The 288,358-nt window shown below is 47.9% G+C and overlaps 2 protein-coding genes across 2 annotated transcripts; one reads left to right on the top strand and one right to left on the bottom strand.

Annotated features, from left to right (window-relative positions):
* The first annotated feature begins 6,824 nt into the window (after positions 1-6,824).
* LOC146193946 (fatty-acid amide hydrolase 2-A-like) lies at positions 6,825-25,150 on the top strand. The gene is made up of 7 exons (XM_084602902.1): positions 6,825-7,302; positions 12,650-12,869; positions 14,220-14,429; positions 21,335-21,454; positions 22,029-22,183; positions 22,445-22,540; positions 23,306-25,150. Exons 1-7 carry the CDS (start codon positions 7,114-7,116, stop codon positions 23,891-23,893), a joined length of 1,578 nt encoding a protein of 525 aa, XP_084459028.1. The 5' UTR covers positions 6,825-7,113; the 3' UTR covers positions 23,894-25,150.
* A 58,231-nt stretch (positions 25,151-83,381) lies between these two features.
* LOC146193945 (sodium-dependent noradrenaline transporter-like) lies at positions 83,382-215,817 on the bottom strand. Its single transcript, XM_084602901.1, has 13 exons — positions 215,694-215,817; positions 215,136-215,267; positions 214,138-214,307; positions 213,172-213,359; positions 210,039-210,171; positions 205,341-205,475; positions 204,534-204,637; positions 185,446-185,570; positions 166,429-166,541; positions 162,992-163,091; positions 149,845-149,945; positions 142,018-142,170; positions 83,382-84,145 (listed from the first exon to the last, which is right to left on the bottom strand). The coding sequence occupies exons 1-13, from the start codon at positions 215,815-215,817 to the stop codon at positions 83,960-83,962; spliced, it is 1,764 nt and encodes a 587-aa protein (XP_084459027.1). The 3' UTR covers positions 83,382-83,959.
* Positions 215,818-288,358: the final 72,541 nt, after the last annotated feature.

Genomic DNA, 288,358 nt, shown 5'->3' with positions numbered 1-288,358 from the left:
TAGACTGTGGCTGCTTAACACCGCTTGAAACAATTGCACCAGTGTAACTAAACTGACTGCTTAATCGACGCTCATTAGACAATTTCTGGTGTACGCTGATTTATGAGATTCCAACACAAGGGGGGACATCAACTACATCGAAAGTGTACAAAAAAATCTCTAGATTCATTTATAATATTTATTGTAGACAAACCACTGTCCATGATCTCAGAATACGATTCGGCCTCCCAACACTCGAATGTTGGCGGAAAATGCATCGCTTACAGACTTTGTTTAGCATTGTGAATCACCAAGCAAAAATAACACCCGACACGTACTTTAGTTTTAACAAATCAAGGAAAACCATAGACGAGCACGGTAAAACTACTGCGGTACAACATACCTAAGACCAAACATTATCGTTTCTCTTTCTTTCCGAGAACTATAGCAGAATGGAATACTGTACCGCAAGGAATTGCTAACTTGTCCAGCGCGAGACTGTTTCAGTTTGAACTTGCTGATGGCGACGATGTTTACTGTACAGCGGGATAGTGTGTTGCAGGTTTACACGAAGCGAGCTGGACGTCGGCAATACTGTAGCGTTCTCGTTCCTTGGCCTGGGAAGTTGATCTGTTCATTCTGGCACGGGCTCAAGATTCAGCTGCGACAATGTTTTTTCTCTATTTACAGTTCATGCGGACACACTCTGTCCATTCTATTTTGCATTAATTATTGTCGAATGCAACCGGGGAGCGCGGTGGCTGCGCCTGTGCAGTGGCTTATGCGACAGGTCTGTACTTGCACTGACGCATTGCGTAAAGTAAGCACGTATGAAACCTGGATCGTACTTTGACTATGTATTGCTGCCACGCCATGCAAATCTTGAATCTCTTGTCGCTTAATAGCGAGAAGGTCCAAATATCGCTGTCCTGATGTGAAACAAACGCGGAAAAGCTTTAAAGAAAGAACAATAACGAATTTGGAAACTAAGCTACCAGGCCATTCAAACTGGAAGCGTTCGTTGCTTTGTAGTGAAAAGGTCCGAATATCGCCGCTCTGGTGTGCCACAAATATCTAAATCACTATACGAAAGAACAGTAATGAATTTAGAAATATTAAGAGTGATGCCTTTTGCACTCTGACACGCATGGGGTTTTAGATAGCTCTACCAAACATTTTGCATCTAAGTTTCTGTCCTTCGACGAGCTAGCAATGATGCTGCTGAAATTGAAGTTGCCTTAAATTCCATTCGTTTACTTACGTCGACAATGCACCCAGCAAAAAAAGGAAAATTTGCCTTTTCGTATCTCTGAAGGCATAACGCCTTACATCGCTGGTTAGCATGAGAAAAAAAACGAAGCGGACCAGGCCAACGTAACCCTTCATAGGCTGTGGACGCAACGGCCGCCTTCTGGCGTCTATAAGTGAACAAGATAACACCTTGATGAACAGCAAAACGTGCATAGTCAGACTTAATGTCAAGGAAACATGGAGAATGAAGGGGACGTGATCCTTATTCGCAAGTATTGAGCCATGACGGGAATGAAATATCACAAAAGTTGTAAATATCTTTATGGGAAGAAACGAAAATGTGCAATCCTGTCTCCAGACTACCTGAAGAATGTAACCGTGAACGACAAATACATTTCTTGTGCCTCTTGAGTTTAACATAAAATGAAAAAATATATATATGTGTGCCTTTTGGGGAGGGAATAAGTTGCGAATACTAAACCGAAACGAGACAGCTACAAGTCAGAAGGCAAGCCAAGCAAGTCTGAGAAGAGAGGCGTCAGTCGTCTTAGGTAACCTACAATAAACGAAAGTTGTTTGTAAACACTTAACGAAACTCTCTTTTTAACCCATACAGCAAAATGAAAGAAGGAACACAGAAATCTGTACCGCAGTGAAGATATGCTAAATAATGGCAAATTTGTTTTCTGGAGCGTGTGCTGACATGGCACAGCTCATAAACTCTCGTTGGATTTCCCCTTCATCTAAACGCAGCCGCTCTGACCAGGATTTCACTGCGAATTTCATTGACGGTCCTGAAACGACTATACGCTCTTCAAACTCCTATACCGTGACACGTTAGACGTATGTGTATAGTTATCGCTTTTTAATACTATTTGATTTAATCCACGTTGATCTGTGATACCTGGTTCATCTTTGATCCTTGATCTGATATTTTACTGCCTTTCACTTTTCGTTCATGACAGCGTTGCCCAGTATCTTAAGTTTCACTGCTTTTTTGTGGATGATAGGACAGTGCTGTGCATTTTGTCTCTTTCATTTGTTGCAGACTATGTTTTTGTTCGCTCATTCAGACTGGTCGTTGCACATTCATATTCAACTTGATGCATTAAATGGCGCTCATTTCGCTTGAAAACTGTCGCCGAGTGGTATCGTCAGGCTTTGAATGTAATAATGTGTACCCGCATGTTCGAAATATTATAGACAAAAAAAAAAGCAAACCGCGAATCAACAATTCCTATCGTTTTCTGCACAAATGTCTACGGCGGAATGAATGGCAACTAAGGACTGCAAACGCAAACTAGCAAACACGAATTTAATTAGCAGTGGTTCGTTCCATGCAATAAGCATTTCGAATTTCGTATTGATTTTTTATCGTGCAGAATTGTCTGAAGGGAAGCAGCCTGTATAGCATAATTTACGCAAGGAAACTCTTACATCCCGTAAAACACGAGCAGTATACGCAATGCTTAGCTTTCTCATTTTATAACATTTATGGTCTGTAAAAGGGAAGAATATACTTATTTACGGCCTGAAATGAGAATAATAATCAGCGAGAAAACCACTAATGAGTAACCATAACGGTGCCCTTAGAACGCGTCGTTTCTTGTGGTAGCCTCCAAAATGCTTAAAGTTAGTCGGCAGTTTTTTTCCTGAAAATATTAGTGTTTGTTTCGGTTTCTGTAGACAATACTGAGCTGCGGGTAGGCACGATTCCAGAAAAGTAATTGAAGTATGTTTCCAGATTTTATCTTGCATGCATAGCTACATCGTCTTGCGCACAAAAGATAGTCAAAGCGTTACCTGTAGTTTGAGCTTTCACGGAATATCCCCATTTTGTTGGCAAAAAGAAAGGTGAGCTCAGGGTACGTATGGATAGCCGAAATAGTTTGAATCCTATTCGAAGTCCAACACAGGTGGAAATCAGCGCCTTTTGCTAGAGTTTTTCGTGCGCTCCCCGTAGTTTCATGCACTGGATTCCCTCAGTTCTAATGTTCGACATCAACTTTGGTATATGTGAGACGACAACACTTTAACAATGCCTCGCTTGAAAGTTGTGCACTTTATAAGTATCGCTAATAGTCGGATCGTGTTTTTTCAATGCTGGAACCAACTCACAGTTTAACCTTCTAAACCAACAAGTGCGGTTTAGAAGGTTAAACATCCCAAGCACTGTCAATGCTCTTAATTGGGCTAGTTAGTGAACGAATTCAGACATATTGCTAGCGCGCGAGAAAGCCACACATACTGCAAGTAGGCGGACAGGACACACGCTAGACTTGTAACTCAATTTTACTCAGGAAAGAACGCATTTATACACCTAGTTCCCCCCCCCCCCCCCTTTTCTTTCTTGACTTGCTCCGCTGGTGCCGCCTTCAGTTTCAGTCGCGCCAATGTAATAAAAAGGACCTAAAAACGTCACGGTTAGAACTTGCGCTGAAGTGATTAAAATCGATAAGCCTGAAATGCAAAAGTCACAATGAACAGGAAGATTACGGTACGGAAAAGATATTTCAAAACGTAAAAATATAAACATGAAATAAAAAACTATGGTGGCGAAAGCAATCATCAAAAGGTGACATGAAGGCTAAAACCGACTTGTGCAAAGGGAGGCCGAGGTGACCTTAGATGAAACAGACAATACAACCTTTAACTGATAGAAAACTACACCGCGACAAACCCAGCAACAATAAGAGCAAGTGTTTCAACACATGCAAAAAGATACACCAAAACTTTTGATGCAACCACAGAGAGGAAATCAGTTGTCGCCTCTAGGAAGGGGAGAATATTGCCCGCCAGACAGTAACAAGGACTAAGACGAAACGAAAGCTACTGTGTGGTGGGAAAAGAAAAAAAAAAACAAAACCTTCATAATTTTTGGTAGCCATGTCACCTTTCTAGAAATTTCCATTCTTTATTACTGAGCGCGACAGAGGGCTTACTCACGCATTCATCTTCTACTAAGGATTTCCCTTCTCTCCCTGGTAATCATCTTCTCTATGGCTGCGGTTTTCTCCAATTTTGGAGTACAGGCTGGTTGGTGAGGGCACTTTTTGCAATGTTCGACCGCCGTCCATCGCAACGGCTGAAAGTGCTCCTGGAATGTTTCGTTAAGGCAAAGGCCTGTTTGTCCGAGGTGGCGTTTGCCGCAGGGCAGGGGGATACTGGAAACCACCCCCTTCTGACATTTCACGGCTTTTGTCTGGTGTTTCTTGGTGGCTCGGGGGTTTCAGTTGACAACTTTGTGACTCTGTTAGAGTGTTACCTCGAGTCTACTTATGTATGTTTTAATGATGATATGCACGTGCGAAATGATGGAGTGTGCATATGTTTTTGTATGGCTCCTCTTCTGAGTGAACGTTTTCTAGCTCAGTGTGACAAACGTATTGCAATGTGTTTGGAATATGAAAAATTGTTGATTGTTATCAAGGTGCTTCGGTACGTTGATGATTTCCTCTTGTGCAGTTCTACCCAGGTGCAAGCTGAAATGGAAGCAGTGGAGTGTGTTATTAATCTATTTCGTAAATAAGCGGATGAGCTGAGGTTCACGCATGAGCTTCCTGCCAATAACTGCATGCAGTTCCTGGATATGTGTCTCATTCTTGGTGAGTCTCACCTGTGCTTGAAATATCGGCGACGATATAAAAAGACATTTTACCCTATAGTTCGGCCCATTCCAAGTTGGTAAAAAGAAACATTGTGCTGAACTGTATGGGCGGTGCTATCTGCAAGTCTTGTCCTCACGTGATTCTTGACAGTCTAAGTGAGCTGGTGGCACGGATGAGGAAATCGGGCTATCCGATGGAAGTCGTAGCGACCGTAGCAGAGGGCCTCGTAAAAGGACCCTGGTGAGAGAAAGGCTAACAGCCGGCGAGTAGCCGTTCCGTATACCTGCATGGCGTGTCTCACCGCCTAAAAAAAAGTGGGGGAAAAAACGGCGTCTCGGTAGTCTTAACAGCCCCGATGAAGTTGAGCAGGCTTTGCAGGATAGTCAACGACGGCACGAAGAACAATGTCTGAACCAAGAAACACCAGACAAAAGACGAGAAATGTCAGAACGGTGTGGTTTACAAGATATCCCTACCCTGCAGCAAACGCTTCCTCGGACAAACAGGCCGTTGCCTTAACAAAAGATTGCAGGAGCACCAGCTAAAGGTTTCAGCCGTTGCGTTGGACGGTCACTGGGCCGAGCATAGTAAAAAGGGCCTTCACAAACCAGCGTGTGCTCCAAAATGGGAGGAAACCGCAGCCATAATGAAGATGACTGCTAGGGAAAGCAGGCAAATCCTTGAGGCCCTCTACATTAAACTATCAGGCGATGAATGTTGAGTAAGCCCTCCGTCGTGCTCAGTTATAAAGAATGGAAATTTCTAGAAAGGTATGGCGGCTACCAAAAAAAGAAAAAAATACGAATATATTTTTTTCTTGTTCTTACCACACAGCAGCTGTTGTTGCTTCGTCTTAGCCCTTGTTACAGCCACCAGTGTTTTATTTCGTGTTTATATTTTTATGTCTTGTAAGGTCTTTTTCATACCGAAATCTTTATGTTCATTGTCACTTGTGCATTTCAGGCTTATCGATTTTAATCACTTCAGTGTAAACGTAACATTTTCAGGTCACCTTTTTTCGCATTGGGCGCGACTGCAACTGAAGCCGGCACCAGCAGAGCAAGTTAAGAAAGGGGAGGAAAAAAAACACGTGTATAAATGCGTCCTTTCCGGAGTAAAATTCAGTTGCAAGTCCAGTGTGTCCTGTCCGCCTACCTGCAGCGTGTGTCTTTCTTGTGCGCTATCACCATATCTGTAAACATTCCAAAACGAAGTAAGCTATGCTCTAAGGACGCCGAAGTGGAAGGCTTAGGAAACTTCTATGAGCTAGGGTTCATTAAAGTGTGCAGACTTCGCAAGTTACATTACACGGGCTCCTTGCATATCGCCACCTGCCGCTGCGACGACAGACACATGCGCTGCATATGCGCTGCGGCGCATGTGTCTGTCGTTCACGTGTTTCGTCTTCCCTAGCGCTGTTTTACTCGATTCTTAATCTAACCCGGATCCCCCAAGATAGTCGAGCGCTCTAACCACTAAACCACCCCTGCGGGGCACTTACCAGATGACAGCGTCAGTTCCGCCAAACATAAATCGCCTCCTGTTCTCGGTTCTTCCCCGTTCATCGATACAGCCGTGTTTATTACCTTTCTTTGTCATGCTGCAAATCAGCCGAAGAAACTGCTTTGTAGGAGCAATCGTCGCTATGACGCTGCAACCTTTTACTGTGCCGCCTAAAAGTCCGTAGAACAGCTTGGAAAACTTTCATGCCTACTTTTGCGCGTTGCTGCACCGATGCAATAAATCTTCTGAGCCGTTGTTTTGACGGCGCTGGCGATGGCATAAAAACAGTGAAAACCCGAATCCACGTGCTGTCGTTTGACATAAGTAGCCCGCATTTGTAAAAGCAGCTCTGCCACTGCGCTCCTTCCTTCTCTCCCTTTGACGAGCTCCCGGGGAGTCGGGCGCTGACCGAAGCACATTACGTCACTGCGTTCAGCGCTCATAGTGAAGTAGAGACAAACTACTGCCCCTGGCGCGAGGGAGAGTTCATTGCTTCCGCCACGCGCTGCGCAAACCCCTTCGCTTCTACTCCGACCTGCGTATCAAGCCTGTCTGCCGACAGAAGAGAATGTGGAAGGCGTGGCGGCAGAGTATACCGGCGCGCTCAGCGAGCGGAGTATAAGGCGAAGCATAAATGCGTGTGCTGCTAACGAAGACGTCATATCTAGCAACGTGTTCGCTTCAACGCTTTTATTTTGTCCTAATCATCGCGGTGGAGTGATCTGCATTCGCAGCGCATAGCTGAAGTCGGCTCCAAAGTGTTTCTTGCGTAATGGCTCTCTTGTCGGAAGACTGCCGAACACTTTTTCTTGAGTTCGCCGTCTACGTATGGTGCTACGCTGCAAGACTGCTTTTTCACCTGTGGTTTTTTTGGAGGAAGCCTCGGCGACTCCCGGCTGCGAATGATCCTCTTCTTCTGCGTTCTGCCACTTCTCTTGCTGCTGACATACGGATCGGCAAGGTGAATAAGGCGACCTTCTCTCGCACACTATCTGTCTGCTGCGAGAAAAAGGTTTCACTTGAAAATCATGCGACTATTGGGTAATCCACGCACTATTTGCAGGTGCGAACTACAATACATTGTGTTCTGTTCTCACTGTTTAACTTTTGCTCTGAAATTTAAGGTAGCAGCTCTGGCCACTTTTATTTAAATAAAAGATGGCTCCGAACTAGTATATGAAACCTCGCCCTTCATCATATCCACAAAAGCAAAGATAGCATGGAGAAAATATGTGCGCTGGTTAGAATGGCATTCGACAGGTTTATATCAAATTTTAATGAGCCTATATTCGAAATGGATTGTCACTGGGGAGCCTAAACCGGAAATAATTTGTTTATGCGAACCATTTTTACGTTAACCATTCTGGAGACAAAGCCAGATGGTGTGGATCGTGTCAGAGGCAGCATACTGAAATTGCATTATGAGACCAATATCTCCAGTCGACACTTATATCTTACCTCGCATTTTTCATAGTGGTGACAGAGATCGACGCTTGAGGCCAATCTGGGCTCCTCTACTGGCATGAAAAACTATTTTCAATCTTAATAATTCCAACTCCTTCTGAAGCAATCCTCGGCATCCTTAACAATGCAAACCTTTGCTTGTTTGCGAAGTGCTCCGCCGGTGACAGCAAAGGCAGGCGCGAAAGTAAAGTTTGATTAGAAGAATTAAGCTACAAAAATTTTAGGGGACTTTTAGCCTTCTTTCTAAAGTTCTCACAGAAAAAGAAAGTGGTTAAACAAATGGAGAACACCTGGCACAATTCCTAAACGTGTAATGGTAGTCGTTAAGACGCGGAGCTCAGTGCAGCCTAAGAAGAAATCTTTTTGGTCATCACCGCCTAATAAATGGTCGGCAGAGCACACCCTCATGAACATATGATTGCGCTAACCACCTGGAAGGACACTGCTGTGAAAACCACTCATACCGAAATCATCGCAAGCGGTTATTTGTTGAGACGCATATGCACTTACGTTACAATGTTCTGCAAAAAAACACTCTCAGCAGCGCATGCACTGTTAATGCAGGCCCTTCTAACTGGTTACAGGTATTTCTTTTTTGGAAATAATTGAAACTTGTTGAGGAAATCTTGAAACGTCATTTGTTGTGAAATGAGAAGTAATATCATCAAACTTGTTGTTTTGTTTGTGTGTGTGTGTGTTTTGTCGCCTTCACACTAAATGTGAGAGCCACCACATTTTTGAGACATTTAAATAATTATTTGAATATATAGCACATTTACCTTTGCATACCGCATTTGTTATGCGTGAGCATTATCCTGTTATATGTGCCCTTTTATTTTGTGTCGTATATTTAGCGCATTTTTCCATGGCATCTGCAGGCCATTATTACTTTCGTTGAACCATGCTGTATTGTTAATTTTCTTTTCTCCGTACGCAAACGAAACCTTGCTTTGTGTAAAGCTTTGTGCAGCGCGGCGACTACAGTAGTCATGAAATATCCGAGCCTTTTCTGTGTCACATTTTCACTCTGTTGAAAACTGCACACTGCAGCTACGCCTAAGAATGCCTATGCTCCTTTTCTTGTTTTCCTTTGTCTAGACTCGATTAGTGACCTAGTTTTCTTCTTTCTCGAGCAGGGCTTTTACGTACGCTTCTTCTTTCTTCTCTGCAATGAAAAAAATATTAATTTATATTTGTTACCACTGGTTTTCGAAAAGTTGGTCGTCAGGGCATGTCATATGCTGGCAACCTCTAATAAAACCTTAATTAACAGCGCGAAGAACGGGACAAAAAAGAGAACAGGACTAGATTTTAAGTTCTCCCGTTCTTTGCACACCAACTGGCCCAAATGTCTTTGCTTGTGCATTAAAAATTGCAATGTACATCCATCAACGTCGCGTAGTTGAATGACTTCATTGGCGCTTAATGGCATTTTTCATCTCGAAGGATGTTGTAGCGCCCCCCTCCCCTTCTTCTAGATATGAAATAGAAAAAATTCTTTGGCCAGTCAGAACGCGTGACATTAACAGTGAATGCGCTGCAGAGGTTTTCTTTTGACAGAAAGCGATAGCGTGAGTGCATACGCGTCTAAAAAAAAGAAACACTTTTGATACTTCCGGAACGAATGCTTTCCGCCGCAGTGTCCTTCCAGGTGGCTAGCGCATACACATGTTCATGTGTGTGGGTTCTCCCGACTGTTTACCAGGCGGTGGCGATCAAAGGTTTCCCTTCCGTTATGCTGCATTCAGCTCTGAGTGCTCTAGTAGCATGCTACTAACATTGCACGTCTAATTGTGTCAGGCGTTCTCCTGTTTCTTAACCATGTTTTTGTATTTTTTTTAGAAGTTGCAAAAGAGGACAAAAGGTCATCTTTAATATTTTTCTTTCGGTAAAGTTGCCTAAAGAAATTTTCTTTTCACGCCTACCTTTGTTGTCTATGGTGGGATACTTAGCAAACAAACAAAAGTTCACGTTGTTAAGTACGCAGAGGACTGCTTCAGAAGGAGGTAGAATTATGAAGAGGATTGAAATTAGCTTTCGATGTTTGCAGAGGTGCAGAGATTGGCCTCAGACATCGGACTCTGGCCGCACTATCGAAACGGGGAGGGAAAATATCAGTGCCGATTGGATCTGTATGCTTTCTCTGGCGCGATCCACGTGCGAAGAACACACTGGCTGGCTCTACGCTCTAAGCTCCTGAAACACAGATATCGAGGAACACAGTGCGTATACGCCGAACTTGAGTGGTGGTGGCGTAAACAGAGTATTTGCGGTTTATGCTCCCCGGTATGATTCCGTTTAGAATATATACTCATTAAAATTTGATATGAACCTGTCGAATAGCTTTCTAACTCGCAGACGTTTTTTTTTTTTTTATGATATCTTTTGCTTACGCAGAGGTGATGAAGGGGAAGCTTTGGAACCATATCTTATTCGCATAAAAGCTACCAAAGCTCTTACTTTTTTCTGTTCTACTATTTGCTCAGAAACTGCGCTTTGCGAGAGCACTAGTGCCAACAAGCAGTATTCACACATTACTGTGCAAGTGAAATGACAGCTAAGTCAGTTTGAAAGCACTCTTCGCGAGTAATCATGGACGCCGGCTGCAAAGGAGCACTTCGTGACGACGCAGCCGACAGATTTAGCCACGTGTTTAGGTATTTGATTCACGCCGTGAATATGCGGTTATATGGTTGCGAATAATCAATGTAAAACTTGAACCACGTGGTGGCAAAAGGATGATCAGATATTTAATTCAATTCTTTAATATCCTTTTGAGAAGAGGAGGCTAGACTAAATGTCTTGAGAACGGCTAGACCTGGGTCCATTCTCCTTACAATTTCGCATTAAAACAGGCACGTCTGTCGCTATGTTCCTAAGATTAAAAAAGCACAACTATTGTAAAGACATGCGAATTCATCGAGTATACAGGAGTTACAGAAATAACTAGACTAAATACACACAAAAGGCAAAGAGACAATGGAATGATAGTGAGCAACACACGGATATTAAAGCGTATTGCCCATGTCACGTACCAAAATGGGACAAAAGCAATTAAATTTCCGCATCTGATCTACCAGATGGATGAAATGACGTTTCTTTCAATAGATTCAACAAAACAAGGAGGGTGTATGATTAAGACAGCATGAAATAGTTCGCCTGTGCTGTGTGAACATTCCATGTTTCACGATGTCAGATATGACGGATGGAATAATTCATTTTCAGCATTGGCGAGTTGCACGAAGAGAATATTACCAGATTTTATGAAAGATTTCTAGGCCAGCAGTAGCCTGTTATTATAGGAGTAATGTCATAGGGTAAAAATAACTGACTACAAGGACAGCAGAATGGAACATTAGCTACACATTGCAAGGCTCTTTTCTGGAGAAAGTGCAGATTTAATAGACAAGTGACACCTGCTGTGCCCCAGATGAGGATACAGTATTGCAGTAAAGAAGACACTTATGAATTGTACAGCATAATCTCTAGTTGTTATGGTAGAATACATCTTAATCGAGATAAGACACCAACAGCTGAGGCTACTTTAGAACAAAGATGTTCTATATGTTTATTCCATGTTACGTGCACCGAGAGGATAACGACAAGGATTTTTACCAAGTAAAGTATTTCTAAGATGTCGATGTCTAGGCGTATACTGAGTGGATGGGTAATGTGTCTTCCCTTCGGCAGGTATAGCACTATCTTTGTTTTCTTGGCATTTATTACGAAGTGGGTAGCTTCAAACAATGTCCTAATGTTCGCCAGTTTATTTTATCTTTAGATTCAATGTCATTTTCACGACTACCATTGACGAAAACAGAGGTATCATCCGCATAGGATACAGACTGTGCTTTGTTGGTGCAGTGTACTATATTGTTAATATATATATATATATATATATATATATATATATATATATATCAGAGGTATCATCCGCATAGGATACAGACTGTGCTTTGTTGGTGCAGTGTACTATATCGTTAATATATATATATATATATATATATATATATATATATATATATATATATATATATATATATATATACGTATTACTGATGTTTGGTTAGTAAAATACTCAATGATGATTTCTTTCTGTGATAGCAATGCTGTTTCTGTATTCCAGTGTCGTCTAAAAACGTGTTAAAGGACATGTAGCAATTTATAATGATTAAGATATGATGTCATCTTTATGTGTAGTAATTTGTCTATTCCTTACGAGGGGATTGGGAGGATTGAAGTTGGGTGGCAATTTTGAGGTGCATTTCTTTCGCCCTGTTAAAATATAGGAATCTCTTGCGATTCTTGCATCGTGCAGGAATACAAATATGTTTCGAACTGGATGTATTTAGCTCAGCGGATGGGAGCAGTTCGGTAATTGATCGTAAAAAGCAAGACCATGGGGCAGCAGGGCTGTCGAAAAGCAAACCTGCTATTCTTGACCTGACTAATATTGGAGTTTATAGAGGTTACTTGAAAAAAAAAATTATTCTGCGCATCCGGTATTGTACAACGTCAGCCGGATCAAGCCAAAACCAAAGAAAGGTTGATTGATTGATTTGTGGGGTTTAACGTCCTAAAGCGACTCAGGCTATGAGAGACGCCGTATAGTGGAGGACTCGGAAAATTTCGACCACCTGGGGCTCTTTAACGTGCACTGACACACAGCACACAGGCGCCTTGGTTTTCGCCACCACCGAAAAGCGGGCGCCGAGGCCGGAATTTGGTCCCGCATCTTTGGAAACAGTAGTCAAGCGCCGTAACCACTGCGCCACCCCGACGGGACCAAATAAAGGTAAAAAGCGCTAAACGTCCCTCCATGCTCTTTTATTTTGTCCTTGCAGATTACCAGCGTAGACGTTATCTCGGCGTACATCCGACGCATCCGTGAAGTGCAGCTGATTATCAACGCCGTAGTCGAGGCGAGGTTCGAAGAAGCGCTCCAAGAGGCCAAAGAGGCTGATCGGCTTGTGGCGTCTGGCAGCAAGAGCGTCCATCAGCTGGAACAGGAGAAGCCCTTGCTTGGACTGCCGTTTACAAACAAGAACAGCATTGCCGTGAAAGGTGTTGTACTGTGCAGCTCGCTAATGACGATCCAACAAATATGAGTCTTCAGCGTTAGGTGTTACAAAGCTTTTACCGTACGCTTTCGAAGCCCGCAATTTTGAAGCTCAAGATTTTTCTGTCACATACAAGATTACTGTTTTTTCCGGCTTGGCTGGGCTTACAATCGTACGACATGAAATGGGCTAATCTGGACATGTAAGTCGGAGTGCTTTATGATTCCGTATACTGATTATACGATGCGGTTTTTCAGGCCTGATAACGGATCGCTGATTATCTTTGCAGTGGAAGCGGTGGCGCTGTCAAAGCTCTAGTCTTGGACGGTTTTATTTCTTGTCGCTTTCAAACACGTTTTTCCATTTCTGCGTGTTCATTATTGCTAAAGTCTTTAGCAAAATATAATTTTTACTTATTGGCTGAAACATTGAGGTTATTTCACCGAACAATAATTGCAATGTGCAAATTGTAACTGCTTTGGTAAGAGCCACCCGGTTACCCGGCTACCGGTAAATTATTGCCTACGCAACTGAATAAAGCCATGAGAATGGAATATACGCAGAAACTTGGCGTATTCGGACAGAATAATGTACAGTTAGGGTGAGAACGCCAGAACTAAGCACACAAGATATTGCAGCCTTTGAGTGCATGGAACTCCAAGTTTGAACATAAGACTAACTGCGTTTATTATCAATGCTTCCCACACTGCATAGGAGTGCCTTGCTTATAGTGTCGTCTTTTGAGGGTCTCCAGAACATGCATTCCTTTTAAGTTTCATATGCAGGATGCCCTGACTGCCTCCGCAAAACTCATTTATGCCAGCGTCACTGCGTATGCACTGAACCAACACGCAAAGTTGCATCCAGTACTGCATGCCAGGTCGTCTTTCATGAAATGGAGCCAGCATGCTATCTTAGCATGGCAAGTTGGGCTATTTGGGTTATATTCATCTTCAGGAACGAATAAGTAACCAACACAAGCGCTTTCCCGCAACTAAAATTTATTCCAAAGGAAGGCACATATATAAAATGCCCAGAAACGCAGCGCATATAGATTGAACATAACAGATAATCAACGCAGGATTACGCTGTATAAGGGGTTATCTGCATGCAATAAGGCACATCAAGTGTTGTTTCACACCTCTGGTGTTGAAATGTCTCTCTTAGGTCGCCAGTCATCTGAAGACGCCCTCAGATGAGAGACATAGGCATCCGCTCCTTCAGCTATGATTACATGACTCCTTTTTAAACGCACACTCGAACCTTCCTTCTCATTTTAAGAAAACAGTAACTTTTCACTCCTTCAAGATTTATCAACAGCGCCTCGTGCTCTTCGACAACCTGTTCCGTAAAGGGCTGCGCCAGGATGCCGGTTGCCTGCTGTGGCGAGGGCACCGCGCCACGGAGGATGCCCCCAGCGTAGCATTGCTTCGAGAGGCGGGAGCCATCCCGCTGGCGCTGACCAACGTTCCGGAGCTGTGCATGTGGGACGACGCGACGAACATGGTGGATGGATGCACGCTCAACCCTCACGACACACGTCGAAGTCCAGGTGGAAGCAGCGGTGAGGGCATTGTACGACCGCTGTAAAGAAGGCGTACCAAATGTTTTAACGTGTCAGCGTTCAGGTAACTGTCCCACAGAAGAAACGGCGTCAGCATTGGCGTTAAGCGTCAAAAATCAAGAACATGCTGTTGGCAGGTTTCAGGTGGCAGATCACAAGGCCGGGCATGGATAGATCGGAGGAATCGTATGACGTCACGTGAAGACATGAAGATTGAGTTGGCAGGATCTTGTAAGTCATGCAAGTAGCTTGATCCTGTGATTTAGGACTCGGACCCGTGTCCCTTGGTTCCTGAGTCGGCACCCTACCCCTAGGCCATGCAGGCGAGTTCTCTAAACATGGTTAAAGGCGGCTTTTGTATGTACGTCAGGTGGTCTTCGCCATTATCTGGTAGCTGCGTCTTTATGTTAATGAGGATGTTTTTAAAAATTCAGGTTCAAATTTAGAGATTTGTGGTTAGGCTTGTAGTAAACCGCATTCACGAGAACGAAGGTCTGCAACGCTGTCCAAAGGCTGGGAGCCATTAGAGAGGTTTAGTATATATGGTCTTGCGTGATTGCATGTTTAGCAGAATAATGGACCTAAAGCGCGCATGAGAAGACAGCTAACATAGAAATAGCGCTATAGTATGCACGAAAGTTTAAAAAGTTATCATTGCAGATTTTTCGTACTTAGCGCGAAAACATGGCGGCGTCCTTCCAAGCCACTCGCTTCAGCTAAATAAGAAGTCGTCGCGGTCCTCTTTGACATCTTAAACTATACTCGCTGGCGTTCCTGCTTCTCGCTATGACTGAACTTGTTTCGGCGACCAAGCTAAGGCTATTTTGAGCACACCTTTCGAGATACGATTTTGGTTGTAGCACCTCAAAGCCTAATGGGGCGGCCATCTGCTATGCTACCGTCTGCATTTGCTCAGAACGATGCAACTGGCATGAACGTAACAAAATAAAATTGGATGTTAGTGACGGCGCTTTATTTGTTTTACATATGTAATATCGAATATAGATTAAATTAACGCAATATTTCCAGCATTGCATCTCATCGGAAAGAATCATTCTTTTAACTAGCGCCACCAGGTTTACGCTTCTTCTTGCAAATAATTGTAGTTGCCGAGGCATTGCTTGCGGTGTTTGATGGTGGGAATGAGTGTTACGGTATTTATTAGCTCTAGCGATACCTGATATATATTACTTTGCAGCTCAGCAGCAGTAACAACCAATGATGCACGCTAGATCGCCTCCACGCAAAGTCTCTATTTGGGAAGAAGTTGGTTGCGGCATCCTAACATAATGTCCTATATTTCCGCTATCACGCTTAAGCTATAGGTTGAAACATTTTAATTGACGCTATCACTTCAAGCCTTTAAAGACAAAAGGGAAGTGACCTCAGAATAATATTCGCGTCGTAGTATGATCTGTGCAGCAAGCAGTGAATTATAAAAACAAATTGGAGGACACTTCCTTTCCGCTTTCCTTCCTATAATGAGACAGCGCTTTCGTATGAGTCTCTAGATTACAGATCTTCGATCGTTCGCGCAGACGTACTTTCTACTCGTTAAATTCTTAACCTTTTAAATTTTGCCTTCATTATCACTCGCTAGAACGTTTCATGCTGAATGCGGAATCAGGATGCAGGATCATGGAAAAACAAAGCGACAGCAGGTTACTAAGCATCCGCAAACGCGTGGCTTGCAAGATCAGTTCTTTTTTTTAAAAAAAGCACAGCTGGAACTTTTGTGACAGGCACAGGAAGTTTCGCGTGCACGCCAGTTCTGCATGCGCTATGTGGCGTTGTAGCGGAGAGCTTCATATTAACCTCAACTGCCTTCAACACCTCAACATATGATTAATATTTGAGAACTGATGCGTCGCTTAGCGGAAAAGGGCTGACGTTGATAGAACAGTGGGAAGAAAAAGCAAACTGAGACACAGCCGAACGCAGTAGGTTACGGGACACAGCAAGGAGCCATATGTTGTATTTGGTGTCAACATATACATCTCGCGCGGATCATCATCATCATCACCAGCCTGATTATACCCACTGCAGGGCGAAGGTCTCTCCCATATTTCTCCACTTAACCCGGTTCTGTGCTAGCTGCATCCACTTGACCCCCGCGAACTTCTTAACCTCATCCATCCACCTAGCTTTCTGCCGCCCCCTGCTACGCAATCCTTCTCTGGAATCCAGTTTGTTACCCTAAGCGACCATCGGTTATCCTCTCTTCGCACTACATGTCCTGCCCATGCCCATTTCTTCTTCTTGATTTCGACTAGAATGTCGGTAACTTGAGTTATTTCTCTGACCCACTCTGCACGCTTCCTCTCTCTTAATGTTACCCCTACCATTTTTCGTTCCATAGCCCTCTGGGTTGTCCTCAACTTAAGTAGAACTCTCTTGGTTAGCCTCCACGTTTCAGCCCCCTAGGTGAGTACAGGTAAGATGCAACTGTTGTATACTTTCCTCTTGAGCGATACCGGTAAGCTGCTAGTCATAATCTGCGAGTGCTTGCCAAATGCGCTCCATCCCAATCTTATTCTTCTTGTTATTTCCTTTTCATGGTCAGGATCTGCAGTTACTACCTGTCCTAAGTAGACATATTCGCCTACTACTTCCAGTATTTCGCTACCTAATGTAAACTGCTGTTTCTTCCCGAGGCTGTTGAACATTACCTTAGTCTCCTGCATATTGATTTTCAAGCCTACCTTTCTACTTCTCCTGTCTAGGTCATCAATCATTATTTGCAGTTCATCCCCCGAGTTGCTTAGCAAGATAATGTCATCAGCAAATCGCACATTATTGAGGTACTCTCCATCTACCCATATCCCTAACTGCCCCCACTCCAAGTCTCTGAATACTTCCTCTAAACAAGCTGTGAATAGTAGTGGGGAGATTGTGTCTCCTTGCCTAACACCTTTCTTTATGGGAATTTTGTTACTTTCTTTATGCAGAACTATGGTTGCTGTGCAGCCACTACATATATCTTCCAGCACTTTCACGTACGGCTCGTCTACCGCCTGATTTCGCATGCCTGCATCACCGCCGAGGTTTCAATTGAGTCATATGCTTTTTCGTAATCAATGAATGCTATGTATAAGGGCTGGTTATATTCCGAGCATTTTTCTATCACCTGATTGATGGTATGGATATGATCGATAGTAGAATACCGTTTCCGAAACCCTGCTTGATCCTTTGCTTGATTGCAGTCTAAGGTTGTCCTGATTCTATTAGCGATTACTTTAGTAAATACCTTATACGTAACAGACAGTAAGCTGATTGGTCTGTAATTTTTAAGGCCCTTAGAGTGCCCTTTCTTGTGAATGAGGATAATGTTTACATTCTTCCATGGTTCCGGTACTGTCGACGACACCAGGCACTGCGTACAGAGGGTGGTCAGTTTGTCTAGCACGATACCCCCCGTCCTTCAGCAAAACTGTAGTTATCTGATTTCCCCCTTTTTCTTGACCTCGTCCTTCGGCACTGGTGGAACGTCTGACTGTTTTTCCCTACCGCCAATCTCATTACGGTCCTGACTACTTTGGCTACTGTAGAGATTTGTATAGAACTCCTCGGCTACTTTGACTATATTATCCATATTAGTGATGACGTTTCCCGCCTTGTCCCTTATCACATACATCTGGTTTCTGCCTATGCCCAATTTCTTTTTTATCGCTTTAAGGCTTCCCCCGTTCTTTACAGCATGCTCAATTTTCTCCATGTGATACTTCCTTATATCGGCCACCTTGCGCTTATTGATTGGCTTTGATATCGCGGCCAATTCAATCCGGTCTGTTGGATTGGAAGCGTTCATACTCTGGCGTTTCTTAATCATATCTTTCGTCTTCTTAGAGAGCTTACCGGTATCCTCTCTAACTATCCTACCGCCTACTTCTACCGCACATTCAGTAATGATATCTCTGAAATTATTGTTCATTGCTTCTAGGGTAATGTCGCCATCCTCGTTTAGAGCTGAATATCTATTCTGTAGCGAGATCCTGAACTCTTCTGCCCTCCCCCTCACTGCTAAGTCATTCATGGGTTTCTTTCTTACTAGCGTGTTGCGTTCCTTCTTCAGATTTAGGCTAATTCGGGACCTCACCATCCTGTGGTCATTGCATCGCACTTTTCCGATTATCTCTACACCTTGCATAATGGCGGGGGTTGAACACATTATAAAGTCAATTTCATTTTTAGTCTCCCCATTAGGACTTTTCCAAGTCCATTTCCGGTTCTTCCGTTTCCTGAAGAAGATATTCCTGATTCTTAAGTTATTGCGCTCTGCAAACTCAACTAGTAACTCCCCCCTGCTATTCCTAGAACCAATGCCATAGTCACCCGTTTTTTCCCTACCTTGGCATTGAAATCGCCCATTAGTACAGTATACTGCGTCTTTACTTTTGGAATTGCCGATTCTACATCTTCATAGAAGCTTTCAACTGCCTGGTCATCATAACCACATGTAGGTGCATAGGCCTGTACAACCTTCAGTTTATACCGCCTATTAAGCCTAATTACGATGCCTGCAACCCTCTCATTAATACTGTAGAATTCATCTATATTACCCGCTATATACTTCTTGACAAAGAAACCTACTCCTAGTTGTCGCCTCTCCGGTAAACGTCGATAACACAGTACATGCCCATCCTTCAGTACAGTATATGCCTCATTCGGCCTCTTAACCTCACTAAGGCCTATGATGTCAAATTTCATACCCTCTAGTCCCTCTCACAGCACTGCTAAAGTAGCTTCACTAGCTAGGGTTCTAGCGTTAAAAGTTGCCAGGGTCAGTTTCCAATGGCGGCCTGTCCAGCGGAGCCAGGTATTCTTAGCATCCCCTGCTGCGTCACAGGTCTCATCGCCGCCGTGGTCAGTTGTTCCGCAACCGCTGGTGACTGAGGGCCGGGGTTTTATGGAGCTCATTATAGGAGGTTGCGGCCAATTACTGCACCAGGATGGCCAACTCCTGTTCTGGTGAGGGAGTGCGTTGCCGGAGGTGTTTACTGGCATCAGGTCGCGCCCCAAACCTGTTAATGCAATTCCATCGACACGCGGATTTTTTTTTTTTTACTCCGGTGGAGAATTGCGCGGCACCGGGATTTGAACCCCGGTCCTCTTGCATGCGAGGCGGATGTTCTACCGCTACGCCACCGCTGAACCGCCCTCGCGCGGATAACAGAGCGTAATCGCATATTGTGTGAAGCCCTCCAGTACATAATAATCTAAGCGACCACAAAGAATTGAGTCTCTCTTTGAGATATAAAAGCAGCAAATGTGTGCCTTACTGTAGGAAAGTAGAAGTAAAAAAACAAGCCGAGGTGATTTTTTATGAGACTCTGAAAGAAGTTTACTTATGCTAAATAAAAATCAACCCAACAGCTTTTAAGGCCCGTATAGCACATACTGCTCGTTAGATATAAGCAGAGTCCCTCTGATATAAGCGACGTTTTCTCAGTCTCAATGCCAAATGGAGCTGCTGTGCATTGTCTATAGGAGGTATCCAAGTTACGCCACTGGTGTCATTTTGTGGTGCAGAGAACAGCTTCGGCAGTGCAAGCCGAAGCAGATAGAGATTAGCCGATTAGGTGTTCCTGCAGCCTTTCGCCCCAACACAAAATGGCCGCCACTGTGACGTAAGTGAATACTTCCTATAGCGCCCCTGACCTCAGCTTGGCAGTGCTGCGTGTTTTACAAATATGTGGCCAGTGCCTTTTGACAGTTGACCTTTTTCAAATAGCGCTACTGCGCATGCGTGACGCCTCCTCGGCAACCATTTTCACCTGGATGCCATGCGAAAATGACAGGAGGAGTACTCTGCAGGTGCTTTTCCACGAAACGACGTCCCTTGCTTCATCGATGAGACTGCACAAAACGTGCGTGCATCGCTAGCATATTTTAGGTCTTCGGAATGCACGCATTGCATTGTCTCTGCCTCCCCTATCTCGCCTCAAGCGAGAAAACACGACCAGGTTCATGGGCGTCCTGTTGTCATGGGGTAAAGGGGGGGGGGAGGGGGAGGGTGTCATGCAGCGTCCACAGATGCCTATGCGTTCTCTGCCCTGACTAAGACCAGACCTGCGCTCAACTACTGCTTGGAAAATCGGTACAACCCAATTTTGCGAACGAATTTCTGCACAATTTCTCGGTAATGCGTCCAGTCAAACCCACTTTGCCTGGCATCAGCAAACGAGCTGGGCTACTGGAAGAAGGTCTTTTTTCCTCATTGTTTCTATGGGTTTAAGCCACATTGCAGAGTGGACCTTTTCTCATGCAGATTTGGTAGGTACCCTATTAAAAAAAAAGCCTGCAGTTAGAAACGAAGAAAAGGAGGGCGAGGAAGGGGAGGGGGGGGGGGGGGGGGCGTGTTGCTCGTATTCATTGCACTATTTAATGTCAAGCTGCAATGCTTTCCATTGGGATTTATGTATGAGCATCGATCATGCACGCGCAGTTTTATAGCCGAATACGCTTTCCTCAGTGGAATATGAATATAGAACATACTCTTATTTCACCGTAGCGAAAGTAACCATATATTTGGTGTGACTTCGTTCTCTGGCATCTTCTTTTTGGTAACAAAGACGTTTATTGATCAAATAGGGAATACGATGGCAAATAACAACCGAATGATCAAGATACACCAGTGCCTCATAATAGAGAGATTGACATATGCGCAATACCGGTTGTTGTTGTTGTTGAACTGGATTTCTTGCGTTGTTACGTTTGTATGCAGTCTGTGTTAGTGCACAAAAGGGCTATAAAGATTTGTCGCATTTGAACACATCACCTCGTAAGATTTTTTTTTTTCTCAGTAGGCTTGGGACAAATATGCCTTGGTGCGACCTTTGCTCTATTAATTTATACAATTTAAAATCCTTCCGATTCCTTCTCCGTTTCATTCCCGCACAACGCAGGCGGGGAAGCAAGCCTCCTGTCAGCGGCGGGCTCCCTCTTGGGCTTAGGGACGGACCTCGGGGGAAGCGTGCGAGTGCCCGCCATGTACTGCGGAGTTTTCGGACATAAACCAACATCAGGTGACCGCCAGCGGTTTTTCTCTTGGCAGTTTTTATTTTCAGTGCTTGCAGCGCTAACTTATTCCCCCTGGTTTGTCGTTGGTGATGCTGTGATTGTCGGCCTCCACCCTTTCTCCCTAGTGTACGAATATGATAGCTTATGAAGACGCCCGTAGCTGGCAATTGAAAATTCGGGGGCGCTTACATACCGCAAACGCGCTGCGCGGAAATATTATACCTTACGCCAAAAAGCATTCATTGTAACCTCCCATAATATAAGCGGAATTGTCGTGTGGCCTTGAACGTCTTTGTTATTGCGTTAATTATTCCGGTCAAAAGTTGACGCTGGTAAGTCATTATATATGCCCTTAAGACAAGCTGCTCTAGCTTTCGTTTACTGATTTTAGATGCTTTTTCTTTCACTGTAGCAGTTATTATTTTTGTACTTGGAAGCTTTCTGTGACCTGAAAGGGCTAAGTTCTTGTCCGACAGTATTTTAGGAATTATAACGATTTACCAGCACTAACAATTTGTGAACTAAAAGCAAACGAAACTAATGACACATAGTTAATATCATTCCTGGCTCCGCTTGCAGGTGTGATCCCAATCGGCGGACTGCTGCCAGACCTGGGAGAAGGTATGGGGGAATACAACTGTGTTGGTCCCCTGACACGGTTTTCTGAAGACTTGCCTCTCATGCTGAGCGTTCTAGCCGGACGGGAGTCCAGGTGCCTCAGGTTGTCTGAGCCGGTGCGTGTACTTCATGGCATCTTCTTTGTATGGGTGCGCTGTAAACAAGCATGAGTTTCTTTGCATACTAAATGCTGCTTTCTTGATCTTCACCTCCATATTGCTTGATTTTTCATCGTTGCGCACGTTATACCTTTGAAAATATTGTTCTTTGGTTGCTTTCCGGTATACTTTAATCATTAAGCGTATCCGCTCATTGCGGGCTATGGCAGCTTACTTCGCACGTGTTCAGTGACTTAACTGGATCCGGTTTTTGTGCAGGTAAACCTGGAAAACCTGAACCTGTATTTTATGGACACAGATGGGAGCCAGTATTTCAGCCGTGTATCCTCCGAGGTTCGTGAAGCAGTACGAAAGGTCCGTGTCCATAAAAAAACTTGTTAACGTGGCATGCGTGAACACTATTTGCTGGCAGTTTGGTTTTGGCTCCAATTCAGGTCGTCTGCCTGCGAACACACTGCTATTCACGATTTGTGCGTGAATTTGGGCTCAGAAACACCACAACCACTTTGTTTTTGTGTTTTTTTTTTTTTTGCTGTACCACGGGCTGCCGGCGCAGTGGTGTCGAGCACGCTTGAACAGCACACCTAGTTGTACTGAAAACGGGTTTGCAGAAACAGGAGCATGTGCGTCATGGCACCGTGTTGTAGTAATTCGCAAGCAAGCTGGATAGTATAGGAGGCTATTAGAGAGGATTTTGTCATTGGCAGGGAAATTCTACCGAACAGTCGTTTCGGGCGTTGCTAGCCTTTATACCCGCATGGGTAGCTCTGATATTGCCAGCTATATTAGTCTGACTGTATGGGAGGTTAGGGAGACGCGTGCAATCGACATAGGTGACAAAAAGTGTCCTCCATAAGTCTGAAATCTTTTCTTTTCTTTTTTTTACGGAGGCTAGTATGGATATCTTTTGTGTTTAATTTTTTTAGTGGATGTATTTTTTTGTCGCCCTTTCAAATACGTCCAAAGTGAAACGTGCGTGCAATACCAGAACTAGTTGTGCCAGAAGTAAAAACATTATCGCTTTTTTTTTTGCTTGTTTGCTGTTTTGAACTCTAGCTGCTTTACATTTTGGACACCTAACGATTTTCCCGTCCTGTATTTCGCCTTTTTTGTATTTAGGTCACTCGACACATGAAGGAAGCACATGGGCTCGAGGCTAAGCGGTTGGAGATGCCCGAGATGCGGTATGGGTTGATCACGTGGTTCAAGGCTTGCGTCGCTAAGGATCCCACACCAATGTCCGAGCTCTTCAGGCCTGGCGGATTCAACACGTTCTTCGAACTGCTTCGGCTGCTGGTCGGTGCCGGCCGGCATACTCTCGCCACCCTTGAGGCATGCAAGATGGCATCCCTTTTCAATTTCTCTTCGGGCGAGAAAGCGAAAGCGCATCTTGCTGGTGTGGAGTGCCTTCGCGATCGATTTGAAGAGACGCTGGGGGAGAACGGGGTACTCATAATGCCAGGTGCTACAAACACAGCTCCATATCACAATCAGGACTTGTTTATGTACGATTCACCGAGTATGACGGCACTCTTTAATGTGTTTCAAGTACCAGCGACAGCTTGTCCAGTAACGAAGTCTTCGAATGGACTGCCGCTAGCCGTCCAGGTGGTGGCTAGGAGGGGAAACGACCGCCTTTGTTTAGCTGTGGCCAGTGACATCGAGAGACGCTTCGGTGGATGGGTTGACCCAGAACGGACCACTTAATGAAAAAACAGAAGAGTGGAAAAACGAGTCGCGCTTCTACAAGAGCGCCCAGAAATACAAGCTGCAGATGTAGGAAGGCTTTGAAAGTCAGTTTCAAAAGTGCTCTTGGAGAAAGTCGACTAGGGACTTCGCCATTTTGTAGCGCAACATGTCATCCTTTTGCAACATGTCGTATATATCAGAAATTATACGTTCCAGTTTTCTTGTCGTAATAATAAACAAATATAGGAAAATTAGGGGCTTTTTATGAGACACGCACGAAGCGAGCCAATAGTGACTCACATAAAGAAAAACGTAGGGGATTTTTTGGGTGTATATTAATGTGAAAACGCCATGGAGATAGGGAGAGATTTGATGAGAAATTAGAAGGATAAACAATTATAGTCCACCATTGGAGTGCCAACTAATGACCTCCGAATCCTGCTACTGGTTGTTTTTTTTTTTGTTTACCGTGTCATCAATTAATTCACGGTCTTATTATTATTTCACATTACCTACGTCAAAAACAAATAATCTATGCCTTCCTTTGTGTCAGTGGCTATTGGATATTTTCGTACAGTTTCGCCCTAATTAATAAGAGTGGCAAGAAAGGAAGTCCTGCTTATTTAGCAGGCATACATGCAGTACATGAAACTCACGGAGGATTCGTTGGATGGTTTTATTTTTATATATACATATAGTCATAAAAACTGTTTTATGTTTCTTGCAGAAATTCCATACATAACAAAAGTTTAGGCGATCTGACTCGAGGTGTCGCTTTAAGGAAAAATAGCAAATGAAATAACTTATAGTTATTTGCCGTTCAAGGAAAGCTTTCGAGTTGCGATAATTCTTCGGATTACATTGTGGAAAGTATTTGCTCACATTTAATTTATTATATAGCATGCAGTTGTGATTAAGACTTTCACGAAGTTCTGGAATTTCAGAGGAAGAGTTAATTCCGTGGAATGGAATATATTTGCGTAATGTCTTCGTGTTCAGAAGATGGCCTTCTGAATTAGTAACTTTCCGCAATCAAAACTTTGAAAGGACCACTGACCTCCACTATGACTCAAAAATATCTCATGGCGAGCTACACTCTAAACAGGAATGAGCCTATAAGGAAGTGAAAAGGGGAGTAGCCCGAGGGAAAAGCACTGCGCGAAAATACACACAATCACTTGCTATTCTGCCATGTTGACCAGAGAGAGCAGGAACCACTCATGCTGCACCATACGCAGCTTTTCCCCGCTTTTCTAGCCACATGTTGCTTGTTCGATCTGCTGTAGATGGGGGGGGGGGGGGGGGGGGGGGGGGGGGAATAAAGCGAAACTAGACTTAACTAAACTAAAAGCGAGCAGTTATATCCAGCTCTAAAACGGAAGCCCGTATTGAGGCGTGCAGGAGTACAATCCTTGTGGCGCCGCTGGCGGCGTTAGATGGCCGCCAAAAAAATAGGCGCTTTGCCGCTTTGATTGGCGGTACCTGCTGTGTATGGTGGCATTCTTCGCAATTCGTTGACACTTAGATGAGCGTTGGTAACCTGCTCCGGGACTCCGCTCAAGTTCAAGAACACCACAATAAATATAAGGGGTGCATATAGGCGCCCAGAGATTTGCCGGCGTGAAAGGTTGGGGTGCTAACTGATCTGGCGTAGTTCCTAAACATGAGAAACATTTCTGATCTGCAATGATTTCAACCCCTGTATCTATCTTTGGGCTCAACAAAAAGACACCACATTAGTTCTTCGTGGTTTTGTTTTTTTGTGTGAAAATAACTTTGCTTCGGATAATTGCTTCATTATTAATATGCAGAAGAATCAAGTAATGTTCAACAGTCTCGGGAAGGAACAGCAGTTCAAAATAGGCAACGAAGTGCTGGAAATGGTAGGCGAATATGTCTACTTAGGCCAGGTTATAACCGTCTATTCGGATATTGAAAGCGAAATGACTCGGAGAATAAGATTGGATTCAGGGCTTTTACCATGGCAAGTACACGCAGATTATGAGCACCAGCTACCGGCATCACTCAAGAGGAAAGTATATAATGGTTGCATGTTATCTGTACTCACCTATGAGGCTGAAAGTGGGAGCTAAAGAAAAGGTTTTTCTGCTTAAGCTGAGGGCAAAACAGAGAGCTATGGAACGCAAAATCATAGGTGTAACGTTAAGAGCTGAGGCGTGAAGAGTCAGAGAAATCACTCGAGTTAATGACATTCTAGTGCAAATCAAGAAAAAGAAATGGACAAGATCAAGGCATGTAGTGCGAAACGAGGATAACCGATGGTCGCTTAATGTAACAAACTGGATTCCAAGGGAACGAAAGCGTAGCAGGGGGCGGAAGAAAGCCAGTTGGGTGGATGAGGTTAAGTTCGCAGGGTACATTGAATGCACCTAGCACAGGACCGGGTTAATTGTAGGAATAAGGGAGAGACCTTCGTCCTGCAGTGGCTATAGTACGGCTGATGATGATAATGAATTGCTTCAGGCCTGTAATGTGATGTGAAGAAATCCTTGAAGTTGTGTTTGGCCAGCATATAGGTAATGCAAATTAAAATCAGCAGGAAGTCACTGGCAAATACTCCGTCTAAAATTCAGCGGAAATAGATGCAAGGGAAGACAGGAAGCCCTGCAACCCATATCTATGATAAAAAAGAAGAAATTTGCTGGACGGACGCCGCGTGGCACCCTACAACTGTAGCGACAGTGGCGGTGGCTGCCTGGAAGAGGGACGCAGTCTACACAGCCACGGTATGGAATGAAATCAGCACCGAGGCGGAAGAAACGTCCAGTACAATCCAGACCATCAAATCATTCCATAGTTATAATGAATGGCTTTGTAGCGGCGCGCTCTAGCTATGAGAATGGATGCACGTTCCCTGTTGCGCATCGCATCAACCATCGGACGCGTAATTTTCCTTGAACCTGTGGCATCAGGAAGTATTGGCATTTACCTCTCACTTGAAAAAAAATGTGTTTAGTGCGACAGTAGACAGAATTATTCTCCGGCACAAGCGGCAGACCATACCAACGCACAGGAGACGGAGGCCACCCGACTCGCTTCTTCGTACGTACTGCAACATTTCTGACTGGGCAATAAAACATACTCTACCGTCTCACAAAAATGAGAAGTGGAGTGAAGGGTTAAACATGGCTTGAACTTAGTACTTCGAGCGAAAGCTTATTTAAGCACGGTTTTACATGGCTTAGCAAGGTACGTACAATGCTTGAATTAGGGGCGGCTGAAGCTTCGCCAAGAGCAGACGACACAGCGCTTTCAGTACATGCATGCAGCCTTATCATTACGCGATACTTCAAGTGTGTTTTGATCAAGTTGTTTTTTTTCGGCTAAGAAACGCGCACTACCTGTCTCCAGTCATGGTCACATGGACTGAGCTAGGCGAAATCAGAAGTTGTACTGTTAGCAGCAGAGCTTAAACTTTAAATTTTCAGACAATAAGCGGCGTCTCTTCAGTGCCAACTCCTGACGAACACTATCCCCCATCTTTCTCTTAGGCAGAACTTTGATCTCATGCGATACCTTTAAACATTTACCTTTATTGTGGGCTCTAAATACAGTTTCACTTAAAGTCCTGGCTTAAACAAGCACATTTGGTCGTATTATTGAAAAAGGGTGATTTTAGCTCGACAGCTGGATGCTAAGGGGAACATCATATATTTTCCCTGATACCTGGCGACTTTCACGCATTGTCAATGTGAGCTTGAGTGGAATGCGGGTGTTATGGAATTCATGTTCCATAACACCCGATGGAGTTCCACATGAGTTCCATCAGTTATGGAACTCATGTGGAACTCATCTAAAAAACAGCGCGAACAAACGGGACGAAAGGAAGAAACCACAGGAACAAGCGCCGACTCTCAGCTAAAGTTGTTATTGTTGTTCTGGCTGTAGGAAGAAGGAAAAGAAAATGCACGGGCCTGCTACTGGCTCTGTAGCTGAGCCACCTCCGCTGCCTCGTGCAGACAGAAAAGAAAATAGAGTAGAAAGAAAAGGAAGGAGAGAAAGACGCGCGCCGCAACAACAGCCGTCGTCCACCACCGAAACGGCGGCGGGTGCAATGACGGCCTACAACAAATAAAAATTCTGTGGCAGGCAAGCCCCCGCCGCAAGCAGCGGTGACCTACCTGTCCCAGCCCCATCAAGGGAGTACCTCTTCATCGCAGGAAGCACGTTTATATTAGGAACAGAAACAATAAAACACTAAAACCAGAATGCACGTGTTACTATGTGGTATCCAGATATGCAAACTCACAGTCACGCAGGAGCAGGGAAGGTTTACTGAAGCACAATCTTTCTTCCTTAGCCATAATATATGCCTCGATGATTTCCCTGGTCAACTGGTCGGGGTGTTTGTACAAAATGTCGGTAAAATGCAAGGACGGAAAACAAGATTGACACTCACGGCAATGATAACTAGATTAGTGGAGTGATTAGATTCTAATGAGTTGAGATTTTCTCGGAGTCGTGTGTTAATACATCGTGCCGTTTGCCCAATGTATATCTGACTACAGGATAGGGGGATTTTATAAACTACCCCTTTGGAGCACGGCACAAATCTCTTATCGTGTTTAACAGCACAAGACGCTACAGCTTTATTAGGATTGCGGGACTTATTTTCTACCACTCAACAAATTTTATTGACCTTATTAGGGGCAGAAAAAACACACGTGTCCGATACTGCACCTTTGCTCCAGAAGTCTCATCTTGTCTAGCGTTTCTGCCATCTGCAATGCTACACTTGAAGCGCACCAAGGAGCGCTACGCGACAGCCTCCGCAAAAGTGGCACACTTTGTCCACGCCAGTATGAGCCATTAAAGGCTGTCACCTTAAAATTGGAGTGTTCTCCGCACTTAACCCGATCCTCGACCGGGTTCAACAACTGCGTCCGAAGAGGGCAGCTCCGCTAAGGCGGAGGAAACGCCAACGAAGTCCTCCGATCAGGAGGAACGCTTGGCCTGGGCTTGTAGGCCGCACACCGAACAGAAGGTTGTCCGCTGCCTTGTCCGACTAATCGTGAGTCCTCTTTGCAGGCAAAGTGGACACGCGGGCATTTCAGTGTCGCTCGTCTCCTCTTCATACCGTTGACTTTCCGTAGTCAGCGCGGTAACCTTCACCTCTTGTGTCTTTCCAGCCACAGGTTCACTGTTAGCGCCGGACAATGGGGACTTTGCAGCACTGGAAGCGTAAAATCCGTCAAGAGGAACGGTTCCTTCTTACGCCACGCCTTTCGGCGTCTCGTCTTTATTACTTTCACGGGTTGCCAAAGCAGCGTCGACTACATCCATTGTGTGCTCCACGTTAACCTCCTGGCGGACAGCTCCAGCCACATTAGCGTATGTTCTCACGCACTGGGCGTCTTCGTGGCCGTAGCGACGACAGAGCCCGCAATGTGGCACACGGTACTCCCGACGTATGTGTACGGTGCCGCGACACCGGAGCTCTACCTGGAACGTGGACGAGTGCCAGGTACTCCCCAAATCGCAGCTGGTGCAGTAGGTCCTCGATAGGTACGCCAATCTTCAGCTTCAATGTCATCGAGCGCGTCGTAGAGGACTTATCGACGCACCCTTTAATTCTCCACTTGTCCCGAGTTGTTAGTAACTTTTCCAAAAGCCGCCAAAGCTGCCTTCACGTCGTCGGCTTGAACGCCATGTAGCAGCCAGAACAGCTTTAGCCTGACGCCCTGGTTGCAAGGGTCACTGATCACACAGCGGGGGTCCTTGACGTTGAACGCCCCCGCTAGCAGCATTTTAGTCTTGGCTTCATAGTGCAAAGTCCAAGCCCTTGTCTACCTTGAGGATGACCGCAGGGAGGATAATGAAGCTTAAGCTAGTGATCATGGCAATGATTACGGTGCATTTAGTAGATAATGAGAGTAAATGGGATTCACCGTGTGCAGCAGCAATGCTTAGGCTTTAGCATTTTTGCAGTGTAGATTCCGCTCTCAGAATTCTTTTTTCTTTCTCAAGCGTCAAACGTCATTTTACATTAGATGATCGTGTTCACTGCAGAGAACGATAGCGGTTTGAAGCGAAAGCATGACGCTGCCTCGGGCAGCCGTCGCGGGCATTGAAGTTTTCACCATTAAATGACGTTGACAGATACTGCGCTTTTCATTTCTTATAACCCAATGTACAATTGAAGTTGGGTGTAGGTAAAGCTGGCCTTTGTGTGGCACTAAATTTGGCTGTCAAGCTGCCTGCTGAGCCTTTCAAAACAACATGATTAATCTCGGCGGCCACTTTTCGATGAACGCGAAAAGCAAGGCGCCCGTGTGCTGTACGATGTCAGTGCACTTTAAAGAACCCCAGGTGGTCGAAATTTCCGGAGTCCTCCACTACCGCGTCTCTCATAGCCTGCGTCGCTTTGGGAAGTTAAACCCCACAAACCACAAATAATAGCAAACAAGGTCCTAGCCGGTCGGCCGGAAACAACTGACCCAACTAGCGACACGCGATTGTTTGCGTCCCCGATGCTTGAGTGGAGGGTAACATTAGGTAGGTGCCATCGTCCAAGCTTTCACTAGCCGGGCGGTGTAGCCACCAATAGAGCCTTTCACAAAAGCAGAAACATCTGGAACAATACGAGCGTGTAGGGAGAGACGTAGAAAGTACGCACTTCCATATGACACACTAAGCTGGGAACAAACCACCACACGTCTTACACATACAATACAACATGGGAATGTAGGGCTAGCCTCTTAATGCCTAAAATAGATAACCCTGGAGCTGAGCTGCCGGAGAACCTTCTAGGCGACTCGGACGCGCAGCATCAGCTCATGCTGATTCCTGACCAGAGGACTGCCGACCACGGCTCTTTCCTAACCCACTACCCATAAGCCCCAATTTTTTCCAATAAAGTTTATCAGTCAAGTAAATTAAATAATAATATTAATTTGTTCACTGAAATGAAAAGGCGCAGTATCGGTCACAATCGTGTCTGTGGACATCTGAACCGCGCCGTTAGGGAAGGGAGGAAGGCGAGAATGAAAATGGAAAGATAGGAAGAGGAGCGATAGTCGCGGGCAACGAAATATTTTCGACCACCTAGGCATCTTTACCGTGCGCTGACATCGAACAGCAAGCGGACGGCTCTCCGTTTCGGCTCCATCGATACGCAGCCGCCGCCCTTGACCTAATAGTATGGGTGTCCACAATTATATGGTGCCTTTCAAAGTGTACTGCGCCTTATTTTCCCCAAAACCCATAGTACCGCACGTTGTTGTGACTGAAGGAAGAAGGAAAAGAAAATATACGGGTTGCTACCGGCTCTGTAGCTGAGCCACCTCTGCTGCCTCAAGGACTGAGGAGAAAATAGAAAAGAAAGAAAAAGAAGAGGGAGAGACAAACTGCAGATTTCATGTGTGGGTATGTGTGAGTCCTCCCCTACGGCGTGTCCCATAGCCTCAGCCGCTTTGGGACGTTAAACCCCACAAACCAAACCAAACCAAACCAAACCAAACCAAACCAGCTTTCTATCCCACCTTCTTTCTTTCCCTTACCGCGTGGTCAGCTGTACACAGAACGTGTGACAGATACTGCGCCTGGCCTTTCGTGTGAACCAATTGTTATTATTAATTATATTAAGTAGCAGGGCGTTATACAACTGTACGACCGCGGTGGTACAGCGGTAAGACGCCTGACAACTTTGCCGGAGTTCCCGGGTTCCATCCCGACCTTCGGCGCCTGCGTTTCGACGGGGGCGAAACGAAGAGGCATCCGTGTGCTGTGCGATGTCAGTGCACGTTAAAAATCCCCAGGTGGTGCTAATTACTCTGTAGCCCTCCACCTTGGCTCCTCTTCCTCTCTATCTAGTTTCACCCCCACCTTTCTCCCTTCTTCTACTGTGCGTTTCAGGTGTCCACAGAAGTGTGACAGATACCGTGCCTTTCATTTCCTGTGAACCGATTATTTATATTACAAGAGGCGGGTGCACTGGTTCAGTGTGTCTTTCTTGTGCGCTAGCACCATGTCTGAAGTAGTAAGACTATTGACTAATTAAGAGAAATTTTGGGCTAGTTTAAATTTAAAGGTGCCAAATCCACACGCACACACACAAGAGAAGAACGGGGCACTGCCAGTGTCCCGTTCTTCATCTCTTGTGTGTTTGCGTGTGGATTTAGCGCCTTTAAATTACCGGATTACTGTGCTGGAGTACCCGGGTTCAATCCCGACCACGGCGGCTGCGTTTAGATGGAAACGAAACGAAGTAGCATCAGTGTACTGTGCAATGTCAGCATACGTTAAAGATGCCCAGGTGGTCGAAATTGCTCCGAAGCCCTTCACTACGGCTACTCTTTCCTCTCAGTCTACTATCTCTAAAAAAGTTCTCTAAACTGGGCATAGACAACACAGTGCAAGAGCACATAGAGGCGTATACCTTCTCGCGTAGAAAATAAGACATCCAGACGCAAACTGGAAGGAACAGGCAAAATATACTGGGCATGAGAGAAGCTTGCACAGAAATAAATAGCACGGGGAGCATACCGATCGAAAAAAAGAGAGATCATTACGGTCGACCCGAGTCCGAAAAAAATACATCCGAAAAATACACCATGCCAGAAGGCACACATGAGAAGGTTCGCAGGGGAAAAAATATATTGTACGTCGACGCGACCACATTCAAAGAACAATACGGCGCGGTAGCCAGTGTGGCTGATTACCAGCTTAGGGAAATCAAATTCGCCTGGATCAAGAGCAACATTCTCGAGGCTGAGGAAGCGGCAATCGCTCTCGCTATCACCCACCAGGGCGAGGAGGCTACTACACAAATAATTATGGACTCGAAAGAAGCATGCAAAAGGTGTAGTAGCGGACGCATATCCACTGTGGCCATCCATATACTCAAGGCAAGACAAATCACCTTTTTGTGGTGCTTCATAAGGTAATCAACGTGCCGACGCCAATGCCCTTGCACCCGCCACCGCTTCGGTGGTGGACGACGGCTGTTGTTGCGGCGCGCGTCTTTTTCTCCCTCTTCCTTTTCTTTCTTCTGTCTTTTCTTCTGTCTGCACGAGGCAACGGAGGTGGCTCAGCTACAGTGTCAGTAGCAGGCCCGTGCATTTTCTTTTCCTTCTTCCTACAGCCACAACAACAACAACAATGCCCTTGCATACGCGAGCCATGAGGCGCACAACGACGGGGAACTGGACGCAGTTACTAGACGCTATGGAGCCATCCTTGAACATCAAAGAGCCTTAAGGAGGATCTACCCACCTCCGTACGAAGACCTTAATGAAGAGCAGTTGTTTGCCTGGAGACAGCTACAGATTAACAGATACCCCATCCTGAGTCTACTCAGTAAATCCATCCCACAACATATGAGAATAAATTCCCAATATGCGGCTAACCCCCTACACACTACTATGTTACATGGGCGTGCCAAAATACACAACTAGAGCGAAGAAACACCCCACCAACACTGGAGCAGTGGGAGGCTGCGCTGTCCTGCTCGACGCCTGGTGACTAGCTCAAACTGATTGACAGAGTGCGCTAGGCGGCAATGGACACTGGGGCCCTGCACGGAGGGCCCCATCCAAGCAGGAAGAATTCCCTTTGTGTAAATAGTTTTTCATTCATTCATTCATTCATTCATTCATTCATTCATTCATTCATTCATTCATTCATTCATTCATTCATTAACTCCCACCTTCCTCCCTTCCCTTACGGCGCTGTTCAGGTGTCTACAAACAATAATAGAAGATACATCTGGGCGAGTTGGTACGGTGACATGATGAATAAACAGCGCTACAGACCAGGACCAAGATCAAGAAGTCAGCGCCCGTCCTGTTGCAGATTGCAGATGGCAGGAACGCTAGACAAGATGAGACTTCTTGAGGAAAGGCGCAGTACCTGTAACTTTCTCCAAGTGTGCGTTTCGCTCTTGTCGCGTGGCGTTTCTAGGCGCGTGTTTCAGTGTGGGATTACAGATGGCAGGAACGCTAGACAAGATGAGACTTCTTGAGGAAAGGCGCAGTACCTGTAACTTTCTCCAAGTGTGCGTTTCGCTCTTGTCGCGTGGCGTTTCTAGGCGCGCGTTTCAGTGTGGGATTGCAGATGGCAGGAACGCTAGACAAGATGAGACTTCTTGAGGAAAGGCGCAGTACCTGTAACTTTCTCCAAGTGTGCGTTTCGCTCTTGTCGCGTGGCGTTTCTAGGCGCGTGTTTCAGTGTGGGATTACAGATGGCAGGAACGCTAGACAAGATGAGACTTCTTGAGGAAAGGCGCAGTACCTGTAACTTTCTCCAAGTGTGCGTTTCGCTCTTGTAGCGTGGCGTTTCTAGGCGCGCGTTTCAGTGTGGGATTACAGATGGCAGGATCGCTAGACAAGATGAGACTTCTTGAGGAAAGGCGCAGTACCTGTAACTTTCTCCAAGTGTGCGTTTCGCTCTTGTCGCGTGGCGTTTCTAGGCGCGTGTTTCAGTGTGGGATTACAGATGGCAGGAACGCTAGACAAGATGAGACTTCTTGAGGAAAGGCGCAGTACCTGTAACTTTCTCCAAGTGTGCGTTTCGCTCTTGTCGCGTGGCGTTTCTAGGCGCGCGTTTCAGTGTGGGATTGCAGATGGCAGGAACGCTAGACAAGATGAGACTTCTTGAGGAAAGGCGCAGTACCTGTAACTTTCTCCAAGTGTGCGTTTCGCTCTTGTCGCGTGGCGTTTCTAGGCGCGTGTTTCAGTGTGGGATTACAGATGGCAGGAACGCTAGACAAGAGACTTCTTGAGGAAAGGCGCAGTACCTGTAACTTTCTCCAAGTGTGCGTTTCGCTCTTGTCGCGTGGCGTTTCTAGGCGCGTGTTTCAGTGTGGGATTACAGATGGCAGGAACGCTAGACAAGATGAGACTTCTTGAGGAAAGGCGCAGTACCTGTAACTTTCTCCAAGTGTGCGTTTCGCTCTTGTCGCGTGGCGTTTCTAGGCGCGCGTTTCAGTGTGGGATTGCAGATGGCAGGAACGCTAGACAAGATGAGACTTCTTGAGGAAAGGCGCAGTACCTGTAACTTTCTCCAAGTGTGCGTTTCGCTCTTGTCGCGTGGCGTTTCTAGGCGCGCGTTTCAGTGTGGGATTACAGATGGCAGGAACGCTAGACAAGATGAGACTTCTTGAGGAAAGGCGCAGTACCTGTAACTTTCTCCAAGTGTGCGTTTCGCTCTTGTCGCGTGGCGTTTCTAGGCGCGCGTTTCAGTGTGGGATTACAGATGGCAGGAACGCTAGACAAGATGAGACTTCTTGAGGAAAGGCGCAGTACCTGTAACTTTCTCCAAGTGTGCGTTTCGCTCTTGTCGCGTGGCGTTTCTAGGCGCGCGTTTCAGTGTGGGATTACAGATGGCAGGAACGCTAGACAAGATGAGACTTCTTGAGGAAAGGCGCAGTACTTGTAACTTTCTCCAAGTGTGCGTTTCGCTCTTGTCGCGTGGCGTTTCTAGGCGCGCGTTTCAGTGTGGGATTACAGATGGCAGGAACGCTAGACAAGATGAGACTTCTTGAGGAAAGGCGCAGTACCTGTAACTTTCTCCAAGTGTGCGTTTCGCTCTTGTCGCGTGGCGTTTCTAGGCGCGCGTTTCAGTGTGGGATTACAGATGGCAGGAACGCTAGACAAGATGAGACTTCTTGAGGAAAGGCGCAGTACCTGTAACTTTCTCCAAGTGTGCGTTTCGCTCTTGTCGCGTGGCGTTTCTAGGCACGCGTTTCAGTGTGGGATTACAGATGGCAGGAACGCTAGACAAGATGAGACTTCTTGAGGAAAGGCGCAGTACCTGTAACTTTCTCCAAGTGTGCGTTTCGCTCTTGTCGCGTGGCGTTTCTAGGCGCGCGTTTCAGTGTGGGATTACAGATGGCAGGAACGCTAGACAAGATGAGACTTCTTGAGGAAAGGCGCAGTACCTGTAACTTTCTCCAAGTGTGCGTTTCGCTCTTGTCGCGTGGCGTTTCCAGGCGCGCGTTTCAGTGTGGGATTACAGATGACAGGAACGCTAGACAAGATGAGACTTCTTGAGGAAAGGCGCAGTACCTGTAACTTTCTCCAAGTGTGCGTTTCGCTCTTGTCGCGTGGCGTTTCTAGGCGCGCGTTTCAGTGTGGGATTACAGATGGCAGGAACGCCAGACAAGATGAGACTTCTTGAGGAAAGGCGCAGTACCTGTAACTTTCTCCAAGTGTGCGTTTCGCTCTTGTAGCGTGGCGTTTCTAGGCGCGCGTTTCAGTGTGGGATTACAGATGGCAGGAACGCTAGACAAGATGAGACTTCTTGAGGAAAGGCGCAGTACCTGTAACTTTCTCCAAGTGTGCGTTTCGCTCTTGTCGCGTGGCGTTTCTAGGCGCGCGTTTCAGTGTGGGATTGCAGATGGCAGGAACGCTAGACAAGATGAGACTTCTTGAGGAAAGGCGCAGTACCTGTAACTTTCTCCAAGTGTGCGTTTCGCTCTTGTCGCGTGGCGTTTCTAGGCGCGCGTTTCAGTGTGGGATTACAGATGGCAGGAACGCTAGACAAGATGAGACTTCTTGAGGAAAGGCGCAGTACCTGTAACTTTCTCCAAGTGTGCGTTTCGCTCTTGTCGCGTGGCGTTTCTAGGCGCGCGTTTCAGTGTGGGATTACAGATGGCAGGAACGCTAGACAAGATGAGACTTCTTGAGGAAAGGCGCAGTACCTGTAACTTTCTCCAAGTGTGCGTTTCGCTCTTGTCGCGTGGCGTTTCTAGGCGCGCGTTTCAGTGTGGGATTACAGATGGCAGGAACGCTAGACAAGATGAGACTTCTTGAGGAAAGGCGCAGTACTTGTAACTTTCTCCAAGTGTGCGTTTCGCTCTTGTCGCGTGGCGTTTCTAGGCGCGCGTTTCAGTGTGGGATTACAGATGGCAGGAACGCTAGACAAGATGAGACTTCTTGAGGAAAGGCGCAGTACCTGTAACTTTCTCCAAGTGTGCGTTTCGCTCTTGTCGCGTGGCGTTTCTAGGCGCGCGTTTCAGTGTGGGATTGCAGATGGCAGGAACGCTAGACAAGATGAGACTTCTTGAGGAAAGGCGCAGTACCTGTAACTTTCTCCAAGTGTGCGTTTCGCTCTTGTCGCGTGGCGTTTCTAGGCGCGCGTTTCAGTGTGGGATTGCAGATGGCAGGAACGCTAGACAAGATGAGACTTCTTGAGGAAAGGCGCAGTACCTGTAACTTTCTCCAAGTGTGCGTTTCGCTCTTGTAGCGTGGCGTTTCTAGGCGCGCGTTTCAGTGTGGGATTACAGATGGCAGGATCGCTAGACAAGATGAGACTTCTTGAGGAAAGGCGCAGTACCTGTAACTTTCTCCAAGTGTGCGTTTCGCTCTTGTCGCGTGGCGTTTCTAGGCGCGCGTTTCAGTGTGGGATTACAGATGGCAGGAACGCTAGACAAGATGAGACTTCTTGAGGAAAGGCGCAGTACCTGTAACTTTCTCCAATTGTGCGTTTCGCTCTTGTCGCGTGGCGTTTCTAGGCGCGCGTTTCAGTGTGGGATTACAGATGGCAGGAACGCTAGACAAGATAAGATTTCTGAGGAAACGCGCAGTATCTGTCACACTTTCTCCCACAAGTGTGCGTTTAGATGGTACGCCATCGCTTCTGTCGCGTGCGTTCCTTGGCGCGCGTTCAAGTATGGGATTATTGCGGGTGGCAGGAAAGCTAGACAAGATGAGGTTTCTAAGGCTTTCGCCTTTCAGTACCTTAGTCGCTGATGTCCCTCGTAATTTTTTTTATCTTTTGTAGGCCGTCATTGCACCCCCTACTGTTTCGATGATGGACGTCGGCTCTTGCGATGCGCGTCTTTCTCCCCCTTTGCTTTTTTTTCTTCTATATTTTTTCTTCTGTCTGCACGAGGCAGCGGAGGTGGCTCAGCTACAGAGCCAGTAGCAGGCCCATGCATTTTCTTTTCTTTCTTTCTTCAGTCGCAAAAATAGCAACAGATATCGCACAGCACACGAAGCTCTCTCCGTTTCGTCCACCCGAACGCAGCCGCAGAATAAAATGTATAAATTGGTTCACAGGATAGGAAAGGTACAGTATTTGTCACACTTGTTCTGTCGACATTTGAGCCGTACCGTAAGGGAAGGGAGGAAGGTGGAAGTGAAAGTGGAAAAAAAAGAGCGAGCCGTTATATTATGATTTTTTTTCCTGTGAATAAATTGTCAAAAAATATGAAAATTCCGCGGAATAAAACGCGGTGCTACAATAAAGAAAAAAAAAAATAAAACGCGGTGCTAGAAAGCTATCCCTGCAACGCTCAAGCTTTCGATCTGTCGCTAGGTTCGAGCCATGCCTAAAAAAACCCACAACTTTTTTTTTCAGGTGGAACTTGAAGACGACGTTCTCGGATGCCTAATTGATCCACCGAAATCGAAGAATGAACAAAATAGTAGTTTGCATCAAGCCTTACGCAGCTTTCAAGGCAAGAGTAAGGAACTCGTGGATGAACTCACGCGTCGCCATATCTGCAATGCGAGAGACGCAGAACCTTAAATCCAAAATACCGGAAACCAAAAACCTAGATAAAGGCTTCCCTTTAAACGAAATCATAGCAGCACTAGTAGATATGCGCCGAGGTACAGCCCCGGGACAAGACAAAATTACGATCGGACTTCTAACCAACCTGGGTCCGGAGGCACTGCAGCTTAATTACGGATTACGGTAAACTAATGCTGGCGCACCCGCACCATTCTACAGGCATGGAAAACAGCCGATGTACACTTTCTCCCCCCACCCGGCCAGAAAATCATCATAGAGAACCTACGCTCCATATCTCTCAAATCGTGCGCAGGCAAACTCATAAAAAAGGCAGTCCACGCGCGTCTCTGCAACTATCTACAGCGCGTTGCACAATTAGAGGCGCGATGTAGAATGCTTCTCCCAGCTAAACCGTGGAATCCTCGCCGTTCAAATTTTGCACAGAAAGGGGATTTTGTCGCTAGTATTTTTTAATGCCAAATTTGTTTGGGGAACCTGTCTGATTCGATCAAAAGAAGTCAGATGTTTCCATCTTATGCGGCGGCGACGACGCCAGACGAGCCGCTGGCCCAGCGATGGTACTTGTGGCGCCACCTCATGCTGCTTACAACAACTCTGTAGCAGGAAAAGAGCGGGCGAATGTTTTGGCAGAAGGTTTGAGTTGTTGTAAGCAGCATGAGGTGGCGCCACCAGTACCATCGCTGGGGCAGTGGCTCGTCTGGCGTTGTCGCCGCCGCATAAGATGGGAACATCTGACTTCTTTTGATCGAATCAGGCAAGTACCCAAAACAAATTTGGTTTTAAAAAATACTATCAACAAAATACCATTTCTGCGCAAAATTTGAACTGCGAGGATTCCGCGGTTTAGCTCGCGCCTCTAATTGTGCAACACCCTATAGAGAACAACTATCTACTGCCGCACACTGTGTTTGGATTCAGAGATTATCTGTCTACCCACGATGTGCTTCTGCAACTCAAACGCGAAGTCACTGATCCAGCACGCAGAAACAGTGACCGAGCACTTCTAACCCTCGACCTCAAAGGAGCGTTTGACAACGTCAAACACTCCACAATCCTCCAAAACCTCTAGAGCGCGAACTGTGGCCAGCGAGTCTACTCGTACGTCTACGATTTCCTTAAAGACAGAACCGTCAACATCAGCATCGGCACAAAACGAAGCACGCAAGTGAAGATAGGTACCAGTGAACTCCGCAAAGAGCAGTATTATCCCAACTTCTGTTCAACATTGCACTCCGAAATCTCCCACTTCTTCTACATCGGATACAGGGCATATGACACGCATGTACGCTGACGATATAACCATCTGGACAACCAAGGGAAGTATGGGAATAAATTGAGAACAACTACGAAGAGCGGCAACAACAGTTCAGAATTATGTACGAGCTTCTGGACTAACCTGCTCTCCCGAAAAATGTAAACTTATAGTCTTCCGCCAGCCCAGAAATCGGGTCCCGTTCCACATCCACTTTGACAACTCACCCATCAAGGAAGTTAAGACCCTCAGGATACTTGGTCTGTACATCACTAACAAGGACAACAACCTCCTCGCCATCCAAAAACTCCGTCTCGTGAGCGAGCAAGTCGCTTGGATTATAGCTCGGACAACGACGTGGAAATTAGATATGAGATAAGAAGATACTTCCGACTGGTGCAGGCTTTCGTCGGGATCGGCATCGTCCATGCAGCCCCCTACCTCCGCATCAAGAAGTTTGACAGCAAGAAGCTCGAAGTCATAATCAGAGCAGCTTACAAGAAGGCCTTGGGCCTCTCTCTTACGACATCGACGGATGGCTTTTACGACTGAGCGTCCACAACATGGTAGACGAGCTGATAGAGGCACACTTCACGGCGCTGGTGGTACGACTTTCCATGACTCTTACTGCTAGACCCTAAAATCGACATCCAAGCTTCACATTGAGGAAAATTCAAGGGAACTCCATTGCTGAGGAATACGCACCCCGATTTTCATTTCACCAGTCAAGAAGACAAGCACGAGCGGAAGCTATAAAAAGGCACTACAGCGGGCGCGAAAACGTATTCTATGTCGATGCCGTGGGTCGTGAAGAGGGATTGGTGGCCGTAGCGGCAGTGCACCAAACTCAAACATGTAAAGACTAATATTGCCCAGCCAAGACACACTGGCCGCGGAAGAAGTGGCGATTACCGTAGCAGCGACACAAACTACCTCAAAATATATTCTTACAGATTCATAGACAGCATATCGCAATTACCTCAGCGGCAGGGTTGTGCTGCTGGCAGCTAAAATTCTGGAATATAGTTCCAACTATGGCTACCAACCCACACATAAGAACTTAGTATGGGTACCAGGTCACCAGGGCATCCCAGGGAACGAGAACGCTCCCGCTTCAGCCCGAGCATTTCTCGCCAGGACACCCAATACGGATCTAGTAGAACCTCCTACCACATTGCTGATCTACACTGAAATACGTCAGCACGTAAGATCATCTCGCCGGGTCTACCCTCCACCGGCTAAGCCACTAGACGAAGGGGGGGGGGGGAGGTACACTTCCGCAAACTACCGGCCAGTACATTTAACAACCCACGAGGACTACATGCAATAGATCCAGAGTCATTTGACTCACAATGCAAATTCTGCGGCGAGAAGGCGGGCCTTTACCATATGTTGTGTGCCCGCCAACGAAATCATGCTGTTACTAATAATAACAAGGCAACACAGTAGGGGTGGGAGGCAGCTCTGACCAGCTCGGACGCAAGGAGTCAAAACTCCTCAAAAGAGCGTGGACAGCAGCCTACGCCAATGGGGTTCCGGATTGAGGACTCCAGACACCGCTACGACTTGCTGAACATCTTCATTAAAATATCTTCACCACCACCACGATGGTCACTGCACCGCCAAGTGTTTTTTTTTCTTCATTTTCAGTTCTTGACAAATACACCACAACACGCAGGGAAGCACTCGCGTACCACCTACCGACAATTTTGAGAGGCTTTGTCACGTTAAAATTCCCTAAGCGTTGTCAATGGTTCAGGCCGTACACCCCATTCTTGCACCCATGTTTGCATTTTCAATTCCTCCAAAAACATCTGTACACACTCCCGAAAATACAAGTGCTCAGGCAGTTGCGATTGGAACTTGATGAAGAGGATGTTTGCTTCACAGCGCGAATGTGTGTGTAGCAGTCCGCGGAGTAGACTGTTTTTTAACTCCATCTGAGACTCTCGACCTTCTCTCTGCGGCTGGTGTGGAGCGGCGGTTGCAGCCAAAGTTAAATTTGTATTTTGCGTCCTCTATATTTCACGTAATCAAGTGGAAATGCCACTGCATTACTTCCTAATTCTTGATATTTATTTTGAAATTTTCCGCACCATCGATAGACCATATCTAAATATATTAAAACAATGCTCAAATTTGTTCGCGAATAAATAAAGTGATTGAACGTTCAAGCTTGTTTTCTAAGACAATACGTAGCTCAGCTACATACAGAAAGTGCAGTAAATGACACGCGTAAATATTGTTTTTGCTATTACAAAGTCAGACACATGCAAGAAAATCTGCCCCTGCGTCGTTCAAAGCGCGCGTCTCAACATTAGATATATTTTTCGTGTGCTTTCCCACCTTTAACCAACCTTCGCGCGGAGTGTGCCTCGGAGTTTCCACGCGCTGTGCTCCAGGAGCATTACTTTTACCAGGCCGATACTCTGTCCACTATTTCTGCAAGTCGGAAACGCACAAGCAGCGGAATCTTGAATTAAGTCTTGTGTCTAGTAAGTTTGGGTCAACCGCAGATCAACGCCGTCAACTGGACCTGGGGGACATTTCGATACCACTTTCCCTTCAACTTGAAGTTATGGCCTCGTCCGGCATTGCCTTATGCCGGTCGCGGCTGTCCTGTCTAGCAACCTCGGTTCGGCGGTAGCCTGTCGAATACGCGGGGCAAAGTAAACAATTGGTCAGTAACTTTGTTAAAGCGGATGAACTTCAACGTTGGTTTCAGCCGGACGGTTAATAATACGCGGCTACAAACAAAGTTAGTAATTGCCACAATTGCGGTAACTTCATGCCCGTCAGAGGTAAAAGCATGGCCATTGATCTTTCGCATTCCTCTTCAATATAGGCCACTGTAGTGCATCATTTATTGGCAATATGGTTATAGTGTTTGGGGTTGCAAGTCTACCGTGCGGTGTTGCAAATACGGGGATGGTCACTATTCGTCATCACATGCGGAACAAAATGCAAATGCTACTTTTGCGTTGGAGCCCATGCTGCAAATTCCTTGGATTGTTCATCTCGAACGCATGAATTATTTGCAGAAGTGGTAGTTTACATCCATATTCCAAAGAAAGGCAGTGCCAAAGATTGTTCCAACTACTGCACCATCGCGCTTATTTTGCATGCTAGCAAGGTGATGTTGAAAATCCTCCTAGGTAGGCTGCAGCAGTATGTGGATCGGGAGCTTCCGGACGTGCAAGCTGGGTTTCGCAAGGGCAGAGGAACTAGAGACCAGATTGCCAACCTTCGCTGGATCATGGAAAAAGCCCAAACCAAAAACCCAACTACTTCTGCTTTATTGATTATGCTAAAGCGTTTGACTGCGTAGATCACAGCAGATTGTGGCAAGCTCTCCAAGAGATGGGAGTTCCAAATCACCTCATCTATCTCCTCAGGAACCTGTATGAAGGGCAAGAGGCCACAGTCAGTACTGGGCATGGTCTTACTGATTGGTTTCCGATTGAGAAAGGAGTGAGACAAGGCTGCATATTGTCGCCCTGCCTATTTAACCTATATGCTGAGTGCATCATGAGGACGGCCGGTCTGGACGAGTCTTCAGCTGGAGTGAAGATTGCTGGGAAACGTATCAAGAACCTTAGATATGCGGATGATACCACTTTAATGGCAGAAAGTGAAGTGGAACTCAAGAGTCTTCTGATGCGCGTACAAGAAGAGAGTGTGAAGTTTGGGCTTAAACTGAACATTAAAAAGACAAAGATCATGGCGCCTTGCCCCATCAAGTCCTGGAGCATCAAGGGACAAGAAGTGGAAGCTGTGACAGATTTTCTCTTCTTGGGCTCCAAGATAACCCCGGAAGGAGACTGCAGCCATGAAATTAGGAGACGCCTACGTCTGGGAAAGAGAGCCATGGCTAGCCTTGACCGCCTAGTAAAGAGCAGAGACATTGTCTGCCAACCAAGATCCGTATAACTCATGCTATGGTATGGATTGACGTGTTTGAATTGTGATGCTGGCGGAGAGTCTTGAGAGTTCCTTGGACGTCCAGAAGATCAAATCAGTCGATATTGTCGATCATAAACCCTGACTGCTCATTGGAAGGTCAAATTCTAAAGTGAAAGCTCAGCTACTTTGGTCATCTGATGAGAAGAGAGGAGTCGCTGGAGAAATATTTGATGTTGGGAAAGGTTGAGGGTCACCGGAGAAGGGGTAGGCAACGAACACGATGGTTAGATGGCATCCTCGAGGCGCTGCAGACGAAGTTATGTGATGTCAGGAAGATAGTGAGACTCCGGAAAGCGTGGCGTGATATGGTCCATAGGGTCACGAAGAGTCGGACACGACTGAACGGCTGAACTGAACTGACTAAGACCGAAAACGCTGCTCGGGTCGTGACGCTATAACCGAAGTTGAGAGATTACATGGTTATGCAGGCTGGTCAGTCCGGTCAGGTGTCCCTCTTCATGCGTCAACCTCAAAGGCAATAATGATTACAGTGAAAGCCTCTATGACTACAATTGCAGCCCGAATAGTTGCTAATGTCTCAGAGTATTTTACTAGCGTTCTGGCCGTACAGCTCGCACAAGCCTTGTAAACAGAAGGAGCCCCTGTCATGTTAAACATGCCTTATGAAAGGTCTCAGCCTCAAGTAAGAAGTACTTTTGCTTCTTCTCAGAGGATTATTCCTCCAGACGAGGATGGAATCATTAATGACAAAGAGATGGTGGAGACAGATGCAATAATTCTAAAATGGTGTGGGTATCCCATGTCCATCCTTTCTTTTACGCGCTACCAGCCAAAATCAAAGAAACATCAGCTTGGTTCTTTGCGGCTGCCCGAAGTTTGCAATCATAGGGGTGCTAAAAGGTATCCAGTACCATATGTTCTAACAGCTTCAAAAGATTCAGTTTGTTTCTTCACAAGATAATGCAGATATGATTATTTTGCAAGAAACTTTGCTAACAGCTGATGAGCATTTCCAGTTACAAAATTATCGTTCATTCCGAAAAGATCGCCAGCCTAAAGGAGTAGGTTTAACACTATTCGTTTCTTCAAAATTCTGTGACAGGGCTAAGATTTATTTCTAGTTATATTCTAAGCACAGCAAAGGGTTGAAAGCAAAGGAAATTCGGTGGTCATGCCATAAGGTATTGCACGATTTGAAGAAGGTGGCGGGGAATTACAAAGTGGCGATGGTTTTCATAGCACCTTTCAAACTGGCAAAGCTATGCCCTCGTATCGCCAAACAAGGAGCAAAGAGCGGATGTGGCAAGAATCATGCGAGGCCCTTTGCAGAATGCGCTATCGGAGTTGTCTACGAGATACCATTGTCTTTTGAAAGGTGTATGTAGGCCAAACTGCACGCTGCGTTAACGATCGTGCACGGGAACATAACTTATCATTAACAACGGGGGAAGGGTCTAATTTGGCTAAGCATTGCTTGTCCTGCAGGGGTTCTCAGCCTCGGCGATATAAGGTTACGATTCTCGGCAAGAGCCGCATTTCCATCCCACGTGAGATAATGGAAGCGTATTTTATAAAGATAAGAGGGACTGATTATATCAGCGAGTCTTTTGTTTTGCTGTACAACAGTGAGGTATCATATATCGATAAAATGATTTGAATTGAGAGGCCCAGTGTCTACTGATTGTTACTTGCTTCTGTCGACCTGTCTTTGGTGGTAATGGGTTTTAGGTTTTATTTTACCTTGCCTAACGTTTTAGAGTTTGGCTGTTTTTTGCTTCCTATACATGACACTCCTTTTGTTACGAGTGATTGACTGCCTTTGCTACAATTTTTTTTGGTAGTCACCCATGGTTTTACCCTGTTATTTGTTCTTGTTTTTACGTTTTTGGTTTTTACTGCTTTTGCTTCGTATACGTGGCACTGCTTTTGCTACGTGTGATTGGCTGCTATTGCCACAATTGTTTTGTTGTTACCTTTGGTTTTTTCGTCTCTTGTTGTTTTGTTACGTTTTCGGTTATGACTGCTTTTGCTTCGAATACTTGACACTGCTTTGCTACGTTTGACGGCTATTGCTGAGTTCTGTATCGTTTTTCGTTAACCTCATTTTGTTTAGTCATACGTGCTTAATTATGTCATTGATAATGTTTCTGATACGGGTGGGTTGAGAGCGATTAAGCTATGAACGCCTGAGCCGAGGGTTTAAATACGTCCCCTTTTTCTTCCAATAAACAGTTGGTAGTTTGCGCTCGTCCCGTACCCCGTCGTGTGTGCATCTTCTTTCGCGCGACTATAAGATGTCTGAAGTACTGCACCTACTAGGCCGACAACACATGTTACGGAACCCCAATTTTCAGGTGGAGTGTCTGGCTGTGGTACTTGCTCTGCGAAAACTAGAGTCTTTCTGCAGAGGCTGTAATCACCAGCTCTCTAGCCTTGGGCTCATCCCACTCTTCGTAAGTAGATTAGGGGATTGTAGAAATCTTCCTCCCTCTGATCCCTCGACATTTCAGATTTATACACATGATATAGGTACCAGGTCAGTGCAATGTGACTTTAAATGTACAGGCTGATAGCTTGTCAAAAGAATCCCTCAATGGCCCCGTATTACCTATCATTCCGGCTACAGCGTATATCACCGCATCGAGGTTTCGGAGAAACATTTCAGTAAACATGCAAACTGGACATCTTTTAATATCTGACGACTACCATGCATCTCAAATATTCTTGGAGTAGGAAATTATGCCATTCACGGCATCGTGAGATTTCTCTAACAAGGCTGCGCTGCCGTATCCTACCTTGTTGTTTTTATTTTCACATGTCCCGTTTGGAAGTTTCTCCAGCCTGCTCATTTTGAGGTGAACAGGAGTCATTATATCAATTTTTATTGTTTTGCCGCTCCTTCTCTACGCGAAGAACACAGTTGATGGAAAGCCATTGCAGCAGTTTAGTTTAAATAGCCCTATATTACTATCATTTGGCGCCACGCACCATCCTTGTACACTATCATAGATCTGTTTTCACCGCCGTGCAAATTTTTTCCTGGAATCAAATCGCTTGCCTTGCAAAAGTTTTCAAACATCACTTGTTCTACAAACCCAAGAGTCAACCTCCAGTGTGCGTTATGACTTTTCATTTATTTAACCTTTTATTTTTCTTTATCCCTCCAATCATATTACATTTCGATATGTAAGCATACCTCAAAAACTTTCTTTGCGGCCCGATTCTTGGCCGATCCCCTTGTGGGAGTATGTGGCATATGGTATTTGGTCGACTACAATAACAGCCGTTTTACACTAGGCGTGACCGACTGCGGCGATAGTATAGTGCTCTTGTGCCTGGGTCAAGGAAGATGATGTGTTTGGATGGTGGTTCGATTCCTGGCGATGACACTATTCCTTAGGTGTCAGTTCGTGCGGACACGCTCTGACGACAGGCCCAGAAATGCCTTCTTTTAAAAGTGAAAGTGAATGTTTATTAGCATGAACATATATTTACCCAATGCATAAAAATACAAACGAGGGTCCCATAATCAGAAGACAACACCGGGACCCTTGATAGATCACTACAACAAAATAAATAATAACAGCATAGTTAGCGAATGGGTACAAAATGCAAAGCATGGCAAATCAGTATTTTTACACAAAATTAAAAGCAATAACACAGGTATTAGTCATATAAAAATATAAAGCATCATCAATTAAAAAATCGCGTCTTCAAATTATTCTTAAATGTGGGCAAGGATATAGATGTTTTCAGTGTAAAAGGCGATGAGTTCCAGAATGAAATGGGTGCAAAAAGATGCAGTCATTTTTTATAATTAGTACGAACTTTCGGGAGTAGATGATTGGTATTAGATGCAAGTCTTCTAGAGTTGTAGTTCGCAAGTAGTAAAGGATTAACAAAGTAAAAATGAAGAGTGTCATTCAATAGCTTAATGAATGTTATTAAAAGGAGATACTGAAAGAGCTGGTAGAATGATAAGATATGATGTTCATCTAATAACTGACGAGCGTTGCTAGAAAAAGTGCTGCAGGTGATAATGCGGAAGGCCTGATTCCGTATATGCTGTGCAGACGATAAATGGAAGTGGTATTTTCCATAGCGGCAATCCCGTAAGTGAGGCAACTTCGAATGAAAGGATAATAAAGAGATAAGAGAATGTAACATGCCAAACGTAGATTTTTTTTTTCAGGCGAGCGGAATGGGGGCTGAAAGTTTAAGTGCAGAATCAAGAATAACTATACGAGAAAGCTAGTGTTATCAGAAGCTGGAATAGTATAAGAACAGAGGGTTAGCACAGGAGTGCATGCAAGGATTTCCTGGCTACTCTTGAAGAAAAGTTTATTTTTGTGGGGTTAATATTACCAGCTTGTTACTGAGACACCATTTTGTTATGTTACTCAAAACGGTATTACATCAACAGTAAGATCATCCATGAACCTATTATATAATGACACAGTAGTATCGTTAGCGGATAAAACACAGTGAGTCGGAACACCAGAAGGTCATTGATATATAGTACGAACAGTAACGGTCCTAATATAGATCCCTGAGGAACACCTTAGTTAATAAGTTTAGCTAGAGAAGTAGTTCCATCGATATAGATTATTGTTTAGGATTTTTTAGGTAGCTTTTCAAAAGGAGAGATACAGGAGAGATACAGATGCCATAACTTTCTAGTTCCTTTAAAAAAATGAATGGTAATCGTAACAAACACTTTATTGAAATTTAAAAATACAGAGCCAGCAAATTCGCTATTATCAATGCCATGCTTAATAAATCCAGTCAAAGAAGTCAGAGTTGAGTTGAGCTGCCGGACCCAAAACCAAGCTGACAGTGGGCAATGTTGATAAATTTATTTTGATAATTGTGTAAGCAATTGACTTAATTTGTCGATTACCTTACTAAGAGATGATAATATCGATAGGGATGATAGATATCATTTGTGTGCCACCTTCCTTGAAGACCAGAATGACTGTCGCTGTTTTAAGGCAAGCAGGAAAAACGCCATTCTTTAAGATGAGATTAATAATATGATAAAGCGGTTTAGAAACGAGATGAGCAACAAGTTTCAGGTGCCGTGAGGATATGTGAACTAGTCCAGGACTTGTGTCCTTGAGACTATTGATAATCAACTCGATGTCATAAGAGGAGACTGGAAAAAGAAAAAAAAATAATGAGTGCGTTTCAAATCTAGCTTTGATGGCAGTAGAAAGCTGTTATGTGGTTCAGAAAAGAAGTCACTGAAAGCATTCGCGATGTCATATGGCTCAGTGTAGACAGTACCATTGAAATTCCGCAATATAATACGCCAGACAGGATGCGAACCCACGAATTGCTTGTGGGAAACGGACACAGAATGTCGTAGCTATTTCGGCTTTTTTGATTTATTGCCTGGTCTTGACACATTGCATTTCATGAAAGCAAAATCAGCAAAAATCACACAAAAGTTATTGACATACGCTATTTACACATGAAACACTAAAATTCACGCATGCATAACAAAGGCTCTAGTCTTACGAGCCACTCGGGAGGTTCTGCAGCAGCTGTCTGGATTGCCAAAAACCTGTCCACGGCATCTTTATCACAATTATAACCAGCCATTCTTGAGCACCATATACAGTGGAGTCCCATGAGCATAGTTAAAATGGTACCCCATTCTCACTTTCTGCGCATAAGTACCGGATGCCATGCGGGTCTAGCGGAAAATCTTTCATTAGCCTTTTCTGTAATACATCCCAAAAATATACCCCCTCCCTACAGTGTAAAAAAAAAACGGCCTATTGTTTCTGGCTTCCTGCATACTAAACAGTGTGATCCACAGGGTATAAATAATCCCTTCTCCGCCAAAAATGTTTTATTGCGAAAGCAATACTACTCCCAATTTCAGCCCTTCGCGTAGCCACGGCGTAGTCACGTGATGGCTGTGACGTCATACCAGCTGCGAGAGATGGGCTACCAAGTCGAGTCGTCGGATGATGGCGGCGGTCGGTAGGCACGGCGCGCTGCAGCTTCAGTCGCACTGCTACCGTGTGGAGGCACTGCTGTCAACTCTTCTCTCAAAGTTGAGAGGAAGAGGAGGAAAGCGACACTCTAATGGACGGTTTGAACAGTGAAGACTCTTTGTCGACGTGTTCAAGCAGTAGTCAAGAACGTTGGAATGCAACAAGGCGGCAACGATGTGTTTAGGAAACAGAAGAAGAACGGCAACAACGGCTTGAAAAGGAGCGTGTTCGTAGTGCTGATCGACAAGTAAAGTATAAAGAGAACCGGAGGAAACGGTGTAGAGAAGAGACATTGCAAGAACGAGCTGTACGTTTGAAAAAGAGACGGGAAGCGTCACTTGTGGAAGCTGGTTTCACTGTGTCGACAGGGAACATGGAAGAGCAATGACGTATGCGAGAAGACGATTCACGAGTAACCCCTTCGGAAGTGTATGGTCGGTGTGTGATCGCCTATGGCATAAAAACTGCTTGACTCCGGTAAGCGAGCTGATGTATCCTACTCTTCACCTAGATTATCCAGAATGGAACGAGGAGACTATGAGAAGTGCTGTGGTGTGTAGAACGTGTCGAGCGAGCCTTAAAGAACAGAAGGTCCTCATCTACAGTCTGATGGCTATGTGATTACTCGTGTGGAGACGAAGCCCCACTACTTCAGTATCATCGAAGTGTCGTCATAGGTATAACAGCAAAGCTAAACAATACTAAACTCCAATGTATGTCCTGCGTTAATCGTACAGTCAACATCGTACGCCACAATTGGCTACACTACGAGTTAGTGTAGCCATGCTACTATTGCTTTCGCAACCTAATGGGCTTAACTAAAGCTAAGCCCCACATAAGTTTTTGCCGGCAAGGTTCCGGTGTGCAATTTAAAAAGAACATTTTCGCTCCTGGCATCGGCTGCTTTCTTTTTACCCTTTTTAACACATCTGCAGCTAGGCCTCCAAAAACGACACCGGCACTACTTCATACCTACTGCACTGTGCTACGATATCGACGGAAACATAGCTGCAATGTAACTGTGAATGGCTTGAGCCCTGGAATCGCGTGCTTTTACTGAGCGTGGTCTTTTCAGACACTCTGCCATTCTAAAACAATTATTTCCGACTCGCGAGGGGCCTGTCGGAACGTCGAGCAAGGCTGGGCTCCATACTTAGCCTACCGACTACTACAAAATTGCACCTACACCGAGGACCCCGCTTACCGGAAAATAGTATGGGCTCCTGCTCAATATTGTCATAGCCTTTACCCTCGCCCGAGCAAAGGTCTATCTAAGACGGAGGAGCGGCTTCTACTCCGTCTTTATACCAACACTCTGCTGTGCCCGGCAGCACTCAAACATTTTAATCCCTCCTTCACGGGCAGTTGTCTGCACTGTGCGGAGAAGTCTTCGGACATCTACCACATGGTGTGGGCTTATCCATCGAACCCAGCTATTCCTCCTCACCCCAACCCCACTCGGGAGGACTGGGAGGCGACCCTGCTCGGCTGCTATGACCTGCAGACCCAAAAGGCCTTGGTCGAGCGCGCCCGGGCAGCGGCCGACGCCACTGGGGTCCCGTACTAGGGACCCCACCCAGTATCTGTAAGGGCTAGATGTTCATAGATCCATCCACCCCTTTTTGACCAATAAACGTTTGTCACCACCACCACCACGTCCTCCAGGTTAGAGATGCCAATTACTCTTAATACTTCAGTGCTCCTGTCACGGAAAGCGCGGGTTCTTGTCATGTCATGCGCGGTTTACGACACAGTTGTAGTCCTCCATAACTATAAGCCGTCTCTCCGTCTGATAGCGCTCTTCAATATTTGCAATGCACACTGCACGGTCATAAACTACGTTGGGTGCGCACGTGCAAACAATTCGCCACTCAATGCCGTTCAGCGAAAACTCGAGTCAGCACATCATCCCGTCACGCACGAATGCTGCGCTTGCACCTCTATCCCGGGAAGCTTCGTTACAAAAAGAACAAAGCCAACCGATGTGCCAACATTGTGACTAACGACAACAAAAAACCTAGACGTGAAACATCGCATTATTCTCTCGACCTCTTCTTTGCCGTCAACTTTCGTTCCTTGCAAAGCCAATATATCTATATCATTCTCCCTTGAAAGCCTGTAAAGGTGGCTTTGTATTCATTTACCTGTAAAAACCTCTAACATTAAGGGTGGCCACTTTAAACGGAGATGCAGAAGCCTTTTTTTGCATACGAAGAAGTGACTGAAATCACAATGCTTACCTTCCACGTCTAGCATATCTCTAGACATTGTCTTCGCCACCGGTATCATCCGGCGCTTGCCTATGGTTATGAGGCGGCTTGTAGCTAAAATTCTTGTCTATCGGAGTATTGGTGCGTAATCGCAGACTGGAACGCCGTGCTTGAGGCGCCTTTGCCGGTGGTTCCTCGGCACTGTGCTCAGTCACCTTGTCGTCGGTCTTGGTATCGGCGTGCGGACGCTTCGCAGCGGTGATGTTGTTGTGGCTGTAAGAAGAAGGAAAAGGAAATGCAAGGGCCTGCTCCTCGCTCTGTAGCTGAGCCACCTCCGCTGCCTCGTGCAGATAGAAGAGAATATAGAGATGAAAGAAAAGGAAGAGGGATCGAAAGACGCGCGCCGCAACAACAGCCGTCGTCCACCACCAGCGCTGGCGTGTGCAATGACGGCCTGAACAGATAAAAATTCGGTGCCAGTCGAGCCCCCGCCGCAAGCGGCGGTGACCCACCTGTACCAGCCCCATCATGGGAGGGCTGCACCCGGAAGCGAGCGCAATCTCCATCAGGGAAGAGCCAGCGGTGATGACAGTCGCGCGGGCATCTCCTCCTCGCGGTCGTCGCTGGGCCCTTTGTGTCGACTTCTAAGGGCTCCGCTAAGCTAGCCCAATCTTCTCGCATGGCCTGACCCGCCGATGATGGGTCACTAAATGGTGTCCCTTTCCTTGGTGCGAAAGCAATGACGATGTTTCTGCTCGAACCCGCTGCCTAAAACGCCGCTTCTGGTTTGCCAGCATCTTCGGCGTCACTTGCTGCTTCTTCCGCCCCGACGGCGTCCATGAGCTCCGCAGAGTCGTTCGCCGCTACACGCCCGATAGCGGACTCGTAGGTACGGACGCAGTCCGCCTCCGCGTGTCCATAGCGGCGGCACCTGGGGCACCTGGTCACAGAATCTCAGCAAACGTGACCCGTTCCACCGCAATGCAAGCACTGCATCGGCCAACTGGCCACCACCACGTGGACCAACTCGCCAGCCAGTAGAACCTGGTGGGGTAGGTCATCCACCTTCATACCTGGCTTCAGTTTGAGCAGCGCAGTTCTCATAGCGGATCCTTTCTCCTTCATGCCACTGAAGCGCCAACGTTCCCGGTCACCACGGTTAGGGCACCAAATGCCGCGAAAGAGGTGCGGATGTCTTCGTCAAGAACGCCGTGCAGCATCCGATTCAGGCGCAATTTAATCTGCTGTTCTGCGTCAATGACGATGCAGCGGCATCCCTAGACCTCGATCTCCTTAAAGAGAGCCAGTTTGCCGCTTCCACGCTGCTCAAGGTGACCGCCCACACATGGTTAATCTGGTATGCCCCCAACGACACAACGTCGGGAAGCACAGCAACATTGGCCAGGGCGTCCCTGAAGTATTCGACTCTGTAGGGCCTTGCACTCACGTTGCCGTGCACAAAAGAAATAGAGGGTCTCAGATGTGTCTCAAGAGGAGTATGGCGAAAGCCTACCCTTCCTATCATTTGCCTTCCATCGATAGCCTCTTGTCAGCATTCGTTGAAGTGCTACATATAATTGTTATTGGTTTACAGTAAAGGAAAGGCGCAGAATCTGTCACACTTTCTCCGACAAGTGTGCGTTTGGACGGCACACCATCGCCCCTGTCGCGTGGCGTTCCTTGGCGCGCGTTCAAGTGTGGGATGCAGATGGCATGAACGCTCGAGAAGATGAAATTTCTTTTTTCGGAGTTCGTTGCAGTGCTACATGTAATTGGTTTACAGTAAATGAAAGGCGAAGTATCTGTCACTGTTTCTCCAAGTGTGCGTTTGGATGGTACACCATCGCTCCTGTCACGTGGCGTTCTTTGGCGCGCGTTCAAGTGTGGGATTGCAGATGGCAGGAACGCTAGACCTTGCGCTAGACAAAAGACTTCTTGTATCGGCCTTCTTTGCAGCGCTACATATAATTGTAGTTGGTTTACAGTAGAGGAAAGGAGCCGTTACTATCACTATTTCTCCGGCAAGTGTGAGTTTGGATGGTACACCACCGCTCCTGTCGCGCAATGCGCAGGCGGGGGTAAGTGCCATACTAGACCTGTACATATAGAAATTTAGAGGCGGAATACGGCAGCGCAGTCTTAATTGATTGACATGGTTTTCTACTCCAGGAATACTGCAATGCGGTAGCCATCCAATGTTAAAATTAATCCAGACTGCGTGCTTAATAAGGAGCGCCTACGAAATCGCACTGCTGTTATGTGCGCTGTTGCCGGGAGGATAGGCAACACGCGGCCGTTGAGAGAGACTAGCTAGTCTATCAGCAACCTCACTGACTGTCACATTACAGTGGCCTGGTACTCACACTATATGTATGAGGCTCAAATGTGAGGGGAGCAATGAAAGAAAGGTGTTTAATATTGGCCTATCCTTATTCGAAGAAAGCGACGAGCACTAGGAATAAGAGTCTGTAATTACAGCCACTGTTGAGTACGGTGGGTCTAGGTTTCATAGAGCAAGCATCCCCGCCAGCAACTACGCCTGGAAAATTGGGGTGAAATCCGGAAGACGAACAGAAAAAGCCCAGTCTAGAAGCAGACAGTATATTCCAACGCCTGCCTTTTCATGAAATTTAGAGGCATCAGTTGGCATCACTATCCTAAATAATCTTTGTAAATCCGTTTAAAATTCGGGGTGATAAGTGTTTTGCGTTATTGGGGAAAATGTCATCACAGACACTTTGAACCGAAGATCCACGTATATTTGTTTGAAGGATGTTAGAAAGGACTACGTTCAAATGTTGTAACCTGCCATTCTCTTTCTCTATATATTGCATGTAGCCCTATTCAACTTCGATCTGTGAGAAATTGATCCAAAAATTGCTGTCACGTCTTATGGGGTCATGACACCAATTCTGCAATATAAACTATTTAGTGCATCTTATTGCTTGTGTGCCAAGCGACTCAACATTTGAGCGCCTTCAGAGCTACAGAAATTTTTAATTATATTTTTTTCGTTTATACGCAAACAGCTGGCTGATGTCGCAACCGGCGGAGCCGATGACGAGATGGACTGAAGCAGCGTCGTCTGCTACATGTTCTGTGCACGAGCAGCATCAACCGCGGCGCTTTCGTTACGCGAAAACGCAGTGAACCGATGTGGCAGACCAAACAGCAGTAATGCCGCTAACCGCGTTATGCGTAAACTGAGCTTTTCGATCTTTCTAGGAAACAGCGGTGCCTGTGGGTGGGTTTGAAATGCACGTTGGCACCCCAGTACGAAGGACGCACGAGCTGGCCCGCTTCAGCAACGTACACAATGTACACTGAAACCCGTCTCGAAAGCAATGGGAAGTAATCCATGAAATGCAGAGCACTATAGGTGTCGTACGATGGCGTTTTTGTACGAACTGCGAGGACCACTTGACGACGCAGCAGCGCAGATGTGCGGCGTACTACGTCGAGGCACCTAATACCCCGTCCCGGCTCAGCGACATCGTCAGCTCTGCTTGATCATTGTCAAGCCCAAGTCTGGCCCCCAGCCGTATAATGAAAGCAGAAGATAAATTTATAAAGCACACAGCCCCGTGTGCCGCAAGCTTAACGCAACGGTGCCGCCTTAAGCGCGGCGGACGGCAGCGCTCTGGATGTGTGTGCTCTCCCTAATCGGCGCTAGGCTTAGCTTGCTTCGCATCGAAACCACAGTGGACGGCATTTTGCAATTGATCAGCGACGCGTTATAGTAACTGCGCTACTCGATCATGAAACATCCTTACACTCAACAACAGTGTTTTGTAGTAAATAAATTGTTTGCGGGGACCCCTTAGCACCGGAGCTAGTGTATACAAAAACACGGACACTACACCGGCGGAAGGTGCTATGCGGCTGCGAGCAGAAACTGAGGTTGATTCTGAGGACGGCCGTCCTCGCGCTGTCTTATGAATTAACATCAGCTATGAACCAAAGTACTTCTTGAGCAGAAACTCCCACCGTATGGGTCAGCATTACTTAATAGGTATTCATTTTTGAAATGTTTTCCCATAGCCTACTATTATTACAATAAAAACAAATGTAGCACGCTTTTCTGATACCGGCGTAAGGATCCGTCGTATCGCAATTGAGGCACGGCCGGTGCGCCCATTTCGGTTGTGTTTACTCGCGGTAGCGCTGCCATCGGACAGTTGGCGGCGGTCGCGACGAAAGTGGGTCTGTGGGCAAGAACTAAACGCGTTTCACTACAGTTCGGGTTCCGTTTTCAGAAACATGCGAAGGGGGAGCAAAGGGTGGCTGATCCTTGCCCTGAGGGGGCTGGGACAGGCAGGTCCCCGCGGCTTGCGGCGGGGGCTAGCCTGCCACCCAATTTTATCTGTTGTAGGCCGCCATTGCACCGGCCGCTGCTTCGGTGGTAGACGGCTGTTGTTGCGGCGCGCGTCTTTCTTTGCCACTTCTTTTTCTTCTTTTATTCTCTTCTGTCCGGACGAGTCAGCGGAAGTAGCTCAGCTACAGAGGCAGTAGCAGGCCCGTGCCCTTTATTTTCCTGCTTCCTACAGCCACAACAACATACTTAGCGCGAGCACAGTACATTGTATCGGCAGCTCATCGGAAACGGCGCAGAAGCAGACGACGTGCTGTCGGCCTTTGACGTCACCAAGAGTTTCAAAATGGCGATCGCTGTCCGTGAGAGCAGCTTCGCGGTATCCCTTATTTGGACATAAAGAATGCGTCGTGCGCTGAAATTTCGGAAAATAATAATGTCCAGTACTTTGTGCCAGACTAGAAAACTGAAATATATTGGATGACCATTGCATAGCCCTTTTAGGCGGTCCAATTATGTTATAATGCGCTGTTACTGAGGGCCCCATTCAGGCACTTCGCCAATCTCTGGCTGAAGCCTGACGTTGAAGCTGTAAACCAGGGCCGCAAGCGAGACGAAACATGGCGTAGTATGTGTTCACATCTTTTTCATTCGCAATCCTAGGTGCAGCGGCTAAAATGTTCCTTGGGTAAGTTATACCTATGCATGACTGTACCTTGTTCAAGCTTGTTGACTGAAATGAAATATCATAGAAGACGCCAAAAAATGCCTAGAATACATCCCACTTTTGGTAAACAACACATATAAACGTACTTACACACTTCTGCTTATTTCAGAACTCAGTGCATTCTTTCAGGAGTGAAGTCGAGAAGGAGCTTCTGACTTCCGTGCCTGGGTAGATTTCTTAATTGCATGATCTCGTAATGCTTCTTGTAACCTGGTCTTCTTGCTCGACTGTGAGGAAAGAGAAATGGTAGGCCCCCGCCCTTTGCTGCTGGGGCTCGCCTGTCACCGGCGGTTGCACCTGTTGTAGGCCGTCATTGCACCTGCCCCCCGTCCTGTGGCGGACGACGGCTGTTGCAACGCATCACATCCTTTCTCCCTAATTTTCTTGTCTATCTTATCTGTCCTCACGAGGCTCATTCATCTGCCATTACTAATTTAGTCATGACTAATGTGTAATAACAGAGATGACTTACCATGATGCCATCACACTGTGACGTCATCGGCCGTGACGTCATGATCAGATGAGACATAATAGTGGTCACATCCTGCCATATCTAATAGCCGGATGTGAGGTCATAAAGACGTGACATCCGATCATGACATCAAACTTGTCATGACCCCACCAGACAATTCATGCATACATGAAGATTGTGGCATGCTATCGTCGTCTCGGCGAAGAAGAAAGCCTCGGCACGGCTTCCAAGCACAGGCAGTTCGTGCTACTTGGCTACAGGACTGAATGCCGGGCCCTGCCAAAATATATTTTGGCAGGTCCCGCCAAGAGGAGAATAACGAAAGCCTACCATTCCTATCCTATAATTTGGCTCCCATCGTTAGCCGCATGTCGGCATTCGTTGCTGTGATGCATATAATTAAAATTGGTTTATAGGAAAGGAAAGGCGCAGTATCTATTACGTTCTCCGGCAGGTGCGAGGTGGATAGTACACCATCGCTCCTGTCGCATGGCGTTCGTTGGCGCGCGTTAAAGTGTAGCACTGCAGATGGCAGGGACGCATCCCGCCTGGGCCAATTAGAACGCCGCAATAGTGGGTGTCACGATATGGGAGCAGAGAGGACGAAAGGCCGCTGCCAATGTCTCTCCGCACTCTCAGTATTACCAGTTCTGATGGGAAGAGGGACAAACACCTCTACCAGTGTGTTAAATCTAATGCAGGACCAGGTGGATAAGAGGCGATAGGTCCCCGCCTGATCAGCGACCGACGGAGGCACGACACAGGAGTCGGAAATGAAAGGAAAAGGATTTAATTTCTAAACAAAAATCAACACATTTAAAAGTGTTAAATCCTAATCCAAAAAAAGCAGGTGGCACAGAATAAACAGAACGGAATAGCAGTATCCAAATATACAGATGAAAGAATATACAACACCGAACAATTTGGAATGGAAGATTTGAAGAAAGAGTTCCCAAGATGACAGAGTAGCGAGTGCTTAGCTGCTCGGGGTGGTAGGGTCCGATACAAGTTGAACGTCGTGCTGTCGTCGTCGGCTCGCCTGAGACATTCCTCGCTGGGCTGGACACCTTGCGACGAGCAGACGCTCCCTGGCTGATGCACCACACACACGCACGGTTAGCGAGCACACCACCACCACTTTCAGAGTCTCGATCCCGACTGAAGTCTGGACAGACGCATTGCACCGTACACCCGTAGCGTCCCCCTCCCCCGCCGCCGTCTGCAGACAGCCCGGGGCCCCGGACAGACGAATCAGCGGCTGCGGTAAAACGTAAACTCTCCGGCCGAAACGTCTCGGCCCGAGCCGCCGGCTGCCCTCGCAGACGCTCGCATTCCGGGAAACACCGCTCTCCCGGAGTCGGGAGCCAGACAGTGCGGGTTGGGGGACGGAACTTTCGAGACGGCGTCCCCGGCGCTGGGTTCAACAACCACGTCTGGCGGTCGCAACACGGGCGAATTCTGCTTCAGTGGGACACACTTTGTCCACGACAGCATGAGCGGGGGATGGGCTCAAGAGTGGCAGTTCTGGCCGTACGGGGCTGGGGTTCTGGGCTGGGACGGTAGGTCAACGCCACTTGCGGCGGGGGCTAGCCAGCCACCGAATTTTATCTGTTGCAGGCCGTCATTGCACCCGCCACTGCTTCGATGGTGTTCGACGGCTATTGTTGCGGCGCGCGTCCTGCTCTCCCTCTTCTTTTTCCTTTCTTGTCTATTTTCCCTTCAGTCCGCACGAGGCAGCGGAGGTGGCTCAGCTACAGAGCCAGTAGCAGGCCCCTGTATTTTCTTTTTTCTTTCTACAGCCGCAACAGCAACTGAAGGCATTAATTAGTACAGCAGGCATCAGCGGCGTTCGAAATTGATTTACAGGATAGAAAAGGCGCAGTATCTCTCACAATTGTCTGCATGCACATGTACCCTGCCGTAAATGAAGGGAGAAATGTGAAACAGTAGTGACCCTCTTTACTCGAGGCATCATTCACCGCCGCATTTGCAACGATTGCGGAGCAGAATGTGGCACTCATACTTTCGCCTTTCACCACTTTAGTCGCCAGTGTCTACTATATTAAGGCGAAAGCTAAGGGCTCATACTGCCGTCCGTTCGAGAGAAGTGTCACACTTCTTTGCGAGATTCCGAAGGATATCGCGAGATTAGGACGTCATGAACTGGTGACGTCGTTGACTATGACCGGCCGTGAAGTTAAGATGAATACATATATCTTGTCTACACCGGGAATAGAACCTTCATGCCTTGCATCCCCAGAGTGCTTCAAACAAATGCGCCACGCCCTAGATCGTGAAAAGCATATTATAATTCACCTTGTCTACCGTGAGGTTGACAGCGGGATTCCGCGAGTGGCATATACAGCGCCTTCCTATTCCTGTAAACGAATTATGGAACGCCGGTGAACTTTGATGCGTTGAATAGTATTCTGGTTGCGTTCGACAAGGGACGCGCAATGTACCGTTGCGACTGGTCATGACGTCACCAGGCAACATCACCGGGCGTCCGATCCAGGCCTTTCAATTGCCGCTTCCTCGAACGCCGCACCAGATACCAAACAGAAGCAGGCCCAGATGTCTAGAGGGCGTTAGCACAGCCTAAAGGCTACCCACGGAACGGCGGCAATATTCTTTTTATTGCGAAAGCAATGCTACGCCGGGTTTCGCCTTTTCGCCGTACCGGAGCCTACCCTACATGTTCGGTGGTCGGTCATGTGGCAACTGACGTTATGCCACAGCCAGAGATAGGGTAGGGGCTTTAAGCAAGTCGGCTCTTCAGCGCGCCGTGGCTACGCTTCACGGTCGAGCGACGGCGGCGGTCGGTCACGTGACTACTGACGTCATACGAGAGCGAGAGACGGGGTAGCAAGTCGCCACTTCGGCGCGCCGTAGCTACTCTCCACAGTCGAGCGGCGGCGGTGGTTGGTCACGTGACTGCCGACGTCATACCAGAGCGAGAGACGGGGGACCAAGTCGGCTCTTAGCGCGCCGCAGCTACGCTCCACGGCCGGTCGACCACCTGCGAACGGGGGCAAGCGATTGACGTCATACAAGTTGCAAGAGATTGCAGGCCTTGGTGCGGTTCATTGGGATACAGAAAGGCGAATCTGTGAGTGAACGGAGGGGCTTCCGCTTACCGTTCAGGGACTCGAGGGGGATTAAATAAACAATGCCCCTCTGCCTGGGCGCTAAGCCGCGCGCGTCTTTACGATCCCTTACAGGCACTCCCCAAGATTTTACAAGGGGCCCAAATGGCACCTTTAAAATTACAACCATCAAGGGATCGGCCTACGTAACGACGCCGCATCGATCGCGGGACACGTAGTAACAGAACACGAAAATTGGCCCGAGCAAACCAAACACAAAAACAAAATGCACACACTCAAATACACAATGTTGCATGCACGGCTCGCTCCTTGATTGAAGTCCCAGTTCGCGTATTGTGTTCAATTCACGCACAAGCAAGTCCAGCTCGCGAACACACCACACACACATGACCAGAGCATTCATTTGCATTCATTTGAGAGTGATGGGAGCTCCAATAAAATGTTTCTACTAACCCAACCACCCTCAGTCGCACCAACAGCCCCTGTGTGCGCTTGACCCACCGTGCTAGTTTGAATCGACAGACTTAATTCCTTGCGATTACTCGCTAGGCCGCCGCCACAACGGGGTGAACACTCGACGGCTTGTGCCCTCCCGGATCGAAAACACTCGGGCCAACCGTAGGTTTTTAACAATGAATCACGCAGTGGACCCGAGGAGGGCTCTTCCCCGTTGCGCGGTGAGAATGGGTCGAGTGGCGCGCATGTAGCACAACCCTTGCACCTCCTGTTCGTACTAATGCGGTTGGATTTTATCCATTTTCCCTGCGCGAGCAGTACACCTGTCTCCTGGCATTCTGTCTGGTTTAGAGCATGAAGCCCCTTTTCTGACGGAACAGCCCTTCAGATTGCTGCGCCTTCCGGCTCGATTGCATCACCTGAGTATGGGCTTAGCTTGCAGTTGCCTGATGACTGACGTTTGTCTGGTAGCACTCTCCTGTTTACGTTAGTGTCACGTGCGTCGAAACGCTCATTTCTCGCCCTTTCTAAGGTTCCTTCTGCTGACGAGTACAGCTCCGCTCCAAAGACGATGTACTAGTGCTCTCGCGTCCGGCCTCTACCGTCACACCGCTAACCTGAACCACTCGATAGACCGAGTGAGCAATCTTTGTGTCAAATACACTAGCGTTGTATTCCACTGAGATGTTTTCCTTTCGCTCATCTGACAAGCCAGGGGCCTCAACAGTGTCCACGGCAAAAGAGCATGCAGGCATTTTACTGTTGTCCTGACTGATTTCGGCCTCCTCGGTCTCAATTCGGTTCCTCGTGACTGGCTAGCTGGTTTCCGCCGCCTGCTTTTAGGCGAGACGATAAACTTTTGCAGTATTTGCACCTTGCAGGATCCTTACCTCTGCTATCTATCGCTTCCGCGGGGTACGCCTCTAAAGCTTGCGCAAATTCGACGCCGGCCACATCAGCGTTGTTTAGAACGTCTCCGCGACAGTCCTCTCAAAGGCTTCTGCTACTGGGCAGGTGTTGCTGCCTCCTGGGGCGCTGCTTACACCTAAGTGATCTATGTGCTGTGGCGCATTTCTCTGTCCCACCAGAAAATTGTTTTCCAGCGTCGGCAATCTATCCTCGGAACGTTTCGACCGTGCTACCTCGCTGACTGCTCTTAGCTGTTTGAGCATAGTTACATTCACCTGTAACTCTTGGCGATCTGCTACTGTTTTCTTGAGTTCTAATCCTAAGTCCTGAGGCGTTTCCTCATAGAGAAGTGCCTCCCCTCCAATAACTTTGGCGAGCTGACCCAAAAGCTCCTTTAGGAGCGCCTTCTCTGTTTCGAGCTGGCTCGCCATATCGCCTAGCATATGATTACGCTACCGGCTTGAATACAAAGAGAGGCGCGAACAATCCGTCTAAAGAAACACGGTTTCGATGCGTTGGTTCACATTGTTGTATCCATGATGTTGGCGTCCGGCTCCACCTTCACCTCACATTGCGATGAGCTGCCGCAAGCCGCTGGTCCTGTGTTGGTTGTCGCCGCCTTGTGGCTCGCCGGAGACCGGTAAGCCTTTCTTCTCGAAGCACTGCTTTTCCTGCAGCCTCACGTTTCTGGTCCGCTGCCGTGGTCCACCTTTCGTCTTCGCCGCTGCCTTTGTCTCTACTTGACCCGTAGAGACGTCCGTCCGACTGTGCCAGTAACGTTCTGAACGGCATGATAGAGCACATTTTTGAACGTTCTGTTCCAGCGTTCGACAGATTCGTTACTTTTCGGATAACCCGGCGTCCAAGATCTAGGGGAACATCCCAGTTTTGTTAAAACCTATTTGGTTAGCTATGAGGTGAAGTTTGTTCCGCAGTCCGACGAGACCATTTCGGGGATACCTGTCCTAATGAACACCTCTAGGAGGGCGTCGCAAATAGCTTTAGCGCTCAGCGAACGTAAACACACGAAATCTGGCCAGCGTGTGCCCAAGTCAATGACGCACAGCGCATACTTGTGGCCCCTACCTGATGCCGGCTCCAGCGGCCCAATGATGTTGACATTTATCTGCTGAAATGGATACCGTGCCTTCACCAAGGGTTGTATGGGTACGATGTCTGCTTGGCGCAAGTCTGACCTTGTTTGACAATTGCGCCGCTTGACTTCGTTTTCTACACCCGGCCAATAGAAACTGGTTGTTATCCTGGATTTGGACTTCGCTGCGGCGGCAAACTGGTAACACCAGCTGCATCACTTTCTGGGGCCAGAAGCTTATCCTTGTGGAACAAAGTTCCGTCTAGCACTGTCATGCCCCTCTTTCTGCCTTGGCGTCTTTTCAAGCTCCCCGTAATGTCTCGTCAGTTCGCTGCTTTTCCGGAATATTTCTGAAGCGCTTTTTCCTCCTATCGGGGTAACGTTCATGGAGAACTCTGTGCTCGTGCGTCGTTCGCCTTGCACTGATACCTGGGCAACGGTGCTTTCTGTGTCTGCGTCTACCGCCTCTGTTTTGGGCAGGTACTGCTTTACATCGGGCTGCGTGTAACCCTCGCTCTTTCTTGCCCTGTCCTTAACGACTCCTAGGATCTCACCCTCCGGCCTAAGAGACTCCTATGCTTCCGCTGACAGCAAACAATTAGTCTGTGACACGAGCCTGTCTGTCAGTTCACACAAGACCGGCACGTCCTCTCGGATGTCGGCAAATGCGCGTGCGTTTCTCTTTAACGTGATGGGTAGGACCGCCAACCTCGCCTGTACTTTTTCCCCGAACATAATCGTCCAGTGAGGATTCACCAGTTCTGGCGGCACAACTCTCTCGAACTATTGAGATGTCGCCTCTTGTGTCTAGAATGGCCTGAATCTCCCCATCCAGACAGGTAAGCGTTAGCGGCTCACGCTGGCGTGGCAATGCCGCCTCCTCCCGTATCGCCACGCGCGCGGACAGCCTGCTCCTTTCATTCGGTGTGTTTCCCGCTTCCTCTTTTTTAGAATGCGGGCAGCTCGCTTTTTGATGCTCTACTGCTCCGCAGATGAAGCATCCCCTTGGCCGTAGTTTTCCCTGGGTCCCTTGTGCTCGATCTTGAACGTATTTAAGAGGTTCTCTAACCAGCTTCTTTAAGTCTGTACTTTGTGTATCCATATTTTTCAGCTCTGCTCGTCTACTGGCGCTCTTTTTTCCCTCCGCACCTTCGAAAGTTTTGTAGCAGCTTCGCCAGTTCAGCAGCCTTTCGCCACCCAGTGCCCTCTTGCAGCATCACGTACTTTAATGCTGCTTCTGAGAGGTTAATCTTCAACTGATCTGCCACTAAAAGTTCCAGTAGGTGCTCAAAGGTAGTAACATTCCGCGCGTCTACTTACAAGCGCAAATAGCTCTGGAGTCGCGTCGCGTGTGCTCTCCCTCCTTCAGCGTTACGCTTCTTCGCGCCTTGAAACCTGCTGATATACTCTCCTGCTGAAAGTTCCAGCTCCTCTAGCACGGCTTTTTTTTTTACGGCCTCGTAATCCCTGTGCTGAGTTGGCGCTAGCCGAGTCAACAGAAACTGCACCTTGTCCACCACGAGCGGGAAATTAATTTTGCCCCTCCGTTCTTTGGGTACATCGTATGCCTCAAGTGCATTCTCCGCCGCCTCGAACCATACTGGCACTTACGCGTCACTCGGGAACTTTGGGAATATCACTGCGAGCAATTTGGAATAATTTTGCAGCTCACTATGCCTCTCGTACCTCTTCTCCAACACTGCCAAAGCCATCTCGAGCGCTTCCTCGCTGATTTACCTGTGCGAGCTCTAGTTGAAATTTTGCTCGCTGACATTTCTTTTGAACCAGCACTAGTTCGGCCTGAAGTTTTGGGTTCATACCTTCCATCTCCTGCGCCTCCGGGATTGCTGACGTCTCCGCCTCGCTAGACTCGCCTGCACCTAGTAATGTAGCATATGTGTCACTCATCGCCCTCGCTTTCTGCCTATCAGGGTTTAAATGGGCGAAGCGTGTGTCCATGCAACCTACCCGAGACTATCAGGACAGCAATGGTCAAGCCGGCATGAAACAAGAAGGGACTCACCCTTTGATGCCGGGCACCTGGTCGCCTCAGTGCCACCGTTGGCGTTGAGCCCGCTGCTGTCGTCTTGCTTGTGCTCGTCGGTATCTCAGTCGCCGCTCTGGTTCTCCCAAGCAGTGGTTGCCTTGTGTCGCTGGTCCGCCGCCGTGGGTCTTGTTGCTGTCTCTGCTTCCGATGACTGGAGGTTGCTTGCCATCACCTTCAGTCTCCTCCGCTGCCTTTGCCTCTACTTGACTCGTAGAGACGTCCTGTCCGACTGCGCCAGTCTCCTTGTCTGACCGAACAAGCTTCCGACACGGGAGTGATTATGAGACGGTGCCGACGCTTCGCGGCGCATTTCTTCGAATGAGACACGGAGGGGCTCCCGCTTCCCATTCAGGGACTCGAGGGGGTTAACTAAACAATGCTCCTCTGTCTGGGCACTAGGCCGCGCGCATCTTGACGATCCCTTACAGTTGTCGCTCCTGGCAGCGGGCTGAGAAGGTTGGAAGCAGTGTTTCAACTCAGGAGTGCTTGCAATCTTCTGCTTTACAAGGAAGTGATTCTGGCATGACTCAAAAAGGGAGGAACGTCCATTTTCGAAAGCTGCAGTAAGAAATTACACCAACGGCAGGATATCACCTATAACACTCAAACTGCTGCTTGCCTCTGAAACAACTCACTTGAAGTTGTTGACACAGTCTGGTGTGCGGCTTCGACATACGCAGACATTCTCTACGATAACCAATCCCAGGTCTAATGTCAGAGCAAATGGTGCATCAGCTGGCCCATTGCGCTGTTGCCGAACCTTTTGTACTCTAAGGATGTCTCGCCCAAGGAGAATTAGAATTTCGGTCTCCGAGTCCGAACAAGGAATAAATCTAGCTACAGATTTGAGATGAGGGTGATGCAATGCCGCTTCCGGTGTAGGAATCTCGTTCTTTTTGTTAGGCATGTCGCACTCAATGAGTGTTGGTAAGGACAGCTTCAAGCAGCCGTGAATGTCTTCAATGAGAAATCGGGATGCCCTTCTTGCAACTGCTTCCGTAATTCCAGCACACGTCCTTAGAGTGTAGGCAGAACCTTGACCATTAAAACCGAAAATGTCGCAGAACTTTGTTCTTACAAGGGACCTTTTGCTCTGGTCGTCTCAGATGGTATAAATTTTTGCAGTCTTGTGAGGCTGGCTCGGATGACTGACTTTAACCAAACAGATCTTTGAGCACGACTTGTCACTGTAGCCTCGTCTGTACACTTCTGTACAGTTGGAAGATACTTCAAGTGAGGCATCTTGGTCTCCTCTGGCGTCTTCAGTACTGAGCTCAAGGACAGAAGGCCCATCGGTGACGTTTCCTGCGTGGAGTGGTGAGGTATGCCTATCGTTACCAGAATCGGCACACTTGAGAACTATTTTGCAGTCTCTTGCAAAGTGGTCTGTAGAAGCGCAGCACCTGAAGCAGATCCCATATTCTTTCATGGACTTCCGTTCATCCAGTGGCTTTTCTCTGAAGGCGGGACACTTCCGGAGAGGGTGAGGTTTCTTTGCAGAGGACAATGCATGGCCGCATCGTGCAGCTTCGGCATGTTTGGGGATGGATGCTCAGTGCCTGCTTACACGTCAGTCAGTTGGACTGAGGTGGGTGCTCTTCTCATGCCCTCATTCGTTGTCCATCTGTATGCTTTTGGGAGACTTCAAGGGGTGATAATTGCTTAGCTCTATTTGAAGCTGGGGTCGTTTCTCATTTTCGCCTGGTTCCTGACAAAGCTGGAGACGATCGAGAAGGAGGAAAGTGACCTGATTATCTTGCTTGTACTTGGAGCCTTTTGCGATCCACATCTGCAAACGGTGCGGCAGCTTTTCTACAATGGAATGTCCCCCCTTACGGTGTTCAGACAGCAAGCGATCCCAGTCAAGTGAGGGTCCTCTTTTGCGGCCTCAACCTCAATAAGCTGATCTCCAATCTCTCTCCATTTATGAGTGTCTTTCTCGTACAATCTGGGGAAACTTGAAATTCTCCTGAAGATGGTCTTTTTATAATTTCCGGGCGCCCATAACATTCCTCGAGTCTTTCACAGACTATCTTTAGCCCGGCCTCCGGGTTGTCCACGTGCTCTGAACATAGCCTCTCTGCATAGCTTGACGACTCTGTCGCAAGCCACGTCACGAGGAAGTCAAGTTCCCCGCTTGCCGTGACTTCAAGAGTCCGTGTCACACCCTTCCACGACCGGTAGTTTTCAGGGCAGTCGTCGAACGTCTTAAGGGCGGTACTGACAAGATCGCGTCGAATCAGATACTTCGCCATGGCGGTCAGTTCCGGACTATTAGCTTGATCAGCTTGCTGACTCGCAAAGTTCGGCGTGACCCCTTGGTTGCGAGCGTTTTGTGTGTATGGAGCGTGGCCTTCAGGTGCCGTTGTAGCGTGCCTAGAGACGTGGTGCTCCCCGCCGTCATGCTGCTGCGATTGAGGACGCCGGTTGTTGAGCACGTGAGCCTGGTCAAGTACGTAGCCCAAAGTGCGTTGAGCGCGGTCTTCGGGTGCCTCGGAGACAGTTCGCCAGATGTGATGCTCTCCGCTGTGCGGATCTACGGCAGCTTCCAGGACCTCCGCTTGTGCTTCCGCAGCGGCCGCTTGCCTTTCCAACTATATGTCTTGTAACACCGTATCCAGCTCAGCTTTCTTCCGCTCGATTGCTGCAGCTGTGGTCTTTTAGTGCTGTTCGAGTCTTGCTTTTTCCAGCCTCACAGCCGCTTCTTAGTCAGAGATGCTTGCATTTGCGCCGCGGCGGCCTCCACCTTTGCTCTGGCGGCGAGCATGCTCGGCGTGGTCAAGATGGCCGAACGCTCCGAACAAGCTGACCGTGACGAATGCCGTTACTGTAGAGAGCTTTTCGTTTTCTTAGAGTGTACAAAGAGGAGTTGGTCTGGACTCAGGTGAGCAGGGGGCGACTTGCAGTTGGGAGAAGCGATATCGTCTATGACTGCGATATAAGTAACGAACCTCTTCAAGAGCGGTGCCAGCCAGCGGAGCGGCGATGCCTAGGCCTAGGTGCTAACGAGACGGCGGAACGGCGATCATCGCGTTTTTACTATTCTGATTCCATGGCGCGCGTTTGGGGTGCAGCCACTCCTCAGATAGATGGCGGGTCACAGATACACAAGGTAAATAATCTTTATTCATGCATTTTACTTTTAAAAACGCGGTGCTTTCGCAATCGCGCAGCGCGGTTAGAAAACGAAAAGTTCCTCGCGTAAGTTGAAACTTGGAGAGCGAGGTTTGAGACAGAGAGAGAAAGCATGAGGGCGAGAGAGAAGGCACGTGGGGAGAAAGAAAAAGCGCGTGGAGAGGAGTCCAGTGTTTCCAGATGAAGGTTGTACGCGGCGGGAGAATTGAACTCAAACCAATGCAACAGCACAATCGTGAATGCCCTTCATATAATAGCGACTCGAAAGCCGCAGTACGAAATTACAGCAAAAGCAAGATATCCCCTATAGCACACAAATTGCCGCTTTCCTCTGAAACAACTTACTGTTTAATACAAGAAATCTGGACACCAGCACATTCCTTCCTTCCTGGTATGAGGCTGCTCACAATTTCGCCCGAGGAATTGTCAGCCGGGCGACCGTATACACACCGTAACACCGTAATGTAACTTGTGCCTCCAGAGGGCCAACTTGCACCAAGGTTTATGGGTATGCCCACGAGACCCCCCTCTGTGGGTTCTGCAGCTCTCCACTTGCGAGCAGTGGGAGGCCGCTATGCTCAGTTCGGACCCGGTAATCCAACAGCGGGCTATCGAGCATGCAACCGAGGTCGCCAGAGCTCAAGGGCTCCTGGCCATATAGCGCGGAAGCTCCCGCCTGCCTGATTTCCTCAAATAATAAATGTTTATCCTACTCCTTGCGGAGCCGGGCGGAGGCCGCTACTGCGCATTACCGTTACAAAGTCAGCAAGTTGCGCTTTTCCACAGATATTTCACCGCTGCGCTCGCTGAGAGGAGGAGGACGAGGGTAGCGGTATCCCAGCAGATGCGCGCCGGCGCGGAGAGTACGAGAATGGAAGTTCCCGCACTGCGCATGCGCGCGCCGTCGCGCAGAGCTGGCCGAGTGAAGCAGGAAAGTGTCTGCCGGCCTCGAATAGGCAGGGCATAGAAGTGGATTCTGCCCAGAACGCCGGTGAAGTTTAATGCGTTCAACGTAGCGCTGGTTGTGTTCAATGCAAAGCTCGGTTGCCCGCAGTCAAAGCTTTCCTCCATATTATTAGTTCAGCGGTTTTGGGCACCTCTAAGTTTTTCACAAATGTTATCATTCATAGCAATACAACTGTTTCATCTTGCTTACTCACTGGCTTCGCAACCTGTCAGCCACAGCAAGTTTTTATCCAATGCCGGCGGGGGCGTGGCTGTTCCTGGTCCTACAGGGCTGGGACGGTAGGTCAACGCCGCTTGAGGCGGCGGCTAGCCAGCCACCAAATTTTTATCTGGCGCAGGCCGTCATTGCACCCGCCACCGCTTAGGTGGTGAACGACGGCCGTTGCTGCGCGAGTCTTTCTCCCCCTCTTGTTTTTCTGTCTTCTCTGCTTTCTCTCTTCTGTCTGCACGAGGCAGCGGATGGCTCTAGAGCCCCGCCGGGGTGGTGCAGTGGTAAGACGCCCTACTACTGTGCCGGAGTACCCGGGTTCGAACCCGACCTCGGCGGCTGCGTTTCGATGGAGGCGAAACGAAGAGGCGTCCGTGTGCTGTGCGATGTCAGCGCACGTTAAAGATCCCCAGGTGGTCGAAATTACTCCGTAGCCCTCCACTACGACTCCTCTTTCTCTCTTTCCACTTTCACTCCCACCTTCCTCCCTTCCCTTAACGCGCGGCTGTGGTGTCCACAGAAAACAAGTGAGACAGTTACCGTGCATCTCTCGTCCTAAACAAAATAAAAAATAAATCAGAGATGACTCTAGAGCCCCGCCGGGGTGGTGCAGTGGTAAGACGCCCGACTACTGTGCCGGAGTACCCGGGTTCGAACCCGACCTCGGCGGCTGCGTTTCGATGGAGGCGAAACGAAGAGGCGTCGTGTGCTGTGCGATGTCAGCGCACGTTAAAGATCCCCAGGTGGTCGAAATTACTCCGTAGCCCTCCACTAGGGCTCCTCTTTCTCTCTATCCACTTTCATTCCTATCTTCCTCCCTTCCCTTACGGCGCGGTTGCGGTGTCCACAGAAATCAAGTGAGACAGTTACCGCGCCTTTCCCTTCCTATAAATAATAAAAAAGATGGCTAGAATATTGGGCAGTGTGACGACCGGCGCCGGACAGCGGGCCACTTTTGCGATGACAGGAACTGAGAGAGCGCGACATGCAACAGGGGTGCCACGTTCGCCGCTCGGCGCGGAGCGCGTTCAAGTGTGGCATTGCAGATGGCAGAGACGTACCCCGCCTCGGCCAATCAGAATTCCTCAAAAGCTGGACACACTTTGTTCACAGCATGACGCCCAATTACTGTGCCGGAGTACTCGGGTTCGAACCCGACCTCGGCGGCTGCGTTTCGATGGAGGCGAAACGAAGATGCGTCCGTGTGCTGTGCGATTTAAACGCATGTTAAAGGTCTCCAGGTGGTCGAAATTACTCCGTAGGCCTCCGCTACAACTCCTCTTTCTCTCTTAACACTTTCACTCCAACCTTCCTCCCTACCCTTACGACGCGGCCGGGGTGGTGCAGTGGTAAGACGCCCGACTACTGTGCCGGAGTACCCGGGTTGGAGCCCGACCTCGGCGACTGCGTTTCGATGGAGGCGAAACGAAGAGGCGTCCGTGTGCTGTGCGATGTCAGCGCACGTTAAAGATCCCCAGGTGGTCGAAATTACTCCGTAGCCCTCCACTACGACTCCTCTTTCTCTCTTTCCACTTTCACTCCCACCTTCCTCCCTTCCCTTAACGCGCGGCTGTGGTGTCCACAGAAAGCAAGTGAGACAGTTACCGTGCATCTCTCGTCCTAAACAAAATAAAAAATAAATCAGAGATGACTCTAGAGCCCCGCCGGGGTGGTGCAGTGGTAAGACGCCTGACTACTGTGCCGGAGTACCCGGGTTCGAACCCGACCTCGGCGGCTGCGTTTCGATGGAGGCGAAACGAAGAGGCGTCGTGTGCTGTGCGATATCAGCGCACGTTAAAGATCCCCAGGTGGTCGAAATTACTCCGTAGCCCTCCACTAGGGCTCCTCTTTCTCTCTATCCACTTTCATTCCTATCTTCCTCCCTTCCCTTACGGCGCGGTTGCGGTGTCCACAGAAATCAAGTGAGACAGTTACCGCGCCTTTCCCTTCCTATAAATAATAAAAAAGATGGCTAGAATATTGGGCAGTGTGACGACCGGCGCCGGACAGCGGGCCACTTTTGCGATGACAGGAACTGAGAGAGCGCGACATGCAACAGGGGTGCCACGTTCGCCGCTCGGCGCGGAGCGCGTTCAAGTGTGGCATTGCAGATGGCAGAGACGTACCCCGCCTCGGCCAATCAGAATTCCTCAAAAGCTGGACACACTTTGTTCACAGCATGACGCCCAATTACTGTGCCGGAGTACTCGGGTTCGAACCCGACCTCGGCGGCTGCGTTTCGATGGAGGCGAAACGAAGATGCGTCCGTGTGCTGTGCGATTTAAACGCACGTTAAAGGTCTCCAGGTGGTCGAAATTACTCCGTAGGCCTCCACTACAACTCCTCTTTCTCTCTTAACACTTTCACTCCAACCTTCCTCCCTACCCTTACGACGCGGCCGGGGTGGTGCAGTGGTAAGACGCCCGACTACTGTGCCGGAGTACCCGGGTTGGAGCCCGACCTCGGCGACTGTGTTTCGATGGAGGCGACACGAAGAGGCGTCGTGTGCTGTGTGATGTCAGCGCACGTTAAAGATCCCCAGGCGGTCGAAATTACTCCGTAGCCCTCCACTACGGCTCCCCTTTCTCTCTTTTCACTTTCACTCCCTTCTTCCTCCCTTCCTTTATGGCGCGGTTGCGGTGTCCACAGAAAACAAGTGAGACAGTTACCGCGCCTTTCCCTTCCTATAAATAAATCAGGTAAATCAGGTTCAAGTGTCTACAGAAAGAAGTGTGACAGATACCCTGCCTTTCCCTTCCTGTAAACCAACTTGTCACCCTCTCTACTCCATGGTGGTGGTGAAAAACTATTTAGTGGAGCCGCGAAATACTCGTTACAAGGGCTGGGCCGGCTCCTGATCACGGGTGGTGGCCAGCAGGCAGTGCCTGACGGCGACCGCTTCAGCCCAGTCGACCAGTCTCCTTTGTGGAGCCGGTTCTGAGCTGGAGACCGCGATCTCCTAAGCCTCGTTGTCCGTAAGGCGCCATTCGGCCGGTGGTTGAAACTCTGGGCATCTGAACATATGTTCGAATGTAGCTCTCGGGGCCTCGCAGAGGGAACATTCAGACTGATGAGTAGAGGGGGAGAAGAGTGCCAGCAGTGCTGGGGAGGGAAAGGTGCGGGCTTGAAGGTGTCTCCATGTAATTTGTTGTGGTTTAGTTGAGGAGGGGTGTGGGGGAGGGTAGTGAAGTCTTTCAGACCGGTAGTGCAGTGTAATGTCGTTGTAGGTGATCAGCCGATCTCTGGCACTGCCTAGGTCCTCGATATCTGTTGCTCGGTCGACGTATGGTCGAGCAGCAGAATTGGCCGCTTCGTTACCGGGGTTGCCCGAATGGGCTGGTACCCAGACAAGGTCTATGGGTCGGGGTGTTTGAACGTTGGTAGTTAAGATTTTGTGAGAGGCAGCATGTAGCTGGCCTCGGGCGAAATTTTGTATGGCAGTTTTAGAATCGCTGAGGATAAGGGTGGCAGTGGAAGAGACTATCGCGATGGCTATAGCGGATTCTTCCGCTTCTACGGACGTTCGGGTAATTATAGAGGCTGATGTGATGTGTTCGAAGCGTCTGGGTACCGCGCATATCGCATAAGCTGAGCGGTGTGGATATTCTGCGGCGTCCACGTAGACCGTGTCGGGTTCGTTCGCATGTGCTCTGTGTAGGGCACGTGCTCTTGCTTTCCGGCTGGCCTGGTTATGAAGGGGATGCATGTTTTTCGGAAGTGGGTGGACAGTGGGGTGATCGCGGACTGTCTTTGGAACTGCATAAGTTTCTACTGGATGGGCACCTAATGGTCTAAGTTGGAGAAAGGAAAGAATGTTGCGACCAGTTGGGGTAGTGAAGAGCCGTCCTAGTTGGGCGATGCGGTGGGCTTCCACCAGTTCGCTGAGGGTGTTATGAACTCACATGCCTAAGAATCGATAGGTTGGGGTGCGCTTAGGTAAGCCGAGAGCTGCCTTATAAGCGTGTCTGATGAGAGCATCCGCCTTGTCTGTCTCTGTTTTTGTTACATATAAATACGGAATCGAGTAAAGAATGCGGCTTATAATAAATGCCTGTACTAAGTGTCTGAGGTCATGCTCGCGCATTCCACAGTGCTTGTTGGCTATACGTTTGATTAGGCGGGTGATCTGATGTGTTGTGTTAGTCAGTCTGGAGAGTGTATCCGTGTTAAGGCCGTTGTCTTGTATGAACATACCTATTATTCGAAGTTTGTGAACTTGTGGTACTGGCTGACCATCTACGGTAATGAGCATAGGGGGTTGGTGGTGTTTCCGCGGGCTTGGGTGGAGTATCAGGAGCTAGGATTTGGTGGAGGAACATGCAAGGCCTATTGAAGCTGCGCATCTTGACACCATGTCTGTCCCCTCCTGAAGAGTTTCTTCCATTCCCAGTGGTGGTCCACAGGGTGATATCATCTGCATATAGAGAATGGGAGATGTTTGGGATCTGTGACAGCTTTTTAGCCATGGGGATGAGTGTGATATTAAATAAAAAAGGGGGAAGGACGGATCCCTGCGGGGTGCCTCTATTACCGAGGGTAAAAGTGGGGGATTTTAGGGGACCGAACCGAATTTCTGCCGAATGCTGAAATGTAAGCATGTGTTCGGTTTCCCACATTCAGAGTGGATAGTGCATCCAATATAGAGGAGTGATAAACATTGTCAAATGCCTTTTGCAAGTCTAGAGCCAGCAATGCTCTTGTGCGTTTGCAGTGTCGGGGATGGAGAATTTCTTCTGATATCTGTAGCATGACATCTTGGGTGCATAGGTGGCTGCGGAAACCCAGCATTGTGTGAGGAAAAAGGTCGCGGGTTTGCATGTGTGTATGTAGCCGATTCAAGACAACGTGTTCAAAAAGTTTACCAAGACATGAAGTTAGCGAAATGGGCCTAAGGTTTGAAAGAGTGAGCGGTTTGCCGGGTTTAGGTATAAAGGTAACCTGAACGTGCGTCCACTCTGAGGGAAGCGTTCCCTCTTGCCAGTGTTTGTTAAAGAGTTCCGTTATTGCCTGGATGGAGTTTTCATCGAGGTTTCTAAGTGTTTTGTTCGTGACCTGATCGGCTCCTGGAGCAGACGTAGTGCGGAGTTGGAGCATGGCTGCTCTGACTTCATACTTTGTGATTTCTTCGTCTAGCTAATGGTTTTGGGTTCCAAGGCACTGTGGTAAGGGTGTCTTCGGTGTGGTTGTGAGGTATGTATCTTTTAAGGATTGAATAATGTTGTCGTTGTCCATGTCTATGCCATGGTTAAGACGTGTCACATTTTTCCGCTGTACATTCTTGGCGTGATCGGGTTCAAGAAGGCATCGTAGCAACCGCCACGTGTCCTTAAGTCCTAGGTTTCCAGCAAGGCGGTCGCATACTTGACCCCATTGCTGGTGACTGAGCGCTGCCGCGTGCGTCTCCATTGCCCTTATGAGAACGGAGATGCGTAGCTTCAGGGCGCGATTGTGTTTGTTTTTAAGCCATCGCTTCTGTAAGCTCGAGTGAGCTTCCCACATGTGAAGTAATCGGCTGTCAATCACCTCCGAGGTTTGTGTGCACGGCATTTCCGATGTGGCCATGTTCACGTCCTTGTTGAGGTAGCCAGCCAATTTGTAAGGTGGTCTATCTGCTTCGGGGCCGCGGTACGAAGATCGCGAAAGCGATCCCAGTTGGTGATTTTGAGTTTCCTCTTTGCACGGGGGGTTATGGAGGATAGTGAGAAAGAGGTCTCAATTATATAGTGATCGCTACCTAGAGTGTTTGTTCAATAGCATTGTGTTATGCTTTTCGTGAGTGTAAGATCGGGGGTGGTGTTGTTGTGTACACTGTTGCCGATGCGCGTGTACTGTTGTGTATCATTGACAAGGGTTATGCCCTCGTTTTGGAGAAGTGTCCAGAGTCGGGCGCCTTTACTGCAAGTAGTTTTGTATCCCCATGTGATATGGCGGGCATTAAAGTCTGCTGCAACTATCAATGGTTGGTTACCGCTGATCTGAAGGGCTTTTTTCATGGCCGCCATTAGAGGAGCAGATTTTCCTTTCGGGGGCTGTAGATATTCAGAATGAATAGACTCGTTCCTTTCCGCTCTTTGGGAAGCAGGTCTATCAAATGGAAGCCGATATCTGCAAAGTCCATGTTGTGATAAGTTGCTGTGTAGCTGCGGTTAACCAGCGTCGCCACTCTGTACTGAGGACAGTTTGTTGGTGTATGAGGAGTTTAATTGAGCAGTTTTACAGGGGGGTTTGTTTCCTGCAGTGCGATTACCGCTGGTGTTTCATCGGCCGGAAGGGATTGAATGTAGAGCTGCAGATTACTACGCTTGGAACGAAAGCCTCTGCAGTTCCACTGCCACACCTTAATGTCCTGTCGACGTCCTACCATCTTGGGGCTGAGATTCTGGTGGGATCATTTGAGATACTGTGACAGAGAGCAGCTTTTCTAGAGCAGTTTGAATCTGGATCTGTTGCTGCTGCATCTGCTGCTGGAGCATCGCTATCCGCGCGTCTACTCCAGCTGCCCATGCGTTCGTGCTGGTGGTCATAGATTCAAATTTTTCCGCAAGCTTCTCTTCGAGTAAAGCTATGGAGGCGACCAGATCAGGCTTTTGAGAGTCGACCACTGTAGGAATGTCTTGGTGAGGTGCCTTCCGTTTGGCGGGTGTATGAATTTTAGTAGTAGATGCTGTGTTGTTGCATGTGGGAGGAGGAGGCGGAAGTGGGGTGGAACGACCTGGGATGGGAGTGGAAGAACTTTCCATTCCCTCTGCGGTGGAGAGCCTGTGAATTAGCGTTTGCATTTGCTGAGTGAGCTTTGCAATATGATCATTGAGTTTTTTTATTTGATCATTCTGTTGCTGAATTTGCTTGCCCTGAGTTTCTAGCTTTTCTTTAAGTTGCTTATTTTCTGGGACAAGGGAGGAAGATCGTGGGCCCCAGCTCACCTTATTTTCCGGCGGAGGCTGGTCGGTCAGGGGCGGGAAAGATGGCGAGCGGTTCCTGGCGTTGGTCGAAGCGGCGGACGCGGCGGAACTGGAGCGGACGCGGTTAGTGGAACTCGTCCGGTGCTTGCTTCGGGATTGCCGGGTTGTTTGCTCGGCGTCTGCACCAGCTGTCGAGCGTGTCAGTCTCTTGTTGCCCGGTCTGTTGAATCGCTCCGAGCAATCGCGGGAGCCCGTAAAATGGGGGCCGCCGCATAGAATGCACTGGGTTGGACACGTTGGAGGGTCGGTCGGTACATGGGTCTCCCCACATCGTTGGCATAAGTCCTTTTTGGTGCCGTGCACACGTCGCTGCGATGTCCCGGACGACGGCAGTTGAAGCAGGCTTCTGCTTTGGCGATGAATGGATGGCAGTGGTAGACCGCTCCATAGAAGCGCAGCTGTATAGGGACTGATTTGGTGTTTATGAAGGTGACCAGAATTGATTTGGTGTGGCCGAGTCGGCGTGCATCGGTGATGAGATAGGGAGGGGGGGGGGGCTTTGGTTGAACGTTTTTAGCTCTGTAAAAATTTCTTCAGATGTCTGGTCGTAGATAGCATTATGAATGAATGATGCCTCGAATGGCGTTGTCCGGAGGAGCGATATACGTTTTCATTGGGTAGACTTGGTCGATTATCTTTATAGATTCTAGTTGTACATATCAGCGGGCACGGTCTTCGGCTGGCGTGCTGATAGTGAATGAATTGTGCCTGGGGTTGATTCGGATGGCGTCTTGTGTTCGCACTGCGTCTATCGGTAGCTGCAGAGCGCTGGTGACTAGAGACAGTATATAGCCCCCGTTGTGTTTACTGATCGTGTTCCGCCCTCCACCGGGGCGGAACACGATTTTAAGGTCTCGTGTCGGGAGCTTGGGCAACGGTGGCGGACGCTTTAGAACGGTGGAAGACTTGCCTTGCGTAGGCTGCGTTGGTGTGGCTTTGCCGGCCGGGGGCTGATGAGTCGAGCTCGTGGGGGCTTGCTGGGAAGAGAGGACATCGGGGTGAGCCATACGGCGAGCCCCCATGGCCCGGTCCCATCTTGATGCAGTATCAGTAGTCCCATCTTCAGAGCGCACCATGCCGCTGTTGGTGGGCCGTGGAGTCGGGGGAGTGAAGGGTTAGGCCTATGGCTAATGTGGCGGTGCCCGGCTCCCAGAGAAATCTCAAAGTTTATCTGCAAATTCGGGAAGACGGACTCGAAGAGAGAGTGGACAGGTTCTTAACACTTTCATGCGTCGATTGCCCTCTCTACTCGAAGCATCATTCACCGCCACATTCGCAACAAATGCGTAGTAGAATGCGAAACTCGGGCTCTCGCCTTTAACCACTTTAGTCGTCAAAGTGTCTGGTAATTCTTATTAGCGCCTTATTTGTGTCCACAATATTTGTAAACCAACTAGTCACCCTCTCTACTCGAAGCATCATTCGCCGCCACATTCGCTACAAATGAGTAGTAGAATGCGAAACTCGGGCGCTCGCCTTTCACCACTGTAGTCGGCAAAGTGTCTGGTAATTCTTGTTAGCGCCTTATTTGTGTCCACAATATTTTGATCTGTCATCTAAAGATACACGTCGTACGTTGTAGTATCGCTTCAACAAACGTCTGTTCTAGGACAATCTGGCACACAGCACGAGATGCTCCGAGCAGTGGCGAGCAATGATGAAGAGGGTGGGCCTTACAGATGAAAGAAGTGAAAGTTCACTCACTGCACTCACACACATCCCCCCGACAAGATAGCGACCACCCTGGTCGCTGATTACGGGAAAGAGGAACGGCAGGCGTAGGGCTTCATGCCCGAGACGTGAACTACATCTTAGGAGCGTCGATGCCGATCGGCGATTGTGTGTGAGGGAACAACGCGATAGTTCACCGGATACGTTTGATGTAATACTCAGTAAGGGCAATGTAGAGATGAAGAAACTTTTCACACAGACCAGGAGGGCGGGCTGTTGTACACAGGAGAACATCACAGGGGCAGAAGGAGGGAGTACGGTGGTGTTAGTCATACGGTCGATTTCAATGTCGAAAGTTTGCGACAGTGGGCCATAGAAGTGGAAAATGGTTGGCCTGAGATGCAGGGGATGCGGGAGCAAAGAAGAAAGTAGTATCGAATACCGTGGATGGTTTGCGGCCATACACTAAATAGAAAACCTATAACCATCAGCACGCTGCACGGTGGAATCGTAGGAGTAGTTGACGAAAGGTAAAACGTTGACCTAGGTCCGGTGATATACATGGATATCATGTCGGACAATGTGCGGTGAAAACACTGGATAAATCCATTGGTGTGAGGATGATAGCTAAATAGCGTCTTATGGACGGTGTTGGCGGCCCGAAGTATTTACTCAAAAACTTGGAAAAGAAATGTATTTTTATAATCACTGATGAGAATATGGGAAGCTTCATGGCGTAAGACAATCGCACGCAGGAAAAAATCGGCGACTTTGGAGGCGGTACCGGAGCGAGGAGGGGCTGTTTCAGTGTCCCGCGTCAGATGGTCGATGGCGGTGATAACCCAACGGTTGCCGTCTGATGTGAAAGGAAGAGGGCCAAACATATCAATGGCGACCGTGTCAAAAGGAACAGATGGGCAAGGTAGCAATTGTAGTAGGCCAGCAAGAAGAGATGTTGAACGCTTGTGATGCTGGCAAGATGAACACGATGAAATGGTTTTGGCGACGCTGGCAGAAAGCCCAGGCCAGAAGTAGCGGCTCTTGATACAGTCGTAAGTTTTATGGTGGCTCCTACTACTACTAGGAGTGACGTCGTCGTAGTAAGCCGCCTAAGTTTTAAGACGAAGGCAGCGAGTTACAACAGGTACCCCACGTTGATCCGTAGCATGATAAAGGTCGTGGTAGAGTGTTCCATGTTGAAATCGAAAACGACGAAGCCGACTGCGCAAGCGATTGTTTGGTACCATTGATTCGCCACGGCGATGAGCGATGATTGTTAGCAGTAGGGGTCAGATAGCGGCAGGGACGAGAAATCTGCGTTGATCTCAAGTGGAGCCGCAGCGATGGGTTAAACATTCAAGTGGCCAGCAGAAGGTTGACTCACATGGAAGGAAGGAGAGGAGGCCATAGGTATAGCCGCCGGAGCAGGAAGCAATCGACAGCGTGATAGGGCTAGAGCGCCGAGGCGTTTCCGGGCCAGATTTTTAGCAGGTGGGAAAGGTGTAATCGAAGACGTAGCACCCAGTAACCAAGACGACCCATTAAGTTCTTCAGCGATGATAGCCAACAGAGCGCGGGATCATCTGTTAGAATGGTGAAGTGGCGGCCATACAAATAAGGCTTAAATTTTTTAATCGACCAAACAACAGCGAGACACTCTTGTGCTGTAATAGTGTAGTTACGCTCAACTGCAGTAAGCGTATGACTGGCGTATGCAACAACTTGCTATTCTGATGCGGCGTTATGTTGCAAGAGAACCGCGCCGATGCCAGGGCCACTGAAGTAAGTGTGAAGTATGGTGGGCGCGTTCGCGTCAAAATGGCGAAAGCACAGGAACGGAAGCGAGTGCATACTTGAGAGCTTGGAAGCCAGTGGACAAGGCTTAAAGCGCTTGGGAAGTCAGGAGTTTGTGTAACGGGGCCGCTATAGAGGCAAAGTTCCGAATAAAACGGCGGAGGTAGGATTCCAAGCCTATAAAGCTGCGAAGACCTTTCTGACGTTGGAGCCGTGGAAAATTAGCGACAGCGGCAATTTTGTCGGGATCAGGCTAGATTCCCGCCTTACTGACGACATGGCTGAGTACTTTGATGGTCTTAATGGCAAAGTGGCATTTCTGCTATTGAGCGGAAACCCGCCAAGGGACGTGAGGACTTCGGTGAGCCGCTGTCTTTAAGTGCTGCGCGAAGTTCGATGAGAAGACTATAATGTCGTCGAGATAACGGAGGTGTGCTTTACATTTCATTCCGCGAAGTGCGCTGCCATTCATGCGCTCAAGGGTGGCTGGCGCATTGAACAGTCCTAAAGGCACTACGGTGAACTCGCAGACACTGTTGGAGGTAGAAAAGGGGGTCTTGTATTTGCCTGAATCGTGCATCGTAATTTGCCAGTATCCCGAGTGACGGTCTAGACTGGAGATATAGTCAGCGCCTCGGTGACACTCTAATGTGTCGTCAACGAGAGAACGGGTAAACATCCTTGTGGTGATCTTGTCAAGAGCCGCGTAATCCTTGCAGAAATGGAGGAGAACCACAGGAGGGACCAAGGTCTCGTTGATGACCTGACATTTAGAGCAATCATGTCGGCAGATTGCTCTTCAATGAGTTCTTTCTGATTCTGAAACGAGATACGGCCGTCATCGAACAATATCAGCGCCATTCGTCTCTATGTTTTGACATGTGGATGATGTATTCCCTAAAGCTGAGGTCCACACATCAAAAGATTCTCGGTGCCGGAAGAGGACGCCTGCCAGGGCTGTTGACTGCTCTGATGTGAATTCACGGCTGATGGCGGCTGCGAGTGCAGAGGAGGAAGTCGGACCAGGTGGCTTGGCAGCAAGCGGTGGAGTACAGGAAAATGTGTTGGGAGGAACAGGATCGCCTTCAAAAATAAAACCAACTGTGGTGCCTGTGGGCAGTAAGAATGCTGACCAGTTATATTTAGAGCCGCAACCAACTGTAGGTGAAACAAGTAAGGCTGAGGCAAGAGATAGGCCGTCGGAGGTCCCTCGTGGAGAAGGCATAACTAAGGCTTCACCGTCGCGAGCATAGCTTAATACGAAAATTTGGAGGACGCTTAAGCTTCGCCTTCAAGAGTGGAACGCGATAGCGTTATTGCACCTCGTCGAGAAAACTTATTAAACGCAAGGGTATTGGGGCATCCTCGCACCGGTACCCGCGCGGCCCGAAGGGGAGAAGCGGGTGAGCGAAGATAGTGATCTAAAGAAAGGAAAGACGCTTGATTCTACAACCCGACAGGGTGCACGGCGAAACGTCAGGGGCGAGTGGCGCGCCACGTGTCGGGGCAGCGCCGCACATTGCGAGGAGGGGTTCTTCTGTGTTTGCCGCAAGATGGCTCTGCATGTGCGCAGAACGCAGAAGAAATGTAGCGGAAACGTACTTCGCTACTCGTGCAACTGCGACTTCTGTAAGCAACATGCTCATAATTACCGATATACACCACAGTATAACGTTCAACGGCACGTTTCTAAGGCAACACCGCATTCACTAGATGCGCTTTTGTACCGCTTTCAAGCATCGAACTCGTGGCTGAGTGGTAGTGTCTCCGTCTCACACTCCGGAGACCCTGGTTCGATTCCCACCCAGCCCATCTTGGAAGTTGCTTTGTATTTATGAAGTGCATGCCGGGATTTATCGCTCCCGGCCAACGCCGCCGACGACATCGACTATTCTGCGACACGAGCTCCTTAACGCTGCCGCGTTAAAATGATCAGCTGCTCGTATCCAGGAGAAAGAACGAAATAACTGCTGTGAACACACGTGGTCGTGAGCAATCAGACCTGGGTGTGGGCGGAAGCCGACGAAAAAATCAGGAGATGAACGCACGTGCGGAGCACAACAATTTCAAAATGATGTCGCTTGTTATCGATGAAGACACATGCTGTGCATTAGCCGATGGGTTTGATAAGAGTGCCATTAGATGCGCAAGGTGGTGGACCCTTATTAGGTGGTGGACGTATTACTCCATTGTATGGAGTAATAAGTTTGCGCAGGTGAGAACAGAGGAAATGTATGACAGGACCGAATAAACGGCACCCGTGTCAATGAGGGCCTCAACGCATAATCCTTCAATAATTACTGTTAATATACTCGATGTTCACCCGGGAGGAATTTTAGAGCTCGCACTCGAAGAAGCTTTCCCCCCCAAAACCTACTTAGTTTAGTTTTCCTCTCCAATTACGAAAGGTGCGAGGCAAGGCGTAGCGGTGACGTGCGGTGAAAAGGCGAAGGGGATTAGCGTCGAGAAGAATGCGAGGGCTAGGAAACATTGTGGGATTCCGGAGGCGGCGAAGAGCGTCGAGAAAAGTCTGAGTAAGGCATAGTAAAATCGTCAGTCTGGCGCACACGGACACGTTCTACGGGAGTATAGCCTTGTTGTCAGGCTGGATAGACCATGACGAGGCCCTGGAGAATATGGTGCCATTGCAGCGATGTGAGGTTACACGGGTGCTGGGCACGTCGGAGGAGTCAGGGCGGGTGGGCGTGAACCAATCTCGGCATAGGTGGGCGACTGAGAGGCAATGAGAGGCCTAGAGGTGCCACAGCGCACTTGAAAGGGGCCAGTTCATACTTGATGATGCTGCGCAAACGTGTGGTAGCTGGCGGGAGAGTCAGTGATCCAGGGGCTTGGGTGGGGTGGCAGTAGAGCTCCTCTCGGATCATGGTACGTATGATGAAACGCAAGTTCACTTCACTGAGGGCGCCGCTATCACTAGGGTCTTGCATGAGGTGGCAAGGCTGAAGCTCATCCAGACTTTGACAAGTCAATGTAATGTCAGACACTGAAGATGGATTCTGTCCCAGGAAGGCGCGGAAAGCGACAGTGTTGGTGCCCTTAAGTATGTGGCGAACACGCTCAGACTCGGGCGTAACAGCACTGACACGGTGGCAAAGGGGGCCAGAACGTCCTCAATGTATGATACCTATATGACTTGCCTAGTTGCTGAAGACGAGCAGAGAGTATTCTTGACCAGTTCTGAAGGACCAGCAAGAGGAAGAAAATTTTCTTGAGCTGGTCCGTGAAAGTAGGCCAGTCAGCGATGTCGTAATGATTAAGAAAGCAGGTTTTCGCAGTGTCGGCTATGTAAAAGACGACATTCTGCAGTTTGTGAGGGTTATTCAAGCGGTTAAACGCACTGACCATGTTGTTGTCGAGCCAGTCGCCGACATCTTCACCGCGAAGGCCGGCAAAGATCTGGGCATCGCGTTGGCGGCTGGTGAAGGTCCAAGCAGAGGGAGCCGCAGTAGAAGCTGCAGACGCCGATGGGTGAGCGATCGAGCCCCGTTGCACTCATTCATAGTAGAGGGCCGTTGATACAAGCGAAGAACTTAACGGAGCTTCAGGGAAGACGGTAGGGGGTCTAATGCGAGAGGTTATGTATACGAATTGCTCTTCCACCACTTGTAAGACACCGCTTCAACAAACGCCTGTACGTCTAGGACAACTTGGCCCACAGCGCGAGATGCTCCGAGCAGCAGCGAGCGATGACAATGAGGATCGGTCTATACAGGTAAAAGAGGTGAACGTTCGCTCAGTGCGCTCACAGTGTGAACATGTATTCTCAATATTTATTTCGTAACCTATCAGGAGACACGCTATTCTCACTAAATTTATTAAAATGTTTGTTCTCCAAAAAATGGGCCATCACAAAAGCTCTCAATGTCATCTGGTACTGAAATCAAACAGTGATTGCTTGAAAATTTTACTGATTCAAACAATGACTATTATGGCCATAGGGTCGAGCGCAGAAATCTCGGTCGAGGCTTCACTGGTGATGCTCTCTGTAGGTACAGCATCAAGGACAGCCAGGCCGCACAGCTCATTAATGATCCTGAATTATGCCGCTTATAGAAAAAAGCGAGCGGATAGGGAGTGTTTCACGTATAAGTAAATTAAAATAATAAGAATTTAAAACGATATAATCAGCACGTTAAAACAGGCGTACACGCGTAAGCATACCTGCTACGAAAGGGAGTTTACAACATTCAGTTCATAGAAAACAATGAGAGTTTTCAGTTCTTAGAGCTCGGAACAGTCACATTTCACAGGTGTTGTTAGGCCTTATATATCTGCCAGGTCTCTTGTGCAGCCACACTATTGTTGCTCTGGCGTTCAGTGCGTTGTGCCCGTGACCTCGGTGGGGACACCAAGAGAAGCGCTGGTGCCCGTGCCCATCTTGCTCTTGGCGTCCATGGAGGGAAGTGCGTTGTGCTTCGCCATGTAGTCCTGGTAGCGCACAAGGATTTCAGGGTCCGCGGGGCCGTAGTTTACTTCGGGTTCCATGGCCGCGTAGATATCCTGCAAACATAATCGCTATTGTGTTTCTGTTTCGCGTGGCGTTGACAGCTGCCCTAGCGAGCTCCGTCGTACTTGACTCTTACGGCGACGATAGAAATAAGGCCGATCTGTACCAGCACAGCATAGGGTAATGCCATAATCTAGATTTCGCTTCTAATAACCAGGAGAATAACTCTGAGACGGAGCGCATTTGAAAGTACTCGCTGAATATGACATGCAGCTTACTGGTATCGTTAAAGAGGAAAGCAAATGACAACTGAATCTTACCGGCACTTAACTGGGGCTGAAAGGTGAAGGCTAAAGGAGAGGGTTATACCTCTCGGGGTCCCAAAGTGTCCCCCCAATTAAATCCTAGACAACTATTCCACAGAACCGCAGCGCAACGTACACAAACACGTGGAAGAAACACAACGCAGGTGCGCGTGTTTGTGTACGTTGTGCCTCAGTTCTGTATACTATGCAGCAACAACTCGCCCCTCAAGCTGTTATTACGAGACAACTATTCCCTCCCTCTTTCCAACAGTGCTCGCTGTGACAAGGATCAGACAATAGCAATAAATTAAGAAAAACAGAAGCATGGCCGAATGCTTATCACTTTGATTTCAAGGCGAAAACTAGCAGCGAACTCAGCGCCTTGCTGGAGCGGAGCTGCCTCTACCGTGGAGCTGCCTCCACGCAAACTTTCCTTGCCGCATTGGTACGAATGTAACCAGGCACAACTCTGTGCTCCGGCCGTCTTCCACAATCTGTCCCATCGATCGCCTCTTGACACCTTCAGTCTTGCTGTCTGGGGAACGGCTGCTATTATCCATAGCATAGTCGGATAGTCGCAGTAAGTGACCCGGCTACGCAGGACACCGCAGGCCTGAGACGCAGAGCTGTACTCAGTTTCGTTTCTGCCGATCCGTTACGCTGGCCCATGCATTGCACGTGCCGTTCCTGTTTTCGCGGCACTCTACATGCTGCCTACTAAGATAGCAGTAATTTCAAAAGGAATTAATGATAAAATATATTGCTATAATGTAATTTATTACATTACTAACTTACGAGTTCAGAAAAGTGGCTCACTACTTTACAAATAAACAGAAAAGTTATTAAAAACAGTAATTGTATTACCGCATTGAATTACTGTCATGCCTGGCTTAGGGTAACAAATTGGATTCCCAGGGATGTCAAGCGTAGCAGGGCGGCAGAAAGTTAGGTGGCCGGTTTAAGTTAGGAAGATTCCAGGGATGAAGTAAGTGCAGCTAGCACATGACCGGACTAATTGAGAAGTATAAAAAAGATATTTGCCCTGGAGGGGGTACAGTCCGGCTGATAATGATGTATATGAGCTGGCAGAAATTGCTCCAGCCACAGTACAGATTGGCAGATGGATGCGCTTGGTGGGTTAATGTGCAAAAAGGACATCCTCATGTTCCCCATTCTCTCTATATAAAAAAAGGCCGTGTTCCGTTACAACACCGTCGATCCAACGCTTGTTGATTATAGCACAGGCGCTGAAAATTCAGTACGCAGGAGGAGCCAGCCTGACCAAGGGTCCAGAAAATGCATTGTCCCCCCCCCCCCCCCTCGAAAAAAAGGAAACACAAAAGGGGAGAGTCTTCCAAGCTGTCGTTGGCGCATTGCCACTGGAAGTAAAGCCGAGTGTACGCTTGCTTGGTTTGTGTTTTGTTTACCTTCGTCGAAGGAGAGTAGCATCTGTTCGTGTCGCGAGACAAACACTCAAAACGAAGCGCTCTCGCGTGATGTATCAGACGGGCCCCAGCGGACGAAATCTTCTCCAGATCGAAAACGAATAGCGGCTTTCTTTAGTTCCTTTTTGAGGTTACTTTACAACACACACACACACACACACACACACACACACACACACACACACACACACACACACACACACACACACACACACACACACACACACACACACACACACACACACACACACACACACACACACACACACACACACACACACACACACACACACACACACACACACACACACACACACACACACACACACACACACACACACACACACACACACACACACACACACACACACACACACACACACACACACACACACACACACACACACACACACACACACACACACACACACACACACACACACACACACACACACACACACACACACACACACACACACACACACACACACACTGTGTGCATGCGTGTTGGGAAAGGCACAAAACCGGCCGAAAGAAGATCCGTTCTGATGCAGTGACGCTGTTGGAAAGCAGACCTTTCCCGGATTTTTCACTGCTTCACGTGAGAAGTGAACATCCGCGCCCACCGCATGTGCTGTAGCTTCACTCGTTCTCGATCAGTGGCGCCTGCATGCAAGCGCAGCAAGCCCATAGTATAACACAAAGAAGGCCCATGCCGCTGGGTGCTTCCAGGCGGACAAAACGCGGTCAGCCCATGTTATAGACTAACGTAGGAATTGAGATCAGCCTTGGAGTGACAGTTACACCTGGCATGATTTTGGTTATTGCGAAAGTGTCACTTCGCGAGATAAATAATGAAAATGGTAGGTTATCGTGAAGCTTCGAACTTTGTCCTTTGGGATGACTCTGACATGGGGTAATCGAAGGTGACACCGCTGGGCACTGATTAAGGAATGGCTTGTTTGTCACATGTTAAGGAGTTGGTAGGCACTGACAACTCGGTCTTCCGCATTGAGATCGGGTTGTGAGGTCAGCCTTCCTGTACTTTTAGAGCTGGAGTCAGACGCGCTACCCTTAGCCCAAGCAAGCACGTTCATACGGCTTGGTTAGAGCGGGACTTCATATCCACGGCAGATATTGCTACTTGGGCAACCGAAATCGAGGTCCTCCTCACGGGCTTGCGTTTGGCAGGTGGTAGCCGTCAGGGTAGATGACCTGGTAAAGATTGCTCTGTGGTTCCCGTGATGTTACTCGTTAGTTGTTTGAAGTTATTAGCCCTTGTGTTTGCTTACATTTAACGTATGGTTGACGTTAGGAGTGAAATTTGCGACATGTGAATTAATCTAATTACTGCTCGGATGAGCCGGGCAAATTCGGCCTTCTTCGAAGTGGAAGCGAGCCTCTTCCGCGGCTGCTATCGGAGGCTGAGATAGGCCACGCCAAGTGAACAGCGGGCGCGAAGACAATAACATGACATGACAACATCATTGACGTATACCAGCTGTCAAGCTAAACTACGTCAATATAGCGCTTTTCACATTATATTAAGTTTAACCATGTTAAAAGGGCTCTAAAGAGCTAGCGATACAGTTCTCATATGCCTAGTATGTGAAAGGATGTCGATGTAAGATAACCTTCCCACAAGAATTTTTGAAATGCGGCATTTGGAAGCAGAGTTATTTGCAATTAAAATTTGAATATCTGTGCCTTTGAGGCTTTCCTCCTCCTTTCAACTTCTTAGCCCGCACAAAGGCTGCCCCTCCTCCATGGGCCTCGCGCACTGACAAGTCACAACTGACGCATTTTCGATTTTACTTTTTTTGCTTAGCGCCGCACTCCACAACTTCCGTTTTGGCGCGCTTGCAGGCCGATGCGCCGCCGGGGCATCTCGTCGTCTGCTTCATCGTCATCGCCCTTCGGCGCAACTCGATACTTTTCATCCCTGGCCTTGACCTCACCCTCGAATTTGTGTTACGTCGTGTGCGCGACGGGTGCAGGACAGCTCTGGGCTGGACTGCCCACACTCTGTTCGCGAAGGCAGTTATCGAAGCATTGAATTGTCGTCTTCACGGGACATGAGCGGGGGGTTGTTACAGTGTGCAGTTCCTGGCTGGGAAGGTATTGCTAGTGAAGTCAGGGAAACCATTCAGCATAAAGTGCCTCAAGACGCCAACCTCCGGAAAGAGTGGCTACAGCTCATCGGATAGCCAGCATTGGTGAAGAAAGCGTTTTTTTACGTTTGTTAACGGCATTTCTCTCCCGATGCGTATAACGTTTACTCGGATGTGGTTCGCGATTTGATGATCTCAAAGGAAGGAGCGTGAAGGAGCGGTGCCAACGTTGTTTCTTCCAACACTACCGGTATGCATAAAATGAAAAGATTGCGATAAAATTAGGTTTTGACGCGTTATCACAACAGAGTGTGCATAAGCGGGATTTGTCATGATCCCTGTGAATTACACTGTTCAAAATAAACCAGTGGCGAGATTGGGATGGGATTTTGATATTTTTTATTCTTACGCTAGTCGCCACACGCACCAATGCACTCATATAAGCCGTATACTATCGTCGTCGGGGTTCAGTACCAGATTCTTTAAAAGCGCGTACTTATGGGGGTCGAGTCCAATCTCGGCACTCATTCGTCGAAGTCGCGTTTCGAGCTCGGGGTCCATAATATCCTTGCCGCATCGCAGCAAGGGTATGAAATGACTCGAAATTAAGAATCGAGATTGCAGAGAGCGGTCTTCCGTGCGTTGCGGAAGGAAACTCTCTCCTGCACCTCGCTCCAACCTTGAAACCTTCTTGTTTAGGCTCCTCTTGCATTTGACTTTATGCGATGCCCCTCCGTGAAAGATAACGATCGACACTAAAGAAAAAAAAAAGAAAAGGGATGAGGAGGAGGGGACTGCGTAGTTGTGCGCTGTGGTGTAGTTTGTCAGGCACGGTTCGACGTCAGCTGACAGCGGGAAAGCGGAGAACGCGCGCGCCGACAGGAAGTAGACAAACGCTGTTCGGTGCCCAGTTATGATCACAGCATGACGCACGCCCTGCAGCTTTTACGCCATTCGGTGTTTGTACAGCGCGCAACCTGAAATGTCACGCGGATGGAGCCGGAGTCAAGTTCACCAACCGACGCGGTTAGGAAAGAAACACGTGAAAACAGAGATGGGCGGTTGATGAAGGAACGAAGCAGGAGGGGGGGGTCCCGAATGAAACTTTGCCACTCGCGAGACCTCGCTTAGTTGCTCAAAATTGTACCTCTTAATCCCTAAGCGATCGGCTGCTGATCGGAAGTGTAAGTGTTGGTTGACAGCAGTTATGCACAGCTACATTTTTCTTGTGGAAGGGGAGAGAGGGGGAGATAATCTGACAAACCAGCGCGCGCAAATGCAGCAGTGCAACGAGTAACACAGTTCGGCGCAATGTTACAAGTGGCTGACAAATGCACATTTATTTTTGTCCCAACTTTTCCAGGAACAGCAGGTGCAGATCATCAGCCAGCTGGGTGGAATGGAAGTGGACCTCGCAGGAACTGGGTGTTGCGACTCCCCCGGCTACAGCGCCAAGTAAGGCACGTACAGCGTTGTCATTCAGACTGACCATATCCTACAGTGCGAACAGGTAAGAATAGGAGAGCTAAGACAATGCTGCGATACGAAAATTGGCAAGCAGCAATTCATAATAACTGCGTGCAGTTAGCTACAGTGCCCAATAGCACGATAATGGGGAAGGAAGGCCTGGCCTCAACTTAACGAGTCCCAGTGTAGTCTTTAACAGGTGCCAATTTCTGCGTAGTATTAAGAGAAATTATTTTCAACCTCACCAAGAGTGCCCTTGGCAAGTGCTGCTTGCATGTCAATACATAAAAAGAATCAAATTCATCATTAAACAATAAAACCAATAGAATTACAAAACGTTTCTTGGTTGCAAACCATTGGGGAAGAGGTACATTTGCTGAAATATATTATTATGTATTAAGTTTTTAATTTAATCTGTCCACAGACCGCTACACAGCTATCCGGACATATTGCAAAAACAGCAAATTGCACATACAGCACTACTTTTATTCCTGACACATTGTTAAAGATGCATGTAGTTGCTTGCTTTAATAATTAGTACAAACAGATGGTCATAACACTGTTCTGCACTGGATTTAAGAAGTTAAAAGCTGCGATCAGGTTGAAGAAATGTGAAGGTATAAAACCATGGATGCAGACAATCACAAGCAATGTTTACTATGTTGCTGCCTTGCGACAGGGTGATGGTGACCTAATCATCAGTATGTGGTGCAGCCTATTGAACCACATATGCGATAAGCATGATGGCCATGATTGACCATACAGCAAATTTCTGCATGAGCTCCTTGCAAATAGGCATTGGATCAGCAGAGGTAATTTGTTTTGTATAGTTTTTTTTGGTAAAGGTTTCACTTAGATGTTGTTTGGCAGGTGTACGGCCCACATTTGTGGCATTTGTCAAAAAAAGGATAAATTTTAGGGATAGATAATGCTAATAAAACTCCACGGAAAAAACTTTCTTCACATCCGCACATAACAGCAAGTTCACATATGACATAGCCGAAAAACCCATAATGAAGTGAAGAAACAACATAATGTGAATGTGAGTGTTGAGACTGCAAGATATTTTAATACTGAGGCAGCTTGGTTGTACCTGCCAGCATGGAACACAAATACAAGGGAATTTTCAATACTGTCCAATGCTGACAATATTAAAGAAGACAAAGTGCAGCATGTTTGCTCGACAACATCTCTCAGATTTTTTTTCTCAGTAAAATAGTAGTACAAGACCTGGGGTCGTATGAATATGATGCTAAAACTGTTTTCAGCTGCAATTTGCAGCAGCTGTAAGCAGGTCAGCATCCACGCTTGACTAGAATACACACCAACACTGCAGCTCATCAGCCAAATATATATATATATATATATATATATATATATATATATATATATATATATATATATATATATATACATTGTAGTGTGGTAATCTTCGTCTTCATAGCCACTGCCATGCATCGCGTGCTGGAGCGCTCGAGGACGAAGAAGTTGGTCGCTGCCTTGCTGATTCGCCACGCCTGACGCTCTGCTGCGAGTTCTTCCTGAGCGACTATATCCATCTGGGCTCACTGAATAAACACACCACTACAATTGGTGGAGGTGCGAGTGCGTTCCCATCCACCCTGGAACTCAGACGCCGCACATTGACCTCTGCTTCCACCATGCCGGACGAGATTATCTCGACATCGCCGCCGATACCAACCACGATATTGTGTTCTGGCGTTATACGGCAGCGTGATCCATGCCTCTTCAGTGGCACGGCTGACCAAGACGTCAACGACTGGTTGTCGGCGTATGAACGTGTCAGCAGTTACAACAGATGGGACGACACTATCAAGCTAAGTAACGTAATCTTTTACCTGACCGACGTGGCGAACCTCTGGTTTCGCAACCATAAGGCAGACCTGCCATCTTTATCTGCATTTAAGAAGAATTTTGCGGAAGTGTTTGGCCGTCCTGCAGTTCGCAAGCTCCGAGCAGAACAACGCTTGCGTGAGCGCACTGAGCATGCCGAAGAGTCATTCACAAGTTATATAGAGGACATCGTTGACCTGTGCAAACGTGTCGACCCATTAATGTCCGAAGCGGATAAGATCGGACACATCTTGAAAGGTATCTCCGAGGATGCGTGTCAGATGCTCTGGGTGAAAAATCCTGCCACCATCAGTGACGTGATTAAACGTTGCCAGAGCTACGACGAGCTTCGAAAGCAGCGCGCTTCTACCCGGCGGTCCGGTGTTAGAGGCGACACCATCTCTACACTAGCACTGGGTGGTTCTACTTTATCATAGGACAGCCCTTTGATTCAACAGATCGAAGCCTTCGTTCGCGAAGAGGTCGCCCGCCAACTATCCCTGGTGCCTCAATTACAAGACACTGGTCGCCTTGTTCCTGACATGGCTCCATCCTTGGCCCCTACCATACGGCGTGTCGTGCAAGACCATATCGCTGATGTCCTTCCGCCCAGCCCCGTGCTCCGGCCCAGCCCAGTGCAGGCACAAGTAACGGCACCATTGACGTACGCCCAAATTACAGCCAGGCCGCTAATGCCAACCGCACCTGTTTCTTACCAGGCCGCCCCTTTCAACCATCCTTCGCCTTTTCCTTGGTCTGCGTTCCATGTCCCTATTCCAAGGGTACGCCAACGCCCTACGGACCCTTGACGTATCGCGGACAACCGACCAATCTGCTACTATTGCGGGCTGCCGGGCCATGTAGCCCGTCTTTGCCGCCAACGCTTTCCATCTTCTTGCCCCTGACACCTGGAACTACTCGTACGACACCGACCAGCCCTCGCCGAGACCTCTACCCGGTTTCGACTTCGTTTATCGGGACAATCAAATGTATAGCTCTCGCCGATCATCTTCCCCTTGTCGCCGTTCACCATCCCCGCTTCCCCGACGTTTTACCGGCGCTGTTGAGGGAAACTAACAGTCGCAGTTCCCGGGGCAAGAACTGCGCTTGGTTCGAACTCTTCAAGTACTCCGTCTTCTTCCGCTAACGTAACACAAGTGTTCGTCGACGGTGTCGCAATACTTGCTCTTGTTGACATGGGCGCTGCCGTATCCGTCACAAGTGAATCTCTTTGCCGTCGTCTTCGCAAGGTGACCACCGCACTACCCGACGTTTCGCTTCGCACCGCTTCATCCCAGCGCATTCATCCCTAAGCAGTGCGCACGGCCCGTGTTCTCATCGAAGACGTCTTATACACCATCGGGTTTATTGTACTGGCTCACTGCTCACACGACATTATCCTGGGCGACCAGTTCCTTTCCACTCATCGTGCCGTTATTGACTGCGCCCGCCCGGAAGTTGCTTTTTTTCCTGTGTGTGATACTGTCTTGTTTGACGTCCCTACTCGGTCTGCAAAACTCCTTGTCGCCAATGACACAGACATACCTCCATTTCTGCTGCCCTGGTTCCACTCTCCTGTGAAAGTGTTACTACTTCGACTGTCTTCTTCACACCGTTCGATGCCGCTTCACGCCATCCGTGCCTTCTGCTTCCTTTTCCTGTTCTCAAGTTCGAAGAAGGTCTTAGTGCACAGTATGTATCGAATCCATTTTCGTACCCATCCGTCCTGCTACGCGGCGAGTGTCTCGGTCGTATTGAAGAACTTGATCTGGCGCGTGTAAATACTCTTCCTGTCACGCCTACTTCATTAAATGGTAATGTTCTCAGCTCTTGCGATATAGCGACCGCTTCGACACTACCCGATGTTCTTCAGCAAGCTATTGACGCAGATCTTCCACCCGCGCAGCGCGATCAACTCTCTGCCCTTCTACGGAGCTTCACTTATGCCTTCGACCTTCCTCACACTGCTCTGGGTCGCACGTCTGTCGTTACGCACACAATCGACACTGGTACAAACGCACGTTTACGACAGCGTCCTTATCGCGTGTCGGCCTCTGAGCGCCAAGTCATTGCTGATAACGTGGACGATATGCTTCGCCGGGGCGTCATACAGCCATCAAACAGTCCATGGGCTTCTCCGGTTGTTATTGTCACCATGAAAGATGGCTCCATCCGGTTTTGCGTCGATTACCGTAAGCTAAACAAGATCACGCGCAAAGACGTCTATCCTGTGCCACGAATCGGCGACGCCTTGGACATGTTTACAGGGAGCCGAGGACTTATCCTCTTTGGATTTGCGCTCTGGCTACTGGCAAGTGCCGATGGCTGACGATGACCGCTCGAAAACAACTTTTATAACACCTGATGGCTTATACGAGTTCAACGTTATGCCTTTTGGCCTTTGCAATGCTCTGGCTACTTTCGAGCGCCTGATGGACACTGTTCTTCGTGGACTCAAGTGGCAGACCTGTCGTTGTTATCTGGAGGACATCATTGTTCTTTCTACTGACTTTTCTTCCCGACCCCACCATATTTCGCGCAGTTGCAGAGTTTCCAAAGCCAACCTCCCTGAAGCAGCTCCAGAGCTTTATCGGCCTCTGCTCCTACTTTCGATGTTTCATCTTGAACTTCGCCTCTATCATCGCTCCTCTGACCCGGCTCCTTGCCGCAGCTCCGATCTTTCAGCCTGGACTCGTGGCCTGCAATAAAGCCTTCGACACTTTACGCCGCCTTTTGGTTTCGCCTCCCATTCATTCTACGCCACTTTGATCCGACTGCGCCTACGGAGATTCACACTGACACCAGCGGTATTGGGCTTGATGCCGTCTTTACTCGACGTAAGCCTGGTTTCAGCGAGTATGTTGTGTTATACGCCAGCCGAACATTGACGAAAGCAGAGTGTAATTATTCAGTTACAGAAAGAGAATGTTTGGTCATTGTTTGGGTCATCGGAAAATTTCGTCCCTATGTGCATGGCCGACTGTTTATGTCGTGACAGATCACCACGTTTGTGCTGGTCGCCTTGCTCGCTGGGCTCTTCGTCTCCAGGTGTATGGCATTCATATCATTCATCGATCAGGTCTGAAACATACGGACGCGGATGCTCTTTCCCGCTCGCCATTGCCTAGTGATACCTCGTCTGACCACGTCTGTGCTTACGATTTGTCGACTCTTTCCACTATCGACATGGTTACCGAGCAGCGGAATGACCCGTGGATCAGAGCACGTTTGCATTTTCTTTCAAGTCCTACTCCCAATCATTTATCCAAAGCGCTCGTCCGGCAAGCCCACCACTTCTCCATTCGTGACGGTCTTCTCTATCGCCGCAATTATTTGCTTGATGGACGGAAGTGGCTTCTAGTCATCCCGCGTCATCTCCGCGCCGACATTTGTGCTGCGTACCATGGTGACTCACAGTGTGCCCACGGTGGCGTATTGAAAACCTATATGCGCCTACGCCTGCGAGTTTATTGGTGTGGAATGTACCGCTTTGTGCGACATTTTGTCCGCGCTTGCGAATCTTGTCAACGCCGAAAAACTCCACAGAAGTCCCCTGTTTCGTTGCAGCCGTTACCCTGCCCTGCTCGTCCGTTTGACCGCGTTGGCATAGATCTCTATGGCCCTCTTCCTACTACTTCCGCTGAAAACCGGTGGATTATCGTGGCAGTAGACCATCTTACTCGCTACACTGAAACATCACCGTTACCCTCTGCCTCCGCAAGAGACGTTGCTTTGTTCCTTCTGAACAACATGATTATTCTCCACGGGACTCTGAAGGAACTTCTCAGTGACCGCGGGCGCGTTTGCTTGTTCGAAGCTCTTGAGGCCCTACTGAAAGACTGCCGCATCGTTTACTGCACCGCAACTTCTTACCATCCTCAGACGAATGGCCTGACCGAGCGCTTCAACCGTACTCTGAAAGAAATGCTGGCCATGTATGTCAACGACGCTCATTCCAACTGGGACCAAGTTCTTCCCTTCATAACCTACGCGTACAATACTGCGATACAGACCACCACTGGATTCTCTCCCTTTTTTCTATACGGGCGCGAGCCAACCTGTACAATGGACGCGCTCTTTTCCTATCGCCCTGATGTCTCTGAATCGACGCCACTCTCGGACGCCGCTCAGTACGCAGAAGAATGCCGTCAGCTCGCCCGTTCGCTAACAACGGAAAATCAGTAGCAACAAAAACACCACCGCGACACCGGTGAGCCATCTACATATGCACCTAACTGCCTGGTGTGGCTCTGGGTCCCTGCCACAACCACCTGCCTTTCAAAGAAGCTTCTTGCTTGATATCACGGTCCATACCGAGTCCTCCAACAAACTTCTCCTGTCAACTACGTAGTTGAGCCTCTTACGCCCTCTGCAGACTTACGTCGCCGTGGACGCGAACCAGTTCATGTGAACCGAATGAAGTCATACTACGATCTGCCTGTTCTTTCGGCTCCATAAGTCGCCAGGATGGCTCCTTCTCTACCCGCGGGGAAAATGTAGTGTGGTAATATTCGTCTCCATAGCCACTGCCATGCATCGCGTGCTGGCGCGCTCGAGGACGAAGAAGTTGGTCGCTGCCTTGCTGATTCGCCACGCCTGATGCTCCGCTGCGAGTTCCCCCTGAGCGGCTATATCCATCTGGGCTTACTGAATAAACACACCTCTACAATATATATTGTCACGCTAATGACGACGATGAAGGATGGTGATGGTGTGGCAGAAGAAGAAGGAGCGTTGGTTTTCTGGGCGCTAGTAGGCTTCATCTTGTTCCGCTACATCAGCACTGTAAATAAACACCCCTTCTTATTTCATCGTAACAACTTGGTGAAAGGTGCTCCGTACGATCCCCTCGATCCTTACCTACAGCGTTGCAAGACCAACTGGAGCTTCGACGTAGTCGCCGCATCGCTGGACTGCCGCTCACGACCATTATGGACTACACCGACACAAACAATGCAAGCCGCGACGCTGCAAGCCAGGCTGGCGGCATGCCTGCCCACTCCAACCCAATTCCGTCCCAGCCTTACCGGGAACCACGACCTTTTGCCGGAGAAGAAGGTGAGGACGTTGAGAAGTGGCTACTTCATTATCAACGAGTTAGTTAGTACAACCGATGGGACCCTCTTACCATGCTAGCAAACGTCGTTTTCTTTCTCACTCACACGGCTATGACCTAGTTTGAGAATAACGAGGATAACTTAACGACTTGGGAACGGTTCGCCACCGAGTTAAAAATGCGTTTTGGCGACTCTGTTCCAAGCAAAAAGCGGGCTGAGCAGACCCTTGCACAAAGAGCTCAATTGCCCGATAAAACTTGTACAACTTACACAGAAGAGATCCTCAAGTTATGCAAATGCGTCAATTCCAACATGTCCGAGGAAGACAGAGTCGGTCACATTTTGAAGGGTATCGCGGCAGACGTGTGCAACTTCTTAATCGCCAAAGACAGCCTTGACACTGTCTCTGGTGTCATTAGACACATCCGCGCGTTTCAAGCTTTTAAAACACGTCGTATTGCGCCGAAATTTGGGCGGCTGGCCAACGTGCCTACCGTGGCCAGTCTTGATGACCATGCCCAACTAGATCTTCCGTCAACTATCCGGCAAATCGTGCGCGAAGAACTTCTACGGATCAACACGCTTCCCCTGCATGAATCTGCTGAGGTTTCTGTCCAGAGGGCCTCTAGACAGCCAGCTTCACCACCACAAGCGATTCAAATGCAGCATTTCTCTCAAGCTCCTGAAATTGCAGCTTCTATTGACTACCCGCCAATGCATTTTGCCAACCCGACTGCGTCGATGCTTGAAGCCCCAAGGTATGACGTCACCTCAAGTGCACCTAGATCTTCTATTCGATCTACAAGGATTCCTGTGCAGTGTGAGCATTCAGTCAGACCTACGATGCGCCCTGCTGTGCCTGGCTCGTATCCACAACAGCATTTTATACCTTCCCCACCGATATGCTACCGCTGCGGCGTCGAAGGTCACATCGCCAGGTACTGCCGCAGTAGGTTCCCGCCACGGTATAACCGACCGGTGCCTCCAGCAGTACCCAACAATCGGCAATACGGCCCCGTTTTCCAGCAATCTAATACTCCCCGTGGGTACTTCGGCAACATCCAGAACGGAAATCTCCGCGATCATTCCCCAGCATCTGAGCGAAGTGTAACTCCTCCACCCGCCTTCCGTGCACGTCGTTCTCCATCACCGCGGCGGCGCCCCATGTCGCCCCATCCGGAAAACTAACCAGCGCGACCGATGGGGGTGAGGCCGCTGGAAATGTGCTGTGTGCCAACATCCCTCCAACTGCAATGCTCAAAAACAAAATTCGTGTGTTCATTGATGGTGTGTGTACATTATCTTTGGTAGATACGGGTGCGACTGTGTCTGTGATGAGTAATCAGTTTAGGCGCTTGTTGGGACGCAAAGTTATGTTTGAATATGACCGTGCTTCAACGTTTTGTGGTGTGAGTGGAGAGGCGTTGCGACCACTGGGTATGTGTAGTGCGCAAGTGTCTGTGGGTGGTGCAAGTCTTCAAGCCGAATTCGTAGTCTTACCCCACTCTACGCCTGACATCATTTTAGGAATGGACTTCTTGAAGTTTTGTGGCGCTACCGTGGACTGCCGAAGTCAAGAGGTTCATTTTGATGGCTCGCATCTGCCGACACTTTTTGAAAGTGGCCGTGACGAAGAAACAGTTTTTAGTATTACCGAAGATACCGTAGTTCCACCCTTGTCTGCCATGTTCGTCCCCGTATCCGTTCCACTTCTTGAGAAGGTTTCATTCCAGGCCGTGGTTCACCCAGTTCACTCAGCATGCCTGAAGAAAAATGTAATTATCCCTCACTGTATGATCTCCGTGCCTCACGGTAGTGCCTCTTTATGGACCATCAATCCATCGTCCGAGCCCGCAGTTTTACCAACTGGATTGAAGCTTGCCTCCTGTGGACCCGATGCGCCCCATGTCGTAGCTTTGGTCACAGATGCTACGAGTGCCACCGTGCCTCAGCCTGCTGATGAAACTTCGATCATCCGCATGATCAGCGCCGATCTCAGCTCACCTCAACGCCGTACTCTTGTGGATATTCTTCTACCTTTTTCGCCTATGCTTGACTTTTCTCAAACAGATGGACCAACCTCTCGCCCTGCACATCGGACCCATCATAGCATCGACACTGGTTCGGCTCGTCCCATTCGTCAAAAGCCACGTCGCGTGTCCCCATCTGAGCGCAAAGTCCTTCATGAGCAAGTGGAGGACATGCTACGGAAGAAGGTGATACAGGAGTCATCTAGCCCCTGGGCTGCCCCTGTTATTCTTGTACGTAAGAAAGACGGTTCGTGGCGATTCTGCGTCGATTATCGGCGTCTAAATTCTGTTACGAAAAAGGACGTCTATCTTCTTCCTCGCATAGACGATGCCCTCGACTGCCTCTCTGGTGCGTCCTATTTTTCTGGTCTTGATCTCAGATCTGGCTACTGGCAAATTCCAATGGACCCTGCGGATAAGAAAAAAACAGCCTTCGTAACGCCAGATGGCCTTTATGAGTTTAATGTTATGCCATTCGGGTTGTGTAATGCGCCAGCCACATTTGAACGCTTTATGGACACAGTTTTGCGCGGCTTAAAATGGGACATTTGTCTTTGCTGTCTGGACGATGTCGTCATATTTGGGAAATCCTTCCAAGAACACAATGACCTTCTAGTACGTGTTCTGAATTGTCTGCACAACGCCGCCCTAATTCTGAACTCTAAAAAGTGCCGCTTTGGAGAGCGCCAAGCGCTGGTGCTAGGACACCTTGTCAATGGTGATGGTGTAATGTCGGATCCCCAAAACTGCCGCTGTTGAGGCTTTTAAACCCCCGCAGACAGTGAAGGAGTTGCGCAGTTTTTTAGGGTTGTGTTCCTATTTTAGACACTTTATACATCGCTTTGCTGACGTTGCTTACCCATTGACGTGCCTTCTCCACAAAAACTCTACTTTTGACTGGACACCAGACTGCGACTGCGACGCGTCAGTTCGTCAACTGAAGTTTCTTTTAATATCGAAACCCATTCTACGTCACTTCGATCCTACTGCATTGACAGATGTACACACGGACGCTAGTGAAATCGGTTTCGGTGCAGTCCTTGTCCAACGGCACGATGAACGAGAGCATGTTATCGCGTACGCAAGTCGTACCCTGAGCAAGCCGGAGCGAAACTACACAGTCACCGAACAGGAATGCCTAGCTGTAGTTTTCGCTGTGCAGCATTTCCGTTCATATTTGTACGGACGTTCGTTTACTATCGTAACTGACCATCATTCACTCTGTTGGCTGCGGAACCTTCAAGACCCATGGGGTCGCCTCGCACGCTGGGCCCTCCGGTTACAGGAATATGACTTTGCCGTGGTGTATAAAAGCGGGAGGCGTCATGCAGACGCAGATTGTCTTTCTAGGATGCCAATGGCCACGACTGGACCTGAAAGCGACGATTTCCACAATTATATATCGACCCTCGAGCCAGCGTTCCCCGACACGAATGTTTTCAAAACGGAACAGCAAAATGATAGCAGTCTGCAGCCTCTCTTTGCCCAAGCCAACGTACCTACAAGCCGGTTTTGTGTGCATGATGGCCTCCTATGGAAAAAGAGTTATTCGCCTGTCGGCCAGCGATACCTACTCGTAGTTCTCAAGACGTTGTGCACGGACGTATTGCGTGTTATGCATGATGATCCAACTTCTGGGCATTTGGGATCGGTTCGAACACTCCATCGTGCTCAAGAAAGATTTTACTGGCCCAGAATGCGCTCGACGATTGAACAATACGTTGCCAGTTGCAAGCAATGTCAGCGCCACAAACGTCCAACTGCAACTCCGTCTGGCTTGCTGCACCCTGTGAAGACCCCGACAGCTCCGTTTGATAAAGTAGGCATTGACCTCGTAGGTCCGTTTCCGAAGTCCGTGGATGTAAATCGCTGGATTGTAATCTGCGTGGACTATCTCACACGCTACTGTGAAACCGCCGCTCTTCCATCTGCTACGGCGCATCATGTGTCGCTTTTCTTGCTGCACTCAGTCATCTTACGACGCGGGCCGCCACGAATTGTCATCACTGATCGGGGCCGACAATTCACTGCTGATGTTGTTGAAGAGCTCATGCGTTTATGTGCCGTAACTTTCCGACACTCCACGCCATACCATCCCCAGACAAATGGCTTGACTGAGCGCGTCAACAGAACACTTATCAACATGCTAGCCATGTATGTGGACGCAGGGCATAAGAACTGGGACACCATACTGCCCTTCATCACATATGCGTTTAATACCGCCACGCATGAGACGACTGGGTACAGTCCATTTTTTCTGCTCTATGCCAGACCGCCACGCTACTCTCTGGATACTATCCTGCCCTTCACAAAACCGTGAAGACCCCTGCCTGGCTGAGACCCTCTGTCTCGCCGAAGAAGCTCGGAGAATCGCCCGATTACGGTCTGGTGCTTCACAAGAACTTTCTAAAGTACGATACGATGCCAGTCACCGGCGGGTCACGTGCTCTGTAGGTGATTTAGTCTGGCTATGGCGTCCAATTCGGCGCCGTGGCCTACATCAAAAACTCTTGGTCCACTATGACGGCTCATATGTGGTTGTCAAACGCATTAGTGATTTAAGTTATGGAATAGCCCACCTGACAGCATCGGGTCGCCGGTCTGCCAAAACCGAACTATGTCATGTTGCCCGCTTGAAGCCGTGTCAGCCTCGCACGACTCACGAACACGTCCAGAGGGCTTCGTCTGAGTAAGGGGGAAATGTCACGCTAATGACGACGATGAAGGATGGTGATGGTGTGGCAGAAGAAGAAGAAGGAGCGTTGGTTTTCTGGGCGCTAGTAGGCTTCATCTTGTTCCGCTACATCAGCACTGTAAATAAACACCCCTTCTTATTTCATCGTAACAATATATATATATATATATATAAATTGTAGTGCAGCGGTGGCGTAGCGGTAGAACATCCGCCTCGCATGCAAGAGGACCGCGGCACAAATCCCGGTGCAGCGCAATTCTCCACGGGATAAAAAAAAACGGCGTGTCGATGGAATTGCATAAACAGGTTTGGGGTTCAGTTCAGTTCACTTTATTTTTTCCTTTCAAGTGAAAGTGGAAGACGAGGCAAAAGGCGTGTAACCTGACAAGGCCTCGTCTCGCATGTGCAGATCGCAACAGGGAACACGTTACGATGCATACAAAGGGAAATGTCCTGATAACAATAGAGCAAATTAAAAAAAATAGATATACAAGATACATATCAACACACAATGCAGTTTACAGTATAACACCACTTTGGAGCGAAACAAACACATAAGAGAAAATGTGACAGCGCGAAGATGAGAAGAAAAATGCAATTAAAACATAGATCTGTATTTGACAGGAAATAACATGACGACAGAGATTGTAAGGAAAAAAAAATCATCAAGAAAAACGAAAACTGATCATTTGGATTCAGATGGGTGCACCTATATTCAATATATTCTGTGGTCTTTAGGAATGCTTTATATGCTGATTTGAAGGAATTAAATGGTAACGTAAGATCAATCCTGCGTTCATGAAGGTTTAGTAATTTTACTGCTTGATATTCAAGATCCTGTTTGCCATAATTGGTTCTGGCTTTTTTTGTTTTATGTGCAAGGGTTCGAAAGCTATAATGTGGAGATATATCTGTGTACCTTGTGTACAGCTTTCTTTTATGGATGATTTGCATTAGTTTAAAGTAATATACCTTGTTGGCTGGTAATAAATCAAATGTTAGGAACAGTGGCTGGGTTGGCAAGTCACTTATTTTACATTTGTAGTTTTCAAATAGACGTAGAATGCGCTTCTGCAGTGCAAGCAACCTATCGTAATTTCCTTTCGTCGTGGTACCCCAGACTAATATTGCATAAAGTAGACGCGAATAAATTAATGTGTAATACAAAGTTTTTTTAAGCCAGAGAGGGATAAGAGGAGCTATACGGCTAATACAACCTACGTCACGGGAAAGATCGGTTAGAAGGTGATTAATATGCGGAGTCCAGGATAAATCTTAGTTAAACAGGCACCTAAAAAATTTTTGTGTAGACACCTGATCCATATATTCCATTCTGTATTTAAGTGTAATGTTTTCTTTAGAAACTTTGTTAACTGGTTTGAATAGTATGAACTTTGTTTTGTGCGTGTTCAGCTGCAAACTATTGTTCTCGAGCCAGATAGACAGCTGGGATAGTTAAAGATTGGCTTCCTTTTCGATCCCCTGCACATTTTTGCCCGTGAAAAATATACCAGTGTCATCAGCAAAGATGGTTATTTCAGGTGTATGTTTAACCTCAGTTATATCATTTATATACAACAAAAATAGTGTGGGACCTAGTATGGAACCTTGGGGTACTCCAAGTTTTATTTCTAGATTTTCCGGGTGTTCTCCATTGAGATTTACGAATTGGTGTCTGTATGATAAATAGCTTTTAATGAGGTCTGATGCAACGCCTCGAATTCCATACCTGTGGAGCTTGTAAAGCAAAGTTTCATGGTTAACTGAATCGAAGGCCTTTCTTAAATCAAGAAAGATTCCCAGAGTGTACATTCTTGTTTCAATATTTTTTTATAATTAATGATTTTACTTTAAGCAGGGCCTCTTCGGGCGTCTTGTTCTTTTGAAACCCGAATTGAAAGGGTGAGATTATCTTGTGTTTCTGGATGAACACAGTCAAACGATTATTTATAGCCTTTTTGTATACCTTTGAAAATACCGGTGAGACTGAAATTGGTCTGTAATTTGTGAACTCATTTCGCGTTCCTCCTTTGTGTATAGGTACCACTTTAGCTATTTTAAGCTGATCTGGAAATATGCCAGTTGAAATAGATACATTTATTAAATGTGACAATACAGGGCTAATCTCAGACGAAACATACTTCACGGTCGAGGCTTGTATGTCATCATAACCACTTGCCGCATTTGGCTTTAACTGCTGTATTAGTTTTTCAGTTTCCGCTGGCGTAACAGCACTTAGTACTATAGACTTAATTTGTGAACATACATTGCTTCTGTTGTCGGCTGGGTGTTGGGGACGCATTGCTGTATTGATAAAGTACTTGTTCATTTCATCTGCTAACTGTTTGCCGCTGTATACATTCCTGTTTAAAAACATTTGTTGCAATGGGGGGGGGGGGGGGATTTAGGTTTTTGCCGACGAGGGCGTTAACCTGTTTCCATATTTTTGCAGGAGAACTTTTTATGTTCGAAAACATTCCTTCATAATATTTTAACTTCGATTTCTCTATATCAGCGTTTAATTTGTTTCGAAATTTCTTGTACTCTGCAAATAGGTTTACGTCTTTAGTAGCAAGAAATCTGTGGAACATTTTATTCTTAGCTGTTATTCGTTTAAATAATGCGTTATCTATCCATGGTTTCTTTATTTTCTTTTCGCGTTTTTTTGATCCTTGTAGTGGAAACGCAGAGTCATAGCAATTCATGAATATATTTAAGAACGCTTCGTATGATTTATCTGCTTCAATCTCTGCGACCTGATGCCGGTGAACACCTCCGGCAACGCACTCCCTCCCCAGAACAGGAGTTGGCCACCCTGGTGCAGTAATTGGCCGCAACCTCTCATGATTAGTTCCACAAAACCCCGGCCCTCAGTCACCAGCGGCTGCGGAACAACTGACCACGGCGGCGGTCAGACCTGTGACTCAGCAGGGGGTGCTAAGAATTCCTGGCTCCGCTGGACAGGTCGCCATTGGAAATTGACCCTAGCAGTGTTTAACGGTAGAACCCTAGCTAGTAAAGCTAGTTTAGCAGTGCTGTTAGATGAACTAGAGGGTATGAAATGGTATGTCATAGGGCTTAATGAGGTTAGGAGGCCGAATGAGGCATATACTGTACTGAAGGATGGGCATCCACTGTGTTATCGAGGTTTACCGGAGAGGCAAGAACTAGGAGTAGGTTTCCTTGTAAATATGTATATAGCGGGTAATATAGATGAATTCTATAGTATTAAGAGAGGGTCGTAGGCATCGTAATTAGGCTTAATAAGCGGTATAAACTGAATGTTGTAGCGGCCTATGCACCTACATGTAGTTATGATGACCAGGCAGTTGAAAGCTTCGACGAAGATTTAGAAGCGCAATACGAAAAGTAAGGACGCAGTATATTCTGTAAGTAAATATCTTAGCCGCTGTTCCGCCCAACCAGGGGTTGGCGCGAACTGGTTCGTTCTCCAGGCAGGGGTCCTTTGCACCAGCGGCGCTCTTCCGTCAGGGACGGATGTCTTAGACGAAGCAGAAGGGTCTGGAGCGGTTGATCTTAATTATGACATGTACATGTATTTAGATATGTACACTTTTACAGGATTTCGAAGACATAGCAAACACGGGAACTGGTTGTCCTGTCTTCCTGGCAGAGACTCCCAAACTCGGCAGAGCCGATGGTGCAGTGCACCGACCTAGGACAGGGCTCAACCAAGAACACCCAACGAACTTTCGGCAACTTCCGTTTACACCTCGGGTTCACACTCCTTGGTCCGAGCTATCCAATCACTGGCCATAAGCGGCTTGATTGGGCCAACAAAATTCACCCTCGCTCCGTGCCCGGTCACCGCTGTCCGCAGCGCTGCTCCCGCACTGAAACAGTACAGGCAGGCGACCCATGGAGCTTCTTTTCTTTTTCTTTTTTTTTAGTTTAGGGGAAGCTGACCCTGTGAGAATTCGCGAAGATGTTCGTTCCCCCGCACCTGGCACGCACCTCTCTGACCATCCGCCGCCGACACCTGTCTCCTTTGCTTCCACACAGGAGTGATTAAGCTTCCGACACGGGCGTGATTAAGAGCCGCTGCCGACGCTTTGCGGCGCATTTCTGCGAACGAGACACGGAGCGGCTGCCGCTTCCCGTTCAGAGACTCGAAGGGGATTAACTAAACAATGCCCCGTCGTCTGAACGCCAGACGCCGGCTTACTCCTCAGCCGCGTCGGCTTCTGTCGTCTTCGCTAACCTATACCCGCTACCGCCACGGGAGTGATTAAGGGCCGTTGCCGTCGCTTCGCGGCATCCTTCTCCGAACGGCGACAAGGAGGGGCATACACGTCCCATTCCAGGAATCGAGGGGGGATTAACCCGACAATGCCCCTCTGCTTGGGCGCTAGGCCGCGCGCGAACTGACGATCCCTGCCCAAGATTTTACAAGGGGCCCAAATGGCACCTTTAAAATTAAAACGATCAAGGGATCGGCCTAAGTAACGACACGGCCTCGATCGCGGGGCACATAGTAACAGCACACGAAAAATTGGCCCCAACTATCCAAAACCAAAAGAAAATGCACATACTCAAATACACAATGTTGCATTACGACTCGCTTCTTGATTGAAGTCCTAGTTCGCGTATTGTGTTCAGTTCACGCACCAGTACGTCCAGCTCTCGAAGACACACACATACAACCACTGTTCGCTTGCGTGGTCGTCAGGCGGAGGTAGGGAGGGGTGCCTCCTGTCGCTCCGCCCCCGGCATGGCATCGCTACCAGATCCCAGCAATAGTTGCTGACGCGTGACATGGCATCAACGTTTGCATCCGCGCTATACTTCCTATGCCTCACCACGACGTTATATTGCTGAAGCGCAAGTGCCCACCGTGTCAGCTTCGCGCCGTGCGGCGCGCTGAGCGTAAGAAACGCTAGAGGATTGTGGTCGGAGACGACTGTGACCGGGGCGCCGAAGAGCCAGTGATCAAACTTTTTTAGCCCCCAAATCACCGCAAATGCCTTCCGTTCAATCGTGGACCAACGAGTCTGCGCTGGGGAAAACGCGTGGCTCGCAAACGCAATCGGGCGTTGCGAACCGTCTTCCACTTTTTGTGAGAGGCAGGCTCCGGCGGCAAAAACAGAGGCATCAGTGTGTAACCAGTATGGCCCGTTGGGGTCAGGAGTGGCTAGGGTTACAGCTTCGCAGAGCGCGGCCCTGAGCTGCTGAAATGCACTTTCGGCTTCCTCTGGCCATGGTATTTTATTGGGAATCCGCTTCCCGGTGAGTTCTGTCATATGCCTCGCCACCTCAGCGTAGTTGGTACGTAACTGCGGTAGCAGCTGCATAGTTCTAGGAGACTGCGAAGCTCCCGCTTGGTCTTTGGCGCCTTCAACCCTTTTATTGCCGCTAGCTTCTCGGGGTCAGACGTGTGCTGTCTTGAGCCAACAATGTATCCTAAGCAGCGAATGGACGCGCGAGCTATTTGTCACTTTTTTACCTTTAGGTTCACTTTTTTTAGTGATCTAAACACCTCCCTTAGATGGCAGACGTGCTCCTCTAGTGTCTTGCTGAGCACGGCAATATCGTCGAGGTAGGCGCAGCAATGCTCCGCATTTGGCAGCAACAACCCATTCATGGCCCTTTGAAACGTCTGCGCTCCGTTCTTAAGTCCGAAAGGCATAACCCTCCATGCGAACTGGCCGCGGTGGCACGAGAAACCTGTGACCAGCTGAGCTGTAGGAGCGAGTAGCACCTGCCAATACCCCCTCCTGAGGTCTAGCAGCGTTATGTATCTTGCTCGTCCTACCTTCATGATTAGCTCCTGCTGTAATGCCATCGGGTATGTGTCGGCTACAGCCCCGGCGTTTAGTCTGCGAAAATCTACGCACATTCTTACAGTGCCCCCCTTCTTAGGCACGCAGACTAGCGGGTGGGCGTGCGGGCTTTCGCAAGGAAAAATTAGGCCCAACTCGAGAAGCTCGTCTACCTGTTTCCCTACCTCAGCCGCTAGGCTCGCCGGCACGAAATAGGGGTGGGTGCCCTTGGGCGTAAATCCCTCCTGCAGCACGATCTCGTGCTGTTTTACCGCCGCTACCCCTGGGCTATCATTAAAAAGTTCCGCGTGTTCCGTGAATACTTCCAGAATGCGGTCTTGCTCGTATTCGGATAAATTGGAAATTGCTTCTCGCGAAGGACGGGTGCCTTGAAGGTCATGCCGCCGACGGTCGAGGCGCGTACTCTACGTCAGCGAACGCGCTGTCCCCCTCAAACATTACGCCTGCATTCATCACCCGGCTAATATAGGGACGCATCTTGCTTGCATGCACTAACTTCTTACCGCCCTCTGGCATCTGTATGAAATAGGAATGGTCGCGGTACCTTTCAATTACCGTAACCGGTCCTTTCCATTTTGGGAACATCTTGCCTTGGTGCGGTTGATCGAATATTAAAACAGCCTCCCTTTTTCCAAACTCTTTCGCGGTCGTTCGCTTCTTAAACTGCGTGGCGTACGCATTTTGCTACCTTAAGCTCACGGCCTTTACGATTTCGGCCGCTCTTTCTAGACGACCTTTCAGGATTATCATGTACTCAGCCGGCGACGGCCCCACTTCTGGACACTCACTTTCTCCTATCAAAGCGTTCTTGATTATGCTGCGCGGGCCGGTTGGCTGCCGCCCGTACAGCATCTCAAACGGGGCTACCCCTGTTGTGTCGTGTGGTACCTCGCGGTATGCCCTCGACAGGAAGGGCACAAACTTATCCCTCTTTCTGCCTTCTTTTTGAACGATATGATAGAGCACGTTTTTGAACGTTCTGTTCCAACGTTCGACAGATCCTTTACTTTCCAGATGACCCGGCGTCGAAAATCTAGAGGAACACCACAGTTTCGTTAAAAAACTCTGGTTAGCTCTGAGGTGAATTTGTTCCGCAGTCCAACGAGACCATCTCGGGGATACCAGTCTTACTGAACACCTCTAGGAGGATGTCGCACGTAGCTTTAGCGCTCAGCGAACGTAAACATACGACCTCTGGCCAGCGTGTGCACAAGTCAATGACGCACAGCGCATACTTGTGGCCCCTACCGAATGCCGGCTCCAGCGGCCCAATGATATCAACATTTACCTGCTGAAATAGATACCGTTGCCTCAGCAAGGGTTGTATGGGTACGTTGTCTGCTTGGCGCAAGTCTGACCTTGTTTGACAATTGTGACAGCTGTCACGGTGCCGCTTGACTTCGTTTTCTATGCCCAGTCCATAGAAACTGGCTTTTATCCTGGATTTGGTCTTTCTAAAACCCAAATGTCCTCCCCTGTTTGACTCGTGTGCCAACTGCAGAACTTCCCCGCGGCGGCAAACCGGCAACACCAGCTGCATCACTGTCTGGCCCAGAAGCTTATCCTTGTGGTACAAAATTCCGCCTACCACTGTCATGCCCCTCTTTCCTGCCTTAGTGTCTTTCCAAGCTCCCTGTAATGTCTCGTCAGTTCGCTTATTTTCTCGGAATATTTCTGAAGCGCTTTTTGTCCTATCAGGGTAACTTCCTTGGAGCACTCTGTGCTCGTGCGTCGTTCGCCTTGCACTGATACCTCGGCAATGGTGCTTGCTGTGTCTGCGTCTACTACCTCTGCTTCGGGCAGGTACTGCTTTACCTCGGGCTGCGTGTAAACCTCGCTCTATGTTGCCCTGTCGGTAACGACTCCTAGAATCTCACCCTCCTGCTTTAGAGACCGCCACGCTTCCGCTGACAGCAAACAATCAATCTGTGACACCAGCCTGTCTGGCAGCGCACACAGGACCGGCATGGCCTGTCGGATGTCGGCAAATCCGCCTGCGTTTCTCTTTAACGTGAGGGATAGGACCGCCAACCTCGCCTGTTTTTTTTCCCCGAGCGCGGAGATCAAGCTAATCGTCCCGTGAGGTTTCACCAGTTCTGGCGGCGCAACACTCTGACCAACTATTGTGATGTCTACTCCTGTGTCTAGAATGGCCTGAATCTCCCCATCCTGACAGGTCAGCCTCAGCGGCTCATGCTGTGTTGTGACGCCGCCTCCTCCCGTATCACCACGTGCTTAAGGCCTGTTCCTTTCATTCGATGTGTTTCGTGCGTCCTTTTAACCATGCGGGTAGCTCGCCTTTTGATGCTCTACTGCTCCGAAGATGGAGCAACCCCTTGGCCGTGGTTTTCCCTGGGTCCCTTGTGCTCGACCCTGAACGTACTTAGGAGGTTCCCTAACCAGCTTCTTTACGTCTTTACTTTGGGCATCCGTACTTTTCTGCTCTATCCTGACGACTCTACCAGTACATTTCTTAACCGCTGTTCCGCCCAGCCAGGGGTTGGCGCAAACTGGTTCGTTCTCCAGGCAGGGGCCCGTTGCACCAGCGGTGCTCTTCCCTCAGGGATGGATGTCTTGGGCGAGACAGAAGGGTCTTGAACGGTTGATCTTAATTATGAATATGTACATGTATTAGATATGTGCACTTTTGCAGGATTCGAAGACATAGCAAACACGGGAATTGGTTGTCCTGTCTTCCTGGGAGAGACTCCCAAACTCGGCAGAATCGATTATGCAGTGCACCGACCTAAGACTACGACAACCAGTTCCCGTATTTACTATGTCTTTGCAATCCTGTAAAGTGTACATATCTAAATACATGCACATAAAGTTCATAAATAAGATCAACCGTTCAAGACCCTTCTGCCTCGTCCAAGACATCCGTCCCTGACGGAAGAGCGCCGCTGGTGCAACGAGCCCCTGCCTGGAGAACGGGTCCCAGGCAACGGGCCCCTGCCTGGAGTTCGCGCCAACCCCTGGTTGGGCGGAACAGCGGTCAAGAAATTTACTCTGCACTTATGGGCGACTTCAATGCCAAGGTAGGGAAAAAGCAGGCAGGAGACCATGGAGTAGGTGACTAGGGCATTGCTTCTCGGAATAGCAGGGGGGAGTTACTACTTGAGTTTGCTGAGCGTAATAAGTTAAGAATCATGAATACCTTCTTCAGCAAACGGAAGAACCGGAAATGGACATCGAAAAGTCCTAACGGGGAAACTAAAAATGAAATTGACTTCATACTGTGTTCAACCCCAGCCATTATGCAAGATGTAGAGGTAATCAGGAAAGTGCGATGCAGTGACCACAGGAAGGTGAGGTACCGAATTAGCCTAAATCTGAAGATGGAACGCAACAGATTAGAAAGAAAAAAAAAACATCAACGACTTAGCGCTGAGGGGGAGGAGAGAAGAGTTTAGGAGCTCGCTACAGAGTATTCAGCTCTAACCGTGGATGGCGACATTACCCTAGAAGCAATTAACAATAATTTCAGAGATATCATTACTGAGCGCGCTGTAGAAGTAGGCGGTAGAACAGTAGAGAGGATAGCGGTAAGCTGTCTAAGGAGACGAAAGATTTGATTAAGAAACGCCAGAGTATTAAACCTTCTAATCTAACAAACGAGATAGAATTGGCCGAGATAACAAAGCTAATCAATAAGCGCAAGATGGCCGATATAAGGAACTATAGCATGGAGAAAATTGAGCATGCTGTAAAGAACGGGGGAAGCCTGAAAGCGGTAAAGAAGAAAGTGGGCATAGGCAAAAACCAGATGTATGCGCTAAGGGACAAGGCGGGCAACGTTACCACGAATATGAACAAGATAGTCAAAGTAGCCGAGGAGTTCTATACAGATTTCTACAGTAGCCAAAGTAATCAGGACGGTAATGAGATTGGCGGTAGGGAAAAACAGTCAGACGTACCACAGGCGACGAAGGAGGAGGTCAAGAACGCATTAGAAAGGATGAAAAGGGGGAAATCGGCTGGAGAGGATCAGATAACTTCATATTTGCTGAAGAACGCGGGGGTATCGTGCTAGAAAAACTGGCTACCATGTATACGCAGTGCCTGGTGTCATCGACGGTACCGGAACCATGGAAGAATTCATATTGTCACGGACAACAGGGCTAGATGTGACAGACGACGGGACGAAGCTCAACCAGCAGGCAAAGTTCCGCGCACAGCACGCGAGACAACTTCGTCGTCCTTTTCTTCCAGGTGCCACCTAAAAACATCTGGGACACCAGGTGGCATTACCCCCCTCCTAAAAAAAACGAAAGCACAGACTGGGCGCGAGCGATGGGCGATGCAGGTCAGTACAGAAAACGAATATAAAACAGAGGCGGTGCCCTACACAACTAAACGAGTGCATAATACACCGCACATTACTGCGTGAAATACGGTTTCATGCGGACAACCTGCACCACCTCGGAGCGTGGTTGCCGACGCGAGGTCTACACAGTACCCGCTGGAAGGACTTCGTATGTCACTTCTGTGACACGGCGCAGAACCTTGTAAGGTCCAAAGTATCGCGACATCAGTTTTTCAGACAAGCCGGGCCGGCGCACCGGTGTCCACACCCAAACTTGCTCTCCTGGTTGGTATGTGACGCGTCGATGACGGAGGTTGTAGCGACGCGTATCCTTTCCCTGCTGTTGCTGAATGTGGATGCGGGCAAGTTGACGTGCTGCCTCGGCGCGCTGAGCAAACTGCTCAGCGTCTGGGATGAGAGGATTATCCGTGCAGCACGGAAGCATGGCATCTAACATCGTCTGAACGTCGCGTCCATAGAGCAGGCGAAATGGCGTAAAACGCGTAGTCTCTTGGATGGGAGTGTTGTAGGCATATGTGACGTACGGGAGAATCTCGTCCCAGGTCTTGTGCTGGGAGTCTATGTACATTGCAATCATGTCGGCGATCGTTTTATTGAGTCTCTCCGTGAGGCCATTCGTCTGTGGGTGATAAGCAGTGGTTTTGCGATGGCTCGTGTGACTCAGCTCAAATACGTCGTGCATAAGTTGTGCCGTAAACGCCGTGCCTCGATCGGTGATTACTTGGGACGGTGCGCCATGGCGCAACACGATCTGCTGCATAAAAAACTGGGCGATCTCAGATGACGTGCCACGCTTCATCGCCTTGGTTTCCGCATACCGTGTGAGATAGTCGGTCGCGACTATAATCCATTTGTTACCGACCGATGTCAGCGGAAATGGGCCCAGAAGGTTGATGCCGATTTGGTCAAACGGTGTTCGGGGAAGCGCAATAGGTTGGAGCGAACCCGCTGGCCCTCACGACAGCCTCTGACGTAGCGATGAACGGCGTCAGCGAGTTTAGGCCAATAATAGGCTTGACGAACTCGGGCGAGTGTGCGTGTAAAGCCCAAGTGGCCGGAGGTGGGCTCATCATAGCAGGCAAAAAGGAATCGGCACGGAGGTCGGCTGGCACTACGAGGAGGAACGCTCGGTCAACAGTGCCGGAGTTCTGTTTGTATAGAACGCCATTCCGGACACAGAAAGCAGACAGGTTTCGAGCAAATTGCCGAGGGACATCAGCAGCGCGACCCTGCAGGTGGTCAATGACAGGTCGAAGGCCCGGGTCAGCTCGCTGTCGGGTCATTATGTCTGAAGCACTCACCAGTCCAAGAAAACCGCTCCCATCGTCCGTGCTCTCATCGACTAAACCGACGGGTGCGCGCGACAGCGCGTCAGCATCTTCGTGCTTCTGGCCAGATTTATACACAATGGTGTACTCAAATTCTTGGAGGTGAATAATCCATCGTGCTTGGCGCCCCGATGGGTCGCGGAAGTTAGCCAGCCAGCACAAGGAATGATGATCGGTGACAACTTTAAACTGGCGGCCGTAGAGGTAAGGCCTAAATTTCATGGTTGCCCACACAACCGCAAGGCATTCCTTTTCCGTAGCAGAGTAGTTTGTCTCGGCGCGGGAGAGCGTGCGGCTGGCATACGCTATTACCTTTTCGACGCCAGCTTGGTGTTGAACGAGTACAGCGCCAAGGCCGATATTGCTGGCGTCGGTGTGGACTTCGGTGTCAGCGTCTTCATGAAAGTGCGCAAGAACAGGGCTTGTTTGCAGTCGGCTGCGCAGCTCCGCAAAAGCCTCTTGTTGCTCGGCGCCCCACACGAACTGTGTATCATCGCGCGTGAGGCGAGTCAGGGGGGCGGCAACTTTGGAAAAATCGGCGATGTAGCGGCGGTAGTACGTGCAGAGACCCAGGAAGCGTTTCAAACTTCTCTTGTTTGCAGGAACGGGAAATTTGGCGACAGCAGCAGTCTTGTCGGGGTCTGGCCTAACGCCTGCGGCACTCACAAGGTGACCAAGAAACTTCAACTCTTTGTAGCCAAAGTGGCACTTCTCGGGCTTGAGCGTCAAGTCAGCTCACCGGAGGGCATCTAATACTGCGCGCAGGCGTTCGAGGTGTTCTTCAAAGGTTTCAGAGAATACGACAACGTCGTCGAGATAGACTAAGCAGATTTGCCATTTGAGGCCGGCGAGGACGGTGTCCATCATGCGCTGAAAAGTTGCCGGCGCTGAACATAGGCCAAAAGGCAGCACTTTGAACTCGTACAGTCCATCTGGGGTGACAAAAGCTGTTTTTTCGCGGTCCCGCTCATCAACCTCAATCTGCCAGTACCCACTCTTCAAGTCAATGGAGGAGAAGCACTGGGCGCGACGAAGCTTGTCGAGCGAATCGTCGATACGGGGCAGTGGGTAGACGTCTTTTTTAGTGATGGCATTCAGCTTTCGATAATCGACACAGAAGCGAAGGGTCCCATCTTTTTTCTTTACCAGCACGACAGGGGATGACCACGGGCTGTTGGATGGTTGTATGACACCATCACAAAGCATCTCCTGAACTTGTGTCTGAATCGCTTCACGTTCCGTCGTTGAGATACGGTACGGCTGCTGGCGGATAGGGCGGGCGTCGTCAGGAGTAATGATGCGGTGCTTCACGAGAGGCGTTTGCCGTACTTTCGATGAGGACGCAAAGCAAGAGCTGAACTCTAGTAGGAGGGCACGTAGCTTACGATTCTGTGTGTCCGAAAGATCCGGACTAATATCAAGACGGTCAAGTGGGGGCTGCACAGTGCTAACAGCCCCAAACGTAAAACATTCAGAAACATCCGCTAAGGAGTCAGCAAACGCGATGGCAGTAGCACGAAAAAGATTCCGGGGTTCGTTGGTGAAGTTAGTCACCAGGAGATCAGACCGGCCGTCGCGGAGGTGGATGAGGCTGCGCGCTGTACAGATGCCGTGGGTGAGCAAAAGTGACTGGTTGCCTTCCGCGACCGCATGCCCGTCACGCAGTTCGTCGCAAGTAACAGTCACAAAAACACTGGCGCGTGGCGGAATCGAAACGCTCTCGGCGGAAATTCGAAGGGAGGCGCGGCGTTGGCGATTCTTGACGTCAGTATCAGCAGCTTTCTTGGTTTGAAAATGTCACTGTGCGCTTTCGGAGATCGATAATAGCTCCATACTCCCGGAGAAAATCAACCCCAAGGATAACGTCACGGGAGCATTCAGGTATAACGAGGCAGCTTACAATAAACGTGGAGCTGCGAATTTGAACTCGTGCCGTGCACAGGCCACTAGGAGTTACGACATTTCCGCCAGCGGTGCGAATCTGCGTGCCCGACCATGGTGTCATGACTTTTTTAGAAGCGCTGCTAGCTTCCCGCTTATAATCGAAAAATCCGCGCCAGTGTCCACCAATGCGCTAACCTTATGGCCGTCGAGAAGCACGGGTATGTCCAGCGAGAGTCGATGTTCATGCGTAGGAACTGTCGTCGGTGCCGTAAAATCCAGATCGCTCACAGGTCTCCTTGTCAGGGGGTCTTCGTCACGTCGATTGCAAGCGGCCTCGCCCCCGGAGGTCGCTGTCTTTAGTTTTCCCGGTGGGGACTTGGCGAGCGTCGCTGCGCCGTCCAGGATGGCCCGCGCTGCGGCGATGGTCGGCGTGGGGACGTGGATCGTGACTGCCGCTGAGAAGTTGGCGCCATGCGCTGCTGCGCTAAGTAGTCTTCAATCTCCCGGGGTCTTTGGCCTACAGGAGGGCGACGCATGTCGATGGGAAATCCGTGAAGTCCAAGGTGTCGATAGGGGCACTGGCGATAGAGATGACCTGGCTCCCCGCAATGGAAGCACAGGCGCTGGCGATTTGGGGCGCGCCACAGGTCCGCCTTCCGCTGGGGTGGTCGTCGGTTGTCGACGAACGGCTCAGTGTGTGCGGAATACAGTGAGCCTTGATCTGGTGGCGGTAATGGCGCCGAAGCAGTGGCAGGGCGTCGCGCCATATCTGCATAAGTTGGACGCAGGTACTCCGTGGGGAAAGGTTGTGGATCAGCGGACGCTACCGACGGCTTCAACGCTTCAAGCTCTTCACGGACAATGCTAGCTACAGAGCCGACCATCGGCTGTGGAGCACCGAAAAGCTTCTGGAGCTCTTCGCGTGCAACTGAGCGGATGATGTCGCGTAGGTTCGGGGTAGCCCCGAAGGCCGAAAACGGCTCCACAACCTAAGCGGCGACCACCGGTCTGTTGTAAGTTGTAGACCGCTGCTGGAGCATCCTCTCTATTGTGACAGCTTCCGAAAGAAACTCAGCAACAGTCCTTGGTGGATTACGCACGAGGCCAGCGAACAGTTGCTCTTTAATACCGTGCATAAGGTGGCGCACCTTTTTGTCTTCGGTCATTGCCGGGTCAGAAAGTCGGAAGAGCCGGGTCATGTCCTCCACATACATGGTCACAGTCTCATTTGGCATCTGTATACGAGACTGTAGAGCCCTTTCTGCGCGTTCTCGCCGATCCGCGCTGGTATAGGTCTCACGAATTCGTCGGCAGAACTCACGCCATGATGTTAGGGCGTCTTCTCGGTTCTCGTACCAAGTACGAGCGCCATCTTCCAGGCTGAAGAAGACATTTCGAAGCTTGGCGGCGTCGTCCCACTGATTAAACGAGGCAACCCGTTCAAATTGGATAAGCCAGTCTTCGACGTCTTCGCTCTGACTGCCGTGGAAGGGCTGAGGCAGTCGTGGATTTTGCAGGGTGTAGTAAGTTGGAGCTCCTTGCATAGCCGGTCGAGGGGCGCCTGCGGTGTTGAACTCCAACTGCCCGTGCTCAGGTGGTAGGCCTAGGTTCCTCCGGCTAGCGCGGTGAACAGGAGTGTCGATTGGCACAGGACCTGAATCCTGGGTATGCGGAGGAGTTCGGGACATATACTGGGATCGATACCCTGCGCCGACACCAAAATATGTCACGGACAACAGGGTTAGATGTGACTAAGACGACGGCACGAAGCTCAACCAGCAGGCAAAGTTCCGCGCACAGCAAGCGAGACAACTTCGGCGTCCTTTTCTTCCAGGTGCCACCCAAAAACATCTGGGACACCAGGTGGCAATATATTATCCTCATTAATAAGAAGGGGGATGCTGAGGACCTTAAAATTACAGACCAATTAGCTTACTGTCTGTTACGTATAAGGTATTTACTAAGGTAATCGCTAATAGAATCAGGACAACCTTAGACTGCAATCAATCAAAGGATCACGTAGGTTTTCGGAAACGGTACTTTACCATCGATCATATCCATACCATCAACCAGGCGATAGATAAATGCTCGGAATACAACCAGCCCTTATATATAGCATTCATTGATTACGAAAAAGCATTCGACTCAGTAGAAACCTTGTCAGTGATGCCGGCATCGCGAAATTAGGGCGTAGACGAGCCGTATGTGAAAGTGCTGGAAGATATAGTGGATGCACAGCGACCATAGTTCTGCATAAAGAAAGTAACAAAAATTCCCATAAAAAAAGGTGTTAGGCAAGGAGACACAATCTCCCCAGTATTATTCACAGCTTGCTTAGAGGAAGTATTCAGAGACTTGAAATGGGAGCAGTTAGGGGTAAGGGTAGATGGAGAATACCTCAGTAATCAGCGATTTGCTGATGACATTTTCTTGCTAAATAACTCGGGAGATGAACCGCAAATAATGATCGATGACCTAGACAGGAAAATTAGAAAGGTGGGTTTGAAAATCAATATGCACAAGAGTAAGGTAATGTTCAACAGCCTCAGGAAGGAACAGCAGTTTAAGTTGAGTAGCGAAGCACTGGAAGTTGTAGGCGAATATGTCTACTTAGGACAGGTATATAACCGCAGATCCGGACCATGAAAAGGAAATAACAAGAAGAATAAGGTTGGGATGGAGCGCATTTGGCAAGAATTAGCAGATTATGACTAGCATCTTACCGGTGTCGCTCAAGAGGAAAATATACAACAGGTGCATCTTACCTGTACTCACCTATGGGGCTGAAATGTGGAGGCTAACCAAGAGGGTTCTACTTAAGGACAACTCAGAGGGCTATGGAACAAAAAATGGTAGGGGTAACATTGAGAGATAGGAAGCGTGCAGATTGGGTTTGAGAAATAACTCAAGTTACTGATATTCTAGTGGAAATTACGGAGAAGAAATTGGCATCGGCAGGACATGTAGTGCTAAGAGAGGATAACCGATGGTCGCTTAGGGTAACAAACTGGATTCCAAGGAAAGGAAAGCATGGCAGAGGGCGGCAGAATGTTAGGTGGGCGGATGAGGTTAAGAAGTTCGCAGGGGTCATGTGGATGCAGCTAGCACAGAACCGGGTTAACTGGAGAAATATGGGGAGGCCTTCACCATGCAGCTGGTACAGTCAGGCTGATGTTGATAATATTTTGCCACGTGCCTAGCGCTGCGCGACTGCCATGCTTGGTGCCGACGACGACGAAGTGTTTGTTGGATCGAGAGGCGCGCTGGTGCTGGACTGTGATCGGAACTAGAACCCGACCTTATCCTCGGGTCCTCGGCTACGTGCACCTTCACGGCTCCCTGTGACTTGAGTCATGACACTGGTGGAGGTGCAATCGATGATTCCTTTTCCTGCGGACGACCTTACGCGACCGCCTTTCGTGACCACTCCTGTTCATCGTACCAACCGACGGCTCCGAGGCTTGCCCGCGAGGCCTTCCCTCTTGACGAAGAGACCCTAGCTGTGGCAACGACACCGCCCGCCCGTACCATGACTGCCCCTTCCACCCCTTCGTCCTGTCACATTCTTCAGACCCCAAGTACCCCTAAGCCATTTCACGGTGAGCAGTTCGAAGACGCCGATGACTGGCTAGCCCACTACTAAAAGGTCGCGACGTTTAATGGCTGGGACGACGCTGCGAAAATGCGGAACGTCTACCTCAGCCTTGAAGACGCTGCTCGGACATGGTTCGAGAACCGCGAGGCCACGTGGTCGGCCTTCCTCTACGGGACCGGCCTTCCGAAGCCAGCTCCTCGGTACGTACGCCAACAGTGACCGCCGAGAAAACGCCGAGCGTGCCCTGACCTCTCGAGTTCAGCGTCCGAACGAAGGGGTCGAAATGTTCGTTGAAGACGTCATGCGTCTCTGCCATCGTGCCGACCCGTTCATGAGTGAGGAGAAGAGGTGCGGCACCTGATGCACGGAGTTAAAGACCAGCTTTTTTCCGGCCTCGTGCGGAACCCGCCCACCACCGTCGGGGCGTTTCTGGCTGAAGCTGTGATGATGGAGAAACTGCTACAGCAGCGACGCAGCCAGCACGCTCCGGCACTGAATTCCATCTCCCCACCACCGCCGTCTGACCGAACCGACTGCAATCCCGGGGCAGATCTGAGCTCCCTTCGCGACCTCATTCGCACAGTGGTTCGCGAGGAGCTCCAGCAACTTCATGGGACATTTACTCCTGGCGTGGCTTCCCTTGCCAGCGTCATCCGTGAGGAGGTCCAGAACGCACTCACGCCACCGATAAGCACAGTCGTTCCACCACCGCCCCCGGGCCTCACCCAGCGGATGATTTATGCTGATGTCACACGCCGCCCAGCCCTGCTACCTACCCCGTCGCCTTACACGCCACCTCAGGTCACTGTGCACGCTGCGGAACAGCTGCCCCTTTTTGCAGATCGGCTCCAGGCGCCCCGGAAGACTGATCTCTGGCGCGCTCCAGATAACCGCCCTCTCTGCTACCACTGTGGCGAGGCAGGTCACCTCTACCGGCAGTGCCCTTATCGCCAAATGGGCCTTAGAGGAATTTCCCCCGACAGCCCTCGTCCACGGCCTGGTCAGCGGCCTCAGGACATCGCCGAGTACATCACCCGCCAGCGTAGTCTGCCGCATTCTCCTCGTCGCGAGTTGCTCTCGCCTTCGCCTCGTCGCTCTTCGCCCTCTGGGCCATGGTATACCGCTGGACGCCATAGTTCCTCGAGCCCTCATCGGGAAAACTAGCTCCGGCAACCTTTAGGGGTGAGGCCGCCGCACACCAATTCGCCTCAAAGCTTCCACCGCCGCACCGCTCGATTCGCCCCGACGTCGAACGCCGAATTCCTGTCCAGTTTTCGCTGCCCAGACCAGATCGCCCCGACGTCGTCCGCATCGCCGACCAGTTATCGCCGCCGTGTCGCTTAAATCGCCCCGACGTAGGGCACACAACTGCCGCCCAGCTTCCACCGCCGCACCGCTCGCTTCACTCCAACCTGCCGTCGACATTGAATTGTCCCGACGCCGACCACCCAACTGCCGTCCAGCTTCCACCGCCACACCGCTCACCGCACTCCGAACCGACGTCGACAGGCCCTGTTCTTGGCCGGGTCTCCCTGGACATCCCTGTTATCGTCGACACGAAGGAGGTCAGCGCTTTAGTTGATACGGGAGCCGATTATTCGATGCTTAGTGGGCGGCTTACAAGGGCACTGAAAAAGTGATGACGCCATGGAACGGATGGGACATACGTACAGCAGGCGGACATGTGGTTGCACCACTGGGCATGTGTACAGCCCGGGTTACGGTGCGAGGCTGCACATTTGTTGCAACTTTTCGTGTTCTACGCGAATGCTCTCGTGATGTTATTCTTGGTATCAACTTCCTTCGTGAGCACGGTGCCACTATAGATCTACCGAACCGCTTGGTAACGTTTTCCGCCAAACTGGCCACTGAAAAGTATGAGTATCGTGAGTCCCACTCCAGGCTGCGAGTCGCCGATGATAGCCTCACAGTGCCACCACGCGCCAGCATCCTCGCCAGAGTTACCTGTGACGAGCTACATCACGGCCTCCGGGTTGTCGAGCCTAATGTCTCCCTCTCTTTGTTTCCTTCGGTCTTTGTCTTTGTTTCCTTCGTGGCAAAGAGACGGAGGTGCTTGTCACCTAGTTTCTCCAATGAGCATCGACATCTGTTCCGTGGCACTGTCATTGCTTACGTCGACCATCTGCAGGAAGTCGCCGAATGTTTTGCTTCCGAGGAAGCTACGCCTAGCACTGAACCGGATGATGCCGTACACGCTGTCGACATCAATTCTAGCCTTTCCTCCGCTGAAAAGAGGCAACTCCATGATCTGTTGCTGGAGTTTCGTGTGGGCTTCACGTCTTCGTCTAAAGTGCAGCAAACGTCGGTCATCAAACACCGGATTATCAGGCAGGAAGGCACTCGACCCATCCATCAGTAGTCCTATCGTGTGTTTCCTCTGGAGAGAGACGCTATACAACAGCAAGTCAAGGAGATGCTCGCCGATGGCGTCATTCAACCTTCAAGCAGCCCATGGTCGTCGCCTGTAGTCCTCGTTAAAAAGAAAGACGGAAACACTTCGTTTCTGCGTTGAATATGGGAAACTTAACAGCATGACAAAGAAGGACATCTATCCGCTGCCACGGATTGACCACTCTCTCGACCGACTTCGCCGAGCCAAGTACTTCTCCTCCATTGACCTCAGGAGTGGTTATTGGCAAATTGAAGTTGATGAGAGGGACCGTGAGAAAACTGCCTTCATAACACCAGATGGGCTCTGTGAATTCCGCGTCCTCCCATCGGGCTCTGCTGTGCTCCTGACACAGGTTGTCTACAGACGACCGAAAAACATCCGCAACATCCTAGTCCACTCAAAAATAGGTTATAACCCGCGGTTGGGGTGCCAGCCTTGCGGAAAGAGTAGATGCCAAGTGTGCAGGCACATGCAGACATCAAGCTGCGCAACATGCACAGCGCCAAATTTTAAGTGGAGAATAGAAGGTAACTTTGATTGCGATGCCTCAAACGTTATATATCTCCTAGATTGTGGTGTATGCCGCATGCAGTATATTGGCCAGACAGGTATACCCCTCTACGAATGCGGTTCAATAATCACCGTGCTCATGTCCGCTCTCTGCCCAACCTTCCTTTTTCAAAACATATCAACCAGAAACAGCACTCATTCGACTCAGTCAAACTAACAGTTCTTCAGGGGGGATTCAATAATACAGGGAACGGGAGCAGCGTGTTTAGGACAATTAATACTGGGATAAATGAAAACATCGGGGCAATGTCGTCCTTACGAGCCCTGCAAGTTTAATGCTAAGCACATATATCAATCTTTATCCGTTGACAGTTTTCCTCGGGTTTTTCTTCCCCCCCCCTCCCCCCCATTTTTTCCCCGCTTCTTTTTTTTTCCCTCCACATCCCACTTCTCGTAAATACCTTCTTCATGCTTGGCGCTTACATCGTTTCGCGAAAACCTCAAAGTATTTCACCATTCTACTGTCCCCCATATTTTTTTTTCTTCTTTTCTTTCTTTGAGGTTCGTCTCTCGTCGCGAATTGCTTACCGCTCTAAGGCACCTGTCAGGTTCTTCTAACCAGCAATGTCCACCTGGTTGTCATGTTTTTTGTCTTTAAAAAACATGACAACCGGGTCGGAGAAAAGGTGGGGAGGATAACAGGTACAGCAGAGAAAAAGAAAAACTCTTCAAAGCCAAGGCCTTGACCATTGATAGTTGACCACTTCTCCCAAAAACCTCCTTCACGCTTGGCGCTCCCATCTTTTAGTGAGAACGGAAAATTTTTTTTCACCATCTGCAGCAAACACGTTCCCCCACCTGTTTTTTTATCTTTATTCTTTTTTTTTCTTTCCGAGGTTGTTCCGTGGCTGCCTGTATGGTATACAGATGACTCCCGGCGGCCAGTGCCTTGGGTGGATGACCCTTTGAGCCTTGCCTGCTCTCCGCACCTGTGTGTGTATGTGTGTGTTGTGCGTGCCCAGCTGGTTCACTTGTATGTGCCCATATTCTGTTTGTATCACCTCTTGCCAACAGTATAAGAAGACGAACAAGAATCATGTACCCTCAGTCTTGAGAAAGGCAGGGCTCCTGCCGAAACCTCGACTCCAAATAAACTTGGAAACAGTATGAAGCAATGTTTCACTTATATGCAACCTCTAGCAACCATGTACGTCTATTTACTTATGCTATATATATATATATATATATATATATATATATATATATATATATATATATATATATATATATATATATATATATACATATACATATACATATACATATAAAAGACTCATGTGCTTTCAGGAAGCTGAACTCCATTCTAAAGAACTCTCTTGAATATTTTCACAACTTGATCATCAGGTTTGCTCCCAAATTGCATACTCGGATGGTGGGATGCGAGTAAGGTAAGTTGTAAGATAGAGAAGACAAATACATTATATTTCACTCCAGTATAACGATGCAGTGCAACTTTTCTGCATGGCATGTGCTAACAATAAATCCTTGCATGAAGCGTTTAATGCATGTACATAATTTTGTTATTATAAAAGGAACAAAGGCCAGAGGAAATAGAACACAGTGCAAAAAAAAACTGGAGTTCCTCTAGGAAAGCTTGGGATTCACTTGTTCCATTTCCTTTTGCTCTTTTTGATTGTTTAACTTGCGAAGCAGCCCATTGGAACTTGCAACTGAGCACATCGCTTTTAGTTCATGCTATGGAATAGCCCTGGAGGGCTGAAAAATCGCACTGTGACCCATTTCAAGCACCCCAAAACAGTCTCATGGTGTAGTGCTGAGGTTTGGAGAAAAAGAGAAAACGAGTTCAAGGGCTTTTTCTTAATTTAAGGAGGGAGCAGCTGCTGCGTTACTGGGCGCATTGAGGGGCCTTCATTTTATGGAAGTGGCATTGACTTCAGTCTCCTTAGTGCAGTGCTTGGTCTGGAGCTTTCATGTTATCAGGCCAGGTAAAAGGAGACCCTACATTTGCAATTCACAGGAGTGCGCTCTAACATCTGCCAAAAAAAGGTGCCCACACGTAACTCAATCTTAACTTTTGTATAAAGTAGGCGCCCAGTGCACCTTTTGAGCCAGCTGCCACAATCCTTTCATCCTGATAGTAAATGCACTGCTGTAAAATTATCTCCACTTACCTTGTGTCTTTCTTTTCGAAATTTGGAACACTGCCATGTCAAAGGTAGTGTTCATACATTTGGAGGAGACTGCAGTGCACACTTCTGACATTCTAAGGATGCTTCATATACTCTGGTATAACCATATTTGGTAGGATGGTAGCACTAGCTATGCCCTTCCATGGAAAAAGTGAGACAGGAGGCTATAGACTGCACAGGCTACCCAAGGGTCCTCATTGAAAGTCATTGCTGTTGTGTTAGAATAGGCAGATGGGATGAGATAAAGAACAGCGCACCAGGAATACATATATAGAGAAAGGACAAGAGCTGAGACACAGCAATGACACAATGTTGAGGGCAAGCATGGAGAGCTGGCTGGAAAAATACCTCGTCTCTCTTTTATGCTCCTCTTCTTAGTGCAGTCCCAAGACAAAGATAGTTTTTAAAGATCTGGAAGTTATCAGCGCATGTTTCTCACCCCTATAAAACCGTCTCGAATGTCCCGAAGCTACTGTATTCAAACTGTAGGAATGCTCAATGTTCACTTGATCAAATGGACTAATGATGATCGCTAGAATACAACAGCAGGGAGAACACGGGTGATTCACGATGTGATATTGTATAGCCCATGTCATACATTCATTTTGCTGCTTGCAGATCATTGTATCACATTCTTAATTCGATATGAAGGTGCTGCATATAGAAGCTAAAACAGAAGCAACCTCTGCTGCAGTGGTGTGAATATAATGCCTAATTGTTCCTTACAGTAGCCTCTTCTCGGCATAATTTTGCTAGCAGGCAACAAGAAACACATTTTTTTTTCAAAGTAGGAGAACTGCATTCATATTTAACTTCTTTTTATGTAACATCTGGCTGTTATTCGCTGCACTGAAAATTCCTCAAGGCTCCAGGCACAGAAAAAAAGGAGAGGACCGCTGAATAGTGAAAATGGCAAAATCAACGAACGTACATTTCAGTGCCGCTCCAGTGAAAATGAAGCCCACTTTTTGTAAGTTAAAACTTTGTTCTACTTTTAAAATTAGACGAAAAACTAAGTGAACTGTTGCAATCCCGATGACTATTTCAGACAGCGTACGCCCGCAGGCTCCTCCAGCATGCGGAGAAACGGTCTCAGGGCCCTTCACACAGAGAGACAGCTGCAAGCATAGCTTCAGAGTGCCACTTTATGACTGATGCTCATGAAAGCCCGTCAAAAGAAAAACTAATTGCTGCACACGGGCACAGATTTGCGCTTCATCATGACTAGCCGATTGCACAGTACAACGGTCAGTATACTTAACCCAAATGCTCAACAGACTGGCATCAGCGCCGCAAAGCATTGGCCGTTAGAGCCGAAACAATTGTTTCAATATGTTTTCGGCGACTGCTGACAATAGCTGGAGCACAGTTTCATATGACTTTTCCGGTCGGAGTGAGTGCAGTCATGTTGCTGTCTCTGTGTTTCGCTTGTTGCTGCGGCCAAGCAAAAGTGCACACAAAACATGTTGCTGTTTGCTTATCGCGGCCACTCCACATGGTGTGCGACCGCTCGTAGGCCCTTCAAGTACTGCATCATAGCTGCCACTTGAAACAAAAAGTAGATAAGGCAGATCAACTGTGGTGTCAAAGTGTTTGTATGGCTAGACTGCGAATAATTATGCCGGTCAGAGTTGTTCAGCTTCTTGAAATCAAGCTGGAAGTAAATAGCAGTAATTAAAGTGACCCGACTTCACAAGTGACCATGTCATCTTTTTTCACGGGATTGCTGCTGTCCTATACAGTTTACAAGACAACAGTGTAATTGCGCGGATTATTATTATGTGCGCGAAATAATACTGTGTTTTTAGAGGTAATTTATAGTGCTTAGCGACCACGAAAGCACAGCGCTTCACCGAGAAGAGAAATTGTTTTTAATAACGTTGTTTATTGCCTCAGGCAATAATGGAATAGGCTCTAGGACTTATATAGCGAAATGCTTTAGGACTTCTGTCGAAATAAAGTTGTTTTCTTTGTTTCTTCGGCGCCTCCTCATGACTGCACGTGATGTGAAACTTTAAAAGGGGCAGATACAGCATGCGTATCCTAATACGTGTTTACCGCGGCGGCTTGTATCTCTCCGGCTCAACTTCTCAGTCGTTTGTGGTGAAACTGCCTACGGATCTTTGATATTGCGGTAACATTTATTTGCTCTTAGTAAGTAAGATATGGGTCCTTAATTCATCGCTGCTGCGTACAATGCGAACCCGCTTAAAGACGCGATCAGCTCCCGGCCCCGATGGAATAACAAATAAAATGCTACGAAACATAGACGACGCTTCCATAACGGCTCTCACCAACTACATGCAAGAAGTATGGAGTAGCGGTCGTCTTCCCCAGCAGTGGAAAACTGCAAACGTTGTGTTACAAAACCTGGTAAGCCACCGAAATTGGAAAACCTCAGACCTATTTCTCTAACCTCATGCATTGGAAAGCTTATGGAACGCCTAATCCAAACAAGGCTAACTAATTTCATGGAGAAAAACGATTGTAGCCGCACAAGATGGTCGGGTTCCGACCGGGCCTTTGTACACAGGACGTAATGCTCCGATTACAACATGACATAACTGACTCGAAATCCAGAGACGCGAAGGTAATTCTAGCACTAGATCTAACAAAAGCATTTGACAACGTAAAACATCAGGCAATTGTCGCGGGGCTGCAGGAATTAGGAGTCGGCGAGAGGACATATAATTACGTAAAGGATTGCCTTACAAACAGGACGTTGAAAGTAAAGTTTCAGTACCTAGAATCCCCTACTGTCCACCCGGGAAGTAAAGGAACGCCGTAAGGCTCGGTACTCTCCCCCTTCCTCTTTAACGTGGTGATGAGAGACCTTCCCGCTGCTCTTAATGTCATAAAGGTCTAAAGTTCAGCATTTACGCGGACGACGTTAATCTCTGGATCAACAATGGCGACGACGGCTGCATAGAGGAATGTCCACAGGCGGCGGCCGACACCGTTGTGTCCTACGCGGCCGAAAGGGTTCTTTCGTGCTCTCCGCAAAAATCCGAACTTTTCATATATAACCCAAAATCAATGAGGTTCAACGGAGACTTTAACGTAGAAATTAAGGTCGACGGCAAAACCGTACCATAAGTCCAGCAAATCTGAATCCTCGGACTTTTTATTCAAGAGGACGGGTATAACGACGGAAAGAAAAAAACTCACTACCTACGCGACGCAAGTAACAGGGATATTTAGGAGGATTGCATTCAAAGGCAGATGCCTCAAAGAGAGAAGCCTCTTGAGACTTATGCAGGCGTACATATTAAGCCGAATATGCTATGCCACACCGTTCCTCAACATCAGGACCAATGAAAAAGATAAGATAGACGCACTGATCAGGCGTTGCTTCAAGAGGGCGCTGAGTCTACCCATCTCCTCTTCTACGGAACGCCTGATAGGAATGGGAGTGCATAATAGCTGGACGGAACTTGCTGAAGCGGTGAGAATCGCCCAACATGAGAGAATAAGTAGGTCGAGCACGGGTCGAACCATCTTAAAATGGATGGGTCAAAAAATAGATAGGGGCACAGCCGACGGGGTTGCCCTACCGCACAATGTCGCGAGAACATCATTGTCCGTCCTCTCCCCCGCAACATGCACCAAGAATACCACAAGGAGAGACGGGAGAAGAGAGCAGAAGCACTGGTTAAAAGAATAAAAGATATCAGAGTAAAAGAAATTGCCTACGTAGACGCTGCAAGCGGCCGATCGATAGTAGCGGCGCACCAGTCGTCTCCGCCACCATCCGAAGCAGAAACATAGACACGGCTGAAGAGGTCGCAATAGCGCTCGCTTGCGTCGGAACGAAGGCTAGATTGACCTTTAGTGACAGTAAAACTGCTTTCTGGAATATCGAAAAAGGCAGGGTCTCACAAGAAGCCGCCCGAATTCTAACAGCTGCAGCTAAAATCGATCGCAAAATCACTCTAATTTGGGTCCCAGTACACACGTCCGTCCCCGGCAACGAGGCGGCCCATGATTTAGCCCGAGATCTCTACTTCCGGGCAAACGCGGAGCCGCCTGACTGCCTGGCGATGGACGAACGTTTGCAAACATATAAAGTGTTAAGCGGGGATCCAGGCACTGGTAGCGGGCACTGGTAGCGAGCAGGACCGGAGCGGGGGTGGCCTAGCTTGCAGTCAGCTGGTACGCAAAATCACTTCCTATCACCTAATCTGAACTTCTTTACAATCTGGCCCCCGCAGAAAAGAGGAGCCATCCTGGCGACTCAAGGAGACGAAAGAAATGCGGGATCGTAGTAAGGCTTCAAACGGTCGACGTGGACAATCTCACGCCCACGGCGGCGAAGGTCGGTGGATGCGGCTGTTCAACAAGGTAATTCACGGGAGAAGTCTGTTGCAGCACTAGATAGGGTCCGTGGTACTTGGAAATAAACTTGCTGGTCAGACCGGGTGGTGTCGATGGGACCCAGAGCCACACGTGAGCACCGGGAGAATATTGGTGGACAGAGTGGCTGCTGTCGCTGTGCGCTTGTTTTTGGGCTTGCTCGTCCGAAGTGAGTGAGCGAGCCAGTTTGCGACATTCTTCAGCGTGCCTGGCAGCTGCTGAAAGCGATGTATACTCTGATATATCAGGACGGTAGGGAAGGATGGTGTCGAGTGGAAACGAAGGTTCACGCGCGTACAGCAGAAAAAATGGCGAGAATCCGGTAGTTGCTTGAACGGCGGTGTTGTAGGCGTAGGTTATAAATGGGAGACTCTTGTCCTAATCGGAGTGATCGGAGGCGATGTACTTGGACATCATGTCACCTAGTGTGCGATTGAAGCACTCTGTCAGTCCGTTGGTTTGAGGGTGGTACGCGCTGGCTGTCCGATGGATGGTTTGACATTCGCGTAGGAGCGCTTCGACAACCTCGGATAGGAAATATTTGCCTCGATCACTTAGAAGTTCACGGGGGGCCCCGTATCGCAGAATGAAATTATGAAGAAGAAAGGACGCGACAGTTGGTCCGGTGGCATCCTGAAGTGCTGCTGTCTCCGCATAGCGAGTGAGGTGATCGACGGCCACGATTATCCAACGATTTCCTGCAGGTGTGTACGGCAGAGGTCCATACAAATCGATGCCAACACGATCGAAGGGTCGGCATGGGCACGGAAGGTGCTGTAGTGGAGCCGGCTGATGGAGAGGAGGCGGCTTGCGACCTTGGCAATCGATGCACGAACGCACATACTTACTGACGAAGGTATACATACCGCGCCAGTAAAAGCGCTGTCGCAACCGTTCGTAAGTCTTAAATACACCCACATGGCCACACTGCGGATCGTTATGGTAAGATGCGCAGATATCACTTCGGAGGTGGCGAGGTACGACGAGCAGCCACTTACGGTCATCTGGCATATAGTTGCGTCGATAGAGAAGACGGTCACGAAGGGCGAAATGCTGCGCTTGACGACGAAGGGCGCGAGGAGCCAGTGAAAGTGACGAGTTCGTTAGAAGATCGATTAGTGAGGTAAGCCACGGATACTTGCGCTGTTCTGATGGCATGTCGTCGATGGACAAGGAAGACAAGGCGGAGCTGGAGGCAGGGGACAACGCAGCGTCAGGCGACACTGGCGAGCGAGATAAAGCGTCTGCGTCGGAATGCTTCCGCCCTGTACGATAGATGACTCGGATATCATACTCTTGTAGTCTAAGCGACCAGCGGGCGAGACGGCCGGTGGGGTCTTTTAGTGAAGACAACGAACATAAATCGTGGTGGTCCGTAACAACATCAAATGCGTGCCCATACAAGTATGGCCGAAATTTCTGAAGCGCCCAAACAATTGCCAAGCATTCCTTTTCTGTCACCGAGTAGTCGGTCTCGGCCTTGGTCAGCGTTCGACTTGCGTACGCCACAACGTATTCATCAACACCGGGTTTTCGTTGGACAAGAACAGCGCCGAGGCCGGCGTCGCTGGCATCGGTGTGTACTTCGGTAGGTGCCGCCGGATCAAAATGGCGCAATACGGGGGGTGAGGTAAGTATCGTGCGCAATTTCGTAAAAGCAGCATCGCAAGCCGGCGACCAGGCAGAAAGATCTTTGTGGGCGCTGAGAAGTAGCGTCAGAGGAGCAATGATGGTCGCAAAGTTCCGAACGAAACGCCTAAAATAGGAGCACAAGCCTATGAAGCTGCGCAGTTGCTTGATAGATGTTGGCTTCGGGAACTCTGCGACAGCGCGGAGTTTAGATGGATTAGGAAGGATGCCATCCTTGGACACTGAATGCCCTAAAATAGTAAGTTGGCGAGTGGCGAAATGGCACTTTTTCAGATTGAGCTGCAGACCAGCGTTGCTAAGACATTGCAAGACAGTTTCAAGGCGAGTTAGATGGGTCGCGAAGTCGGGTGAAAATACGACGATGTCATCCAAGTAGCAGAGACATGTGTGCCACTTCAAACCGCGAAGAATATTGTCCATCATGCGTTCAAAGGTGGCGGGCGCGTTACAGAGGCCAAACGGCATGACGGTGAACTCATAGAGCCCGTCGGGAGTGACAAAAGCTGTCTTGGGGAGATCGTCTTCAGCCATTGAAACTTGCCAGTAGCCAGATCGTAAATCGATTGAAGAGAAAAATTCCGCTCCATGCAAAGTGTCCAGCGCGTCGTCTATGCGTGGCAGCGGATAGACGTCCTTTCGTGTGATCGCATTAAGTCGGCGGTATTCCACACAGAATCGAATAGACCCGTCTTTCTTCTTGACTAAAACGACCGGCGATGCCCGAGGGCTACTGGAAGGCTTAATAACACCTCTACGGAGCATCTCATCGACTTGCTCATCAATAATGCGGCGTTCTGAGGCTGATACACGATAAGGACGTTGGCGTAACGGGGCGTGCGTGCCAGTATAGATGTGGTGGGCAACAGTTGATGTCCGACTCAAGGATGGCTGCTGGATGTCGAAGGAAGTTCGGAATCGGTTGAGCAAGTTGAAGAGCTTGGCGCGTTGTTCTGGAGCGAGAGCACTATCGATGGCTTTGCCAAAGGCAGCAAGAGGTGATGGAGGAGACGAGGAACGAGGTGGGCTAAGGGCACTTATGCTGTTGGAGATTGTGTCGGCACAGGCGGAGAGAAGCGGCGGGACGGTAACAAAACTTTCTGATCGAACAGGGTCGGCATGCCCAATGCACTCGCCACATTGCAACGTGAGTGGGTAGAACGAATCATTAGTAATGGCTAGTTCGGTGTGGCCGCTTCGTACACTAAGGACGGCGAAGGGCAGGGGAAGACAGCGTCGTGAGACGAAAAGGGAAGGTGGAGTGAAGAGCACTGTACAGTCATGAAGAAAGGCACAGTTTATAGGCACAATAGCGGCAGATAAAGGCGGGATATCAGTAGCATCCGCAACGTGGCATTTGGCTTCCTCAAGAACGTTAACGGTGGTCGGTGCGGTGCACAGCGGAGAAAGCTCTACTTCGGCACGAGCGCAATAAATTACGGCGCGATTGCGACACAATATGTCCCACCCAAAAATAATGTCAGGAGAGCAGTCACGAAGAACGATAAAACTGATGACGTAGAGAACGTCCTGAATGGTGACTCGAGCCGTGCAGGTACCGAGCGGTTTGATGTGCTCAGCAGTGGCGGTGCGCAAAGAAACCCCAGAATGCGGCAGAACAACTTTTCGTAACAAGCGGCACAGTCTAACGTCAATAACCGACACAGCAGCACCAGTATCTACAAGCGCAAGAGTACAAACATTTTCAATGGTAACTTCTATTAAATTGTTCGGTGGCGAAGCCGGACTTTCACTTTTCGACGAAAGCGCAGTTCTTGCCTGCGGAACTGCGTCTAGTGGTTTTCCGGCAATGGCGAGGTAGAACGGCGGCGCAACGGCGACGGAGAGCGACGGCGCGGAGAGGTTGAGCGGTTGTCATGCGAGAAATGGTCAAAGTGAGACGAGGGCTGAGGGGGCGCACGGAGAGGGGATGGCGGCTGCGCGTAGTTGACCGGGCTCTGATCGAAAGCGTACGGAGCCGAGCGACGGCGGCAGGGATGCCACATGCAAAGCAAATCGGCCGATTGTCAGCTGTGCGCCAAAGGCGTAGAATAGGTGGCGCACGACGCTGAGTGAAAAATGCCCGCTGAGGCGAACCGTACGATGGAAAAGGCGCAGGAGGGGGTGGTCTTGCGGCAACCTCAGCATAAGACAGTGGACTGGGTCCGGGCGTCGGGACAGCGTCGGCATGAATGAGCGGAGCTGCGAGTGGAGCGGCATGAAGAGGTGGTTGTAGAGGGGGCGGAAGTGCTTCGGCAACTTGTTCCTGAATAACCTGGCGTATGTTCGAAGCGAGGTGTGAGCTGGGTTGCGGAACGTTTGAAATTAATGATAATTGCCGGGCAACTTCTTCCCGTACGAAGTCTTTGATTTCCTGGATAAGTGCAGAGCTGACAGTGCCATCAGACATAGCCGCGATCGTGCCTTCAGGTTGTCGAGGGACGATGCGTTGGCGACCAGGTTCGTCGTAGCTTTGACACATCGTGACAACATCATTTACAGTGCGGGGCTCTTTGGTCATGAGGATGTTGAATACGCCTTCATGGATGCCCATCATGATGTGGCGAATCTTCTGAGCTTCAGTCATCGATGCATTTACACGATGGCACAAATCTAAAACGTCTTCGATGTAGCTTGTGAAGGTTTCGCCTGTCTGCTGCACCCGCTCGCGCAAACGGTGTTCGGCGCGAAGCTTGCGTACCGCAGGGCGACCGAAGACATCCACAAAGCGAGATTTGAACGAGGCCCAAGTTGGAATGTCAGCCTCGTGATTTGTGAACCACAACTTTGCGACTTGCGTGAGGTAGAATATCACGTTGTTAGGCTTCAAGACATCATCCCACTTATTGTGGGTGCTTACGCGTTCATACGGCGAGAACCAGTCCTCCACGTCCTGGTCGTCGGTACCGCTGAAGAACGGCGGGTCCCGCTGGCGAAGCACCCCGGAGCATGGAATAGAAGGGGCCGAGGTAGCGGGGCCGGTGGTGTTAGTGCTGGAGTCTGTCATTGAGGTAGGAATTCGGTGGCTGCGGAGCTCCAGGGCGAGGAAATGGAAGAGAAATCCCGCGACCTCCACCAAGTTTTAAGCGGGGATCCAGGCACTGGTAGCGGGCACTGGTAGCGAGCAGGACCGGAGCGGGGGGGGGGGGGGGGGGGCCTAGCTTGCAGTCAGCTGGTACGCAAAATCACTTCCTCTTCTTCTTTCTCGGCGATATGCCCACCTAATCTGAACTCCTTCTTTACAAAAGAAATAATCAAAAATTATAGATTATGAAGGCGTTTGATGCCGCCACCGGATCCTAGCTTAAATATTAAAGAGGCCATAGCCTGGCGGCGATTACAAGCCGGAAATTTCCCGAACCCTGTCTGGTTGTTTCACACCCAGATAGATGAGAGAAACAATGATAAATGTAAAGCCTGTGAAGCGAGGGGGACCCTCGACCATATACTTTGGGAATGCCCTAGGTGTCCGGGTGCTAGGGACAACATTAAAAGTCGAGAAGCCTGGGTAACCCTGCTGCGAAGCGACGTCCCGGCTGACCAGCAAAAAGCCGTCCGCCTGGCGGCTGAGGCCGCGAATAACCAATGTATATTCGCCAGTCCTTAGTTGCGAAGGTTCCAGCCCCCGTTCCTCAGGCCTGCGGGCCAGGAGCGGGAAGTAGAGGGCCTACTAAATCGGTAGAAATTAAAGTTTAATCATCATCATTGCAGTCTGCGCAGGCATCAGGGGCCGAAAGCCACCAATGCCGGCACAGCATACCGCGGGTTAGCGCATCGCGCACGGCCGAGCCAGGTAGGTAGAGTTGTCTTAGCTAATTTTTTATAACACAAACGTTTATACTCTGCTAACTTACTACGGGGCAAAATACAACCTCCGTGAGTAGTTTTACCAATCAAGTCAACAGTTGAAACGGCAGGATTTTAAAAGCCGCCACAGTAATGATGCATCACAACAATGACTAACTCATTGCACCTGTAAAACCTTCGTTTATCTGTGTGCTATGTTCAGGCTAGTAAACACATTACTTACCAGCGTATATTGCCGCCTTGACTCCATTCAAGGTGCGTAATTTGGTTTGGTGGAAACGGGAATGGAGCGGTTGCCTTCGAAATTTTGCTTCACTACGCACGGTGCGGTGCACTGGGGCACCGCATTTAAGGCACCGACCTAATGCTTGAGGCTGGTAAGCTGACCTCGAAGTTCAGTTCGCATGAGAGACACAAGAAACGAGAACATACACAGGCGGAAAGTGCCCCGCAGGGAACTGAAACGAGGTCGCCGCGTGCGACCGCGCCGTGGTTGCTGTGGTGCCCGCACGAAGGGCGAAGGAGCGCGCGCGAAACCGGAAGTGCAAGGAAAAAGCTTTAGAAAAATGTTTCTGTCTACACAACATCCTAATATTCTTTCCTGATAACTAAAAGTTAAGCGTATTTCAATTATTTTGGCATAAGGGGTAGTTTAATGGATGCGTGACGTCGCAAAGAAGGAGACTAATAGTAATTCGAAAACGCTAATACGTAGTAGCGTTGCAACCAGGAGGAGGACGATGGCAAAAGTCGAAGGAAAGAGAGCACGAAATTTCGAGTAGGATTGTGGGGACTGTACTGCGCGTAGACGTGTGCTATTACGTTCAAATGTGTATCGCAGCCTAATCTAGCGACTGGGTAGTTTGTGAGCAATGCTCGGGAGGCGTTGGTGGGCCCCTCTAAACCTCGGGAATTTATTTAGTGCGAATTAGCATCAGGGCTTCCCGGCCGCCGAACAGCCACACCTTTTTGTCTGTCCGATCCTCCTCATGAGCATGCCTGTGGCAGATGGCATAGCCGTGTACTGATTGGTTGATGGGTTGTTTGACGTCATAAGACAACTTCATGGTCGAATTGGCAGGAGCTGCCAACCTGGACTTCACTTTAAGGAGGGGAATCAAACCCAGCGGGGCCCCTGGAACCCTGAGCCAGACATGGTATTCTTATGATATGCGAGGCCTTCTATTTGTGTCACTTCTGCCAACTAGGGCAGCATGTCATATGGCACATAATACGAATTAATCAATTTGAAGGGAAGCAAATCGATGGGCAGGCAAGATAATCCATGCAGAACCGAAGTTAATTGTGCTGAGACACGATAAAAGCCCCTCCCCCCTTTTCCCCCCACCCTGAGTGTAGTTACTGCGGCCGAATAGAATAGATATATTACATGGCATGGAGATTCCAGGTCATAACCTCAAGTAGACCCATCCCCAAAACCTCTGGAACAATGAGAAGAGGCAGCTCTGTGCAGCGAACACCAACAAAGCCAGCGACTGGTGAACTGGGCTGAAGGCGCGCTGAAAGCCAGCCAATGGACTGCCGAACTAGGAGGTCCACCCATCATGGCTAATTTGGAAGCAAATAGAATTTTATCCATCCATCCACGATAATTTGTGATAAGCTGCAGGCTAGACCATACAATCACACAACATCCTAATATTCTTTCCTGATGGTGGATGATGGATGATGGTAATGTCACGCACTCTCAGAGACCACGCGAGATCCCTCCGCGTTGAACGCAGTTCCACCGAAACAACGGACTCACACCACAGGTTGTATTTGTGCCACTGCGCTGACGTTACTATATTTTACAGGCCGGTTTAGTGTTTTAAAGTAAGTAAACTATATTTATTGCCTCTAAGCACGTTTTCCCGATACGGTGTGGAGTAAGAAATTACTAGAGAAATGACTATGTTCATATTTAATAATCCGAAGTGTCTAACATTAACAACCTCGCCGAGTTGCCGCAAGAGTAGAGGGATGAAAACCGACAAAGAAAGATGCACAACCTCTTAACCATTGCAAAAATACTCCAGGCTATAGGGCGACGTTGATCATACAGAGTATTCGACATATTGCAGACAGTGCTCTCTTAGCAGGAGCAGATTAGGGACCAAGGATCAGAGAAAGGGTGGTAACCGGCACCTGGTCTAAGTCCCCTTAGGCGCAGAAGGAAAACTTTCTAAGCTCCGGTCGCAACTCTTTGCTAGAGGCCTGTAGCTGAATAAAATCTGTGTAAAGCGATAGGCTTCTCTAGGCTCATGGGTGCGCGCAGGAGTGCGTCCGCGCGAGCTGTACACCCCTACTTGCGCTTGAATGAATAAAGATGGGGAAAAGAGGATAAGAGTGGGAAATAGAGGAGGCAAAAGTGAACCTATAAGGCATGTTTTATGACTGCAGAATAATTAGTTATTTACGGCCACAAATTTCAAATTTGCATCAAAATAACGCTTGAGGTCGATATAGTAAGCGAACTTGAAAACAGCTCAGAGGCCAAAATAGTACAACAAATGTTAAAAATGGTTTAGAAACACCAGATTTGCGTCGAATCAGATTAAGAACTGCATTAATAGAAATTAATACTTAAGATCATCGAAAGAGGTATGATTTGTTTGTTTGTTTTTATTTCTTTCTTTTACAAGAAAGGGGAAGCCAAGGCAAAAGGCGGCAAGCCTGACTGAGCCTTGGCTCCCAAAACAGAAAACAACAGACAACAGCACACACCTCTAGTGTATATAAAATAAAAAAAAAAAAAACATTATGCAACACTTACATACGATATGTAAAAGATATGAATACATGCAGCATTCATTAGATATACAAATCAACAGATCACGCTGTCAATAACATAAATATTTTCACTAAAACCAAAAAATATTTACACAAAAAAGATTACATATGAGAAAAATACAGTTACTACCACCATTGCAATTATAGGGGATATTCATTTAAATATTGTTTTACGTTCTTTTTAAATACCCTAGCTGCCAATGAAAATTCCACATTTGGTGTGTTGTTGATTAGGGATGGCACCTAAAAAGTTAATTTCTGTTTTCCATAGTTGGTTCGGGTAATAGGTACAAGTTTTTTTCGTGTTCGCAGGTCATACGTTACTGTAGATCTATCAGGTAGATTAGTATACAGCCTATTATGGTGAATGTACTGCAGAAGACGAAAGTAGTAAATCTGATTAGCGGCTAATATGGCATATTTTTTAAATAAGGGTTCTGTAGGCAAGTCGCGCGGTATACCGTAATAACCTTCAATAGCTCGAAGAGCTTTTTTTTGAAGAACAAGCAACTTATTAATATTTGTAGAAGTTGTGGTTCCCCATATGAGAATACAGTATGTTAGTTTGGAATAAAAAAGAGCATAATAAATTGAAATTTTTAACCAAACGTGTACCAAATTAGAAATTCTGAAAAGACATCCTACAATTCTACTCAAGTATTTTACTAAATTTAAAATGTGCGTATTCCATGAAAGGTTTTCATTGAACCAAACGCCTAGAAACTTGTGATTCGTAACTTGCTTTATAACGTTGCTGTTATATTTAATTACTATACTACATTGAAGAGTGGTGTTGATTGGCCTAAATATGATGTAGGTAGTCTTATTAAGATTCAAACCAAGTTTATTTGCCGTCAACCAAATCTCTAAATTGTTTAAATATTCATTGACCGTAATTTCTAATCTAGACAAGGCACAGTCGGTAAAAAAAATATTGGTGTCATCCGCGTACATGATCAAATCAGGTGAGTTAGGAATATTTGTGATATCATTAATATACACTAAAAATAACAATGGTCCCAAAATTGATCCTTGGGGAACACCTTGCCGTATAACCATGTTAGTAGAGCAGCAGTTATTAACTCGTACAAACTGTAGCCTGCTCCACCGATAACTTCTTAATAAATCTAGTGGCACACCACGGACTCCATAATCAGCCAATTTACTTAATAATATATCATGTTGTACACAATCAAATGCTTTTCGAAAATCCAGGAATAAGCCAAGGGTATATTTCCGACACTCAATGTTATCAATTATTTTTTCTTTTATGGTTAACAATGCTTGTTCAGCGCACCTTCGCTTCACAAACCCATACTGAGAGCTGGTTATAATGCTGTATTTGTGAAATAACTTTTCGAGCCTAGTATTGATTACTCCCTCGAACACTTTGGATAATACGGGCAATATGGAAATTGGACGATAATTAGAAATTTCATTCTTATTTCCACCTTTATGTACCGGGCATACTCTAGCTATCTTTAACTGATTAGGGAACGTTCCAGTTTGAAGCATTAGGTTAATGATATACGTCAGGACATCACATATAAGCATTGATACGTGTTTTAGTGGCGATGCTTTGATATCATCATGCCCTGCTGATGCGTTATCTTTCAAGTTTTTAATTAAATCATTGACTTCTTTTGTAGTTGCAGAATAAAAGTTAACAGAATTTGGTAATGGATTAATTAAATTTGAGTACGTTGTACATGAGACTGGATTATTGAAAGCTGCGTTGCCAACGTTAACAAAGAACTCATTCATAGCTGTGGCTAAGTCGGTGCCAGTCATTATCCCATTACTGGTAGTTACTTCTAAGTAATCGGAGCGCGTTTTTCTATTGAGTAAATTTTTTACTTGATGCCACAATTTTCTTGCATCATTACGCAGCTGTGAAAAGCGATCAACATAGTAATTGGATTTGGCACTTTTTAGCTCCTTATTTAATTTATTCCTGTATTTCTTGTATTCAGTAAAAATATCAGCATTTTTAGTCTCAATAAATCTATGATACATCTTATTTTTTATCTTAATTTTCTCGTATAGCGCTTTAGTAATCCATGGTTTTCTAAACTTCTTACTTTTCACCTTTTTGTCTTTCAGCGGAAATGCTTCGTCATAATATGCAAGAAATTTGTGAATGAAGCCTTCATATGCCTCATTTACATCGCTCATCTCATATATATTATCCCAAGAAGCACCTTCGATGAGTAATTTGAATGTATCGAGGGATCTTTCATTTATATCTCTGACCTTATAAGAAAACGCGGAAATGTTTTGCTTATTCATTCTAAGAGGAACAAAACAAAAAACAGGTAGATGGTCGCTGATGTCATTAGTCAACACACCAAACATGGCTTCAGAAACTAACACATTTGTAACGCAGATATCTAGCAAGGTAGAAGTAGTTGCAGTTATTCTTGTCGGTAAGGTTATGTTGTTAGAACACGCATATGTATGAATGATACTGTTTAGCTCCCGTGAAATGTTATCATCGGAACTTATATTTATGTTAACATCACCCATAAGAGCAAAAGGAAGCTTGGTGGAACTCAGGAATTCTATTAGATTTTCCAAGAACCGGAAAAAGTGGGATCTGCTGCCAGCAGGTGGTCTGTATATTGTAGCAACCATAATGTGGGGCAATGCTATTACCAAACATTCAACATTTGGCGTCATGATTGAAAAATCTTCTATTATGCTGTGCGCATAACAGTTTCTTACATAAATTGCAACACCACCACCTCTGCCACTTGACCTATGTAAACCGTTGTAATTATAACCAGGAAACGAAACATGATCGTCATTACAAGTCAGCCAGGTCTCAGTAAACAAAAGTGCATCAAAGCTTACATTTAAAGATTCCAAAAACAACGTGAGGCAATCGCTTTTATTCTTCATACTACGAGCATTGATATGAATTGCAGAAAATCTAGTTTTGTCTGGGCCAAACAGTGGGTTGAAAGCATCATTATTATAATACTGACATGAGGGTTCAAAGTCCATGGAAAAATATCAACAACGATATATCTCTACAGATGCACAGATTATTCAGTCATCTTCTCCAAATCAGACAGATCACGGATCCTCAGCACATCCCCCGTCTCATTCTGGCGTGCAAGAACCTTACATCCAGAGGTCCAAACAAATTTTCATCCTACTTGCCTTTTGCGCGCAATAGCAGCTCCGAGAAACTTTTTGTTGGTTTTTGTGAGGTGCTCATTAACAAACACTGGCTCTTTCCCAGAAAAACCAAGTTTATCGTTTGAAATCCTTTGTTTCCTGGCTTTGTAAAGAAAGGCATGTCGCTTGTCCCTTTTCACAAATCGAACCAGAATATTGGTCTCGGAATTTTGTGTCGGAACCGTGTGGCACGTGTCGATGTCCGCTTCAGAGACAGGCTCGTCAATTAGTTCCCCAATTTTCATTACAATATCCACTGGGCTTTCATCTGAGTCCACACTTTTTATCTCCAAGTTGTTCAGGCGGCTATATTGTTCAAGCTCATTTACTCTTTCGGTCAAGCGCTTGTTTTCCTTTCTGAGGTCTTCATTACATTTCAAAAGCTCATCAATTTCTTTTCTGAGTGCTTTAACGTCTGTGCTAATTACTTTTGTTTCATCACACGTATCGCTACAGAACTTGACACTATCCTTGACACTGCGCAGTTCATGCCTCATTTCTCGTTTAAAATCATCAAGTGCTTTCATGAACTCTTTAGACATGTTTGAAGATTTCACTTCACTACAAGTCTCAAAAAAGGTTCAAGTTTGGCAGTAGCGCGCAAAAAGCAGCATGAAAAGGCGCTATAAATGAATAACTCGCTTACCTGCAAAGCAGGAAAAGTTAGGTGTGATGCATGCAACGTGCGCACCACTGCCAAACTGAAGAGCAGATCGATGCGGTGTCCGTTTTAAAAGCAGCTGACAGCGGAAGTCCCACGCAGACAGGTCGTCGCAGCCAGAACTGTGATACGCTTATCACTGCGGTGACACGGTGGTGCCCACCCGTAGACGATATACCGGTCTCGACCTTGTTCCACGATGTAGGAGCAGCGTCGTAACAATGCTAAGTTAGGTGTGATGCACGCAACGTGCGCACTGCTGCCAAACTGAAGAGCAGATCGATGCGGTGTCCGTTTTAAAGGCAGCTGACAGCGGAAGTCCCACGCAGACAGGTCGTCGCAGCCAGAACTGCGACACGCTTATCACTGCGGTGACACGGTGGTGCCCACCCGTAGACGATATACCGGTCTCGACCTTGTTCCACGATGTAGGAGCAGCGTCGTAACAATGCTAAGTTAGGTGTGATGCATGCAACGTGCGCACTGCTGCCAAACTGAAGAGCAGATCGATGCGGTGTCCGTTTTAAAGGCAGCTGACAGCGGAAGTCCCACGCAGACAGGTCGTCGCAGCCAGAACTGCGATACGCTTATCACTGCGGTGACATGGTGGTGCCCACCCGTAGACGATATACCGGTCTCGACCTTGTTCCACGATGTAGGAGCAGCGTCGTAGCAATGCTAAGTTAGGTGTGATGCATGCAACGTGCGCACTGCTGCCAAACTGAAGAGCAGATCGATGCGGTGTCCGTTTTAAAGGCAGCTGACAGCGGAAGTCCCACGCAGACAGGTCGTCGCAGCCAGAACTGCGATACGCTTATCACTGCGGTGACACGGTGGTGCCCACCCGTAGACGATATACCGGTCTCGACCTTGTTCCACGATGTAGGAGCAGCGTCGTAACAATGCTAAGTTAGGTGTGATGCATGCAACGTGCGCACTGCTGCCAAACTGTTTGAATAACAAAAACGAGGAAGCTCTAATTACGACATCGCTAACGGTGGAAGACGTCGAGACAGCATGACTCACAAAATGAGTACAAACAAATGAGTACAAAATAGTAAAATTAAGCATAATTAATACTTGAAATCACCAAAGGAGCGATAATTGGGGCCAATTTGGATCAAAACGAAAAAGCTTAGATGGTACATGACATCACATCCTACATAAAGACGCGGTAGATAAGTACAAACGTGGCAAATGATTACAAAGAATCTCATAAGGGCTTTCGTCTTACCGTACTGAAGAAGTATTTATAAGCGCCTTCAACGAATTTCATCACAGGAATAACCATTTATTAATAATAAATGTTAATTGTTTTTAGTTTTTAGATAAATGGTTTTCTATTTGGGCTGTGAAAAGTGCCGCTCACAAATCCGCTTCTGCCATATCCTAGCCCGCATGCTAACAGTTGTAGGGGTGTGTGAATAACCATTTTTTTTAAGCCAAATAGAATACGAGTAGTGTGGCTTTGCAGAAGAATGAAATACGAATAGTGAAGCTAAAACTCGAAACAAACATAAATAAAATAGAAATATAATCTAAATGAAAACGAATCCAAAGAATCCGCAACACGAATGCAATATTTTAACTGTAGGATCATAAAGGTATAATCATAAAGAAATAACCGTTTGATAACGATATTAAATAGAGCTAAGAAGAGCCACCCCGGGACATTAGAAAGGCGACAGCCATAGTCTCCTAGATATATGACCACCAAGGCAAGGTTTGCTAAGTAGCCTGAGTATATTCCTGTCATCTAGTCTTGAGAGTGCCGCCGCGAAAATGGACCGCTTCGTAGCTCTGACCTCCCTCCGCTCTCCCCTCCCCCCCCCCCTCCTCCCGTTATCCCGCGGTCGATACTGTATTAAAGGCAATGGCAGGCCTCTTTAAAACTTCCAGCACTTGCAACTAATTCGCATAGTCTAAGTCTATTCGATTCGCCCAGTAAAAATTAACCAAGTCGTGGTGAATAGACATCATTAATACTGAGCCTTTCCATACGCATACATTTTTTTCGTAGTACGCTTTTCCCCTTCTGTAGTTTTTCTACTGTACATTTTTATAGTCTGTATACAAACTTACCTTTCTGTGGCAGATACCCACCAAACTGTGCGAAGTAAAAAAAGAAATATTTGTTGTCGCTACAGATTCATGGCCAAAACTCGCACAGAACTTTGTATCCATATTTTTGTATTTTCTACTGGTTGGTTTTAATACTGTATAATATGTTGTGTGCACACTAATTACTTCGTTCAACTAATAATAAATTAGGAAACTATTCTCTCTGTTATTCGAAATTTCTAAATATTTCACACTGCTAAAAGTGTCTTTCGGCCCAAAGGGCCTAAGATTCCGGCCCAAAACACGCACAAGCTCAGATTGTTCACAACTGGAAAAGCTGTCCGTAGTGAGGTCTCTTTAAAACAGCACTGCGTGACAGTGAGCTTACGTTACGGTTTTCGGCGAATGTGCGCATGATCTGCATCATGACGACGATTATGCAAACGCAGATGATTGCCAGCTCCACGATGCCTGTCCACTTCGGGTAGGAGTAGTGGAAGATCTTGATGGTGTCTTTGTTCACGCTGTCCAGGCACAGCACCTGCGAACGTTATGGACACTTGCTGATATTCGCGTAAACTGAAATCACAAAACGAGGAAGCAACCGTAATGCTGCCTAATCATGTTAATCAAATACCTCATTTGCATTTATAAGGAAATCGACCAACGGTGAAGTCTCACAGACATGAAATTACCGAAGAAAACTGAACTCTTCGATTAATGCGCCACACATTTACGTCAAAAAATAAACCACGACAAGGAAGTTTGTCTTTTCTTGTCACGGCTTAAACGAGGCAGGCCTCATTGCTACTATACACAGCCCTGTGCGTGCTGTATTTGTATGTTTTTTTAGTAATTTGCTCCAAATTAGTAGGAAGTTTATCAACCTGCATAAGCACATATGTGGTCAACTGCATGAATTGGTTGAGTTGCCATTCTTCCATTATTTATAGTGTTATTTCGCAATTTGTCATTTCTTTTCAGCCAAAACGCAGACGAGTACTCATGGTAAGAGGAAACGCAATGATGTGTAGAATTTACGATTTTCTGTGGCTGAACATTGGAGCTGACCTGCATGGCCTAAGGCCGGTGTGCGTGACTTCAAATTCTCATTTCTCCCATCTGAAAGGAGGGACCCGAGTTGCATGCAGCTGGTGCCAAATCGGCCAAGTAATGGGGTCATGCCATGTCAGAGAACTTTGCGACGAATTACGACAGCGCATTAAAAAACATTCGTTTGGCATATTAAGGCAGTTTTAACGGCTCACTGCAAGCGTAGCAAAAATTTCACACGACAATGTTCGCCACGAAAAGAAAACTTAGACCCTAGCCTTTAACGTATGAGCAGCACTATCTTTGATGTGTTAAATTATAAGGTGTCCAAGAATTTTGGATTTTGAAACTGCGCATCTTACAGAAACAATTGCATAGAATCCGAGATGTTTTCACGGTTCTTATTGGTTTACTTTCTAGCCTTCATGATATATAGCCTGTATTCGTTTTTTTTATCATGCGTATTTCGAGCTACTTCATGTTTAAAAAGTTTTGCATTCGCAATCAAGAACCTGCCGGAAGAAAGCGTTCTTGTGTGCTTTTGTACCTTTTTTTTTTTTGTTTTGCCCTGCATTTTGTGTATCCTCTTCATCTCTCATTCCCTTGAAATTTTATATCATTAGTAGTAGCTCCATACGCACTAAAGTCAATACAAAAGAAATCTTTGCTGTTGTAAATTTTTATAAATTTCGCGGGTATTCAACTTCAGCGTTTACTTCAGTTCAGTTCAGTCGTTCAGTCGTGTCCGACTGTTCGTGACCCTATGGACCATGTCACGCCACGCTTTCCGGTCTTTCACCATCTTCCTAACATCACATAACTTCATCTGCAGTGCCTCGAGGATGCCATCTAACCATCGCGTTCGCTGCCTACCCCTTCTCCGGCGACCCTCAACCTTTCCCAACATCAAATCTTTTTCCAGCGACTCCTCCTTTCTCATCAGATGACCAAAGTAGCTGAGCTTTAACTCTAGAATTTGACCCTCCAATGAGCAGTCAGGGTTTATGGTCGACAATATCGACTGATTTGATCTTCTGGCAGTCCAAGGAACTCTCAAGAGTCTTCGCCAGCACCACAATTCAAATGCTTCAATCCTTCGGCGGTCAGCCTTTTTCACAGTCCAACTCTCGCATCCATACATGACAACTGGAAAGACCATAGCACGAGTTATACGGATCTTGGTTGGCAGACTAATGTCTCTGCTCTTTACTAGGTGGTCAAGGCTAACCATTGCTCTCTTTCCCAGAAGCAGGCGTCTCCTTATTTCATGGCTGCAGTCTCCTTCCGAGGTAATCTTGGAGCCCAAGAAGAGAAAATATGTCACAGCTTCCACTTCTTGTCCATTGATGCTCCAGGACTTGATAGGGCAAGACGCCATGATCTTTGTCTTTTTAATGTTCAGTTTAAGCCCAAACTTCTCACTCTCTTCTTGTACGCGCATCAGAAGTCTCTTGAGTTCCACTTCACTTTCTGCCATTAAAGTGGTATCATCCGCATATCTAAGGTTGTTGATACGTTTTCCAGCAATCTTCACTCCAGCTGAAGACTCGTCCAGACCGGCCTTCCTCATGATGCACTCTGCATATAGGTTAAATAGGCAGAGCGACAGTATGCAGCCTTGCCTCACTCCTTTCTCGATCGGAAACCAATCAGTAAGACCATGCCCAGTTCTGACTGTGGCCTCTTGCCCTTCATACAGGTTCCTGAGGAGACAGATGAGGTGAATTGGAACTCCCATCTCTTGGAGAGCTTGCCACAATCTGCTGAGATCTACACAGTCAAACGCTTTTGCATAATCAATAAAGCAGAAGTAGATGGGTTTCTGGAACTCTCTTGCTCGTTAAATGATCCAGCGAAGGTTGGCAATTTGGTTTCTAGTTCCTCTGCCCTTGCGAAACCCAGCGTGCACGTCCGGAAGCTCCCGATCCACATACTGCTGCAGCCTACCTATGAGGATTTTCAACATCACCTTGCTAGCATGCGAAATAAGCTCGATCGTGCGGTAGTTGGAACAGTCTTTGGCACTGCCTTTCTTTGGGATGGGGATGTAAACTGACCTCCTCCAATCCTGTGGCCACTGCAGGGTTGTCCAAATCTTCTGACATAATGTATGCAGAATGTTAACAGCGTCATGGTTGAGGTTTTGAAGCAACTCACCTGGAATGCCATCAATTCCGCTAGTTTTATTCTTAGCATGGCTGGCTAAGGCCCATTCAACTTCACTCTTCAGGATGCCCGGCTCGAGTTCAGTAATCACAACTGTCTTATGTTGGGTTTGCAATTTCGGGTCCTTCTTGTACAGTTCTTCTGTGTATTCCTGCCACCTCTTCTTTATCTCTGAGACTTCAGTGAGGTTCTTGCCTCGTTTGTCCTTTATCACGCCCAGCTTAGCACAGAAGCTTCCTTTGATATCTTCGATTGTCTTATACAGAGCTCTTGTGTTCCATAATTGGCTGTTGTCCTCAACTGCTTGTCACTGTATGTTGAGGAAGGCATTCTTATCTCGCCTTGCTATTTTCTGAAAATCCGCATTGAGACCCTTGTATCTTTCTCTTTCCCCCATAACTTTTGCCATCCTCCTTTCCTCAGCTATTTGCAAAGCCTCTACAGATAACCAGTTTGCTTTCTTGCATTTCTTTTGCTTTGGAACTACCTTAGTAGCAACTTCTTGTATTATATCACGAACATCAGTCTACATCTCTTCGGGCTCTCTGTCTTCTAGATCTAATTCTTGAAATCGATTCCTCACTTCCACAGCATATTCTAATGGAATTTTATCCAGATCATACCTGAAAGGCCTTCTGGTTTTCTGCGTTTTCCTCAATCGAAGCTTAATTTTGGCAACAAGAAGCTGATGATCGGTACCACAATCGGCCCCAGGCCTTGTTTTTACTGCTTGTATAGCGCTTCTCCATCTCTGCCGGCAAAGAATATAATCGATCTGATTCCTGTACAGACCGTCCGGTGAAGTCCATGTGTACAGGCGCCTCTTGTGCTGTTAAAAATGAGTATTCGCTATGGTCAGGTTGTTTTCTTGACAAAACTCTACTAGCCTCTGCCCAGCTTCATTTGGCTCGCCAAGGCCGAACTTGCCTATAATTCCGGATATTTCTTCACTACCGACCTTAGCATTCCAGTCTCCTATGAGAAAAACGACGTCTGATGATGGGGTGCGGTCTAAAAGGCATTGTAGGTCCGCATAAAATCTCTCAACGTCAGCTTCTTCAGCAGTAGTGGTCGGTGCATAGACTTGGATAACTGTTATGTTGAAAGGGTGACCTTGGATCCGAAGTGAAATCATTCGGTCGTTTTTGGGGTGGTGCCCTAGCACTGCTTTGCCCATTCTTCTGTTCACTATGAGAGCGACCCCATTCCTTCTCTTGGATTCGTGCCCACAATAAAAGACATAATGGTCGCCGGAGTTAAATTCTCCCATTGCGGTCCACTTGAGCTCGCTGATACCCAAAATATCAATGTTCAATCTGTCCATTTCTCGCTTGACGACATCCAGTTTACCTTGCGTCATAGATCTTACATTCCATGTTGCTATTTGATATATCTCCTTGCAAAATCGGACTTTCCGGTCGCTTCCCGACACATCCACAACTGAGCGTCCTTTTGGCTTTAGCCCAGCCGCTTCATTCGTCCTGGAGCTACTAGGAATCGCCCTTTGTTCATCCCCAGTAACATGTGGGACGCCTTCCAACCTGGGGGGCTCATCTTCCGGCGCCATATCTTTAATGGTATTGTCACTGGCCATAGGATTTTCTTGGCAGGAAATACTGGAGTGGGTTGCCATTATCTTCTCCAGTCAATCACATTTTGTCAGAACTCTCTGCCGTGACCTGTCTATCTTGGGTGGCCCTACACAGCAAGCTCACGACTTCATCGAGTTTCGCAAGCCCCTCCGCCACGACAAGGCAGTGATCCATGAAGGGGTCAGCGTTTACTTACTCAACGCTTAAAGAAATGGCTCTTTTGCATAAATTAGAAGGTATTGTTTTTTACACAATTCAGCCTAATCAGTAAAAAGTGGTTCATGAGCTAATATTCCTATCGCGTTCGCAAAAGAAAATGAACCAGCGCATTTCGTATCACTGTTAAGTGATACATCTCAATATATCTTGATACGACAAGGTTGGTAATGCCCAAAAAGTAACTAAAATGTTATCAGTTGAACCTTGTGATACTTTCCAACCATTCTGAAACATCAACAAACATTACAAGGCTATGATTTCTTAAAAATGCATGAAGCCCCCCACTCCCCCCCCCCCCCCCCAAGGTGTGCATACTTTCATTGAATTGCTGAAAGAGCTCACGCAGCACCTACTTACATTACGTGTTCTAGAATGCAACAGCGTCTGAAGCTAATGATGCCTGTACTTGGCTTTGTACCAATTGGTCTCCAGAGCCGAAACAAGGCGACTGACACTGCGCTAATGGTGCTGCTTCTTCGATACATTTCTTGTCCTTCGTCGCATTTTTTCCTCGCCATTAATTTTGAAGTTTAATACTCACTTTCCCACCATTGTTCTTTAAAATCCTTTTTTATTTATGGACCTGTGATCCACGCTTTGAGCTTCGAGATCTGTACGTGAAACTGGTGACGGCAGCTAAGGATCGTTTGCGGGCGTTATTTGCCTCCATTTTAGTATAGTGCCCCGAACACATGCGTGTCACGCAGGAACGAGGGTTCAATATCCCTTCAAATACACTAATTTTCATTCGTATTTTCTCATCCTGCGAATTAAACGACTCGCTCTGGACACCGCACTTTTTTCGCGAGGGAACCCAATGCCATCGCATAATTAAGATTTTGTTGCATAATCATCCGCTTGGCCCGGCGCGGTGGTGCAGTGGTTAGGGCGCTCGGGTGTTGTGCCCACGGTTGCGGGTTCGAATCCTGGCTGCGGCGGCCGCTTTTCAATGAGAGCGAAAAGCAAGGCGCACGTGGGCTGCGTAACGTGAATGCACGTTAAAGAACCCCATGTGGTCCAAATTTCATAAACCCTCCACTACGCCGTCTCTCATAGCCTAAGTAAGTCACTTTGGAACGTTAAATCCCATAAACGAAACGGAAATCTGTAAGCATATTTTGCGTGCAATGCGCTAATTCACCTCCCATCTGACTCATTTTATTGTCCTCTTGAACAAACAAAAAAAAGATTAAAAACGCGTTCGCACTAGCGAACGCTTTACCGGGCTTGAAGTCAATTAATAATAAATAATAAATAAAAAAGAGCAAAAGCCACGCATGCACGCTCCAATAGAGGCTATCAAAGGAAAAGGTCCCGTCAAGAGGCATCGATGAGGCTTTAGTTCTGCTGGGGCCATGTTAGTTGGATGGTGATGACTGAAGACCTCATTTTAGTTTTGAATTCTTAATTTTCATGCATTTCTGAAATATTTGTGATTTCCCCTAGGCAAATTGCGGTTCCCAAAAGGTTACTTTCGCTGAAAGTTTTGCTTAGTGGAAGTGCACCCATAGTGCCCCACTAGCTCAGAAATGCGGGGAAAAACTTATGCAACGCCTTTGAATAAATATGACGCAACAGCATTAACGTCTCACTCTTGCCGTCTCGCCATGAGAATCCTCGTATGCGTAGAGCCGCCTTCACGCTTAACACGTATGCTGGAGTGCATGGCTTCAAAGAGTTCAAGTAAATGATTGAGACATTGCAACTAGCGTGAAAAAAGACAAGGGACAGTGGCAATAAGGTACAGACGGGACAGCAGTTGCAATGTCACAGTCATTTACTTAAACGCACCAACTAGCACAACTGTCTTCTTTGATCGATAAGTTTAAGCGCCGCTCAGCGATTCCAGATGAGTCGGACACTTTTCTAAGGGGTCTAAAAGACACCAGCGACATTCTTCGGACTCAAATATGTCGTTCAGCATCACTTCAAGCCCAGCGGCAAGCAATGAGCGATCCAAATATCCTTCCAAGCCAGGCGCTCGAGCGTTCCTGTTTACCGTAATGACGGCTGTACATGCACTTTGATACTCGCTGATTCACTGGTATTTTTGCTTGCACCTCTATTATTTCATTCATACACAATAGCACACAGTCGTCCGCTACAACGTCACTTGAAAGACCACTCATCGAAGATATGAAGCCTCGTATTATTCAAGCAGTAGAAATAAGCCTGCGTGGCTTAGTTGTAGCCTATTTGCACTGGGATCCAGGGTTTCCGGAGGACTCGATTCAGATATCACCCTTCAATCTCATAGGAGCTTCCCGAAGTGGCAGCTGCTCCAAACTGAGCCGTGTAACGCACAGCCGTGACGTTGCAGTCCGCGGCGACTTATCTCTGTGCGCCCAGCTGCCAACTACAAGCTGAATTTTGCTCACTACACTGACGCCGGATTTCGCCAAGAAAGCGGCCTTCAATGTTATTTCATTGAGTAACTTATAGTACTGGCCAGTGGCCACTATGTGGAAGCTTTCTATTACTGCTACACGGCACTTTTTGTGCCGTGTAGTCCAAGTGTGTCAATGAATCAAGCAAATCCTCCAGAAATAGGGCTTAGGCGTACTTTCTCCAGCACCAACGAGATGATTTCATGTAGCGTTCCATGGTGATTGTTCTGCAGCATATTTACTTCCAAAATTCACCCAGACTGACGATGCCAAAACATAAAAGATATATATACATCTGTAGGAATTTGACGCACTTATCAGCTCATTTAAGCCAAAGGCATCAACAAATTTTCACTTTTCATTTCATTATTATACACTGCAGAAGGACAGAGTAAGCAGTTAATTCAAAGTCACTGTGCCAGATTTATTAAGATTTATCCTGATTTTCTATGGTTGATTTCAGTCAGACATCTGTGTGCAAAGTCTGTTGCATTATCAAATAAGTAGCTTATAGAATCGGTGCATTTAAACATTCAGCAGATGAAAGTATTTGGGTGATTTGAAATATTTTAAATATTTATGTGCCACACGCAGCTTTTACGGCAGAAACCAGGCCATAAAGAAACGATCATGTCGTACAGGACAGTGCTAGAGACCATCAGAGGCATTGTAAGGTGAGCTGTGTACAGCAACGATTATGTTCTGCCCCGTTGGATGGGGTACTATGGAGAAATAGTACGTGGCCACCCTGGGCACAACTATAATTTAAATAAATTTGAAACGGCCTCTGAAACTCACCACAAGCGCCACGGGGCAGACGAAGCGCCAGAGCATGATGAGGTAGGCGCCCGGAGGCTGGCCATTCATGAAGCTTATGTCAGTGGAGAGCCGGCTGACACCTGTTGAAGAAGAGTTAGAACGCAGTCCCCTGACTACAAATGCTTAGCCCATATCGTAACGAAAACTAAAAAATAACATCGATTGCTTAAAAAGCTCACGGCTTTCACAAAAGAGATGACATGAGCTAACCACTAACATTTCTTGAGACAGGTCAAGGCAATCGCACTAGCCAGCAAGTTAATTACACTGCACGCGTGATGATAAGCAAAAATAGGAATAGGCTGCAATTTTATATCGCATGCGTTTGAGAAAAACAAATTGGCCAATGAAGAATGCTGCTTTTGTTTATGCGAAGTAGCCTTAGAAACGTACTTTGTAGTCGGACACGAGTATGAACAAATGCTTAATTCTGTAATCTTTTGATCGCAGTAAAGACCGCGAAGCATTGCACTTCTGACAGGAGCTTCTATTTCAACTTTGGAACAATTTGCAAGAAGCTGATAAGCAGCGCGACTCTGCATACCACCATTTCCAGTGGTCGCATGGGATGATTTACTACGCTAATTATTTGAACGTAACACGAAATAGATGGTGATCATTGGTGAAAACAAACTAAATGCCATAAATTTTGGGAAACTATTCAGAGTTTTTACGCATTTCAACCGTGCTTTTATTCATTTGCAGAAGAGCGCTACTGTGACTATACTGAAAGTGACGGTGCTCTCGTGCTCTTTACGATAGGCGATAAATGATTCCCGGTATCTGTAGTTCATAACAGGCAGTTTTGAGAAAAACCTATGCACGTCAGTTAATGGCACGCTTATTATTTCAAGCGGAGACAAGCACAGAACCGGGGTGGTCGCACCTGTAGAGCGTCTAAAGATGCTACTACCAAACTAAACTCACATTGCCATATCATAAATTGCTGGATTTTGCCGTTCTGTCCTATTTTTCTGATGTGCTGCTGGGAAGCGACTACTTGGGCAAATGACATTCAACGTTCGCAAAGAGTCAAAGCAAGACTATAGACAGATATCAGCAGACTCCTGGCCCAGCGGTGCAGTGGTTACTGCGTTCGACTACTGACTCCAAGAATGCGGCATCGAATCCCATGGCTGCGGCGGCTGCTTCTCGATGGGAGCCAAAAGCAAGGTGTCCGTGTACATGAGATGTCAGTGCAAGTTAACAAACCGTAAGTGGTAGACATTTCCGGAGTCCTCCACTACGGCATCTCTCATAGCCCTCGTTGCTTTGGGCCGTTAAATCCTACAAACCAAGCAAACCAAGTCTCATTATCTTGGAATGCAAAACAGCGCACTTCAAAACAGAAACACAGAAAGGGAACGACAACACAGCACTGACTTCAACTGTTTTTTTTTATTAGAGAGCGACACAATACATATGTACGAAAAGTGGGCGGGAAAATTGATAACAGGTGCTGAGCTTGCACGTGCCGGAAAGACAACCAACGCGAATTTAAAAGGCGCACGATAACAAAACAGGTCAAAACAAGGCAGAACGGCAAAGCTATGAAGAAGCGAAAAAGGGAAAGGCTAATAGGTAAACACATTTACAGATGACACGATCCGAAGATGAAGACTAAAATCGAAAAAGGAGCCAAAAAGGGCATTAAGAGCGATAAAAGAGCCACAAGGGCAAGAAGAGCGATAAAAGACCCAAAAGGGGGAATAAGAGCGATAAAGGAGACAAAGCGGCATTAAGAGCGATAAAAGAGCCAAGAGTTCGTTTGCCTAAAATAGCCATTAAAACTCACGCGGCTACATATATGTTGAGTACAATTTATTCAATTCTGTCAGATAGTCTACATTTCGATATCACATATTTATTCGATATGACATTCAGGAGTTATGGTTTGTTCGTAGTCGTATGCTGAGATAAATATTTGCTTGCGTGCTTGTTTATGGAGCTTATTCCAAAGTGACTGAGGCTATAGCAGAAGCAGTAATAGAAGGCTCCTAAAATTTAGACCACTATATGTTCTTTAACATCCATTGACATTGCAGAGCACACGGGTGCCTTGCTTTTTCGCATCACACGAAAAGAGGTCACCGCGGCTTGGATTCGATTCCGCATTCTTGGGCAAAGCAGTCGAGCGCCCTAACCACTGATCCACCGCGGTGGGGTGCAGGGATGAGGGAAGGAAATGTTTGACAATGATGTGTCGAGGCTTGAAAAAGTCAGGGAGGCGCTCAAGAGTACATAAGTTTAGATTGGTTCACAGAAAAGAAACGTCCAGTATGTCACACGTTCTGTCGACGCCTGGCCAACATCATAATGAAATGGAGGAAAGTTAGAGTGAAAGTGGAAAGAAAGTAAGAGGTGCCGTAGCAGAGGACTACGGAGTAACTTCGGCCACATGGAGATCGTTCGCTTGCCCTGACATCGCACTGCACATGGAGGTCTCTCCTTTCGCCTGCTTCGAAACCAAGCCGTCAGCGGTGGCGCCCAACCCGGGGTACACCGGAACAGTTGTCGGGAATCTTTCATCTGCGCCAATGTGGCGAGGCGTTAAGAGTAGGCAGAATAGGAGCTTTAAGACTGTCTTTTCATTCCGCGTATTTTAGGCATTTTGGCACACTGGCAAATGATTTGGCAAGCGTCAAATGGCTTTAGCTCGTTTGGTTTCTGATCTAGGTAAGGTGCAGTATCTCTCTGACCTCTCTGTGTACACCTGTAAAGTAAATGAATGACAAAGTTCCATGCCCATACGTTGTCGACTCGAATCCCTAACCCGGCCAGCCTCTAACTTGACCTGCAGATGAATACTAAATGGGAAACAAAATCATTGACACCGCCACGAACAGTGCACAATCAACATTGCGCCAGGATTTTATTACGAATTCACAAGCGTTTTTCCAACAATATTTTCTTAATTATAGGTGTAGGTTGCGCCGATAACAGCATTGACGCCTTTTTCACCAAACGAGGGGCATACGCTGTCGCGTAGATAGCCCTACACACGTGCAAAAGTGAAGAGCACTGTGGCAGGTCTAGTATCCAGACCGAGCAATAAATGTGAAGGAAAATGACTACACTGCGCTGAAGTCTGCTTATGAGCAGAAATGTCGAAAGCAATTTTGCAGTACAGTTTTGAACAACATCTTTATTGGCAACCATCCCATCACCATCGCCACTGACTGTATCGTCATTGTGATCGCTTATTTCATCATTATGTACTGAATGCATCGTCATTGTTATTGCTACAATAATCCTTACGCTAGACAAGGAGAATTACGGTCTGTTTCTCAGGAGCGCCACCTGGTACCAACCCGGCATCGGAGGGCTGGTGCCAGACTTTTCCAATATTGCTTCGGCGTGCTCTCAATCTTATTCGCAACTCTAATGAACGACAGGGGGCACTGCGAAGTCTGTCCGCACTGGGCAAGATGGCGGAAATATGTGGGGTCCCGCGTAACTCGTCCCTTGAAAAGTATTGCTGTTCCTTGTTTGTGACGAAATTTGTAGTGTTTTGTAAAAAGTGGTCGGGTTTGTCACAATTCACGCTTCATTCTGACCTGATCCCAGTGTACCAGGGACTATCAGACCAAAGTTCAGGCGCCAGCGTCGCTGAAGATCCTCAAAAAATCGTTGTCAGCTGACGAACATGTTTACGAAATCTGCCGTGGAGAAAAGCGACGTTTATCGCCGATGCTTCTGGGAGACGGCAGCACGTTGGCACTGCAGTGTGTGTACATATTTCTACAAGTAAGGACATCAGCGATTTCGCCATTATTCAGCGTGAATGGAAAGGCGCCGCGCTCATCGTGCGAGCCTCCGGTCGTCTCGCTTGTTGCCGTTGTTTGATAGCGCTCAGCTGTAAAACTTTTTTGTTTCTTTTTTTTTTTTAGTCTACAGTTCTCTTTTTCGTTTCCGAGGATAATATGAAGCTATTCATGGCGAGAAGGGTCATCACAATTATTTAAAAATATGTGTTTTTTTATTAGACTTGCCTTGTGCGCGATAGTGCGTTTAAATTAACAGCCCATTTCGCAGAACTAGTAAAATAATTCTTTCATGATTGATGGTGCCGCTTGCATTGCTCGGTGTCAATTTCAGTACGCAGATGTCTTGCTTTTACGTGTTATGTCGCTATGTCGACTGTCTGTGTCGTGCAGGTATGCATTTGCTTTCTTCTAGAGTGCGAGCGTGATTAGTAATGCCTTCGAAAAGCCAGCGCTCTGCGTCGCCTCTTTCGCATGTGTATCTGTGTCTACGCTATCGGATACCATAAACTCGTTCTCTAGCGAGGTCCTCGGGAGTTTTCGCTCCCGCAGGCACTCTGTGACCGAAAAGCTTGTTAGTATAAATGACGTATTGTGTCGTATTCACACGCTGCTCGCCCGTCTGGCTTGTGTCTACCTTTCGACGAAGCACTTCCAACCTAGATACAGGGTTAAAAAAAAGAAAAAAAAAAGGCGTTAAGAAAATTGATAAAAAGGGAGACAGGAAAGTAAATTGTATCTGACCCATTACTTTAAAAAGACCGTGCGAGCTCATTCTTGTTTCATTTGAGCACAGGCATAGATAAGCTTTGATTTCAGTATATTCTGGAGTTAATTGAACGACCCCTAATTATTTGATTAATATGTTAGTAATTAAGCTAATTTTGGATTTCACGTGTTATGTACAGTCATGGTCAGAAATCCGGAAGCCAAGTGATTTTTTTTCTCAGCCGGAAAATGAAGCCGTATGGTGTCATTAAATAATGAATTGCCATGAAATGCTATCAGGCCGTTTCTGGCTGTGGTAATAAATAATTTCGAGGCATTTTAGGTGTATTAGGCCTTGATGGCGTGACGGGTTCATTTTGCGTCTGAGACGACAATCCTTAGGCTTCAGGACTTTTGTTCACTGCATGCTGCTCGGATAATTGCCGAGACGTGATAGGCATTCAAGCTCTTTACCAAATGAGCGCCCTGCAAGTGGGCTTTGTGGCCAGGGAATTACAGCTTTATTTGAGAATATATATAAAAAAAAAGGTGCCGGCTTGATCAGTTCACCGCGCAGTTGAGAGACCTGTCGCCGACAGAACTATGCCGATTCTGTGATATTATTCAAGGGTGACAAGCTGCAACGCTTAAAGTGAGCGGCCGCATATTCGAGCGCGATTACACAACGGACCCAATTTCCGTAACACGCGCGGTACAAGATCGAGGGCAGTCACGCGCTGTGTGGCCTGCAGATCTCGAGACGCCTGCCTGACGCGGCGATTGATTGATTGATTGAAAACTTTATTGAGTGCATAGGAGTTCTCGGAGTTGTGGGTGGTCAGCCTATTCTTAGCAGAACTAGCTTAAAAAGCGTTATGATCAAGATACCTTTGAAAAAACTGCTAACTAGCTATGAGCAGCGCCTAACTGAGCTTGAACAATATTCAAGGCAAAAAAATGTGGAAATCAAGGGTCTTCCTTTTGATCAGAACGAACATCTGCCAGAGATACTTCTGAAAGTTGGCGAAGCTATCAAGGAGCCGATAACAATGCAGGATATAGAAATTTGTCATCGAGTCCCGACGAAGAATAACCCATGCCCAAACATTATCGTACAATTCCGAAATCGGTCAAAGCGTCATGCTGTACTTGATAAAGCCCGACAATCAAAGATTACCACTGACAGTCTTCACCTTGAAACAGTTGCACAGGCAAGCGCTGCCGATGGCAATTCTAACTCCGAAGGTGATTCAAACGGCAGCCCGTCCCGGACTCGTGCAGCAATTTATATTAACGAGCACCTTTGCCCCACATTGAAAAAACTGCTGGGAATGACTGTCACTCGAAAAAAGGAGAAAAAATGGAAATTCGTCTGGACGAGAAATGGACGCATTTTCGCGAGAAAGGATGAATCGTCCGATGCGATCCGCATTGCCTGTGTAGGTGACCTAGATAAAATAGTTTAAGGAGAGCTCGTTTCCCGTTGATTTTCTTCCACTTCACCATGGCCAAGCAGCTCTACTTGCCCGCTGATGTTTCTAATTTACATTCGAAAAACAAAAATGTCACTTCTTTCTTTCATTTGAATTCTCAGTCATTACGCAACAAAGAAGTCGCTAAAATTCTCATTTGATGTAATTATGGTAACAGAAACTTGGTATCGAGACGATGAAGAAGTTCTAACCCTCGAAGATCACAATACATTTTCCCAGCATCGAGTTAATAAGAAAGGAGGTGGTGTGATGTTAATGTTAAACATATCTTTTAATGGCTGTGTTATTCCTCGTTTCTCCATGGTAGTCGACGACTATGAAATACTTTCTTATCGCTGTGGCTCAGATGTGTTTTCAGTGGTTTATCGTCCTCCCGGTGGAAATGTCTTCTTTTCTTTTGTTTCTTGACGATTTTTTGTCCTGGATAACTGACAATGGGCTGAACCTGATATTAGGTGGCGACATCAATATAGATTCTTTAACTTCATCTCATGAACAGCGTGAATTAAATATGGTTTTGGATTGTAACGGTTTTCGAAACGTCATCTTGGAGCCAACAAGAATGCATACAGGCTCATCTGTCGATGTTTTTATCACCAATGTTCAGTGTACATTCACACAATCTGGTGTAATCTGTGCTCAACTGAGTGATCACTTACCAATTTTTCTCTTTGCTGATCGTGCAAACAAGCGTCAACGAAAGAAGCAAATAGTTCAAACATACCAAACGATAAACCCAGATACCTTAGAACTATTCAGAGCCAAACTTAGGGAAGTGTCCTGGAAGTGCGTGTACGAAATTAATGATCCAGATCTAGCGTATGATACTTTCATAAAGATAATTACAAGCATATATTTAGAGTGCTTTCCTGAAAGAACTTGCAAAAAGTCAAGGAAAGCTCGTAAACCGTGGATCAACAGAGACTGCCTCGAAATGATAACAAAGAAAAACAAACTCTACAGCCGTTTCCTTTCTTCAAGAGCTCCCGATGACCTTAAAGCTTTTAAAAATTTTAGAAACCAGGTAACATCATTTCTTCGCCAAGCAAAGAAAGATTACATGAATAAGCTATTCAACTCCAATACAGTAAGACGAAGCGATCTTGTTTGGAAGGAAATTAACAATATCTTAAACCCTCAAAGAGACCCCCAAACTTGTACATCGATCAAAATAGGCGACTGCGCGTTATCCGGAAGGCGGCTGGCCAATCGCTTCAACGATCACTTTATTTCAGTTGTGAGGAGTGCTCATGATCAACGCTCTGCAGAATATCTAAAATTTCGTACCACTGAAACTGCGTTTCTATCGCCGACAGATAAGCATGAGATTCAAAGTCACTTCGCAACCCTCCGTAATAGCAGGTCTCGTGATATAGATGGCTTCCAGGTGCAACCCTTTAAATATGTCATTGATATTATCAGCCAAGTTTTAGAGTACATATTCAATATCTGCCTAGAAAACGGAGTATTCCCAAAGCGGATGCAAATGGCTAGGGTTTCTGTTATCTATAAAAGCGGTGACAGAAACGACCTCTCTAACTATCGTCCAATATCGATACTTCCCGTCTTCTCAAAATGTCTAGAAAAGGTGATGTTTAAACGTATTGCTAGCTTTATTAAAAAACACAACGTAATAACTACATGTCAGCATGGTTTCAGAGAAGGCAGGTCAACAGAGAGCGCCCTTCTTGTGCAGAAAGAATTAATACTGGAATCATTTGAAAAGAGGGAGCTTGTTCTGGGCATATTCGTTGATTTTTCTAAAGCGTTCGACCGGATCAACTATGAGACTTTAATAGCCAAGCTAGACATATACGGTTTTCGGGGCGTCTTTCTTCAGTTAATCCGATCTTACTTAACCTTCCGTTGTCAGCAGGTCAAGATTGACAATCAGCTTTCCGATATACAGGCTCTACGAGCTGGTGTTCCTCAAGGCAGCATATTGGGTCCACTGCTATTTAATCTTTACATAAATGATGTTACTAGTCTAGATAACAAATGCACATTTTTTATGTATGCTGATGACACCAGCCTATTTTTTAAATCAACTAATGTATATGATCTCTTTGGGCAGGCGAATCAGTGTTTGCTTTCCCTCCATGAATGGGCAGCCATTAACTCCTTGGAAATTAATACCAAAAAAACCAAAGCAATGCTTTTCCGTCCCAAAAATAGGATCATTGATTTCCTGGGATTATCGCTGTGGCTAGGTTCGGAAAAAATTGAGCTCGTCCCGGAATTTAAAAGCCTTGGGGTGTATTTTAATGAACATTTATCATGGAATAAACATGTAGATACTACGATTATCAAAATAGCTAAGGTAGTGGGTATTCTTTCCAGGCTTCGGTATTGCTTACCGCAATCTGTAAAAAAAATTATTTTTCAGTCCCTATTTTCTTCTGTTATAGGATACTGCTTTTTGGTTTGGGGGACCACCACCTTTTCGAATGTTAGCAAGCTTCATAGATTACAAAAACGAGCCCTTAGAATCATCGTCAACGTTTCTCGAGACGCACCAACAGAAGCGATTTTTTGTAAATTGAATATAATTCCTATCCCGCAGCAATATGAACAAACTTTATTAAGGCGCTACAGGACTACAGCCATAAACTCAGCTATCTTCTTCAAGGAACTCTACAGACTTGAACGCAAGTCTCACAATTACAGCACTCGTACAAAAAATCATTTCGTCATTCCAGAAACCCGAACAAATTACGGACGGCAGAGCATTAGTTACACCTTGCCTCTTCTTCTAAACACAATTCAATAGTTACAGTGTGCAGATAACGCTATTATTTTTATTACCTCACTGAAAGTGTGCATTTCTGTAAATATGTTTTCCACACTGCGTGTATGTTTTTTTTTGTTTTTTTTTCCTTGCCGCAATCGTATATCACCTTTTGTACAGTATTTTGTTAAACATTATATGAAAGTGCCATTTCGCCCTGTTGTTTCTGTTAAAATTATATTTCATTGCATAGTCAACTCATACGCCGAAGTTACCAAGTTTTTGTAAGGGGCGCAGCCCCTCGTCAAGCCGTTAATAGGCTTTTTGGCTGCGCCCCTAGCATCCTTGTGATGTTGAAATAAAGATGACTTGACTTGACTTGCATGTCACAAACTATTGCTAATACGTGCGCCGATCGAATTTTGTACGTGACGCGAGAAGTCGAGCTGCGTAATACGTATTGTTGTTCACTCGTACTTATCCGTAGGTGTTCTGTCACTTGGGAAGTTTAGTAGAAGGCAGTTGATACCAGGAAAGCAATCGTACGACAAAAACTGATGAGACTATATGTAGACGGTACTTTCAATGCGTTCCGCGGAGATTGAAAATGCATCGATTCTCTGGCGCTGATCGCTGGATCACGAAGTAAATGCATGAAACAATGTGCCACTGTGCTGCGGAACGGCTGCAGAATCGGTTTGCCGTTGGTTTTGTCCTTTTTCGCGGTGCTACAAGCGCTTTCTATAGCGCGAGCAAGGGGCGTCTGCTACTGGACCTCTTTGGCGCGTTTGCATGGTTTTGCCGCCAGGTGCTGCATGGATTGTTGGAATCGCAAGTTCACACATCTCCCGGAAGCCTGTACAAAGTGCCGCTTCCACAGAACAGGAGAATCTGAAACGCAATCTCTTGAATGCCTTCAGAGTACCTCATTATGTGCGCTATTTTGGCAGCTTAACTTGTTCAAGCCCATTCAAGAAAAAAAAAAAAAAACTTGCGGTGCAGTGCAACGGCCTGTAAAATATTGAAACAACTAAAGTGCCTAACCGACCTTCATGCGTATAGATTAAAGAAAAAATAAGTTGACGTACGCCAGAGAGGTTTGGAGCTTGGTCAGTAAAAGTGTCAGGTGAAGCTTGTGTTAGTACGCATTCTGTATCCCTGTTGAAAGAGGACATGGAATTCCTGATCTTACCGGCAGGTAAATGTGAAGAAATAATTTAGATATAGGTAAATGAAATGAAGAGAAAAGAAGGTGCGCGGATGCAAGTAATTCAGGGGTTTATGCAGCATCGTTCTTGTCTATGTGTGATTTTCTAATCTGTCGTCTCTTCAGCTGCATTTTAATCATGTTCGATGAACTATCTCAACAATCCAATCTATTGCTGTTCTTCGCCTCTGTGAGAAATTATACTAGTCAACCATTATCTACTAGACCCTCAACACGTGTGCCAATTGATTGCCATCTTCCCCATCCGGTCCCTTTTTTGTCGCGCTTCATTGAGAAGGATGTGTTGGCAGAAGAACTGACCATTCTTTTCAGAATGATCTCGCCTTCAAAGGACAATGCAAGAAAGGCGATGGTAATGCTACGTTCAGAGTTATGAGGACAGATTCGCTTATTCAACGCATTCCTCAAGGAAAGATGTATGGAGTAAAGTCGTACATTAACTATTTTAATACCACACGATTTTGTACTGAGCATATGTGGAACGGGTGGTACCTACATATGTGAAGACTTGCACAAAAAAGCATCAGTGCTTTTCATCGTAACAAACGCACCATTAATATAATCAGTAATGTACACTTAACCGGTTGGCAGCCTCCCACTACACAACAAAATTTGTTGTTCGTTCGTGAAGTAAAGAAAGCAGACGAGAGCTGCCAAGAGGCAATGTTGTAGAGGTACTCGAGAAAGCGGATCCGAGGTAGCTTTGCCTGAAGGCTAAAGGTACAAAACAGGACACCTTTCCAGTGTTCTTTAGTAGAAAACGCATAAAAGCGCTATACATTTAAGGGCAATTCTACCGGACGCACATTTGTGGCATATGCTAATCTCGGGATATCTTATAAAAAATGTCAGCCAAGTAAAAGTGTACTGTCATTTTAAAATAAGGGGTCCTGACATTTAATATCTTAGAGTAAGAGCACCGAGATAAAGACAATATTTGAGTTTTCTATTCATATTGATGATATGTATTATCCCATCCCACATGATGGCCTGCCGAAGGAACAACGAGAGGCGATCGAGAAGCAGAGGGTGTTATCACTGTCCAACATGTACTCGGTGTGTCAGTGGGCACCTTCCTGGAGCAGCCAGGAGCCTACCTCTTGTCAAAGGCTGCTTCTCATGCAAATATTGTATGTTCAACAGAGTGGAGTATGTATAGGTTTAATAGCTGAACCTGCCTTGCAAACGAGCTTCTTTGTGCTGTGTGATCTAGAAGAAGGAAATGAGGTGGAACAAGTCAGAGATATAACTCTTTCCACTTTTCGAAAAAAAAAAAAGGTGCTCTGATCTCAGATTTTAACGGGAGCTTCAAGGAGATGGCGCCTTGCGGTTCCTAGCTTTGGACCTCTAATTCATGGCGGGGCATTTATGTTGGAGTTACCGGCCTCGAACGAACAAGCCATTTCTTCCCTTATCCATCGAGCCATTCCAAGAGGGTAGAAAGAGGCATTGCGAAGGCGGCTTTGATGTCCGTTTTTACCATATCCTGCCATCATGTATGAAGCAAAGCATCTTAAGCCAGACTGACAGGCTTCTGGAAGCATCATTTACTAATGTTTAATTTGCAGCATAGCAGAAAGGCTAGTCCAGCAGAACAAGTGAAGGAGAGGAACCGAGGTTGTGGCGCAAAAAAAGTAGTCCCTGCTACCCTATGTTCATGGTTTACCCTATAACATGGAAAAGATCGGACAAAGACACAGAATTCACATCATTCCAACGCTCCAAAAAGAGCAAAAAGTATGTGTGCGCAGGAGAATGGGCGAGAAAACAAGCCAAGATGCCGAACTGCGAAACGAACGGAGTACTCTGAATGTATTCAAGATTTTGCGTATCACATTACTCTGTTCTGTGAGACGCAGTGCATTGGTCAGACCGGGAGAGGTGGGAATGAAGGATTAGAGAGCATGCCGCAGCAATATCCGACAAGTCTGGTACCAACCTTGCGGTACACTGCAAAAATTGTAGCATATGCAAACAACAAAAATGTCCAGCTGAACTTCATAGCGTGCAAGTTTTAAAAACGAATAAATATAAGTTGACGCGACAGATTTTAGATGCCTGACCGGTAAAAGTGTCTGGTAAGCGATGTTTTAGTAAGCCTTCTGTACTCCTCTTAAAGAAGGAGACAGATTTCCTACGTTAATTACTGGCGGGACAATGAAGTGAAACAAGAAGTTAGCTTTAGGTAGATGAAGTAAAAATAGAAGGTACCAGTTCCAGTTCAGTCGTTCAGTCGTGTCCGACTCTTCGTGACCCTATGGGCCATATCACACCACGCTTTCCGGTCTCTCACTATCTTCCTAACATTACATAACTTCATCTGCAGTGCCTCGAGGATGCCATCTAACCATCGCGTTCGCTGCCTACCCCTTCTCCGGCGACCCTCAACCTTTCCCAACATCAAATCTTTCTCCAGCGACTCCTCTCCTCTCATCAGATGACCAAAGTAGCTGAGCTACGCGGATGTAATTAATTAGTTTCGTTTATTTTGGGGGGTTTAACGTCCCAAAGCAACACAGGTTATGAAAGTCTGCCTGTAAATAATTAGGTTGTCAGTGTAGCATATCGTCCTCGTCTCTCTGTGTGTGTTGCTTCTGTGTCTTCTGTTCAGCTGCGTGTTTTCCATCAGGTATTTTTTGTCTCGAGTCAGTGTAATAGGTAGCTTTAACGCGACAGAACGAAGAACCCCGCTCTGCAAAAAAAAAAAAAAAAATCAGAATGACATTACTCTGGTAGGTTGGTGGGTGATAGCGCCAGGAACTGACTGGTCGGCAAGCACGATTGGTTTGATTTTTTTAAAGCGGGGCCTTATAATCTATTTCAGATGATCTTTTATACGTGTTAGAATATGACATGCTAATAAGCATAGTAAATAAGCGAGTGGCGAATAGCATATACGTGAACAGTGGTCCGCTAGAGGAGCCAGCTGGAGCCTTTAGAACTACCCCGCCATAGCCTTAGAAGCAGAGCTTAATTCTCCCTTCCCCGCTTTTGAATTATTTTTTCACTTCTTTCACTTTCAGTGACAGCGTTCCTTTATTTCCCTCCTTTCCGTTATCGCTCTCCACCGCGATTTCCTTACCTTTCATTCCTGGCTACTTTTATCGCTCAGCGTGTACGGAACTCAACCACTCAACGGATCAGGCTGCGCTCACAGCGTAAAAAAGGAAAGTCCAAACGACAGCGTTAGAACTGTGTTTCTCACCGTATCCGTTGGTGATGAGTATGACTTCAGCCAACGCGCTCCACGGCACCAGGTTGAGGTATATGACGGAGTCGATCAGGATGATGATGTATATGCCTCCCTGCACAATGTGTTTCCCAATCGTGATCTTGTTCTTAACGTCTGTCTTCTATCGGGAAATCTGTGCCTAGCACATAACGTTTGCGCTTTTCGCGTGGTATTCACTACAGCGTAAATCGTATAAGGCCTGACATTGTTCGTGGTTGCTGTGCCCTGCTCATATCTTTTGTTTCTCAGAAACAACTGCCTTCAATATGGTACTGGTAACAAAAATTCCTCGTAGCGCTTGTCAGTGTTGTGCTCTTATTGCAATATAGAGGCGCACAGTGTTCAACTATGTAGTGCCACAATGAAGGAAATTATGTGGTTTTCACTTTTGCATTCTTATTTAATAACTGCGTTCGACAGCAATGCAGCTTACTAGTAGCGGGTCCTCTACATTAGTTCTAGGGGCTCACCTTTATATTTTATTGTTTATGGCACTGTTTCGCTACGCTCGTGGCCGTTGAAGGCAAAATTGTCAGGGACTCATTTTGATGGATACAGAGCGCTGAAATGTCCTTTTCTAAAGCCACCGGAACGTGCGTGAGGCCGAAATTAAGCGGCACTCCTCTCAGTCTACAATCTCTACAAGTACGAATTGCACTCGGCTTTCGTTTATTAATGAATAAGAAAACCAAACGTCAGCAAAACAGACGTGATAATAGAATTTTCCCAGTTTTCGATTATACGGTGCTGGTCAATTGGAAATTGGTGGCAGTAGCTGAAATCCGCTTGTGGTATCCGATTGCGGTATCCGAAACTATAACATCAGTTTACCAACTAAGCCCCTTATTTACTCTGATACTTGTCAGCTATCATTGAGAGCGATAATTCAGGCCCCTGTTGTTTATAGCTGTGAACAAAGATCGTCTGCTATTACCACAAGCGGGCCCGGCAACGTGACCGAATGATGCAAGCCCCTACGTTAACTTGAGCACCGTCATATGATACCTGTGCATCTAAACAGGCAGAAGAAAGACATTCGTTAGGCTGCTGAGCAGAAAAGAAGGGGTCTTTATCAGACACTGATTAATGCAAACAGTGAACGAAGGAAAAACTTGACTATGTAGCGTGGCGTTTGGCGTATATAATATTAATGGTTCTTTGTGAACATTTATAAGCAGAAAAATAATTCTGTTGCTTCAGTTTCCACTAGTTGCCTATAGACGTTTTCAGGAGCCTAGGCGAAATTGGTTTGACTGGGCTGTGGGGCGGGTTTGGGGGATGTAATTCTCAGCTTTCCTTGCGTTACGAGCACAGCCCAGTATCCAATATAGCAACGTCCACGACCACTTTTGTAAAAATGTATTTCGGTGTTAAGCTGTAATGCACGGCCATTAAGCCACTGTTATTGCCCTCGGCACCGAGTCCCATGAAAGAGGAGAGTGGAAAATTAAGACTTGCAGACTTTTAATCGTCCTCATGGCAACGTAATAGCAGCTTTTCTGTCCGGCAACGTGACCGAATTATGCAAGCCCTTTGACCCCGGGGAGCCGTAGCTACACCGGTGACACAAATTGCATCCTCCTTGCGGCCATGTGACAAAATTCTTTGTTGGTCTGCTGCTGCTGTACAATACCGTAAACTTAGGAGGATGGATCTACTCGTTTGTCAGCAGAAATCGTTCAATAGTATCCCAGCGTATTCGGTTTAATTGTGTGTAAGAACCTCTATATCATGTTTCTGCGTTCACATAAGGGTTGCTATATCGCAGCACACACACCTTGAAGCGATCAACTCCTTTCTTGCGGCAGAAGCAACGACGTGCCTAAGTATGTAGTATGTGGAATGTGCTACCATGTGATGCTCCTAACTAATCTATCCTAACTAGCTTTCTAAAGGGCATTCCAGACGAGTTTTACGCTTGGCATCAGATCCGAACACATGTACGGTTTTATTCATTCACATTTTTTATGCCGGAAACTTGCCCAGAATAGAAAATCATATTGTCTCCGGCTTACGGTAACTGCACTAACTGCCAAGCCTGCTGCAGACCACCTTCACTCACGCTGGTGGCTGTAAGAAAGGACAGCAAGAACAACGTGGTGCAGATTGCCAGAGCGAAGCACTTCCTCCGCCCTCTCAGAGACACGAAGCTGTCCTCGAAGGCCGATAATCCGGCCACCAGAAACGACACCTGGCGGAGGAAGAATAGCGTCAACGGGAGCAGTTGGGCTGTTAGGTATTCACGGTAAAAGAGCACGAAAAAGACGGACATTGTAGAGACGGCCAACTCGACACAAGCGCTTTAGTCGTGTTGCCTTCTGTGCAATGTCCATTTTTCTTCCACTCTTTTAGCATTCTTTTAGAATTCCCAGCCCCCCCCCCCCCCCCCAAGATTTTGTATCGGTTCGGGTGGTAGGTCAGCAACTGTACAGTCTACACCAATGCATGATATATATAAAATAATATGAAATTCAAATGGAGCACGATCTATTTGTTTATATGTTCCTCTTTCCAGTCGAAGCCAATAATCTTTTTCCTGAAGTTAGGGGTAAAAATATTTAATCTCTCGATTTGACAGTCTGACATTGAATATTCAATTCACCATGCTGTTTGTGTACCTTCGTGCTTCGCACAGTTTTTTTTAAATGGAGTAAAGCTCTAAGGACATGCACACTGCCACGCTGCTCTATGAGAGCTTAGAGTGCGATACACACAAAAGTAGAATGAGTGTGAATGCGCAATTCTGGTTTAAAGCGTCAAATATATTTTCTCTATCCAGACGTCAAACCTTCCGCGACGAAAAAGAAAATAGTGCAGTTTCTGTTGCGCGGATCACTCTCGACCGGAAAAGTGATTGTATTCCCGACTTACGAAACGTGAACCTTGTGAGACACATTGGTTGACAAGCCTTTGGCACGAACCGCAATTTTCGTTTAGCAGACTTTTTTTATTCGTCAAATTTGAATCCATGCCCAGGTGCTGAAAAAATATGCTGAAAGCGTAGTGACTGTATCTACTCTATCTTCGTTGATTTCTTATCTTCATGAGGAGTTATCACCAACGACTACTTTTTCTTGTCCTTTATTTTCAGCACAATTGCATTTATATTGAACGCCCCTCGACAGAAACGTAATATAGCGACTAACACTCTTCGTAGTCGTATCAGTGCTAACGAGGTGCAGCCACTGCCATGGTGGAAAAGAGGCAAATAAATGAGGCGTGAAAAAAAAAAAAGTCTAACGAGATATGGCCCAGACATCTCTGGTGTAGTTAGCCCTTTCTGAAATTTCAATAATCCTTGTTTATGGGTATTCCACCTCATTCAGTATTTAAGTCTGATCAGCATTTTAAAAAGCTTCGCATCGTATCATAGGCGCAGGTGTTCCCTTTGGCGCATGCAGAATACTCACTACGCCGTTGAAGGCCAGCGTGCTCAAGAGGAGGTAGAAGGCGACACACCAGAACTGCGAGTAGTTCAAGTCCTTCACGCTCTCTGGGAACGAGACGAACGCGTATTCGTACCCTGCGCAAGGGAAGGCAGCAAGTGACAATATTCATGAAATTGAACTGTGGACCGGTAGTTCAATATTGTATTTTTGAAGAAAACACACTTGACAGAAAACACAGGTTACCTGTACCATTACAAAGATTGAAATATAGATGATCGAGGGTTTATCGGTTTCTTTCCGCAATGTGTCCTTGGGAACTGCTTGGGAGTATCAGTTGCTCAGAATTAGGATTAACTTCCTTAAATTTTGAAGCAACACGGAACGATTATAAAGTAGGCGTCACGTTCTTTTCCTTAACATCCAAGAACCTCCAGTGTAAGATTTTATGAGCTAGGCGACCGCTAAAAAGTGTGGGAGGCGTATGTCCACACCTTTACGTAACGGGGCAAGCATTCGTTGCTGGATTATAAACAAAGTACTGGCCGCATTCAAGTAATGTCGTTATGATAAGACGTAACGATCTGCAGCGTTAATGTGTATCTCCGCCCGTTTCTGACAAGATTGATCAAGGCTTTGATTGTTATGCCTGCGCAGCAGTCGTTGCTGGACATCTCCGGTATGGGTCTGCACATCTCCGAACGCTTGGCATTTCAGCTTAAAATTAACTTTGAGTGGTTCTCTATGTTGCCACACTTTCGCCAATAACATCGCCGATTTTCCTTTGTGAAAATGGTGGTAATCGATAACGGGCAGATTATTTTCTTGGAGTGTCCTAGGTCAAGAAACTTCAGCTCTGCATCTTTGAGCATAATATACCCATACCAACATAGGCCGTGAAGTGCTGTCATAAGGCAGCCCTGCTCACCAGACAGCAGCCGCATGCGGTCCTGAATAGAATTATTGTTGATAACGGGAGAGAGGGCAACATGGCTGGCTCAAGTGAAAGCGTCCCCCAAAGTGCGCCAGAGAAGTGGCGCATTCCAGTGAAGTGAACGAAAGGTCGCTTGGCTGGTCAAAGAGCTTTCGTTATGCGAGCCGGTTCATTGCGTAAAAGGCACTCGTACGGGAGCTGCAACATCTTGAGTACACATTTTTCCTTGGTCGGCGCGCGCAAGTTCAAACTTTATTACCGTTTCGGAAAAGTTGCCGAAAAATATTAATGCCGGGCTATCAGTGTTGTCTGCACTGCTGCGATGGCACACACTGTCTAAAATAAGCGCAGAGCTTTCAATGATTCCGCAGCTACCCAGAAAATAAAGCTTTCTTTTGGAAAACAAACGCTACACAGGGCTACCACCTTGTCGCGTGATGCATGTGAGCAATTTTCTCGAAGTACCTTATATAGGACCTCCTCATGTGTTTCGGTTTTCCTCAAAAAACACAGAAAGTAATTTAGAAACGCATTAACTTTTTATCTATATAAATATTAGGCAGAAAGCAGATGATGAAACGAATAATATTAAAAGCTGGCCTGATGTAACCACCTACTGAAGCTTCTCGTCTCAGTAGCAACTCTGATTCCCGTTTCGTCCTCGCCTTTCATCAGTTGCCAGGGCATCAGTTGCATGAACGGTAAATCATACAAACGCGAACAGGCTCTCGATATCCCTAGCAAAGCATTGTCTTTGAGATGATTTTGTTGGTATGTGGGATTCAACTTCCCAAAGCGACTCAGGCTATGAGAGACACCTTAGTGGAGGGCCCCGGGAATTTCCACCACCTGAGTTCTTTAACGTGCACTCACGTACCGCACAGTTAACGGGCGCCTATGTTTTTCCCTTCATCGAGAAGGAGCCGCCGCGGTGGGGATTCGATCCCTCATCCTTAGGCACAAAAGTCGAGTGGCCTAACCACTGTACCACCGCGACGGGCTCATTGAGATGATTTATTCCTTGTGACTGCACATTGTAACACAATGGCAACCTACAGGAAAGCCTTGTGGGAGAAACGTATCAACGGTAACGGTCGTGGAACATTTTAGAGTGGAACATTTTAGAGCGCAACCCTTAGGCGCCCGTTCCTGGGTTGGGCGTCATTGACGTTGGCCTAGTCGTGTAATCAGCCACAATTCTCCCTGGTTCTGTTTTTCGAAGTTATATATTTTAGTTCAGAAATAAATTAACGTCCAATAGATTGTTTTACAGGGACCTCTTAAAGGCTCTTTTGGTTATGTCATTGCAGCTGGTATCGAAAGTACTTAAAACAGAAGTAAGCAATATTTAATAGCAAAACTTAAAGCTAAAAAAGGTAGCCATACCTAAAGCTAAGGTTCTCAAAATCTCCACTGTATAAGACAAAAGAGTCTTTGAACAAATCACTGAAAACTTTTCCATTGAATCTTCAGACCGCTATGACCCAGCTTTTAAAGACGTTTTATATCAGCTTAACTGAACAACAAATGAATTAGGATAGTTGTAATAAATTAAAAATAGAAACTATGAAAAGGGGGAAATCAGCTGGAGGGGATCAGATAACAACAGATATGCTGAAGGACCGGGGGGATATCGTGCTAGAAAAACTGGCCGCCCTGTATACGCAGTGCCTGGTATCATCGACGGTACCGAAACCATGGAAGAATGCAAACATTATCCTCATTCACAAGAAAGAGGACTCTAAGGACCTTAAAGATTACAGACCAATCAGCTTACTGTCTGTTACGTATAAGGTATTTACTAAGGTAATCGCTAATAGAATCAGAACAACCTTAGACTGCAATCAAGCAAAGGATCAAGCAGGGTTTCGGAAACGGCACTCTGCTATCGATCATATCCATACCATCAATCAGGTGATAAAAAAATGCTCCGAATATAACCAGCCCTTATACATAGCATTCATTGATTACGAAAAAGCATTTGACTCAGTTGAAACCTCAGCGGTGATGCAGGCATTGCGAAATTAGGAGGTAGACGAGCCGTACGTTAAAGTGCTGGAAGATATATATAGTGGCTGCACAGCAACCATAGTTCTGCATAAAGAAAGTAACAAAATTCCCATAATGAAAGGTGTTAGGCAAGGAGACACAATCTCCCCAGTACTATTCACAGCTTGCTTAGAGGAAGTATTCAGAGACTTGGAAAGGGAGCAGTTAGGGATAAGGATAGATGGAGGATACCTCAGTAATCTGCGATTTGCTGATGACATTGCCTTGCTAAGCAACTCGGGGGATGAACTGCAAATAATGATTGATGACCTAGACAGGAAAAGTAGAAAGGTAGGCTTGAAAATCAATATGCAGAAGACTAAGGTACTGTTCAACAGCCTCGGGAAGGAACATCAGTTTACATTAGGTAGCGAACTACTGGAAGTAGTAGGCGAATATGTCTACTTAGGACAGGTAGTAACCGCAGATCCGGACCATGAAAAGGAAATAACAAAAAGAATACGATTGTGATGGAGCGCATTTGGCAAGCACTCGCAGATTATGACTAGCAGCTTACCGGTATCGCTCAAGAGGAAAGTATACAACAGTTGCATTCTTGCCTGTACTCACCTATGGGGCTGAAATGTGGAGGCTAACCTAGAGAGTTCTACTTAAGTTGAGGACAACCCACAGGGCTATGGAACAAAAAATGGTAGGGGTAACATTAAGAGATAGAAAGCGTGCAGAGTGGGTCAGAGAAATAACTCAAGTTACCGACATTCTAGTAGAAATTAAGAAGAAATGGACATGGGCAGGACATGTAGTACGAAGAGAGGATAACCGATGGTCGCTGAGGGTAACAAACTGGATTCCAAGGGAAGGAAAGCGTAGCAGGGGGCGGCAGAAAGTTTGGTGGGCGGATGAGATTAAGAAGTTCGCAGGGGTCAAGTGGATGCAGCTAGCACAGAACCGGGTAAAGTGGAGAAATATGGGAGAGGCCTTCGCCCTGCAGTGGGTATAATCAGGCTGATGATGATGATGCACTCCAAGTTTTATTGAACATGATGAATAGGCTGTTCATTCTGGGCAATTTAGGTGACACCTTTCAATCCACTGTTTCGAAGTTTGTCTTTTTCAATTATTTGAAATAAAGAATAAACTACGTATTCTGAATTTTTGTAATTAGCATAATTAAGAATTGGGATTTCAGCCTGAGCATTTTAAAACATTTGAACCTCATTTTTGTTTTTGTATTTATTTTTCTAAAAATATATTGTTTCATTAACATTGTATCTTTTTGTATTGCTGCACTTGTGTTATATGTATTTTTTCCATGCATTCCACTCCTTTCTGTGCTGCCTCCACAGACCCTGAAGGTATTCAAATAAATAAATAACTTGTCGTTGCCTCTCACTCACCAATCATCAGTCACTAGAACCACAAATTACTGGTACAACGTTTCACGCTACGCCCCATTATTCTAGACACACGACTACAACGCCGGCGACTGCTTTTGCGATGGACAGAACGAGCTGCATAAGCTATCCTTTATTAACGTCCAAAATATTGTTACGAAGCGGCAAGCCGACGAAAACAGAACAGAGGACAGATATAAGATGTTCGATGACCGTGAGATGACGTTTAATGAAAATGTTAGCGGGTCAAGCGCGAGCGCTCCTGCCCGCGCCACTGCCTGCTTCTTCTTCCTTTCTCGTCCGTAACATGACCCGAGGCCACCGAGCCATCGTCCCTATTGTGGACGAGGAGGTTTATCGATATTGATGATTCCATGACATGATGATGGGCATGTCTAGATGCTTGAAGAAGGGGAAGAAGGAAGAATAGAACGGCTTGCCGGCACGATGATTCCCGATGAACATTGGCCCAGGACACTCTCGGGCCACACGTTGCCACGACTTGATGGCGGAGGCCAAGGCACGCACCGCATGGCATAGGTAGGGGAGGATGTCTTGAAGTGTAGCGGTGTCTTGGGTGGTGTGGTATTTGGTCGGCACATCTAGTCAGGGGGGTCACATAAGGTTGTTTGGGTTTCTTCTTGTGTCTTGAGGTCATGCGTGGCCATCTCGGGTCAGTCTCTCCTTCGTTGTGTCTTGTGGTCGGGGCGGGGGGACGGGTTGGAGGAATGGCAAGGTCGTGCTGGGTCCGGCAGGCTGGGGAACAGCCATGCGATGCTGCCTAACCTTCAGCCGACGGCACAAGAAGTCGCAAGGCGCCGAAGCTTGGGACCAGGATGAGGGGGCGATGATGAAGTACCCCGCACCTCTAACCAAATGGTACGAAGTGGCAAGCCGATGAAAACGAAACAGAGGACAGAGAGAAGGTGTTCGATGACCGTGAGACGACGTTTAATTAAAATGTTGGCGGGCCTAGCGCGAGCGCTCCTGCCCGCGCCACTGCCTGCTTCTTCTTTTCTCGTCCGTAACAATATATTGTCTTTGCCATACACTTCTACCGCCTTTTAACTTGCCCGTTTCCGTTCGCGTGTAGGCTAGCTGCTACTAATTAAAATCTTAACATGAATATTGTACCCTCAAATACAAGACGCTTCTGAGCCAATGACCAATTGATGCTCTCCATGCCAAATGTCAAAACTCTAACACAGAAAAAAGAATCCGACAGTACACGATACTCATCATTTGGGGAATGGCAATGAGTATGCGATGAACGGTCAAGTCTAGGTTTTGGTTTTACTAAAAAAAAAGCGTTTATAATCTCTCAGTTATCTATTTAGGCATTAAAACAAATTTATCACTGTTCAAGAATACGAGAATAAACTTCAGTTGACGAAGTGAGTGAATGGTAGAGAAACGTCTTTCAAATCTGTTTTTATTTTCGCTTTTTATTGTGACCGAGCAGACACAGCGGGAATTCATTTGAGCAGCAGGCAACTATGTGCCCATTTTGAATGGCCGGCCAGCGCATGAGACGTGCGTCGCATGGTGCTTTGCGTCGGTTACGCGGTGTCTTCTTCATGGATTATGTTTCAAACGGGTTCAAAGTTCAGCGCCATGACAGTAAGTTTATATCAAGATGTTTTACTGATATGGCCTCCTAAATGTGTTTGAGCAGCGCAGTAGTTTCAATGCGAGCAAGCTGCTATCATCGTTTGTAAGCGGTATCATGGAGCCTGTTGTGCCCTCGGCTCAGCTTAGCGCGCTTATGTCCATGCTGCCATGTTTCCTCTTATGCATGGCAAACGTATTCGATGATATGAACTGTCTAAGCAAGGCAAGGCTCACAAATCGTGCACCGGCTTTTCTGTACTGCGCACCGGCCAAACAATCCGCCCGGGCGCAAGAACGACAGCTAAAAAACTTGAATTTAGCGTCGAGTCAGCTCAATTTATTGAACGCCGTGGCAATCAACATGTTCCTTCTGCACGAGATTCATTGCGTATGTATTTAAAATTTTTGTGATCACTTCACGGGCAATGAATTACTGTATTATCACTGTGACATGTGCAGCCTTTTCCTTGCGTGACACTTGCACTTGGCGCGCGTGATGGACAAAGACGTTTGAGGAAATGTGTTTGCGGTAATAGAGCACGCGACATTTGTCGAAGTCACAGTTATGTGGTGTTGGAGGAAAGCTTCGTGGGGTGACTGAGTAGAAATAAAACTGGCGCCGGCGCTGGAGCGCAATGTGTAAGCAGTGCGAATTACTACGTGCTGCTGCTACCTGACTACCCCTTCCGCTGTCCACCACTTGTTGATGTGGACTCATCCGTTCTTGTTACACGAGCCCCTACCCGTCGCCGTTGGCTTGCTTTGTCTTCGTTTTGAAATCTGAGTCATTGTGCATTCTACGAAGAGAGTTTAGGTTTTGTTTTGCGAGTCTTCTTCTGTACACTTGTCATACGTGCGCAAAGTGTTTCGAATCGCTTCCTATGAAAGCGACAGAGTATGATTAGTAGACGGCCGAGTCTGACCAGGCGATTGTGTAAGAAAGTCAGTTGCACGAACTGGCTCAACTTTCCGTTTTAGTGCAGTTTGATATTTACGGAGCCCTATAGGTAGAGTTCATTGCATTCTCAAAACACCGCGGCACTTAGCCGCTCGGACTGCTGTTTAGGAAGAACGCAGTGAATTACTGATTTATTCAGCCATAAATACCGTCTCGCTGTGTCACTCTCAAATCTCCAAGGTGTAGCTGCATACAACCGCTATGGGTACTTGACTTTTTCTGAATACTGCTCGCATACACTTACAGGCTGCATAGGCTTCGGCAAACTTGCTGATTTGTATATAAGGGTGTGTTATGTGTATATTGTGTCCATTATGAGCATATGTGGTCATAATGGACACTCAAGAGCGAAAATAACAAAAGGCGGGCACACTGAAGGAATAGACCGCCCAGGACAAGCGCTTTTCCTGTGTGGTCTCTTCTTTTAGTGTGCTTGCATTTTTTTGGCTCTTTAGTTTCCATTAGGAGCATTTACCAACATGTGCAACTTTTTGCCCTGCTTTAGCATCTGTGTGCCTGAAATGTAATGCGCATTCAGTGTGGGGGGACTTATTTCTCCAACATGCCAGGTATACTTTGCGCGGGTTTTGTCTGAATAGGTATCGTTTAACTAATTCCACGCAGCGCTCTTTTGAGGGTGAATATTTCAAGGTGGGTACAAAAGCAATTGCATTAATGGTCCCCTGTTAGCTTTCCTGTGTCGGTGCTTTGAATTTGCGCTCATTAGTAGTGGATTCGTGGTAAATAAGAGTCTGTACGGGACATGACGCTTCATACGAGCAGTGTTGATAATATACCGAGATCAGGTTTGGGAGTAGGTATCTAAAGTGAAAAGAGAGAGCGCCATGTATTATACTTTTTTTTTCAATGTTTTGTGAAAATCATCTGCAAGTGCTCTTGCATATTTATTCAAACTATAAAAATTGTCTATCTTGAACATAGATGCCAAAATACGCATTGCGTAACAAATAAGAGTACGAGTTCCTGATTTTTATTTTTGTTGTGAATTTTGGGCACTTTTTTTCTCGTTTATGCAGACATATAGGCTGCAGCGGTGACGTAGCGGTAGAACATCCGCCTCGTATGCAAGAGGACCGGGGTTCAAATCCCGGTGCCGCGCAATTCTCCACCGCACTAAAAAAAAAGAAAGAAAAATCCGCGTGTCGATGGAATTGCATAAACAGGTTTGGGGTGCGACGTGATGCCGGTGAACACCTCCGGCAACGCACCCCTCACCAAAACAGGAGTTGGCCACCCTGGTGCAGTAATTGGCCATAACCTCTCATGATAAGCTCCATAAAACCCCGGCCCTCAGTCACCAGCGGCTACGGAACAACTGACCACGGCGGCGGTCAGACCTGTGACGCAGCAGGGGGTGCTAAGAACTTCTGGCTCCGCTGAACAGGCCGCCATTGGAAACTGACCCTGGCAACGTTTAACGTTGGAACCCTAGGTAGTGAAGCTAGCTTAGCAGTACTGTTAGAGGAACTAGAGGGCATGAAATGGGATGTCATAGGGCTTAGTGAGGTTAGGAGGCCGAATGAGGCATATACTCTACTGAAGGATGGGCATGTGTTTTCGAGGTTTACCGGAGAGGCGAGAACTAGGAGCAGTTTTCGTTGTCAATAAGTATATAGCGGGTGTAGGCCTAGGCACCTACATGTAGTTATGATGACCAGGCAGTTGAAAGCTTCTATGAAGATTTAGAATCGGCACTGCGAAAAGTAAAGGCACAGTATACTGTACCAATGGGCGACTTCAATGCCAAGGTAGTGAAAAAGCAGGCAGGAGACCAGGCAGTAGGTGACTATGGCATCTGTTCTAGGAATAACAGGGGGAGTTACTAGTTGAGTTTGCAGAGCGCAATAACTTACGAATCATGAATACCTTCATCAGCAAACGCAAGAACCTGAAATGGACATGGAAACGTCCGAACGGGGAGACTAAAAATGAAATTGACTTCATAATGTGTTCAACCCCCGCCATTGTGCAAGATGTAGAGGTAATCGGGAAAGTGCGATGCAGTGACCACAGGATGGTGAGGCCCCGAATTAGCCTAAATCTGAAGAAGGAACGCAACAGGTTAGTAAGAAAGAAACCCATCAGCGAATTAGTGGTGAAGGGGAGGGCAGAAGAATTCAGGATCTCGCTACAGAATAGATATTCAGCTCTAACCGAGGATGGCGACATTACCTTAGAAGCAAGGAACAATAATTTCAGAGATATCATTACAGAGTGTGCGGTAGAAGTAGGCGGTAGGATAGTTAGAGAGGATACCGGTAAGCTGTCTAAGGAGACGAAATATTTGATTAAGAAACGGCAGAGTATGAAAGCTTGGTCTCCAACAGACCAGATCGAATTGGCCGGAGATATCAAAGCTAATCAATAAGCGCAAGGTGGCTGATATAAGGAAGTATAACATGGAGAAAATTGAGCATACTGTATATACTGGGGGAAGCCTTAAAGCGGTAAAGAAGAAACTGGGCATAGGCAAAAACCGCATGTATGCGATAAGGGAGAAGGCGGGCAACGCCATCGCGAATATGGACAAGATAGTCAAAGTAGCCGAGGAGTTCTATACAGATCTCTACAGCAGCCAATGTAGTCAGGACCGTAACGAGATTGGTGGCAGGGAAAAGCAGTCAGATTTTCTACCAGTGGCGAAGGAGGAGGTCAAGAAAGCATTAAAAACTATGAAAAAGGGGAAATCAGCTGGAGAGGATCAGATAACTACAGATTTGATACAAAACGGGGGTGATATCGTGCTAGAAAACCTGGCCACCCTGTATACGCAGTGCCTGGTGTCATCGATGGTACCGGAACCATGGAAGAATGCAAACATTATCCTTATTCATAAGAAAGGGGACTCTAAGGACCTTAACAATTAGACCAATCAGCTTACTGTCTGTTACGTATAAGGTATTTACTAAGGTAATCGCTAATAGAATCAGGACCGCCTTAGACTGCAATCAAGCAAAGGATCAAGCAGGTTTTCGGAAACGGTACCCTACTATTGATCATACCCATACCATCAATCAGGTGATAGAAAAATGCTCGGAATATAACCAGCCCTTATACATAGCATTCATTGATTACGAAAAAGTATTTGACTCAGTTGAAAGATCGGCGGTGATGCAGGCATTGCGAAATCAGGGGGTAGGCGAGCCGTACGTACGTACGAGCTGCACAGCAACCATAGTTCTGCTTAAAGAAAGTAACAAAATTCCCATAAGGAAGGGTGTTAAGCAAGGAGACACAATCTCCCCAGTACTATTCACAGCTTGCTTAGAGGAAGTATTCAGAGACTTGGAATGGGAGCAGTTAGGGATAAGGGTAGATGGAGAGATGGAGAATACCTCAGTAATCTGCGATTTGCTGATGACATTGCCTTGCTAAGCAACTCGGGGCATGAACTGCAAATATTTATTCGTGACCTAGACAGGAAAAGTAGAAAGATAGGCTTGAAAATCAATATGCAGAACACTAAGGTAATGTTCAACGGCCTCGGGAAGGAACAGCAGTTTACATTAGGTAGCGAAGTACTGGAAGTAGTAGGCGATTATGTCTACTTAGGACAGGTAGTAACCACAGATCCGGACCATGAAAAGGAAATAACAAGAAGAGTAAGATTGGGATGGAGCGCATTTGGCAAGCACTCGCAGATTATGACTAGCAGCTTACCGGTATCCCTCAAGAGGAAAGTATACAACAGTTGCATCTTACCTGTACTCACTCACCTATGGGGCTGAAACGTGGAGGCTAACCAAGAAAGTTCTAATTAAGGTGAGGACAACCCAGAGGGCTATGGAACGAAAAACGGTAGGGGTAGCATTAAGAGATAGGAAGCGTGCAGAGTGGATCAGAGAAATAACTCAAGTTACCGACATTCTAGTGGAAATTAAGAAGAAGAAATGGGCATTGGCGGGACATGTAGGGCAAAGAGAGGATAACCGATGGTCGCTTAGGGTAACAAACTGGATTCCAATAGAAGGAAAGCGTAGCAGGGGGCGGCAGAAAGTTGGGTGGGCGGATGAGGTTAAGAAGTTCGCGGGGGTCAAGTGGATGCAGCTAGCACAGAACCGGGTTAACTGGAGAAATATGGAGAGGCCTTTGCCCTGCAGTGGGTATAGTCGGGCTGATGATGATGAGTTATTTTTTGTTCGCTAACAGTATTTCCTGCGTATCTTTTTTATATCTTAGTTTTGCAGATATCCTGTCTAAGATATATTTATTTACGCGTTCTTTAAAGATGGGGAAGCTCATGTAGCAGATATTCAGTTCAGTCGTTCAGTCGTGTCCGACTCTTGGTGACTCTATGGACCATGTCACGCCACGCTTTCCGGTCTCTCACTATCTTCCTAACATCACATAACTTCATCTGCAGTGCCTCGAGGATGCCATCTAACCATCGCGTTCGCTGCCTACCCTTTCTCCGGCGACCCTCAACCTTTCCCAACATCAAATCTTTCTCCAGCGACTCCTCTCTCTCTTCTCATCAGATGACCAAAGTAGCTGAGCTTTAACTTTAGAATTTGACCCTCCAATGAGCAGCCAGGGTTTATGGTCGACAATATCGACTGATTTGATCTTCTGGCAGTCCAAGGAACTCTCAAGAGTCTTCGCCAGCACCAGAATTCAAGATGTATACACAAATCTGGGAGCTCAGAGGCGCCTGATACAGATCTTAAAGCTCCACATGTTAGCTAAGTGCCGCTGGGTGCTGTATAAAACCATGTGGTATCATCGGTTTTGGGCCGCTTTGCTACATAGTTTTGTGTTCATTGCATGTAAGGTCACATAAAACTTTAATAATGGCAGAGTGCAACCGCGAACACAAAAATGCCTGTAATGCACGCAACATTTATTTCCTGGCTTCTGTGACAGAATTCAGTATCCGAGCAACCTAATGTGCTGCTCTATACAGGAAACAACATAATAACCTGAAGTTATATAGCTAACTATACCATTCTCCTGACGCAAGTATTTTTCTCAAACACGTTTTGTACACTACATTTGTTTTACTTAAACGCGAACTGCCTCTCATATTATTAGTTCTGCGTGAATATAGATATTCAAAATGTAAACAATTGGTATCAGCATGTTGCTGCTATCGTTTAGCTCTAACCATAGGTTTTAACCTGCCATCTCTCCTATGTGGCTCTCCTGCTTATATAAGAGCATGCTTAAGTCCTGCTTCGTGACCAACAAATGTCTTGGGCATATTGATGCATATATACTACCTTATTCATAGCGGTGTTTCATATACTTCTGCATGCATTTAGTATTGCACCTCCCGATTTCTTGGACTCAGCAATTGGTGATTGTTCAAATGCACATGAAGCTTTTTATTCAAGTCGTAAGGAAATCGCGGAATATAAGGTAAAAAACAACTTATATGAAGCATTGTAAAAGTGAACTGTGTGTACAATGTTGGGCAGCCTGGCCTAAATTTGCCAGGTAAAATTATACAGGAGGGGGCGAATTATTCAAAAATTTATTTAAAAGTGCAGACATCCCTAGTTACAAATCTTTAAGGAATTTTAATCCCTGCAATTGACTGCCATGCATTTTTGCTACTTCCGTATTTCTAGTTGTCTTATGTCCTTAGCTTTTGCATATGTGGTACCTGTTTTCTGCATTCGTGTTTTCCAAGTCTCGAGGTTTGTGCCCACAATGAAGGTTTGATAACATTAGATTAAAGATATTGAAAGCGGAGGTTTCTTAGTTTATTTGAAAGAAATCATTAATATTGGCATGTCAAGTTTGAATAGGGTCAAACAGGCAGCTTATATTATATAGAAACATTTTCATTAATTATAATGCATAAGGTTACTGTAAAGCACTAATATTTTGCAATAAGAGGGAACTCAAGAAGGGTTGAGGGGGAGCCTCATTTCACAAGCAAGTCAGCGTTTCGACAAGGGGACTTCTTCATCTGCACCCACAAGAAAAGATGTCCTTTTGTCGAAACGTTTGATTTTTTTTACGAACCGAGGACAATGCTTGTTCAGTTCTATCATCCTTTGTAACAATTTTCCACTCGTTCTGATTTGTTGTTAGTTCAATGTTTTGCAAATGTGGCTCGAGACACTCCTTCGGAATATCTCGTCGTAAATTGCATGAGACATACGAGGAAATGCTTGATGGTCACCTATTTCTTACGTCCTTGGGTAAGCGTTTGGACCAAGTAAAGGCTGAGATTGGGAACATTGTTCTATCTTGTGTGACGCATTGTGGTATAAATGGTAGAGCAAATGAAGCGGTGCCTAAAACGGCATAGAGGACACACTCATGGCTGTTTGAAGAAGCTATCAATGTATGAAATAATTTGTAACATGCCGTTATTTAATCCTCAGTTAGGACCATGAACTCACGTTCCTCATGAAGTGGATACAGAAATGGTAATCTTCCCACAGCCTCTCGGGGCTTATGTGCTTCTTGCTGGCTTCTAGATATTTAACGGAGAGGGCAAAGTCTTAATGTCAAAACAAGTTTTGGTTGCGAGTTCAGACGATTAGTGTTCAAATGATCTCTTGGCACTCGGCGAGGCAAGGAAAGTTTTGCAGTAAAACATGCACTAAGGGCAAGGAGCAAAGGAAGCATATGAGAAATGTGTTTTCAAGGGAGGCCTTTTAAAACAAAATTTAATCTAAGTAAGGGAAGCTGTACTTCTGGCATCTTCATTGAGGCAAGGAGTGTTATGAACAGTGTTTAATTATGCACTGCTTTATTCCTGCGCGGAGAGGAACGTATAGCATTCCTTTTTCAAGGAACGTTTTTATAGTACTATGTTGCTGGTAATATGGTGACCAATTCTTAAAATTGTGTTTCCTTCTTGGTTACTTTTGCCGAACATTCAATGTCGATGACTCAAAGGTGAAGGTCAGCCACGATGCTGGCGAACGGGAAATATTCTGTGTCTCTTCTATTTCTAATTTAAAAAAGGAATTTGTTTTTCTTTTTTAATTTACAGCATCACATGGCTGTAATATCCGTGTATAAAAGCTACGCATAGAATAGGCAGTAAAACTTATTTTGTGTGTACATGTATATATTGCATGATTCAAAATCACATCTGTGATTGCCGAGGTGCATGCATGCCATTATTCAGCAACAGCTGCCTTCTAAAGGTGTCATGAAAGTAACAAGGCATCGTGGATGTGGTATACATTGCCAGGAACAATGCAGTCCGGAAACATTCTCTTTGCTCAGTTTTTATATTTTAGTGCTGTCTTCCAGGATTGTTTTCACTCCCTTTTAGAAGCTCAATACATGCACATAGAAACTGACCATTAACTATAGCTATGCAGTGGTGTAGAGAGCATTAAATATTTTGCATATATTTAATAGGGTTAAAAATGAAGCTTCAACATTTGTACGTATGTGTCCATAGACAGTCTGCGCATCTCAAACTTGTCTATAGACATGTCATATTTAGAAATCTCTTCTCTCAGAAGCGCAATGTCTCACTACTTTTCTAGGCTCATTTCATTTTTATGGCACCCATGAAGATTACCTGCAAGTTATAAATTTCCAAGGGTCACATAGAACATTTGCAATGCTAATTCGTTATCGCATATGCCTGCGCCATAATGAATTAGCATTGAAAATGTTCTATGTGACCCTCGGAGATTGATAACTTACAGGTAATGTTTATGGGTGCTATAGAAATGAAATGGACCTCGAAAGGTAGCGAAACAATGTATATGAGAGAATAAATATCTAAACATGAAATATGTGTACAGTCAAGTTTTAGATGCATAGACTGTCTATACTCAGTTTATAGACAAGTCTACTGGTTTCATAGACATATGTCCATAGACAATCTATAGACATTGGTCTACTAAACGTATAACGCCATATATCTATAGATTGTCTATAGACGACCTATAGACGAATGTTTATTTGCATAATAGGCATTAGTCTATAGACTGTCTGTAGACGATCTATAGAGTCTATAAATAGAGGAAGGATGTCTATAGACTATTTATACACTGTCTACCACTATTGTCTATGGACAGTCTATAGACAAACGTCTAAGAGATGTGCAAGGCCATAAATTTATAGATTGTCTATAGACCAGTCTAGAGGGCTAATTTATAGACTGTCTACTGCACGTATTGCCAAAAGTCTGTCTATGGACTGTCCAAAGCAGTTGTTGTAAAGGTTACCAGCCGTTAGCAGGTAGGAGCAGAGCGGAAGGCCATCTGCCACGGTGCAGAAATAAAAATCCCTTTCCCGCGTTTAGCGGGGAGGGAGATACGCTGAGAGGTAATGAATAGCTTAGAAGTTTGGGCTGTGCGGAGAGAACGAAGTAATATTCAAAGCGAAAGGGGTTTTACGGACAGAAGTGCGAAGGTGGCAACCGTGCAATGCAGAGGTTGTGCATTGCATTGAGAGAGGGAGCGAGGGCCAAAGAGGAGGAGGAGGAGAAGACATTTATTTAAGATCATATGATTTGGGAAGGGAGGTGCGTTTGGTTGTGGAGCTGAGTGGCAGACCCCATTTCGGGACGCCATTGGCCGCCGCCGCTGCCCGAGCTCTCTGGACCAGGACACGCTGGGCCTCCAAATCAGAGCTGGCTGGACAGAGCCGCATCCCAGCCCTCCCTAGTAGGGTTTTATAGCTTTTATTTTTGTATTTTGCGGGCAGGCCCACAACATGGGGTATAGGTCAGCATACTGCCCTGCAGAATGCGCACCTACCCGTGAATGTCAGGTTCACGTGTCTTAGTATGGCGGGATTTAGAAAACCTCCGGTTTGGAGCCGTCTAAGGTGGCACTCCTCAGATCTGTCGAGACCTTTTGCGGGTCCCGGGAGCGCCCTCCTGCAGAGGCGTAAATAATTTGCAATATCCGCATAAGTCATTCCCCTCCACCCTCTGGTTAGCGGGCACCTATATGACCTGTTTTTTACTAGTAGCCGAATCTGAATTTTTTGTTTGAATCTGAATCTGAATTTTAATTCACGCCTTTCCTGATTATACTCCCAATTCATGTTTTTGGAGAGCGGCTTAACCGTCAAAGTATTTTTCCACACTTCCTGGATGTCTAATCTGTTTCTGTGGTGGGGAGAAGCCCTAGATTGCGGTCTCGGAGGGCTTGCCTGCCAGTGCTGGTCACCGACAGCCTAGCAATTTGGCTTATTCTGTGGGCCTCAATCAGCTCCCCGGTTATATTAAGGATCCCAAGTTGGAGCAGGCGCTCCGTAGGCGCTCTGGCAGGGAGTCCTAGAGCCTTTTAACCCCCGCCCGAATCATCGCGTCGAGCGTCCCACGGTCGCTCTTCCTCAGCCTGACGTAGGGCGCCACGTACACCATACGACTAACGACGAACACCAAAAGCAGGCGAATGGTTTCTTTTTCAAGAAGTCCACGGCGGCTGCGTTTCGATGGAGGCGAAACGAAGTGGCGTCCGTGTGCTGTGCGATGTCAGCGCACGTTAAAGATCCCCAGGTGGTCGAAATTACTCCGTAGCCCTCCACTACGACCCCCCTTTCTCTCTATCCACTTTCACTCCCACCTTCATCCCTTCCCTTACGGCGCGGTTCAGGTGTCCACAGAGCAAGTGTGACAGATACTGCGCCTTTCCCTTCCTATGAACCAACCAACCAACCACCGTGCTTGCCGGATATCTTGCCAATCATCCTACTAATTTGTTCGCAGGTGGACTTTAATTTTTTCAGGGCTGTGGCGTTGTTACCCCGGTGATCAATTTGTAATCCCAATACCCGAAGTGCGTTCACCTCTTATGCTCAACCCGAGTGTGAAGTTATTGGAATCTGCAGGCTGACTAGTGTGAAAGCAAAACCTAGGTTATACAGCGTTCACCCACTGCCCACCCTGAACAGTGTGCATGCTGGATTGAAAGAAATGGGAATGCTGGAGATGTGTATGCAGTGCCACGCATTGTTTGCAGGTGGGGCATGAAGGAAGTTCATCGAAGGAAAATGAGAGGCTGCTTTTTTCTGCAACGTAGCTTTGTTGATACTTATGCTAGTAAACGGACGTCCTTAACGACACATCGCCTTTCCTTCGCTAGCATCGTCCTTCCTTGAAGCTGCATCGGATTTCATTTGCCGGAGAAACTATCTGAAGATTTCATTTGGCACAAGAGCTATCTGAAAACGTACTCTCTCAACCCTTCGGGGAAAATCAGTAGTTTGATTGACAGCTGCAGCACGTACGGACAAACTTGGAATGTCTCCAGGTGGTACTTTCTACCCATGAGCCCAGTCGTCACTGTAATAAAAAAATGTAGCGGTTCAACTCCTATCAGTTTTTATTACTGTGATGAATGGGCGCATACGCAGATAGTACCGACTGGAGGCATTCTAAGTTTATAGGTGTAACGCTGCGTCAAAGCTCCCCAGACGGTGGAAATTACTCCGCAGCCCTCCACTACGGCTCCTTTTTCCTCTTTTCATTTTTAATCCCACCTTCCTTCCTTCCCTTCCGGTGCAGCTAAGATATCCACGGAAACAAGTGTGATCATTACTGCGCCTTTCCCTTCATAGTAACGAATTATTGTTATTCGACGCAGCTGAACCGAATATGGAGCGCAAGATATGGCTGTGGGCGAGTGAGTGTTACATTGAACACAACCAGAGTTCCGTTGAACAAAACAAAGTTCACCGGCTTTCTATGCAGAACCCACTTTCATGCCTGTTATGAGCGTGCCTGTGGGGTATAAGGGTATGCATGAATTCAAAAATGTCTTGCCAGGCTGGTTCTATAGTTACCCTCCCACATGACAGTAAAGGCCCGAGTTGGCGAAATCGGTTACTGGGCGACAGGAAGCTCGTTTAGGCACCTAAGGCTAGCGTGGTGTAACTTTCGTTACAAGATTATGGTTCACTTAAACTCCACTTTAAAGGCTATGACGTGATACCGTAGGCTACCAACCCACATATAAGGCCCCGCTTTAATTAAGCCGTATGAATATGGTTTAGGAGTAACGCGGATTCAAATGTCATGGCAGACTAATTCTAATGTCATTCTCCTACAGAAAGGAGAGATCCAAGTTGGGGCTCTTTCAAGCACCCAGGCACCGGCGAAATGCTGAAGGGTAGATTACTGTAGATTTGGCTACAATATTGCGCAGTGCTATCGAATGACCCTTCGTGGCGCTGTATTAGAAAAGCAGCCCGAGGCAACATCTTTAAGAAATTGTACCGTGCCACCTTAACCCCTCAGCTGAGGGATTAGCCCCAGTAACACGTAATGGTAAAATACAGCGCGTAAGTAAGACATGTAAACATTTTATGAAAAAGCTAAGAAAATTGTCATGGAGAAATTGCAGGCTTCATGGAACAGTAAAATGAACAAACTACTATGTTTCAATCCAATGAGTGAAGAATCAAGATAATGTACTCATGAAAAATAGTTCACCGAATTAATTTACGTTGCTTGCATCGAACATAGCTGAAGGATGTGGTGGCGTGTCAGATGTACACACATTTGACAGAGCACTGCATTCTTATGTTAGAATATGTACTGGTATGTACACAGTGTGAAGCGAACTATAAACTAAATCCTATGTTCACGCATTAAATTCGAGAAACTAAGCAAACATAAGGATATCTGAGTCGGTGTTACAACAAGCAAGTCGCAATGCGTCGCAGCCTGCTCTTGGGAGAGAAAGGGTATACCCGAAATTTCCAGTATTTTTGGTTTCTCATGGAAGCAATTCTACCGAACCAACTATTATATCATTAAACATCGCCGTACCTACAAATCAAACGCATCAAATCATGTCCTTGGCTCATGGTAGCCTGCAGTGGCTTCTCGCCATAAATCCCAACACAGCAACAGCAAGAAAAAAACTTAACCCATAAAGAACGCCATCAGGGCGCTGCAGTATCCTTCGGTCAGCAGGACATCCCCACAATAAAATGTCGTATAAAAATAGTAAAATACGAGGCCCTTTCAGCAGTCTTGACGACTGTTTAACCGAAACTGAAATCGAGTTTACAATCGTGCAGCGAACAATGCGCAATGACCCAGTCGACTAGGATGATGTGCTCCTCGCAAATGGTGAGCAAGGTGTCCGGAACAAAGGAATGCAAACGCGGCACACGGTGACACGCCGGAAGCATATGTGCATGAGATGCTCACCATGGGGCTGCTCTCCTACCTGTGGCGATCACGTCGTCGAGCTCGAGGCCATAGAGGATGGTGGCATGGCCTTGCAGACTGAAGGACATACAGCCGGCAACAAGGCTAAAGCAGATGTCTGCCCAGATGACCTTCCAGATGTTGCTGTTGAAACAAAAGCATATTGTGTTCATCCTAAAACTGCAAGTATATGCGTACTAAAAGAAAACTTGAAAAGAGAAGTAACACCTCAGCATGCGTACGCGATGATACCGATGAAGTCGTCAGTTTAGGCACATTTAATCGTGCGGATTTATGTACTAAAGTAAAAGGGTGCGCCCAGCTACCTCATAGAGCGCTATGGTGCAACACACCTGTGACACAGGCAGCCGCCGTTAGTCATTCGAAGCGCATCACTGAGCAAATTCGTAACATGAAACATGTAGATGCGAAGACAAACTTCGTTACCTACGTCCACTCAGATCAAATCGGTTGTGGGATAAGGAACGTATGCAGATCGGCAGCGCACCACGAACAGCGATTTGACTCACGCGGGAAGAGCGATCGGTGCCGAAGCGTCACATCTCCAGGTTACAGAGGCAGCTTGACCGGCAGAAAAGGTGAAACCGCACATAAAGTGCTACATAATGAGACATTTTATGTGCTAGAAGTTAAAGATTCGGTTGCATTTACAAAGTGCATATATAGAGTTTCCGTTCGCATGCATTAATGCTGATCAGTCAAGTTTTGCTTGACTGATCAGCATACTGAATCTGGTTAGTCGGAAACTTATTTTCCCATGAACCAATTTAAAGAAATATTATTAAAAGATTACGGATTCAAAAGCCGATGTTAAGTAGGCTATCGCTGCAACGGTCGAAAATTTCGCTCCATCACTAGGTTCAAGCCATGCTCAAACCCCTAGTATTTCGTTCTCAAGCTGCGAGGGTCTCATATGTCCGATGCACATCTCACGCTTTCATGTGAAAGGAGCTGCGTAAGGTCGCAGCTACATCTGACTCTGTCATGTCACGTGGTGTCATGACATCACACAACTCGCGGAGAAGTCACCATGTCACCTGTCAGCTATCACCTGCCAGAGGTAGGTGGATGATGTGTAGCGTAGCGAGACTTTACACAGTCGGCACTACGCAGGCCAACATACAACAGAGCGGCAAAAATGGAATGGCCGAACAGCTGGAAAAAAATTGCGCGGCGGCTGATGGGCACGGCGAAAAAAATTTGCCATGAGAAACAGTGCAGCGCCGTAGGCAGCAGTCCGGCAGAAGGGATTTATCATAGTACGCCCGCAGAATGCAAGGCAAAATCTAACGGCAGCGGCAATGTTAGATTGCGTTAGGGCAGTTTAGGTTAGTCGATATGGTACACAAGCGTAAGTTTCCGGGCTAGTTGGTACTGCTTACCTAAATAACAGTGCTGAGAAGAGGACGAAACACGAGTACAGTCTTTGTCTTTCCCTACGTTTCACCTTATTCCCAACGCTGTTCTTTAGATTATTTATTTTGTAAGAATTTAGAAAGGCACTTTATTAAACTGTTATGAAGGGTAGCTGTTCAGATTAGTTTGTGTAGATACTTCATTACAATAAATTAGGTTTGGTTTCTGAGGTTTAACGTAGCAAAGCGACTCAGGCTATGAGAGACGCCGTACAGGAGGACTCCGGAAATTACGACCATCCGGGGTCTTTTACGTGCACCAAAATCGCACAGCACTCAGGCGCCTTTCTTTTAGCCTCCACCGAAAAGCGGGCGCCGTAGCCGAGATTCGATCCCGCATCCTTTGAGAGTATTAGCCGAGCGCCGAAACCACTTGTGCCATCCAGGCGAGGGTTAAAATGCATGAATGTGGCGCAAACAGCACAAAAACACAGCAAGAACACAATGTAACCACTGACACACTGGGAAATGAAAAACGGCTTGTTCGGACTCTTCCCTTTCCTAAGCCAATAATTACAGGTTTATGTTTTATTCCTATTCAGTCAAAGGTTAAGAGCTATAAGAATTAAGATATGTCAATTCTTGCTTGAGGGGCGCAATTGGAGCCGAGCTAACGAAGGTGCCTGCCCTCACATGAATAACAAAAGCTGCATGAATGTATATTTAGCAGGCCGTTCTCACTTGATAGCTTCGCAAAACACGCGTCTGGTCTAGCAACTGTCCGCATTTTTGCATTTGTTACAATAAACGGGAACGTTGCTTCCCATGCCTGTCTTCACTGTATTTGCATGCTCATTCATTAATGCATCGGCCTGTCTGACCGACATATGCGCGGTCGCGATGCGATTAACTTTCCTGCAAAGACCGCCCAGTCTTTTCTGGGGGCGAAACCACAACCCGAATGCCAGCACGTTGACGGCTATACAAATCTATGAAGATTGCTAATTCCAAACCTACGTCATGTTCCCCATCTGATAAAGAAGGCTGGACCGTACAGCGCCCCATTTGCGTCGTCGGGCCGCAGTTAGGTCCAAGGAATGTTTCCTAGCTCCCGTAGGGGAACCTAAAGAGAGTGGTATTTGTAGGTGAGGTTGCTACTCGGCGAACTAAGGAAGATCCTCCGCCGCCGACGTCGAGTAACGACCACGCCGCTCTTATTCCGACGCTCCTTACGAAGGTGCTCTCGAAGATCACACGGCCAGACGTTAAAGTGACACCGCCGCTACATACGACCACATCGACAACAACACGGCCGAGTGCATGCCGACACCGTCTCCCTGCGCAGTGGCAACGGTGTGCCCCGGCCGTGACCTGAATAAACGACGGAGCCGAGATCACACACACAGGCCCACGTGCAATGCGAGGACGCAAACACGTGACCTCGCCGTTGCTGTCGATGGTCGCGCTGTTACCGCCCTAGTGGACACTGGAGCCGACTCTTCTGTTATCAGTTTAGCTTTCACCACGCAGCTCAGGAAAAGTAAGGACCGCTTGGGATGGTCCACTGATTTTCATCGCTGGTGGTAACCTCATTAGTCCGTGGGGCAACGCAGACGTCGAAACCGCCGAAGGCGTCGTTGAAGGAAGCACCTAGTTTTTTTGGAAAGAGGGCTCGGTATCGCAAAGGTGTCGCCCATATTCGAGGACAGGCTCAAGTGCTGATGACGATGACGAAGAACGCCGCTATCTTAACAAGGGCACGACGATCGCTTTCCTCGACGAGATGGCTAACAGTCTAGATGTGTTCGCCCTTCCCGGCCAATCCTAAGACGATACGCCCAACCTATTTAAGGAGCCCACGTTAGACATTAACACAGTACTATCCCGAGAGAGGCAAGACCGGATTTGTTCTTCATGAATGCCTACAGCGAGTTCTTTTCTTCAGCATCAAAGGTGCGACAGAATCGGTTGGCAAAGAATTGCATTAACATAGACGAACACGCCCGACCTCTTCGTCAAAGCCCCTACCGTGTATCGCCACTCGAATGCGAAGCCATGCGCGATCAAGTGAAGGAAATGCTTTGCAGATACATAATTCAGCCACCGAGCAGCCTCCAAGCGGCACCAGTCGTTCTAGTGATGAAGAAAGACGACAGACTTTGCTTCTGCTTTGATTATCGCAACTTAAACAAAGTCATGAAGAAAGATGTCTACTCGCTTCCTCACATCGCCGACACTCTAGACCGTCTGTGTAACACTAGGTATTTCTTGTCCATGTACTTGAAGAGCGGGTACTGGTAAGTTCAGGCCGAAGAAGACGGTGTTTATTGCACTAGACGGCCTCTTTAAATTCAAGGTAATGCGATTTGGCCTGCTCTCCGCACCAGCCACGTTTCAAAGAGTAATGGACACTGTCCTAGCTGGCTTGGAAGTGGCAGATTTGTTTGGTACACTTGGATGGCGCCGTTTTCTTCTCGTCAAACTTTGACGACCACATTGTTACGACCAAGCATCCGCATTTGCGCGCTCTATTGTTCGCCTGTGGGCATGGATAAGTGCTGTGAATATGTGGTGATGGTCCAATGGCTCTAAGTGAGCCTGTTTCCAGGAATCCTGTTTTGTAAGCCTGTTTTGCTTTGTGGACACTCTGCAAATGCCAAATTGACCCTGCCAAGAGAACGTCTGGAAAAACACAAAGAAACGTCCCCCTGCGGGAAATGCAGGAAGTGCTTTCTTTCTTTTGTTCACCCTTCCAGTCGATAAGCCCTATCGTCCAGTGAGGAATGCCTACTTTCCAAAGGAGACGACAGAGTGACATGTCCGCTGACGTGCAGGACAAGAAAGGAGCATGACGCATACAGCCATTAAGTGATTTCCCAGGAATGCAGGAAAGATTTGCAATTGTCGAAAACGGACAATGCTGGGAGCGGATGCGGCGCCACGTGCACTCGGGTTTCTGAGAAGTAAAACCACTTGTCAGAACCAGCCTGTGGTTTCTTTGCTGAAGAATAGAAATGTACCTCCTCTCCTCGCCGTTCCCAAGCTTTTCCCGCCAACAAGTGATCACGCCCAACGAATGAATGCCGGACCAGTCAGTGCTTCAGACCATCAGTGCAGTGATGTGTTCGATTGGATGCCGATACCTGAGGGGCGTGCCCTGGATTTGGTTGGTCAGCATCTTCAGAGAGGGGCTGGACATAGGGGGTTTTAAGGACGCTGCAGAGCACGAAATGTCGCTCTGGGCCCTGGGTAACCGGCTCATCCAGTCGCTTCTCGCTATGAACTCTTAACGCTTACCATTTTGCTGATGTACCCTTCTTTTTCATGTAAATAATCTTGTAAATAAGTTTCTCAAAGTGCCATTAAACCTGCTTGTACATATTTCACCAACTTCGAAGATTCAATCCTACTTCAACCCCGAGTCTCTGCACGCTACCAAGTGAAGGCCGGGTCGACGTAGCCCCAGCGTCACGACAACTGGTGACCAGCGTTGGGATCTGAATCTACAAGCCACAACATCTGATGACTGGAGGTGGGATCTGGATCTACAAGCTACAACATCTGGTGATTCGAGGTGGATCAGAATCTACAAGCCACATCTTGTGATCGGAGGTGGCATCTCAAGCAACAAGCAGGCGCAACAATCGGCCAACAAGAAAGCAGCTCGGAACATCGATCGCATGTGTGGGTGAGTGCTTGGCTTTTCTTCTGATGTGGACCAGGTTCTAGAACAGGGTTAGATTTTAGAACTGGTAAAAAGTGTTGAAACGCCTTTAGGTTTGGTAGTTTGCACAGTTGTTTTGGAAGTAGCCGACACTCGGAGCGATCATGGACCTACAAAAGCTGCAGAAACCGGACCTGTTGCTATTGTGTGAGGATTTGGGAATTGATACAAGTGGTTTGGCACGAAAACCCTTGATTATAAAGGCAATCACTGATCTGGGAACCGATGATGAGGAGCTCAGTGAAGCATGGAACCTCATCGGGCAAAAAAAGGAACAGCTCAGACAGCAGAAAGAGCGGGAAAGAGAGGAAAAGAAGCTAGAAATTGAGCTCCGGAAATTAGAACTAGAGTTGAGCAAGAGGTCGGGCGATTGTCCCCAGCTAGCGGTACCGCGTCTCAACAAGGAGGCAGATTTCAAGATGTCAAAGTACATGCAGCCATATGTGATATCAGGGGATATCGGTCTGTATCTGGCTAACTTTGAGCGAACCTGCGAAAAACTGTCCTTCCAGCGAGACACTTGGTCTCAGAGATTATTGACGGTTCTGCCCTGCGAGGCAGCGGAGGTTGTCGCGCGGCTAAGCAAGGAGGACGCGCACAACTACGAGAAGGTCAAAGCTTGCCTTCTGAGAAAGTATAGGCTTAGCGCCGAGGCGTTCAGACAACGTTTTCGGAAAGCTACTAAGTCCAGGGACGAGAGTTACCCTGAATTCCTGTACAATTTAAGAGTTAATTTGGGCGAGTGGCTAAAGAGCACTGATTCCTACAGTGATAGGGACGCTGTAGTCGAGCGAATTCTTTTGGAGCAGTTTTATAACTGCCTCCCAGAAAAAGAAAGAAATCGGTTACAGGACCGAGGCGAAATTAAGTCGGCAACTGAAGCTGCCGAACTTATTGAGGAGTATGCTTCGCGCCGACAATTCAGCAACCCAGCAGTGGATAGGCCCCGCAATCCCAAGTTGAGTGTGAATAACCGTCAGGAAAAGCACTTTGCTAGAGTTGGAAACGAAGAAATGAAGGTTTCTTCAGGCAAACTCCCTAGAAAGGACGGCAGTGAGAAAAGGGAGGAAGTGACCAACGCGCAGAACACAAAGAGTAAGTTTGAGGCTAGGAAGCCGCTCACATGCTTTAGGTGTAATGAGCAGGGTCACATTGCCGTCAACTGCCGGAAAGAAAAGTTTGCTTTCTCGTATGTCAGTGACTGCGATGAAAATATGCAGCTTTTAGAACCCTACCTGCATGACCTAGTAGTCAACGGGAAGCCTTGCAAGGTACTGCGCGATTCGGCCGCAACGATGGATGTTGTCCATCCGGCGTATGTATCGCCTTCCGACTATACAGGACAGTGTGCATGGATCCGACAGGTAGTTGAGGAACAGAGTGTGTGCTTGCCGATCGCGAACGTGGTCATCGAGGGCCCTTTCGGCGAATTAACAACCGAGGCTGCCGTTTCAGGAAAGCTTCCTAAGTGCTATCCGTATTTGTTCTCCAACAAATCGGACATGCTACTGCGAAAGAGGGGCATCCTTTTCGGAGACAGAGTTGTGCCAGCCTTAACACGTTCAAAGGCGCGAGAACTAGCTACACTGCTAATTCCAGAAAAATCCACCGCGGAGGAAACGACAGCTAAAACAGTGGTCGATGCGGAAGACAGTGGGTCAGAAAACTTTGAGAGCAAGGCATCTCAAATAAGTCAACTTGAAAGTGAGCTTAATGAGACGCGGAATGAGGACGTCCTTGGGAGTAACCTCTTGCCGCCAGCGTCTAGTAATCTAACGAGACTTTTAAGTGAAAACCGAGAGGACTTAGCTATGGAGCAAACCGTGGTAAATCTAACGTTAAACCTTCCAGAGGAGATGGGGGATAACTTGATTTGCCTCAGCGGAAAAGGAAGCAACGCTCAGGAGCTTCTCAGAAAGACAGAGCAGAGAGGAGTAATAAAACCCTCGGAAAGCGATTATGCTTCGCCTATGATCTTAGTAGAAGCTTCAGGTAAAGACCCTAGGCCTGTGGTAGATTACCGAAAGCTAAATTCTCTCACCAGGGATCAAGTGTATCCTATTCCGAATATTGAGGAGAGAGTAGAACAGGTCAGTAGAGCGGCATATGTGACTACGCTGGACCTTACTCGAGGATACTGGCAACTACCGCTCACTGAACGCGCCAGCAGATACGCGGCTTTCGTCACTCCGACGGGCAGCTACCAGCCAACAATTATGAGTTTCGGGCTCAAAAATGCTCCATTTTGTTTTTCCCGACTCATGGATAGGGTTTTAAAGGGGTGTGAAACATTCGCGGTGCCTTATTTAAATGACATTGCGGTTTTTTCCGACTCATGGGCGGACCATATGGTACATCTAAGAGCTGTACTGAGCCTTTTGCGTCAAGCTGGACTAACCGTAAAGGCCGAGAAATGTTGCCTGGCAAGGGCGACCGTGGACTACTTGGGTCACAATGTAGGTCAAGGTTTCAGGAAACCCAGCGAGATTAAGATTTCTGCGGTAGCAGACTATCCGCGGCCGAGCACGAAGACGGAAATTCGAGCATTCCTAGGTCTGACTGGGTACTACAATCACTACATCCCCAACTATTCAGCTTTGGCTAGCCCTCTGACCGACGCTCTCCGCAAGACAGAACCGACAAATGTAGTCTGGGACGAACAAAAGGAAGCCTCCTTCGTAAACCTGAAGGCTGTGCTGATTAGCCGTCCGGTATTGCGAGCTCCAGACTATGGCCGAGAATTCACGGTCCAGTGTGATGCCAGTGATCGAGGGCTAGGTGCTGTTCTCTGCCAGAGAGATGACGACGGTAATGAGCACCCCGTGCTCTACCTGAGCAGAAAACTGAGTTCTAGAGAGAGAGCTTATTGCGCGTCAGAGAAAGAGTGCGTTTGCATTGTATGGGCCATTCAAAAATTGCAGTGCTATCTTGGAGGGGCCAAATTCACCGTAGAGACGGACCATTGTCCCCTGGCTTGGCTGCAAACTGCGACATCGAAGAACGGTCGCCTTCTTAGGTGGAGCTTGATTTTACAGCAGTACAATTTTGAAATAAGATCCAAAAAGGGGAAATTCAATGGGAATGCGGACGCGCTTAGCCGCTGTTTCTAAGCGGTCCGAGATGTTCCTCACCTTGTATCCAAATTGATAATCAGGTTTTTTTTTTTTTTTTTTTTTTTTTTTTTTTTTTTTCGTGCGCTTGTATATGTGTGGCTATGTAAAGCAGCACGTTTGGTTTTCTAGGAATACGTGGGTCCTGAACGTCTTGAGAGTGGGCTTTTCTCGAACAACAATGGCAGTTTTCTTTTAACCTGGTCTCTTCAGACGGGAGCCGAGTGCTTGCTTCGACATGTGGTTGAGTTTCAGACAGCTCGAGCAATTTGGCCTACAACAATCAAGACAACGCGACAAGCAACAGCGAGCTTCAAGCGTTCACGTGCAGGCCATTAAGTCGTCTCTTCATGCAGCAGCTGGGACTGCTGCCCTCCGAGACTCTTCTGGCGGGGGAGGAGGCTGTTACGACCAAGCATCCGCATTTGCGCGCTCTATTGTTCGCCTGTGGGCATGGATAAGTGCTGTGAATATGTGGTGATGGTCCAATGGCTCTAAGTGAGCCTGTTTCCAGGAATCCTGTTTTGTAAGCCTGTTTTGCTTTGTGGACACTCTGCAAATGCCAAATTGACCCTGCCAAGAGAACGTCTGGAAAAACACAAAGAAACGTCCCCCTGCGGGAAATGCAGGAAGTGCTTTCTTTCTTTTGTTCACCCTTCCAGTCGATAAGCCCTATCGTCCAGTGAGGAATGCCTACTTTCCAAAGGAGACGACAGAGTGACATGTCCGCTGACGTGCAGGACAAGAAAGGAGCATGACGCATACAGCCATTAAGTGATTTCCCAGGAATGCAGGAAAGATTTGCAATTGTCGAAAACGGACAATGCTGGGAGCGGATGCGGCGCCACGTGCACTCGGGTTTCTGAGAAGTAAAACCACTTGTCAGAACCAGCCTGTGGTTTCTTTGCTGAAGAATAGAAATGTACCTCCTCTCCTCGCCGTTCCCAAGCTTTTCCCGCCAACAAGTGATCACGCCCAACGAATGAATGCCGGACCAGTCAGTGCTTCAGACCATCAGTGCAGTGATGTGTTCGATTGGATGCCGATACCTGAGGGGCGTGCCCTGGATTTGGTTGGTCAGCATCTTCAGAGAGGGGCTGGACATAGGGGGTTTTAAGGACGCTGCAGAGCACGAAATGTCGCTCTGGGCCCTGGGTAAACGGCTCATCCAGTCGCTTCTCGCTATGAACTCTTAACGCTTACCATTTTGCTGATGTACCCTTCTTTTTCATGTAAATAATCTTGTAAATAAGTTTCTCAAAGTGCCATTAAACCTGCTTGTACATATTTCACCAACTTCGAAGATTCAATCCTACTTCAACCCCGAGTCTCTGCACGCTACCAAGTGAAGGCCTGGTCGACGTAGCCCCAGCGTCACGACAACATGAAAAGGCACCGTGCTGGATGCCATCAAGTCGTCAGGACTGAAGTTAAAATCACAGAAGTGCCAATTTTCCAAAGAGGAGCTGTTATTCCAGGGCCATATAGTGAGCAAGGATCGCGTTCCCCTAGACACGCAGAAAACAACATCCATCGCGCAGTTTCACGGCCTTCCTTGAAGAAAGCCGTGCGCAGATTCTCTGGGCTGTGCGCATACTACTACCGATTTATCACGAACCTTTCACACACTGCCGAACAGTTGATGCAACTTTAATAAGCTGACGTGCCTTTCAAATGAGAAGCGCCGCAAGCGGAAGCTTTGAAGGAACTTAATCCCACCTTACAGATCCCTCCTGTCCTCGGGTACTTCGACGGAAACGCCGAGAAAGAAATACACATCGACGCAAGCAGCGTTGGTCTAGGCGTCAGGTTCAGAGAACTCAAGGACAAGAAAGAGTTATAGCCTGCGCCCGCCGTTTGCTGTTAAAAGCCGAAGCGAATTATTCGGTGACCGAGGAAGAGTGCTTCGGGATCATCGGGACAACTTCATAGTTCCGTATATACTTATACAGCCGACCATTCAAGATGGTAAGCGATCACCACGCGTTCTGCTGGCTGGCAAATTTGAAAGATCCCTCCGGCCGTCTCCCGTCGACGCTCCCCTGAAAGAGCTCAACGACGCTACCTTTCTAGGACCAGTAAGCGTCAGCAGTTCCGCAGAACAGCAAATATCAAATCCTGAGCTGAAAGACCTAGGCGACTATCTTGAAGGAAAGACCGCTTCCCTTCCCAACGTATTCAACCGTCAGTTGGGGTCCTTCGCGTTACAAAATGACGTCCTTGTGAAAAAGAACTTTGCATCCAACAGGACCGCACACCTTCTTGTGCCTGCAAATCTCAGAGAGGAAGTTCTACAGGCATCCAACGATGAGCCAACGGCAGGACATCTCGGCCTTGCACGCACGCTGCACCGAATTCGAGAGAAGTATTATCGGTCACGGTTAGCCGCCGACGTCGCCTATTTTGTCACAATGTGTCGTGTGTACTAGCGACGCATGACACCCCCAGCGGGGCCTGCTGGTCTACTGATCACGACACCACCTCAGCCCTTTCAACAAATAGGGACGGATCTCCTCGCACCATTCCCAGTTTTATAGACGGGAAACAAGGGAATCATCGTGGCCACTGACTACATGACCTGTTACGCCGAAGCAAACGCCCTGCCTAACGTTTCCTGCAGCGGAAGTCGCCAAGTTTTTCGTCTACTAAATTCTCCTCCGACACGACGCCCATAAGTGCTCATCACGGACAGGGGAACAGCATTTATGGCGGAGCTCATTGAAGCCATCCCGAAGTACAGCCAGGTGAGCCACCAGAGGACGACCGCCTACCACTCGCAGACGAACGGGGTTACAGAATAAAACTATCACGGACATCTTCGCCATGTACCTCAACGCCGAGCACAAGACATGGGACGCCATCTTGCCGTATGTGATCTTGGCGTATAACACGGCCGTCCAGGACACGACCAGAGCGACCTCGTTCAACCTTGTGTACGGCAAGGTATCCACGACAACGTTCGACGCGATGCTGCCGCACGTGACTGAAGACAACTTCGACATCGCCGCCAACCCGCAGCGCGCAGAGGAAGCCCGACGACTCGCACGGCTGCGTATTAAAGACCAACAGCGCACCGACACCCGATGATTCAACGTAGGGACGACGCCACGCAGAGTACAACCCAGGAGACCAAGTGTGGGTTTGGGCTCAAATTCGCCGCCGTGGACTAAGTGAAACGTTACTACGTGTATACTTTAGGCCGTACAAAGTTCTCCGCCGCATCGGACAACTCGACTATGAAATCATCCCCCATGCTACGACAGCATCACAAAGGCGCCGCGCACGCCCAGAAAGTGTACATGTTGTACATCTGAAACCTTATTACGCGCGTTAAAACATCCGTGATGTCTAAAACTTTCTAATGTTTATGCTTACCTTTCTTTGTTTATTTCGGGACGTCGAGGCGATGTTTTCGTTTAAGGGGGGATTAATGCCGACCATTCAAATGTCTATTTGTTCTTTTTAGGTAGCCGCCGGCATGCGGCCTTATTGCTCTGATTCGAACGCACGAATCAATTCTGTATTCACTTGTTCATCTTCGTTGCTAGGCGCGGTTTTATTTCCTTGGTTGCGGCAGATGTTTCGAGATATGTGTCGAAACATTCCACACACGCACGTATACTACAATGTTCCAGGGTATGCTAGTCGCCGTCGGCGGTTTTATCTAGGTCTTTCTTCGACAACTTTAAATTGAGTACTGGCGAGTGAAACTCCAATATTTGTTCGACGGCCGCAGAGTAGAATTGCTGCTATCGCCGCCACCGATTGCTTAGTTCTTTTGCAGGCGCAAGTCAGCCCAATAAAAAGTTTATTCAAGTGAAGTTCAAGCCTCCCAATTTGTTACCTACAGCATCGTCACCACCACGTGACAATATTATAGAGTCAACTTATGTTAGCTCGGCTTTAGCTGCGCTCCTGTAGAAGGAATTGGTTGATCTTAATTCTAGTAGCTCTTCATATTTGGCTTAAGAAAAAGAAACTATAAATTTGTAACTATTGCCTTAGGAAGGAGAAGAGAAAAAAAGCGACTCACAAAGCGACTCAGGCTATGACAGACGCTGTGGTGGAGGGCTCCGCAAATGTCGACCACCTGGGGTTCTTCAACATGCACTGACATCGCACAGCACAAGGGCGCCTAACTTTCTACCTCCAGCGAAAAGCTGCCGCCGAGGCCGGGATTCGATCCCGTACTCTTAGGCAGTAGTCGAGCGCCGTAAGTACTGCGCCATTCCGGCGGGAGAACAGAATGAAGAAGCTGTTTTTCAATTCGCAGTTTCAGCGCTTGTACTGGCTTCTTCCTGGGATCCTTGTTGTTTGCGCTGGATTGGACATCTGTCACGTGCACGGAGGGCTCGTTCCTGTTTATGTTTCGGTGTGCATCACAATTATTTTATGTACACATTTTTCTTCAAATGATCTTCAGCCTCTTGAAACGCATTGTGAAAAGCTTGTTTACTGTACAAGAGCGCGCACTCACATTGGTTATAAAGCTATAGCTAGTCAGAGAGTTAGTTATATAGAGTATACAGCTAGTTATAGAGTTATAGAGCATTTAGTTATATATGTATACAGCGTATAAAGGCTCGGGTCACTCGAATAATGCGTCAGCATCAAATTTCTCAAAGGGCTTGGGTACTAGACAGCAATAAAATAGGCCAGTTCCGCGGTATTTTCCATCTTATTCAACTATCCAAATTTGCGAACAAAGTGAGTACAGTGTGGAAGCGAAAGCGAAGAACGAAACTGCGCGGATAAGTTAGCGCATTTCTTCTTTCAGCGGCGGGATCCTGTCTGCAAAATACATATAAAAACACTAAATTACAACGGCCCAGTAAGCAACGGCCACATGAAAACTAGTTCGGCCATATGCATGTTTCGAGCTGCACTGCGCTGCCTTACTCTGCCATTATGTTTCTTTAACGTGCAGCATTAGAGCACACCCTTACATCATGAGACAACTGTGTAGTATTGCTCTCATTCAGATGCTGTTACTCACTAGTTAATAATAATACAAATACCAATAATGTTAATTTGTCATCATACATTTGATGGGAGGGCGATGGGAAATAATCTGCTTGCAGGCAGAACACCACATAGTAACAAGGAAGCACAAAATAAAGATCCAAAAATTATGCACTGTACATCGGAGATTCCGATGACAAGAACCAACCAAATAAAAGCCTTTTAATTCGTAGCCATTCGAAATAGAGGGTAACGTGTAGGATATAGGCGCGGTTGCCCAGTGTTCAGACGAGGATAGAAACTATCCATCTTTCTTCATGTCTAGTTTGGTATCGTGGCAAATTTGAAAATTTGCTAGGCATCGTAAACTATTCAATTTATTTTTCGTAATTCAATTTCACACTCAATTTCAATTTTCGCACTCAGTCGATATTGATATAAGCTACATGTACGTATTACCTTGGCATTATGAAAATGTTCTGTAGTGAGGGATTGATGCGATGCATTATAAGCATGACGAATTTATCTTTTCTTCAAAAGATGAATGCGTTGTAAACTAGACAGCGCTGAGGTTCCCCACACTAGTTGAGACTATAGCTAAACGGGCGAGTTAGTTGAGAGTAGTTAGGATGCGAGTAAAAAAGGGAGTTATATAAAAGCAGTTTAGTTCTCGTTCACAGCTGGTGTTTTAATTGGCTACCAGACCGGTGATTTGAGCTAACTTTATTGAGAGATAGTTTATGTGATCGTTCCAAGACACTCCAAGGGAGGAGAAAATTACGCTAAGACCTTTAAAGCACTCCACAATTTCTACGTTACGGGAGTTTAGTACTACGGCATGATGTGGCGAGATGATTTTTTTTACTGGCCGGAAAATAACTGCTTTACTTTTCTGTTCTTTTAACGCATGCAATCAATTGTTGCCCATCTTCACAGCGTTATCGTTGTATCGTTACATGCGGGTATTATTTCTGAAATATGCTTTCCATAAAAGAGGATACTAACATCATCGGCATATATAATAATTCTTACTTCATGGTTTATGTTTACAATATTGTTGCGTTGGCGGTGCATGCAATGATATGCGCATAAGAAGGAAAAATAAGAATCTTGGTAATTTTGGCGAAGACGACGACGACGTTCGAGCAGTGTCGGCTAGAAGACCTGGTTTACCAACCCCGAACAGGAGATGCTTACTTGGGACATCTGCAAACAAAAACTTCAGGCAAGCCGATTTGCGAGCTCTAGCAGCCAAAAAAAAGACCTAGCTATTCGTGCTCAATCGTCAACCGAGTCATACCTGGCCTACATCCAGGACGTTCTCGCCCTGTGTCGAAAGGGGGACACCTTCATGACCGAAGATGATAAAGTTGGCCATATACTTAAGGGTATCGCTGATGACGCATTCAACATACTTCTCTGCATTGGATTGGATTGGTGAAACGTTTATACGGGGTCTGCAGTAGAACGCGCGCTCGAGCGCGCGGGCCGGACGGGGCCTACGTCGTCCTCTGGGCGCCGGCCGCGCGGCCTGGGTCCCCGCTCGCTGTGGCCGGCTCGCTGGTTCCCTGCCGGGCCAGTGCCTTGAGGACCTGCTGGACGGCCCAAAGTTGTTCCTCTTGATTGTCGCTCCCTGTGGCTGCTTCCAGTCGCGGCGGGATCCTCCCAGGCTTAGCTTCTTCCTGGTACTTGCTACAATTCCACAACATGTGTGTGAAGCCGGCCGTCTCCGTTCGGCAGATTCTGCATTTGTCTGTCGGGTGCGTCTTGGGATACATTCTATGCCTCAGCGACGGGCTGGGGAGTGAGCCCGTCTGTAGCTGTCTGAATAAAACGGCTTGCTCTCGACTGAGCCAGGCGAAGCAGCGCCGCATCGTCCATCGGTTTGAACGCCTTCCCAACACGGCGACTACATCCTCATATGACGATCTGCCCACTTTGCAGCGGCCTTCAAGTCAGAACAACCTTACTACTATCTTCCGCAGGGAAATCGAGGCCTTGACGCCTGTTACACTTACATCACCTCCTCCAGAGCCAACAATAGCTATGATACAGGCTGTCGTCCGCTAAGAATTCGCGAATGTGGACTTCGTCTCAATCCTACCACGCCACCCACTGTACCACAGCCAATACCAGCGGTTTCTGCTGCTGCCACAAGACCGCTCTACACACCGCGCTACCCTACCCGCAATCCTGCGGAGTGGTCTATCTGCGGAGTTGTCTCTATCAAGTAGCGCAGTATTCCCCAGTATGATCAAACAACTGGCCCCCGTGTTTGCATTGTCTGCGGAGTGGCTCACATCTGATGATAGGCCTATTTACTTTGTCTGCTGTCGGGCTGGTCATACGTCCCGCTATTGCCGCAGCCGCCCGGCTCCCCCCTCTCGCCCCTATTACAGCCCTGTCCGCCATGGCTACTATGCACCATGGCGAGTTTCTGTCACCCCAGCACAGCTTCGTACCGACAACACTGAGCAAGCCCGTCGTCCTGGCCGTTCGCCATCGCCTCAAGCCCACCGTTCCCGATCAACTACTCCTCGCCGCAGCTTGTCCCCAACGTACCAAGGCCCATACTCGGGATACTAGGCAACGTAGCGCCCGGACGTGACGATGCGTAACCAACCTGGGCAGCCAACTGTGTTTCGACCATCGCACATAGCCGCAACCTGATCAATGTTCTGGTAGATAGAGTCCCTGTGCCGTCATGACTGCTTGTGACGTGACCAGAAGATTCACGCCTATACGAAGCTGACCCCACCGGCTGTTCCATCCCTGTCCGTGCGGCGCCTTTCATTTGTTGTTGTTATGGCTGTAGGAAGAAGGAAAAGAAAATGCACGGTCCTGCTACTGGCTCTGTAGCTGAGCCACCTCCGCTGCCTCGTGCAGAAAGAAGAGAAAATAGAGAAGAAAATTAGGAAGAAGGAGAGAAAGACGCGCACCACAACAACAGCCGTCGTCCACCACCGAAGCAGTGGCGGGTGCAATGACGGCCTACAACATGAAAATTCGGTGGCAGGCTAGCCCCCGCCGCAAGCGGCGGTGGCCTACCTGTACCGCTTCCTCGAATGCCGCACCGCGTATTTGGGTTTGCTCGGTACGGTGGCTCCGCAAGGGACAAAACGACAGAAGAGACGAAGAAAGCGGGCTGTTCCGACTAGCATCTACCGCCCCCAGGAGCCCAGCAGCCTAGCGATTGGCGGCGCATGCTTTTTCAATAGGCGTCATGTTGGACGCGGCACTAGCTTGACAAAGCCTATGCTACTACTACTACTGTTACTAATACTACTACTACTACTACTACTACTATTACTACTATTATTATTATTATTATTATTATTATTATTATTATTAGTAGTAGTAGTAGTAGTAGTAGTAGTAGTAGTAGTAGTAGTAGTAGTATTAGTAGAAGTATAGAGGAAGACTCGTTTCACTAAGTTGGCACTGAATTGTCTGTAGGTAACGGCCAAATTAACTGACTAAATATTATCATCCCAGTTTTAATTATTAATAATAATATTAATTGGTTCACAGGAAGGGAAAGGCGCAGTATCTGTCACACTTGTGTCTGTGGACACCTTCATCCCTTGGTGTCCACAGACACGTGTGACAGATACTGCGCCTTTCCCTTCCTGTGAACCAATCATTGTTAGTATTATTAATTAAAACTGTGAAGATAATATTTAGCCAGTTAATTCGGCCGTTAACTAGACAATTGAGTGCCAACTTCGTGAAACGAGTCTTCCTCTATACTACTACTACTACTAATGATAATAATAATAATAATATTATTAATTAGCAGAAACATATTAGTGTATTATTATTATTATTATTTAGTAGTAGTAGTAGTAGTAGTAGTAGTAGTGTTAATAGTATAGGCATCTCTCAAGCTAGTGCCGCGTCCAATGTGACGCCCATTGAAAAAGCATGCGCCGCTAATCGCTAGGCTGCTCGGCTCCTGGGGGCGGTAGATGCTAGTCGGAACAGCCCGTTTTCTTCGTATCTTCTGTTGCTTTGTCCCTTGCGGAGCCACCGTGCCGAGCAAACCCAAATACGCTGCCGCACCACAGAGCATATAAACAGACTAAGTCAAGGACGTGACGTCACCCATCTGCCGTCAGCTATGAGGACCAAGCGGGAACGAGTGCGCTCCAACGCCGCCGGGTGGAGCTTCTGGCCTTCCGCGTGTGACAGATACTGCGCCTTTCCTTTCCTGTAAACGAATCATAGAACGCCGGTGAACTTAGACGCGCTCGACATGGAAGCCAAGGAGGGTTTAGCTGCTGACGAACGGAACGGCGCAGAAGACTAGAGAAATTAACTTCTGATCCTGAGGTAGTCACTGCTTCTCGCTACGTATATCCAGGCATAGCAGAGCCTACCCATCTTTCATTTTTTTTTTTTCAGGTTAACTGTTATGAGGCCTGAGAGCGGCTTTGCACTCCTAAAAGCGAACTTCACAACAAGGCGGTGAGTAACGAGATAGGCGAGTCGGTGACGAGCATTGCTTGCTTCTACGGCAGCACCCCCTCAACAGGGAAGAATATCGTCTTGATCATTTCTTGGCCTACACTGACTTCGTTAGCGTGAACGACAGCTCTAGCAGTTTAAAAAATCTTTCCCGTGAAGCGCCTTCTAAGTTAAAAAAAAAAAACATGAATGACGCCGTAATCAAGAAACTCTGGCTTCGCGTCTGGTTGTGTCCCGAAATTCCATTGGTCGAGAGGGTCGACACGTATCGATATACCATTGCAAAGTGTCTGCGAAGACTGAAAACACGGTCGGTGAAGAGATTCAGCGGCAATCGAATCGACGTTATCGCGTTTTAAGCCTAACGGTAGCTTAAGCGTTATGCATGCTCTGATGATGCACCCTTGTGTTAGTTTAAGATAGCGAACATACAGTGTGATTGCGCTTATTGAATGTTCACATCATGTACATTTTTGGAATTGTTTTTACGTGACATTGTACTGGGCTCATTGTGCCGAAAAATCGTCGCAGTACTAAAAAGTATCCCGAAAAAAAAGTCGCATCTTTCCAATTGTGCCGGAAAAAATATTCATGGGATTTCCTATGAAAATAATGTCGCAGTTTATTTTTATATAACATTCAGGGCGGTTCATATATATTAGCTTCCCAGTTAGCCTCTATTTGTTAGTCAAGTTCGAGGTTAGTTTGCTGGAGAACCAATTCTTCATATTCTGTAATTAAATAGGAATTCTAAGACATATCCTCTGGGATTGCAGCCACTACCCGGGCTACAATTTATTCAAGAACGCAGAAGCATGGGAGACCGCGCTTCCTAGCGAAGACACGGCGACACAGGCCAACATTGTCCGTCTGGCAACCGAAGCGGCGAACCGCTTTGTCTGCTAACCCCTGCTCCTTAGGATGACATCCCTGGACGCCTGCGAGCGGTACCGAACTCCGCTGTCCCCCCTTCCGGAGAATAAAAGTTGTCACCACCACAAGGATTCGAACCGGCGACATCTACCTACACTTGCATATTATGAGCGAACAATTTAAGGTGGGTTTGAATTCCAATCGGAAACTAGTTTCTATAGTGAAATCGGTGGCTAGTTTACGATTCGGATTCCATCCGAAGACCTATGTACCTTCAAACGTGTGCCGTTAATTTTAAGTGTAGGTGTCGACCGAGAAGTGAAACAGACACTGCTCCTTATTTGCCGCGTGCATGTATGCAAAATTCCTTGTTGCAGTGCACTCTTTATCTTGACTATTTTAAAGACATTTGGCAAGAGAAGAAAACCGCCAGGAACTGCAAATGAGTAATGAGTTTGGTAATAAATTACGCTTGGCGTTTTTCTCGCATTTTAGTCTAAAATACGGGAGGAATATTTGCAGTAGCCTGTACGTTATGCACCAAAAAACAAAATAAATGACAATTGACTGTGTTGAGACATGACTGTGGATGTACCTTGAAAGTGGCCACTCGAAGGGCTTGTGGCTACCATAGCAGGTCAGAGTGCCCAACGCCAGTCCCATGCTGAAGAAAACCTGCTGGCACGCTATCCGCCAAGTCTGTCGGAAGACAAAAGGTTCATGCAAAAGCCTTCAAAGTGGCTCCGCGAAGGGCAGTGCACCTGGTAACCGCTGCTATGTGGCAAAGCGACAATGCTTGCAGCATGTCTAAAACTGCACGAGCAGCAGTTATCAATAATAAATAACAGGTATTTTACCTCCGAGGGGTTAGGGCTGCTAGTAATGTGACTACAGCACAAGAGCATAGTTGCGGCTAGTTGTTACTGCATATCTAAAGAATAGTGTTAGGAACAAAACTAAACACGAGCGCCTGTGTCCGTCCTTCCTCTCGGATGGGGAACAAGTTGACGCTCATCTACCGAGAGAATGCGTGCACATACGACATTGGCGAACCTGTCCCGCCTGGGTCGCTTTGTGCGTTTGCAAAAATGTCACTGAAATTTCAACCAGCCTCTATATCTCAGCCACAATTGCAACCGGCAACAGCATCGCAATGCAATGCTACGGTGACAGTGAGTGACCGGTGACTAGCTGACCTTCTTAAGTAATTTGTTTAGCGCCGTTTTACACAATACGAAACGCAGTCGTGATAAGAGCTTGAAAAAAAAAAAAAAAAACTGCCGCTGACTTATGGCAAAGGACATAAAGGCGGCGGTTTTCATTTTTGCTTTCTTTAAAAAGGTTATATTACGTCGCATGCCAACAAACCAGATAGGGTAAGAGATGACTGACAGCGTCTCACCTTCAGGTCAACGAGCTTCTCCCATTGGGGGCGAATGTAGGCGGCAAGGCCGCGCAAAGCGCCGCGTTGTGCTACGCTAGAGAGTGTGAGCACGAGGAGAAGGGCGCCTGAGATGGACGACGTGCACAGCGCCACCTGATGACGCAAAACAAAGCAAATAAAACGAAACCGACTTCATATCGTCCATGGAAGTGGGGTGGAAACTTAAATGTGCACGCCAACACCTAATTCAGCGGGAAGCATACAAGAATCTCGCAAATGATAAACCAAATGGACTAAGTTGACTAAATTAGCCGTTCTTCAATTAAACCCCTTCAACCGTAGGACTTAAATGCATCGGGGCGATATCCTCGCGATTCAGCGTTGACACCCGGAAACCAGAAGGGTATCTGATAGTCGAATTCAAATTCAGCTGTGCGATCTCCACACAGAGCTGAACGCCCTGTAATAAAAGGATCATCCATTTACTCAGCTGAACTCAGGTTAATATTTGAGCTAATTTAAAATATTGGTAACTGCCTACCGACGCTGCAAAATCACATTGAAATCTTATCTTGTGACCTTGCCAGATGTTACATGCAAGTGAGAACGCCTCGTATTACCTCTACGGCAATCATGTACTAGGTCACGATTATATTGAGGTCAACATTGAGCGCTTTCTAGTGACAGAACATATTTATGTCTTGTTGCCTCTGAAAAAAAAAAAAGCCGCTGGAATAGACTTTCAGCTCTATTCCAAACTACGTGTTAAAATTACGCCCAAATAAAGCAGTTTAAATGTATTCGTTTTAATGCTGCAAGATGTAAGTGCGAAAACGTTCCACAGGAGAGGTATTGTCTGTGCACCTGAACTTTACTGTTCGAACATCTGACCATGTATAAATGCAGAAGAAAATACTTTCTCCATGAAACGCGGCTAACCTTTCAGTACAAGGTGTTACCGCAACGTTGAACTAATTGATTCGTGATAGCGGTTTTCTGGGACAAATTAGTTTCCTGCCTTTATTGTCAATAGTCATTCTACATAGTGGTAATATAGGGAAGATTCTGTGATCTGAAATTTCTTGGAACAAATAAGTGAAAAATTGAATACTGAGCGAACACTCAGCTATGACGAAGCGTCTCTATTGGCCTCGAGATTGAGCATAGTCGCCACCTTGCTGCGTAGCGCCGAGCCCTACTATGTGAATGGGTTTTCGCGTCGTCTGCTAGCCAGCAGCGTTTGCGTGTTAGCGTACGGTGTGGGGTCTGCTTCTTGTTTGGAGATTTCGGAACAATTTTATCTTCCTGCCTTTTACGAAAGAGATATGAGCAGGCTATCATCTCAGGCTACAATGAACGCAATAATTGTCGGCGTCGAGTATGTCGTACTGAATAATGGCATCCTCCGTCGGTCTTCGGTGACTTAGCGTCTTTGCCCCATGGCGTCTCAAATACGGTGACGGTTTCGTCAGGCGCCGTGTCAAAAGAAACATAACCGGTCGCCGAAGTCCGTAAAGCTTAATGCAAGCACGCTGAATTTGTATATTCTCTATTCTGTTTGAAATGCGACAGATACTGAAGCGTTACCTAGCCTGAACAGTGTTGCCCACCAGATGCAGATTGACAGGCCATTCTGTGCCCTACGCACTATCAGATTGTGCTTTCCTTTCGTCATGTTAATCATTTTGGTAAAATCGTTATTCGGCTAAGTTGTGCCTTCCGTGCAAAGCCGTTGTTTCTGAGAAGCGGAGTAACGCAGCCCCAAACTTCATCTCCCTTCCCTAACTCCTTGCTTGACCGTGTTTACTTCGAGGATAAGTAGGTTTGGTAGTCACAAGAATACGTAGACAATACAATTCTTTTCAAAACAGTTCTGCACCCCGCCGCTATTCTTATAAGCCTGAAATTTTGCTTACCTGCGTCACTATTCAATATTTACAGTGCTAACGAAACCATTGCCTCAAAACTCTTTAACTCTTTGCCCGAGTAAAACCTTGGCCATGTACAATTATTTCCAATATCTTCGCAGTTACTAATATTTGTAGCTTGAATTTTTAGAAACCTTTTGAGCGAGTGTGTAATTTTTCTGTCATACGGCCAAATATAGTTTCCTTTTCATCGATCATTACACACTAATTTACATATAATCATCACCACATGCATTAAATTTTCCATATGCTTTCTTCGGTTACACTATTACATTCGCGCATATTAGTTGCAAGAACACTCGCCTTAAGCTAACGGATTCTTTCCATTCGGTGCTACACACCTGCACAATAAGCTTTCCTCTGCTGGGTCCACAGTTCCAGTACTATATCGGCGTGGTCTCAGCTTCGTGTAATAGCTTGTAGGAGTGTCGGCTTTGTGTAGCCAGAGTTTGATGTACAGTCATAGCTATGGGGTGGTAAACATGTTGAACACTATACTCTGTCTGTGCTAGATTTATTCAGCTTAATCCTCGAGTCAAGGACTATGTGCCAAACCAGGCTGTCTCTCTTTCTTATGGCAGGTAAGAGCACGAACCTTGCATGTGCGTAGGCTTGGAAGATGTTAGCACAGCAACTATTATCGTCCCAAAGTTCGCAGTGCACCAGTCGAAGAAAGGTGTAGCGGCTTCGTCTTACAAAAGCAGGCGTTGGCGACAAATAGTATCTACGTTGCCCATTCATCTTTCGGAGGTGAACTACGCAGTACAAAGTGACCGTCTTCGAATGACCTCTAACGTCAGGAACATCCAGATTGACCAGAGGACCGCAGGCCACTATTCTGTCATAGCCTAAGGTGGAGCTTAACAGTCCCTCTGATTTATATTTTAACCAACTAAGTATAATCGATGCGATTCATGAGACAGTTACGCGCTAGTCAGAGCGTTTCAGAACACTCTAAATAAACACATTTAGAATGCACACCGGAAGGAATGCTGGCTTGCAATAAATTGTAAACAATTGTACAGATAGAAAGTAGTACGCGCTATTATTATACTTAAAATGGGATATTTTTATCGAAACAATCGGTTTTGTAAACGCGAGCTGCTACGTTCGCTTTGTCTGTTCCTTTAACTTCACTGTAACCTCCGAAAAGGCTCGGTCTTCTTCGGTTATTCTCATCAGGAGGCAAGGTTGTAGCAAAATATTTGTTTAATTAAACTTAATCCACACGTCGAAATGTATGACTCGATTTGCATATCACGCTAAAAATGTAGAATAGAAAGAGTACACAACAATTCAAGTGACGTTAAAAGTGCTACTCCGAGGGAATGACTCTAACGGAGGCAAATCCAGCTAAACCAAAGTTGCCTTATGTGGAGGCCCCGTCTCGTCATTATGCTTTTGTCGCTGAAGACGCGTCCCTAGAAGATACATTGTTTGTTGTTGTATGTATTAGGAAGATTACAATAAACAGGCGAGCTTTCCCCGTTCTCAGAGGTGATGTCCTACGCTAAGTCCAATTTAGTCCTGCTCCTCCCTTGGCCCAACACCGATTCGACGGCGATCAGTATGAGCGGCATGCTACGCGGTGAATTCGTGTTACATCGATGATAACATTCATAGAAGGCTTCGCAGCTTGGACGACGCAGCGGCCTTTGAGAAAGTTCAGCTACCTTGCCTCGGCCCATGGGTCATGCTTTCTGTCCTTCGTCTAATGTCCCGAGATGTGTATCTAATTTTATTGCGAAAGCAATACTGCTAGCACTTCGAGCATTTGGCGTGTCGTGGCGCCTCCATACATGACCTTTCACGTGACCGTGTAACGTCACGCCAGACCGAGAGACGGGGCCCCAGCTCGCGCCATCGAATAGTGGTGGTGAGTCCTTACGGAAGCCGCAACGATGACGTCACGCCATTTTCGTGTGACGTCACGTGTGACGTCACGCCAGACCGAGAGACGGTCTGGCGTGACGTCACACGGTCAAAAACTTTTCAAGGCTTTTCATCGTGCCATCGGATGGTGGCGGCGAGTCCATACACGGCGCTGTGTCGCAGCCGAGAGCGGGCGCTCGCTGTTTGTGACGTCACTCTAAGAGGATAAATGGGGCTGTGGCTCGGCATCTCGCAGTAGTCGGGACGCAGCCGCCGAACAAGGCGCAGCCAAGGGTATTGCTTTCGCAATCTTCCAGGCTTAACCAAGCTAAGCCATCAGCTAACTTTTTTTATCTTCCCTCATGAATAAAGTATTTTTTTCGTGCATGTAACATGAATATTATACATTCGCACTTTTAATGAGCTAACATACTGAATTTGTGTTGTGGCCTCTTAGGTGAGGACGCTTCAACCGGATCGTTCAAAGGTTATAATTTCAACTCAACATCTAAAACGTCATAATGCCGTCGCTTGCGCTTCATTGTTTCACACTATTCTTCGTTCTGTACAATTATTTTCATCAATAGCTAATATTTGTTAAATACCTAATTAGTACTACATTCGGTGCTATTGCTATTTAATTAGCACTCTATTATGTAGGGAAAAAAGTACTAATCGAGCACCGCTAGCTATGAAAAGTGCAGCAAATAAAAATTTGGGACGGGCGAACATATCTTTATTATACCCACAATATTATACCACTAACAACTACTTCGTATAATCGTTTCCTGGGGAAATTTTGATGTCACCGCGTAGAATTTTCAGATCATGCAAGGCTGCAGTATGTGCCTAGATAACTGCGGAGATCAACATTTTCGCAGATGCTTAAAGTGTTGCAAGTGTCAAAGATGCTTACCTTCACATAACTGTGAATGCCTTCAGTAATGGTGAAAAATGCTGCCAACCAGCATATGCCGAGCACTAAGAGCGTGTCTAAGTGTATCTTGCCGATTTCCTCAATTCCAGAGCTCAGATGCAATACTTTCGTCCTGTAACAAAGCAACACTTCGTGAAACTTCCCTAAAGAAATGAAGAAACTTAAAAATGTCGACAATTGCGTATAAGGACAGCAAATGCCTATGCATTAAGTGCAATCTGCTCTGCATGCGCGGGCGTGAATTTGGGCAGAAGACACCTATTTTGAGCTCACTGCAGTTTATGTTATCTTCACTGGAATACGTCCGTCGCAAACTCGACCGTATATGCAGAAAATAAGAACACAAAGGCCTCAAATGTCACATGATGGTTTTAAGAGTGCTCATAACTCGTTATGTGACTGCCTCTGTACAAGCTAACTACGTGCTTTGCGATTAAACCTCCTGTTTTTGAGCCCATAGTACCCCCTTTAGGGTCTTTATGAAAATATTTTTAATATCTTGAAGACCTTCGGAACACTGAAGTAATATTTTTTGTGTGATTACTAATCGTACTGAAATGATACGGATAATTCTACAAAAAAAATTAAATATATAAATGAAACGTTTTGCAATCGCTGTCTGATTACTTTTATCAGTCAAGAATGGAATGGAATGGTTTTTCAACCTGTTCTTTGTGTTCTCAATGTAATGCCGTTTGGAATGCGTTAAGCACCGGATATCTTTAGTTCACGCTGTACAATGACCTCCTTGCTTCAGAGTCAGTTGCCGATGCCGATAAAATATATCAAGAAAACATTAAACGGCACACCACAGCTACTTCTCCAGAATAGCGGGTTTCAAGCTCCACCCAGCACGAGACAATCGTACATTCTTCGCACGCTTGTACAATGACGCACAAAAATGAATAGACTATGCGATCCGGTGCGATTGCTGGTATTTTATAAAAATGCGCGCCTGACATAAGTATTCGGGCAAGCCGGCAAGCATATCATACCAAATGCAAATCGTAAAAACAACTGCTGTGACGTCAGGAAGCGCTAGCATGCAGTTTTGTACGTGCGTACTTCAACTTATATGTCGTCGACATGTCGAAAATACCGTGCACACCGACATTTTCGTCGGCGCTATTTCATTGATGGCACAGGTGATTTAGAGCGTTCTTCAACTTTTCAGTCATCAGTGCAGTCGCTGCTAGGACGAGGTTGGTTGCCTGAAATGCCTCACCTTCTTACCTGAGGCATCTGTGTCTGTAGATAAACAAGGAAACGTCGCATTTTTGCAGTTGCATTGAAACTGCTTAGTAGTGTTTCTGCTGCTTTCATGTAACTGCACATGGATGTCACGGACCATGCTGTGCCACCTGGCATGCATGACAGCTAGCACTGTACCACCGTACGGGATTAAATATGTCACCGTCGAGTTTCTTGAATGACGGGAACGTGGCATAAGCATTACAGGAGCCAACCTGCCTAGACACGCGGTGCGGGAAACCGGAAGAAACCAGTCTCTCGAGGAATCATTTTCCTACTAAATGCTGCGACGTCGTCCTACTGTGTGCGCTTCTAATAATAATAATAATAAATTAATTCCGCCTCTGAAGAATTTTCAAATTTGTTATGTATTATTCATTTTAATAAAAAATAAAAAAAAATCAAATTCTCTGCAAGCGCGGCTATATGCTATACTTCTTGTTATTCGAAAAGTCTCATGGATGGTATTTCTCCAAGCACATTAAAAATATTAAATGCTACTGGAATCTACCTTGCCAGTTTCATGTCTACATTTGTTGTTGCATATTGTGACGAGAAATAAGTGTTTTAGTTTTACAATTATTATTAAACAATAGACAATGGCGCTTTACTTATGCTGCCGCAGTAATACCGCCTCAGGTACTTTCGATTTTGTTAGTTTCATAAAGATTACAATAAAACAATTTTTATGCACCAGTTGATTATCCCGCCTTTTTAAGTGTCATCCTGCATCGATCATCTGTTAAAATTAGGAGTTCCATAGTGCCGCACTCATGTTTGCCTAAATTCGTTGATCCCTCGCACCTGCAATGCGTGCAACCACTTTCCTTACTCTATCGGCATTATATCCAATGTTGATGCCTTTAAGCAATGTGCCTACAATTTTGTATGCTCCTCCTCTCTGTAATGCTGTCGGGCATTGAGAGTGTGGAAATAAATAAGTAAATAAATAAATAAATGGTCCCTTCGCACAATAATGGTGCTGCAACCGGAAGGATTCATAGTGACGTCTGAAACAGAGCCGTATGAAATGAAGGGCAGCTAACTAACTATTATTTTGGGGAAGACTTAGGCTATTGCGTGTGAAGCACTTTTTCACCAGAGGTAAACGACGTCCTTACAGCAGGCGATAATGGGAATTATTATCATGAAGTCATGTATAGGAGTACTGTGACCGCAAATAAACACTGACTGCCATGCATTATGAAATGAGGTCCATTAAAGGCATACGACGGAACAACCTCTTGTCCGCTTTCTAGTCACGATGGCTACGTATACCTGATCAAAGTTCAGCGCTTTGGTAAGCGTTCCAAAGTCTGAAATTCTCCGTGCATGCAGTCTGCAATTAGCTCACGCGCGATGAAGTGTCAAATAAAGACTTCGCTCCACCTAGAGTTATAATACCGTGTTCATTGATTTGATGCTTGAGATATCGAGATGTCGAGTCTATTGGAAAGTAAGTTACTACATACCGAAGTAAACCATTTATGCAAACCCACAATCAAAATGTTTTCTGAGTGGGAACTCGATTTGATTTTTTACTTCCTATTATCCACGTAGGTTGGCAGCGACGGAAGAGAGCTGACATCCGAGTAAAATTTAGCTGCTAGTAAAAAATGGTTATACCAGCTAATCTGTGCAGCCCTACGCCCTAAACTATGTTTACAACACTTCCATGGCAATGCAACCCAAAAAAGTCATCTTGGTCGCTTATATGTTTGAACAGAGTATCACCCCTGTCACAAATATAGGTCGCCCATCACAAAAACAAAATTGAGTCCCCAAGTTCACCACGTGGAGGCTCCACCTATCTCGCAATTCTTAGGGGACGAAGTAGTCGGAAGCATGCACGGTGTCTCACAGCAGGAACTGCTCGGCGGCCGTCTGCGAGGCGTTCAGGCAGGTTCTGCGTATGGCGTCGAACTCCGTGGCAGGCACCAGCACGGTGCTGCCCGTTCGAGCGTCTGAGATCACCACGGCGTCTTTCCCGGTGTAGTTGCTCGACGCGTACTTGTGCGCAAGGGTGGCATTGATCCCGAAGCAGGGAATCTGGACGCACACATCGACGTCACCGCACTACAACACAACTTTGGACCAAATGAAAAATTGCAAGTTACCTTGACACAGATTGAACACTTGCAGTGATTTTGTTTTTACAAAATGGCAGGCCATTTCAAGTCACTGTACTTTTGAACCTGACATTCTATGCAAGACTAGGGTGTCATATCAGTGCAGCAAGCATACAGTCTCAGCAAACTCACGCACTAGTTTTAGGGCGGCGCCGGCCCGCTGTGTATCTTATAACGCTACATGTGTCGTAACACGAACATTGGCGAAGTGACGTGATCTAGATTGAGATTTAAGCAGAATCATTTCAATTGTCTGTTGTGAGAACAGACAGCTGTTGAGGTCATTTACGTTCCCGTAATACGCTCATAGAATTTGTCATCTGTTCACTATTTTGTGAAGTATAGATGGGTATAAATTAGTAATTTCGTTTTCTGAAGTTCTCTGAGCTATGCTGTGCCGGAAGCCCCCAACTTGCATTGTTGATCGTGTTACTTCCACTATTCCATCAGATTAATAAGAAAGCAATTAGTGCCGGGGTTCTTGTAATTCAGGTGTAATAACACACATGCTCAAAGGAGACGATTAAGCATCACCTAGAGTCTCTATCTGCACAAACATTTAAAGATTAGGAACTGTAGGCTACAACATGTTTGGGAGCGCAGAAAGAACAGCAGACTCAAGCACACATTCAAGAGCGCAAATATGAGAAGAGTGTAGCTTTCCTCATAGAGTGTAACTGAGCAGAAAGTTCACTTACGTTCCTATAATCTTTGTCATAGCAGTTGGTGTCACTCCAGTCGTTCTTGCAGCTGGTCCACGGCAACGTTGGCGAGAAGGAATAGTATAGGTAGAAAATGCAGTGGACGACAATGCTCATATAGAGAGCGCAAGTCGCCATATTGACGTATAGCATCACCCATCCGACTCCTGCAGTAAGATCGATGCAGACGAAAGCAGGAATCTATCAGTGCAACCACTGAGGAAAGCTGAGCGCCGGAAAAGCAAATGTAACTGGTTTAAAAATATTTTAACGTGAACTTCTGCTGGTGGCTCCTTGATACTGTCATCATTTTGTCATAGCCCTTTTGTAAGTTCTGATGAAAACGCAGAATACAGAAATTTACTAAACACTTCATTTAGCAAGATATCTGACTCAAAAAAGTGATTTTCGCAAGTGCAAAGTAAACACTGCAATTCTGTTAATAATATGCAATATGTCGTGCTAAAAGTATCATATAGTCGAATTAGTTGCTAGGTACGCCCCACAACTTCGGTATTAACGAGAAATAATTAAAACTTATCATCACTTTATCCAGCAATTAAAGGCTTGAATTACTTGCTGTTGACCTTTACAATGTCCTGTAACTACCTTTTTAAAAACGAACAGGAATTTCGAAATGCACCTTCTGAGCTCATGTAATGATGCTTATATTATGCTAATAGTCACACGCTAAGCCGGAGATGACCGTACGCGTGCTTTTAGGAGATCTCCTTGTGCTGTGAAAGCCCGAGTTGCAGCGGTACGAGCCATTGCACACTGCACAGATCTGCTGACATCTCACAAGACAGTCTGCGTTGTTTTAACCGACGTGAGTCTCATATCTGGCTTAGTGCAATTTCTCAGGGAGGTCGAGAATGCATACTGCCACCTCTATTCAGGAAGTAACTCAGACAGGTCTTTCATTACAAGCACATACAGGGAGTGAAGTGGTCAAGATAAGACCAAACCCTACGAGATAGGAACAACTGACGAACCTTTGGCCATGGGGAATCCACCATAGACTCTGGGTATGTTGAGACTGCTGAACTGGCCTAGGAAAACTTCGAGGTAGACCATGGGGAAGACCACGACGACCATCACGACCACGTACACCATTACGAAGACCACTGAGAACAAGATATATTACACTTATCGCCACTGCCGCGTAGCTTCTTTATTCTATTCTAAAGTTTTGCTCGTACCTCAGAGACCTGTGTATAGATAGTATGCGCCAGGGCGTGGCTCGAATGTTTTTTGACCGGTTCGAACAACCATAAACAGCACATGTGCCCAACCGTAGCAGGGATGCAGCTTTAGGCAGCTATCGATCACGAAAACAACCGGACAAATCTCAGTTGGCTGACTGTTTCAAGAGACAATATGGGCGCGACAAGCGAAGAAAACATCCTTGCTGCGCTCACGGGACAAGAATTTTTTTGCTGCTTCTGGATACGTGCACAGCAAATGTAATAGGCAGCACGGCCAGCCACCAGTGCATGCTAGCTGTCTGCGTGCAGTGAGCTCTGGCTCCGCTGAGGTTGTTAAATACTCACGGCCTCCGTTGTGGTAGGCATTGTAGGGGAACCTCCACACGTTAGAAAGGCCCAGGCACATTCCGACAGAGGCGATGAAGAACTCGTTCTCCGTCTTCCACTGGTCTCTGCTGGGAGTCGTCATGATGGCGTCCGGCCCAGGTAATCGATCTTCTTCATCTTCCTTGGTAAATGGCACAAACACACGAGGAGGGAATGGCCAGGGTTCATTTTGCAAAGCCAACTGTACTGTATATATAGAATTAATGTAATAAATCAATTATAAACTCTAAAAAGTTAGGATTTAAGATCACAGAATTGAATGAAAGCAAAAAGGAAATAATACTGAGCAAGTTCTTGAAGTTTGTAAGTTTGTAATACAGTTAACAAGAGAAGCTGTCCGTAGCTGTGATGAGTTATGTAAATAATGACAAATTAGAGGCAACAAAAATCCTCTCGCACTCGCACCAAAGGAGAGAAGAAGCGGGATCGACAAAGCAAATCTCAATTGTGTTACAGAAATTTCGAATGTCCCCTTCTCTGAAGCGATAACCATCGGTAAGCGAGAAGAAAAGCTTAATTTGTCTAAACCTAACTGCATGTACCATTGAGGACTGAGGGACAGAGCCGGGATGTGGAATCCTGCAGCACAACTTGACGCTGCAGTGATTTACATGAATGAACTATTTACATGAATGAACTTTTCATGAGCTCATCATATTTTGATAATCAGCTTTAGATAGTAAGGAATCGTTAAACGAGTCGGCTATGCATTGGTAGCACCGAAAACGAGACATTCCAAAAATGATATTAGGCACTTTACATAGAACAGGTGCACCAACAACTGATTTTGGCAAGAAATCTGCTGCTTCATTCTGGAAATACCGCAATCAGCCCAGCCCCAAATGAAGCATGCCTCTTTCACTCACCCAGGTATGAAATACATTAATGAGCGGCTCAAAGGTGCATCCCATGCTGACTTCAATGACAAGGCAGTCTGGTAGAAAAATTATTTGCGACTGCTTACACGAAAGATTGAAAAGTGCTAGCCCAATAGCCATAAACTGTAGTAAATATATCCGCCCACTGGAAAACTTCAGGAAAGCTACTGAAAAAATTTCAACCACTTCGTTCTGCACGGTCAGAACGCGTCAGTGGCGATTACAGTTTGATCCGGAAAATGTTCAAGGTGATAAAATACGATGCTGTGTATTAGATTGAAAGGTAAGTGCTTCACATTGGATGGAAAACTCATTTTTTCCTCTTCTGCCGGAGGTTCACATCTCTCCGCAAAATTTACTTACCGACTCCCCTTTCGAGATTAAGCCTTCCATTAACCATTCCAGTTTTCCTCTCCTTCGGGGAAAGCGTCAAGGGATATGCCTTCAAACCAGAGTGCGATTCTATTCATGATTACACAATTTCAAAAGGCCGATTCTTGTGCTACGTCTTGCGCTGCAGAAGACCGAAACTAAATCCGTATTTATGTCGTTCGGGGCTATCCGCTACTAACATCTGTGAGTCTTGCAAAGAAATTGAATCCATAGAACATTTTTTCCTCTTCTGCCGGAGGTTCGCATCTCTCGGCAAAATTTACTTAGCGACTCCCTGTTTGAGATTAAGCTTCCGCTAACCATTCCAGCTCTCCTCTCCTTCGGGGAAAGCGTCAAGGGATATGCCTTAAACCAGTGCGTGATTCTATTCATAATTACATAATTTCCACAGGCAGACTCCTATTCTAGGTATGACTTCGTTACTTTTTCTTTTCCTTTTAATTTTTCCAAACTCTAGTTAAACACCCATATTTATCTGAATACTCCAGTACTTGACGTTAAATATTTACAATCTAAAATGCACCCTGGCCAATTCCCCGCCGTGGGTATGTGTATTTTATCGGAGGTCATCATCATCATCTGTGCTGTTATGAACGTTAGTCGTGCGGGACTGTGAATTTTACCCGTAACATCTCTTGGGGGAGGCGAATCCCTCGATTCGCTGTGAGGAGCTGGATCTCCGCAGCGGCAGCTACGTCGGTGCTACCAGAATGACTACAGACGCCGTTATATCTACAACCGCCGCACCTGCTGTCGTCATGTCCCACTACCGTGACCCCGGAACCTCCTGTGCGACCGACGACGCTGACGACTGGCTGGCTCTATACGAACGCGTCAGCAAGCACAACAAGTGGAATCTCACACTTATGCTCGCGAATGCCATCTTTTACTTGACGGGGACCGCGCTGGTGTGGTTTAAAAATCATGAAAATGACCACATCTTGGGAAATCTGTAAGAAAAAGCTCCGCGACCTGTTCGGAAAGCCTATTGGAAGCCACCTCGCCGCCAAAAAAGCGCACGCCGCTCACGCCCAAAGGTATACAGTGTATTATCTCACTTTTATCCAGGACGTCTTATCTCTGTGCCGCGAAGTCGACCAAGCCATGCCTGAGGAGGATAAAGTCGGTCATATAGTAAAAGAAATTCCCGACGATGCCTTCAACCTACTGTTGTGCAGGGATTCACCGTGGATTCTGTGCTGCAGGTGTGCTGACGTTTCGAGCAAGCGAAACCGAGGCGTATATCTCACCGTTTCGATCGGGTGCGGAACACGGCTGCTAGCTTCTCCTGTGCCGATCTTCTGACTCCTTGACCGCCTGCTAACGACAGTACTTTGACCCGCATCGTCCGCCAAGAGCTTGAGGCAATGACTCCCACAATCTCACTATCGCATATTCCCGACAGCACCCAGGCTACAATATCACTCATTGAGGATGTTGTTCGCCAAGAGGCCAATATGGGTCTCCCTTTTGCCAGTGCCGCCGACACCGTGAATTCCGGACCTGCTCATTAAGTGATTGCAGCTGCCTGATCCAATGCCGGTTTCTAGCCCCGATATCGGTATCGCAATCCGAATGAGTCACGTACCCATTACTATCGCCCCATCAGCTTTTACTGCTTAAGTAATACTACGCCAGCTTTCAACCCGTCGCGTGATTCCGGCTGGTAGCCACGCAGCGCCGCAGGTGGCACGTCGTTGCCGTAGCAACAAGAGCGACCCCAGATGGGCCCCCTCTTCAAGCCGTCGGGTAAACCCGGTAGGTAGCCACGCCGCGCGGCAGCTACAGCTGCGCCGCTGCCGAGTTGAGGCGCTGCGCTCTCGCTAGATATGTTGAATGTGGAGAGGAGATGGAAACTAAGAATAAAAATGCGTGTTCGCTCGCTTTGCTCGACCATTCGACATGCTGTCTGATAACCAGAAAGAGAAGCTACTTCGGCTTGCTGCAGCCAGGAAGCAACAACGGGTTCAAGAGACGGATGAAGAACGCGAACAATGCCTTGCCAAACGGCTCGCTCAAGACACTGCTAAACGAGCGCGTCATGATTTTCTCGAAACCAAATTGTCGACAGCCGGTGATGATACCGAATGGAATCTTCTATCTGCCTTACAGAGTGAAGACTCCACACCAACGAGTTCAGAGAGTAGCCAAGAGCGACGCAAAGCGACCATGCGAGAACGGCATACCCAGGAGACTGGTGAAAAGCGGGAAAAACGACTTGAAAAAAAAAAAACCGAGTTTGAGAGGCTGCCAGGAGGTTGAAACGTAATGAGGACAATAGCAAACGGCGTGCAGAAGAGACACCGGAAGAACGGGCGGATTGCTTACGCAACCTACCGGGCATAACTAAAGCTAAACCCCAGCCAATATATTTGTTCATGCGTTGGCCACATTTCCCGTCAATGCCACGCCATCTTGTCAGTTCACCTACGTCAACCTACGCGGAGACTATGCCCATCGCTATTCCTCACCTCGCCACAGCCAGACCCGTGTTGACCCCAGTGTCACTTTCCGTGCTGGCAACGGTTCACCATCCCCACAAACCTGATGCCCGCGTTTTTCTCCTCTTCGCCGCAGTTCGTCACCATCCTAATCCGGCTACTTACTTGAAAACTAGCCAATGCAGCTCCCGGTCGTGACGCAGCATTTGTGATCCGGATCGAGAAACCTCTGCTGAACTCTGCCCTACAAAATAATCGCATCGACATCCTTGTGGACAGAGTTCCCGTTTCTGCTTTTATTGATATCTGAGCCCAACTGTCCGTTCTAAGCTCCTCATTGCGCTGTCATCTCAAGAAAGTCCTTACTTCAGCCGTCTCGTCGAAAGTTCGCGTCGCCAATGGCAGCCCTGCTGCAGTGGTTGGCATATGTACGGCGCGAGTTACCATTGCTGGCCGTCATGTCCCAGTGTTGTTCACCGTCCTGCATGAATGCCCCCACGACGTTATCCTTGTCATTGACGTTTTAACAGCACACTCTGCCCTCACTGACTTCTCTACCGGCGTACATCACTTGCACCTACCGCTCGGCTTTGAAGACCCCTCCTGCTCACCCGCCTTCGATTAGCACATTTCTGCCGCCTTCCTCATTGAAGCTGCCGTTTACATCCCTATGTCGCCGTTCCCACCTGCCCCAGATGGCGAGTATCTCGCGTGTCCCATTACTGATGTCATCATGCAGCGGAACATCACCCTTCCTCATCTAATTGTGCATATCTCCCAGAATCGCATCACTCTACCGGTCCTTACCTTAAGATTGTCAACTCAAGTTCTGCCTGAGGGAATTTCACTAGCTGCGCTGTCCCCCCTGACCTATTGTGCCATTTCAGCTCTGACTACAGATCCTCCAACTGCCGTCCCTGCAACCCCTCTCTCGTCCTCTACATCGCGCCCTGATCCTGTTAACAGCGTGATTGCAGCTGATCTCCAACCCGAATTCGCCGCGGAGTTAAACACGCTTTTGCTCACCTACAGTGACCTTTTTGACTTCGGTACCCACCAATTGGGTCAAACTAGAGTTCTCAGCCATCGCATTGACACCAGTGACGCCAGTCCTATTCACAGGCGGCCCGACCGTGTTTCGCTTGCCGAGTGCCGCGTAATTCAAACAGAGGTTTTGGTTTCTACGTGGGCATAGGCCACCAACCACCGCGGGTTCGAGCGTCGCGCGAGCCGAAGCCCCGATCAGCCGTCACCACGCGCACACTGAAACACCGCAACGCGCACTCAAACTCCACAGGGAGGAGAGCACTTCGCTGCAAGGACACAAGCCTCCTAGTTCACAAAGGAGACGTTTATTGAAACGCCATCCTCCAGCGGCACACACACGCACACACACGCACACACAACACATACACATATACAAACGCACATATACACACACATGCTCAGTCACCGTGTTCCGGGCGGGCGCGAGGGCAAGGCTCCCCTGCGCGCACGAAGTGACACGGAGTGCGCGCCGCAAGCACGCAAGGGCGTGCTGTAATCTCTCTCTCGCAGTGACCAGAGGGTTCCTTTGAGAGAGAATGGGTAACCACCACAAGGTACGCCTGTTGCGGATCGTTGGATCACAATCGACAGGCTTGAGCTTCGCTCTCAGGTACGACCCGGAGCAGACGAACTCGAGTACACACTGGTCTACGCGGACAGAGGCCGGTAGACAAGAACAGTAGCGTACGCACCTTGCGATGTCTCGGAGGGGTCTCTCTCTGAGCTCCGCTCGGACGGTCGCGCAAGCGCGGCCGTCGAAGCGTTGCCGTGTTCCCGGTAAAAGGCGCCGATGAGAACAGACACTGGTACGCCAGGGCGGAGCTGTGGCCGAACGACAGTGACAAGTCGTCAGAACCTCTCTCCGCCGCCTCAGGCGGGAGAAAGGGAATGAGGAGAACAACAGGTAAGCGGGCGGCGGCCGCGCAAAGGGCAGCCGCAGCAAGCCCGAATCTCACAAGGTCGACGTGTTGGAAAACGGCATAATTGAGCCTTCCAGTAGACCCTGGGCATCCCTTGTTGTGTTGATCAATAAGAAAGATAACAGTTGAAGATTCTGCATTGACTACCACCATTCGAATAAGATAACCAAAAAAGATATCTATCCTATTCCGCGTATCGACGACGCGCTTGATACTTTGCACGGAGCCAGCTACTTTTCATCCATCGATCTTCGTTGCAGCTACTGGCAGATCTCATTCGACGAAAGATACCGTGAAAAAAAAGCGTTCATCACCCCTGACGGCCTCTAGCAATTTAAATGTGTGCCTTTTGGCTTTTGCAATGCCACAGCAACTTTCGAACGCATGATGGGCTCTACTCCAGGGCTTCAAATGGACCACTTGTATGTGTTATCTTGGTGACGTAATGGTTTTCTCCTCTACATTTGACGGCCATTTTTTTCGCCTTTCTATAATCTACGCGCTTTTTCGCCGCGTCGGACTTCAACTAAACTCCAAAAAGTGCAGCTTTGGTCACCGACAAATCAGTCCTTGGTCACTTGGTTAATACTGCCGGCGTTCAGTTGGGCCCTGACAAGATCTGTGCTGTCAGAGATTTTTCCACTCCGCGTTCATTCAGCGATGTTCAAAGCTTTACTGGCCTATTTTCCTATTTCCGACGATTCGTCCCGAACTTCGCAGCCCTTACTCGTCCTCGGACCCACCTCCTTAAGAAAGTCATTTCATTCTCTTGGGGTCTGAACAAGTTGCAGCTTTCACAAAGCTTATTGCTGCTCTCACTAAGCCACTGTCTTGGCCCATTTCAACCCATCCGCCAATACTGAACTCCGCACCGATGCAACTGGGATTGGAGCTTTACTTGCTCAGTAACAACACGGCCGCACGAGGGTGACTGCGAATGCCAGCCGCCTCCTATCTACGCCCGAGAAGAATTATTCTACCACAGAGCGAGAGTACCTGGCGCTAGTTTGTGCTATTAAGAAAATCCACCCTTATTTTTTGGTCACCCTTTTACTGTTATAACAGACCCTCATGCTTTGTGCTGGCTTTCCTCCCTTAAAGATCCTACTGGTCGTTTGGGGCGCTGGCCGCTTCGATTACAAGAATATACTGTTTCCATCGTCTACAAGTCCGGCCGGCTTCGCCAATATACAGACTGCTTGTCCTCTCATCCCGTTGACTCGTCTAGTCCTACCGACTCTGACGATGACGCATGTATCTTGTCTGTCTCGGCCTTTTCTAACATTGGCGATGAACAGCACTTAGACCCTTCGCTGCATTCCCTTATCCTCCGTCTTACCTCTGACCGCCCTTATACATTACTCGCCTTATTTGTACTCCACGAGAACACCTTATACCGACGTAATATGCGGCCAGATGATGCAGAACTTTTGTTTTTCGTTAACCTACATCTGCGTTCCAGTATCCTTAAGCAGTTCCATGATGCTCCCACGGCTGTCCACCTGGGTGTCTCGAACATACGACAACCTGCGCCGACGTTTCTACTGGCCGCGGCTCTACCACTCCGCTCCGTCCAGTAGTACATTGCCGCATGTGAATTGTGTCAGTGTCCGAAGAAGTCCGCAAGTTTGCCTTCAGGCCATTTGCAGCCGATCCCAATACCGACAGACGCGTTTTCCTGTGTAGACGTTGACCTTCTTGGGCCCTTCGCAGTTGCCGCTTCGGGGATCGCCTTCGCCACCGATTACGCTACGCGATACGCTATTTCCCGAGCCATCCCGACCAGCTGCGCCTAAGACGTCACTTACTTTCTTCTAGAAAACGCGATTCTTCATCTGGGACCGTGGTCGCTGCTTCCTGTCGCGAGTGGTTGACGAAATTCTCCATTCGTGCTCCGTCCCCCACAATTTCACCAGCGCCTATCACCCGCATATCAATGACCTCACAGAACGTCTAAAAAGTACCCTCACAGACATGCTGGCCATGTATATGTCTGACCACCACTGGGAATGGGATGTTCATTTACCCTTTGTGACATTCGCCTACAACATATCTGTTCGTTCTGCCGCTGGATAGTCTTCATTTTATCTGTTATTTAATTGGCCGACACCCGTTACTGCCCTTCGACACCTCACTACCCGCGGCAGACGCTACCAGTAATTACGCTAGTGATACCTTCGCCCGCACTCATAATGCCCGCCGGATAGCTCGTGCCAGGCTCTCTGTATCCCAAGACTCCCGAAAATTCCGGTAAAACAGTCGCCACCGTCATGTCCAATACACTCCTGGATCTCTCGTCTTGCTGTGGCTCCCGTGCTGCTGTCAAGTGAGCTTATGCGAAAAACGTTTGCCCCGTTACATAGGCCCGTACTGCGTTTTACGCCCCCTGACCGACGTCAATTACGAAGTTTAATCTGTGCATCCGAAGTCCTCAAACACTGTGCCGCCCACCAGAAAAGTGCATGTGTCTCGCCTGAAACAATATTATGCACGTTCTGTTTCAATAACTTACAACGCACCGGGACGGTGCTTGACCCGAAGGGGGTAGTGTTACTTAGTGGTATTCGCTAGTCGTGCTGAGGATGATGAAGTGTGGTGGACTCCCAGAAGAAGACGACGCAGACAGGTGGCGAGAACTGTGCTTTCACCAATGTTAGTTGTGCGGGAAGCTATCGGACTGTGAATCTTCCCTATTGTACATTGACAACATAATTGAAGTTGAAGTTGAAAGTTTATTTTCGAATAAAAAAAAACGTACAAGAACATACAGCGAGAGGTCCCATATGGTACAAGACCGCAGGCGGGACCTCCCATGGTAATAGATTTCGATAGGCAACATAAAGAACAATATTATTGTAAGAAAAGTTATGAAGCAACACTGAAAATAAATAACGAAATACATAGTAAAGAGTGCATTGCTGATAGATTTAGATACAAAAATAGAATACAGAAAAAAGTACAAAACACGAATTCCGCGACACAAAAGACAAATAAAGAAATCACAAATTAAGAAGAAAATTTTTTAATTTTAACTTGAACAAAAAATTCAAAGAATTCCAATATTATATGGACGAAAATTGAAGGCATTGTTTCCAGTAGTTAGTACTGACCTTAGGTAGTAGAAAATGTTTACATAGAGGGAACCGTGTAACGCTGTTGTTCTTGATCGTGCCGGGAGGAAAAATGCTAAAAGGGAGCTGATGGTGAAGAATCTTAAAGAATAGAATACCGATATTATAAACACAAAGAGCCGAGAAAATTCATGAACAAAATGTGCGACGGTGACATTCGAGCGGAAGAGGTTGTGATGTGTATGGTTTGCTTTTGCAGTTTTATTATTGGCCAAATATGAACGTGATAGGCGTTACCCCAGAATGAAATGCCGTAGTTCAAGTGGCTGTGGACGAACACGTAGTAAAGTGTTAGTAACGTGTGGATTGGGAAATAGGATCGGGCTTTGATTAGTGTGCGTAACCCAAATGAAATTTTCTTTCACGTTGTCGCTATATGATGATGGAATTTTAGGTGAGGGTCAATAACAACACCTAGAAACGAAATTCTGTCTTGCGACGAAAGTGATAGTAGTGGTGAGACGGGCAATTGCTTCTGAGGGGGATGAAAATTTGAAATCAAGTCTTAGTGTTACGCACAGTAAGGTGGTTCATATGGCACCAATACCCTAGAGAATGAGTCATTTTGAAGGTTAGATATGAGCTGGTAAATGTCATGGTGCGATGTTATCATGGTAGAGTCATCTGCGTATAATATACTATTACAATGCCTAAAACAGGATGGTAAATTGTTAATATAGAGTAGAAACAATACAGGGCCAAGAATAGAACCCTGTGGAACCTCTTTGTTAGTGAGAGCTTTATTGGATGCATGGTTATTAATACAGACTATGTGACGTTCTAATCACCCAAAACATCGTATTGTATGCCAATGTTGCAAAGTTTTTTTTTCTCTGGCTCTAACGTTGAATACTATAACCCTTGCTTCTCTTTGAACAAGCTTCCCTTAAATGCAAAGAAAATAAAATTCATTCTTTAGCGCTCCAGAAAAAAACAGTTGATCATAATATAACTCTTTGCTCCTCATAATAAAACTCTTCGCTCCGCTTCGACAATATTAGAACGAGTTGAACGCCATTCATCTATATGTGTTGTTTCTCAATCAAAATTAACCTGGTCTGATCACATACACAATGTACGAATTAAAGCATCCCGACCTATTGGCATTATTTAGCGACTTCGGTATTTTCTACCCCTCTTTTTCAGGAAATAGCTATATTTTTACCTGTTGATTCTTCTGCTTAGTACTTTGGGGTACTTATGGTCATACTGACAAGGAGAGATTGTTAGCGCTTCAACGGAGAGCGGTTTGATTACTCGCACCCTGTGAAACCTGTATCAACATAAGAATAGGAGGAGGACATGACGTGCCTCTTCAAGCGTGCCGACCCCTCCATGGCGGTGGGGAAGAAGCTACGCCACCTCATGCGTGGGGTCAAGCAGGAGCTATTTGCCGGCCTTTTGCGCAGTCCACCACGTACTGTCGCCGAATTCCTCACTGGGGGACCACCATGTAAACAACGCTCTTGCAACGAGCCAGGCAATACAATCGGCATGAGAGCGCGCCTGGCCCCGCTGTTTCTTAGGTGTCGCTTGGGAGCGATGTGGCCGCTTTACGTGACCTAATCAGGTCGATCGTCAGGGGAGGAACTACAAGCCCTACAGCTGCCTTCCAGCGCGCCTTCTATTACATCGCTGTCGGAAGTCGTCCGGGACGAGGGGCGCATAGCAACGCAGCAACAACTCCCTGAGGGTCGTAGCCAAAATGAGGTTAGACCTACCTATTCATCTGTCCTCTGCCGGGCACCAGCACCTGGCTACGACGTCAATACCGTCAATACCACGACTCAAGCAGTGCAGCAGTCTGGGTTTGACCGGGTGCCTGCTCGACCAGCCTATCAGCGACCACGGAAATGTGGAGTGTGGCGTGCACCAGACCGACGGCCCCTCTGCTACCACTATCGTGAGGCGGGTCATCTTTACATGGCCTGCCCATATCGCCGAGTGGGTCTGCGTGGTTTCACGCCCGACGATCCTTGCCCACGGTACGGCCATTCGAAATCCAAGCCCACCTGCCGGCTCGTCAGAGGCCTGGAACATATGGCCGTTATGGCTCTAGGTCGTCGTCTCCTCGGCGTTACCGTTTCCCAAGTCCTCGCCGAGACGCCGGCTATCCTGAGCGGCGTTCGCCTAGTTCACGTCGGGAAAACTAATTCCAGCGGTCTCGAGAGGCAAGGCCGCTGCTGTCCGGAAATCCGAAGATCCTCCGTCGCCGATACGTCGAAAAGCTGATTTCTCACAGGGGCATAGTAGCGACAGCATCCGACGTGCTAACTCTGATTTGTGCGTGACAATTGACGGTACTGACGCTGTCGTTTTACTTAATACTGGTGCAGATCATTAGGTGATGAGCCATGCCCTCGCCCAGGACGTGAGCAAAGCTTTGGCGCCATGGTTGGGCCCTAGCATTCGCACGGCTGGAGGTCACCTCATTAGCCCGCTCAGAAGGTGCACAGCCCGAATCAGCATCCGCGGTTTCGTCTACGTCGGTGAATTTGTCGTCTTGCGCGAGTGTTCGAGGGATTTGATCCTGGGCCTCGACGTTCTACAGGCAAACGGTGCTGTGATCGACCTACACGAGGCGCGAGTCACATTTTCGACAAAGTAAGCCGTGACGCACAGTGACACAGAAGACCCAGAAGTCAACGCTCTGCGTAGTGTCGAAGACGACGTAATGCTGCCACCACGGTCCAGTGTGCTGGTGTCAGTGAGGAACAACTGGTTCCACGACTACGAAGGTATTGCGGACAGTAACCTTTCGATGTTGCTCGAGAAGGGAGTGGCTATTGCGCGCGGTCTTGTCGATCTAAATGAGAGTTTTCCTGACGAATTTCACCAATGAAAGTCAGCACCTCGAAATGAGAACGGCTGTCGCCTTCCTCCACGATGTAGATGGATTGCCGAATCTTTGCCCCGTGGAGATGAATCTTCATGGCGATGCCGCAGCACACAAAGCCCTTCAGAAGGTTAAAATCTACCCGGGTTTGTCACCTCAGGAAAAGAACCTTCTGTAGTCCGTGCTACTTGATTTTAAAGATTGCTTCGCGACGAGCTCCAACGTCGGACGTACCCCGGTAGCTAAGCATCGCATCGTCATCGATTCAGCCACGCCACCAGTTTGTCAGCGTCCATACCGTGCTTCGCCTAAAGAGCGGGAGGCTATTAGAATGAAAGTCGATAAAATGCTTGCAGACGATGTTATACAGCCGTCAACAAGTCCGTGTGCATCGCCGGTCGTCCTGGTGAAAAAGAAAGACAGCATGTTACGATTTTGCGTTGATTACAGGAAACTGATTCAAGTTACTAAAAAGGACCTGTACCCACTACCCAGGATCGAAGATGCGCTTGACCGACTCTGGGACGCCAGGTTCTTCTCTTCCTTAGATCTGAAAAGCGGATATTGTCAGATCAAGGAGGACGAGCGAGACCGCGAGAAAACAGCTTTCGTGACGCCCGACGGTCTGTACGAATTTAAGGTGCTCCCGTTTGGGCTCTGCTCTGCGCCGGCCACGTTTCAACGCATGATGGACACTGTTTTAGTTGGTCTGAAGTGGCAGTCATGCCTTGTGTACCAGGACGACGTGGTCATCGTTTCGTCTAGTTTCGAGCAACACTTGCAACGATTTCGCATTGTCGTTCAAGCTGTCCAGTCTACACAATTGGCTATCAAGGCAGAGAAATGTCATTTCGCCTTCGAGGAGCTCCATTTCTTGGACATGTGGTCAGCGCACAAGGTGTTCTCTCAGATCCCGACAAGACTTCCGCCGTCTCCAGTTTCCCACGCCCGACCGACAAGAAGGCCCTCCGACGTTTTCTGGGCTTCTGCTACTGTTACCGCCGCTTTGTTAAAAATTTTTCTCGCCTAACTGAACCATTGACAGCCTTGACTAGAGATGACACACCCTTTTTATGGAGGAGTGCCCAAGACGAAGCCTTCAAGGAACTCCGTCGCCGCCTGCAAAGTCCACCGATACTAGCTGATTTTGACAAGAATGCAGACACAGATATCCACACTGACGCCAGCAATGTCGGCCTTGGAGCGATTCACATACAGTGGCAGGATGGTGCTGAATGAGTCGTGGCCTACGCGAGCTGTACACTTTCTCGTACGGAAAATAACTATTCGACGACAGAAAAAGAGTGTCTTGCCGTCATCAGGGCTCTGAGTAAGTTCCGACCGTACATCTACGGGCGACCGTTTTGTGTTGTCAGTAATCATCACTCACTATGCTGGCTAGCCAGCATTAAAGATCCTTCTGGGCGGTTGGCCCGGTGGAGTCTCCGGTTACTGGAGTACGACATGACAGTCGTCTATAAGTCGGGCCGGCAGCCCCAAGACGCAGACTTTATCACGAGCACTCGTGGAACCGGCCACGCAAGACATCACCGACGATTTCCCTATCCTTTGTGCTGTTAGCATCTCCCGTATGGCGTAACTTCAACGGACCGACTCTGAATTGTCACCACTCATTGAGTACCTGGAGGGTGCTAATGCTAGTGTACCCCGTTTGTTTTGTCATGGGCTGCGGTCCTTCATCTGCGGCGTGGAGTGCTCTACAAGCGCAACTTTGACAGCACCAGGGAGACGTTACTGCTTGTTGTGCCATCCTAGTTACGGCCCGAAATCTTACGCGCTTGTCATGATGAACCATCCACCGGCCACTTGGCGATCAGTTGCACACTGGCAAAGATTCGGCTGAAGTGCTACTGGCCAAATTTTCTACAATCACTGCGTAAATACGTAGCAACATGCCGTTATTGTCAACGGTGCAAATCTCCTCCTCTAAGACCAGATGGCTTTCTGTAGCCTATAGCACCCCCAAAGACCCCTTTTCAGCAAATTGGCATAGAGCTCCTCGGCTCTTTTCCGAATCCGTCCATTGGAAAACGGTGGATTGTGGTCGCGACGGATTACTTGACGCGGTACGGTGAACCTGCGTCACTTGCAAGCGGTACTGCTGCTGAAGTCGCCGAATTATTTGCCCACTACATAGTCCTGTGTCATGGGGCTCCCGAAGCTATCATTACTGACCGTGGAGCTTGCATTTACGGCTCGTTTCATTCAGGCTGTACTGAAGCTCACGCACACCAGCCATAGACGTACAACAGCCCACCACCCACATAAAATTGCTTGGTGGAACGCCTCAACAGGGCTTTGACCCACATGCTTTCCATGTATGTTGATGTCGAGCACAAAGCATGGGACCAAATTCTTCCATACACAACATTCGCGTATAATACCGCGCAACAAGAAACGACGTGGTTAACTCAGTTTGAATTAGTCTTGGGTCGCCACGTAACCACCCCCCTGGATGCTATGCTACCCGTGGACCTCCCTGACCGTGAGACTGAACTTGGCGTCGACGTCGCCACTTATGTTCAGCGTGCGGAAGAAGCGCGGCGAATGGCCAGACAGCGTATTCACCGACAGCAGCAGATCGATGCTGAACCTTGGACGCCGCTACGTTACCTACAACCCGGGCGACTGTGTGTGGATCTGGACGCCCGTTCGTCGCAGCGGGCTGTCCGAAAAGTTACTGCGCCGCTACTTCGGCCCTTACCTTGTTGTCCGCCGCCTCAGCGACGTAACGCATGAAGTTGTACCAGCCTCGCCGGCTCATTCATCGCACAACGGCCCGCGCAGTGACGTTGTGCGTGTGGTGCGAATGAAGCCATACTACGAGCGAACCCGCGATTTCAGGCTGCATGCAGTCTATTCCGTGATGCCAGACTCGGTGTAACTCTTGAACGCTTTTTCTCCCCGCCCTTCTGTCTGGCGATAGCACCCCATCGGGGCGATGCTCCAGAGGAGGGGGCAGTGACACGTGCATTAGAGCTAGAAGAAGAAATGGAACGAAGTAGATGACGTTGAAATGTGGGCCCCGTTCCTGGTACCCTCGTTCGCTGGTTCAGCTGTCTCAGTGCTCTCGCTCAGCAGCCACAGTAGTTGTTTCTGTGTAACCACTGTTACAATATGATGACTTTTGGCACTCCATTATAGATCACATACAGAGGAGTGATCACAACAAGACGTCCAAACCAGTGATAAGCAAACTGCCCACTGGTTAGTTATTTTTTATGTGAAGAAGACGAAAACGTTCCATGACAGAGAAAAGGAAAGGGAGGAAACAATAAGACGAGTAAGCAAACGTGCAGAAAAGCCTTTCGGGAATATGTATGTTTGCTTGGATTATTGAACTACATTTATCGATGTGTTTTGAAACAAGATTTCTTGCAAAACTGCGTCGTATACTTTGCCACACTCTTCACAGCATTCGGCAACTTTTAACGAAACATTTGGCGAAAAATAAAATAATAATTAAACAAAGGAAACATGCGCCTATATTCTTGTGTTGTCCATTCGAAGCATTCACACTTCCTTCCTGCTGAGCTCTACTGACGGTACACTCACACATTTCTCCTCTCACCCGAAATAATATTACAGGTTTCGATAATCTCTCTTCAAGACATTTTTGGACCGAGCCAGTACCTTTATGTCTGCAAACCTGGCCACACAAAATTTCATCCTTGGTTCTTGTTCTATGCCATCTTCTTCCCACCGAGCCAAGTTCCCTGGAGCTCACAATTCTTCACACGCATTCCTGTACTCAATTCCCTCTCACTCAGGCAGCGGCCAGTCTGCTCCACATATGCCTTCCTACCTGTCAGAGAAATCTTATACATAACTCTTTAGCAGCAGTTTTAGTGCTGCTTATGCAGTACACCGAAGCCTTCCATGGGCTAATTCAATCCGTTCACCTTTCTGCACATACTTAACCTATTTGTTGCAGACAGGACAACCTAACATCAAACTGGCTTGCGATCTTTTCAGTACGATGTGGAGTTCCGTGTACGTAGCACAGGAGGAAAATCTGTCTCCTCTGCTTGCTCTCGTTGCGCTGTCTTGCCAGAGGTCGCATAATCATTGAACAGCTGTTAGCGATAGATATCACAAGGCTCTTTGGGTATCTACTCCTATTCAACCTCTTCATTCGTAGGTTAAAACTCTATCCTATCAAGTGCGGACAGGACTTAGCGCCTGCCATAAACACGACCTAGCAAGCCCTCTATTGACTAACTTTATATTGCCGCATAGAAGACGACGCAAAAGATGACTGGGAACACAAGCGCGAGCGGAAAGAAGAAGGAGGAAGCTTGAGCGCAAGACTCGTTCTAGTCCACTAATCAAACCGTCTTATATTTCGGCCTTCCTTGGCGTTCTGACGAGACGTGACAATATGGCCTGAGTCATGTCCTTTAAACTTAATATGTGTGATCTACATTAAGCACCAGGCTTATATCCAAATACTGTCTTTGTGCGTTCCCTGGGAGCTCAAACGTGAATTCAAAGCCTGGATGCGCATTCGGTAGCAGTGCCACAACGCTCTAAACTTTGCTTTCCGCATACTCTCAGTATGGCAGGCGAACCAAAAACCTATACATGCCAGAATGCCTCGGCAACTCCCGCTTCCTTCATATGGTTAAAAAGTGTCCTGTCACACATGGCAATGAAGAGGTGACTCAGAATAGGAACAATCAAAGATCCTGGGCAAATTCCATCTTTTTACTCAAGGACACCTACTTCAAATTCAACGTGCAAGGACCGGAGAAGTAGTTCCAGCAGACCTAAGAACGGTCAGTTCCCACCCACGTTCATTTTGAAACTTCACTGCACCGTGGCATCAATTACATCTTCCTCAGCGAGGATGGCCATCTCCTGCGGGATCTTGCAGAACCGATCTTCCGGATTAAAAAAGGAACATCGCAGCGGATCTCCGACTGGGAGACAACTCATGCATTTCTGAAGATATAATGTCGTGCAGTGCTGCCATGTAAAACGGTCTTCAACAATGCCTCGGAACGAACTTCCCTCTTTATGGGTCTTTACCGCAAAGAATGATGGCAGCAGTCAACTTCTTGCCACCTATAAACTCCTTGGGCAATGCTTCCTTGCCCACGTATTGGAACATATCCGCGGCTTGCTTAAAGGAGCCACGAAGCGCTTCGTAATGGGATGTCGGTTATGCTTCAGGTCAATTCTTTATGTCACAGGGATGCTAGCACAAAACGAATTACAAGAATCGGTGCACAGGAACGGGAGTTATTCAATGAAGAAATTTAAAAATAGAAGCAAACAAAAAGCTGCCCTCAACTCAAATTTTGCGGGGCTTCCCATTCCCATTTCACTCTCCCATTGACTTCATTGGGTGCGACCAATCGAAAAGAGGCAAACCGACGACGTCGCGGAAGTTATCAGTGCATGGTTGCCTGTTTACTTTAACTCGTTCCTGACAAAGATGGAAGCGTCGTTTCTATGGTTACAAGGAACACGTGGGTATATCTAGGCACGTGGGTATATCTATAACGTGGGCGTAAGTTGACAGCGTCGCTCCCATGGTGATAAACAGGTGGATGGTCTGCGACGCTTCACCATCCTATATCAGCACTGCTACCACCTTAGGAGTGCATAAGAAGTCACCGTAAATGGACTTGCCAGACTAATCGGAACTCGAACGCGAGGTATCGCGACGGAGCGACGATCTGCGCGTTATTCCACGCGGGGATACGCCGAAAGGGAACGAACAGCAGCCGACCAGCAGCGACCACCGCGCGGTGTTGACGACGATCGCCCAGCAACGCTACCAGATCACCACCAAGCTGACGATGCCCACTGGTAAATATGAACCGCAGCACTTTTTTTGCATCCTTTCTTGCGACTGAAATGAATTCTTGTAGAATGCAGTGGCTCGATTAGATCGTTTCCGCCAAGTCGTTCTCGGTACGCAGGCACGCCTCGCGAACTTCGAAAAACAACATACGTGTTATTGACGAAATGTGCCTTGTTCATATCGCGATTAAAAACGTGGTGATCGAGCCACTGTGGTAACATTATGTTCAATTTTAACCCCGGAAGTCACGCGAGCGGAGAGAACACAACACTGATGACTTGAAACTTGCTGCGTCCAGGTGTACGGAGCTTCTGTGCTGCCGAGATGTTGAGCCATGTGCAGCCAGGAACCGGGACTGCATATGCCAAGTACTAAGACGTATATATATATATATATATATATATATATATATATATATATATATATATATATATATATATATATTGTACTCTGCCTGGATACCGAGGTGTTGCAAATCGCACACGGCGACCTCATCGAGAGGGGCCAGCTAGGAGCCTGAAATGGATATCCACAACATGGTGGCTATCCATGGTATGAAATGGGATATCATAGGGCTTAGTGAGGTTAGGAGGCCGGATGAGGCATATACTGTATTAAAGGATGGGCATGGCTTACCGGGCATGGCTTATCGAGGCTTACCGGAGAAGCGAGAACTAGGAGTAGGTTTCCTTGTCAATAAGTATATAGCGGGCAATAGAGATAAATTCTATAGTATTAATGAGAGGGTGGCAGGCATCGTAATCAGGCTTAATAAGAGGTATAAACTGAAGGTTGCACAGGCTTATGCACCTACATGTAGTTATGATAACCAGGCAGTAAGAAGCTTCTACGAAGATGTAGAATCGGCAATGCGAAAAGTAAAGACGCAGTATACAGTACTAATGGGGGACTTCAATGCCAAGTTAGGGAAAAAGCAGGCAGAAGACCAGGCAGTAGGTGAGTATGGCATTGGCTCTAGGAATAGCAGGGGGGAGTTACTAGTGGAGATTGCAGAGCGCAATAACTTACGAATCATGAATACCTTCTTCAGGAAACGGAAGAACCGGAAATGGACATGGAAAAGTCCTAACGGGGAGACTAAAAATGAAGTTGACTTCATACTGTGTTCAACCCCTGCCATTATGCAAGATGTATAGGTAATCGGGAAAGTGCGATGCAGTGACCACAGAATGGTGAGGTCCCGAATTAGCCTAAGTCTGATAAAGGAATGCAACACGTTAGTAAGAAAGAAACCTGCCAATGAATTAGCGGTGACGGGGAGGGCAGAAGAGTTCAGGATCTCGCTACCGAATAGATATTCATCTCTAAACGAGAATGGAGACATTACCCTAGAAGCAATGAACAATAATTTCAGAGATATCATTACTGTGTGCGCGGTAGTAGTACGTGGTAGGATAGTTAGAGAGGATACCGGTAAGCTGTCTAAGGAGACGAAAGGCTTGATTAAGAAACGCCAGAGTATTACAGCTTCCAATCCAACAGACCAGATCAAATTGGCCGAGATATGAAAGCTAATCAGTAAGCGCAAGGTGGCCGATATAAGGAAGTATACCATGGAGAAAATTGAGCATGCTGTAAAGAATTGAGGAAGCCTTAAAGCGGTGAAGAAGAAATTGGGCATAGCCAAAAACCAGATGTATGCGATAAGGGTCAAGGCGGGCAACGTTATCATGAATATGGACACGATAGTCAAAGTAGCCGAGGAGTTCTATACAGATCTCTACAGTAGCCACAGTAGTCAGGACCGTAATGAAATTGGCGCTAGGGAAAAACAGTCAGACGTTCCACCAGTGACGAAGGACGAGGTCAATAAAGCATTAGAAACTATTAAAGGGGGAAATCAGCTCGAGAGGATCAGATAAGTACAGATTTGTTGAAGGACGGTGGTGATATAGTGTTAGAAAAACTGGCCATCCTGTATACGCAGTGTCTGGTGTCATCGATGGTACCGGAATCATGGAAGAATGCAAACATTATACTCATTCACAAGAATTCATCTATATTACCCGCTATATACTTATTGACAAGGAAACCTACCCCTAGTTGTCGCCTCTCTGGTAAACCTCGATAACACAGTACATGCCCATCATTCAGTACAGTATATGCCTCATTCGGCCTCCTAACCTCACTAAGCCCTATGACATCCCATTTCATGTCCTCTAGTTCCTCTAACAGCACTGCTAAACTAGCTTCACTAGCTAGGGTTCTACCATTAAACGTTGCCAGGGTCAGTTTCCAATGGCGGCCTGTCCAGCGGAGACAGGCTTTCATAGCACCCCCTGCTGCGTCACAGGTCTGACCGCCGCCGTGGTCAGTTGTTCCGCAGCCGCTGGTGACTGAGGGCCGGGGTTTTATGGTGCTTATCATAGGAGGTTGTGGCCAATTATTACACCAGGGTGGCCAACTCCTGTTCTGGTGGGGGAGTGCGTTGCCGGAGATGTTCACCGGCATCAGGTCGCACACCAAACCTGTGTATGCAATTCCATCGACACGCGGATTTTTTTTTTCATTCGGTGGAGACTTGCGCGGCACCGGGATTTGAGCCCCGGTCCTCTTGCATGCGAGGCTGATGTTCTACTTCTACGCCACCGCTGCACCTGATGCAGCGGTGGCGTGCAGGGGCAGGTGGCTGCACCTGCACCTGCACAGTACTCTACTATCGATCATATCCATACAATACATCAGGTGATACAAAAATGCTCGGAATATAACCAGCCCTTATACATAGCATTCATTGATTACGAAAAAGCATTTGACTCAGTTGAAACCTCGGCGGCGATGCAGGCTTTGCAAAATCAGGGGGTAGACGAGCCGTAGATGAAAGTGCTGCAAGATATATGTAGTGGCTGCACAGCAACCACAGTTCTTCATAAAGAAAGTAACAAAATTCCCATAAACAAAGGGGTTAGGCAAGGAGACACAATCTTCCCAGTACTATTCACAGCTTGCTTAGAGGAAGTATTCAGAGACTTAGAATGGGAGCAGTTAAGGGATAGGGGTAGATGGAGAATACCTCAGTAATCTGCGATTTGCTGATGACATTGCCTTGCTAAGCAACTCGGGGGATGAACTGGAAATAATGATTGATGACCTAGACAGGAAAAGTAGAAAGGCAGGTTTGAAAATCAATATGCAGACGACTAAGGTAATGTTCAACAGCCTCGGGAAGGAACAGCAGTTTACATTAGGTAGCGAAGTACTGGAAGTAGTAGGCGAATATGTCTACTTAGGACAGGTAGTACCGCAGATCAGGACAATGAAAAGGAAATAACAAGAAGAATAAGATTGGGATGGAGCGCATTTGGCAAGCACTCGCAGATTATGACAAGCAGCTTACCGGTATCGCTAAAGAGGAAAGTACACAACAGTTTCATCTTACCTGTACTCACCTATGGGGCTGAAACGTGGAGGCTAAGCAAGAGGGTTCTGCTTAAGTTGAGGACCACCCAGAGGGCTATGGAACGAAAAAATGGTAGGGGTAACATTAAGAGATAGGAAGCGTGCAGAGTGGGTCAGAGAAATAACTCAAGTTACCGACATTATTGTGCAAATTAAGAAGAAATTGACATGGGCAGGACATGTAGTTCGAAGAGAGGATAACCGATGGTCGCTTAGGGTTCTGGATTGCAAGGGAAGGAAAGCGTAGCAGGGGGCAGCAGAAAGTTAGATGGGCGGATGAGGTTAAGACGTTCGCAGGGGCCAAGTGCATGCAGCTAGCGAAGAAAAGGGTTAATTGGAGAAATATGGGAGAGGCCTTCGCCCTCCAGTGGGTAAGTCAGGCTGCTGCTGCTGATGATGATGATAACTAGTAGTGCGCTGAACAACGGAATTGTAGGCGTAGGTAACGAAAGGTAAAACTTTGCCCAGTTCCGGTGATCAGGAGCGATATACATGGATATCATGTCAGACAAAGTGCGATGAAACCGCTCGATAAGTCCGTTGGCCTGAGGGTGATACGTAGAAGTCTTATGGACTGTGTTGGCTGCGCGAAGTACTTCCTCAAGGACTTGAAAACGAAATATCTTTCCATGGTCACTAATGAGAACACGGAGAGCTCGATGATGGAAAACTATCGCACACAGGGAAAAATCGGCGACTTCAGAGGCGGCACCGGAGCGAGGAGGGGCGGTTTCAGCGTACCGCGTTAGATGGCCGATGGCAGTGACAACAAAACGGTTGCCGTCTGGCGTCAAAGGGAGAGGACCAAACAAGTTAAGGGCAACCGTGTTAAAAGGCACAGATGGGCAAGGTAGAGGTTGCAGTAGACCAGCAGGAGGGGATGTTGAACGCTTGGGATGCTGGCAAGACGGACATGGTGAAATGTATTTGGCGACGCTGACAGAAAGCCCAGGCCAGAAGTAGCGGCTCTTGATACGGTTGTAATTTTCAAAGTAGCCTAAATGTCCAGCAGTGGGGTCGTCGTGGTGAGCCTCCATAATTTTAAAATGAAGGGAGCGAGGTTGACCCGTAGAATGATAAACGTCGCGGTAAAGTGTTCCATGGTGAAATCGAAACCGACGAACCCGACGGCGCAAGCGACTGTTTAGGACAACTGATTCTCCATTAACAACACCGATGTTTGGACCAGTTGGTAATGATCCATATTAAAACCCATTCGCAGCACGAACCAAAACCCACTCGCAGCATTCGCCCTGTCGTGTGTGTTTTCTTCCTGTCGTCGTTTTATTCGTGCTGCGAATGGATTTTAATATGATTCTCCACGGAGGCGAGCGATGATTGTGCGGCAGTAAGGGTCAGTCAGCTGCCGGGACGAGAAATTATCGTTGATCTCAAGTGGAGCTATAGCAATAGGTGCAACATTCACGTGGCCAGCAGAAGGCTGACTCGGATGGCAGGAGGTAGAGGAGGCCGTAGGTGGAGCCGCGTCAGTAGGAATCAATGGGCAGCGAGTGAGGGCGTCATCATCGTGGTGTTTTCGCCCAGATTTATAGGTGATGGTGAAGGTGTACTCTTGAAGACGTAGTACCCAGCGACCCAGTCGACCTGATAAGTTCTTTAGTGATAACAGCCAAAAGAGTGCGTGATGGTCTTTAACAATGGTGAAGTGGCGGCCATACAAATAAATAAGGTCGAAATTTTTTAATCGACCAAACAACGGCGAGGCACTCGTCCTCGCTAATAGTATAGTTACGCTCAGCTGCAGTAAGCGTACTACTGGCGTATCCGACGACTTGCTCTTCAGACACTACGTTGCGTTGCAAGAGAACCGCGCCAATACCGTGGCCACTGGCGTCTGTGTGAAGCATGGCGGGCGCGTCAGCGTCAAAATGGCGAAGCACAGGAGAGGAAGTGAGCGCCTACTTGAGAGCTTTGAAGTCGTCTTCATATTCAGTGGATCAGGTGTAAAGCACTTAGGAAGACACGAGCTTGTGTAACGGGGCTGCAATTGTTGTAAAGTTCTGAATAAAACGGCGGAAGTAGGAGGCTAAGTCAAGAAAGCTACGAAGATTTTTCTGACGTTGGGGGCGAGGAAAAATAATGACAGCCGCAATTTTTTCGGGATTAGGGTGGATTCCTGCCTTGCTGACAACATGGCCGAGTACTTTGAAGGTCTTACTGGCAAGGAGGAGGAGGAGGAAGATAAGGAGGAAAGGCAGAGAGGTTATCCGTAAAGGAACTAGTTGCTACCCTGCACTGGGGGAGAGCGGTAGGTGGGTATAAAAGTTGTAGGTGAGAGAGGGATGGGTGAAGACAGTACGGTCACATAACAGACATAAAGTGGCATATCTCGGTATGCAGCTGAAGCCCCGCCTAGGCAAGGGACGTGAGGACTTCATGAGACGCTGTAAGTGCTGAGCTAACTTTGACGAGAAGACAATGATGTCGTCGAGATAACATAGGCATGTTTTCCATTTCATGCCGCGAAGCACGGTAATAAGCATGCGCTCAAAGGTGGCCGGTTCATTGCAGAGTCCGAAAGGCATCACGTTCAATTTGTAGAGACCGTTGGGGGTCCAAAAAGCAGTCTTGTCCTCGTCTGCGTCGTGCATAAGAATTTGCCAGTATCCCGAGCGAAAGTCGAGACTGGAGAAATACTCAGCGCCTTGGAGACGGTCTAATGCGTCATCAATACGAGGCAAATTTTAAACATCCTTGCGCGTGATATTGTTAAGTGCTCGCTAATCCACGCAGAAGCGGACTGAGCAATCTTTTTTCCAACGAGAACCACAGGTGAAGACCAAGAGCTCAGGGATGGCCGGGTGACATTTCAAGCAAACATGTCAGCAACCTGCTCCTCAATGACTTAGCGTTCTGCTGCCGAACCACGATACGGCCGTCTTCGAACAAAAGCAGAGCCGTCCATCTCTATGCGGTGAGTGGTGACGGAGGTCTTCCCTAACCCTGAGGCGCACACATCAAACGATTCTCGGTGCCCCGAGAAAACGTCTAGCAGAGCTGTGGACTGCTCGGATGTGTGGTCAGGGCTAATGGCGGCGGCGAGCGCAGAGGATGTCCGAAATAGAGGCTTGGCAGCAGACGGTGGTGCACTGGAAAATGTGTTGAGGCAGTAAGAACGGCTGAAGAGTTGTATTCAGGGCCGCAACCACCGCGCAACCACGGGTGAAGGAGGTGAGGCACAAGGCAAGAGCTAGGCCGTCGGAGGTCCACTGAAGAGCGGGCATAACGAAGGCCTCGCCATCGAGAGGGTAGTCTAATGCCACGATGATCACCTGCTCGCGTCCTGTGGACAGAACGAAATAAACTGCTGCGAACACGTGTGGTTCTGAACAATCAGAAGTCGGTAATATATCGGGGTCTGCAAGAAGAATAAGGCGCTCACGGCAAGAGATGAGGGCGGATGCCGACGATAAGAAATCCCACAACAAGATTATGACATGAACGCAAGTGAGGAGCACAATAAATTCGATATGATGCCGCTGGTTATCGATGAGGACATGTGCTGTGCATTGGCAGGTGGGTTTCATAAGAGTTTCATTAGCTTCACGAGGTGGCGGACCGATGTATGGCGTTAGAACATTGCGCAGATGAGAACAGGGAGAGAAATGCATGACGGAATAAGCGGCGCCGGTGTCGATGAGAGCCTCAACGTGTAGTCCTTCAACAATCACTGCTAACATATCCGATGGTCGTGCGTAGATTTCTAATACGGAGCAGCTTTCCCCCCAAACATTGCTTCGGTTAGTTTTCCGCTCTAGGTTGGAAGGGTTTCGAGGCAGGACGAAGCAGTGACGTGCGGCGAAAAGGCGAAGGGGATCGGCGTCGGGAAGGACGCGAGGGCCTTGAAACATCGGTGGAATCCAGAGGAGAGGAAAAACGCCGGTAAAAGCCTGAGTAGGGCAGTGTAGAATCATCAGGCTGCTGCACGTGGGCACGTTCAAAGAGAGCAGAACCCCGTTGCTCGTCTTGCTGGCGGCGGCGACAGACACGGGCAATGTGGCCACGTATCCCACAATAGTAGCACACAGGGCGGGAGGGGCGCCAGGCTGTAACGGGACGGTGCACTGTAGGATATGGATCCATGGCAGCGACGTGACCGCACACGTGTGCCGAACAAGTCGGGGAAGGCGAGGCCGTTTGGCGGGAAGTAATCTCGGCATAGGTTGGCAAGGGAGGTTAGGAGGCGATGGAAGGTGGCGAGGAAGGTTGGGAGGCAATGGGAGATGGAGCAGGTGCCACAGACCAGTTGAAATTCGTCAGTTCATATTTGATAATGCTGCGCAAATTCACGGTTGCTGGCGGAAGAGTTGGAGATGCAGCAGTGGGGTGGTGAGGCCGTAGACCTCCTCTTCGACCAAGTGCGCATCAGGGACCGCAAATGTTCATCTATGAGGGAGCCGCCATCACTGGGGTCTTGCATGAGGCGGCACGACTGTAGCTGGGTCAGACGTTGACAAGTAGATGTCATGTCAGACACGGACGACGGATTTTTAACCACGAAGGCATTGAAAGCTGCTCTGTTGATGCCCTTAATTAAGTGGCGAACACGCTCAGGTTCAGATATAGCAGCGTTCACACAGCGACAAATGGCCAGAACGTCCTCGATATACAACTTATAGGACTCGCCGGGTTGCTGGAGACGATCTTCGAGTTTTTTCTTTGCCTGCTCTGAGCGATTAGCCGGAGTGCCGAAAATTTTCATTAGCTGGTCCGTGAATGTAGGCCAGTCAGCGATGTCATCCTCATGATTGAGGAACCAGGTTTTGGCGACGTCGGCCAAGTAAAAGACGACGTTCAGTAGTTTGTGAGCGTATCCTAGCGGTTAAATGTACTGACCCTTTCGTAGTTGTCAAGCCTGTCGTGGACATGTTCACCGCGAAGGCCGGAAAAGATCTGCGGATCGCGCTGGCGGCTGGTGACTGTCCAGGCAGGGGCAGCCGCAGTAGGAGCAGGAGACGCCTGAGGTGAGCGAGCACCGTTGCCCTCATCCATAGCACAAGGCCGTTGACGCAAGCGAACGCCTGAACGGAGCTCCAGGGAGAACGGTAGGTAGGTCTAAAGCGAGAGGGGGGGGGGGGAACTGATCGCACCTCCGCCACTTGTAACGTAGCACTTCCACGAACGTCTGTCCTTTTCTAGAACCAGCTGGCGCACAGCGCGCGACGCTCCGAGCAGTAGTCAGCGATAATGATAATGATGGATCTATGCAGATAATTGAGGTGAAATTTCACGCACTATATATATATATATATATATATATATATTGTAAGCACTGTGAGTGACCTTCATCTTCATCTCAGCGTAATCATCATCGGTCTTCGGGTCGTGCGAAGAAGACGAAGTGTTGCTAAGCTGTGGCTAGTCGGTAGCTGCTGCTTCGGCCTACCTGAAGTAAAAAGGTGAATTTGCTGGTGCGTTCTTCTGCCTCACAAGTGGTGGAAGTGACTCCTGATCCCAACGTCCTCAACGCGGCACCCCCTGGAGCTCCGTTCCGGTCGTGTTCTTGGCGGCACATCAACCGCCATGGCGCAGTCACATCCCCCTGCTCTCACCGTTCCGGCGCCTGTAGCTACCGATGGGCATCCCACGGCTGCCCATGCCACCTCTGCACCACTGACGTCCCAAGGTGCACTTGCTCAGCACCATTTGACCCACCCAACTTGGTCAGTTACCTCACGTCAGCGCGACCCTCCGGTTTTCGCCGGTCTCCGCGGTGACGACGTCGAAGACTGGCTACAGCAGTACGATAGGGTGAGCGCTTTTAACGGTTGGGACGCTTCTATGAAGCTACTCAACGTCTCATTCTACCTGAGTGACGTGGCTAAGACGTGGTTCCTCAACCATGAGGACGCCATTCCTGACTGGCCTCAATTCACGACACAGATCCGCCAGATATTTGGAACTGTTGGTGCTGGTCCGGCCTCTTTTCAAAAGAAGCTAGAGACCCGTGTGCAGCTTCCAGGAGAGACATACACATCCTACATTGAGGACGTACTCGCCCTTTGCCGGCGAGTTAACAATGGCATGGTCGAGGCTGAACGTGTCGGACATATTTTAAAAGGAATTGGCTCTTTTGCCTACGCAGCTCTAGCTGCCCAAAATCCCGTCACGGTGGCAGACATTCGTGCCACTTGCCAGCGACTTGACTATCTACAGTCGCGCCGCCTCAACAACACCTGGGATCCGAGCCAAATTCCCGAAACTGATCTGCGCACCATCATACGATCTATAATACGGGAAGAGCTCCACAATGATATTTCGTCGGTTCCTGCCTTCTCACGCCCACCTGCTCAATATATATTGGCAGGGGGCGCTCGGAGTGAACATGACATTGAAATGAATCGGCTAATGCCAGGGGGCGCTCGGAGTGAAAACGACTGTAAAGTTAATCGGCTCTGGACTCGCAGGACGTACCTAGAACTCGCACCGTGCAATTCCACCTGTGCCGGCTCTGTTAACCTAGCCCAAGTCGCCAACACCGTGACAAATCTGGTGGAGGTGCTGGGTGCCCACGAGGAGGTAGATTCTCGACTCGGATCTAGAGGTGTGCTTATAAAGCGCACCACCTCTCAGGCAGAAAGTTGAGAGGCTCCGAGAAAAACACTTAGGTATGGTAGCTGGCTGACCTTCTAAATAATCAATCAGTGCTCGTAGCTCTGGATCGGCATGCTGCTGGTGAGACATATCTGAAGCATCAACTGCTCCGTCATCCGTGTCTGGTGAAGCGAGCTCGACAGGCGCACGGGAGAGCGTGTCAGCATCTTCATGCTTATGTCCGGACTTATAGACAATAGTGAGATCGAACTCCTGTAGGCGAAGGCTCGATCGCGCCAGGCGGCCGCATGGGTCACGCAGGTTGGCCAACCAACACAAAGAATGGTGGTCAGTGACCACTTTAAGTGGGCGACCACAGAGGTAAGGGCGAAATTTCGCAGCAGTCCAAATAATGGCGAGGCATTCCTTTTCAGTAGTTGAATGGTTCGTCTCAGCGCGGGATAAAGTACGGCTGGCATAGGCGATGACTCGTTTAACACCTTGACGTTGCACGAGAATGGCCCCAAGGCCAATGTTGCTGGCGTCAGTGTGTATTTGTCTTCCCCTGCTCATCGAAATGGGCTAGAACAGGCGGCGATTGGAGACAGAGACGCAGCTCGGCAAAAGCATCTTTTTGCTCGTGAGACCAGACAAAAGGGGTGTCTTCCTGGTGAGCCGAGTCAGCGGTTCAGCGAGATCAGCGAAGTTATCGATAAAACGTCGGTAGTAACTCCACAATACGAGAAATCGGCGAACAGCTTTTTTCCCGTGGAACCGGAAATTCCGCCACAGCAGCAATCTTGTCAGGGTCGGGCTTCACTCCGGAGGTGCTGACGACATGGCCGAGAAATGTAAGCTCTCGGTAGTCACAGTGTCATTTCTGTGGCTTAAGTGTCAGGTTAGTGGATCGAAGGGCTTCGAGTACTGACCGCAGGCGCTTGCGATGTGCAAATTATTCTGCGAAGACCACCACGTCATCTAGTTAGACTAGGCAACAATGCCATTTAAGGCCAGCGAGGACAGTATCCAACATCCGCTGAAATGTGGCCGGCGCGGAACACAGGCCGAAAGGTAGAACTTTAAATTCGTAAAGGCCGTCTGGTGTGACCAAGACCGCCTTCTCACGATCGACCTCAATCTGCCAGTAGCCACTTTTTAGATGGATGGACGAAAAATACTTTGCACGCCGAAGGCGGTCGAGAGAGTCGTCAATCCGCGGCAAGGGGCAGACATCCTTCTTGGTTACGACATTCAGTTTGCGTTAATCGACGCAAAAAAGTAACGTGCCGTCTTTCTTTTTAACTAGAACGACCGGGGAGGCCCACGGGCTATTGGAAGGCTGGATAACCTCATCTTCGAGCATTTCTTTAACTTGTGACTTAATAACTTCGCACTTGGCCGAAGAGACGCGGTAGGGGCGCTGGCGGATTGGGCGCACATCATCAAACGTCCCGATCGGGTGCTTGCGATGGGAGTTGGATTCACTTTTGACGATGATGCAAACCACTCTCTGAATTCGAGTAACAATGAAAACAGCTGGTCACACTGGCTGATCGATAGTTCTGAGCTGACATCGCGATTGTTGAGGGATGTGGGCGGTGGCACGGTTTCTGTGGACAAGCACTCGGAGACATCAGAGATGCGTTCGGCGAAAGCTACGGAAGTTTCGCGAAAAAGGTGCCGATACTCGTGCGACAAATTGGTAACAAGTACCTTGGACAGATCGCGGTGAAGATGGATCAAACTGCTGGCTACGCAGACTCCTTGTGTCAACACTAACGAGACGTTAGTTTCTCCTACTGCGTCACCATCGTGAAGGGCATTGCATTTGACTTTAACGAAGGTGCTGGTTCGGAGTGGCAAAGTCACACTGTCCTCATAAACACGAAGCACATTGAGTGGTCGCTTTGCACCGCTGAGGGCCACTGCTTTTTCAGTAGAAAACGAGACCTTAGAATTCCGGAGATCAATAATTGCGCCATATTCACGCAGAAAATCCACGCCCAGAATCACACGCGAACAGCTTTTCAGAACAAGGCTGCTTACCACAAATGCTGACTCTTGAATTTGAACTCTCGCCGTGCACATGCCCAGAGGAGTAATCAGATGACCACCCGCCGCGCAGACGTGTGTGCCAGCCCACGGAGTCAAAACATTCTTGAGAACTGCGGTAAACTGGCTGCCCATAATAGAATAATCAGCGCCAGTATCCAACAGAGCTCGAACATGGCGACTATCCAGTACTACGGGTATGTCCAACGTAAGCTGCTCGCGAATGTCAGGCTTCTGAGTTTTTGAGTACTCTACGTCGGTGCAAGCGGTCTGTCTCACCTGCAATTCGTCGTCGTTGCAGGTGAGTTGTTGCGGTGTCCGTGCCACCAGCAATTCGTCGTCGTTGCGTGCGCGTGGTTGCGTCATATGTCCTACCGGCAATTCGTCGTCGTTGCAAGTGCGTGGTTGCGTCGTTTGTTCCACCGGCAATTCGTCGTCGTTGCGGGTGCGTTGTTTCGTCATCGGTTCCACCGGCAATTCGTCGTGGTTGCAGGTGCGTCGCGGTGGCGTCGAGATGCCGTTATCATCGGTAACCGTGGACTTTTCCAATGTCGATGCGTAGTTTTTCCATGTCCGCATCAATGGGAGGGGGGTCTCTCGTGCAGCGATGTCCAGCGAGCCTACCCCCGAAGGTTGCTGGTTTCAGTTTTCCCTCCGGGGACTGGGTGATCGGCCCTGCCCTGCCCATGGGGAACTCGTAGCATACGGCGACGGGCGAGCCCTGGGTGACGGTGATCTAGATTGTCACAGATGAGACGAACAACCCGGCGCTGATCATTGACGAAATCTTAAACGGCTCGAGGCTGTTCGCCAAAGCAAGGCCACGGAGAATCATCGGGAAACCCTTCGAGACCCAGTCGACGGTAGGGCCAGCGCCGATGGACATGACCCGGTTCGCCGCAGTGAAAGCATAACGGCCATCGGTGGGGGGTACGCCACTCGTCTGCTTTCCGTGTAGGCGGTCGGGAATCTGTGACATACTGGATCACGGGGGCTGCTGTTTTCGGCACAGTTACGTTCGCAGGAATCAGGGATGGCGACGAGGGTGGAGCGTATTGCAGCACCTGGGAGTATGTGGGGCGGTGACACTCAGGTGGAGTAAGAGGAGGAGCAGGGCGAGGTTCACCGCTTGGAAATGGAGGCTGGAGCGCTTGCTGCACCTCGTCTCGGACAACGCTCGCAATGGAGGCAGGAGCTGGTTAAGGTGTGCCATACATCAGTCGGAATTCGTCGCGAACAATCGAACGTATGAGCTCCCGTAGCGCCGATCTGTCCATGCTATGCGATGAGAACTCAGCAGAGACGGAGGTGGCGTGGTGGTGCGATCCTGTGCCGACGCTCGCTGCTGAAGCACTTTCTCTATAGTGGATGTTTCCTTAAGGAATTCTGCGGCAGTTTTCAGCGGGCTGCGCACCAGGCCAGCGAAAAGCTGCACTTTGACGCCACGAATGAGGTAGCGCAGCTTTTTTTCTTCGGACATTGTAGGATCCGCACGCTTAAACAGGCGCGTCATGTCTTCGATATACGCCGCGACGGTTTCATTAGGCATTTGGACCAGAGATTGGAGAGCGCGTTCGGCCCGTTCGCATCGATCTGAGCTACCGTAAGTTGCCGCAAGATGACGTTTGAACTCACTCCAAGAAGACAGCTGCACTTCATGGTTCTCGAACCGCGTCCGAGCGCCATCCTCAAGGCTGAAGTATACATTTCGAAGCCGTGCGGCGTCATCCTAGAAGTTGAATGTAGCTACCCTTTCGTAGTACTGCAACCTGTCGTCGACCTCTTTGTAGGTGCCCCCGTGAAAGGTCTTTAGGACGCGGGGGTTCTGAAACGTCACGTAAGTAGGGGTCGCGCCAGGCATTGAGACGACGTCGTGGCAGCCGGTAGTCATGCCCGAGGGGGAAAACTCAGGTGGTAGGCCTCGTTTTCTGCGGCTAGTGCGGTGAACAGGCGTTTCCTCGAATATATTACCAGCACTCCTGTTTAGCGGGGGGGTACGGCACATCAGACCTCACCTCCACCAAAATTATGGTGCTGGAAGTGTTGGGAATATATGTATATATAAATATATCTGTAATAGAAGACCTTGTACAGGGCGCTACGCTGTGAAGTCAAGGGAACGCTCGGTGATCGGTGGTATAGAGCTTGTGTCAGCACACGCGCGAGCGTCAGAGCGTGAACGAGCGTTGTCGTCGTTGTCTTGACCGTCAGGCGTTGAACGTGGTTGTCGTTCTCTTTCTTCAGCATAAGGCGCTGAACACATCAGAGCCGAATACCTGTCTTACAACTTCCCCGGGCGAAAAGGAGCCATCCTGGCCGCTTACAGCAATGTTACGATGGCAGGATCGTAGTAAGATTTCAGCCGGTTACTATGTACTATTTCACGGTTGCGGCGACGGTGGTCAGTGAATGGCGCAAGGGGTTCGATGAGGTAGTTTACGGGGGATGTTTGCTTAACAATACAGTAGGGGCCCTGGTACTTGGTTGGAAGTTTTGATGAAAGGCCGGGACTGGAGGAAGGTACCCATAGCCAGACCAAAGAGTCTCTACGGTAAGCAGGAAGAAGTGCAAATTTATCTCGGGTGATTTTCTGCTGCTGCTGGGCGCGAGAAGTGGAGGACCGAGCAAGCTGGCGGCATTCTTCAGCCTATATGGCAGCTTGTGAAACAGTCGGTTATTCGGAAGAATCCGGTCGGTATAGGAGAATGGTGTCCATGGTACAAGAGGTCTCACGGCCGTACAGGAGGAAGTATGGCGAGAATCCGGTGGTTGCTTGAGTGGCATAGTTATAAGCAAAGGTGACGAATGGAAGAACGCTGTCACAGTTGGAGTGGTCGGAAGGAGTATACATTGCCATAATGTCGCCCATAGTGCGGTTGAAACGCTCAACCATTCCATTTGTTTGCGGAAGGTAGGGGGAGGTGGCGTGGCGAAAGATTTTGCATTCGCGAAGGAGAGCTTCGACAACTTCAGAAAGGAAGGAAACTCTGTCACTCGGCAATTTGTTGGAAGCCCCTTGGCGAAGAAGGATATAAGGGAGAATGGAGGAGGCAATGTCTTGGGATCTAGCAGATGTTAATGACGCCTTTTCGGCGTAGCGTGCGAGATGATCAATTGCAACGATGATCTAGCAATTGCCAGTTCATGTGCTAGGAAGAAGGCCGTACAGCGCAATTCCAATGTGCTCAAATAGCTGAGCGGGGCAGGTCAGCGGCTGCAGAGGAGCGGCGTGCTGTCGAGGGGGGTTTTGTCGGCGCTGACACTCCGGGCAGGACCGGGTGGACCGGTGAACATAACGGTACACCCCACGCCAGTAGTACCCCTGTCGCAGACGAGTGAAGGTTTTCGATAAGCCTGCGTGGGCACACTGGGGATCATTGTGGCTGTGGCAGCAAATCCCAGAGTGCAGATGGTTTAGAATGGCAATCAGGCACTTTCAACCGTCCGGAAGGTAATTCCTATGGTAAAGGAGCTTGTCTCTGATGGCGAAACGGTGAGACTGGCGACGGAGAGCGCGGCAAGGAGGTCTTGACGAGCGGCCAGATAAAAAATCCAGGAGTAAAGCGATCCATGCGTCTTTGCGTTGCTCGGATGTCGTATCGGTGGGCATGTCGGTGGGCATGGGATGTAGGACGGATATACCAGGAGTGGCATCAGACGGTAAGGGAGAACATGAGAAGGCATCAGCATCGGCATGTTTACGGCCAGAGCGATAGACGACGTTAATGAAGTAGCCTCAGAGCCCAACGGGCCAGTCGACCGGAAGGATCTTTCAAAGAAGGTAGCCAGCAGAAGGAGTGATGATCGGTGACGACATCAAAATAATGGCCTGATGTAGCCGGGGTTCGGGGGCCTAGGCTTCACCGCCGTCAAACCATGAGGAGCCTGGTTGAAGGAGCAGGAGCAGCTAGAGAGCAAAGAAGAGTGTTTTATACAACTTTTTACATGGTGGGATATTTACAGGTCAAGAGAGGCAAACGGAGCTCTCTGTGGAGACAATTTGCCCCGCCTAAATGCATATAATATGGTGAGGCTTCCCAAAAAAAAACATGTCGGTTGTCCCCACTTCCCTAGCTGGGGAAACAAAGTTTATTCGGCGCAGTCCAATCACTGGGGAACAAGAAATCACTCGATGTGCCGCCCACTGCTGAGGGTGGAGCTCGGACCTCCTCTCACATCTTTCGGTGGCAAGGGCAAATTTTCCCATGTCGATGAAGATCTTGTGCGGGCGAGGGAGTTTCTGCAGCAAGGTGAAACATCCTGCGAAGTCATCCGCTCGCGGCGGTCATTTCCCCCGCCTAATTCCAAGGAGGTCACTCGCTTGCCTCGGGAATTCGGTGAGCGGGGTCAATGCTACTCGGCGATGCGCCTCTTGCCCGTTCAGCACAAGAATAGGTTCCATGCTGTCGCTGCCGTGGCGCCAAGGGGATTAAGGCCCCCAAGGCAGTACGTCTCTATCCCGAAGGAGGGGAGGCGGGAAGGGTTGGTCGCCGCAGCCGGAAACAAAGGTCACTCCGCCGCCGTTGCCACTGCCTCGCTACCCTTGACGGGGGTTGGTTGCCGGCGTCCAGGTTTCTCGCTCTTGCCGCCGTGGGTGCCAAGGGGTGTTAATGCCAAGAAGGCGGGAAGGGTTGGGCGCCGCAGCCGAGAATAAAGCGTCACTCCGCTGCCGTCGCCGCCGCTTCGCTCCTTTGGCGGCGGTCGCTCGCCGGCGTCCGCTAGGTACACCTCCATTTCCAGCTGCTGGAGTCACCGCATACCTCGGCCGGAACCCCGGTCACAACAGCCCGTCCGCCGCCCGAAGAGGTCTCTCAGTGGGGCAGCCCACGCCGCTCCGCGAAAGGACCTGGAGTCTGATCAGCCTGGTCGGTCCGGCTACATATCAAACCTGGCCCTCTGGTTCTTGTTTGCTCGCTGCACATCTTTAACAGTCTCAGCCACGTAAGGCCTAAACTCAGCAAATAGCAAGCGCGAAACCAACTTTGAAAACTGCCAGGCTGCTTTCTAACCAAGATTGCCCTTTACAAAAAAAAAAGAAACGAACCACAATTTGTCAATACGAACCACAAAGAAACGAACCACAAGATGGTCAATAACCGGTCGCAGCTCGGCGTCGGCACGCTGTTTGGAAACGAGGTCGGACGTAGTGACTGCTCCAAGGAAGCTATCGTCTTCGGTGGCATTTGACGAAGGAGGGCCGACGGGCGCTCTGGACAGGCTATCAGCATCGGTGTGCTTTCGGCCAGATTTATAAATAACATCAAAATCAAACTAATGCAGAAGCAATGCCTAACGTGCTAAGCGGCCACAAGGATCCTTTAAGTTTTTCAGCCAACACAATGAGTGATGGTCAGTGATGACCTGAAACGGTCGGCCATAAAGGTACGGGTGGAAATTGGCAGCGGCCTATCTTCCGCGAAACATTCTTTTTCAGTGGTGGAATAGCTTCACTCAGCACGGGAAAGTGCACGGATGGCGTGGGCAATTACTTTCTCGACCCCGTCTTAGTGCTGAACTAGAACAGCACCAAGGGCGACGTTGCTCGCATCCTTGTATAACTCTGTATCGGCATCATCGTCGAAATGTGCCAGGATCGGGGATGACCGCATCCGGCGTCGTAACTAGTCGAAAACCATCTGCTGCTCGGAGCCCCAGGAAAATGATGCGTCATCTCGAGTCAGGAGTGTCAGAGGGCTGCCTATCTGTGCAAAGTTTTTGATAAAGCAACGATAATAGAACAGCCCCAAAAAGCGTCGGTCTGCTTTTTTGTGGGCGAGGACGGGAAAGGCAGCAACAGCATCAAGTTTCTCAGGGTCCGCTTGGATGCCAGCAGCACTCACGATGTGCACAAGAAACTTCAATTCGGTGAACCCGAAGTGTCGATTTTGAGGCTTGAGAGAAAGGTTGGCAGACCGGACGGCTTCGAGAACAGTTCTAAGGCGGCGCAGGTGTTCCGTGAACGTCGGTGAAAAGATTATCACATCCTCGAGACAAACAAGGCATACCTGCCACTTAAGACCTGTGAGCACAGTGTCCATCATCCGCTGGATGTGGCAGGAGCACAGCAGAGCCCGAATGGGAAGACGCGGAATTCATAGAGCCTATATGGTGTTACGAAGGCAGTTTTCTCATGGTCCCACTAATCAACTTCAATTTGCAAATAATCACTCCTGAGGTCAATGGAGGAAAAGTTCTTCGCTCGGCAAAGTCGGTCGAGAGAGTCGTCGATCCGTGGCAGCGGATAGACGTCCATCTTCGTCATACTATCAAGTTTCCGATAGTCAATGCAAAAACGCAGTGTTCCGTCGTTCGTTTTAACAAGCACACAAGCGATGACCATGGGCTGCTTGAAGGTTGAGTGACACCATCGGCGAGCATCTCCTTGACTTACCGTTGGATAGCGTCTCTCTCGAGAGGAGACACACGATCGGGCTGCTGAAGGATGGGTCGAGTGCCTTCATGCGTGGTAATCCGGTGTTTATTGATCGACGTTTGCTGCACTTTAGACGAAGCCGTGAGGCACGCTTGAAACTCCGGCAACAGATCCTGGAGTTGCCTCTTTTCAGCGGAGGAAAGGCTAGAATTATGTCGACGGCATGTACGGCATCATCCGGTTCGGTGCTAGGCATAGCTTCCTCGGAAGCAAAACATTCGGCGACTTCCTGCAGATGGTCGACGTAAGCAATGACAGTGCCACGGAACAGATGTTGATATTCACTGAAGAAATTGGTGACAAGCACCTCCGACCCTCTGCCACAAAAGAAACAAAGACCTTTTGCTACAGAAACTCCCAAGGTGAGTGAGAGGGAGACATTAGGCTCAACAACCCGGAGGCCGTGATGTGGCTCGTCACAGGTAACTCCGGCGAGGATGCTTACTTATGCTTTTCGGTGGCCAGTTCGGCGGAACACGTCACCAAGTGGTTCGGGAGATCTATAGTGGCACCGTGCTCACGAAGAAGAGAATAACATCCAAGAGAACAAGAATGTCAAGAATAACATCGCGAGAGCATTCGCGTAGAACAAGAAAAGTAGCGAGACAAATGCGCAGCCTCGCACCGTAAGCCGGGCTGTACACATACCCAGTGGTGCAACCACATGTCCGCCAGCCGTATGTATGCCTGGCCCGTTCCATGGCATCATCACTCTCCTCAGTGTCTTTGTAAGCCGCCCGCTAAGGATAGAATAATCGGCTCCCGTATCAACTAAAGCGCTGACCTCCTCCGTGTCGATGATAACAGGGATGTCCAGGGAGACCCGGCCAAGACTAGGGCCTGTCGACGTCGGTTCGGAGTGAAGTGAGCGGTGCGGCGGCGGAAACTGGGGGGCAGTTGTGTGGTCTGCGTCAGAGCGATTTGAGCGACGCGGAGGTGATATCATCATCATCATCATCATCAGCCTGACTATACCCACTGCAGGGCGAAGGCCTCTCCCATATTTCTCCACTTAACCCGGTTCTGTGCTAGCACATCCACTTGAACCCTGCGAACTTCCTAACCTCATCCGCCCACCTAACTTTCTGCCGCCTCCTGCTACGCTTTCCTTCCCTTGGAATCCTGTTTGTTATCCTAAGCGACCATCGGTTATCCTCTCTTCGCACTACATGTCCTGCCCATGCCCATTTCTTCTTCTTGATTTCCACTAGAATGTCGGCAGGCTGAGTTTTTTCTCTGGCCCACTCTGCACCCTTCCTATCTCCTAATGTTACCCCTACCACTTTTCGTTCCATAGCCTTCTGGGTTGTGCTCAACTTAAGTAGAACTCTCTTGGTTAGCCTCCACGTTTCAGCCCCATAGGTGAGTACAGGTAAAATGCAACTGTTATATACTTTCCTCTTTAGCGATACCGGTAAGCTGCTAGTCATAATCTGCGAGTGCTTGCCAAATGCGCTCCATCCTAATCTTATTCTTATTTCCTTTTCATGGTCCGGATCTGCGGTTACTACCTGTCCTAGGTAGACATATTCGCCTACTACTTCCAGTACTTCGCTACCTAATGTAAACTGCTGTTCCTTCCCGAGGCTGTTGAACATTACCTTAGTCTTCTGCATATTGATTTTCAAGTTTACACGATAGGGACGCTGTTGAAAAGGCGTGTTAGAGCCGGTCTGAATGTGATGCGCGACTGTGGAAGTGCGGCCCAGAGGTGTGTGGGCGGCGTCGAACGCGGAGCGAAACGTCTGTAAAAGGGCCACAAGCTGCGTCCGGTAGGTGGAAGGAAGGGCGTCATCGATGGCAGTTCGGAAGAAGTCGTCTGGCAACGAATCAGGCGTAGGATCGGACTGCAGAGCATCGATGTAGTTACCACGGTTGGTCTCGGAGGCATCCATGTCAGAGAGAAGGAGGGCTGGTTCAATAGAACCGGGAGATTCCCCACGTAGTAATGTAATCGGGCGCGGAGACGGATTGTAGATGAGTAGCTTCGTGAAGCCACCGTGAACATCGAGAACAGCAGACGGCAGCGGCAGGTGCTTGCGGTGGATGAAGGATGCAGACGGCGTAAATAGAACACTAACGGCTGACACAGCAGGACACGAAGGAGGCACAAGGGCACAAGCTTTTGGAGCTACGTCGACATCTTCAGCGATGGTGAGCTTTCGAGCACACACTGAACGGTTGTCGTCGTGCAGTACGTCGCACAGTGCAGAAAATTCCATGTCAGCTCGGGCGCAATCGATCACGGCATTATTTTTAGACAAGAAGTCCCATCCAAGGATCACATCGTGAGAACAAGATGACAAAATTACGAACTCTACACTGTATAAAAGACCTTCAATGACGACACGCGCTGTACATGCTGCTAAAGGTGCAATCCTCTCTTCGCTGGCAGTGCGGAGCGACAAACCGTTAAATGGCGTTGTAACTTTTCGTAATCGTCGGCAAAGTCGCTCATGAATCACAGACACTGCAGCACCTGTATCGACCAGCGCCTGTACAGACAGACCATCGATAGAGACTACTATAACGTTCGTGGGCAAAATATGAGGCCTTGATCTTTTCGCAGAGCACGCAGTTCTCGCGTCACGAACCGCGGAACTTAGTTTCCCTCATCAGCAGGGGGTGGTCGCCGGCGCATTGGTGACAGTGACCTGCGACGTGGAGAAGGAGAACGATTGGTCGTGTACGAACGCTGTTCGGCGGCGTATGCAGGCGAAGACGGAGCAGAACGAAGCAGCGGTGGGGAGTACTCCGAAGACGCAGGCTCGGGACGCGCAGCCATGCGGCGACGGCACCGACGGGCCACGTGTCCAGGGCAACCACAGTAGTAACAAACTGGGCGATTGTCAGAAGTGCGCCACGGGTTGTAATAGCGAGGAATCGCAGGATGAAGCGGAGCCGTTTAAGGAAGCGGTGCATGGCGTAGGACAGGCTGCACGGGTGGTAACGGCTCAGGCGGAGGCCGCGCAGCCACTGTCGCGTAGGACAAAGGGGCTGGGACAGATGGTTGGCTATATTGCAGCGGTGCTCCGACGTATGTCAAGGGAAGCGACGGCAGGAGCTTCAGGAAGCGTGGAAAGTGCTTCTGCGACTTGTTCGCGGATGACTTGCTACAACTTCGGCGCCAAAGGAGAGGAAGCATCAGGACGATGGATAACGAGGGACAGTTGACGGCCAACTTATTCTCGAACGAACTGCTTGATTTGTTGCAGAAAGGGGACTGTTCTGCGTCAGCTGTTAAAGCTGCAAGAGGCTTCTGGTGTGAGAGCGCAGAAGGAGTGATTTGGCGGCGCTTGCGCAATTCCTCAAAAATTTGGCATGCATTGATGACATGGACCACGGTTGCTGGGTTTCTGGCCAGAAGCATCTGGCACGCGTCATCGTCGATTCCTTGTAAAATATGACCAATCTTGGCCTGTCTTGTCATTGAAGCGTCCACGCACTTGCACAGGTCTACAACATCTTTAATATAACTCGTAAAATTTTCGCCGGGTAGCTGTGCACGGCGGCGCAAGCGTTGCTCAGCGTGCAGCTTGCGCACTGCAGGCCTGCTGAAGATATCGGAAAAAGTAGTCTTGAAAGCAGACCACGAGGAGATATCGGCCTCGTGGTTGCGGAACCACAGGTTGGCAACGTCCGTCAGGTAGAATTTCATGTTATTTAATTTGAGACCGTCGTCCCATTTGTTGTGTGTACTGACCCTCTCATATGATGACAGCCAGCGCAAAGCTCTAGCGCAGAAGACGGGGGACGAGGAAGCGGTTGGACTAGGAGTGGTAGCATCGCTCATGACTGTTGTCGGGAGTGTGCGGCTTCGAAGCTCCAGGACGGCAGGAAATCCTGACCTCCACCAAGTGAAAGGGGGTGTTTACTGTCCTTTAACAGGGATAATTGCCCTCTCCAAGTTGCACAGAGAACCACACAAGAGCACAGCCAGTCTAGGCCTCCACAAGCGAGCTCGAGCAGCGCAGCGGCACTTCGTCGTTCTTCTCCTCGTCTTTGTGATATCCTCGCTTAGTTCATTCTCGTCTTCATAATATCTTCGCAGAGTTCACTACACTTTCTACTTTTCCTTTCTAGGTCACCAATCATTATTTGCAGCTCATTCCCCGAGTTGCTTAGCAAGGCAATGTCATCAGCAAATCGCAGATTACTGAGGTATTCTCCATCTACCCTTATCGCTAACTGCTCCCATTCTACGTCTCCGAATACTTCCTTTAAGCAAGCTGTGAATAGTATTGGGAAGATTGTGCCTCCTTGCCTAACACCTTTCTTTATGGGAATTTTGTTACTTTCTTTATGCAGAACTATGGTTGCTGTGCATCTACTATATATCTTCCAGCACTTTCACGTACGGCTCGTCTGCCCCCTGATTTCGCAATGCCTGCATCACCGCCGAGGTTTCAGCTGAGTCAAATGCTTTTTCGTAATCAATGAATGCTATGTATAAGGGCTGGTTATATTCCGAGCATTTTTCCATCACCTGATGTATTGTATGGATATGATCGACAGTAGAGTACTGTTTCCGAAAACCTGCTTGATCCTTTGCTTGGTTGCAGTCTAAGGTTGTCCTGATTCTATTAACGATTACCTTAGTAAATACCTTATACGTCACAGACAGTAAGCTGATTGGTCTGTAATTTTTAAGGTCCTTAGAGTCCCCTTTCTTATGAATGAGGATAATGTTTGAATTCTTCCATGGTTCCGGTACCGTCGATGACACCATGCACTGCGTATACAGGGTGGCCAGCTATTCTAACACGATATCCCCCCGTCCTTCAGCAAATCTGTAGTTATCTGATCCTCTCCAGCCGATTTCCCCCTTTTCATAGTTTCTAGTGATTTCTTGACCTCGTCCTTCGTAACTGGTGGAACGTCTGACTGTTTTTCCCTACCGCCAATCTCCTTATGGGCCTGACTACTTTGGCTACTGTAGAGATCTGTATAGAACTCCTCGGCTTCTTTGACTATCTTGTCCATATTCGTGATGACGGTGCCCTCCTTGTCCCTTATCGCATACATCTGGTTTTTGCCTATGCCCAATTTCTTCATTAGCGATTTAAGGCTTCCCCCGTTCTTTACAGCAAGCTCAATTTTCTCCATGTTATACTTCCTTATATCGGCCACCTTGCGCTTATTGATTCGCTTTGATACCTCGGCCAATTCAATCTGGTCTGTTGGATTGGAAGCTTTCATACTCTGGCGTTTCTTAATCAAATCTTTCGTCTCCTTAGACAGCTTACCGGTATCCTCTCTAACTATCCTACCGCCTACTTCTACCAAGCACTCAGTAATGATATCTCTGAAATTATTGTTCCTTGATTCTAGGGTAATGTCGCCATGCTCGTTTAGAGCTGACTACATATTCTGTAGCGAGATCCTGAATTCTTCTGCCTTCATCCTCACCGCTAATACTTTGATGGGTTTCTTTCTTACTAATTTGTTGCGTTCTTTCTTTCAGATTTAGGGTAATTCAGGACCTCACCATCCTGTGGTCACTGCATTCCACTTTCCCGATTACCTCTACATCTTGCATAATGGCGGGAGTTGAACCATTATGAAGTCACTTTCATTTTTAGTCTCCCCGTTAGGACTTTTCTATGTCCATTTCCTGTTCTTCCGTTTGCTGAAGAAGGTATTCATGATTCTTCAGTTATTGCGCTCTGCAAACTCAACTAGTAACTCCCCCCTGCTATTCCTAGAACCAGTGCCATAGTCACCTACTGCCTGGTCCCCTGCCTGCTTTTTCCCTACCTTGGAATTGAAGTCGCCCATTAGTACAGTATACTGCATCTTCACTTTTCGCATTGCCAATTCTACATCTTCGTAGAAACTTTCAACTGCTTGGTCATCATAACTACATATAGGTGCATAGGCCTGTACAGCCTCAACGAAGGTGATAACTGGTCGGCAATGCGAACGATGTCGGGGGGATCTGTTCTGTGCGGCGAAAACTGGACAGGAATTCGGCGTTCGACGTCGGGGCGAATCGAGCGGTGCGGCGGTGGAAGCTTTGCGGCGAATCGGTGTGCGGCGGCCTCGCCCCCAAAGGTCGCCGGAGCTAGTTTTCCCGACGAGGGCTCGAGGAACCACGGTGTCCAGCGGTATACCCTGGCCCAGAGGGCGAAGAGCAACGAGGGGAAAACGAGCGCGACTCACGGCGAGTAGAATGCGGCAGGCCGTGGACGACGGCTGTCGGGAGAAATTCCTCTAAGGCCCACCTAGCGATAAGGGCACTGCCGGTAGAGGTGACCTGCCTCGCCACAGTGGTAGCAGAGAGGGGGGTATCTGGAGCACGCCAGAGATCAGTCTTCCGGGGCGCCTGGCGCCGATCTGCCCAGAGGGGCAGCGGTTCCGCAGCGTGCATAGCGACCTGAGGTGGCGTGTAAGCCGAATTGGTGGGAAGCAGGGCCGGGCGGCGTGTGAGATCAGCATAAGTCATCGGCTGGGTGAGGCCTGGAGGTGGTGGTGGAACGACTGCACTATCGGTGGCGTGAATGCGTTCTGGACCTCCTCACGGATGACGCTGGCCAGGGAAGCCGCGCCAGGAGTAAATGTCCCATGAAGTTGCTGGAGCTTCTCGCGAACCACGGTGCGAATGAGGCCGCGAAGGAGGCTCAGATCTGCCCCGGGATTGTAGTCGGTGCGGTCAGTCGTCGGTAGTGTGGAGATGGAATTCAGTGGCCGAGCATACTGGCTGCATCGCTGCTGTAACAGTTTCTCCATAATCACAGCTTCAGCCAGAAACGCCGCGATGGTGGTGGGCGGGTTCCGCACGAGGCCGGAAAAAAAGCTGGTCTTTAACTCCGTGCGTCAGGTGCCGCACCTTCTTCTCCTCACTCATGGACGGGTCGGCGCGGTGGCAGAAACGCATGACGTCTTCAACGTACATTGCGACCCCTTCGTTCGGACGCTGAACACGAGAGGTCAGGGCACGCTCGGCGTTCTCTCGGCGGTCACTGTTGGCGTTCGTACCAAGGAGCTGACTTCGGAAGGCTGGCCACGTAGAGAATGTGGCCTCGCGGTTCTCGAACCACATCTGAGCGGCGTCTTCAAGGCTGAAGTTGACGTTCCGCATCTTCGCAGCCTCATTCCAGCCATTATCTTCGTGACCCTTTCGTAGTGAGCTAGCCAGTCTTCGGCGTCTTGGAACTGCTCACCGTGAAATGGCTTAGGGTTACGTAGGGTGTGAAGAATGAGACAGGACGAAGGGGTGGAAGGGATAGTCGTGGTACGGGCGGGCGGTGTCATTGCCATAGCTATGGTCTCTTCGTCAAGAGGGAAGGCCTCTGGGAGCAAGCCTCGGGGCCGCCGGCATGTATGACTAACAGGAGTGGTCACGAGAGGCGGCCGCGTCTGGTTGTCCGCAGGAGAAGGGATCATCGATGGAACCTCCATCAGTGTCACGACTCGAGCCACCGGGAGCCGTGAAGGGACACGTAGAAGAGGACCCGAGAAAAAGGTCGGCTTCTAGTTCCGATCACAGTCCAGCACCAGCTCACCTCTCGAGCCAACAACCACTTCGTCGGCGTCGGCACCAAGCACGGCAGTCGCGCGGCGCTAGGCACGTGGCAATATTACAAGGTTTAGCTGCAGGTGACCAATACGAAAAATAGTAATGCCAAACAAAAAGGGAAAAATGGGATATGCCAAGGGAGTTAATGTCTGGAGGCCAAACAATAGGGCATTGCCCAGGGAAGCTTTGGCTGAGGCCATCAGCGTTGGCATTATCACGCCCTTTTCCTTAACGCATGTCAGATGCGAACTCCTGCAAAGCTAGGCTCCAGTGAAGCAGACATGGTAAGATGGCAGGTAGCCATTCCTACAAGCGAGTGCAACTCTGCTAGACAACATTACAATTTCCGAATAGCTGAAACAAGACAAGTGTCTTCCTTCTCGGACGCACTGCCTGTACACTTACAAACATCATGAGGGTACTCCCCCTCCATTGTCAACCTGTCAAGTGGGGACGACCCACGCACCGCGTTCGCTCGCTTTTTTTTCTGCAGCACAGATGGGTGCGCACTCAGGAACCTTCAAAAAGCCTGACTAGCCGGGGATGCTCTTTTTTTCGCTTCCATTCACCTCTCACAAGTTAATGCTTTAGCCGCGCCCTTGGCGGCCGCGATCCTACGGCGGAACAAGAAGCCGAGATCTGAGAAAACCTTGAAGGTCTCAGCTCGCTAACCTGACCTTTTTCGCGTCGGAACTGCACGCTTCCGAAGAATAGCCCGCGCTTGGAAAGCCGGACGCGAAATAGGAGCGAGCGATTTCGGACGCGCTGCTTGTTGATCATGCTGTCTTGGATCCCATTTGCATGCTGCTTCCTTCTCTTACTGCCGCGCATTCTGCAGTGTCATTTTATGCAGCCACGACGTCTCTTTCGTATCAAGCTACTCCTATCACCTGTCACTGGGCCACCACTGCACTGTCTCGAGTGACAGGAGGGTCTAGAACATTTGAATTTACGAAACCCTCGATGGTCTGCCTCTGCCGGTGCCGTAACTAGCTTTTACCTTCTCTGCTCGCGCTTACCCTGGTTTCCATTCACGCGACAGATAAGGTCCCTTTTCAGCTCACCGCATGTGTCACCCCCCCCGAAACAACTACCTGGGTGTTTCGATGTAAAGGGAGATATTTGCAAATACCGCGGGGCTTTGTACGTTTTCTGCTTAAGACTTTGCGGTCAGACTTCGATCGTGCCGCATTCGACTTCAGCCTTCGCGGCGCGCACTTCGCTTGGGCTCCTTTCACGCGAGCTCTGCCTGCCCTGCGTACCAAGCAATACCTGCAACCTGCCAAGAGACAACGACATGAGTGTCTCGAGGTACAGGTAGCCATGCTCGAAAAATCTAGGCTCCTCGTCCCTCTAGACATACAAAAGCTTTTACGGTCTGACACTGATAGTGCCCCAAGGAGCTTTCATCGACGCTGCGCGCGCTTTTCTTGTGCGCCGTTCACGGGGCAGCTGCGCACCCTCCGTAGGGAGCAACACATTTTTCCTCTCACGGAACAACATCCTGAGTGTCCCATGGTAAAAAGACAGGTTAGAAGTGCTGATGGGTCTCGAACGTTTAGAAAAGTGTCTACTGCCTCAATTCAATAGTGACGTAGTTGGCTTTAGCCTCCGCTGCGTACGCTTAGCTTCCTTTATTTTCACGCAATAGCTAAGCACCCTTGTTGGCAGCCTCCTCATGCGACCTCTGATTAAACTACTGTGGTGTCTCAACACCGAAGTAGGCCTTTTCTTTGAACACGTAGTTCCACAAAAGCATCTATGCTCTCACTCTGCCAGTGCCGCAGCTGGCTTTAATACCTGCCTCGCGCGCATATTCTGTGCTCCTTTCACGCGACCGCAACGCACCCTCCTCAGCAAAAGACACATGTCATCCGACAAAGGACAGCTACCTGCGCGTCTCATGTTAGGGAAAGACATACTCTAAATGTTGAAGGGTCCTGAACACGCTGATCTGCGAATCTTCTTTGTTCTCACGCGACGCATGAGCAACGTAGAGCGCTGAGGTGCCGATTTCTTTCGCTTACGTAGCTTCTCAATTTTTAACTCGGCTTTGAAAGTGACCTGAGCGTTTTCCTCAGCCTTGAAATCCTCCCGTGTGGCCCTCGCTATGTGATGCCGCCCTTCTGTAACTTTCACTGGCGCGTCACTATTTCTAGCAAAGCCCTCACGGGTTAAGCTACCAGCCTCCCTCGCAGGGTCAATTTTGGTCACCTCTTGCTCTTTCTCGTGAATATGACAGTCCCCTTCGTGTTCAGCATCCTGTATGCCCTCTTGATTCCCGCACCTTGCTTGCACTGCGCTATCCTGAGGCTGCAAGCGGGTGAGATCCCGAACATCTTCGTCTCCAAAACAAAGGCCCTTTTCTTTAGGCAACATATTCGAGAGATCTGAGAACCCATACGGATAATGCTTCGGCAGGTTTTGCGACGGCTCCATCTTTCTGAGGGACTCCGAACGTTGCCTCGATCTCGACGCGGGCAATCGGCAAACATACATAGCTGGCCTCATCTAACTGCCTTTCGCAGGCACGTTGACCTGTTAATTCTTCAGGCCGAACGTCTAATGGGTGAACAACGTCCTTTTTAGCAGCCAAGTTACGGAAAACATCACGCGGTTTCCGTTTTCACGCTCGCTTCCGCTGAAAGGGCCGCATGACTTGCAAGTTGTCGCCATTAGACTGAGGCGAAAAGGCTGCTCTTGGTTTATGGCAACCGGTCGCAATATGCCCAGGCTCTTGCAACGGCAACAGACGACCGGTTTCCTACATCTAAAATCTCTTTCCTTTGTCGCCTCTTCCCTCGTGCTACGTCTGTTGCACATTTCTCTCCAAGTGGCGCATTAGCCGACGCGTTTCTCGTACCAGTCTTGGCTTCCTCATTTGCATTAAACGGCGCCTGCCTATGCCTACCTATCTTCGATCCGAATCGGACGCTCTCTTGCTCCAAATCATCTTCGTTGCAGTTGCTGATCTCTGATTTCGAATTTTGTGACGGCCGAGCTTGCCTCTTTACTAGTCGCATTACTTCCGGTACGATTTATCTCTGCGATTAGTAAATCCAATCTTTTGAGCTCTAGTTCTCTTTCTTTCGCTCTTTTAATCCTGCGGGCCTCTTCTTCAGCCTCCCTGAACTTCCTGTATAAAATCTCGGGTCTCGGAAATTTAATCCTCCTCAGCTCCACACTCCCGAATTGTCCTCACAAGTTGCGACTCTTTAAGGATTTCCCCGACTTCAATGCCCAACTCTTCACAAAGCAAAATCAACTCTGCTTTCTCTAGTTTGCTGAGATCTATGGCCACTTTCGAACGAGGACTTTCTCAAACAAATTGTAGCTTGATAACTGCTTCACCACGCATGCTGCACAAAAACAATATCTATTGGTTCTGATAAAATCCCTGAGTTGTCAAACCTGGCAGATTCTCAAAGAAAGTCAAGCACTCACCATACCGCCGATGCCATGACAAAGCGTGGACGATCCCACCGCTGCCACCAGTTGATTGATGTAGCCGGGGTTCGGGTGCCTAGGCTTCCCCGCCTTCGAACTATGAGGAGCCTGGATGAAGGCGCAGGAGCAGCCAGAGAGGAGAGCCAAAGAAGAGTGTTTTGTACAACTTTTTACATGTTGGGATATTTACAGGTCAAGAGAGGAAAACGGAGCTCCCTGTGGAATCAATCTCACCGCTTAAATACAGTCGGTTGTCCCCACTTCCCTAGCTTGGGATACAAAGTTCAATTGGTGCAGTCCCATCACTGGGGCACAAGAAATCACTCGATGTACCGCCCACTGCCGAGGGCGGGGCTCGGACCTCCTCTGACATCTTTCGGTGGCGAGGGCAAATTTTTCCATGTCGATGAAGATCTTGTTCGGGCGAGGGGTTTCTGAAGCAAGGTGAAACATCCCGCGAAGTCGTCTGCTCGCGGCGGTCATTTCCTCCGCGTAATTTCAAGGTCACTCGCTTGCCTCGGGAATTCGGCGATCGGGGTCAATGCTGCTAGGCGACGCGCCTCTTGCCCGTTGAGGAAAATAATAGGTTCCCTGCTGTCGCTGCCGTGTCGCCAATGGGATTGAGGCCCGCAAGGCAGTTCGTCTCTATCCTGAAGGAGGGGAAGCGGGAAGGGTTGGTCGCCACCGCCGTCGCCACTGCCTCGCTGCCCTTGACGTGAGTTGCTTGCCGGCGTCCAGGTTTCTCGCTGTTGCCGCCGTAGGTGCCAAGGGGGGTTAATGCCCGAAAGGCGGGAAGGGTTGGCTGCCTCAGCCGGGAACAAAGCGTCACTCCGGTGCCGTCGCCGCCGTTTCGCTCCTTTGGTGGCGGTCGGTCGCCGGCGTCCGCTAAGTACGCCTCCATTTCCAGCTGCTGGAGTCTGCGCATATCTCGGCCGGAACCCCGGTCACAACACCATACAAGTAGGGACGAAATTTGGCTATTCCCCAGAGGATAGCCAGACACTGTTTCTCGGTGACGGAGCAGTTTCGTTCAGTTTTTGTCAGGGTCTGGCTGGCGTAAGCGGCAACGTACTCATCAAACCCAGACTTCAGCTAAGCGACTACTGCACCGAGGCCAACGCCACTGGCATCATTGTGCATTTCCGAGGGAGAAGAGGTGTCGAAATGACGCAGGATTGGCGGAGTCGTCAGGAGGTGGCGGAGTGTCGCGAAGGCCTCATCCCATTGTGGAGACCAGGCTGAAAGACCATGGCTGGACAGAAGCTTGGTAAGCGGGTCGATGATTGTGGCGGCGAAATTGCGAACGAAGCGGCGGAAGAGCTGAGGTCGACGAAGCTGCGGATTTGTTTCACAGTACTGTGCTTGAAAAATTCTGCCACAGCGCACAATTTTGCCGGATCGGGAAGAACGCCATCCTTAGAGACGACATGTCCCAAAATGGTTAGCTGCCTTGCTCCGAAACGGTACCTCTTTAAATTTTATTGGCGTCCAGTGTCTGCCAGTCATCGCAGAACTGTCTTAAGGCGCTGGAGGTGAGATAAAAAATCTGGGGAAAAGAGGACAATGTCGTCGAGGTAACTAAGGCAAGTGAGTCATTTGAGCCCTCTAAGTAAGTTGTCCATTATGCATTCGAATGTGGCAGGGGCATTGTACAGTCCGAATGACATGACATTACGTCGATCCAGACCCCGACCTCTCGGACCCTCTCTTCCTGAGAAGCGGCCGTGCAGTCATAAGGCCAGGCCGCTCGGCGTTTGCGACATAGCCCGATCGAGTACGGCATCCACGCCTCCTCGGTGGATGCATCCCAGGCCCTCCTACCAGAAGCCCTCTCCACCCTCCGGGAGTTATCCGCCTCATTTACCGCAGCGCTTGGCCGCGCGTCGCTGTCCTCCGGGTTCCCAGTACCGCCAGTACAGCTTCCGGAGTTCCGTAGTTTTTCTGATGACACCGAAGCGTGGAATAAAGTTGTCGACGCTGCTGCCCGGCGTTCCGCCTGGTCTCCCGTCACCATGCTCGCTGTTTCGACAGACCATCTCCATGGTGCCAGCCGCGCCAGGCATCTGTACGAAGGCTGCCTCTAGACCACTTGGTCAGCCTGGACCGCTGCCATCCTGCAGCCTTTAATCCCTGGGCAGTGCGCACAATGTCAAAATCAGGATGATGAGATCGTAGCACCAGGCTCCAGATGAAGACGTCGCCTTATACATTTATGGCAAGTTCCGTTTTCAGGCCTGCAATATCAAGTAGCCTGCGTCCGCTGCTAAACAGTACATCGTCGACGGGCTTTATGGCGCCACCCACGCATCGATTATGACAACACTGGACACCGACAGCCCCTCCTCCTTTCTCCATCGGGCGGCGGCCTTGCATGCCACCGCCAGTATTCGAGGGAGCCTTGCTGCAGCCGGGACATCTGCCGCAGCACCCAAGCAGCGCCGAGGTTGCGTTTCGTACAGACGACTGGCCACATGGGCAAGGAGTCTCCTCATGCTGCCCGTCCGCGCATACATTTCCAGAACAATCCTCTCCCTTGCCTGCCTGTGCATGTCGACGGCATCGGGGAGTTGACCGCACCCATTGACACGACCATGCTCCAACGTCATGCACCGGTCCCTCTGAGTCAATAGACCTCGTCTCCGCTGGAAGACGTAGGTGGAAGGGCTGTTACCATTGATGAAGTTGTGGAGATACACGTATAACCCACCCTCTTTCCAAACCGGCGACGAGTGCGGCAGAGTCATAAGACACACGCGCTTGCCAGGAAAGGATAGGGGAGTAGGCACTTAGCGCTTCCCTCGCTCCCCATACAACGTTGCGATGTGGCAGCATCGCGCTGGTCACTTACGAAGGGTGCCCTAAAAACGCGAGGAACTATTACTTCTCGTTGTCTGGTCGCGAGAAGCAACTGATTACTTCTGGGTATGCAATACAGCGAGGGATAAAACCGGGTGCGGCTCCTGGGTGTAGTGTGACCCGATATCTCGGCGCCCGAACCTGGGGCGAAGTAGGCAATTGAGCAGTAACGTTTTTGGAATGGACGACTAACAACGCTCCTGAAAAGCATGGCAATGGGTAGGCCTGACTCGCAGGCTTTTTCCATGCCATCACAGCTAGTGGTGCATTGCCAGAGTTCTCTTGCCGTGGCGTTAGTCTTTAATCGGTTTTGAAGACGTAGAGCTAGGGCGTTCCACGCGGAATAGCCGAGAAATATTTCTAGATGCGTTGAAGGAAGATGGGCCTGGCACGGGTGTTCCACATCAGGCACATCGCCACTTCGCTGCTTTGACATTGAGGCACTGAAGCCTAAATGGTCTATGCCGGCAGTGACAGCTTCCAATTCCGCAGGCGTCAGTCAATCGCCAACTGAGGTGCTCTGGCAAAACGCGATGCAAGCGCTCCTTATGCGGGTACTTAGCAGAACAATTCGCAAACCCCTGCACAGGGGCCACGTGCTAATGTAGACATGCCTACTTAAACAGGGTACCATGACAGAATTTGAGCGAATGAGCACCTCGACATTCTGCTCCATTATTAGCAAGAAATAGGAATGGCACACGCCGAAATACTCGCGTGTGTGGCGCCTGTTTTTTTTTTTTTTTTTTGACGAAGCAAGCGGCTTGCTGGTACTGACTTGCCGGATGCCGAGCGAGGACAATGGAGGCGTTCGGCGCAAGCTTCCGCGACGAATACCGTCCCGCGAACTATGAGTGGCCTTTGAGGAGAGAGCTTGAGCTCTACACCCAGCACCCTGACGAGTCTCTGTTAGGGTACGTCCGAGCGATGGATGAACTTTATCGCCTCGCTGTCCCTCGCGCCACAAACACGGAGAGAGTTGAGCGTGTCACACGACAAGCGCGCTCGACTTTCGCGGCCTACCTGAGAGGGGGGAGGCTTAGAGATTTGGATAAACTCGCAGCTGAGGCGAAGCGCATCCAGGGAGAGATCATCGCTCACGAGGATACCGGTCACCACCCTCGCTGTAACTTGAGCCGCGCTATGCGTGGAATGGCAGCTCAGCGGATAATTCATTCAGGGCTGGATCGTCAGCACACTTTGCTGACCAGAACATTCCAAGGGTTTGGGAGTTGCCTGACCGCACCTTGGATATAATCAACTACGCTCAACGGACAGCACACGCGGCCGCAGAACAGAACCCATCGCAGCGAGAAGGCGATGCTGATGCATGGCCTCATGAGTGAACCAAGTAGCGAGTTCTAGACGAACTTGGCGACCAACGCCGAGACCGTCGGGACTCGGACAATCGTTGCTGCCTGTGTGGCAATCAGGCCACTTCTCCCACAATTGTGGACGAGCTACCGCCCCTGAGCAAACACGGTCGGGCAACGGGTTTGAGTGGTACATCAAGAGAATCATATGTGTGATTAAAGGTGCGACAGGTCAAGCGCCTGAGAGTAGCGCACGCCGGTGACGGCGGCGGTGAGGAGCGTCGGTTGCTGTCCACAGCTGGTATGACTGAGGTAGTCGAGGATTACTTCGTGCTTGACATTATCGATTGCGCCTTAAGGCCAGGGCTGCCTTGTCTTTGTGGGAACATTCGACAGGATCTAAGATGTCGTTGTGGAGCAGAAGAGTTATATCGTGCTGATTTTTGAGAGCGGAAACCGAACATGGTGTCCCCGAAAATGTGCTGCGTTTCGAGAAATTCGGAGTCTGTCACAAACCATCATCTCCATGAGTTTGCCGACACGAGCCTTGAACGAGATGAGGCGAAGGTGCTCTACATCAATAGGATAGCCGGATTTCCTGATGGTGGTCACGAGACCCGACTTCCAGTCGAGAGGGAGAGGAAACTGTCGATCCCAAATGCCAATGATGTATTTGAAGAGCACAGTATAGGCTGCGTCGGGAAGGGTGGTCTAAAGCTTGACCGTAAATTTGTCGCGACCGGGTGCAGTGACGTGCTTCATTTTTCCTAATGCCGCCCGGAGGTCGTGGAGATGAAACGGCGTGTCCATATCAGTGTTCTCCTTGCCTGTATACGAGTATACAACCGCCAGGGGTGTCCTTGCTGGTGCACAGGTATTGATCCCTTAGCGTGTGGGCAGGCTGTGTTGTCGTTCCTGTGAAGTTGAGCATGACATTATGTCAGTGGTGTTGAGATTCTGGGCGTGTTTGAGGTGGATCGGTGAGAGCGCGGAACAGGCGCCACGTATTGTGGCCAACATCTGGCACGCTCAGTGTCGGCTAGCTGAGCAGCATATTCCGCGGCTGGCTGTGTGAGTTCGAGGATGCGCTTCTTGAGTCATCTGTTATGTTTCTGTTTTCTCCACCTTTTAGTTAGGCTGCGGCGGACCTTCAAAAGTGTAGGAGGTGGTTATCCACGTCCGTTTGCGCTTCCGTTAGCTGTATCTGTTTTCGTGTTGTCTAAGTGCAGACGGGAGTGATTTGTACCAGGTTTCATATCCATACTGCAGGGGGTCTATGATAAGGAGAGTGGTACAGACAGTTGTCCAGTCCAGGATACACATTTGGTTTTGTGGAAGTTTTAGCGGATGCATGTAGATGGTTGTGTTAATACTACAGTAATCCCTACCAAGAGTTTTCTTTTTATTCGGCGCAGCTTTTGAGTGGTCACGTCGAGTGCTATAACTGTAAGGACTGTAAACATCAAAGTTCCGTTGCTTGCTGCCTCATGTGTACCACCGAACATTACATATAAGAGGATGCCTGCCATTTCCACCTTTCAAATTGTACGTGCTGAAGGTTTACAGGGGCCGGATAAGTACAAAATATATAGTGAAGGACCACCGGCATGCTCTTTCTTGTAGCCACAGGCGATGTATCTTTCCTATTACTTCCCGTTCACTGCTGTTGACTCGTGACAAACTTCATCGTTATTTCCCTTACATATGCCATTCATGCCGCCGGCCAGGAGTTTGTACGTAACAGACAAGCCAGTAGGAGAATGTACCTTCTGAAGAAATCAAGACCCAAGGGAAGCAAACAAGACACATGTCCGCTTTTAGGCAGCCGCGATTCCGCGTCAAGCATTCCAAACTACACACAGAAGAGCATAATAGGCACGCGGAGCTGCCTCCAGGAGCTTCCGCCTGCACCAGCCGGGATCAGTAGGTGACGAGCACAGTGGGCGGGAGGAGCACGCGGAGAAAGTGCGCGCAGCCCATGTTTCACTATCATTCAAGGCGCCGCGGAGCCGTCACGCCAGATGAGAGCCGCAGAATGTTGTCGCTAGGGGAAGAGCGCGTACTGCAGTCATACAGCCGAACCTGAAGCTGAGTTAAAGGGCATGGCCAAACACTGATGCTGGGCAAAGGAGCACGGAGCCTGTAGCATATGTCATCCTGGTCCGGCCCCAGAAGATGATAACAGCCCAGCACTCCTGCCAAGCACGCACAGATAGATTTCGTGGTTGCTGAACTGAATGCCAGTGAATCGCTATCCCATTCCCGCACAGCCAGGCGGAAACGGGACAGCGGGCCGCCACGAAACCTATCTGCGCGTACTTGGTAGGCGTGCTGGGGCTGTAGTCGTCTTCTGCGGTCGGAACACGATGGCATACTACAGCCCGCCTTCCCCTTATTGCAATTAAACCATGAGCGAAGGGTGAATGGCGAAAAACAGATACTATTTGTGCGAATCGTACGCGTCGAGGACCACCACTGTCGGAAGTTGGTGCAGCGGCACAGCTGACGACGATATCCGAGTCAAGGTGGGCAGGTTTGAGACGGTCAACGGATATTGTATCTCCAGGCCATTGAAGCGCAGAACAAAGATGTGCAGAAGGAGCATGCCGGAGCACTTGGAACGGACCATCATATCTTGGGCGTAAGGGTGGGCGCACCAGGTCTTGGCATACAAAGACGTGTGTGCACTGCCGAAGGTCGGGGGGGCGGGAAACGGGACGTAGATACGACGAGAATACTGGCGCTGACGCGGTGGAACGGCAGTCGCATCCGAACAAGGCTTGCTCACGCCCGGCCCGGAGCTAGGCATATCGTCTGCAGGTTCGCCACTCAAGTTACCCTGATCCGCCGGTGTGCCGCATCGCTCAGCGCCAAGCGGTACACGATCAAGTTCATCCGACATCTGGGGTGCTTCGGATCGCGTGAGGTCCATGTTCGCACTACGGTAGTTGGTTTCGCCAATACAACTGAGCATGTCAGGAAACGAAAATTCCTGGCTTCTGTCTAGTCGCTCGTTGTCGACTTCACAAGTGTGGCTCTCCACACCGGCTGCGTCATGTGTCTTCCTTCACTGATCAACAGCCGTGGACTGTGCAATTTTCATGAGCGCCACTCCAACCGTCTCAGCTGCCAGTGGCTCGATCAAGGTAACCCGAGACACCTCTGTTCGAGGCTTGATCGGCTCGCTGCTGCGGTCGCTTTGCACGGCCGATTCCCCAAGCAGTGTCTAAGTCTCTGGTGCATCTGCAACCTGCTCCGAGACTTCCTGACTGTGCGGCCATTCAGTTATAGCGGCTTTCAATTAATACGCCAAATCAAGAACGTTTGGTACAGTTTTCGTCACGCCGATAACTGTCCCTAAGCTCCATTGGTGACAGCTGATGTCTTTTCCCTTAAGGACTCTTTCCGGTAATCGTAGTTCTTCAAGTCACTGTTTAACACGCGTTTGATTTCTTCCGTCGCCTCAGTGGAGCGAAAAGCTACAAATTGTGCCCAAGTATCTCGCTCAAAGCGCTTACTTTTGCAGACACACTCGAAATCTGCCAAATACTCTGCCATATCCTCGGCGATGAGCAACGGTTGCAGACACTCTCGCGGCTTCGAACTGCTACCTTGAATGGCGATTAAAGCTTCATGCCGTTCAACGCTTTTTTCGTGTACTGAAAGCTCAAGCTGCATAAGCTTCTTTAACTCTTTCCAACCTTTCACGCTCATAGTGCTCTTGGCGTTCAAGCCTTTCGCGCTCATCGCGATCTTGGCGTTCTAGCCTTTCGGCTTGCTCAGCTGTCACGTCGTGTCCCTGCAAGATCTCAAAAATTTCCTTTTTTCTTTTTGTTGATCCCGATTCGATCCCCAATTCCTCATAAATTTTGAGAAGTTCTCAGACCTTGTAACTCTCCATCTTTTACCGAACTCTTGTTGTTTGCGTTTTTAGAATAGTGTACTAGACGTTCGCAGTCTCGTTTCTAACAAGAGAGGCGCAAGCCTTTCTCACGCTGATTCCCCTCTTTGGCTTTTAAAACCCTTTCTGTAGGCTTGAAGCACGCAAGGTTAACATAATGCTACGCTAGGCCTTTCTCTAAGCTACCTTGTGTATCAGAGAAAGTCTGGCATTTGAGAGAAACTTTGGGTACTAACCGTGCCGAGGTGCCTGATGCTGGTCAATCCCACCACTGCCACCAACGTTGTGCCGGTGGGGTTATCACACAATATCCAACCGTCAACCGGGTCGTACCAAGGAGTTGGTTGCGTAGCGCTCGTCACCTGTTTCGTGAACGAGGGCTGTCAGCTCCCTGGGCGGTAGCAATGAATCCGAGTCGGCGCTGGTGAGATGAAGAAAAAGCTTTGTACACTATTTACAGGCATTTACAGCGGTAGGTAGCGGTAGAACATCGGCCTCGCATGCAAGAGCACAGGTATTCAAATCCCGGTGCCACGCGATTCTCCACCGGATAAAAAAAAAAAATCCGCGTGTCGAAGTAGTTGCATAAACAGGTTTGTGGTGTGACCTGGTACCGGTGAACACCTCCGGCAACGCACTCCCTCACCAGAACAGGAGTTGGCCACCCTGGTGCAGTATTTAGCCACAGCCTCTCATGCTTAGTTCCATAATACCCCGGCCCTCAGTCACCAGCGGCTGCAGAACAACTGACCACGGCGGCGGTCAGACCTGTGATGCAGCAGGGGGGTGCTAATAACCTCTGGCTCCGCTGGACAGGCCGCCATTGGAAGCTGACCCTGGCAACGTTTAAAGCTAGAACCCTAGCTAGTGAAGCTAGTTTAGCTGTGCTGTTAGAGGAACTAGAGGGTATGAAATGGGATGTCATAGGGCTTAGTCAGGTTAGGAGGCCGAATGAGGCATATACTGTTCTGAAGGACGGGCATGTACTGTGTTATCGAGGTTTACCAGAGAGGCGAGACCTAGGAGTAGGTTTCCTTATCGAAAAGTATAGCGCGGGCAATATAGATGAATTCTATAGTATAAATGAGAGGGTGGCAGCCATTATAATTGGCTTAATAAGCGCCATAAACTGAAGGTTGTACAGGCCTATCCCCCCACATCTAGTTATGATGACCAGGCAGTTGAAAGCTTTTACGAACATGTAGAATCGGCACTGAGAAAAGTTAAGACACAGTATACTGTAATAATGGGCGACTTCAATGCCAAGGTATTGAAAAAGCAGGCAGGAGACCAGGCTGTAGGTGACTATGGCATTGGCTTTAAGAATAGTAGGGGGGAGTTACTGAGTTTGCAGAACGCAATAACTTAAGAATCATGAATACCTTCTTCAGCAAACGGAAGAACCGGAAATGGACATGAAAAGATCCTAACGGGGAGACTAAAAATGAAATTGACTTCATACTGTGTTCAACCCGCGCCATTATGAAAGATGTAGAGGTAATCGGGAAAGTGCGATGCAGTGACCACGGGATGTTGAGATCCCGAATTAGCCTAAACCTGAAGAAGGAACGCAACATATTAGTAAGAAAGAAACCCATCAACTAATTAGCGGTAAGGGGAAGGGCAGAAGAGTTCAGGATCTCGCTACAGAATAGATATTCAGCTCTAACCGAGGATGGCGACATTATCCTAGAAGCAATGAACAATAATTTCAGAGATATCATGACTGAGTGCGCTGTAGAAGTACGCGGTAGGATAGTTACAGAGGATACCGGTAAGCTGTCTAAGGAGACGAAAGATTTGGTTAAGAAACGCCAGAGTACTAAATCTTCCAATCCAACAGACCGGATAGAATTGGCCGAGATATCAAAGCGAATCAATAAGCGCAAGGTGGCCGATATAAGGAAGTATAACATGGAGAAAATTGAGCATGCTGTAAACAACGGGGGAAGCCTTAAAGCGGTAAAGAACAAATTGGGCACAGGCAAAAACCAGATGTATGCGTTAAGGGACAAGACGAGCAACGTCATCACGAATATGGACGAGAGAGTCAAAGTAGCCGAGGAGTTCTATACAGATCTCTACAGCAGCCAAAGCAGTCAGGACCGTAATGAGATTGGTGGTAGGGAGAAAACGTCACACAGGTGATGAATGACGAGGTCAAGAAACCATTAGAAACTATGAAAAGGGGGAAATCAGCTGGAGAAGATCAAATTAGTTGAAGGACGAGGGCGGGGGGATATCGTGCTAGAAAAACTGGCCATCCTGTATACGCAGTGCCTGGTGTCATCGACGGTACCGGAACCATGGAAGAATGCAAACATTGTCCTCATTCATAAGAAAAGGGACTCTAAGGACCTTAAAAATTACAGGCCAATCAGCTTACTGTCTGTTACGTATAAGGTATTTACTAAGGTAATCGCTAATAGAATCAGGACAACCTTAGACTGCAATCAGGCAAAGGATCAAGCAGGTTTCCTGAAACGGTACTCTGCTATCGATCATAACCATACCATCAACCAGGTGATAGAAAAAGGCTCGTAATATAACCAGCCCTTATACATAACATTAATTGATTACGAAAAGCATTTGACTCAGTAGAAACATCGGCGGTGATGCAGGCATTGCGGAATCAGGGGTAGACGAGCCGTACGTGGAAGTGCTGGAAGATATATATAGTAGCTGCACAGCAACCGTAGTTCTGCATAAAGAAGGTAACAAAATTCCTATGAAGAAATGTGTTAGGCAAGCAGATACGATCTCCCCAGTACTATTCACAGCTTGCTTAGAGGAAGTACTCAGAGACTTGAATTGGGAGCAGTTAGGGATAAGGGTAGATGGCTAATACCTTAGTAATCTGCGACTTGCTGATGACATTGCCTTGCTAAGTTACTCGGGAGATGAACTGCAAATAAATGATTGATGACCTAGACAGGAAAAGTAGAGAGGTAGGCTTAAATACCAATATGCAGAAGACTAAGGTAATGTTCAAGAGCCTCAGGAAGGAACAGCAGTTTACATTAGGTAGCGAAGCACTGGAAGTAGTAGGCGAATATGTCTACTTAGGACAGGTAGTAACCGCAGATCCGGACCCTGAAACAGAAATAACAAGAAGAATACGATTGGGATGGACAGCATTTAGTAAGCACTCGCAGATTATGACTAGCAGCTTACCGGTGCCCTCAAGAGGAAAGTATACAACAGTTGCATTTTACCTGTACTCACCTATCGGGCTGAATCGTGGAGGCTAACCAAGAGGGTTCTACTTAAGTTGAGGACAACTCAGAGGGCTATGGAACGAAAAATTGTAGGGGTAACATTAAAAGATAGGAAGCCTGCAGAGTGGGTCAGAGACATAACTCAAGTTACTGACATTCTAGTGGAAGTTAAGAAGAAGAAATGGGCATGGGCCGGAAATGTAGTACGAAGAGAAGATAACCGATGGTCGCTTAAGGTTTTGGATTCCAAGGGAGGGAAAGCGTAGCAGGGGGCGGCAGAAAGTTAGATGGGCGGATGAGGTTAACAAGTTCGCAGGAGCCAAGTGCATGCAGCTAGCGCAGAACAGGGTTAATTGGAGAAATATGGGAGAGGCCTTCGCCCTGCAGTGGGTATAGTCAGGCTGAGGATGATGATGATGACACAGCGACATCGGCTCATGGGGCCGAAAGCTAACATAGCCATACGAGACTGTTCTCGCGTAGCGACGGCCGGGGAGATTCCGCCGCGTTCGCCCTCTCATGGGGCAAACCGCTCCCGATGGACGCTAGTGACGAATTCACATTCGGAGTTTTGAACGGAAGCACTTGAGTTTCCAATTCACATTCGGAGTCTTGAACGGAAGCACTTGAGTCTCGATAAACCGAGAATCCGTTGATGCTCAAATGCTCCAATCCGACGGCAGCACTTTCGCAGGGCCAATAGGAGAGCTCGCTGCGCTCTTGCTTCAAATATGCCGCGGGCATGAAAGGGTCCACCACCAGGGTCACTGAGCCGAGCTGTTTGGATGCTTAGCTCATGTTTAAACACGTCGCTTCTCTCCCCTTGGCCCGGCTCACCTCCATTACACCGGTGTCTTGCAAAGTAGTATCCGGCTTTTGTGGGAGTTCCTTCATGGCGGTTGAAGTAGGCGGACACGCGTCACTTCGGCTCCGCAAATTTTGACCGATTTCACCACACCAACGCTTTTTCGCCACCGGAATTCATTCGGAACTGGAAGACATCAAGTGCTGGATCCCCTGGATGCCATATTTCAAGCGGTAGGACCAATTTTTTCGGATCTTTACCGGACTTGAAAGTTCCAAAGCGGGCGCCAGCCCGCTAACACTGACGGGACGCCCAGCACGACATCGGGAGAGCATGGGACGCTAGGCTTATTAACGACGGCGGCGCCTAGCACCGACGCTTCTTCAAAGAGAGATCATATGGCAGGGCCAAGCCAAGTCCCAAGTGCGTCGCCACAACCACCAAATGCCCTCCTTGACGAATTCCAAGGGATGGATGAAGACGACTTTGGAGACGCCGAGTCAGGAAGCGAAGACGGAATCCCGTCAGATTCCTCATCGGAGCGCGTCGGGTACAACAACGATGCCAGTTGGGAGCTTGTTCAATCCAAGCGCCAGAAAAAAAAAACTTCAGAGACAAGTACAACGGAAAGGCACGGGAACCGGCCCGGACGCCCAACCTCATGATCGAAAATCACTGGGTAATGCGACCGGCTTCAAAAAGACCGGACAGGTGGAGCAGTGGAGGCCTAGGCGAAGGCTGCCGCCACTCCCCAAAAATGACATCAAAATAATTTTTCGACCCAAGAAAGGACTCATGATGAAGTCACTCGCCACACACCAAGTAGCGCGCGCCGTTATCATGGCGTGCGGCCAACGATGCAAGGACGAGGACATACTTGTAAGGCTTCGCACAGGATCAAATATCATTATCGTTAGCACCCCACATGAAGAAACGGCTCACCTGGTGCGGCGCATTCCCCGCCTTAAATTCGCCGGAAAGCGTACGAGGTCAACGCTTACGTGGCAGCTCCGGATGACGTCTTTTGCGGCGTAATTCACGGTGTTGACCCAGGTACGTCTCCCGAAGAGCTGAAAGCACACCTACGAGTCAGAACTCAAGGAGTAACCATTCTCCAGGCAAGGATGCTTGGAAAATCCAAGACCGCCGTGATCACGTTCGACGGCCCGATCTTGCCGAAATTCGTAATATACTACGGAGGGGAACTACCGTGCTACCAGCACCGCCCCACGAGGCAAGTGTGCTACGTCTGTTTCCAGCAAGGACACCGCTCCGACGTGTGCCCCACACCGGACATTATTGTGTGCGGACTGTGCGGAGATAAAAATCCGACGAAAGACCATATGTGCGAGCTCAAGTGCCTAATATGCGGTGAGGCACATCGCACCGGATCCAAAGAGTGCCCCGAGAGACTGAAAAAAGCAAGACCAAAGCCCAGCGGGGAAAGAGGGCGCAGTGGCCAACGCGGGCGACCACGCAAGTGATGGTTCAGCTCAGAAGGAGAGACCTCGAGGAGCCGATCAAGGTACAATTCCTTCCCACCTCTGTCGCCGGCCGGTTCACAGGAGGGGAACAAACAAGAAAAGCAGAAAAAGAAGCTTTCCCAGAAAGGCGGCAGCAAGGTAAGCTGGGCATCTACCATTGATCCGCACTCGGTAGAAAATAGTAACACAAACAATACAAACAACAAAAATATTCCTGTCAAAGAAGCTAAAGACGCGAGCAGTGATGCACTCAGACGCGAGCTTGAACTCGCTCGACTCAAACAAAATGAGCTCGAACGCAAGGTCGAGGAACTAACAAAAACACTAAAGGCACAACAGCGGGAGCTTGAAATCACTAGAGCCTTTCCAAAACAGCCACAGGCATCCAACAACGGAGAACTTGAAACACGAATGCAACAGATGATGCAGCAGATGATGCAGCAGATGATGCAGAATATGATGCGGCAAATCCAATCTCAAATTCAACAGATGCAAGCACAATTTCAGGGGCAGATCTCAGAAATCAAAAGTGTTTTTCGAAAACAAAGACATAACGAAAACATTAGGGAAAGAGCGTACAACCGCCCAGCGTTAACGGCGTTCGTGTCGAACAAGGCAACAGCACGAACACGTAAACATGACCAAGACGCGTCAGCAAGACAAAGAAAACTTAGAAATTTGGCAATGGAACTGCAGAGGCTACCGCAAAAAACAGGCCCTACTAAAACAATACATAAACACACAGCTTACACCCCCCATGTGATTGCGCTCCAAGAGACTGGAACCAGGCCCTCTTTACAGGGGTACGATGTTTACGAGAGCCAAAACGGAGGTAAAGCAGCCGTTCTAGTCATCAAAGCCATCACCGCAATCAGGCACGATACCATCGCCGACACGGACATCAAGCACGCGCTTGTCGAAATCATTCCGAAAAAGCGAAAGGGAAAGAGCACATTCGTACTGAACGTGTACAGCCCGCCAAGACAAAGAAAAGCCAAATTCTTCGAACTCTTCCACGGAGCGCACAAGCTGGCCAAATAAAATGCACTCATTATCGTGGGAGATTTCTACGCCATGGACACCAGTTGGGGATACCGGAAACAAGATATCAAGGGAAGAACATTAGCGGACGTAGCCGAATATTTTGGCTGTAAGCTAATCACAGATCCCGCGACCCCCACTAGAATCGGTAACAGTGTGATCACGGACACTTGCCCGGACCTCACGTTCGTAAGGAAGAGCAAGGAGTCACAGTGGGAAAACATGATGGAAAACCTAGGTAGCGATCACTTTATCCTCCGGACGCGAATAGCATCGGAAAGGGTAAGATGCCGGATCGGACAAGCAAAACTCACGGACTGGAACGCGTTCCGCGGGGCTTGCAAAAAATCTGAAGGTGGCATTCAATCACTAGAAGACTGGAGCGGCATGTAGACAGAAACGCGAGACAAATGCACAAAAAGTGTAAGACGAACAACAACAACGCCCGAAGTAGACGGGCACCTTCTGCGACTATGGGAAGCCAGATGCAGTCTCACCAAAAGATGGCGTGAGCAAAAACACAACAGGAAACTAAAACTGAAGATAGCAGAAGTTACGGCAAAAGCTGAAGAATACGCAGCGCAACTCGCGAGACAAAATTGGGAACAATTCAGCGACTCGCTTAAGGGAACCTTAGGTACGGCCAGAACCTGGAATCTCCTAAGAGCACTAATCGATCCGACCAAAACAAAATCAGAAAACAATAAAAGCATCCACAGATTCATCCACTCCTTCGAGGGTTCGGGCACCGACCTTCTAGAGAAGGCATGAAAAAAATGTTTCGGTGATCGCAACCCCTCATGATACCAAGGAAACCATCACGGAGCCGAAAACGAGAGACTCGGCCGTCCAGTAACTGTGGAAGTTTATGCGGCCATAAGGAATACGACCAGAAACACGGCAGCAGGAGCCGACAGAATCGACAATGCCCTGATCCGAAACCTGAGTGACGACCTCATACAAGAGCTCGTAAGCTTTCTAAACAAACACTGGGAGGCGGAGACGGTTCCCGAAGACTGGAAACACGCTGAAGTAATTATGATACCTAAACCTGGCAAACAGCTCCAAATTGAAAATCTCAGGCCCATCTCGCTCACGTCGTGCCTCGGCAAGCTTTACGAGCGGGTGGTCATGCTCAGACTGCAAAATTTCATGGAAGATAATGAACATGTACCCCATACCATGTTCGGCTTCAGAGCAAAACTCTCGACGCAGGACGTGCTGCTTCAAATACAAGAAGATGTGCTCCGCAACGCACCCCGAACAGGTGAAAATGTCATAATGGCCCTTGACATCAAGGGAGCATTTGATAACGTCAGTCACGAAGCGATCCTTAGAGGCCTAGACGACCTGGACAGCGGACGCAGAATCCACGGGTACGTCAAAGCCTTCCTGTCAGATAGAACTGCTACCATCAGCATGGGAGACCTTCGATCGACCAAAATTCACGCGCCAAACAAAGGAACACCACAAGGATCAGTCATCTCACCTATCCTCTTCAATACAGCTATGATAGGTCTAGCACGAAAACTAGAGAAGATCGAAGGCATCAGGCACGCCATGTATGCAGACGACATAACAGTCTGGACGAATACTGGTTCCCTCGGGGAGAAGGAAGAAAAACCACAGGAAGCGGCCTCCTGTGTACAGAAATATCTCGGAGAAAGAGGACTCGCATTCTCGACCGAGAAATCGGAACTGCTTCGAGTGTGGAGAGGCAAACAAAACCGGACCGTGCCAACCGGTGAGAGCCTGAAACTCAATATCTACCTGGAAGGAATGCCCATCCCTGAAAAGACAACAATAAGAATATTAGGTATGTGGGTTCAATCGAACCAACGCAGTAGTCACACTTTTATCATGCTCAAAACAACAACGCTACAAGTGACACGCATGATCACCCGCATCACCAACAGGCGGCATGGCATGCGCGAAGAGGACACACTAAATCTAGTTAGAAACCTGGTAGTGAGCCGAATTATGTACAGCCTGCCCTACCAGTACCTCAACAAGAGTGAAATACAACAAGCGGATGCCCTGCTACGCAAAGCGTATAAGACGGCGCTCCTATTACCGCGCAACACGTCTACAGAAAAGCTCATGGCGCTTGGATTGCAAAACACATTCGAAGAACTACGCGAGGCGCAGCTTGAGTCGCAAAAACTCAGGCTGCTGCAGACAACGACTGGAAGAGCGCTCTTACAGAGACTCGGATACTGTGAGCAGATGCGAGAAATAGCGAGGACGGTAACGATCCCCGACGAACTTCGCAAGTCCCTCAAGGTAGCTCCAATCCCGAGAAACATGGACCCTAACCTCCACCAAGGTAGAAGAGAAGCAAGGGCCGATTTTATTCAAAAAACATACGCTCCTCAAGACACGACTGTGTATGCAGACGCGTCCTCGAGAGGAGGACACAACAAAATTGCAGTGGCCACGGTGGTCAATTCGTCTCTACGCGAAGTGACCAGCGCCTCTATCCGACACTGCACAGCAGCAGAGGCCGAGGAAGTAGCCATTTCTCTAGCGGTGGCGGAGGGCTATAGAGCTGGGCGGTCGCTAACGATACTCACGGACTCTCAAACAGCCTGTCAAAATTTCATGAATGGTAGGATTGGTCGTCACGCGCTTCGTATACTCCTCGAAGCGAGCGACAGAATTAAATACCACGAAGAAAACAAGACCAGACACAAAATTATATGTGTACCGGGGCACATGGGGGTGGCAGGGAACCAACAGGCAGACAGGATAGCTCGAGCATACACTACTTTCCGAGCATCCGACGGGTCCGCGGAACTTTTGCTAGCACCCAAGGCATACTCGGCCATACTAGAAAACTATAGAGGAAGAAGAATGCGATATCCCCCACCGCACAGTTCTCTCACCAGAGAGGAAACTGTCATATGGAGACAATTACAGACGGGTTCATACCCAAACCTACACATACTAAACAAAATGCACCCTACCATATACGCTGACAGATGTCCGTGGTGCGATAAAACACCAACACTATATCACATCACATGGGCATGTCAAAACATAGATGTGGTCCCCAAAATTCGAAACCCGAGTGCGGAGCAATGGGAGACTCTGCTGTCCAGCGACCGCTGCGAAGACCAGCAAGGTCTGGTACAGCGAGCCCAACGGGCGGCAGCAGCCAGCGGAGCCCTGGACTGAGGGCTACCGACCATTGTGAAAAAGTGGACGAAGTCGACGGAGAAGACTCTTGTGGATACAACAAGCAGACATCTCTGAAGACGTCCAAAAACCGCCAAATATTATAGGGCTCAATAAAGTTTTTCCTCCTCCTCCTCCGGCTTTTGTGAAGTAGGCGTTTACCGGAGAGGTTTGGCGTTCGGCTGAATTTCGGGCGGATTTGGCCAGGCACAAGAATAAGCAGGACAAAGGCTAGGTGCTCACTCCATGGTGGAGGGAAAGCGGAAGAGATAAGTTAAACGTTCAACTTCTAGTAAAAAATTTGTCTCTTAGACGTTTCTTAAGAAAACAGGGATGAAAGCCTACCTTTTCTATCCTATCATTTGCCTCTCATTGTTTGCCTTTTTTCGGCGATCGTTGTAGTGCTGCACATAATTATATTTGGTTTTTAGGAAATAAAAGACACAGTATCTGTCACACTTTCTTTGACAAGTGCGCGTTTGGACGGTACACCATAGCTCCGGGTGGCTGTTCCTGGCCCTACGGTAGGTCAACGCCGCTTGCGGCGAGTGTTAGCCAGCCACCGAGTTTTTATCTGTTGTAGGCCACCATCATTGCACCCGTCACCGCTTCGGAGCTGGACGACGGCTGTTGCGGGGTGCGTCTTTCTCTCCCTCTTCTTTTTATTTCCTTCTCTAATTTATCTCTTGTGTTGTTGTTGTGGCTGTAGGAGAAGGAAAAGAGCCCCGATCGGGTGGTGCAGTGGTAAAACGCCCCACTACTGGGCCGGAGCACCCGAGTTCGAACCTGACCTCGGTGGTTGCGTTTCGATGGAGGCGAAACGAAGAAGCTTCTGTGTGCTGTGCGATGTAAGCGCAGGTTAAAGATCCCCAGGTGGTCGAAATTACTTTGCAGCCCTCCACTACGGCTCCTCTTTCTCTCTTTCCACTTTCACTCCCGCCTTCCTCCCTTCCTTTACGGCGCGGTTGAGGTATCCAGAGAAAACAAGCGAGACAGTTACCGCGCCTTTCCCTTCCTATAGATATATCAATCAGAAGGAAGAGAACATGCACGAGCGTGCTACTGGCTGCGTAGCTAAGCCCCCTCCGCTGCGTCAAACAGACAAGAGAAAAGAAAGAAGAAATGGAAGAGGGGGAGAAATACGCGCGCCGCAAAAACGGCCGTCGTCCACCAACAAAGCGGTGGCGGATGACATGACGGCCCACAACAGATAAAAACTCGGTGCCAGGATAGCCCCGCCGCAAGCGGCGGTGACTGACCTGTCCCAGCCCCATCAGGATAGTCCTTCTTCCTCTCTTCTGTCCGCACGAGGCAGCGCACTATGCAGTGGGCCCCGCCGGGGTGGTGCAGTGGTAAGACGCCCGACTACTGTCCGGACCTCCCGGGTTCGAACCCGACCACGGCGGCTGCGTTTCGATGGAGGCGAAACAAAGTGTCGTCCGTGTGCTGCGCGATGTCAGTGCACATTAAAGATCCCCAGGTGGTCGAAATTATTCGTAGCCCTCCACTACGGCTCCCCTTTCTCTCTTTCCGCTTTCACTCCAACCTTAATCCCTTCCCTTATGGCGCGGCTCAGGTGTCCACATAGCAAGTGTGACAGATACTGCGCCTTTCCCTTCCTGTGAACCAATTAAAAATTAATTAGGCAGTGGACATAGTACCCGGGTTCGAACCCGACCTTGGCGACTGCGTTTCGATGGAGGCGAAACGAAGAGGCGTCCGTGTGCTGTGCGATGTCAGTGTATGTTAAAATCCCCAGGTGGTCGAAAGTACTCCGTAGCCCTCCACTATGGCTTCTCTTTCTCATTTTACACATTAATTCCCCCTTCTTCCCTTCCATTACGGTCGGTTGAGGTGTCCCCAGAAAACAAGTGAGACAGTTACCGCGCCTTTCCCTTCCTATAAATCAATCAATCAGTTCAGAGGCAGTGGGCGCAGCTCAGCTGCTAGGCCAGTAGCAGGCCCGTGCATTTTCTTATCCTTCTTCCTACCTCCACAACAACAAGTTGGCGTCCCTTGCCTCGCGTTCAAGTGTGTAATTGCAGATGGTAGGAAGGCTAAAGATAATGCTCCTGGTTTTTCGCTTCGAATTTGGCGAGTAGTGACGTCACTTCTCTGTTGACCAATCATGGTGCGCCGCTCGTGCGGACAGCTTTTGTCGACGACAGTATAAGCCAATAAAGGCTTTCGAATTAAAAGGCTCAATGATTACAGTTGGAAAGCCGGTGGTAAGAAGTCGTCCTAATGTGATTGATGCCGAGGAGCCGACATAGGTCGGCAAACGCCCTTCTTTCTGTAGAGCATGGTAGGAGTCTGCTGAACACTCCTGGGAGAACTGCGCCCCTGCCACAGTTGGGATCAACGTATTAACGGGTCCCGCTGGTGCTGACAAACTGCCAAAGCAATATGCCTGTCATGATGTAGATAACGTCCGAAGAGGTTTCAATGCAAAGCAGAGAGATGATATTGAATAAAAACAGAGGCTGCTGGGACCCCCGGGGCTGGAGCAGATAAAACATTGTAGGCGAAAGTAGAAAAAAAGCAAAAAAAACACCTTAAACGAACTGGCATAGCACTATCCCACGACGTCAAAATCACGTCAGCTCGTCACACGCCGGCGAATTCCTAGAGCGAAATAGAAATGAATGTCGGCTCGCCATTGAACGTCAGATGTCCAATTTCCCAGACATTCATGTTTAAGAAACTGCTCAAGAGGACAAAGACGAAAGCACGAAGGTAGAAAACGATATGATATGATTCTTATCATATCAGCCCACCCATGCAACATCAAAAACATGCGTCAAACTCAGACACTTATCAAGATAAAATCACTTTCAAATCACGTGTTTGTGCATTGAGCGTTTATCCTTGTGCAGTAGGCTATTTCTCTAGCTGATAAGTCACGGATGGTGTGCTGACACAACCGTCCCTTTTTCAGATTATAAAGAAGGTATAAGCCAGCTCTCTTGTGCGTCGGTCATAATGCTCAAGTAACACTTGTGCATCTACAAATAATGGAACACATTTACACGAAAAGTAAAGTTTGGCCATGTTTGTGCTTGTTTTTTTATAAATAAATTACAATGCTCCATGAACTAACGTTGATAAATCGGCCATTATGGCCGATGTACGTACCGCCATAAGAGAGCGGAACCGTTATGACATGGGACGTTCAGTTCAGTTCAGTTCAGTCGTTCAGTCGTGTCCGACACTTCGTGACCCTATTGACCATGTCACGCCACGCCTTCCGGTCTCTCACTATCTTCCTAACATCACATAACTTCATCTGCGGTGCCTCGAGGATGCCATCTAACCATCGCGTTCGCTGCCTACCCGTTCTCCGGCAACCCTCAACCTTTCCCAACATCAAATCTTTCTCCAGCGACTCCTCTCTTCTCATCAGATGACCAAAGTAGCTGGGCTTTAACTTTATAATTTGACCCTCCAATGAGCAGTCAGGGTTTATGGTCGACAATATTGACTGATTTGATCTTCTGGCAGTCCAAGGAACTCTCAAGAGTCTTCGCCAGCACCACAATTCAAACGCGTCAATTCTTCGGCTGTCAGCCTTTTTCACAGTCCAACTCTCGCATCCATACATCACAACTGGAAAGACCATAGCACGAGTTATACGGATCTTGGTTGGCAGACTAATGTCTCTGCTCTTTACTAGGCGGTCAAGGCTAACCAATGCTCTCTTTCCCAGAAGCAGGCGTCTCCTAATTTCATGGCTGCAGTCTCCTTCCGAGGTAATCTTGGAGGCCAAGAAGAGAAAATCTCTCACAGCTTCCACTTCTTATCCCTTGATGCTCCAGGACTTGATAGGGCAAGACGCCATGATCTTTGTCTTTTTAATGTTCAGTTTAAGCCCAAACTTCTCACTCTCTTCTTGTACGCGCATCAGAAGTCTCTTGAGTTCTGCTTCACTTTCTGCAATTAAAGTGGTATTATCCGCATATCTAAGGTTGTTGATACGTTTTCCAGCAATCTTCACTCCAGCTGAAGACTCGTCCAGACCGGCCTTCCTCATGATGCACTCTGCATATAGGTTAAATAGGCAGGGCGACAGTATGCAGCCTTGCCTCACTCCTTTCTTAATCGGAAACCAATCAGTAAGACTATGCCTAGCTCTGACTGTGGCCTCTTGCCCTTCATACAGGTTCCTGAGGAGACAGATGAGGTGAATTGGAACTCCCATCTCTTGGAGAGCTTGCCACAATCTGCTGTGATCTACGCAGTCAAACGCTTTTGCATAATCAATAAAGCAGAAGTAGATGGGTTTCTGGAACTCTCTTGCTTTTTCCATGATCCAGCGAAGGTTGGCAACTTGGTCTTTAGTTCCTCTGCCCTTGCGAAACCCAGCTTGCACGTCCGGAAGCTCCCGATCCACATACTGCTGCAGCCTACCTTGGAGGATTTTCAACATCACCTTGCTAGCATGCGAAATAAGCGCGATCGTGCGGTAGTTGGAACAATCTTTGGCACTGCCTTTCTTTGGAATGGGGATGTAAACTGACCTCCTCCAATCCTGTGGCCACTGCAGGGTTGTCCAAATCTTCTGACATAATGTATGCAGAATGTTAACAGCTTCATGGTTGAGGTTTTGAAGCAACTCAGCTGGAATGCTATCAATTCCGCTAGCTTTGTTCTTAGCAAGGCTGGCTAAGGCCCATTCAACTTCACTCTTCAGGATGCCCGGCTCGAGATCAGTTATCACAACCCTCTTATGTTGGGTTTGCACATTCGGGTCCTTCTTGTACAGTTCTTCTGTGTATTCCTGCCACCTCTTCTTTATCTCTGCGGCTTCAGTGAGGTCCTTGCCTCGTTTGTCCTTTATCACGCCCATCTTAGCACAGAAGCTTCCTTTGATATCTTTGATTGTCTTATACAGAGCTCTTGTGTTCCTTACTTGGCTGTTGTCCTCAACTGCTTGGCACTGTATGTTCAGGAAGGCATTCTTATCTCTCCTTGCTATTTTCTGAAAATCCGCATTGAGAACCTTGTATCTTTCTCTTTCCCCCATAACTTTTGCCATCCTCCTTTCCTCAGCTATTTGCAAAGCCTCTTCAGATAACCAGTTTGCTTTCTTGCACTTCTTTTTGCTTTGGAACTACCTTAGTAGCAACTTCTTGTATTATATCACGAACATCAGACCACATCTCTTTATGCTCTTTGTCTTCTAGATCTAATTCTTGAAATCGATTCCTCACTTCCACAGCATATTCTAATGGAACTTGATCCAGATTATACCTGAAAGGCCTTCTAGTTTTCTGCGTTTTCCTCAATCGAAGCTTAATCTTGGTAACAAGAAGCTGATGATCGGTGCCACAATCGGCCCCAGGCCTTGTTTTTACTGCTTGTATAGCGCTTCTCCATCTCTGCCGGCAAATAATATAATCGATCTGATTCCTGTACAGACCTTCCGGTGAAGTCCATGTGTACAGGCGCCTCTTGTGCTGTTGAAAATGAGTATTCGCTATGGTCAGGTTGTTTTCTTGACAAAACTCTACTAGCCTCTGCCCAGCTTCATTTGGCTCACCAAGACCGAACTTGCCTGTAATTCCGGATATTTCTTCACTCCCTACCTTAGCATTCCAATCTCCTATGAGAAAAACGACTTCTGATGATGGGGTGCGGTCTAAAAGGCATTGTAGGTCCGCATAAAATCTCTCAACGTCAGCTTCTTCAGCAGTAGTGGTCGGTGCATAGACTTGGATAACTGTTATGTTGAAAGGGTGACCTTGAATCCGAAGTGAAATCAATCAGTCGTTTTTGGGGTTGTACCCTAGCACTGCTTTGCCCATTCTTCTGTTTACTATGAGAGCGACCCCATTCCTTCTCTTGGATTCGTGCCCACAATAAAAGACATAACGGTCGCCGGAGTTAAATTGTCCTATTCCGGTCCACTTGAGCTCGCTGATACCCAAGATATCAATGTTCAATCTGTCCATTTCTCGCTTGACCATATCCAGTTTGCCTTGCGTCATAGATCTTACATTCCATGTTGCTATGTGATACATCTCCTTGCAACATCGGACTTTCCGGTCGCTTCCCGACACATCCACAACTGAGCGTCCTTTTGGCTTTAGCCCAGCCGCTTCATTCGTCCTGGAGCTACTAGGAATCGCCCTTTGTTCACCCCCAGTAACATGTGGGACGCCTTCCAACCTGGGGGGCTCATCTTCCGGCGCCATATCATTAATGGTATTGTGACTGGCCATAGGGTTTTCTTGGCAGGAAATACTGGAGTGGGTTGCCATTACCTTCTCCAGTGAATCACATTTTGTCAGAACTCTCTGCCGTGACCTGTCTATCTTGGGTGGCCCTACACAGCAGAACTCACGACTTCATCGAGTTTCGCAAGCCCCTCCGCCACGACAAGGCAGTGATCCATGAAGGGGATGACATGGGACGTACCCACACATTAATTCCCTTTGCGTCCTTCAATCTTCTTTGAAACATCAGCTCCCAATTTTTCTAGTTTGTTAGGGGCTGAGAAATAAACATCCACTTTGTGCGTAGCTCCCACTTTATTTAACCTGTGAGATAAGGCATGCACATATGGTATAACCGCCACCTTGCATTCTATAGCAGCCGTTTGCTTCTCTGAACCGCGTTCTGAAGGCTTTGACATTCGAATAGCTTTGTCTGCACTAACACAAAAACTGCGTCAGAGTACCCCGCTTTCTTGCACCTCTTAACCAGAGGGCTACACTAGTGCTCATTACAGTGCTCAGTACGCGGTTATGCGATGCAGTGCGGTGAGATTACAGTGAGCGGTTCTGAGATGCAAACGGCTCCTAAAGAAGGAAAGAAGGTGGCGGTTATGCGATATGTGCATGGATTATCTCACAGATGAAAGACATGGAGTGGATGTTTTATTCTCAGCCCCTAGCAAACTAGATAAATTGTGTGCTGCCGTTCAAAGGAAGAGTGAAGAATGCGACGGAAATAAATGCAAGGTTAAGCATGCACACAAGTGTGTAGGTTACCGAATGTGTCTTGTTAGAAAAACAAGCCACAAACCTAGTCAAACATTGCTTTTCGTGTATATGTATTCCATTCTTTGTAGACGCAGAAGTGTTGTTTGTGCATAAAGACCAGCGTACAAAAGAGCTGGTTGAGTTTTGTCATATCATCAGAAAAGCGGATGGTTGTGTGAGCACACCTTCCGTGACTTTGTCAGGCAGAGAAATCAACTTAACAAATAATATAGACTCAGTGTACACACATAGGAATTGGAAGTGATTTCACCCTGCTAAGTACGTCTGGGCTTAAAGCAAGTTCATGAGGTTGTGCGCGTGCGGTGATAAGATTAGAGTATAAATCGATATGTCCATTCCTAAAAAAAACGTTTGTAAGTTCAGCGCCGTCGTTGTGTACCTTCTTGCTCTCGTATTTGTCCTCTTGCGCTGTTGCTTAAACATGAATGATCCCCAACTAGCCCAAACCTCCGTTCTTCTACAGTTCGTTTCTTGTACGTGGGCCTCTTTTATGTGTAAGAACGCAGAGCTGCTCGACCTAGCTGTGCTTTGATCACTCATCTGTGTGTATCTGCCGAGCACGGACAGCGTCTTGGCACTGCCGTCATAACACATGCCCTCACAACCTGCAGGCCCTGTGCGGTTGGCTGCAACCAGCTTTGGGCCACACGAATATGATTTGGAAAATCTTGAGAAGCAAATGTTGGCGCCAGGCAAGAATTTTCAGGGACATGTTACGGACTAGGTGTTGCGGCGGGAGCTCTCGCATCAATTAGCGAATCTTTCAAGTGTGGTGTGGAACTACCGACCAATGTACAGACCTTCTTTGGAATGTCGTCAACACATCTCTTCCCAAGTCAACAAGACGTCCGCTAATGACAGAAAGCTCCTGGGTCTTGGTGACATAACAGTAGATGCTAAACAGGAAATAAAATTACGT

The sequence above is a fragment of the Amblyomma maculatum genome, chromosome 4 (assembly GCF_055883805.1).
Source record: "Amblyomma maculatum isolate TAMU_Amacu chromosome 4, ASM5588380v1, whole genome shotgun sequence".
In the NCBI taxonomy this organism is placed as follows: domain Eukaryota; kingdom Metazoa; phylum Arthropoda; class Arachnida; order Ixodida; family Ixodidae; genus Amblyomma; species Amblyomma maculatum.
This window is presented reverse-complemented; position numbering and strand designations above follow the sequence as displayed.

Excerpts from the sequence above, each read along its gene's own strand:
- LOC146193945 (XM_084602901.1), bottom strand. The coding sequence starts at position 215,817 with ATGACGACTCCCAGCAGAGACCAGTGGAAGACGGAGAACGAGTTCTTC. Across the intron at positions 205,476-210,038 it reads GCATTCACAGTTATGTGAAG|GTGGCGCTGTGCACGTCGTC; the intron begins GTAAGCATCTTT and ends TTGCGTCATCAG. Across the intron at positions 149,946-162,991 it reads ACTCATCACCAACGGATACG|GTGTCAGCCGGCTCTCCACT; the intron begins GTGAGAAACACA and ends CTTCTTCAACAG.
- LOC146193946 (XM_084602902.1), top strand. The coding sequence starts at position 7,114 with ATGGCTCTCTTGTCGGAAGACTGCCGAACACTTTTTCTTGAGTTCGCC. Across the intron at positions 12,870-14,219 it reads GAACAGCATTGCCGTGAAAG|GGCTGCGCCAGGATGCCGGT; the intron begins GTGTTGTACTGT and ends TGTTCCGTAAAG. Across the intron at positions 22,184-22,444 it reads GCCTCAGGTTGTCTGAGCCG|GTAAACCTGGAAAACCTGAA; the intron begins GTGCGTGTACTT and ends GTTTTTGTGCAG.